This window comes from Rhinolophus hipposideros (assembly GCF_964194185.1).
Source record: "Rhinolophus hipposideros genome assembly, chromosome: 7".
NCBI classification, from domain to species: Eukaryota; Metazoa; Chordata; class Mammalia; order Chiroptera; family Rhinolophidae; genus Rhinolophus; species Rhinolophus hipposideros.
The window spans coordinates 61544824-61788616 of NC_138053.1; the positions used below are offsets into that span (position 1 = coordinate 61544824).

Below are 243793 nucleotides of genomic sequence, written 5' to 3' on the forward strand. Positions count from 1 at the left end.
CCCTTCAGAGATGCATAAGACACCCCGAGTAGAAAAGCTCAAAGAGAACATCTCCTAGTTGCACAGGTAAGGAAACTGAGGTCTAAAAAGATGAGAGAGACACGCATGGTGCCAAATACTCAGCAACTGAGGTAGAGTTCAGGCCTTCTTCCTCATGGTCCATGTTGTTTCTTTCCTTGGCTATGACACAAAGTCAAGGTGGGGGTGACCGGAAGAGGGTGGTTAATGATTTCAAATTAATAGTCATAGTGCTACTTCACAGGACCCTCTGGGGAGAAAGCTCTTTTTTCACCTAACGATTTTTTTAAATCATAAATCCTGAGCAACAGTGTCGTTGCATCATGCTGCTGAGTGGCCAACAGGAACTGATGCCAGTGCCAGTCACACATTTCCTAATTTAGGAAAGAGGAAACGGGTTGTTTGCCATGGGCCTAGAGACCAAACTGCATGCATGCTGTATCAGGGAGTGGTGAGGCACAGAGCTAGTGAAGGGCATACTTCTTTGCAGCAGCCACACCTACCTCCCCACAAAAAACAGGCTCTGGTACAGCCAGAATCCCAGGGTTGACTCCATTCTGTCACCTGGCTGCCCCAGAAGGGACCCATGGGCCACAGCCATGCTCACATCCATGCCAGACTGGGCCAGCCCTCAGAGGGAAGGCACGAGACCGTTTCGTTCCCAAAGTCGGCTGCACATTAGAATCACTTGAGGAGATTTGCTCTGGCCCTGGCCCCAGACCAGTTCAATCCAAATCTCTGCCGGGACCAGCATCAGGATTTCTCAAAGCATGCCTAGGCAATGCTAACCCGTAGCTGATGGATGATGGTACCAGATGCAGACAGTGTGGAGAGCAGAATCCCAGTCAGGGGCTCCCCAAGCTGAGGGGAAGGAGCTTCCTCTTTCCTGGGGTTCTTTCCACTGTGGCAAAGTGTCTTCTGGTCAAAAGGACTGCGATGTGGGCCAGATATGCCACTGAATAGCCCTTCTACAAATGACAGGTAAGAGTTTGGCTCAGGTATGAGCACGCTGCCTTCCTCCACTGGAGGAGGGGTAGTACAGAGCAGGCTGACAGTCCCCAGTGTGACCTGCTACCTCCGGATCCATGAGATTGGGTGAAATGTGGGCATTTGAGATTCTCCTATCCAGCCTGGTATTGCAGGACACCATGGGAGAAGGGAGAAGAAAGTCCCACAAAGTGTACAGTTCACCAGTCCCTGCAGCCTGCTGCTAAACAAAAAAATTTAATTTCCATGGCTGACAGTCTTTTTAAAGAAAAGGGTTTATCAGGCCATTGTTAGCAGAAGGAAGAGGAGGAAGAGGAAAAGGAGAAGGAGGAGGAGGAGAAAGAGAAAGAGAGTAGTCTTGGAGCACGGCTGTCTTGCGGGGTCTCTGGTCCCGCTCCCCATATCAGAACGCAGGACATGATGAGGCCAAAAAGGAACACCCACGGAGCCATAGAGAGGGGAGTCATACCACTATATTCTCGCTGGCAGATGAGTTGGAGACACAGGAAGCAGGAGCCACACGATACGCAATCCGCCTCGCGCTTCTCTGCCAACCAACTACCCCACTTGCTAACTGCAATCTGTGCTTGCTAACTTAGCCACGGTAGTTATATTAGTAGCTAATGGCCAACTAGTCACAGCTGATGGCCAACTACTACCTGGCCAACTACTACTACCTTTCCATGTGAGTCAGAGAGCCTGGAAACTGCTCTCTGGGACTCTGTCCCCAAAGTGGTTCACGGGGATAGTTCCAAGATCGGTGCAGCAGAGCCCACCAGGAAGAAGTACCCACTTCTGCGGGCAGGATTGGAAAGTTCGTGTGTCAATACAAAACGGAGCTCCTGGGTTCTGTGGTGCCTGGCTCTTCTCCCTTTTAGATAATCTCAGAAATGGACCCCTGGAAATTAATCCTAAATTCCAACAGATATACAGGAATGTGAGCGGTCTTTTGTCAGAACTGGTCCATGGCTATTAACAGACTAACTCTTCTTTCTTTTTCTCTCAGTCTCCAGCTGCTGTCATTTTAATTTGGAACATCTCAGAATTTTTTTCTTGTCACCCCCCAACTCCCCATTCTCACCTTCTCGCTGACACTCTGGAGGAGCTAACACAGAGAGGTGGTGTAATTTATAGACTATTCTGAATCCTGAGATTTTAGAACTGGGTGTGGGAGGATCTGAAAGAAGAGGCCTGCAGTTCCCAATCCAGGACTCGAGGTCAGAATGAACCGGCTGCCTGAGTGTCAGGAACAAAATTAAAAATTCAGGTTTCCAAACCCAGCCTTCCGAGATTCTTATTCAGAAGGCCCAGATGTCTGCATGTGTAAGCTCTCCAGGTAATTTCCTAACCACTGCCCTGAGCCAGTCATCCTTCCACAAGAGAAGAACCTGCGCTTCAGAGGCCCAGGTGGCTCAGCATGGGAGGGCACAGAATGGCCGAGTTGAAATTCCTACCAGAAGGGTTTGAATATCAGCTCTATCACTCACTGGCTAGGGGACTTTGGGAGTCTCCCAACCCCTCTGATCCAGCAATTCCACCATTAGAAATTCCCATGCGGCCACAGGTTCCTGGTAGCATGGTTTGTAATAGTAAGAGACTGGAACCAACATAATTTTCCATCCAGAAGAGAATAGTTGTATGAATTATGGCACACCCACGCTATGGAATACGTGAAGATTCTAAAAGAAAAGCAGCAAAACAACATCAAGGCGTGGTCCAAGGCTAACGTCTTTACCTCGGTTCCCTGCCTGCCCCCTCAGTGGCCTCTTCCTTCTCCCTCAACCTTCACGTCCAACAGAATGATCTTAGTCTGGTGAATTCCATCTAACAGATGTCTCTAAATTCATGCACTTCCATCCCCTCTGCGCCCTCCTCCTGTGGACCCCTGCAATAGCTTCCCAGCCTCCAGGATGCATGTTTACATGAAGATCTGACCACTCCACTTCCTCCACCATTAAAACTCTTTGACACTCACCATTGCTAACTTCATTCCTGCTCATCATTAGCAGGGCCTAGAAAATCATTCCTGTCTCCTGCTTCCTTCTTCAGCCTCATCTGTTTCAACTTCCCATTTTCTATACAATTGTAATTATTAAAACACATCATGTTTTCTGTCTTACCTCCAGATCTGCTGTACCCCTAGACCTAGTCATAGCCACACACTATTTAGTTAAGGTGTTGAATCCTTTACAACTTTTCCTTGATCCCGTATTCCAGGTCCAATTACCCCCATGGTATCCCCTTGCCTCTCCCATCATAGCACGTTTCCTGCCACACAGTAATTGCATGATTCCTTCTCCATGCATTCCAGGGCACCTTAAACTCTGAAAGAGGAGAGACCCCCAGAGCTCCAGGTCCCAGCACTGCCATAGTACAGATGCTTAATAAACATTTGTCTGGTGGATAGATAAAAGCGCTCACCACAATGTATGAAAAACTATCTGAGAACATCAATGGTAAACTCTGTGTGACAAGAGCTGAGGATAGAAAGATGAATTAGACAGTGTCTACAACATAAGGAACACTTTTTTAAAAAACTGCCCGATAACTACGCGAAAGCTCTCCTCCTCCTGTTGCACATCCCACCACTCCCAGTTCTCACCAGTGTTGGCAAGATGCAGAACAACACACAACAGTAACTCAAAGCCAGTGAAATGGAAATAGATGACATCACCCTGGAAGTCAAAGAACTTCACGAATAATCACATTCCCATCAGAAAACAGAGAGTACTTTGAAATTTTTCAAGGTATAAAGAGCATACCCTAGGCAAAATGTTGTTTGGAGAAGGACACTAGGTAACTAAAGTCTCGTTTATTAGTGCTGAGAACCAGCATTTCTCTAAACATACTTAGAGGCCATGCAAGAATGTGAGCATCTTCTTTTACTTTTCTCTTTTCCCCCAGTTTTATTGAAGTATAATTGACATATAATATTGCATTTGTCTAAGGTGTACAGCATAATGATTTGGTAAATCTATGGATACTGCAAAATGATCACCAGAACAATGAGTTAACATCACATCCATCACCTCACATCATGACATTTTTTTTTCCTTGTGATGACTCTTCTTTTAGTGCACTAATCACAATTTGCAAAAGCATAGTTAGAAGAGTACTTATTTGTTGAATATCTAATTCTGCCAATGGCCTTTAAGCTAGGGGAAGAGCAAGAATGTTGACTGTTTTATGTCCCCAGAACACAGCAAAATGTCCTGACACTTAGTAGATGTTGAGTAAATATTTGTTGTCTGAATAGATGAACGCATGAATGAGTGAACACAGAGAATAGAGCACAGGAGTTTATCTATCCTTGGAAAAATACTAAGCATTGAATAGGAAAGTCATCACGAAACCACTCTGATGAAAGACAAGGAAAATGAAGAGCAGGGATGAGCCAAGGTCACTAATGAATCAGTTGTTTTTCAAAAAAGTAGAAACAACCAAAAATATGGAACCAAAGAGAGAAATGCTATGATAGCCCATTGGCTGATAAATTCAGAGCATTGTTACACCACTGAGCGGTGAATAAAATCCTGCTTACCTAAACAGTGTTAGCGAGTTCATGCGTTGTGTTTTGCTTACGTGAGAACATCAGTGCGCTGCCCCGTCAGCCTCCACGTTCACCTGTCCCAATCAACTGCCTGCGGTGATTAGGGAGTGCTAGGAAAAGGATGTTGGAGAGAAATCAGCTTGCGGGGTTTTTTTCTTCCACTGTGGCTGGCTCATTTGAATGATAATGTATTGCAGTCTGGGGTGTAACACTGACTAGGTTGAATAATGAGGCAGCTCTGGATTCCTAGTACCTGAGCGTTGGTTAGTGACCAATGACAAAACAGGAGCAACATCTTTGGGCAATAAAAAGATGATCTCAGTGGCCAGATGCTGGAAAATACCCCACTGCAGGCACCATCAGGAGCTTCCATCATTGAGAGCTTCCTTTGTTTTCTTCATAGTCATCTTTCCAGCTGAGAGACTAGAAGGCATCTGGCCGGTGGCATCCTGACGTGATGGAACGCTGAGGGAGGAGACCAAAGGAGACAGGACCCCGTCCCCAAGGAACTCTTACTACCAATCTGTTACCATTTTCAAGAATTCAGGGGAAAACTTGGTTCCACTCAAGGAACAGAGCCAAAGGACAGCTGGAGGACCCTGCCAGTTTGGGGATTTTTAAATATCGCTTTATTTTTATTCACACAGGTATCCCTTGTAAGACACAGCCACACACTAGAAGTGGCATGGTGGGCGATTGGGGGTACAGTGTCTCGATCCAGACTGCCTGGATTTGAAGCCTGGTCTGCCACTTTCAAGCTGTGGGACAGTTGTGTGCCTTCATTTCCTCATCTCACACAGTCCCCACATAAACATACGGTTTAATTTGTCTCATATATGCAGCCCAACTCCTAATATATCACACCGAGACTTCTTAAAACCTTTCTGGAAAAAGACACGTTTCTAATATACAGATAAATCATATGAGTGACTTGGGGATGGGGAGTGACAAGAGGAAAGATGATAATACTAGCATTTACCTCATGCATAAGGTTGTTAAAGGTTTAATTGTGTGAGTCAGTGTAAAGCACTTAAAACAATGCCTTTTATATATTCAATGCCTGATAAATAGTCACCATTACCAGTATTGCTCTGTATAAATGCCAGGAGACACTCAACTTCCAGGTGGCAAAGCATGACTTATTAGGATTGGTGTAGGCTCTCGAGTCAGACCAGTCAGAGCACTGCTCAGCCGCCTACTAGCTGGGACACCTTGGGCAAGGTACTTAACCTCCTGAGCCTCAGTTTCCTAATACGGAAATGAGATTACCTAACACTAACTACTTCACAGGGTTGTCATGAGGGATTAGTGACGTAATACATTCACTCAAAGGGGTGCCTGGCCTATAGTACTGACTCAATAAATGTTGGGTGATGTTAGTATTATGCTGCTATTATCATCATCACCATCATCACCATCATCATCATCCACCATAAGGAGTTTAGTCTTTAGGTAGCAGGCAATGGATGTCATGAAATGTTCATGTGAGGAATTATCTGTCCAGGTCTGTGTGCTTGAAATCTCACTCCAACACCGAGTTAGAAAGTGGACTAGAGAGGGTAAGTCTTGGCAGGGCACCAATTAGAAGGTTTCTGCAATGGTCATGGCAGAGAAAGGTTATTGCAAAATCCTCTTTAAAAATCCCTTAACCAGGATCTATGTACTTGCAACCAACTTATTTTATTTCTATTTGTTTTTCTGCTATGCCACACCTTTCCCTAGGGTGCTGATACGCAAGGTCTAATTTACTTGGGAAAAGTGGCAAGGTAAGTGAAAGACTGCTCTCTCTCTCTCTCTCTCTCTCTCTCTCTCTCTCTCTCTCTCTCTCTCTCTCTCATTCTCCCCACACAGTCCTCACATAAACATACTGTTTAATTTGTCTCAAATACGCAGCCCAACTCCTAATACATCACACTGAGACTTCTGAAGACCTTTCTGGAACAAGACATGTTTTTAATACACAGATGAATCATATGAGTGACTTGGGGATGGGGGAGTAGGGAAGGGAGTGACACGAGGTAAACATACCTTGAATCTGTGTCTAGACACCTATGCTGACAAAGGCACCAGGTACCTATCTCACAAGTCTTCAGGATCCCCAGTCTCAGAAACCTCACAGAAACCAGTAAGACTGCAGCAGTTTCCCAACCCCATCTTTGGTGTCCACCCCCACCCTCACTTTCATTAGGTCAGCCATCATTTCTAAGTTCTCTCTCATACAGGAGGTTTAGGCTCACCCCACTTGCTCCCTACCCGCCCAGTGACAAGACACACCTTCTCCCTCATTTCCCTGGGGCTTGTCAGTTGAGCCGGGATACATGAATGGCAAAGCATGCAGAACTGGAGCCCAGACAGCCTGGCTCATCATCCTGTCACCAGGACAAAGGGAGGAAATTCCATTATGTCACCTTCCACAAGCGAGAGACAGCGACAATTTCCCCCGTAAACACTGCATTGACACTGTTATGATGTATCTCAAGCACTTCTAATCAGTATGGAAGTGGAGAGACTGCGGAAGCTCTTCAGCCTGAAAGACACCAGTCAGCTGAATTGCGGTCTTCTGTTGTTATTAAAATGACCTGGCTGGGAGCACCCACACTCTCTGCGCCCATCACATCAAACAAATATATGTATAGCACTGTGTGCTTTTGCAAAGTACATTCCCATTGTGCAGTTACTCTGGGTGAGCACCAGAAGACAGGCATATTTAAATTCAGTTACCACATTTTCACCTGTATTTACTTATTGCCCTCTTTGTATTTCCTCCCCTCCAAATTATAAAAAGGGAAAAAGGGTTTTTTTCTCTAGTTTTGAAAAGGAAAAGGATGTACTTTTAGTTTTCTAGTTTTGAAGAAGGAGAAGACTTTTCTTTCTACAACTTCTTCTTACCAACAGCAGCAATGGGCTTGAGTTTCTAAAGATTTGGTTAATTCTATCTAACTATAAAAAGTGTCTAATACCGGCTTTCTCTCTCTCTCCTCAAATTACTTATTAATTATAAAGGTAAACACCACCTTAACAAAGGTGATCAAACTTAACATAACCGATAATGGGACATACAGATGTCACATGCTTCATGATATGATATACTCCAAAAGATAAAACATCACTTGTATGATATTCCTGACAAAATAGGCATAATCTGAATTGAATTCTGAAGAAACTAGACAAACCCAGAGAATTCTACAAAACAGCTAGACTCTACTCTTCAGACAGGTCAATATCATGAAAAACAAAACCAGACTGAGAAACTGTTTTAGATTGAAGGGGACTAAAGAGAGTGAATAATAGATTGTAGCATTGTATCACCATTAAACTTCAAGAATTTGATGATTGTATTATGTTTTTATAAGAGGATGTCCTTGTTCTTAGGAAATGCATGCTCAAGTATTTGAGGCACAGTCTGCAATTTACTCTCAAATGATTTACCAAATAGTAATAAAAATGTGTATATGCATGTATAAGGACATATACAGAGAGAGATAAACAAATGTGGCAAAACATTAACAGTTGGTGGGTCCACTTGAAGGATAAATGGGCACTTGCTGCACTATTCTTGCAATTTTTCTGTAGGTGTGAAATTTTCAATACAACTAGTTGTGAGAGGAAAAATATCTGTTTACCAAATGAATATGGAGTATCAATGAAAACACAGGATATCTTTCTGACTTAGAGGAAGAAGAGCATTTCTTAAACAAAACACCAAATACACTAACCATAAAAGAGATGTTGATAAATTATATTACACTGTAAATAAGAACTTTTTTTCCCCAAATGAAACTTTAAAAAGTGAAAAGTCAAGTCAAAATCCAGAGAAGATATTTGCAACATATAAAAACCTATCATGTTTTGGTATCCAGAATATATAAAGAATGCATTTTACACTAAGGCATGAGAAAACTGAGCAAAATATGTAAAATATTTCAGGCTGGAGGAAACACATGCCTCATAAATATAAGAAAAGATGCTAATAATGATCAGGGAAATGGAAATTAAGACTTTAAAGAGGTAACAATTTATACCTAGCTTGGCAAAACTTAAGAAGTTAACAGTAGTACACGATGGGCAAAAAATTAGATCAATAAAACTCTTTTCTTGTGCTAAATGTGAGCGTCAATTGGTATAGTCACTTGGGAAAACAAGTTGGCATTTTTTTCATTAGCTGTTCACTGAATTCATTTTACTTTCCTTTTAGCTACACAGAAAGACTACATTTCTCAGCCTCCTTTGCACTTAGGTGTGGTCATGCGGCTGAATTCTGGACCAATGAAATGTAAGCAGAAATAATTCTATGCCACTTTCCTGAGTTGCCAATAAAACTTCCTTTGTGACCCTCCAGTATCTTATTTTCCCATCTGCTAACGATTTGCATCTTCCCAGGGTGACTTTGGATGCTTCATTCTCAAGGTGGGCTTCCATCATCCTGGATTCCTGAATGACTGGGTGGAGTAGAGCACACCACCTCACCTTACCCCCACTTGATCTCCAAATATAGTTTACATGAATAATATTCCTCCTATTGTTTTAAGTCCCTGAGATTTTGTTTGTTTGTTTTCTGTTACAGCGACTAGTATTATTTTTTAAATAAAGGCCTTAAGTTGAACATCTGCATATGCTACAACCTAAGAATTCAGTTTTTGGAGCCAATTCTCCTAATTTGGTAAGAAAGGTATAGCCCACAGAGTTGGGCTCTTGGCTAAAAGAGCTCCTTTCAGAATTTTCTTTTTCTTTTATTGCCTTCCCATAGAAGATTATAGATAGCTGAAGTTTGTGAGTTGGATTACTTCCATCTGTAAAATAAAGACTAGAAAGTCTTTTCACCCTGATCAGGAAAAAGCATCCCTTTGTCCCACTGTACTCATCAATATGTCATATTTAACAGTTACAATTATTGACAGGTATATAAAACGTTTGGTGACAGAGAAAATAGCTTCCCATAAAGTGTTTATTCTTTTTTATTGATAATAAGTTGGCTTCCTTAGCCCCACCAAGAGAATACAGACCACTAACAAGAGATCAAATCCATTTATATGGCTTTCTACAATCATTCCTTTTACTCTGGGGCTCTGTTCTAGACCCTGTCTTTTAAATTTCAGCATTCCTGGGACCTTGGATCCTTAAAGCAGGGTCATATTACTTCTGTAATGAGGAAACTATAATTCTAATAGCATTATTTACTACACCCTTTCATTTTTCTTCAAGACAGACTGTGCTACTGTGTGCCTATGACTTGAATCTTTAAAATAGAAAAAAATCTACTGTAGAGAAATATTCATCAAAGGATCTGTCTGCATGTAGTGCCCGGTGGGCACCATGCATAATAGTAATGATATTGTATTAATAATAACTATAAATCTAATTGCTACTTTTATTTAATGCCTACTATGTGCCAGGGATTTCAGCAAGGCCACAATTTCCAGTTATGCGCTGCACAAAGGTGTCTGGCTGAGCAGCAAGGGGGACTGAAATCCACTCACCAAATGCTCTGTCCTTGTGCAGGCCGCATAGTCCCAAAGCCAGAGGTGTCTTTTGGAAATGTGCTGTCACATGTGCTAGGCGATGTCCTGCTTATATATTATTTCTGATGCCTAGGACATCAATGCATTTCACAACAAGAAAAGCCAAGTCTTGAAAAGCCATGTTTTTTCCTCATGCAACATTGCCTTTCTCCAAAAAGCGAATCTACAGACTGAATTATCATTTTTTAATTCTCAGGGAACATCGACCAGAAATAGAAATGATTCATCCATTCATTTCACAAATACATATTCACCTACTGTGCACAAGATGAACTTCAGCAGAGTCTGTAGAGACTGCGAGGGGAAGGACTATGGGATGTGTCCAGGACCTTACGTTCTCATGAGAAAGATAAGCTGTCCGGGCAAATAAGTACAACCCTACTGGGGAGAGGGAGAGATTTCAGCTCAGAGATCCTTGAAGAGCACTCAAGCGAAGCCTTGAAGGATGAGAAACTTGGATACACAGAGATGGTGGTAGAATTCCAGGTGGAGGCAAGGGAGCTGCACCCAGGCAATGAGATGGAACCTCTGTCATCCCTGTTCTGGACTGAGCCTCCTCCAGTCTCCTTTCTCGTGGGATCAGCCTTCCTGTCTTCTTGTCTTTGCCTTGTCAGCCCAGGCTCCATAGCCCAGGATTGTGTTCCATCTCACGCACCCAGAAACACCCGCAGCTTTGAAGGAACCCCACCCCTGCCCCATCCAGTCCCCTTCTTTGTACCCCAGTTGAGGCCTGTGAGAGAGAAGTCCCTCAGCAGCACTGATGGTACCTCAGCTTCAGAGTCCACTTCACTCAGGACCCTCAGCAGCGCCCCCAGTTTCCTAGGAACTCTCTTCCTGGTCTCAAAACTGCCAAATGCAAACCACAGCCTCCTTTGGGCACACACCTCCACCAGCCTCCCTCGCTCTTGCAGGGCTGAGGCAGGGCCACCCGTCGGTGTGCCAGGTGTGCTTCCTCCACACTCTTGGCAGAGGGAAGCCTGGGTGCCGCCTCCCTCCACCGCTCTGGACCCTATCTCCACCAGAGGTGTCACTGTGGTATGATCCCCTGTTGTTTCCATTCTCAACTTTGTCCGTCTTTCACTTTCCTTTAGTCAAACAATTACTTATTGTTTACTAGGTGGCCAGCATGGCTGCAGGGGCTTAGGAACAGCAGTGAACGGAGGAAACAGCAGTGTGTGCCTAGCTTTTCTTCCCCTGCTTCTTCCTCCTTCGCACTGAGCAGGCTCCAGGCTCCACCTGAACCTCACCGTTTCCGTGCTCCATCTTTCTTGCAGCCTCCCAGCCTTTGCCTCTGTGCTTTTCTTGCCCAGAATGTGCTTCCCACCCCATCCCTCCATTGCCCACCTGTCTCCCACCCAGATTATCCAGATCTGGGACTCTCCTGTATGCTCTGTGCTGGCCTACAGCTGTCATTGCCCATCCACTATGAGAAGCACTGACTTAATTTTCTGTCTCTCTAATCAACTATAAGGTCGATCAGCTCCACGCTGTGGCTCCCTGGTCTTTGTGCCCATGGCACCCAACAGAGAGTCTGGCGCAATCACCATTCCATGCATGTTAGTCAAAGCCCTACATACTTAAATCTTATAATTATGTTAATAGTTCTCCCTTGTCCCTCTGTGCCTGGCATGGTTCAAAGCACAGTTCTATACATGTTATCTTAGTTTACCCTCTCAACAATCACTCAAGATAAGTAGTAAGGCGATCTCCACTCTTAAAACGGAGAAAGAAACTGAGGTTTCAAGAAACTAAGCAACTTAATCAATTCACACAGCCTGAATTCTGACCTCAGCTGTATGCCCATCAACTCTCCGCCATCACTCACTAAGATCTTTCCACATATGACCATAACATAAAGGTTTTATAGACAAGTGATTAGTGAAAGAAAGGAACCAACACTTGAATGACTACTGTTTGCTAGTACTGCAAATACATCCTCCTATTTAATTCCTACACTCCCCTCTGTACCACAAGCCTATTTCATCTTACTACGCAGTAATTCAGTCTCAAAGCTCAGAGAAGTTAAAAAGTTCACCTTAGGTAACACAGCAAATAAATGGTGTGACGATTGAATCCTGGCTCTCTGATTACAAAGCCCTCTCTTCAGCACAGGATGCAGTGCTCCCTGGCAGGCCATAGGCTCCTGCAGGCACCTTCCGAGGATATGTGGGCCATGGCCAGCACTCTGAGAGGGTAGAAGAATCTCTCCGTTTCTGCAATGTAATCAACTCTTTGCAAATCTCCTTTCACAGGGCAAAAAGGAGGAGAAAGTTGGCCTAATTCTTCCCCTTTTCACATATAAAGGGTTTTGTTTTGCTTTGCTTTTTGTGCCTCTGATTCTTCTTGTTTTCAATACCCAAATTTGTACTAGACCTCACTGAGTTTTTCACATAGGCTTCTGGTGTTCTAAACTCCAGCAGTGGTTTCTCTTCCTCTGGGAGGCATTATTTTGCCTGCAAAATGTCCTAATCATCATCCTCCAACACTGGGCTGGTAGAGGACCACAATTTCCCCCACACCGAGATGCCATGTAAGAAAGAAACAAGCGAAGAATAAAGCAGCCTCCGACGCAGCTGAGAATTGAAAGAGACCAAATGTTTACCAGAAAGAGACAGTTTAAAATATGCAAGGCAGAGAAACCATTGACTGACAAATATGCTTCCTTCCTGCTCCCCAGAGAGGTGCCGTCGGGTGGGAGAAAGGATTTGGGGCTGCCAAGGACTTCAGACAGATCCTAGGAAAGAAAGAAACTGAATGTTCTTTGAGGGGGCAAGGAGCTAAGTATCCCCCCAGATCTCTGCTTTGGTTCAAGGTTAACAATTGCAGGATGGACTTGCCTGGGTTGTGGGAGTTTGCTTCCTCACATCCCCAAACACTTCCGCTCCAGCTCACTCTTACTCTCCACCCAATTTTGAGGGGCATTCAACCCACTGGAGCGTGAGGCCCAGCTCTGCTGCGGACTTGGCAGAACTCCTCTACTCCAGGAAGTGAATAGTTTTCCTCATTCCCACGAAGTAAAAATGTCTTGAGAAATGCAGGGGTGTGCTTATTCAAGCAGGTCCAGTGGTAATACTCAGAAGTCCTGTATAACACAAGTGGGAGCTCCCAGCAGCCAGGGGAAGCCAGCCTGGATGGACTCAAATCTGCAGCTGGAGAGGGAAGGGTCGTCTTGGCTGTGGCCAACAGCTGGAAATAGGCAGATAGATGTGAGGTACCATCGCAGTAAGGGACTCAGTGGTTCTCAATCTTTAGCAAGTGTCAGAAACACCTGGAAAGCTTGTTAAAACAGATGCCTGGATCCTATCCCTTGAGATTCTGATTCAGCAGGTCTAGAGCATGGCCCATGAATTTGCATTTCTAGCAAGTTCCCAGAGATGCTGTTGCTGCTGCTGGTACATGCTCCCCACTTTGAAGAGCATTGTCTTATTGCTCTACTGCCCGTGGAGCACTGGAGGAGATTAAAACATTCCACAGGAAACTACTGGAGGAGAGTAAACATTCTAAAGCCTGCCTTGTACTGTTGCCCAGTTTGTGTACTGCCCAGAGGCACCTAGATGAAGGGCATGGGGATTGAGTTCAAGTTCACTAGCCAATCCATGTGTTCTTCCAAGGGGCCTTGTTGACCTGGATGAAGGAGCTCGTGTGTCCAGAGAGGGCACCTTTTTCTAATTCACGCAAAGGAAGCCCTTTTCCTAATTTACACAAAAGCACGCACAGACTGCAGCGGCCCTTTTAAAAAAAAGCCCATTACCCACCAGTACACATAACAGGATATCAAATGCATACCCACTCTGAGACCCCCTGACAGGGTCATAAAGTCACAGGAGATCCCAGTATTGGGGTGGAGGTGTGCAGCGGGGAGCATTGGCTTCCCTAACCTCAGTTCTTGCCTCATGTTGAAGTTCTCCAATCACATGAAGGACAAGTGATTTCCATGACCTTGAGGATAATCAAGGCATGTGGTTCAGTCACTTCTGCACAGACTCAGACCACTAGGCAGGAAACTACTGCCAGAGAAGGAATGTTCTACAGCTAACCCCATCTTTTGCCTACCACGTGAACACCTTCCACAACCCATGCAGAGTTCTAGGCACTTACAGAAATGTGCTGTCATACAGCCACCCCACTGACCAACTGGCTCAACTGGCCAATGCTCCCCTCCTCTCTGTAAAACCTCCCTCCACCACCCACAGCAGTCTGAGCCCTCAGCTGGTAGGTCAATCCTCTAGAATGCTGTTCCGTCTTCTGCCGGTTGAGCTGTGTGCCAACCAAGAGTTAGCTTTGTATGTTCCCAAATCTACGGATGCCAGCTGCGTGTGTCGCTGTGATCAAGTAATTTAATTAACTATCCTGTAAACTGGGGAGATGCAAAACGAAAGAGAACTTTTGTTTCCATGAAAATTAAGTTGATTGCTTTGGAAAAGCTCAATGAAGGCAAGTTTCCAAGAAAGATTACCGTCAAATTAGATAGCAATGGAGGAGACAAATGTAAAAGATTGAGGAGGGGCACGTGAAAATCTAAAAGAATGCGGTACTCAGATTGCTTATCAAGCTTTTTAAGTTCTCCGTCTAAAGACCCTGAAGTTAGAATCGTAGACAAGGCATTGCAGGAATAGTCTACGTGGAAGAAAAAGGAGATCTGGAACTGGCAGGGCTCATATCTGAAAACAAAGCTTTGGCCCTAAATCCAAAGGGTCGGGAATGAATGTATGTTCATATGTTTTAAGTAAAAATACACTTAAGTCAATACGGGTAGCAGAGAAAGTGTTGGAAACAGATAAATCAGGGTGCCCAAGTCACACTGCCCCTTTCCAGATGGGTGACCTTGGACAAATAACTGTTCTGAACCTTGAGATTCTCCTTGTAACTAGAAAGAAAACCTGTGTGAGAAGAAATGCAATACACAAATATTGGTGGCTACGGTGTGTCTGCAGCCAGCATCCATTCAGCAGCCCCTTCCACTCACCCAGGGAAGAACCCACCCCATCCTCACTCTAAGCCTGGGGGCTTACAGGGCCTGGACCCCTGATCAGGGTGGGACATCCACACACAGCACACACCTGGCCACTCATATTGCTTCAAGGAGGGCACATGCTCAAACCTGGGCACTCAGTACCAGTATGACTCAATTCTCCCCAGGATTTTAAGTAATCAGGGAATGGACCTCTCTCCCTCTGGCTGGGATATTGTGACGATGTGAACCTGAGGGCAGCTAGAAAATTCAGAGGATGGAAACAAACCAGAGGAAGCCAATCCAAGAGCAGAGCTGGGGTTGGACATCATTTGAACTCTGAATCAAACCAATCCTGAAGTCGGACTTTCGACTGCATGAGCTAATACATTTTTCCCTGTTTATTTTCTCCAGAAGAGCAGTCCCTAAGACAAAGACTCACCTGCAAATAATTTATGTGGGAGATGATTATAGAAAACACGGAAGGAGGGGGAGGAGGGGAGAAGCAGGGAAGGAAAGAAAGCCACTAAATGGGACATTATCTAGCAAGTTTTACCATGGGCAGCTGGAGAGGAATCCTGTGGAGAAGCTCCGGGAAGCAATGCCAAACACGCCTCTTCAGAGTTATCCCAGTGCAGTGGCAAGGGAACAGGGTAAATTTAACTACCGTGTCCCATCTGTCACTGATTGAGGGCTGCAGGAGGGTAGGGATGAGAAGCATTACCCCCTCAGCACTGCTGGACTGACTTGAGCACAGGCAGAGCAGACCTCAGTCAGGGTTGCAAGAGCCGGCAGCTGGGTTGGTGTTCATGAAAATGTGGGGCCAAGAGGACATACGCAGGCACCAGGGGGTCTGCTAGAGCTGGGTTCTCCGCCATTTGCAAAAGAAAGATCTCACTGAGACTTTCAGGTGCTTAGCACCATGCTCGAGACACAGGAAGCACTCAAAAATTACATCATCATCAATACTATCAACATTGCGACCAACCAGTAATGGCCATTATGAAGACTCAGCTCACTATATAATTACAGGTACTATCTTTGTAACCTAAGGTCTTTAGATAGAAGCAAAGAAGTGAGGTCTCAGAAGTCCTGCCCAGTCCAGTGACTCGGGCACAGCTGTAGGTTCAGGGAGTGCCGTCCATTACTAGGTCCTGCCTGCAGCAGAGATGTCTGAGGCCCTCAGCCAGCCCTCAGCCCTCAGGTCCCTTTAAGAGTCACTTGTCGTTGGGTTCCCTAAGCAACCACAGAAAAGATGGGGAAACTGCCGAAGGAGGGCCTGGTTACAAAGGTTGAGAAAACATGTACGAAAGAGACCTTTTGGGGTTTGTTTGCAATGTTGGTTGTAGCTCTTGTCCTTCTTAAAGCCTGGATGAATAAACTGATATAGTGTTGAAGATTATGACTCATTAATAAGTAATTGATTGGAAAAAGTACTTAAATATTTCAAGGGTTTGGCCCGAGAGGTTTCACTACAATAGTCCAAACATCTGTCGGGAAGAGTCAGCCTTGCTGAGGTCACGCCCTGTTAATCTGTTTGGGTCATGAGATGGGTTTGGGGCCTGGAGCCAGAGGAGCTGCATGGGTTTGGGCAGGGTCTATCCATTCCCAAGCTGACCAGAGAAGCTGCCCCCCTTTCCAGTAGCTCCTGAGTCCCAGGATCAGATGTGCGAGGCACTTTGGGAAGCACTTTTGCTCTTTGACGTAGGAACTTTTATTATCCCCATTTTATAGATGAAGCAACTGAGGTACTAAAAGGGCACACAGCTGGTAAATGGTAAAGTCAAGAGCCGAACCTGAGCATTCTGGCTGCAGAGGCCACTAAGCTCTGTAGTTTAGAATATCATTTTTTGAACGCACGGTTTGTACCAGCTTAGATTAGGTACCAACTTACTCCACCCAACCAGGAAATCAGAGATGTCTTCTTGTAGTCTTTCTCTGCCTGCGGCTTTCCTCTGCCCGCTCAAACACTGTGTCACATGTAACCTGAATCAAGGAAATAGTGAAGCTTGTTGGCTTCCTGTCTGTGTCCTTTTTCGTGTTCTTTATGTTTGGGATGTTCACTGGGGAACCACCAGTTTTCTCCTATAAGGCACATAAGTAGGGCAGGGCTATTCTGTTGGCCTCATGCACTGTGTGAGCTGCAGGAAAGCTATACGTCTCGTTTTTAAAGAGTCAAGACAAAACTTTTTAAAGGAGGACAGGGAGTGAGAGAAGGCATTGGCAGGGATCCTAAAGTTAACAGAGGCGCCTGTGGCTTTGAGCATACATGTAGGTTCGAGTTGACATGATTTCAAATGGCAGCTCTACTGGACAACATGGGGAAAGTGACCATTCTTTCAGAGCTTCCTTTTTTCCCATCTATACATGCAAACAATAGTGCCCCTTTGACAGGGTTGTTGCAAGATTTAAATGAGAGTCCAGGCAAGGCTGGTGCAAGCACAGGCATACAGTGGGCTTCCAATAAACGTCCATTCCTTCCTTCCTTCATGGTAGAGAAAAGAAACTGCACACGAAGAAGGTTAAATATCCTCCAATTCCAGGAATAATGGAAATAGTTTTGCTACTGTCACAGAAAGAAGAACCCCACTTGGGAATGGGCTCTGTCTAGGGAAGAAAACCCAGCTCAGCGTCTATACATTGTGTGTGGGAGACTTACCTCAGGCTTCCTGCAAGTCATGGCTGTGAAATTATGGCAACTGTTTATGTGGCCAGGGGAGAGGGGGTGGGGAAAGGATTCTTTGCTCTGGTCCCCGTGTCCTCAGCCCACATAAGCATCTCCTGGGACTGCATTTGGACTGAATGTGAACCCTGCAGTTTGTGAGTTTGTTTGCTTTGGGCAAATAATAACTTCCTGTTTCTTAGAAGACAGAGTAAAGCTTCCCAAGGCTTCTCTGCCAGGCAGCAGTTCTTACCAAACAACAGGAATGCTTGTGGGGTAAACAGAACGGAGACACAGGGATGAGGCCCGCCCATGGAGCAGCCCCAGGAAGTGGAATTGGGGTTTGAGAAATAGGCAGGACAATTCAGCGTCCCCAGGCTTCCACATTTTAATCGAATACCAAGAGCAGTTTCTAGGATGCCAAGGCCCTTGCCCACACACACTGCATCTGCACTATGACATTCTCACTGGACCCTCGGAAGTGGCACAATTCCCCTGACTCCTATGCCACTTGAGCAGTCTGAATTCCTCTCTGGGAAGCATGACGATCTCATTCTCCAATCCCCCATAAATGGTCCCATTTGCTTTCCAATCCTTCTCATATGCTTGGCTCAGACCTCACTTCTTTCGGGAAGTCCTCCCAGATTGCTCCTCTGATCTTCCTGGTTACAGCCGTTACCACTCAGTCCTGTTCACTAAAGTTAGCCTTATTTCCACAGCCCCAAATTGTACATTGCCTGAGGGCAGGGGTTTAGAAAATAGCTAATGTGTGCTAAGAACTTTACAAACTTGATTTCATTTAAGCCTTCACAACGCTTTGTGAGATAGTCACTTTTGTTATCCCTATTTTACAAATGAGGCAATGAAGGCTCAGGACACATAAATAACATACACAAGATCACAGAGTTGGTGGCAGAATCAGGCAACAACCCAGCTCTGATTCTAGTGCCTATTCTTATGAGCACTATGGGATGTGGCGTCCTAGATAAATATTTGGTCATTGATTGTTGACTGGACCAGTGGATCTCAAAGGTGGCTCCTGAAACAGCAGCATCAGCAACATCTGGGAACTTGTTAGAAATACAAATTATTGGTCCCGACTCCATCCAGACTTACTGAATCAGAAAGTCCATACGTGGGGCCCAAAAATCTGTATTTTTAAAAGCCTGGACGGTTTTTCTGATGTTTGAGACAACCTGACTAGACCAAGAACTGGCAAACTTTTTCTGTTAAGGGCTGGACAGTAAAGCTTTTAGACTTTGCAGTCCTAGAGGTAAAACTAAAGGTGTAACCTAGGTATTTTCCATAACAAGATAGAATACAAATTTCCAGAAAATTTTTAATGATGAAATTCAAAAAAAAATATGGTAATTGTTCAGTATGATTTTTTAAAAAAAAAATATGGATCTAATAATGAGAAGAATGAAATGCGTTTTGGAGGGGTTAACCTTTTGCTTATGTGGGGTTCAGAGTTAGTGTTCCCTAACATCACATCAGTTGCAAATGTTCACTCGGAAAGACTATTCCTGCGCCTGTGCAAAGCAGGCAGTGGGCTGTATTTGGCCTGCAGGCTGTAGCAAGCCCAGCGCTAGCCCGGAGCGTCCCAGTGAATCAGTGCCTGTGGGTGCACTTGGGTCAATTCTTGTCTCTACTGCGCATTCACTATAAACAACCAGTTTGGTGCACCCTCACCCCCAACCGCACTCCCCCGCTCCCCAAAACAGTTGCTCAACAGAATTGACAGATTTGACTAGGCTTGTTGGCGTCCTGTAACTCTCTGAGAGGCTGCGATAAGCCAGCCAGGCCTCGCCTCACATAGCTCCCTGAGAGCGAGAACAGCTGCCCAGCCAGGTGGCCGAGCAGCTGCAGGAGGCCCTCGGCCCTGCTCCCGCCACCACCTGTGGCTTCCCCCGCTACCTCAGCTGGCCTCTCCTGGACTTCCCTGAGGCAGGCACCCTGCTTGCTCCAGGGAAGGTGGGTGTCCAGGGAGGACAGAAACTGACCCTTTTGCCTCAGTTTTATCCTTAGCTTGGCTTTCTCAGCACCTGTCTGAATTCATGCAAGATGGGAAACTCTAGGGAGCTGAGACCTCGAAGTAGCAAGAAATGCATGCAAATCCTTGACTGGTCCCTTAAAGAGGTAAAGTCACAAATGGGCAACTTACTTGGTCAAATTACGTCCCCCCAAAACAAATATGTTCAAATCCTAATCCCCAGTACCTGTGAATTTGACCTTATTTAGATATACAGTCTTTGCAGATACAGTCACATTAAGATGAGGTCATACTGGATTGGAGTGGACCTTATAAGAGGGAAATTTAGACACAGATACACACAGGAACACAGAGAGAACACCATGTGAAGATGGAGACAGGTATTAAAGGGCTGCACCTACAAGCCAAGGGACACCAAAGATTGGAGGCAACTTCCAGAAGCATGGAACACATTCTCCCTCAGAGCCTCCAGAAGGAACCAACCATGTCTATACCTTGATTTCAGACTTCCACCTTGAGAATGGATTTCTGTTGTCTTAAGCCACCCAGTTTGTGATACTTTGTTCGGGCAGCCCTAGAAAGCCAATACAGCTAATAATAAGGGAAATACAGTGAGATACATTGGAACGATGAACGAGGAAAATCCATTATACTTTCAAAAACTCCCTAGCATTCAAGTCGGTGCTTATGATGTAAAGATCAGCAAAAGAAGCAGATTGCAAAATTAATTTTGCAATTTTAAAACTTACATTTACATGCACATGATACATAGACAAAAGATTGGATGAAGATGTAATATGATGTTTGCATTAGTGTCTCTGGATGGACTAGCATGAACATAGGTTCGTAAAATCAGGAAAAAATGGTAATTTGAAAAATTAAAACAATTCAGTAGAAGTAATAATCCATGCTTACTCAGAACAAAAAAACCAGGAAGTATGAAAGCAAGCCTGAAGACTAAATTGCCGAGAGAGGAGACTGGGGAGCACGTATAAGAGCAGGTAAAACAAAATCAGACAGTAAGACTACTTCTCAGCCCGGGCTTCATATTAGAACCATCCCTGCGGATGATTCCAGACCAACCAGTGCCTGGGCCCCACCACACACCAACTTAATAAACCAGGAGAGGTCACTGGGGACAGTATAAAATTTAAATTTCATTTTAATCAGTCTTTGCTTTGAGAAAATTCGATATGAGGAAACCTGCATTTGACCTCATCAGTGAGGGGAGATGACAAAATTAAAAATAAGTAACATTTTAAACATTTGCTCTATGACTGACACAATTCTAAGTTAGTCACATGGATTATCTCCCTTAAACATCATAATAGCATCATAATCATAGTTGCCATGATTATACCCATTCTGGAGATGAGAGAACTGAGACTCAAGGATGTTAAGTATCGTGGCTAGAGTCACACAGTTTGTGAGTGGCAGGTCTGCAATCTAAAATAAGGAAGTTTAAGTCTTCCTTACCACACTATGCTCCATCTTTGAAGCTGAAGACGTGATTGTCCAAGCTGGAAATTTGTAAAGAAGTTGTAGTCACTCCAATCAAGATTGATATCTGGAGCCCACTTTTTTAGCCTTAGACAGCACGGTCACCTACTCTGGGCTCAGCATGTCTCAACGCACACCCTGAATGGGTCCTGCGTGTGCGATGATTTAGAAACTCAGGCAGTTAGGTACCTGGGGAAGCTTCCCTTCTTTCAGAACTAAAGATGATGGGCTTCTGTCCTTAAAGATCTTTGTTAAACTGCACAGAAGCCACTATTAGTGGTGAATCACCAGAGAAATTTTTGTATAGTCTCAGGTCAGCGGACTGTGGGGCCCCTCTGGAGAAATCTGTTCACATTCGTCATGCAGACATGAAATCCTAATGGTCTCACCTCACTCCCTCCCGGCTTCCACTTCTCTCCGACTTGCATTTCCCCACTCTCCTAATTTCCTCATCCATTTATTGCTCACCTCTTTTGCGGGTTGCACTGGCTCTATTTATACACATCACTTAGGTCAGTGGCCTTTAAACTTGGCCGTACTTCAGAATCACCTGAAGGGCTTTTAAAAATCCTGATGTCCAGGCCACGCCCCAGACCAAAGGCATCAGGACCCTCAGAGTGGAACCAGACATTGGTTCTTTAAAGTTCCTCAGCAGGTAATGAGCAGCAAAATGTGTTCCCAAATTCTTCCTGGAAAAATATGGGGCAATAAATAAATGATATTATAGCTCTAGACCTTTTCAAGTTGCAAACGGCTAACTTGCCATCATTACAAGCATGGATCTTGTTTTTCTTAATGTTCCCCCTGCCTCATGAGCTCAAAGACCTTGTGTGAACAGGGGCAGCCGCAGAATTCTGCTTCTTCTGTCTGTTTCTCTGAGTGCCTCCTCCTCTGCCCTCCCCCAAGTCAAGCCACCTGCCTCTTCTCACTCAGAAACCCCCTCCCAGACTTCCATATTCAGGGACCCCCCTCCCACCAGGCTCCAACATCTGTGACTCCACCAGGGACTTGAAGAACAAACCCAAAACCACAGCAAACCACTCTTCTGTAGTTTGCTGAGCAGCCAACCTAGAAAGAGACTAAATATTTCCGTTTTTTGTTGTTTAAATGAACTGTGAAACATACCAAAGTTGGGGTTTTGTTTTCCAGAAAAATCTAGTAAACTAGTTTAATGCAGAAGCAAAAGCAATATACTCATAAAGCTGTCAAATGCAAAAAAAAATTTTTTCTCCAAAGGCAACTAACATTATATTCACTTCGAGTGAATCAGATACCCCACAAGCATGAATAAAACGGGTGGGGGTGAGGGGTGGTGAACCTATGCATCAGAAGGGCTGATCTTGAAAAACACATAACAGCGGAGCATGAAGACAGAAGCTCGAATGCTATCTGCAGTCAGGGCGACAACATAGTGCAAAAGTTTTTATAAATAGTAAGCTGCCATCTATTCTCATCGGAAAACTTTTCCATCCTTCATGCTTATGTGGGCTTCTCTCCACTGCTTCCTGCACCTGGGACTGTGGCTGGCGAGGGAGTGTCCAAGAAAACATGGAGATGGAAAGGGTGCCCTGGGATTCAGGGGCCCCTCTGCTGTGCTCCTCAAAAAGGCAGTCGGGGTGGTGGTAGCTGGGGTCAGACTCCAGAACTGGCCTCATCTCTGACTGAGCTGTGCTCCCTGAGGCAACTCCCTCCCAGTCTCTGGGTCTCTGTTTCCTGCTCTGTAACAGGCAGGTTCCTCTAAGGCCCCTCAGATGTGGTATATAAGGCACAGCTCTAGGAGCCAAGTCCGACAGCTGGCTCAGGATCCTGGGAGGATTCGACTTTAATTCTTAGGATTTGAGGAAGGGCTGCCCACCGTTTGCATCGGCGACCTAGAGTGGCTGGCCCTCTGGTTTGAATGAAGGGATCTGTTTGTCTTGAGTAGGGTCATGGGAAATCATTGCAACAAAGAAAAAGCTAGACAGGAGAGGGACCAGCTTACCCAGATGGTTCTACACTTTCCAAATGACCATAAAGCCATGAGGTTCTGTGCACAGAGCATGGGCTTAGCTATACAGAGGGTGCCAAAAAAAAATAATACATACAGGGCCGGCCCGGTGGCTCAGGCAGTTGGAGCTCCATGCTCCTAACTCCGAAGGCTGCTGGTTTGATTCCCACATGGGCCAGTGGGCTCTCAACCACAAGGTTGCCAGGTAAGATTTCCCGCAAGGGATGGTGGGCAGCACCCCCTGCAACTAATGATTGAACACGGCACCTTGAGCTGAGCTGCCTCCCAGATGGCTCATTGGTTGGAGCACATCCTCTCAACCACAAGGTTGCTTGTTCGACTCCTGCGAGGAATGGTGGGCTGTGCTCCCTGCAACTAGCAACAGCAACTGGACCTGGAGCTGAGCTGCGCCCTCCACAACTAAGACTAAAAGGACAACTTGAAGCTGAATGGCACCCTCCACAACTAAGATTGAAAGGACAACAACTTGGAAAATATCCTGGAAAAATACACACTGTTCCCCAATAAAGTCCTGTTCCCCTTCCCCAATAAAAAATCTTAAAAAGAAATACATACACATTTTAAGACAGGAAAAAAACTGTATTAAAATTATGCTGATGGTAACCACTTTGAGCACATCTTGTAATTGCAGAAGTCAAACGTGGCTTGTATTCATCTTTTGTTATCGGTATATATTGAGTATTATGATTTTAATACCGTTTTTTCCTTTCTTAAAATACGTATACATTTTTTGGCACCCTCTGTATGTATGTGTATAATTTTTATAAGAATACTAGATTTAGAGTCAGCAAACCTGTGTTCCAATTCAATTCAGTTTTGGCCTTTACTCACTAGGTCATTTCAAGCAAGTTAATTTTGTGTAAAAAGTGTCAAATGAGGTTCACAACATCTGCAGTAGATTAAAGATAGCCCAAATGCTCTGCCTCTCCTGCCACTGACAGGTGCAGTCTAATTTCCCTCCCCTCGAATCTGAGTTGGTCTCAATAACTTGCTTGACCAATAGAATGCAAAGGAAGTGACACCATCTGCTGAGGCCCAGTCACATGGAGCTTTGGCCTCTCACCATGGCTTCTTGGAGCTTTAGCGTTGGGGATGCTCTGGCTGATGACCCAGCCGCCATGTTCTGAAAGCCCAAACCACGTGGAAAGGCCACTTGTTGCTGTCTAGCTAGCCAACCTTTGACCCAGTCAACAGTCAGCATTGACGGCAGGCCATGTAAATGCGCCATTCTAGACACACAGGCATTACGTTTGGCGGAGTTTGTTATGCAGCAATAGAGAATCAGAACACCTAACTTGCAGACAAGTGACTATCATGTGAGATTAACGGTCAGAAATATAGGAAAGCACATTGTAAAACATAAAGTGCTCCGCAAACATAAAAGATCGTTGTTAATATTATGAGTTCCTGCCTTGCTCTTCCTGTCCTCTTCCAAAGAGCAGCTCTGAGCCCTTGTTCAGGCCCACAGCAATTTTCTGTCTTGGCTCTGTGCCTGCCTCTCAGATTTTCCAGGTGAGCTTTTGAGAAAGGCTGAAATCATAAACAGGAACTCCTGGGGTTGCTTACCTGAAGTTCCCGACCTACACTTATCCCTACATCCTGGCATAGCTGACATTTCAATTCCTGGGTTTCCCAATACCTAAATCCAGCTAGACACGGGGCTACAAGCTCCTCTCCCCGCTTACAAGTATGCCCTCAACACTATCCCTAGTTAATTCCCTTCAGCCAGAATCTGTGCACATCCCACCTACAGACAAGGATTCACTATCATGGTGAATCAGAGTACTACATTCGAACAGAGGGTCACAACTGACATTAGAGTGGAAATATGACCATCATCAGCTTACTATGATTTCTTCTCTATAGGCCTTATCAAACCCACTGCTAGAGAATGTGGCATGGTTCTGCAACAGGCTTTGCTCGCTCACACAGACTTTAACCTGAACCATCTTCAGGAGAGGTCCGCGTCCTTTTCTATACTCTCACATGACATCAAACATGAGATGGTATTCACAGAAGACATTTTTTTAATCCATTTAAGTGTAATTTCTAGGTCATCTAGAGCAAAACTAAATGAAGGTATCTTTTGATCTAAAAGCTAGGTCTTTGGACAATTAATAGACTTATTTCTGGATTTCCCACTATATCAGTGGGTTTGAAGTTGGACTACTCTTGTCACCTGTCCTTCCATTCGTCAACCAGTCACTGCAGCAGAGGACCATCATGAAGCTGATGGTATCGACCCCACCTCTTCACATCACTGTGGGTGGGTGAAGCCTGTGTCATCATGTATCTCATGCGATTTGGCTATCTGTTCTCCTCCTCTAGAAGCCTACAAACAACATTTATCAAGTAAGTTCCCATACTAGCTCATTTCTAGTTAGGTTCCGCCAATGGTCAGCATCAACAGGAGACTGGAAGGATGGAAGAAGAGGTATTTGTTTGTTCTTCTGCTTCTGGTAACGTCAGTGCAATAGCAGTAGTGGGCAAGGGAGCACTCATGCTTGGGTGCCTGGGCAGCAGTGACAGCCACTTTGGCAGCTCAGTGATCATGGGCTCTGGTCCTGCAGCCACACTGCCGGGGTGGAGGTACTCGTGTTCCTAGGCTCCTGCAGTGTCAATGAAAGCACAGGCTTCTGGTTTCCTGAAAGGTGGTAGGAGCAGCAGGAGCAGCAGGAGATATACCAGTAGTAGTCCAGGAATCCAGCAATCCTAAATTTTGGGGTGACACCACATCCTTTCTGCAGCTAAAGTCTAAGCATGGTACTGACTTCTTACAATTCCTAATGCCTGGGTAACCTCATTTCCCGCCTTTTTTTCCTTTGGCCCATCTGACACTTCTTGTCCAACAACCAAATCCCTGCATTGAATTCCCTCTGTTTGACATACCTGGAGTGGTTTTTATTTTCCTTACTAGACTGCGCTGCTACTCAGTAGTCTAAGGACCTACAGAAGACATTGGTCATTGCCTACCCACTGCCCATTCCTCCTGTCTTTCCTGTAAATGGAATTCTAATTTTTATCAGATCAGCAAAGTTTCCAGATAAGTGCCCTTGCTTCCAGTCTCCTTTGGAGCCAGGGGTGACAATGTCACCATTTTGCCCAATACACTATCAGGAGTCTTCTGAGAAGGGTTTTACTTTCCTGATAAGATGAAACAGATGCGACCAGTGCCCCTCTCCACCCTTCTTTCTACATTAAGTGTAGACATAATGTGCAGACCTGCTGTGGCCCTCTGGATCCATGACTCAACAAACATGAGGACAAAAGGCAATATTCTACAGATGATGTAGTGGAAAGATAGAAAGAGCCGGAGCCCCTGGTGGCATTGTGAGCAGTTAAACCAATCCCAGCAACCATTTTATCCCTCAGGTCCATGCTTTAGTCCTGTCTTATGGCAGTCTAGAGTTCTAGACATTTCCTTGCAAGTTCCAGTTCTTTTCAATAACGCCTGTCCTCATTTAACAACAGGAACATTGGAAAATAGTTTCCAGCTCCTGCTTAACTCAGTTTACATATACACACTCATACGGGGCTTCTTCAAAGAGGGAATAAGAGACAGATTTAGAAGATAAACATAAATAAATAAAAATATTTTATAAAAGGAGCATTCCACAAACGGGAGCAGGTGAGAGGGTGCGTCTGGGCAGAAATCTGCCTGGAGCAGTATTTGACCTCCCTGCTCTCATTTTGAGTTGCCCTTTATAAAAGCTCACCACACAATTTTCATTAGACCCCGTGAGATAAGCTGGAGTAGGTCATGGCCAATAATACAATATCACAAATCCTTTCCCCTCATCCTATTTTTGTTTCTTTTCTTTTTTACCCAAATTGACTTTGGAGCCCCATCTCCCTGGAGAGGCAAGCTGGTGTTCCCTGCTGACCATGTTTTCTCTTGGCAGCAGGTCTGGTTTGATCAGTACCCAGTATTGCTGAGTCTTTCTTCCTGGGAGCCACCCGCTGCCTGGCCATCCTCTAATTAAGTGGACATCTCCTTCCCGCAGAGGTTGTGCAGCTGCTGTGTTTTGCTAGTATTTTGAAGCCAAATTAGAATTTTTTTAATCCTTAGCTTTTATTTTCTGAGTTCCCTAGAAATTGCACCCACTAGCCATAGGTCTTTAGGAAGGGTGGCCAATGTACAAGGGGGAAGGGTTCCTCTCTTGAACTGGTCACTGGTCACGTCATGTTAATGAGTGCCTTATTTGTGAAGAAAGGGAGGGAATGAGAAGAAACCTCATTTCTCTCCTTCGATTTGCTTTTTAATCAAATCAAATTCTTAATTACATTTGGCTGGAATGAAATTATGCCTCTGAAGAGCTTCCAGACGGAACTAGGAAAATGACTTTAGCTGAACTCTGCAGCCATTTTGGTCAGTACAAATTGTTTGCTCCTACAGGGGCTGCCAGCCTGGTGGCTTTGCTCTAAGGGACAAAAGGCACTTTTGCCCCATCCCTCCCTCCAAATGTCGCTTAGAGACATCTCACCAGGCTAGGCTAGGGAACTTTTAAGTTTAGGGGTTTCCTAACAAGCCAGTGGGATGGAAACTCAAGCCAGTCCAGTGAAGAGCTTGTGGAATTTATCGTCCGTCAGGCAGGAACCAAAAGCCGACCTGCCCCTCCTCACTGTGTGATGTTAAGCAGTGCATCACTTTTTGAGCCTCAGTTGCCTCAATTGAGTTTCCCTACCTCACACGACTATTGTGAAGATTAGATTTTATGGTTTGCGTATAGCATTTATTCCCTTCTCTTTCTTTATTCTCCATCTATTTCCTCAGAGAGAGATTGCCCCAGACAATTGAAATGAAGGCTAATATGCTGGTTTATATCAAGAACCTTCTGGTTTATGAGCCACTGTTTTCAGGACTTCATGAAATGGGTGGACAAGAATATTAGTTATCTTAAAAAGATTCAGCTCTTAACCTCCACTCTGGCCTCTGTGCCCCAAGTCCTGAGGTGCTTCTCTCCTCAGCCTTATGAGGGGACTTATATTGCCTGAGCATTCTCTCTCCTCTCTCTGGATGCATTGTCTTTCCCTATCCAACAACATCTCATAGAATTCCATTACTCTAATTAAGCAAAACCAATCCAGTTAAAGGAAGACAACTGATAGTGTAGCCTTGGGATCATGGGAATGATGCTCAGGAATTCTTCCTGGCTCTATTCTAAACCCACTGACTAGGTGGAGAGGAGGGAAGGCAGGAGGAGAGTATACCTGGTCATGTGGGGAAGAGCAAACTCATATTTTAACCATTTGTTCCCTGGATGTGATGAATTGACCACCTAATCCAAAATGGAGGATGTGTGGCCCAGTCACATGATCGGGTATACCCAATACCCAATGTAGACCGACAGGCATGGATGATGGCATGGAACTTGTTGCTGAAATCTTCAGAGCAAGGCAACAAATGCTTGGCACTCAAATTGGTCATTCTATTACCATGGCACCTGTCACCATGAGCATTGTAGAACTCCCACAGGGGACTTGCATTGGAATAACTTTCATGATAGCTCCTTTTGGATATTTTCTCAGGGGCTTATGCCAAACCAACCCAAAGTGGCTCATTTATTCTTCCTTCAGCCCAGAGGTTACCACCAGGAAGAGCTAAAGTCAGAGGCAACTCCATTATCTCAAGAAAAACAAGAGAGTCTGCTCTTTCCCTTTTTCCACAATCTTCTTTCCAGCTCTGAGGAAAACTGAAACATTATGAAATATACTTCTTAATCAAATATTATAAAAATTCCTAATGAGATACTGAGATCCAAGATGGCAGACTAGATAAATTCTGTGCTTACGTCATCAGTGAACACATTAGAACAATCAACCTGGAGAACCATCTGGAGTCTAGCTGAACAGAAGTTTTATAACTAAGGAGATAAAGAAGAAGGCAGACACATCGAGACTGGTAAGAGGGGCAAATCTTCCCAGGCAAACAGAATCACCACGTCAGTCAGGCCTCCCACGAAGGTGATTCCTGACACAACTGGGGTGGGTTTGATTTTGGGAAAAGTGCCTTCAATCAATAAAGGAAGAACAGGGTTAGTTCAGTTTCTAATGAGAGTTCTGTTTGACAGAGGTATTGCTGGATGGGTCCTGCAAGGGCCAGTTGCCTAAAACTTCAATCTAGACACATGGAGCAGGAGCCCCTCCATTTTCTTATTTCTTGTACAAACCTAGCATCCAACATCCACGAATTTAATTCAGTAAATGTATATTAAGCACCTTGTATTCGTTAGAATATGAATGAGGTTGGTCTCAGGCAGACCCACGAAAACAGTGGCTTAAATGCAGTGGCAAAGTGTTTTTCTCTTGTGTAACTCCCGGTGCACAAGCAGCCCCATTGCCTAGGAAGATGGCTCTGTGTAGTGTGGTTCCAGCTCTTTCTCTCTTTCTTCTCTGCAGTAACTGGAGTTCACTGTAGGACCACCATGGCTGCCCAGCACACCTGCATCCCAGCCAGAGAGAAGGAGAGCGCACTCCTTCCTTTCGAGGGCAAACTCCGGAAGCTGGGCATGCCTTTGGTGCACTTCCTTTTGTCCAGAACTTGGGCCCAGGGTCACAGCTAACACAGGGGAGCCTACCAAATGTAATCTTTATTCTAAGTGACCATGGGCAGAGATACAAAACACGCTGGTCCCAAACCTCCATGTGGCAGATAAAAATTGGGAGGGATATTTCATCCACAGAGGTTCTCCACGGAGAAGCAAGGAACCCTAGCCTCACACAAGGCTCCCCAGCCAGGTACTGGTACTGGGAGGAGGATCCCCCCACAACATCTGGCTATGAAAAACCAAGGTGGGGGGTGGGCGTATTCCAACCATCTGGGTGGCACAGAAGGCTGGGAAACCCAGGCATCCTCTTAAAGGACCTGCAGAGACTCACTCACAGGCACTCACCCTGGGCTCCAGCGGAGGGACAATGTTTCAGTGTTGGGGGTGGAGGGGGGACGTTGGAGACATATGGGGAAATACTGAGTTGTGTGGTTTCAAGGTGAGGACTGGGGGGACAGTTGCCATTTTCCTTGTGTGAGGTCCTCCTCCTGTGAGGCCAGCAGGCAAGCGCCATCTTTCCTCTGTTGAGTCCTCCTCACACCCATGGCCAAATCTGAATCGGAACTGGTCTGGTGAGCTCCACTTGCTCCACTCTAGTGACTCACTGAGCCCCGCTACATCCAACACCATTCTCCACAAGAATTGATCAGCTGCTGAACCTTATGCAGCTGGCAGCAGGCCTCAGAGTGTACTGGCTTTTTGTGGAGCTACACCAGACCCAGTACTGGTGGCAGCTATCCTCGGTTCACAGTGTAGCCTCTCCCATGCACCTCAAGAAGACAGCTCCACCCCCCCCTTCCTGCCTGGAAGCAGTCTTGCCAACAAGAAGCTCAAAACTACATGCTAAGAATAATGGGACCAAAAGATACAAATGGACTGACAGCATCCTGGAGCAACTGTACCAGTCCTGGGGTGCCCACCTGCAGACTTCTTGTCATCTGAGGGAAACACAGCCCAACTCAGTGATTTAAGTCTCTTCTAGTTGAATGTTCTGTTATTAGTAACAAAATTGATTCCTAAATTATACAAGTATGATCCCACAGAGATACAAAAGATTCTGCATATTTCTTTACTTCTAACTCTAAATCATCACAAATGAAAGGGTTAACATTTGTTCTGGTGAGATTGGAGAAAGGAACAAAGAGGAAGAATTCAAAATCACCCACCATCTCTAGAAATGGGGTTGTAGCTGCTGGTGTTTCAGTGCTTGAGTTACAGACTTCCTGTTCCTTTGTATTGAGGGATTTTTCAAAATTTGATATTTAGAAGGCTGGATGAGAATCAAGTCTCCTGACATCAAAACATGAATGGTTTCATTGCTCAAACATTTCAGTTGAATGTTTGCCAAAGTTTTTATCTCAGGGAAACTATTTGCTGAGGTTCTAATATTATGTAAAATACTGAAGCGAGGCTTCCCCCAGGGGATTATATTACTATTTAGTTTTATATTTCTTCTGATGCCTCCAATAAATCATGGACATCTTCAGAGATGTCAGAGTACAGCCTGTCTCTCCAACTGCAAATGACAAGCCATGAATAATGCACACAGGTCTCACAGAGGCTCCCAAACCCACAGCCGGTTGCTTTTGGGCTCTGGCCTGCCATCAGACCCCGCTTTAGTGGAGCCTGGTTTCTGCCTACTATTGGGTGGGCTCTGCACTGGCCAATCACTAGGAATCCCCAGCATTGGACCTCAGCTCACAATACATGATTCCTGGGGTCAGACACACCACCAGGGAATCTGGAGGACAAAAGGGAAGCTGCAACTCCCAAAAGAATGAAATCAGAAAACTTCAGAGAAGGCAGCCAGTGTATTCTAATCTCAATTAGACTAAAAACTCCTTGGGGTCAGGCCTGGTTCCCTACCACTTCTAAAATAGTTCCTGGACCTTAATGGTAGGCAATAAGTATTTACTGTGTGGAAGGATGGACATATGGATGTATGGATGGACGGACAGACAAATAGCTGGATGGATAAATAGATTTCCATAGAAAAATTGGCAGAAATAGGGCAAGTACATAAAGTCATAAATAGCATAGACAATGATGAATAAAAACTTGTTTTTCAAATATCAGATCAGGGGCAACTTCCTTCAATTGACTCTCATGAGCCAGTAAGCCCTAGTACCAGCACACCGCTGATGTCTCCAAACTGCCTGGCTTTCAGCATGTCCCAGGATCGAGAGCTTCGATTCACCCAAATTAGAATACCTTGGAATGAAAAGACCCTCACTTCACCCAAATAAACTCACCCTGGGGTCTTTCTGTTAGTGGGGGGGTCACCTTATTTCAAGATCAAACATCTCTCCAAACTTGCCATAAATCAATTTGTAATCTAGTAGGTATTATAAAAAATGTACAAGAAAGACTTGAAAAGGCTTCTGAAGAACAGAGGAACAGAGGAAAGGAAATCCCTGTTGGCCTGAAAGAGTTGGAATTTGATCTGAATTTGGTAGATGATAGTACAGGAGGAGGAGAGGCAATTCCAGGCAGCGGGACTAGAAAGAGACTCTGACAGGGAAGGAATGGTGTGTTTGGGAACAGTGGAGCCAAGCGGCAGGTGTGTAGGCAGGTGAGGATGGGTAGAGGGGTGAGCTGGGTGAACCTGGGGTGGGCCACCCATGCTTTTGCCGCCTTCTGTAGCAACAAAGGGATTTTGTCAGAGCTGCACTGGATGAGAATACTCTGGCAACAGTATAGTCTGTGGATGGGGTGGCAGGGCTGTGAGAGTGAGTGTGCGTGTGAGTGTGTGTGTGTGTGTGTGTACATACGCACATTAAGGAAGTGGTGAGGGTGAAAGTGAGAAGAATGTTGGCAAAGACAAAACAGAGGAACATGAGACTTTGGATCTGAGGGAGGTAGCAGGTGGAATGGAAGTAAAGCGATGGTTAAGAGACGTCAGTCAAATAAAGAGCTAAGTGATCAAGATGATAGTAGGGATAAAAACAATCTGCAAACAGTCATAGCAGATAATTTTCTATGTGAGATACAGCTAGGTACAGGACAGAAGTGGGATAGAGGTGGGAATGAAATATTTACTGCATCATTTTTTCATATTGTTGGGTTTTGAACAGTATAAATGTCTTCCTAATTTAAAAAATTAAACTAGAAGTTTTAAAATAAATTTATAGAGTGTGAGCAGAATTATCTAATCAAGTTTCTGGGTTGGTTCCAAAGAGCTCTAGATGGATCTGAAACATCTCCAGATGTGAAATATCCCTACACCCTGAGTCATCAAGCCCAGACTGGCTTCTTTGGATAGGTCGCAACGCCTACAAAGTGTGTGGGGGGGAGGGGAGGAGGTGAGTATGGGCAGGGGAAGAAGGAATGTGGGTGCGCATCTGAGTGACGCTTCTTCACTCATCTATTAAAAACACAAATTCAGGATCCAAGAGTAGTTATGCCTTAACCTTCCTCCCAAAGGTCTTGCATCTGTAGAAATAATATTTACCTCTTTATTTGACCACAGTCTCTTGAGTCCACTACTTTCTTCTCCCTGCCACCTACCTTAAATCCCAGGTCTCACTGTAATGTTTTCTTTATTATCTTTTTGCCAGCTGTCTTATCACTCTCACTCTCATCACTTCCCGAACAAATGCGTGTGTGTATACACAACACACACACACACACACACACACACACACTCACAGTCAGAGCCCTGCCACCCCATCCACAGACTACACTGCTGCCAGAGTATCCTCATCCAGTGCAGCTCTGACAAAGTCCCTTTGTCTCTAGAGAAGGCTGCAAAAGCATGGGTGGGCCACCCCAGGTTAACCCTTCTCACCCCTCTACCCATCCCCACCTGCCTACATGCCTGCTGCTTGGCTCCACTGTTCCCAAACACACCATTCCTTCCCCTCAGTCTCAATCCAGTCCCGCTGCCTGGACTGCCTCTCCTGAATTCCAGCTGTTCCATGACAATTAGGATACTCTTTTCCTCTAGTCTTTTCCACTATTCTCTTTCCTCTATTTGCCTTTTCAAAGTCTGCTATGCATTTTTCTCATAACATATACTAGATTGTAAGTTCCTTAAATTAAATGTATCCAAAGTGAGTAGAGCCTGTCTTGTTTCTTCTGACTCAGCACCTGCTTAGCGTCTTGTACTTTAAACTTGTAAGACAGAAACTGCTCAATGTCCCCTAACATCCAGTCTCACTTCTCTCTTCCAATGACAGAAGGGCTGTTTTTAAGCTGTGCCCTTGGTCACTTAGAATAAAGATTACATTTGGTAGGCTCCCCTGTGTTAGCTGTGACCCTGAGCACAAGTTCTGGACAAAAGGAAGTGCACCAAAGGCATGCCCAGCTTCCGGAGTTTGCCCTCGAAAGGAAGGAGTGCGCTCTCCTTTCTCTCTGGCTGGGATGCAGATGGGCTGGGCAGCCATGGTGGTCCTACAGTGAACTCCAGTTACTGCAGAGAAGAAAGATAGAAAGAGCTAGAACCACACTACACAAAGCCATCTTCCTAGGCAATGGAGCTGCTTGTGCACGGGAGTTACACAAGAGAAAAACACTTTGCCACTGCATTTAAGCCACTGTTTTCGTGGGTCTGCCTGAGACCAACCTCATTCATATTCTAACGAATACAAGGTGCTTAATATACATTTACTGAATTAAATTCGTGGATGTTGGATGCGAGGTTTGTACAAGAAATAAGAAAATGGAGGGGCTCCTGCTCCATGTGTCTAGATTGAAGTTTTAGGCAACTGGCCCTTGCAGGACCCATCCAGCAATACCTCTGTCAAACAGAACTCTCGTTAGAAACTGAACTAACCCTGTTCTTCCTTTATTGATTGAAGGCACTTTTCCCAAAATCAAACCCACCCCAGTTGTGTCAGGAATCACCTTCGTGGGAGGCCTGACTGACGTGGTGATTCTGTTTGCCTGGGAAGCTTCGCCACATTGGGGAAGGAAAAATAAACAACAGACGGTCACCAGAACAGTGTGACCCAGTGCGGCTGCTTATCAGGGCCCTAGCAAGCCGTCTTACCACAATTCCTAAAACTCAGTGTCCTTTGACTTTCTTCCGTGTTTAATCTTCTACTTTTCTCAAGTGACAGGACCCCTGGGAGTTTTCACATCAGGCTGATGAACAGACTTTTCCTCATCTATTAATTTTGCCCCTGTTAACCTACCCCATACTGCAGCTCATCCTCCACGCTGCTCACAAACAAGCTCCCACCTCAGGCTGCTCCTGAGCATGGGATAAGTTGCCAGGGGGTGGGACGTGCCCTGTCATTTAGTGGAAGTCACCTAGGCCTCCCCGAACTGTCATCTCTCTAACCGCTGGGCTTGCATCATGCTCTTTACAGGAATCATGCACCACATGTCGAGTGAAATAGGAGAGACAGGAAATGAGCCGGATTCCTGGGCGTGAGGGAGGGCTCATTGTTAACCAGAAGGGGACAGAACAAGAGCAGCCACACATGGCATTCCAAACCCTTGGCAAACTGCACAAAGGAAGGCTGTATCCGCCCATTCTAAAGACAGTGTAGGGCTTAGATTCTGGAGAGTTAATGTCTTTTCTTTTTCCCTAGGCAAAAAACATTGAAAATTCAAAGTTGTTCCCGTGTGTGTGTGTGTGTGTGTGTGTGTATGTGTGTGTGTGTGTGTGTTTTAAACATGACTGTGGATCAAAAAGACTGAAGTTTCTGTAGACATTTAAGAGACAAAATGGGATCCCAGCAGACAAAGGCAATGCTGGAAGGAAGTCCAAACGTGAGGTCTGGGAAGTGTCCACGATTCAGCAATTCAAACCACTACCCAGCCCAGCCCTTTCAGAGCCCTATTTGTGGCATTTAAAATTGGGGCGACAGGATCCCCAAGGACTCTGAACATCCAGGTTGGGGATTGCCCACATAACCTCATCCTCTCTGTCTTCCTCCTCAAACCTGAATCACTGCCCCCTGGGTCCAACTGGCTTAAATCTCTTATTTTCTCCAGTGGTTTCTTTATGACTTTCATTGCTCTTTCATCTTCCTTTTCCCAAAAACCATGTGCATGCTGACTCTCAACTCCTTCAATAGGACAGGAAGTCTCCTGGGGCAGGACCTTCACCATCTGTTTCTTTTCTCCCTCCATGCTGTGTTGCATGAGGCCTAACCCAGGCAACTGAAATATTGGATCAATTGTTTTGATTTTCTATGAAAGGATCCCCTTTCTCTGTATGCCACGAGACAAGGTAATAATAGTGTCCAGTCACCCCACTATCAGATCCAGAAGGCACTGGCTAAGTATTGGCTCCCTGTCCTCAATTGTGAGGTGGCAAGGCAGAGAAGCGCACGTGCTGGGCTCCCCTGTGCGTGGCCCAAAACAAACTGCCTTCCCCTCCCTCTCTCCAAATCTCCTACTCCTGGGAGAAAACCAGGAAACAACTCAATGAATATTACTGACTTGTAACAACTAGAAGGGAAATTAAATGACATGAAGTACTTCTTCACCATTGCTGGTAGAGGCTCAAACACTGGAGTGCCATCATTACCCAAGTGCGGCAGACACGGATTGACTCCTGGAGTGGATTGAGCCAGGCCTGCTGTCTCTCACTCCTGAGGCCGGGAGTGAGCCAGAGCTCCAGTCATCTCCGCTTGGCAGGTTGGAGAAGGTCCCCATGGGGACTGGGAATTTCTTCCTACAGGGAAGAAATCTGAACCTACACAAAATGGCTTCCTATCAGAGCTGGAGGACTGGGATTCTTCTGCCTGGTGACACCCAAGTAACACTGACTTGTTTGCTTTTCTCCAGCAGGCAGAGAATCCATCATCAGTCCCCAAATATCTCTAGAAACTCTAGCCGTAGATGTAGCTCAGGTGAGGTGAATAGCCTACTTCCTGAGGTGTCCCAGAGGCCCATTTTCCTCAGTGCAGGTTTTACCTCGGTACAGTGGGAGCAGTGGGAGGCCAAGGCTTGCCATGTAGACAGGAAACGTGTATTTTTATCATGTCCCTCTACCTTATGGCTTGATCACTGCACTCCAGTTGCTCCAAGCCCCCGTGGGTCCTCACACATGCCAGGCTTGTCCCAGACTCAGGGCCTTTTCACTTGTTCCCTCTGCCGGAACCACTCTTTCCTCAGATGCCCTCACGACACTCCCTCCCCTCATTCAGGTTTGCTTAAATATCACCTCAGAGAGCTCCTTCCTGCAAATTGCTCCCCAGGCCTCTCCAGCAATCCTTACTCCTCTTTCTAGTTTTATTTCTCTCTACTACACTTACCATTGCCTAACACACTATCACTTCACTCATGCATGTTGTTTTCTGCCTCCTTTTCCCCTTTGGAACATAAGTTCCCTGAGGACCGTTTTGGTCTCTGTTGTAGCCTCAGCACCTAGAACAGTGCCAGGTAATAAAGGATGCTTAAATGTACTTTAAAAATATTTATTAAAGAAACAAAGGAACTATCATCATTGTTATTTTTACCAGTTAGGGGAATAAGTCACCCTTGACATCAGTAGGGGCCATAAGCCATGCAGGCACTCTCCTCCTAGAGAGGACTGTTGTATGAGACCCCTCAAGGCTGAGGTATGACACACTGGGTCACTGTGTTAGCATGCCAGAGCTGGCATGACACAGGACCACAAACTGGGTGGCTTCAACAACAGGAATTTCTTGTTTCACAGTTCTGGAGGCTGGAAGTCTGAGATCCAAGTGCCAGCAGGGTTGGTGCCTTCTGAGGGCGGTGAGAGAGGATCGGTTTCAGACCTCAGCCTCTGGTGGTTCTCTGGCAATTGCTGGTGTACCTCAGCTCGTAGAACGAGCACCTCAATCTCTGCCTTAATCTTCACATGGCTTCTCCATCTGCATATCTATAATCAAATTTCCCCTTTTTATAAGGATACCTGGCATATTGGACTAGCGCCCACCCTAATGAACTCATCTTAACTAATGATATCTGCAATGACCCTATTTCCAAATAAAGCCACCAGCCATGCTGGTATTGGGAATTGGGGCTTCAATATATGAATTTTGAGGAGAGGGACACAACTCAACCCATAACACTCCCTATCTTGTCTGGAGACAGAAAGTTTGTCTACTGGGCAAACATCCTCTCTTCGTGTGCCTCTCATTGCTTCTCAAGGGACGGAACATGGATGTCAGATGGGGTAGGCTCAGGACCAGACTAAGAGCCTGGTTCACTTTCCTCAGGCTTTCCCTTAAGCTGACCATCGTCCAGGTACCATAGGCCTCCTGGGCATCTTCTTCCTACGGCCCAGAGGGAAACAAACCACTGTCCTCTGACACCCTGCAGGCTCCCTGATTGTTAGTTCTCAGCTGGGCCCGAAATGGTTCACCAAGACAACTGGAAGCGCTTTTATGTCCAGCTCCAGCCCCTCACTGGTGTGAACATGTCAGCACCCAGTGTAGGCTTTGCACAAACAGGGCTCCTTACTGAAAGCATCCGCCGTGAAAACCCAGATGTAGGAAATAAGCTCAAATGAATCTCTTCAGCCAGGAGAGGTTCCCTGAAGGTGGGCTCAAATAGCATGCACCCTCACCCACAGCTGGGGATAGGCCAGGGTGAAGTTCCCGAGAGCCTGGGGCAGGTAAAGCTGCCGCACCTAACGGGCCCTGTGCACACAATGCCTGATACAATCGCTTTGAGAAATAGAAATGACAAGACAAGAGGTTAAGCCTAGCAGCAGCCGAGCAGCACATAGGTGTTTGAAAGCCGCTCTGGGGGTTACTGTCGAGCTGCCCATCAGCAACAGCACAGGTCAGTGTGTCTGTCACAGCCTCTCCTTGGTGTTTTACAACCTGCAGTACATCGGGGGATGGGACCTCCAAGAGCCTCGCCCAGGTTTTAATCCTTGAGCATTTGCCCCCAGAAAGGGTGCTAAAGAACACAGGGAGGCTTTAGTTTTCACAGGGTAACATTCTGATTCACCAAATCTAAAATGGGATCATTGCAATGTAATGACATGAGCTTGGATCTGTGGCCTGAATGAAGCCAGAGCCCCAATTTCCTAGAACTGTCTACCCAATCATACTCCCTTCACTGCTGTGGCCAGGATTAGACGAGATCACCTAGGTGCCTTGCACATAGTAGGTACTCACTAAACGCAAAAAGCCTCAGCTGAAGAAGGAAAATTTTCCAGCCTTATGCAGGAGCAGCAAAAAGCCCGTGCACTGTGAGCTCTTCTCTGAGCTGTTCTCCCTGCGAAGCCGAGAGTGCCGGCTGCAGCCAGAGGCAAGAGATCGGGGACAGTTGGGGGCTCCAGCATTCCCAGGGGGCAGAGTGCTTCTGTGGCACCTTTCCTCCTGCCCAGATTTAAATTAAAGTACAAAATTTGCATTCAGTCCCCTCAGGGCCTGGCTCAGTGACCTAAACCTCAGGTTTGAAACACTTCTGCTCAGGGGAGCTGAAGGTTCAAATCCCAGGGGTGTTTCTGCTAGGTCTGGCATCCTTCTGAGACAGAGTGTTTGAATAAATGCAATTTGGTGAAGGCAGACCTTTCAGAAGAGACCTTTCAGGAGAGATGGAGGCCCTGTGGGAAGGCATGGAGGGTCAGAGTTTTATCTGGGTTTTTCAGGTGTCCTTGCCAGATGTCAAGTGTGTATTTAAAACTTTGGGAAAACCAGAGAAAGCTCACAGAGGATCCTTGTGCCAAAGCCTACTCTCCTGCTTGTGTTTATGGTGAATCCGCTGTTATTTGCTTTTTCCCCACTTCTCTCTGCCATGCAAGTGGGTGTTTTTTAAGAACAGGAGTGCTTCTGCCTAAACTCTTTCCCTGCTATGGCACCAGGAGGCCTATTCCCTTCTAAGCCACAGCCAATAGGAAGGATGGTTTGGCTCAGTGGTTACAGCTGTAGACCCCGGATCAGATGACCTGTGAGGAAATACTGGCTTCTCTAAGTCCTACTCGTGTGGCATCTCCTATGGCCCACACTAAAAAATATACTTGTCTCTGCATTTCTGAAAACATCTTGTGTTATTGACTCTAAGGCATGGCCACAGTACCCTGCTGCCCTAAGCTTGGGGACTCAGAGGATAAAGGGATCTCCAAGAGAGCACTCTAATAGCCCTCACCTGGGGCAGCAAGGAAATATCACAGCAAAGTCTTCATAACTTGAGACGTACACTCAAAAGTCACTTTCATTATATTCCCTAAACTTCCCATAGTTTCCCACCGTCCAATGGGAATTGATACGGATTTGTAGGAGTCCTGCTCTCGGGGTGCTATTCACATGGGAAAAGTATAAAGGGTTATGGAGAGACACCGAGCAGGGGAGCAGGAGAAGGGCCCTATCTCAAGTGCGGGTCCCCCAGAAGGACAGAGACAGACTGCGTGCAGGAGGTTACTTAGGGAGTGCTCCTGGGATCGACTCCTGTAGAAGGGAAGGGAGGAAGGCAGGATTGGGCAGGGGGAGAAGTGGAGTTGTGACGCAGTCTCAACAGAGGCCTCCGCTGGACACACAGGGAGCTGGAGCAGCGGACAGAGTTGTCCCAAGTTAGGAAAGGGAGCCAGGCCTCTGCACCTCCAATGTGGATCAGTCACTAGATGTTGGCTACTCCAAGAAGAGGTCTGGCTTTGGGCAAGGGAGCTCTCCCAGCAGACGTAATCCCCAAGGAGTGCTGACCGCTGAGGGCTCTCTTCACGCAGTGAGCCCTGCAGCTAAGAGAAAAGTCCTTGGGTCCCGAAGAGGATTACGGCAGTGCATCAGTGTCCACCAGAAGGTCCCACTAGGACAGCCCCTTTCTTCATGAGAAGAAATAACGCTCACATTTGGGGGTCAAAGATCTTTCACAAGTAATACAATGAAAAGAGGGGATTTCCTTTTGGCCAGTCCTGATCCTGACGCTGAATCTAGGATTGTGCACCCATTACTCGATTCATTGGCAAGAGCAGGAAAGTCTCACATTATACTTGTAGAGTCCTTGAGTCTGAAAGGAACGAAGATGGCTCCCTCTCGTTGCAGAGTAAAGTAAAGGCTCCCATTGTATCCCCAGCAGGTGGTCTTCCAGCCTCTGCCTGAAGATTTTAATGCCTGGGCTGGTCAGCAGTTTCCTCTACCTTGGGCCTGACACCCTTATTTATCCACGATCCTCTCTGATGTTGTTACTATCAACCTCCCAGGAAAGATTACTCATAGCTCACCAGATAAATCCCTCATTCATAGATCATCCTTCAGCTGCTTGAAGACACATTTTCTGTTTCTTCCATGGGTACCAATTATGTGCCTACTGCACATCTGTTCATGGATTTGATACACATTGCCTTTGTATCTTCTGCCAAGCCCTTTCCTGGACATGGAGTTCTTCATTCTTCGTAAGAGTCTCAGAAGGATAACAATGCTCGGTCCTTGCCCTGGGAAATTAGGATGCACAGAAGGCTGCCTGGGAAGGCAGGCAATGGATTGGATCGAAAAGAATGAATAAGAAGTGTCTAAGCCCAGAGGGCACAGCATTCCAGGCTGGGGGAGAAGCACTTGCAAAGACCTGGAGCATCAGAGAACTTGGCATATTGGAGGAAATCTTGTCATCTTATTGGAGTGGTGATTCTTAACTGAGGACAGTTGCTCCCCTGAGGGCATTTGGCAATGTCTAGAGACATTTTGTCACAAATAGAGGTAGATGTTACTGGTATCTAGTGGGCAGAGGCCAGTAACATTGCTGAACACCCTACACTGCACAGGACAGTCCCTACAACAAAAAATTATCTGACCCCAAATTTCAATAGTGTTGAGGGAAGGGAAGAGATGGTGAATGAGCAAACTGTAACTAGACTTTGAAGGGCCAAGCTAGGTTTCATATCTTCCTGTTACCTGCAGGATTTCAGAGCCTACCTTTGGTAAGCAAATTGAAGAATGATCTACAGCAGGGCTGTCCAGACTGTGGCCCGCGGGCCAACTGCGGCCCGCAATCCATTGTTAATTGGCCCGCAGCAAATTCCAAAAATATATTTAGTTTACTTAAATAAACCAGTGAGGCAATACGTACTTCACCTCGAGTGAGTGGCCTGGCTGTTTGTGTATTTTACCGCATATGGCCCTTGGTGAAAAACGTTGAAAAAAGTTTGGACACCCCTGCTCTAGAGTGAATAAAGTCTAAGATCAGAGAGATTGTATGGAGACTGTCGAGATAGCTCATTCATTCACTCTTTTACTCAGTATTTATTAGACTTAATGAGCATCTACTATGTACTAGGCTCTGTGGTAGTCACTGGGATGTAATGGGAGTGAACCGGTCCCAGTCCCTGCCTTGGGTGGGGGTTATAGCCTGAGGGAAGGAAAGAGATGCTATCTGAATAATCCTGCAAATATGTAAGCCCACACTAGCAGGGAAAATGAAGCAACAGTGAGGAAGCTACCAGAGTGTATGACAATGAGGACTGGTCAAGGAAGGTTCCAGAAAGATGAAGAATCCAGACAAGAGATGACATGAGTCTTTTCTGGGTAAAACAAATAGAGAATAAACTTATTCAAGATAAATTTTGGAGGCAGAATCCGTTGGACTTTATAGGATTTGCTGTCATGTGTAAGTGGGCAGAAGTCAGAGCCCTACCTAAGTCCTGGCTTCAGGCGCTAGGTCAGGGGTGGTAGCCGTAATCAATATGGGGAATGTCAGAAGAAAACAAGTGGGCCCATGACACACTGAAATAACCAGTGACAAGCTACCTTTCCCACTTCCGGGGATTTCATTTTAACCTTGTTGCTGGAAGAGCCCAACTTCATTTTACAAATGAAGACCCTAAGTCCAGAGGGGCTCAGTGATTTGCCAGTGTCCCCCAGATAGTTCAGCCACAGCTAATCCCCAAAGTCCAGCCCTGAACACTGAGAACAAAAGCAGAGCCCCACCTTCCATCTTTCCCCCAAATTTCCCATTCCCCAAACTGAGGTGCCCTTCACCAGTTCTCTAGCCAAGGCAGCTTGAGCTAAATTGATTTGGAAGCATTTCAGCCCCACTTTGCCTCTTCTCCTGCACTGTGGTCCTTTGAGGGGGCTGACATCCATCCTGGAAGCAAAGATAAACTCGGGATTAGGCCTGGGAATTCCACCGGTGAGAGGCTCAGAGGTGAGAGGCTCAGACAGCCTGCCAGCCCTTTAGACGGCATGTGAAGGCTGATATCGAGGATGACAGAGTCTTCCTGGGTGTTTGTTTGTCTAAGCAGTTGTAAAACAGGACTCTTTCTGTCTCTATGTATTGCCTGAGGCCCCCAAACTAAGAACAATAGATGCTCAAACCCCACCCTCTAGAGTTATCTAGCATGTAGGCTTCTCTTTCCAATAGCCTAGAGGTTGTGATGGGTGAATGAATGCCAGACCCGGGTTAGAGTCCAGGAAGTTTAAGAGGCTGGCAGGAAAAATTTCTCTAGAGAGAGTGATCATACTGTCAGACTGCGTCAGAGGCTCTGTTGGTGGCGGGAGGGTGATCAAGGAGGCAAGCGAGGGGATCCTTAAGGAAACCACTTTTAAGGGGGACCTTATTTGTGTCTCCTGGAATTAGGGTGGATGTAGAAATGGACTCATGATTCAAAAATGGAAGGTAGCTGAGCTGGGAGGCAAAGCTGTGTCTGGGAGAGGTGGTACCCACATCTCGATGGGCGGTTAGAATGGCACCAGCTTGAGGAGGCAGGAAGGGAGGAGGGGATGGGCTCCCCAACAAGGGAGGAGGGAAAGCCAACAGAGGGATGGAAAACCAGGAAGCGGAAGGAAGCCCACCAGAGAAGGCAATGGCTACAAATGGGAGAGCCCTAGGGATGGGCTGAGTCTCCGAATTGCAAAAGCATCCCACATTTGGGGAAATCCCAGAGTGCCCTGACTCCAGTGTGTAATCTTATCATCTGGATTCTGCACATTTTTTCTCTAGGCTAGACCTTGAAGGGACAAAAGACTAGTAACAGCATGAGTAAGAGAAGAGGTGGAACAAGGAAGAGACATTTCCCACTGCAGGCTTCCAAGACCAAAACCAGTCTAAAAGGGTGTGTGTGTGTGTGTGTGTGTGTGTGTGTGTGTGTGTGTGTGTGTGTGTGTAATTATGAAGGGCAGGCAGACACTAAGATTTGAAATATATGAGTAAGTAGAGCTTTGATTTCAATGTACTAAATTTCTAATATTTATGGATAATTAAACTAGTTTGGATGATGAAGCTGAGTTTGAGTGGAAAAGTCAGGTCTAGCACAGATGACACCTTATTAAGTTCAACTCAGTCGATAAACTGATTACTTTTATTCAAAGAAGCCCAGGGCCTCCTTCTGGGCTGGCTTTGCCCTGGCCAGGAGCTAGAGCAGAGAGGAGAAAGGGCCAAACCAACATCAAAAGGAACAGGCCCCATGTCCCAGGACATATTGTGGCCTCTGGGCATCAGGGAGCCTGCCCAGAAACCATGTCACGGCATCTTTTGGTGATGAAGCACAGGCTGGGCTCTCCAGAAAGAAAAGCAGGACTTAACATGGAGCTGAAGGCCCACATGCTCTGTGGCCACAGCCAAGCACAGCCCACAAGCAGACTGGCCCTGACTGCTTCCCTGACCAGGATGTTTGCCTTTCCTCCCTTCCCACATGGAGAGCTGAGTGGAAATGGCCTTTCTTCCCCCTCTGCTGATGAGAACTTGTTGGCAGTGAGCCTTTTCAGCGTGCGTTTCCTTCCCAGGGAAGCTATGCCTTCACAAATGAATTCCTTGCCCTTACACTGAGAATAGCTGCTGCATATCTCTCCTCATTGAGGCCCCATCCTTTCTGGGTCCTGTGAAAACAATGCAAGGGGCCATTTTTGTCCCAACAAAGCAGGAACTGGACAGCTTAGTGCTCAGGGAATGGCCTGGGTGGAAATCTCCCTTTGTCCCTGCAGGGTCACGGCTGCATGACCCCGAAGGAAGGACTTAGATTGGGGAGTTTAGGGGCATGAAGAGGAGGGACCAAGGCCAGCCATCACAGATATCCTGGCTCTCAGCAGTGGCCTCCAGTGAAAGTCAAAAATGAGTCTCTATTCTGACCAGCAGTGTGACCAGGGAGAAGTGACTTCACATTTCTGAATCTCAATCCCTTCATCCGTAAAGTAAGGATAATAACGTAAAATCCAGGGACTGGTTGGGATGATTGAATAACAAAAAGGATGGAAATGACTGAGAGCAGTGTAGGTATGTGAAAGGGATGTAGTAAATCTAACTAGCTTAAAAAATAAAAATCAAAAACCCCACACGCCTCTGGCAGCCTTCTTTAGTTGCCCCGCTTTATGCCAATGTGCCTATCAGCTCGTTATCCCATTGGCCATTCTCCAAAGGCCATGGGTGGGAGCCGGAAAGACAGCCTGTGACCAGGTGGGAATGTTGTTAGGTCAGGCTGCTGGCAGCAGTCACCAATAGGACCACAGTCCAAGTCTGGACCTTGTCATTCCAGCTTTACAATCAATCTTCTCGGATATCCTGTGAGCTCTCTCAGTGATGGTGACTTAAAACCAAGTCCAGTCACATGTGGCCCACGGACAAGAAAGGCTGCCAATGTGTTGATACCAAGAAAAGAGGGTGAGAGAGGAAGAGGCCGTCCCTTTCCCATGTCCAGAGTACTCACAACACCCTGTCCAAGATGCTGATGTCCCCTAGGTTGAGTCTCTCGCTCCTCTGGACATGGGAACCACGTGACCCATTCTTCCGCAGGGTGCCCATTTTTCTGAGTTCTTTTATAGATCAGGCCCCCATGCTTTCATCAAATGTGTTAATATGACTGATTATGCCACTATGAAGTCAATGCTACTACAGGTCTGGGGAGACCTCAGTATCCTCTCATTAGGTGTTGATTTAATTAGTAGCCTTCCCAGCCTCCCACTGACTGAGTGATGAGGAATATTGGACATGGCCCCAGTCCCCTGAGGCCGCAGATCATCCCAGCTGTCAACCCCTTAGAAAGCCTCTGTGCAAAGATGATCTCCAGCTGACTAGAGGGGCAGTTCTGGCCTCAGAAACAGAATGACTATAGCTCATATCAGTGTCTGAAGAAATACACCTCTGGCTTCTTTTAAGCCATTATTCCACATGTGGCATAGCCAAGGGCACAACTCAGAGCAAGAACCTGTGAGACCAGGGAGTAGCTGCCATAGAAGGTAAAGACAAGAGTTCATATCAGAGGCTGCTCAGAGTGGGAAAGTTTCAAACTTGGTGCTAGTCATCTGGCTTCACTCTGCTGCTGGAAATGAAGTGTGCATTTTGCCAAATGGCAGACCAATTCTAAACCATGACTCATGTTTATATCTTTGTTGTTAAATCATGGGCCTGTGGGTAGGAATTCCAACTACCAGGCTTGCTCTCCCTGGGCTTCCCCAGGTGACTACATGCTCCGGCCCAGGTTGCTGCCTCACCCTGGCGAGTGTGTTTCTCCAGGCCCAGCTGTGGCGGAAGTGAGAGTGGTGGTGCATGCATCCCCAGACAGTTCAAGAGCTCTAGAATTGGCTCCTAAGCCATTCCCACTGAGTACAACTGACAGGAGGCTTATTGTAACCCAAGAAACCACTCAGGTCTCACACACACTGGGGCCCATGCAAAGAGTCTCAGTGACGGAGAAAACAAAAAGTGCACATGCCATTATTAAAAAGGAAAAAAATTGGTCTATGAGCTACCTCAACTCCTGACACCTCTGGATCAGTCTGGGTGGACACCCAATAAATATTTCTCTTCTGAGGTAATTGAGGTGTCTCTGTTTCTTGATATGGCTAGAGCCCTCATTAAACCATCTTCAGCCAAAGAAATAGCTAAAGGTTGAGAACTCCTTGGTCACACAATAGCTTCTCATGGATGTTGCACTGAGCTGTTAGGCCCTTTGTTTGGAAATCAAATGCCTCCACTTATTGAGCACCTTCTCTACTCCAGAGCCTAAGAGGTAGGCCTTCTTTACACATTTTATTCTTCAAGCCTCACAAGAACTGGGTGGGGTGGATATTACTAGCTCCATTTTATGGATGAGAAAACAGATTATCAAAATAACCTTTAAAACCCCTAGAATCCTTATATATTACTAAGGGGCATGTAAAGTGGTATAGCCACTTTGAAAACAGTCTGAGCACTCTGCAAAATGTTAAACATAGAATTATCATGTGACCCAACAATTCTACTCCTAGGTAGAGAATCAAAAACATACATCTATAGAGAGAGCTCTAAGATGGTGGAGTAGAAAAACACTGTGCCTACTTTCTTCCATGAACAAATTCAAATTACAATTAAACTATAAAACAATCAACCTGGAGAACCATCTGAAGTCTGGCTGAACAGAAGTTTTATAACTAAGCATATAAAGAAGAAGCCAAACGAGACTGGTAGGAGGGGAAGAGACACGGAACTGGCTAGCCCCAAACCTCCCTGGGGCTGTTGAAAACAGGAAGGATATCTCGGCCACAGATGTTCCCCCCAGAGGAGCAAGGGACCCACCCCACACTGGCCCAGAGTATGGTGCCAGGAAGAGGAGCCCCCCAAAACATCTGACTGTGAAAATCAGTGGGAATTTCAAGTATCTGGGTGGAGGGGAGGTAGCGGGGAAACCTCTTAAAGAGCCTGCACACAGACTCTGTCACTCCCAGGCATTCACCTTGGGTTCCAGTGGATGGACAGTAACTTGGGGGTGGGAGTTGTTGGAGACATACGGAGGGCAGACTGAGTTGTGTGGCTTCCAGACGAGCACTGGAGGACAGTCGGCATTTTCCCTGTGAGGGGTCCTTCTCTTGTGTGGCCGGCAGCCGGCAGGCAGTCAGCAGGCAGTCGCCATCTTTCTTGTGTTGAGCCTTCCCCCTACACTTAGGGCCAAAACTGAATCTAATTGGTCTGATGAGCTCCACAGCTCTGCCCTGCTGACTCACTGGGACTCCGTCCCCTTCAGCTCCCCCAGCCCTACCCACTTTGCACTCTTTCTTGGAAAACTATAAGACTCCAACAGACCCCAGGTGGGCGGAGACTGGCCTCAATGTGTTCTGTGACTTTTGCTTAGTAGCTTCACGCTTAGGACTGGCACCAAAACCAGTATTTACATTAACCTGGTAACCAGAACTCTTCCCACTCTAGAGATTCCCTGAGATCCCGCCTTGTGTACTATACGAAGCTTTATCAGTGACTGAACCTTAAGGGAGTTGGCAGGGAGCAGCAGACCTCGGGGTGTCCTGGCATTTTGTGGAGCTACCTCAGCCCAGTACTGGTGGCAGATGTCCTCAGTTTGCAGCACGGCCTCTCCCACATGCCTCCAGGTATAGCACAGGCAATGAAAAACTGAAGAGCACTTTGTAGCTCCTACCAGGTACTCCCCAGCTGGTCACAGGCAGTGGGTGACCTGGTCCTGCACCAGAGTCCCTCCCAAGAGGCCCCAGAACAAACATACTTGGACATTGGCTTCAGACCTCAGCACAGCACCACCCAATTGGTCCCCAAGGGCAGTCTGAATAGGCACCAGAGCCAGCTGGGGCAAATCTGGCTCTGTGGGGTAAGTCTACTCACCACACAGCAGCCCATGAGCTGTGGATGTGGCTAAACTCCACAGCCAGTCAGCCTGAAGGTCCTCCAACTGACGTCCCAACAGCAATCAAGGCTCAACTATAACAGAAGGGCATATACAACCCACACAAGGGACACTCCTGGAGCACCCGGCTCAGGTGACAAGGGAGACTGTGCCACTGGGCCCCATAGGACACCTACTACATAAGGCCACCCACAAGACAGGGAGGCATAGCAGATCTACCTAATACATATAAACAGACACAGAGAGGCAGCCAAAATGAGAAAATAAAGAAATACATCCCAAATGAAAGAATAGAAGAAATCTTCAGGAAAAGAAATAAACAAAATGGAATCAAGCAACCTACCAGACACAGAATTTAAAACAATGGTTATAACGATGCTCAAGGAACTTAGTGATAACTTCAGCAAATAGATGTCAAGCATAAAAAAGGACATAGAAACCATAAAAAGGAACCAGTCAGAAGAATACAATAACTGAAATGAAAAAGGCACTAGAAGGAGTCACCAGCAGACTACATGAGGCAGAAGATTAAATCAGTGATTTGGAAGACAAGGTAGCAGAAAATACCCAATCAGAACAGTAAAAAGAAAAAAGAATTTTTAAAAACTGAGGATAGTTTAAGAGACCTCTGGGACAACGTCAAGTGTAACACTTGCATCATACCAGAAGGAGAAGAGAGACGGCAAAGAATTGAGACCTATTTAAAGAAATAATGACTGAAAACTTTCCTAACCTGGAGAAGGAAATGGACATACAAGCCAGTGAATGCAGAGAGTCCCAAACAAGATGAACCCAAACAGGCCCACACCAAGACACATTATAATGAAAATGGCAAAGGTTAAAGGCAAAGAGAGAATCCTAAAAGCAGCAAGAGAAAAGCAGTTAGTTACCTACAAGGGAGCTCCCATAAGCTGATTTTTCAACAGGAACTTTGGAGGCCAGAAGGGATTGACGTAATCCCTTTTTAAAGTGATGAAAAGCAAGAATCTACAACCAAGACTACTGTATCCAGCAAGGCTATCATTTAAAATCGAATGACAGATAAAGAGCTTCCCAGATCAGAAAAAGCTAAAGGAGTTCATCACCACCAAACCAGTATTACAAGGAATGTTAGTGGGACTTCTTTAAGATGGGAAAAATAAAGATAAAAAATATGAATAATAAAATGGCAATAACTACATAGAATTACTTTAAATGTAAATGAATTAAATGCTCCAATCAAAAGACCATAGAGTGGTTGAATGGATTAAAAAAACAAGAACCATACATTGCTGCCTACAACAGACTCATTTCAGATTGAAACACACACATAGACTGAAAGTAAAGAAATGAAAAAAGATATTTCGTGAAAATGGAGGGGGAAAAAAAGGTTGGGTAGCAATACTTCTACCTGACTTTAAAACAAGAGACAAAGAAGGATCCAGTAATCCCACTTTTGGATATTTATCCGAAGGTACCAAAAATGCTACTTCAAGGGGATTTGTTCATCCATATGTTCACTGCAGCATTATTTACAATAGTCAAGATATACAGGCAACCTGGATGTCCCTGAATGGATAAATATATATATTACTCAGCCATAACAAAAGAATGAAACCTTGTCATTTGCAACAACATGAATGGACCTAGAGGGTATTTTGCTGAGTGTAGTAAGTCAGACAGAGAAAGACAAATGTCATATGACTTCACTTATAAGTGGAATCTAAAGAATAAAATAAACCACCACAACAGAAGCACCCTCATAGATACAGAGGACATTTTGATGGCTCCCAGATGAGAGGTGGGATTGGGTGTGAGAGAAAAAGCGTAAGGGATTAAGAAGTATGTAAGTTGTTTCACAGTAGTCATGGACATGTAGGGTATAGCATAAGGAATATAGTCAATAATATTTTAATAACTATGTATGGTGTCAGATGGATACTAGATTTATTGGGGTGATAGATGGAAGAGGTTTGGGGGCAGTGTGGAAAAGGTGAAGGGATTAAGAAGTACAAATTGGTAGTTATAAAACAGTCATTGGGTTATAAAGCATAGGGAATATAGTCAATAATATGGTAATAACTATGCATATTGCCAGACGGATACTAGATTAGACAGGGGGATCACTTTTTAAATTACATAAATGTCTAGCCACTATGCTGTACACCTGAAATTAATGTAAAATAATACTAAATGTCAACTGTAATTGAAAAATCAAAAGTGGGAGAAGGGAAGGTGAAGGGGAATTTTTTAAAAAGTGGTCAACAGCGCTGCTGGTCTTACATATTAGAAAATATTTGTCTTCTGCTTTTATATTTGATCAACATGTTTGCTTGGGATGAAATTCTTGGATTCCTCATATTTTCTTTCCATGATTTGAAAAAGTGTCAACCATGGCTGTGGAGCAGTTTATTATTAGTCTGATGTTTTTCCCTATTAGGTAACTTTCCCTGTTGGTTAGACTTCTTTATCGTTGAAGTCATTACTATGATTTGATGCTTAGTGTATCAGTTCTCCTTGGGACATGGTATGCTCTTTCATAGTAGAAATTCAAGTCTTTTTCATTTCTAGAAGTATTCTTTAACATCTTTGAGTATTTATTTTCTTCTATTTGGTTGATTCCTTTCTATGAGGATACTATTTGTGGATCTCAGTTGACTGATGTCCCTATTTATTGTTTTCCCATTATTCTTGTCAACTCTTCTTAATCTCAATTCATTTAGCTTGCTTTTCAATCCTTTCCTTTGTGTCTTTCTTGTATTTTCATTATTGTTAATTGTTTTTGTGCCTATTCCAATGTGGATTTTATTTCTCTTTGTCTCCTCCCTAGCCTGTCCTGCTCCTCAGCTGTACAATTACAGTGGTTGAAAATGAAGGCTCTAAAGTCAGGGTTTGAGCCCACTTATCAGAACGTAACACTGGTTAAGATACTTTGGTATTTCATCTTTAACTTCTATGAACTGAAAGCATCTATCTTACAGTGCTGTTGTAAAAACTGGTGAATACAAAAAAGCACCTGAACCATTCTGGGCCCATTTTAAAGTCTGTGAATTTGCAAAGGGAAATGATGATGATGATGATGATGATGATGATAATTATAATAACAATAACAATAATCATAGCTCTTTCTTTCCGAGCTCTGATGTCTCTGCTTTGAGCTCTTAGATCAGCTTTAACATTTTTTTTTGCATTCAAGGTGATGTGGTCATAATTTTAATCTACTGATGACCATATTTTGCTGGTGCCTGTTGCTAATCATTTGTTTTTCTTGTTTCCTATGTTTTTCTTGTAACATGTTTGTATAGCTCTTGTACTGATCCTTTTTAAAAATTATTACTCTTTCAATGAGGCTCGTTCTTCCTGGATCGGTCTTTTGCAGGAGATTCTCATGTGCAGTCCAGCCTGAGTTTCAGGCAGAAAGAGTCCCATGACCACAGAGTTGTGTATGTGAGTGAATATTTTTGAATGTCTTCTTAATTAAAGAAAAAAAAAACCTGAGAGCTGGTCTGGTTTCCTCTTTACTGCACGTGAACAGGATCAGACAGGGACCCCTGAGTCACTAAGACAGCGAAGCAGAAAGTCAGTTGCTACCTGGTGTGAGAACATGGCTGGTTGGAAGCACCTTGCAAATCCAGGCAGCCCCAGAGGTTTCTGCATACAGAGAAACCAAGTACCACCAGAAAGGGCTCGGAGGGAACAAACACTGCCTTCATAAAGTATGTGTGGAACTTCAGAGCCGTCAGACCAATTGCTCAGAGAAAGAGGCACTTGAGAAGGTCATCAAGATAGAAATGCATTGCCCCCACCCCACTTCATTTTCACCTGAACCACTGGCAGGATATTCATGAAAACCCAGAGGGACCTGAAGGGCAAGGAGACCTTGAGCGTGAATTCTTGGCCTAGCAGTTTTAAAAAATGTTTTTCACACATAATCATCAATCTGAGTCCCCAAAATCTCCTAGAGTGACAGAAATCAAAATTGATTTGGGGAATTTCATCCACAAAGTAAATGTACTGGCTCCTACATGGAAGCTTGGTGCCTTTGTCTCACCACCAGTAAGAAGGCTTGAGGTGTGACTTCTAAAAAACAAAAAGCATTTGTCCATCTGGCACAATTGCATAATTTAAAAGGGGACACAGGTATAGTTTCAGCAATGGGAGCCAGAGTGGGTAGAGCCATCTGCAACTGGACTACATAACCTACCTAGTGTGAATTTAGGAAGGCTCACGTCTTCCAAGTTTACTGCCTCCTTTTCTCTGAGCTCACGTGGGATGTTTTAGGTGCTATATGTATATGGATATATACATATATGTATATGTATATGTATATCCATATGTATATGGATGAGTATATAGATTGCCATAGGAAGCCATCCCTAAAGTTGTGTTACAAGAAAGCTGTTTGGCTGAATGTATTCTCTTCTCTGTTCATGGTTTTCACCTGGAGAAAATCTCACCCAGCGTCTAACCCATAGGTATTCTCATTACATGTCCCGTCTATCGGCAGCATCACTGTGACCATGACCGATGCATTGTTTCCCTGGGTGGCACATGGGAATCCCAAAGAGAGCAGTGCTCCTGTGAAGAGCTGCTGACCGAGAAGAAGGCAGGTTTCCGATGACCAGGGAATGGCCTGGCGAGGCTGGCTGCGTGACCGTTCAGCCTACTCTTTCTGCTCTGCCTTGTTTCCTAACTGACCCTTTATGCAGACCTGGGTATGTTGGATGTGAAAGCAAAAAAATCATCTTTAAAACAGAGTTTCCTTATACAGATTCCTGTTTCCTCTACTAAGAGGGTCAAAATCATTGGGTTGGGTTGGGGTGCAGGAGTTAGCGTGTCTGACAGACCCTCTGGTAGTTCTAACATGGGGGTGGGGGTCCACGGATTATAGCATGATAAACGGTGCTGTACACGATGATTTATAGATTGAGAATAAAATGCATTTTGTTCTCGTGAAAAAAATTAATGCGCTTATATTCTCCTTCCACTACCTGCTTTTAACCACTGACTGGGTGATATCATAGCAGGATCAGGATTGGTCAACTCGGACCCGGAAATGGAAAATGAGGCTACGCTTGGGACTGCTAGGTGAGCTAATAAGCTTCTATCTTGTTTTCAAACACACACACCCACACCCACAATTGCATTTCCTTGGTTCAAATGAAGATAGAATCGATCATACCATGCTGCTCTGAGTGAAAATTCAAGATCGTTGTTGATGAGTTCTACCCACCTCGCTTCATCCATTATAAAATTCACTGTGGCATTTTTTTCTTGAGGGTCAGAACTATGTCTTCAATGTCTTGGGCCCTGTACAGGGCTAAGAACATAGTCCATGCTCGGTAAATACAATAATTAATTCCACAAACCACAATAGAGCATGATTCTTATGACTGTAACTTTGGAGCCAGTTGATTGGCTTTGAATCTGCCACTTATTAGCTGTGAAGTTTTGCACCTTTCTGTGACTCAGTTTCTTCATCAGAAAAGGGGGATAACAATAATGCATGCCTCATAGGATTGTTGTGAGGAGTAAATTAGTTAATATAAAGTGCATAGAACAGTGTCCGACACACAGTGAGTGCTCAAGGCGCTTGCCATGCTTGCTATGTTACAGTGAGAACCAAAACGAGCTCATAGGACCCACATGTGCTAGCACTGGTCCCTCACATCCGTTCAGTATCTGGGGACGTGCGCATTTACACTAGTCTACAACGGAAGCAATGTTCGAACTGTTCAGAAGCATAATTCATCTTTTCTACATTTTGTACTACTTAATGATTAATATATTTACAAGGCAGCAGCCCATTTAAAATAAGTCTATGAAGGAAAAGCAAAATTCCTTTGCTTACGTTAGAAGGTCCCACATCCTTCAAGTTAAGGGTTAGCAGTCGAGCTGAATATATATTTTTTCATTACTGTTAATACATGCAGTGAAATAAAGCAATTTCTTTCGAAAAGCAGATTTTCTTCTTCTTTATACTTCACCCGACCTGGAGTAGGAAGTGATTTCCAGTTTGGCTGTGATGCAGAGAAGAGGGTGCTTTCTTCCTTTCCTGTGTTAGAGCTGGCTTCCCTGTGCAGGAGGCGTTCGTATCACATAACACTGAGTCTCGAGACCTACGAACACGAATTGCCAAAACATGCTTCAAGTTTTACAGCTTACGTGGACATTTAGGAAGTAATATTTTCACTATGCTTTCAACTTTTCTGTGTTTGAAATTTTCAGAATAAAAAGCTGGGAAAACAAGAAAAATAAAAATGGAAGTCGGGAGGAAGAGGGACCATTATTCCCTTATCTGACTTTTAAACAACTTAAGATTTTTTCCCAAATGAAGAAAGCATGACATTTTTGCCAAAGGACAACATAGGGTAGGAGAATCAAAATATTCATAAGGCGGTTAGTATATATTTATTTGTAAGGCTATTTATAAGGCTGTCTGTCAGTAGGCTGTTATTATTCATGGCACAGAAGACACCAAAAATGGTAACTGCACAGTTGAAAATAAATCTCTCTTCTCTGGAATCCCACATCCCAATAAGTAAGACCCCCGGCTTAGCCATGTCTGTGTTCTCTGATTCCCCTTTAAGTCAGGGGCCACGCCATGATGGGGTCTTGCTTGTGGTTTTCCAAACTGGAGTTAAGAGAACACCGTCTTTCTCTGATGGAGAACTGAGGATCAGAAGCTTGTTTTCTATCTGTGAAGAAACTATTACAAGAGAATAAAGTCAGTATGTAGACAAAAGATGAGAAGCGCTCAGAGGACTGAGTGCTAGAAGCAGCCACCATTTAGAAGTCAGGAAGATCAGGGAAGACTGGCAAAGATCTGTCACAGGAACAATTAAATCAGGGAAATGAACATTTTTCTATTTTGGATCAAATTATCTTCATTCACTCCTCGTTTCATGGTTATAGCTAACATTGTAAAACTAAAGACTCCCAAATTTTTATGTCAAGCGCTCCTCTTTCTCCTGAACTAATTCCTACTTGAAAACTCCACCTGGGTGTCTTACAGGCATCTCAAATTTGATGTGTTCAAACCTGAACTTCTGATCTTCCTCCAAAAAACTTGCTCCCTGATATTCTCATTTACTGGCAACTTCTTCCAGTTGCTCAAGTAAAAAAATCTTCTGACTCTTTCTCACATGCCACGTGTAGTAGCAGGAAATGCCTCAACCTTGCCAGATACGCCAGATACCCCAAAGGGGCAAACTCCATTGTTTCTTGCCAGAATTATTCTTAATAGTTTCCATATTTGTCTCCCTGCTTCCCTCTCGCCCTCTTAACCACACAGAAGCCAGTGAATGGCTTCTGATCTCACAAGTCAGATCATATGACTCTTCTACTTTCGATTCTTCATAGAGTTAAAAATCTTTACAAAACCCTGTAGGAATAAAAATAAAAAATAATTTTTAACTCCCCTCCTCTTTAGCCTCCCCTCTTCCCCCCACCCCATTCCGCCCCAGCCGGTCCCTTTCCTTTGCTGACCTGACAAAGCAGCTCATGCCCACACTTCTGCCTCAGGATCTTGGCACTTGCTGTTCCTTCTGCCTCACACACACAACTGCCAGAGAGCATCATGGCCAGCTCTCCCCTCACTTCCTTCAGGCATCTGTTCCTGTTTCATCACACCAGGAGTCTTCCCTAACCATTCTACCTGAAGTAGCACCCTTTCCCCTGCTTTTCCTTATAATACGTATTATTTACCTCTTGCTCTCACTGAGAATACGTGCTTCAAGAGAATAGGCATTTTTTGTTCATTACTTGTCTCCTTAGCACCTAGAACCATGCCTAGCACGTAGTAGGTACACAAAAGGTGTTTGCCGAATGAACCATTCAAAATCCTTCCAATATAGCTCACATTTCAACTTCTTTTACCTACACTGGCTGAAACTGTTCCTCATACTGGTTGTTCATCTTAAATTTCACCTGTCACATTCCTTAATGTATCAGATTTTTTTTCCTACATCTTCCTATCTTCTTTTTTATTTATTTATTTATTGGGGTGACAATTGTTAGTAAAATTACATCGATTTCAGGTGTACAATTCTGTATTACATCATCTATAAATCCCATTGTGTGTTCACCACCCAGAGTCACTTCTCCTTCCATCACCATATATTTGATCCCCCTTACCCTCATCTCCCTCCCCCGACCCCCCTTACCCTCTGGTAACCACTAAACTATTCTCTGTGTCTATGAGTTCTTGTTTTATCTTCTTCTCATTGACCATTTGATTCCTGAAACAGCTGCCATTTAACAATTTTTTCAGCATTTAGAAAAAGCTCAGTTCCTCTTTGCTACTGTATTGTACTATTATAATATTGTGACTATAGTAACTGAGTTAATTTCTATTAAATTGACTTCATATTTGAAAGTCATGAAACATTCTTTTCCCTCGAAACTATAGCCTTTATTCTCAAATGAAATCACAAGTCAGAACATTGAAATGCAGAATTTCACAGTCCGGTCCACAATTAGCAACAAATTCTATTGCCTTTGAATCATCCAAGCTTGTCACTTCTTCCATTTCTTCTTCCTAATGTTTTTCAAATTTTAACTGTCTCAGGACTTTTTCTAGCACTGGCTCATTGGAAGGTAAGAAAACATATACATATCAAATCCGTTTGTCTACTTGACCACAGTCATAACCAAAAAAACTTGAAGTCATGGTGATGCAAGAATGTTGGTTAAAATGGGGAAGGGAAAGTCATGTGAGTTAATTTCTGTCACCCTTGGTCTCCTTCTCTAGTCTAAAGGTCCACACTAATTTTAAGATGGCTCTGCAAAGGTGGTCCGTGAACACAGAATAACTTTCAATCAGGGAAGATCTCAAACTCTTGGCTAAGACAAGTCACCTCTCTTCTTCCTTTGATGCTATTCCGTCTGACTTTTTTAGCAGTCCCCTTCATTACAAAATGTCCCAGTGTTTTTAATGGACCCACATGAATTTATATTTACCCTTAGGCAGCATCGCTTTCAAAACACTGAGAATAAACTTGCTAAAAAGAATCAATCCTCATACCATTTTATAGTTTTGATTTTTATTTCTACTTGGCACTAATGGGATGACACCCATTAAAATGTCACCATGGACTCATTTATTTCAACTCCCACCTAATGACTTAACCTCTTGACATCTGGAATCTATTGTTAGAGTGGATGTCAAAGAGAAACATTTAAAATTTCAAGAGATTAAATAATCTAAAAATTATAGCTTTAAAAAGCAGTTGTTAATATTACTTCTGGGTACGTATCTATAAGAATTGAAAGGAGAATATCGAAGAGGCATTTGCACACCCATGTTGACAGCAGCTCTATTCACAATATCCATGAGGTGGAAGCAATACCAGTGAGGGATGAATCGATAAACAAAAGGTGGTATATAAATATACATACAATGGAATACTATGCAGCTTTAAAAAGAAATTCTGTCACCTACAACATGGATGACCCTCAAAGACACCATGCTAAGTGAAATAAGTCACAAAAGGACAAACACTGTGACTTACATGAGATCTCTAAAGTAATGAAATTCGTAGAAGAAATTCAAATTCAAACCAAATTCATAGAAATAGTAAGCAGAAGGGTGGTTACCAGGGTTTGAGGGAAGGGCAAAAAGGACAGCTGTTTAATGAATGTAGTAGAATTTAGTTCTGCAAGATGAAGAAGTTCTGGAGTTCTGTTTCGCAAAAATGTAAATATACTTAACACTACTGAACTCTACACTTAAAAATGGTTAGGATGGTGAATTTATATTTTTACCACACAAAAAAGCAAATATATATTTGCATCATTTTGCATATAGAGCTTTGATAGAGATGGCGTATGACAAATGTTTATAATGTATATGTAGCATTTACCCTTACAATGCAATTTCTTCTTAAGTAACATAGAAAACCTCTCATAAACTTAGCATTTATTAAATATATCAAATACTGAGCATCCTAAATTATAGTTTATTATGGAGGAATGACTAAGTGTAAAAGACTGAAGAAAGGTCGCTATTCTTTCTTATGTTTATCTTTGTGATTATCTGATTTATGTCTGTATTTACTATGAAGAGATAAGCTCCAGTATCCGGTTTTGTTCACCATTTTAGTTCCAGGCCCTAAAAACAGTACATAAGTATTTATTGGATGAATGAATATAGTATTAAACACTTGGAGAGGAGGTAAAACCAGGTCTAATCACCAAATTCAAGTGTAGTAGGAGATACACCATAAAGGAGGCACAATCAACTTCCAAAAAACTAATTTTAATCAAAACAAAAATTGTTGATCATTAACAAGTTTATAAAACAGTGATTTAGTTACATAAATAAATTGATATCAGTGTATCAAATCTTAATTACTTTCAACTTCATGAGCATGTTTACATGGGTGATGAAGTACAACCTTTTTTTTTTCTTTTTACCTATTATAATAAATAAAATGGAGCGCATGAAATAGTTCTAAACAAAAATACCTACAAACATACCTCTAGCATGTTCTCTAATGAAGGGAACAAGAGACACTGGACAACTTTTGCACCAAAACATAAAAATTGCTTTAAAAAGCACAAGGTTACAGAACCATCAGCTAAAGTAAAGACACTATACTGTAACCAAAGTTGGTATTTAATAATATAATGAACAGTTTGGTAGTTAGATCTCCAGTTTGGTTATTTTAAAGCATTAAGACAAGGCAAGATAGAAGGCTGCTTTTGTTTTGAGTAATTCTAGAGAAAATAAAATATATTTTAAAAAAAAGAAAGAAAACTGAAAAGTAGAACAGTCATACCTACACAACTTTCTGTCCTGCACAAAGTCAAAATACCTATGCAGAATAGACATATAATATATATAATGTTATTTGTGCACAAAGGTTAGCTTATTATTAGCTCACTGCAAAGGCGTTATGTATCATATGTCAATTGTTTTGGAAAACATTTTGCGTTTTGTGTCAAAAGGATTTCTTTTAAGTTTCCTAGACTAGGAGGCACGAACCCCAATTCCGGCATACTGTATATTCTTAATGCTAAGGCTTGCTGCTCTGGCTGTGTATTTTGTTGTCTCTCTTTCTTCTAGTGCCTGTTACAAGCATGTGTGGTGTAGTGGTTGTTGTTATTGGCGGTGGTGTGTGCGTGCGTGTGTGTCTTGTGTCTGTGTGTATACATATATATATGTACACATAAGTTGTATACATATATATACATATATAATTTCTCCCAATAGATCTCAGTCCAACCATGCAATCCAAAAGGTGGCTCTGCATAGATGCCCAGCATGAAGTTCACCGCCTGAGCCAACCCTGAAGCAAGGCGCACTTTTAGTCCTTCTGATAGGTTTTTCTCAGTTTTTTTTGTTTTTGTTTAAAACCAAGCTACTGCAGCTTCAAGTATTTTGCATTACATAGAATATTTTTTATAAATTAGTTAATGTTATATTTTCAATATTCAGACATATACTATAATATATATACAGTACAATAAATGCTCTCATTCTTTTTTTAATTTTTTTTTGATAAATCCCTGAGAATGTATGTTGACAGTCGCTAAGTTTCCACATGCACAAGCATCGTGTGCCATGCTTCTGGACGAACAGCACTGCAAAGCCACGTGGGTCAGCCTTTAACTATTAGTATTTCATTTTGTTGGTTTGTTTAAATATGCTGAAAATGTAAAGATGAGTTACAAAGGAGTAAAGCTGAATCCATTCGAGGTACTTATCACAGGATGGAGGTGTTTTGTTTGGTTTTTAAAGCCATTTCAATTATTTTTTTTTGAGGCTGTGAACGTATACAGAAAACAGGAGAGCTATGTGGACTTTTGCCACTTGACAACATATACTCAGTGTAAACCAAACCTTTTTAACCTCTCTCTCATACAAAACCAAAAAAAAGGAAAAAGAAAAAAAAATTAAAAAAATATAATAAAAGAAAAAAAAAGAAGAAAATTAAAAACACACAAACTTTCACAACATGACAATTTAGTCTGCAAACGCAATATAACTATACACATATAATACCGGTGTGGCTCTGTTCTTTTAAGTTAAAAAGGGTACAAAGGCAGGCTCAAGTAAAAACAAACCATCCCTCCCATTCCCACCCCCTACCCCCATTCATACAGGTTCTATCAACCAAACCTCTCCCGAACCAGCATCATCAGTTTCTTTTTGCCTTTGTAGATTTGTTTCAGGTTGTCAATAAACTGTGTAAACTGAATGTGTCCGTCATGCGCCATTAGGAAGGTCTCTCGGGCCTTGCTGAGGAACTCTATGAACTCGCTATAGTGCCGAGGACTGATGTGTGTGAGTCGTGAGTGCGTCGTGTTGATGTACGCCCCGATCGTGGCATCCAAGAGCTGCCGCAAGGGGGCTTTGTCCAGTGACATGAGCTTACCCGAGTTCCTCCTGCCGTGAAGTCCCACCATGCCAGGAGTGGTCAGAGTGCACCTGCGCAAAATGTCTGACAGTACCGTTGCACACTTGACACTCTTGACCACCAGAGGTATTATAGCTGCAAGCTCATTCTTACCAAGGGAGTGGCTGAGCGCACAGGCCCACAAAACGTCATTAATGGCAGGGTGCGTGTCCTGATTGTAGCTCAGGTTGAGATGGGTCATGGCCAGGGTGGCCAGCTTGTAGGCCCTCATGGGGTACCCGCGGTGCTCCATGTACCGTGCTATCGTGAAGAGCTGGGTGTAGCTCATGCCGGTCGTAGCAGCGTCTAGAACAATTTGGTACGCTGTCTCAAAAGCTATGTGATCCTTTTCACAGAGGGTCAGCGCAGACAGGGCACAGTTCTGAGGGTCCTTCATGGCGCACTGCAATGCGAGGGTCCGGGCGCTGCCGGCCAGCTTTTCCTGCTGATGGCAGTCCAGGTGGAGGCGAACGATGGTGCTGTTGGACATCACGGTGGTTGCAACTATACTTGTGGCCTCAGTGGGAGTGAAGAGCGTGAACCAGCTCTGCATGATGCTGTCCAGGGCATAGACGCCTGCAGGGAACACAGAGAAGAGCTATTACCCACGAGCAGGCTGCCTAGAGGTCTCGCCTTATTTCCACGTTATAATCAATGCTTACATTGTTAACCATCATAGGACATGAGCTAGGCCAGAAAATCCTGTAAGGTAATGTGCCTGGGAGCAACCTTTTAGAATAAGGTTATTATAGATTGTTATTCAGTGAAATGCCTGAAAGGAACATGGACTTCCTGTAATAAAGAACTAATCCTCTCGGTAGCTGGTATTTGCACTGTAGCTGCTGCTTGCCATTTCAGACAATGGCTTTTTGCTAATGAGTTCTACTTCACTCAGGCCTCCTGTCAATTACCCACTACAGAATCTGAGTCAGAAAAACCACAGCCATCACCAAAATAGGGAGGTGTTCTTTTTTTCAAAATAGGGAGTTTTTATGTGGCGTGTGTGTCTTTGTGTAAGTTTAAAGGACACACGTTATAAAATGATTTAAGATACACAAAGAAGCAGGAAAATGTGACCCATAACTAAGAGAAAAAAGTCGACAGAAGTAGACCTACAGATGACTCAGATGTGGGAAATGACTGTCAAGGTCTTTAAAATAACCATTTTAAGTACACAGACCCAACATGCCTAAGCTGAAGGACAATCCTAAAGGTGTGTGATTTAAGAGAAGGTACTAAATGGCAGACAACAATAAGGCATATGTCTTGGTGGAGGGGTAGAGGAGTTGTGGCAGTTCATCTTTGTACTGCTTCAACAAAACCATCACTTTAACAATCTAAACGTAATTTTTATGTTGAGAACAATTTCCTTTTCCAAAATAAAAAACCATTACAGATCAATGAAAGAAAAATAACAAGAAAAATTATTTTACAGTATCTGCTGTGTCAGTATCTAAATACTGAGCTGGCAGTGTCTTCTTGGCAAGAGGTGAGTATCCTTTTCTGATGCAAACAGGAAGAAAGAAAGACAGTTTAACCAACATTTATTTTAAACTGCCACCATTTTATTCGTGTGGGCATTCCTGCTAGGAATGTAGTTTTCTTTAGTACTAATTTACTATTGCAGAGGAAAATAGTTAACTGAAGGGTTTCACAAATTACAGCTTATGGGCAATGCGGGATCTTCTTATGGCTACCTACAATTTCTCACATATCTGAAAGCTCACCTAAACCACACCCAGTTGTCATTTCCCTGATATCATCACATATGCCCTCAGATGATGAAAACACTCAGCACAACTAGGTAACTTTATATATTATTTTCATTAAAAGGGATTGAGCCACACTAACCCACTCTCTCAAGTTAGTTTCAAAGGTGGGCTCCAAACCACCAAGGATTCACTCTGGAACCCATAGTTACTAAAAGCACCTTAAAGTAGTGATAGAACAACTGGATAAAAAGTGTTCGCTTGCTGAGTTATTACATTTTCTTAAGAGTCTGGAGCCCCACATATTAGATGGTTCAGAAGAGGAGCGACGCAAGTGTGTGTAACTGAAGGCTGGAAGGTTCGGAAGCCCTGGAAGGTTGTTGGAAGGGGCAAGGGCCTTGGAGAAGTCAGGGAGAAAGAGTGGAAATGTTCCTGTATCTGTAATGAGGAGACACCTGGGAAGCTCCTGCTCCAGAATTTACCTACCCACTTCAGTAGCACATGTTACCAGCCACCTCACCATCTCCCGCCGCCGCCAATTTAAGGTTGACAGTGTCATTCGCATCACCTACACAGACAGGGCAACAAAATGTTTGGAAGATTATCCTGGGTCAGTGGAAACATAAAACAATTCATCCCAGGGTATAAACTACTAGGTACACTCCCTACTACCAGCAGGATGAAGGGCCATATTTAGAGCAAATCTCGGCATATGAATGTGGATTTGTCCATGGCTGTCCTAGCTGGCCCTGTCCCAGCCTGAGAGGCCGCAGGTCCACGTTATACTCCTAGAGGAACTAACTGGCCAGATAGTGGCACTCCGGGCAAGTCACTCAATCAATCACTTTGTCGTGTGCAAAATCAGAGGCCTTGACAGGAGCGTTAAACACAGTCCATGCCCTCTGCTCCCCAGCTTTACCTTTCCATGGTTATAGCTTTCTGAGGCTCGCAGTTCTGACTAGGAATCTTCATATGGCAAAGAGGTGTTTTAAAATAATTGTTTTAGTTATTCCTTCAATCTCTGGTTTCTATTTTCTGGAAATTATAAAGATAACCCCAAGTCCATGAAAAGAAATCATCTTTGGCTGCATTAGTGATCGGATTTTGCTTTTCACTTTCCAGTAAGTGATCCCAAGATAAAATTATCCATCTTTTCCTGCTTCCCTATTCTTTAAGATTCAGAAAATCTAGGGACCTAACTCCTAAAGCCTTGGAAGGACTCCATGGGATTCCTTCCTACACCCTAGAAGGAATGAGGCAGGGGTAAGCTCTCAGTAATCTGCCATTTACCCAAAAATATCTTCCAGAATTCCAAATAACCAGAAAACTTGGGTTAATGATTTATTCTGCATCATACCTTTAAGAGACAAATGATAACAAAAATAAGCCAAATAAGCAGAATTTATTTTTTAAAAGAAATTTGAAAATGTCATTGTATGGCTTAAATGCAATCTCCTATATCCTCTGCTTGTGCAGTACTATATACGGGTAAGTGCATTTTCCTGAAATTCAATTCTTTAAACTTTATTAATCACTGTTAGGAGAATCCATAACTAGAAAACCAGCTTCATCACCTAATCAGGGCATTCCATTCCCCATACTTAGCTAATTAGAGGATAACAATTTCTTTCACTGCTTTTTATGGGTGGTGGGAAAGCAAATGTAAATAGATTCCCTGAAAAACGTAGAAATACAAACTTTTCAGTTCCTGGTTTACACAGAACGCTTTTCAGAAACTATAAGGATGCAAAAATCTATCTGCATGACTAACTCAAAATGTCCTTGGTAATACACCTAAGCAGCAGGCCTACCGAAAGCTGAAATCGGACCCTGGCCCAATCACTCCTCCTTTAGCTAATTTCCTCAGGGTTATAAAAAGGAGTTAAAACTGCTCATCTATTGTGAAAATGCAAACATCAATACAAATTCATACTTCCTCTAAAAATTTAACCCTAACAAGTGAATCTTTATTATACATGACAGCTTAATTTAAATCTCTGACGAGCAATAATTCTTCTCCATTCATTAAAAGAGAAATGGTGACGTGAAGGCTGTAATTCAGAAAATGATTTTTTTATTGGAAGACACACATAGGGTTTCTAACTGTATACTCCCTAAAGCTCAGGCAGCAGTCTGGTCAGCTGGGCATGACCACAGCTCCGAGCACAGGGCTCTCCTGAAAGTCTAACAGGTTTGTGTCCCCCCCCCCCGCCCCATCACTTACCTGTGCTAGAAAACCCAAACACACACACAAACAAGCCTGAGATGGCGCCTTTGTTTAGTAGTCCTTGGTACCCCAGAAAGACCATCAGTCACGTACCTGCAGGCCCAGCTCCAGAGACACTTTCAAAAGAGTGATGTCCGGCAAACTGTCCATGAGAGTTGCTATTTTAAATGCATCTTGGGCAAGCTTGAAGATGTGGGATGAGGAGTGAATGTTTTTCTGGATCGATTCTAATACTGTTTCCAGCCTCCGAACATCGCCTGCCACATACAAGGGAACACCAAACCACATCGAAACGAAGCCCAACAAAACAAACAAAAAAATAACACACACGAAGAGTAGTAAAAAAGGAAACAAAACATAAGGCACAAGTTAATTTACCTGAAATGTTCACAGATGGCATGGATGCGACAGCTAAGTGTACCAGAGTTACTGCAATGCCTACGAATCTCAGCTTCACGAACAAGAAACTCCGAGACACCCTCAACGACTAAAAGAACATGTGACCCAGAACCAACACGAGATAGCAAATAATTCTCCTAGTTTCTACTTACGTATTTTTTTGGCAAATAGTACAGATAGAAAAAAAAATGTAACTGCACTTTTTAATCTTCTTCTGAATCTCAACCACCATTTACGCGGCATGATAACTAAATCTGAACTGTGCCAGCAGCAAGTATAACGATGCAGGTAAATGAGGCAAATACCAGGCTCAAATGAGTTAACACCCATTTTGCCTCAGATGCTAACATCTAAAGAAAAGTATCCCCGGCAACCTGACCTTAGCACCACTATTTGATAGCAAATATGACCCTTAAAAAAAAGAAAAAGGTAAACTACCCCAATCACCCCAAGGCCTCAGGACACTCCCGTACCTTTGGCTGCAGTTAGCATGGTAGACGCCAGCTCACACTGCTGGGATTCTATGTGGCTTAGAGTGAACCAACGAGGGTATCGGTTGGGAACAACTGACGCAATGTGGTGTGGGCGGGTGAGGTCTCCCGTTGGAGCAGTAGATTCCAATACTAGTAACCTGTAATGAGAAGACAAGGCAGGTCCATCACCTCGGCCACAGGGACTGGCCAGAAGCCAGAGCAGTGGGCAGATGCTGGGAGCAATTGTTCAGGTCCTTGGTGCAAGAAGAGCTGGTACAGCTACACTCTGCTGTTTGAATGCCAAAGTCACCTCGTTAATTGCTCATTACCCAAACCTAAGAGATTTCCTTTTTCTAGCACCATTCAAAAAAATTGCAATATTCAAGGAAATGAAGATCTGTAACAATGAATAAGTTTGAAATACAGTCTCGATGCTTACCTACTTTAAAATTTTTGAATCTTATCACTCATTAAAAAATAAAAATCAAGAGAAAGCTAATAGGGAAGTAGATATTAAGACTGACATTACAACAGTCAGAGGTCAGTGGATGGCGGAGATGCATAAGGTTAACTGATTGAAACACAAAATAAGAGGGGAAGTAAAACAAAAATGATTTCCTTTCCATTACTCATACTTTCGAAAGAATTAGTTCCTTATTACTTCAGGAATTTGTAGTTAGAATATATTCTATCAATCGTTATCAGATAGGATGAATGCAAATGATCCAAGTAGTTGTCCCTTGACAATCTTGCATAAATTCAGTGTGACTTCTCATTTCAATCAATCAATCTTTGATTAAGAATATGTTGGCAAATAAAGAACAATGATTAAAAACAAAGCACATGCTTAGTGATCTCTTCCAAACTGTAAGTATCAAAGAGATTAGTAGAGTAGCTACAACTGCAGCAGTTCCTTCACAATCATGAAAGCAATGACCTTCACTCCAGTACACCAGAGTTAGGGACAATGAAACAAGAGCTGGCAACCACGAGGAGCCAGCAGGGTCAGGCTGTGGTGCTGGCCTGCTCTGGTAAGCAACTGCTTCATTCTCTTTTCCTTTTATCTAGGGACAGATGTTTGCATTAGAGGGTGACAAGGTAGGCAATTGAGTAATGAGAATTTTGATGGGGTTGTTATTAAGTTTAAAAAAAACACAAAACCCAGAATGCCCCTGTATTCACAGGCAGATCTTTCCAGAGTTGCTGTAAAGGAAACTAGTCAACATTCCTGGAAAGATGAAAAAATGAGTGCTGCACACACCCTTCCTCAGTCCCCCGCCATTAATCCCAGAAGGATGAAGAAGCAAGTGAGCTACACGTCTCTTTTCCTTCCTGTCCCCTGGCTGCCCTGAGGTGCTCTGCTGGGTCACACGACCTCCCTCCCTCCCTCCGCAGTCCTTCGCTGGGGGAGCAGTTGCAGGAGGAAGAGGCACAAAAGCAACTCCCCGGTGCACTGCGAGCGCCCTCATGAACAAACTGCCTAGGCAGCAACCAAGGGCAGACACACATGAGTTTCTGAATGTGAGCGAAGCAAGCCTCTCCGCCTGACCAAAACCTTCACACACAAGCCAGAACCACAGAGAAACCTTATGCTGTTTCACTTGTAAACTCACAATGGTCACAGCACTAGCACCTGGTGGTACCCTAACATTAGCACCCTTTCCTTACTCCGGAGCAGGATTCTAGAATGTGAGTAAGTACAGAGCTGAGCATCTGTCTTCATCTGAAAACTGCCATTTCAGCTTCCAAAATGGGAATAGGAACTTACTTATAAAACTGGGCTTTTAAAATACAAACCAACAGTATAAATACAACCAGTAGTAAATACAAGCCAGTAAAATACAAACCAAGTAGTATAAAATAATTTGGTGGGAGACTTTTGCTTACGTTAGTTTTAAATTTATTTTCTGGTATCTCAAAAACAGACAAGAGAGAACTTATAAGGTTTCTCTATAGGTTAATGAGATTTCATGTTGCCAAGGAAAGCATGTCAAATTAAAGGATGTCAGCTTCAAAACACACTGACACACAGGTGCACCCCCATTCCCCCCCAACCCCGGCCAAATCACTGCATAAAACAGAGGCCTCCTAAGGGAGACAAGCTACACACATAAAGGTAAGGATTTGTTTTTAAATATACTACACTGGCTGCAGACATAGAACCTTTGATGAAAAGCTTCTATGGGATCAAATATATTCTCCAGCACCTCAGACTTTTAGGTATGTTTATGGTTTGTCTTTTGGCAATTATAACATGGTCTAATCTGCATTTTACCACAGGACTGTTTTAAGTTTTTTAAAAAGCAAAAAGCTCATGTTTTAAGAAAGGTAGGTATTCCTTTCAGGCCCTCAAAGTTTTATAGTCTACATATAAGACTGAAAGATACAATTTTGAATTCATTAAAAAATAATCATCTAGAACAAATTCGTGATAAAATATTTGGTGAACTGACTTTAAAAAGGAAAGTGAAAATAGAAAGGTCAGTGGCAGAGAATAACACATTCTAATTGTTGTTACTGAAAAGGAGGTCCTGAGGAGATGGACGCAATCAGAGCTGAAGTAAGCAGATCGGGAAGACCCCTGATGGTGATGCCCTCAACACTAGATACGGGTCCCCTCCTCCCTCCCTCTCCAGCACAAAGGACGTGAGCCCTGCGCTGGTCTTCCTGCACTGCTGATGGAATGGGGAATTACAGCAGGCAGGTGTGAAGGGCTCCCGCAATTAGCACATGCAGTCAAGTATACTTATCATTTACTACTGTTTCAAAAACCAAATTTTTTCAAAACAATTTAGGAAGGTTTCAACGGTGGCTGCCATGCGGTACTAGGCCTGAAACTGTTTTCTCTTCCTAAACTCTAGTTTCAAGAAAAAGTAGGAAAAAGCCACCAAGGGTGTAACTACAATAACAGTCAAGGATACAATTTTTCCGTCACTTTAAAACAGAAGCCAAACAAGCCAACAAACAAACCACCACAACAATCCAAGAAGCATATAAATAAATAGGTTCTTTAGATTCTCTGCTGCCTACAAGAAACATGAATGAATGAGAAGTCAGGTTACAGCCATTTGTCCCAGTGGGGAATTTGGATTGCATCTGCCCGGCTGGGCAGTGAATACGTACCGCATTGCTCTCAGTGCAATTTTGTATGCCAATTCAGCATCATGAGGTAGGAGAGAGGTGAAGAGATACTTGGCAAATGTGTGCATTGGAACGCTCTCCCGATGGATTATTTCGCCTAAACCACTATATGGTCCGGCTGTGGGAAGAGAGCATACACATTTTACATTCCTAAAAAAGGAACTAAGACTTCTTGTAAAGTATATCTTAAAAATTTTATGTAAAGTTATAACATACAAGCTAATCTAGTCAAGAATGTAATCTAAGTGACATAGTAGAAAGGAATACAAATTCTCAGTCAAAAATGATTCTATAGGGTATAGTATTCAATATCGAATTTACTTGAGGAACAATCCCTTAACTGTACCACAGCTAAAATGAGAATCACAGAACTGGGCAGAGCTTTTTCACATTGTAACTGCTTCGGAGAGAGAAACCCTCCAAAGCATAAAACCTCACTGAATTCAAGAAACATCCTCTCTCAATGAGTATAAGCATCCAGATTTTCAAATGCACAGATGACTCTGCAGCTTAACTTGGGAAGCTGCCCCGGACCCAATCAGCCTTAGGGGCATAGACAAGCCAGGGTTCCAGAAAAGAGAGCTCTGATTCAGGGGAAGGGTGGGGGGAGGATTCTGTACCACAAACCCCAATACAAAGTCTTTAAACATTGTTGCTTCTGATACGCAGAAATATTAATTCTCAGAAAGTGATTTACAATAATAAAAGAATAGTTACCCATTTGATACTCACCGTGGGCAAAAGAAAAAAAAACCTGACAATCTACTACTTTTGGGGCTCCAAAAGACCAATTTTTAAAAGCAAAACTACATTTAAGCTGTCAAAATCCATGTCTTAGTAAGTCATGACAGGCATGGTGGGAGAGCTGACTTCCCCTGTATGCTCTCTGAATGCTGCCCTAAGAAGGGACGTATAGACTTTTAAAATAAATTCTGAAAGGAAACCACAGTGGTTAGTTCAACTAGTTTCCACTTAGGTACTTTGAGGTTTAGTTACTGTAAAGTGTTTAATAAATTAGTTTCCATGTCACCTTTGGGTAAAATCTATTTCATGGTTTCTAGAATTATGAACCATGACACTACTGCTCAAAGGACATAATGCATTTGTTTTCCATGAGAACAAATCAGTCTGGCGACGAATTCAGAATACAAATGCAGTTCAGAAGAAATGGTGAGAGGAGTTACTGAATTGAGCATGGGGTAGGAGCATTATACACTACAGATTCATTTTAAGAGGTTATTTTAAACTTCATTGTTTTATTTATTTTTCAGTTCTTCATTATTTTGAAAATCATATAGTAAACCGTTTTTTCACCTATGCAAATTAAAATCCATCCTAGATTTTCATTTTACCAAATCTACTAATCTTTTACTTGTCTTTTGGATATTTAAGAATGTTTTAGTGAGCTGACATTCTTCAAAGTTGATATAGCAATATAGTTGAACATTTAGTTCATACAATGAGACCAAATTATTTAGGTTATTATTACGGACAGAATGTTTGTATATCCCACCCCAATTTATTATGTTGAAGCCCCAACTCCCAACATAACTGTACTTGGAGATAGGGCTTCTATGGTAATGAAGGCTAAATGAGGTCATAGGGTTGGGCGCTGATCCAATAGGATTAGTGTCCTTATAAGAAGAGACAACAGAGAGTTAGCTAGCTCCTACAAAAACTACACACGCATGCGCTCTCTTTCTCTCTCCCTCTTCTCTCTAAAGCAGTCATCTATAAGCGAGGTAGAGGGCCCTCACCAGAAAATGAACTGGCCAGCACCTTGACCTGGGACTTTCCAGCCTCTAGAACTATGAGAAATAAATTTCTATTGTTTAAACCACCTAGTCTCTGGTATTCTGTTACGGCAGTCTCAGCAGAGGAAGACATTAACTCTAGTTTACTGAAGAACTAATTATAGCAAATTTGTAGGTTTTTCTTTCTTCATTTCTCCTCCACTGCATTTCAGTGTTTCCCTTAAACCATCAAGCTACCTCTTTGTACTATGCAGGGAAAGCCAGTAGGCATAATCAACACTTTGTTATGACGCTTCCCAACAAGGAAAACATTCAGTCAAATATCACAGAATTATTTGTGAATTCATAATCAGTGTAATTCTGAACACCAGTGTATTGCATAATAAAAGACTGAAATTTGGTACTAAGTTGCCCAGAAGTACTTTTCTAATAGCCAATTGATCCAATATGCCAATATTGAGGCCAGAAGTGACTAATACTCAGCAACAACACAGGGCACTGCTTCCTCTTTTTCAGATACCTGAGTCTAATAACCCCGAAGTGTGATAAAAAAAAAATACAGTTAATGTTTAAATAAATTTATTACAGTAGAAGATACATTGCCATTAATCCCTCTGAAAATACTCCCCCTTGCTTCGAACACACTTATCCCATCGTTCTGCCACTTTCTGAAGTGGTTCTAGAAGTCCTCTTTTGTGAGTGTCTTTAGTTGCACTGTCGTGGCTGCCTCAATGTCCTGAACTGATTCAAAACATTTACTTTCATGATCATTTTGGCTTTTGGGAAGAGCCAGAAGTCGCACAATGCCAGATCCGGTGAATAGAGTGGATGAGGACACACTGTAATGGTTTGACAGAAATCACTATACCAGAAGTGATGTGTGACACGAGCCTTTCTTTGTGATCACAAAAAACGGTGAATGCAGCTTTCGAGTGCCATCCAACGTAAAGGCAGGGGTCTTCAATAAGGGAAGCAGCACGTCAAACCTTAGTAACAGTGGGTGACAAGTTTCAACTTGTTTGGTGCAGTTGCTTGTGAGTCAGTTGAGAGAAGGTGTGTTTTAAACTGTATCATGACAACGCTCCGTGTCACACATCGCTTCTGGTATACAGCAAATTCTGTCAAATACAAACATTACGGTGTGTCCTCATCCACCTTTCTCACTGGATCTGGCACTGTGTGACTTCTGGCTCTTCCCCAAAGTCAAAATTATTCAGGACATTGAGGCAGCCAGGACAGCAAAACTAAACACACTCCAGAAAGAGGACTTCCAGAACTGCTTCAGAAAGTGGCAAGAGGTGGGATAAGTGTGTTCAGAACGAGGGGGAGTATTTTGATGGCCATTAATGGCAGTGTGTCTTTTACTGTAATAATAATTTTTTAAATTTAAACATTCACTGCATTGTTTGGTCACACCTCGTAATTTGCCCCAGAAATGTGCAGAGTATAAATGCATGGACAACTTGGTGCCCCAGTGCAGTCAACTCATCATGGAATGCTTATCTTCTGGAGTTTACTGAAATGGTCCCTGGCTTCGCCCTTGGACTGCTTCCTGTCCTGTACCACCCACTCTTTGCAGGCCTAGCAGGGTCAGGAAAGTAGAGGAGGATGGAATGAGTCAACAACACTCTTTATCAGGCACATTTCTCATAAAAAAGTTTAATAGGGATATAAGGACTAATCAAAGACTAAGACAGTTAAAAAATATTCATGAGCAATAAACATGGAGACATTTAAAAAGGTAAATGATAGATAGATATCAGACACATCAACTTTGAAAAGCATACACCCTCTTTCTATCCTTCCATATAATGGGAAACAAAAGTCAGTACTAAGAGCCAGTGACAGCATAAAAAAAGTGTGTGGCTAATGGTGTTGCTTATATCAAAAGGAATTATGAAAAGAAACTAAAAGAAAACAGTAATAAAAGAATCAAGATCACCTGAAATTTGCCAAGATAGATTTTTATGTTTGGAAGTAAAAAAATGTAGGAGAGTGCTTTAAAAAATTAATATTAGGAATTGTTACCAAAATTAATCATGTTATTAAGAAGAACACTTTTCCTTTAAAATGCATTTCTAAAACACATAAATGTATAATATATTTGGTGAAAATATTTTCTTTCAAATACATCATTAGCTTTGGACAAATAAAAGAGGTTCTGAAATGCTATTTTCTCTAAATCTCTTCCCCATGTGTAACAGTTCTGAATATCAGATGAAGACAACACATTTTATGAGCCTATCAATCACAGAGAAGCTAACATACATGTACTTGAGAGATAGAAGCAATTTTATCAACTAGATATCATCTACATTTACACAAAAGATTAAGCTATTATGCTAAGTACACTTAACTCTTTGAGAAAATAAATTGAAGAAAACAAAACGCCAGCCAAAATTTGTTAGGTCCTTTAGCTCTTGACTTTATTTAAAAAAAAAAAAAAGAAGAAGAAAATTAGACTGTCTTAGAGATTCTATGAAACTTTAACTTGGTGAACCTATACCTAATGAATTCTCTGAAATAATTAGCCCAGTGGAAATTCATTCCTGTGGCGTTTCGTCCTTGGTTAGCATGTGCAAACGACATATTCCAAACCCAGGCATCATGTAACAGTCAATAATTCAGAGGAATGCCAACCAATTTTTCCATTTTATTATTTCATTGATCAAGCAAAGAGGAGCATGGCTATCAGAAACAGCTCACTAAGAATCAGACTTCTGTTTATCTCAGGAACAACACAGCCAAAATAAAAACAGTTCTTTTCAGAGCTTGTGTCATCAAATGGGGATCATTTCTAATTGGCTATCCTATGTGACCACTTAAATCAAATGACACAAACCTAAACATCTGTACTTTTTTATTAAGTGATACTATTTTTACATAGTAAACATGCCTATGATACTCAGAATAACTACCATATTAAATGCGTTCAACAGTGCTTTAATGTAATTGGCTAAACAAGTGGAAAACTTCTTTATCAAACTACCTTCTAATAGGAAGACTGCTTGCTTGCGAAAAATTTTCACCAGTGTGTCATCCAGTTCAATTTCCTGAAGCTTGGAAATGAGCTGCTCCTCATTCCGGCAAACCTTCTCTTGTGTGTACAGCCCATCAGGCATGATACGCTGCTGTCCCAGCCCTATCAGGGCTACTTCCACAGCTAGCGTTAAATAGGATTCCCCTTCTTCTAAGAATTTGTGTGCAGGTAGATGCTGGTATTCCAGAGACTTGCACTGTCCCATATTCTCTGTAAAATGTCACACAAAAAAATCAGAGTTTGGAAACTACTTTTGCAGGTATAATAAATATTATATTATACCCAGTACTCGTAAATAAATTATTGACTTAATTCTAAGACAGCAAGAAAACATATTTCTTAGGTTAAAGTGCATAGCTTTCCAATATCCAATAATGTTTTAAAAATGACAATGAATTACTAAATGTATGTTTTGGGAGATAGAACATTACAAATATTTTTCTGTCATTGAAAATGAATCACTAAAGAAAAGCATAAATCAAAGAAGAGATAAGAATACAAAAAATTCTTTAATTAAACAAATGTAAAATTACATGATGACTGCAATAATTAGCAATTTTTAGAAGCCTGGCATTAAAAAACAGCTTCCATATTTTTATCACAATGTTAAAATTTATAATGAAACAGTGGAGAACATAACACATGTAACCCAATTTCAAGGTCCTTTCTGCTATCAAAGAGTCATCAGTTATCACAAGAGTAATGATTCTTTGAGCATTCTCTTATCTCTGTCAAGGTGTTTCTATTAGAAATTTTAACAAACTTCAACCATCAAACTCACAAGGAAAGAACATTCAGAGTCATACCTTTCACCCCCCAAATAGTTTCGGGTCACCCATCATACATGAAGGCAACACCGCAGGAGAAAATATGGAGGGGTTAAATAATTAACCCTTTGAGCTCACCCAGCCATGGGAGCAGCAAAGGGACAATATTTCCTCCCTCCCATATGATGTATATCCTTATTTTATATCTTGATGCTAGAAAATGGTCACGAATGCAGGTAAATTCTTAGGTGCAGAATCACTGACTAGAAGGGAATAAATATTCTTACTTTACACATACTGTCAACTCCAAGGCTTTTCCCAGTTTGTGGAAGCCTACCCCAAAATATTCAGTGTGCCTATTTCCTTGCTCTCTTGCTAACTGTAGGTATTGTCAACTATGTGGATTCATAAAACAAACTGTGAAGAAAAAAGGCCCATGAGACAAATGTCAATGGTCTTACCTGTAAAATCTAAGAAGCCAGGGAAGCTTTCATCATCCATGCGGCAGGCTTCCATAAGGCTGCTGAAAAGAGTGCCTACAGGGTCCAGGGGGTGTCCAACCCAGCCCTCCAGATTGGTTATCGAGGTTATGCTTTTATGGGGTAGCTCTGGGAAGGAAAAGGGAATTGAGAAATAGAAAGAAGTAAAGGGAAGAGAAGCTTTATTTACCATTTAATAACAGCATCCTGACAAATTAATATAAATGTAATTAGAAGAACAAAAGTACATATAATCCTCAACCTGTGAACTATTTTGAGTTCTAAAGTTTCAACTGTAAATCAATATAAATAGTACTAACTTCCTAGGACAACTCCCAAACATCTATTTAATTCATATGTGCATGGTATTGGGTTATTATTACTTACACTATTAAATTACGTTGTATGAGGGAAAATGAATTCCAAGTTTTCACCTGGGAAGCTACGGACAACTCCCCTCCCTTCCTAGGAGTGGCATTAGAGAGGACTAAAAAGTCTCCCTGGAATTACCATTGGGTAACTCTACAACTCTATTAAAGATGAAGCTCTCAGCATCAGTGCTAACAGGATTATTTAAATGGAGATCAGAGGGCAGTTGTAGCCAGGTCAGACTTGGACTCCCCTAGGAGTATTATTAAATTACCCCCCAATCACCTTACGAAAGTTTTTCTTAGCATAGACCTATAAGGCATTTAAGACAGAACTTTTGCCACAAAGAGGAACTATAGCAGAAGGTAACATCATTTGGATGAAACATATTCTTTTCAGTTTATTCACAGAATGTTAGTACTTTCAAGTTAAGTTAAATTACAGAGGCTGAAAAAAAAAGCTGCAAATATTTTAAGATATACTCCATTGTTGTAAATAATGCAATATTTCACATCTAAGTGTTTACTAAAGTAACAAATAATTGTACCTCCTTCTTAAAGACAAATATAACAAAATCTATATATAAAATACACAGGAAACAAACTGCCTTATTAATAGCTAAAGAGCTATTCCATGAATCTAATACTCCTTTAGAAGTCTTCTGGTTTTGTACTATCAACTATCAGTACACAGAAATGAAGTACAAGGGAGGGAGGTGGTAGGAGAGGATAAAGGGTTGGTCAAATATGTGGTGATGTTAGGAGACCAGATTTTGGGTAATGAGCACACAATGCAATATACAGATAATGTATTATAAAATTATACGCTTGAAACCTATATTATTTTACTAACCATGTCACCGCAATAAATTTAATTTAAAAGATGACGTATGGCCTGGTACACTATGTTAAAATTTGTAAAAGTTAGCTCCTAGACTCCTTGGGAAGGTCTTTTCCTTTGGTTTCTGTCACTGGCTTTCATATACCTAACCAGAATGAAAAAATTAAAAAAGAAACATGAGCATTACTCCTAGGAACAATCAAATATATGTTTGACGGGGGAAAAAATACACACACACATACACACACACAGTGAAGGTAAGTATTGTGCTTATATAAATAAATCTATTGTCAAGTGATGGAAACTGAGGGTAAAATTTTACAAAGTATTTCCTCTACGTCCTCTTTCTTTTCACACAAAAATTTAGCGAAAAAACACAGAAACAGGAGAAATAAATCAAAAAAGGAGTACAGTGTTCTTCAGAATGAAGAAGTTGAGCTAAGTGAAATAAGTCAGACAGAGGAAGGCAAACACCGTGTGATCTTACTTGTATGGGGAATCTAAAAAGAACTGAGCTCCCGGAGAGAACAGACTGATGGTTGCTGGGCGGGGTGGGGTGGTGGGGAGTGGGGGTGAAAGAGATAATGGTGGTCAAAAGGCACAAATTTCCAGTTATAAAATAAATGTCATGGGAATGTAATGTACAGCATGGTGAGTATAGTTAACAAGACTGTATTGCATATCTGAAAGTTGCTAAGTGAGTAAATCTTAAAACTTTCTCATCACAAGAAAAAAAATTTATAACTATATGTGGTGACAATTATGTTAACTAGACTTATTGTGGTGATCATTTTGAAATATAGAAATACTGAATCATTACATTGTACACCTGAAACTAACATAATGTTATATGTAAATTATATCTCAATTTAAGAAAAGAGGCTGACATATCGTTCCATACAGTATTAAAAATACACAAGATATTTCATTTATTAATCTTGGCCACATAACAAATAACTGTTATGGCAATTTGGAATTGTAACAGCTAGAAAAACAGTCTTTAAATATGGACAAAAAAAGTAGGGAAAGATAAAGTATAGATATGTAATATCAGTAATACTTAAGGATAGTCTGCAGTAAGTTTTCATTGCTCCAAAGATAAATGAGAAATGTATGTAAAAATGTCCTCAAAGATAATCAAAGGAGTCTATAACATGTATTCTAACTTATTGTATTTTGCCGTGTATAATGCGTACTTTTTTTGCCCAAATTTGTGAGGGAAAAATAAAGATGCGCATTATACACGGAGAGTACTAATTCTGTTTATCTATATAAATGTTTTTAACTCTTTTACTTATGTTTATGAGTTGAAAGTGTAATTCTACAAATCAATAACGATCTCCGTATGCAAAATAATACCCTGCAATACGATAATTGGTTCTGTTGAACTTACGATGTACTTGCAACGACAAAGAGTTCTTTCTTGGCCTTCCGTGATGCGTAAATATCATAAATTTGTTACCGGTACATAAAATTTCTTGTACCATAATATGTTAAAAAATAAATGCTAAAATTCATTTATAATATAAAAAACAAGTACCTAAATGTAAACAAATAAAAATTTGAATTAAAAAATTAAAACGAAAGAATTTTTCCTTGAAAGTCTGGGTCAAAAACGTGGGTATACATTATACACGGAAGCGCATTATCTATGGCAAAATATGGTACCTACATGAACTAATAGTTTTACATTTTGCAATTCTTAGATATTACAACATTTTTCCTAAACTCACTTTAAAAACATTTCTTAGTAAAGGTCATATGATTTTTAAAGATTAGCTCATGAGCTAGCTCTCTTTTTGCAGTATAAAAAGTGCTCTATTCTCTCTTAGCTTGACTGAATATTATTGTCCTTTATACTTTTCAGAAGTAAATACCTTTTGGCTATATATTGTGTGTGTTTAGGGGAAAGGGAATTTCAGAAAAAATTTCCAAAGGGCCAAGCAACATATTTTGCAAAAGACATCTAGTATAATTAGTGATGATATAAATAATTGGAAAAAGTCATGATTATCAGGGATATCACATTGCAATTCCATTTGAGCTGCCCATCCTCTGGTTCAAACTGTACCGCTGGAATTTTCTTTCATCATATAATTGACAATGTTTGTTAACATTTTATTATTACTTCCAATATAGATGGTATAAAAAGTTACAAAAACATAATCCAATCTCCAGCCTATTTCAACAACTTTTGATAATTTTTAAGGTGTACCATAGGTGGTATGTGTATAACCAGCCAAGGATAAAAACAACAACAAAAAACACAAAAAGCCACAAAAACTACAGCAACTAAAACTACCTCTCTGAATAAGAAATAAAATCCTATAGTAAATACAATCCTACCCAAGAAACATAAAAAGGATTTATACTTACAGAAGGAGCAAGAAATGTATAGATTGATCAGGAAAAGCATACATGTTTTCTTTTTCTGATCAGGGCCTTATCCATGCAATATAAACCTCTACAACTGTGATTGCTCAGTAGTGCTTATTTAAAATTTAGAAAATTAATACTCTGAGATAAAGAAGTTAAATGTGTTCTGTCAGTTGACAGTTCATCAACTGTTATATACCGAATTTGAAAAGCCCAAGGAGTTCTGATCACTTTAAATAAATACCATGTCGTACGTACAAATTATTATAACTAAAACGTTTTACAGACCTTACACACTGTGACAGGCCCTGCTGTAGGTGATTTACAAAAATTACATAATTTCATCTTCTCAACCACTCTAAGAGATAGGTCCTCAACTGAGCCCCATTACACAGACAGGAATGTAAGTCACAGAGGTCATCGTAAGGCCTTCCAGCCAGGACCTCCTGCGAGGATTCCCACAGACACAGGTATCTACCCCCAGAACCTTCACTGTTACAAATTAAAATGCACTTTCACAAAATAAGAGATGGGGCTAACTTGCATTTTAGATAATTCAGACATATTAGTTTCTCAAACAATAAAGAAAGCTCTCCCTTAAAAAAGTAACCTAAGAAACAAAAAAAACAAAACAAAACAAAACAAAAACCTTATTTATTTCTTACAACATTCAACCAGGAAAAAAGATGCCTAAAATTTCTCACAGATGAGCTATTCAATATTTCAAATGAGTGGTGACTACAGCCATCTCCATCACTAATTTTAAAAGCCATCTCTCTCAAAAGAGCACAAAACCTAGTGATGTCATCACCAAGAATCCCATTCCAAAGGAAACAAACTCCTTTACATTCACCTTTTTTTTGAGTTCGGAACATTTCCAACTGTTTCTGTTGCTGTCTTCTTAACGTGTTCACAATAGCTATTGCTAGTCTCAGTGCTTCTCTGGGGTACCCATGAGAACGTAATGCGTCCACTCTGGCACAGGCTGTAGGAACATGTTCTAAAACAGAAAGTTAAGGGGAGAAAGTTGCCACTGCCGGATAAATCTACAAAAACAGGATTTAATAGTAAGATGTTTCTCCCAAAATACTATTAAAAAGACACAAGAAACCATTTCTGAACTTGGATTTGAATGAAAAACTCAGCTCCTATTGCCAAGCATTCATCCATCTCCCATTGAATCCCTCAGCTCTCCTCCTCCCACTCCAAAAATGCTATAGAAACTAAACAAAGAAGTAAGTCATGGAAATGTCTTTCCGGTTTGGCTACTTACCATGCCAGAGAGGCCACCCGCGGGAGTCAAAGAGGGAGTTTTCAGTGTCGTCATGGTAACAGTAGTTGGTGTATAGGTCACTGCTGATAATGTGCTGCAAGTGGCTATCCTGCCAGTGGAGATCGCATGCCTCGATGGCTCGGGTGAACACTGTCCGATGTGGCCTGTTCGATGAATCTGTTTTTTCCACAATTCAGAAAGCAGTGTCAGCTATTATTCACATGTGAATAAATCAGTCATACCACTCAGTGGCCAGATGTTCATGAGCACACCCACACACATTGTCCTGCACCCCCTAAGCAGAAGGATAAAGAGTGAATCCTCTCACGTCCTAAGGACTGGAGGCAAGTCAGCCCAAAGAGCTACCACTCACTCATTTGTTTTATAACCAAACACAAACACTCTGCAGCCATCAAAAGCTAAGGTTAAAGGCATCCTGCAAAGAGAATTGTCAAGTCTAGTTTCCATGCCAAATACACTCAAAGGAGGCACTCGGCACAAAAATCACATGAAAACTCACTGCTCCCCACTTCTGAGGTGCTGTGGTGGGCTGCCCTGATGGGATCAACAGCTCTCACAACACTATGCAAGAGATGCGACACCAGCCATGGAACCTTTCAGGAAGATGCAATCAGCCTTCAGAGATATGCATAAGGGTTGTGCTTTTGGTTGTATTTTTTAACTATATTGTGCGGTTTTGCACAATTAATACTATTATGCTTCTTGGGATAAAATGATTAAATGTCACTTTATATCCCAAAGGGCATAAATGCATAAATTTAACATTTCACAAAGCCACACAACATAGCTACAAAACAAACCAGCGCACTTACCTTGCCCCTACAGGCTGCCTCCTGACTCCTGTGCAGGTTCCATGACTGGTGTGATTTCCCCAGCATAGTGTATGCCGGGGCATCACAAAAGAGCAGAAGCACACACTCCGAAGAGGGTTCAAGTTTCAGGACCTGACGAAGAAAAGAAATGTTTGGGGAATAAAGGATATTCTCACCCCAACTTCAGGGATTATTCAGCTCCTCTGGATAACATGGTTCAAATTCTATCTACATTCCCACCCCTTGGGTCCCACTCGAGACTTACCTTCAACTGTGACAAACCTTAGAGAGCCTCAACTGAAAATCAGGGTAACAAACTATTTTTATTTATGTGTACTTCACTTAGCTCAAATATCACCCCTCACTGTTCTGCAGCTCAATTAACTGAGAAGCAAAATCTGGAAGTTTCGTTAGTTGATAAAGTTTCCTCTTTCTGTCACTGGAGCTCTGGCTAAGCACAGACATAAAGGAAATCATAAAAATCAAAAAAACAACTGAATCAAGAGCTCGGAGAACTCATCTAGTCTAACCCCTCTATACTGCTGACGGAACTGAAAATCAGGAGAAGAAAAGTGACTTGCCAAAGTCACACAGCCAGGCAATGGCAATCAAGACCAAAACATAGATATCCTCATTCCCAATTCAGCTATTTCAGTTGTACTGAAAGGCTTTTGACAGGTCTCACAGAGAAAGACATTATTTCAGCTTGGTCTCAGGTCAACGGAGATATCCGTATTTGAATGGCAGACATATCAAAATGCATAAATGACAGACAATGAGAGGTATAAACGCTGATGAATCTGTTATGGCCCCTGCCCAGACTCCTTGCTAGCAGTACACTAATGTACACCTTGCAAATGGGAAGAGTGGGCCTTACATCTAAGGGCTTTCGAACCTGTCAGGGCTTCTGGCTGAGCAGAATAAATATACTCCTACCTAATAAGGAACTGGTTCCACGACCTCTTATAGCCAATCAATCAAATATTTCAAAGTCCAAAATTCACACACTTTGTCACTTTATTTATTTTGTTTAGCTCAAATCATAGAATTTACAATTAAAAGGAGACTTTAGAAGAGCAACTTAGTGTTATGCATGTATTAAAACAAGAGTTCTACCTGTTGATTTGGCTCTCTGTGGTATCAATAATAAAAGCAAGCTGTAGGAAGGATTCCATTTAAAAAAAAATAAAAACCTTAATTTTTAACATGTTTGCATGTGATTATATGAGCATAGAGAAGGATATAGGATACGCACAGGCTTTTAACAGTCATTAGCTCTAAGAGAACAATAAAACCAATTTTAACAAAAAAGGCTAAATACTAATGAAATAATACTTAAATGAAAACATAAGATACAAAGTTGTGTAACAACATGGGAAACAAAAAATGATTATGTACATAGAGAATGACTAAAAAGACATACAAACAAAAAGTTATTTTGATTAGTTGTCAGAATTATGGTCAATTTTTATCTTAGAGGTCTGAGGGTTTTGATTTTTGCAATAAGATGGAAAAAAAATAAACAAATTATTTTAACCAAATGTTTTAAATGATAAAGAGACTTGCAAAAAAATTTTAATAAAAGTATATGGATATTAACACATGCTGATTAAAGAAAATTTGGAAAATTGAGAAAAGTAAAAAGAGAAATTAGTTATTTTATCCAAAAAATTCTGGTATAATTGAAAAAATAAAAAAGGACTCTTTCAAAGGTGTGGATTCTAATGTTGTTATTGTTGTTGTCAATTAATTCTGACATACCTTGTCTCCCTGAAAATAAGACCTAACTGGAAAACAAGCCCTAGCATGATGTTTCAGGAAGACATCCCCTGAACATAAGCCCTAATGCATCTTTTGGAGCAAAAATTAATTTAAGATCCGGTCTTATTTTCGGGGAAACATGGTAATCTCAGCGGAGAAGGGCCTGATCTGCCCCTCACATTCACTGCAATGTGCCAAAACATGCATATCTGCCGATGGTCTGTACCACATGCAGTCCCCCAGTTGCAACGGCACCGGTGCTGGGCTCTGCTGGCCATGCAGGCTCTCCCCTAGCAGCCTGCTCAGCTCTCCGGCAGAAGCACTGTAGGCTGAGCACTAGAGCCCCTCTGGAGGATGGGGTACTGCGCTGAAAGCAGGAGCCCTGGTGCCTTCAGGCACAACAGCTATAAATACTGCCGTCAAAAACTAGGTCCTGACTTCATACCGAGGCCAAATCATAAATAAAACGAACTGTTTGATCTGGAGGCTGGACCATGTTTTAAGGGCTTTCTAAAGCTTATGGAGCATTCCTGTTGAACCATGGGTAAAGTAACCAAATGGAAAGTAAAAGTAAAGTGGAAAATATTAGGATAGTGGTCCCAAAAAGCAGGTGGAGAGTAAAACGTAGGGAAACTCCCAAATAAAAAAAATAAAAGGAGATTAAAGATATTGCCTCTGTAGATGTAGGCATATTCTTTTCTAGCAATGGAAAAGAATAAATGCTGAATCAGTACACTTGAAAATTCTGAGCTTCAGGAAAAGAATTTGGGAAGTAAGGGGTACATTTAAGTTATTAAATAAATCATCATGGGCAATAAAGATATGACAGATTTCAAATACTGAATTCCCTTGGCAAATATCTTCAGACAAAGCAGAGCCAGACAATCATCTATCCCAAGTCCTAAAACTTCTTTTTGATTGGACAAGTCCCTGTGGGGTAATACATACAATTTTCCCTTTGTAGAAAGTGAAAACACTACGCTAACATCACACTCACTTGGCACATTTCCAGGGTACCGACTACACATGGTGCCAGCACATACAGAATGACTGTCTAGATTCTGGATCCTTCTGATGTCATCTAGCTCTTACCTTGCACCTATCATAACTGTAAAGTCTTTCAAGAGTCTCAAAAAGCCGGGGTGAGGGGGTAGGGTGGGGGGAGTAATAGCACAAAGTCACACAAAAAATAGTGACATGAAATTTTTATTTGCAACAGTTAACTATTTTAAGGATTTGGTTCTGAAAGAGGAGAAAATTCTACAGTAGCTGGAAGGGAAAATGAGGTCAAAGAAAGATTTTCAGAATTGAGAGACAGGGTTCTTAAGAGGACATTTGGAAATGTCTGGGTATTTCTTAGTTGTCCCAAAAACTGTAGGGCATTATTAGCCAACAGTAGGTGAGAACAAGTATGCTAGACAATCCCTCACCATAAAGAATGTTCCTAGTCCAAATGCCAACAGCACCCCATCCCTTTTAGCCAGTCATAAAATCTTTACTTGCTACATTATAAAACTAAAAATCTTTAACTGATTACACAGTAGCCCAAACAGTAATTGACCAAAAGAAATGAAAACACACAGCTCCTCAAGCCTCTCAATAATTATTTTACAAAATATTATGACCCTATTCAATGATTTTTGTATTTAAAAAATATTCAAACTAAATACTTAATAGGTAATTTTATGTAACTTACATAATTTAAAATAACACATACTAATACATACAAGTATTATATCGGTGTTCTGAAAATATGAAAAAAGTACACAAAGGTCTCAGGTAAAAATTAAACACACACACCCACATGCATACACATTCACAGTCAAAATATATTAAGCCCTTGAGTTATAGTAAGTTCTTAAGTGGGGAAAATCATTTTCCCACATATATTGTAAATTACTATTATAAACATATATTCACAATTCGGTAGATACAAAGAGAGCAGAATGTTACTGTGGACTTACCTTGGTTGGCATTTGCACCCTGAGGCAGAGCGTTGGTTAAGTTGGGTAATTCACTGCCATGATTTCCATCTTCCCACGGACAGACATCAACACTATTCCACTTTTTCAACTGTTTTAGCCAACTAGCCTTCTGCTCCAACTTGCAGTGGGGATTTAAAACTATACACATCCACAGAGCTCCTAATTTAAAGGGAGAGAGAGAAGTACATTTTTAAAAATTATAAAAACGTCCAATTGTAATAGCTAATGATAAATTTTAAACCATTTAAAAATGGACCCAAGCCTGCCATTTTTATAAGTCAATTCTCTCCTGAATCCAAGCCACAAATCTAATCTAGAGTTTAATGGGAGAAGGACAACAGAGACCAATTTGGACCAAAGATCCAAACACTACCACACATGAATTTGAAAGATATTTCAAATGTTTACTGTAATCACCTTCCTACTTGTATGACATTCTGGACAAAAAAGTCAATAAAGAATATAATCCTAAGGTCCAATTTGCCACTTTAATTTATAAACAGATTTTATACATGGACGCTGTGACAAACCACTCTAAATGGTTCTTCTGAGCAACAGTTAAATTTTTTTCTAAGATTACCTTTACACAATACAATCACAAAGGCATACAATGAACACAAACAAAAAAGTTCCTAGTTTCCTTAGAGGCATTTCAAATTTTATGATTATTAATTGTATGCATATCTATTATATCAATAACCTTTCAAAAATAAAATTCACTTTAACATACTTCCCTAAGTGATTTAACCAGCAACTAAAAGTTGGTATCTTTAAATGAAATCACTAAACATTAATTCAAAAGTTTACTTGTTTTTCAAAGGAAAAGCCATAATGAATTTCGAAGGCATAACTCATAATTTGAATGAATTAAGGTGCTGATAAAATTTATTATTCCTTTCTATATTCTTCAAAGAGGTAGGTAATTCAAACAAGTATTTCACAAATTTTAAAAGTTAAAGTTTTACTTTACTAATAACTTCTAAACAAGACTTAGTACTTCAAAGCCATTCGCAACACTTTCTTTGAAAAAGTATGTGTAAATGTGTGTCTGTGTTTTAATCAGTTGTGTTAGCCAAGTGAATAATAAAGATAGGAATGATCATTACCTATATTTTGTTTGTCCAAAAGAGATGCTTTACAGTCCTCCACATTTAAAATTAGCAAGCTTCTTCAATTAGAGAATCTGATATTTTAAATACCAAATAACTTTTACCAGCAGAAAATAAGTGACTGTAACCTATCTAAGCTACAGATATTTACAATTCACATTTCTGTATTTTTATATACTAATTGAAAACAAAATCTGATCAGTCAAGATACAGTAAGCCCACTATAGCTTATCTCTCTCCATGACTACAACCAACAACTCTGAACAAAACACAAAAGCAGCAATTTGAGAACTCTGAAAAGTAAATAGCAGCAAGCAGATTGGGGAAATAAAACTTGAAGAAGTAAGCCATATGAGGGTGATTTCTTGTTATTTTTCCCTCTTTTCTCTCCTGGCTTGGATATAAGATTAGCCCAATTTGGGCTAATCAGCGTATTCAGCAAAAACTTGAGAGAAACCTCACCTAGCTGGTGAGAGGACGGGGAAAAGGGGACCCTGGCCTCTGCTCAGGAACCGGAGAGGGGGGATCCTGCATACTGTGTACAAAGAGGCACAAGTCCTGGTAACCTCTCACTTGCCTGAGACAGAACCCAGGCAGCAGAGTCAAGGCCTTGTGAACTTGACTGACATCATCACTTGAAGAAGGTGAACCAGATCTTATGCTCTGAAATGACCCTGGTTGATTATATGGTTTAAAAACATTACAAAATTTCCAGAGGTTTTTAATAGGGCCCAGACTCTCATAACACAGTATTCAAAATGTCCAAGATCCAAAATTATTTGGCATACAAAGAAATATGATCAATTCTCAAGGGAAAAAAACAATCAACAGATGCCAACCAAGATGAACCGGGTATTAGAATGATCAGTCAGAGTCTTTACAGCAACTATTAAACTGTGTTCATTGAGATGAAGGGAAACACTATTGAAAGAAGTGAAATATAAATTATGAAAAAGAACTCAATAGAAATTTTAGAACTGAAAAAGCAATATCTCAAATAAAAAAACTCACTGGATGGAATCAAGAGCAGAATGGATATGACAGAGGGAAAAGTCAGTAAACTTGAAGATAGACGTTATCTCATCAGAAGAACAGAGAAAAGCAATCAGAAGAAAATGAACAGAGCTTTGAAGACAGGTGGGAAAATAGCAAAAGGTCCAACATTTGTGTAACTGGGATCCCATAAGAAGATGAGACACAGATACAGAAAAATTTGGAAGAAATAATGACTCAAAACCTCCCAAATTTAGAGAGTGATGAATTTACAGACCCAAGAAGCCAAGCTAGCCACAAAAAGGATAAACTCAAAGAAAACCATGCCCAGAAGACAGTGGAACATTTCTTTAAATTGCTAAAAGAAACTAAGTGTCAACCCAAAATTCTATATCCAGCAAAAATATTCTTCAGAAAGGATGCCGAAATAAAGGCATTCCCAGATCAGGGAAAACTAACAGCATTTGTTGCCAAGAGATCTGATCTAGAAAAAATTCCAAAGGAAGTTCTTCAGGCTGAAGAGAAATAATATCAGAAGGAAACTTGGAACTACAGGAAGAAACAGCTATATAAATTAAATAATTGAATAAATGTAACAGACTACATTTGTCCTTTTAAGTTCTTTAAAGTATGACTATTGAAAGCAAAAATATGAACAATACCTTGGGGGTTTTAAATATATGTAGATGTAATACACATGAAACTAACATAAAGGAGGGAGAGTAAAGGGACTTACATGGTTGTTAGACTCTACACTGTATGCAAAATGGCAAAATATTAACCCAAAGTAGACTGCTTAAGTTTGTTACAATACTGACACAATTAAAAAATACAAGGAAATACAAACAAAAAGGACAATCAATTAAAATGAAATGCTGAAAAAAAAATAAAATGAATAAAGTAATCCAAAGAAGGAGAAGGCAGGAGAGAGAGAAAACAGAAGAATAAAAACAAAGAAGATAAATAGAAAACAAATAATTAAATGACAGACCTAAATTCAATGACCTCAATAATTATATTAAATATAAATGGTCTAAACATACCAATTAAAAAAGATGGTAAAATCGGATTAAAAAACAAGACCCAACTCTATGCTGTGTACAAGAAACACACTTTAAATATATAAAAGGATGTAAAAGATATACCATGTCAACACTTTCAAAATATCAATATGGTATTAGACAAAGTGGAGTTTAGAACAAGGAATACTACAGACAGGAATAACATGATAAAAGGGTCAGTTCTCCAAAAAGACATAACAATCCTAAATGAGTATGCTTCACCTAATGTCAAGACTTCAAAATACGTGAAGCAGGAAACTGACAGAGGTGAAAGGAAAAACAGACAAATCCACAATTATAGTTGTAGACTTCAATACTGATAGAACACGTAGACAGAAAAGTAGCAAAGATGAAAAATACCTAAACAACACTATCAACCAAATTAACCTAAATGATATTTAAAGAACTTAAGCTACATAACATTTATAGAACACTCCACCTTACTATTAACAGAAACAAAACAAAACCCTTTTATTTTTAAAACGCACAAAGAATATTTGCCAAAATAGTTCATATCCTGGGCCATAAAGCAAACTTTGATAAATGTGAAAGAAGTGAAATCATACAAAGTATATTCTCTGGTGTAATAGAATTAAATTAGAAAAAAGTAAAAAGAAGATATTTGAAAAAATCCCCAAATACCTGAGAAGTAACAAACCTATAAATTATTCATGAATAAAATAATCACAAAGGAAAACAGAAAATATTTTGTACTGAATGAACAGGGGAAATATCAATAAAATATATTTGTGATCTACAGCCAAAAAGAATTTAAGGGGGCAATTTATAGTGTTAAATGCCTATATTGGAAAAGAAGAAAGGATTCAGGGGTTCCGGTCAAGATGATGCAATAGGTAAACGCTATGCTTAACTTCTCTCATGACCACATCAAAATTACAACTAAACTACAAAACAACCATCGTTGAGAATCGCCTAAAATCTTGCTGAACTGAAGCCCTACAACTAAGAACACGCAGAAGAATCCACCCTGAGACTGGTAGGAGGGGCAAAGACGCAGAACAGGCTGGTCCCACATTCACATGTAACCATTAAAAATTGGGAGGGATATCTCAGCTGTGTTGGTCCCCCAGGGAGGAGCGAGAGGTCCCAGCCCCACTCCAGCCCAGGGTTCCAGTGCTGGGGAGACAAGTCCCCATAAGTTCTGGTTGTGAAAACCAGTGGATATTGTGACTGAGTGAGAAGGAGGTTGGCTGGAGTCCCTGGTGCTTCTCTTAGAGACTGTGTTTGGACTTATCCACCGACAGAATCAATGGCTCTGAGCTCCAGTGCTGGGGCAGCAGCTGGAAAGCCGGCAGGGACATGTGGGATACTGACTCGTCTGGCTTAGGACAGGGGCTGGAAGGGCAGCTTTCTTTAGGACGGAAGAATGGGCAGAAGTCATTGTTTCTTTGTTGAGCCCTCTCTCCTCCCAAAGTGCAGACCCAGGAGGCCACCATATCTGAGTCTACGTCGTACGTTTGCTATGCCCTGGTGATTTGAGACCCCACCCCGCCCAACTTTAGGGCACTGCCTTAGCTCATACAGTACTTTCCTAGGGTCTCTCAAAGGTTCGCTGAACCCAGACAGGCAGCATCTGGCTTGAGCATGTCCTATACTTCTGACTGAGGAGCCCTAAGCCTGGCACTAGTGACAGCCAGTCTTGGTTCGCAGGTTGGCCTCTTGAGGCAATTTTAAGCACGGCACAGGGAGCAGCCATCTATAGATTGCTTTGTGGCTCCTGCGGAGTGGCCCCAGGTGGGGCATGGGCTGCAGCTTAACTTGACCTCCGGTGGATCCCCTCCAAGGCAGTCCTGGGCCTGGTGTCCCCAGTGGCCAGCTTCCAAAGGAGCTGGAGCATCACCCAACCGCCTGCAAGAATGACACACCCAAGGGGCATATTAGGCAGGTACCAGAGCTCTGCTGAAGCAGATGCTGCTCTGTAGGGTCAGTTCCTGCACCATCACTCCTCCACTGTAGTCTTGGCCAGTCCTCACAACCAATGAGCCCGAGGGTCAATACCTCTCATTGATGTGCAAATAGTAACCAAGGCTCAACTACAAGAGGAGGGCACACACAACCCACACAAGGGATACACATGGAATGCGTGGCTCAAGTGACCAGGAAGACACAGCACACCTACTATATAAGGCCATTCTACTAAAACTGCAAGACATAGTAGCACTATCTAATACATAGAAGCAAACACAGAAAGGCAGCTAAAATGGGGAGAACAAAGAAACATGTTCCAACCAAGAAAATGGAACAAAACTCCAGAAAAAGAACTAAACAAAATGGAGACAAGCAACCTACCAGACACAGAGTTACAAACACTGGTTATAAGGATACTCAATGATCTCAGAGAGAACTTCAACAAAGAGATAGGAAGCATAAAAATGGAGACAGAAAACATAAAAAAGAACCAGTTAGAAATAAAGAATACAATAACTGAAATGAAGAATACATTAGAGGGAATCAACAGTAAATTAGATGAAGCAGAGGATCAAACCTGCTATGTAGAAGATAAGGTAGCAGAAAACACCCAATTAGAACAGCAAAAAGAGAAAAGAATCCAAAAAATTGAGAAGAGTTGAAGGAGCCTCTGGGACAACATCAACCATACCAACATTCGCATCATAGGGGTACCAGAAGGAGAAGAGAGAGAGCAAGGAATTGAAAACCTATTTGAAGAAATAATGACAGAAAACTTCCCTAACCTGGCAAAGGAAATAGACATACAAGCCCGGGAGGCACAGAGTCCCAAACAAGATGAACCCAAACAGGCCCACACCAAGACACATGATAATTAAAATGCCAAAGGTTAAAGACAAAGAGAGAATCTTAGAAGTAGCAAGAGAAAAGCAGTTAGTTACCTACAAGAGAGCCCCCATAAGACTGTCAGCTGATTTCTCAACAGAAACTTTGCAGGCCAGAAGGGAGTAGCAGGAAATTTTCAAAGTGATGCAAAGCAAGGACTTACAACCCAGATTACTCTACCCAGTAAAGCTATCATTTAGAATTGAAAGACAGATAAGAGTTTCCCAGATAAGAAAACGCTAAAGGAGTTCATCACCACCAAACCAGTATTAAAAGGAATCTTAGAGAGACTTCTTTAAAATGAAAAAAAAAAAAAATACTAAAATGGCAATAGCTACATACCTATCAACAATTCCTTCCAATGGAAATGAACTAAATGCTCCAATCAAAAGACAGAGGGCTGAAAGGATAAGAAAACAAGACCCCTACATATACTGCCTACAAGAGATGCACTTCACATCGAAAGACATACACAGACTGAAAATAAAGTGATGGAAAAGGTATTTAATGAAACCAGAAACAAAAAACAAAAAGCTGGGTAATACTTATATCAGAGGATATAAAGACTTTAAAGACTTTATATCAGAGGATATAAAGACTTTAAAATAAAGATTATAACAAGAGACAAAGAAGGACATAGTAATTCCACTTCTGGGTATTCATCTGAACAAACCCAAAATGCTACTTTGAAGGGACATGTTCATCCATATGTTCATTGCAGCATTATGTACATAAGCCAAGATATGAAGTTAACCTGGATGTCCCTGAATGGATGAATGGATAAAGAAGAGATGATACATACATGCAGTAATATTACTCAGCCATGAAAAAGAATGAAATCTTGCCATCTGCGACAACATGGATGGACCTAGAGGGTATTGAGCTGAGTGTAATAAGTCGGACAGCGAAAGGCAAATGTCATATGGTTTCACCTATAAGTGGAATCTAAAAAATAAAATAAACAAACGAAACAGAAACAAACTCATAGATACAGAGAACATTTTGATGGTTGCCAGATGAGTGGGGGGTTGGGAGTGGGTGAAAAGGGGAAGGGATTAAGAAGTATAAATTGCTTGTTACACAGTAGTCATGGGGATGTAGGATACAGCATAAGAAATATAGTCAATAATATTGTAATAACTATGTGTGGTGTCAGTAGTGTACTAGACCTATCCGGGTGAGGGATGGGAGGGGGACTCAGTGCAGGGTGAAACAGGTGAAGGGATTAATAGTACAAATTGGTTAAGTACTAAATAATCATGGGGATGTAAAGCATAGGGAATGTAATGAATAATGTGGTAATAACTATATACAGTACCAGGTGGTACTAGTCAGGGGGTCACTTCTTGAATTATAAACATGTCGAACTAAAATGCTATACACTTGAAACTAATGTAATATAATATTGACTGTCAACTCTAATTGAAAAATTTAAGAAGGGGGGAAAAGACCAATAATATTGTGACAGCGTGATACAGTGTCAGATGGTTGCTGGACTTATCACGGTGATCACTTTAGCATAGGGAATATGATCAAGAATGTGGTAATAATTCTGTATTGTGCTAGGTGGGTACTGTTGAATAACTATGATGTACACCTGAAACTAATATAATATTGTTAGCTATATTCTAAAAAAAATCTTAAAAAATAACATAAAAAAGAAAAGATTCAAATTAATAATCTAAATATTTACCTTAAGAAACTAGGGGGGAAAAAGAAAGAAATCAAAACCAAAGCAAAAAGAAGGGAGGCAATAACAGATTAGAAATCAATTAAATTTAAAACTGAACCAAATATTCTTCATAAACATAGACATAAAACACCTCAAGAAAGTATCAGTGAATCTAATTTAAAAATATGTAAAAAGGAAAATATACCACAACCAAATAGAATTTATCCCAGGAAATCAATCAGTACAATTCACTATATTAACAGAATAAGGAAGAAAAAGCTTATGACCATTTTGACAGATCAGAAAAAGCAAATGACAAAATTCAACATCTCTTCATAATAAATAAAACTCAACAAACTAGGAACAGAAGGTAAGTTATTTAACCTGAAAACAACAACAACAACAAAAAAACCCCTACAGTTAACATAATAATGGCAAAAGACAATGTTATTCCCTTAAGATTAAAACAAGGCAAAGATGTCTCTGCTCTTACCACTCCTATTCAAAATCACATTGGAAGTTCTAGCCAGGCCAATAAAGAAAAAAGAAAAACAAGGTTAATGGCATAGATTGGAGAAGAAAAATAAAATAGCCTCTATTTGCAGACAACTGACCTATAAAATACTCCTAGAACTAATAAGTTTAGCAAGGTCATAATAATGATACAAGTTCAAAGCAAAAAACCAACTGTACATCTATCTATATGCTAAAATGCTATTGAATAGATACCAAAATTTACCAAAAATAGAGCACCATTTATATTAGTACCAAAAAAAACCGATAAAATAGTTATAAATCTAACAAAACATGTACAAAACTATGTTAAAAACTATAAATCACCTACAAAAGAAATCAAAGAATCTTAAAAAGCAGAAAGTAAAGCAGAAAGTTACTATATTCATAGATTGAAAATCTCAATATTGTTAAGATGTCAATTCTCCCTAAATTGATCTATATATTCAACACAGCCCCACTCAAAAACCTACCAGGCATTTTATGTACATATTGACAAGGATATAAAATAGCCAGAACAATTTTAAATAAGGACAAAGTTGGAAGACTCACATCATGTTACCTGATTGTGTGACTTCCTATAAAGTCACAGTAGTCAAGACAATGAACAAGTGGTCAAAGAACAAGCACATAGATCAATGGTATAAAGAGCTCCAAAAGAAACCTACAAATATGATCAATTCAGGGCTCAAAGTCAATTCAATCAATGGAGAAAAGATAAATCTTTTCAACAACTGCTGCTGGAACAATTAGATATTCATATGACTAAAATCAAATGAAATTTGTATCACATGCTTTATTTAAAAACTCAATTAAGTTATTAAAAATTAACTCAAAATGGATCATAGGCGTAAATATAAAACATAAAACTTCTAGAAAAAAGTCTTTGTAACCTTGGGTTAGGCAAAGATAATGTTAGATACAATATCAAAAGCATGATCCATAAAAGATAAAATTGATAAAGTGGACTTCATAAAAATTAAAATTTTTGCTCTACAAAAGACACTGATGAGACACTGAAACGACAATCCACAGGCTGGGAGAAAATATGTGCAAACCATACATCTGACAAAAAGGGCTTATATCTAGAATATGTAAAGCCTTCTCAAAACTCACCAAGAAAATGAACAACCCTATTAAAAATGGGCAAAATATTTGTAAAGACACTTCACCAAAGAAGATATACAGATGGCAAATTGCACATGGAAACATGCTCGGTATCATTAATCATTAGGAAAATGCAAGTTAAAACTACACAAGCTACCACTATACACATAGTATAATGATTAAAATTAGAAAAAGAAATTTAAAACCTAACAGTGCCAACTGCTGTCTAGGATGTAGAGCAACTGGAATGCTTATCATCGCTGGTGGGAGTGCAGAATAATACAGCCACTCTGGAAAATAGCTCAGCAGTTTCTCATGAAATAAACATATATTTACCACATGACCCATCAATCCCACCTCTAGACATTTGCCCAGAAGAAATGAAAACTTATGCTCACATAAAAACTTGTACAAGAACGTTTATAGCATCTTATTCGCAAATGCAAAAGACTGGAAATAACCTGAAGTCTTTCAACTGGTGAATAGCTAAAAACAAAACAAACAGAACAAAAACAGTGGTGCATTCATACAAGAGAACATTACTCAGCAATAAGAAACAGATTAATATTGACAAATAATGTGATGTAAAAGTCCTTCCAAAATGAATGATTTATTTTCAATGTGCCCATTTCATAATTTAGAATTCTGTACTTCAGTCCATACCTATAAACTATAATTTATTTTGAGAACTAGCTTAAAGGACCACCATGCCAACTAAAAGCTAAGATAGAGCTTACTTTAAATTAAAGTAGAAATTACATATCCTAAAATATGTGCCGTGTTTCCCCGAAAATAAGACCTAGATGGACAATCAGCTCTAATGCGTCTTTTGGAGCAAAAATTAATATAAGATACGGTCTTATTTTACTATAATGTAAGACCAGATCTTACATAATATAATTAATATAATATAATATAATATAATATATATGATATAATATGATATGATATGATATGATATAATATAATATAATATAATATAATATAATATAATATAATATAATATAATATAACGGGTCTTATATTAATTTTTGCTCCAAAAGACAGATTTAGAGCTGATTGTCTGGCTAGGTCTTATTTTTGGAGAAACACGGTAATTATCTCAAATCCATTGTTTCACACATTCAATCTATTCTTTTTAAATATATAAGTAAAATTCAAGTTTTTAAAAATAGAATTAATAACCAAATTTATACTAAGCACTAGTTCTTTTGAAGTAACTCAAAGATAAAACTAGAAAAATATTAACCAATGTCTGTAGTGCTGAAGGACTGATTTGCAAATGAGGGAACTGATAATGTGATAATGAACCAGTGAGTTTCACCTTCACCTGGGGAAAACTGGAGTCTATAGGAAGGTAAAACAATTTTGACAAGAGAATATAATTCTACTTTTAAAAAAAATGTTTTGTGGTGGTTTTTTATTAAATAAATGGAGAAATACCAAAGAAAACCTTAATTAAATAATTATTATCATTGTCACTATTTCTTGGGTGCCTACTACATACTGCAGGCATCATAGTTAGGGCTTTGCAAACACTTTCTCATTACCTCATCACAATAATCCTCCACAGTCAGAATTAGTATTTCCACTTTAAAGATGAGAAAACTGAAACTCAAAGAGATTATGGTCCTTAAAAGATCCTAAATATTCTTGGAAACTTAAAACAATGATTCTATGTCCTGAGGAAAAAATAAATCCACAAAACTTATCTTAGATTTTCACGCTTACATTTCTCCAATTAGAAAATTTTCACTTTGCAGAATGAGAAAAATTTTGAAAAGCCAAGCCTTTATTAATTTGCCTATAACATTCTTTTACTACTCACCTCCCTTAAGAGAGGTTTCATTCTGAAAGGATGTTCTTAAGATTAGATTCAAGTTCAGAGCTGTAATAGATATGTCTTTTATCTTAATAGTCACCAGTACAAAAGCTATAATTAGCCTTAATAACCAAGTTAACCAAATTGAGTAAGTCATTCTCCAAATAGTATTAATTCAAAGTCTCACTTTGGGCATTGATCTCCTTCCCCTCCAACACATGCCTGACACATTTATAGCTTTAAAAATAAAACTCTTTGATGATCAAACACTTCATTCTGGTATCCCTCGGAAATATTAACCCTTTTAAGGGACTCAACCAAAAACAGGACAGAGAACTCTTGAGAATTTCGCATTTCCAGCACCTAACAGAGGACCTGGCATCTGGAAAGGTATTACTGGTTGTTTCCCAAAAGATGCTTAATTACTCGCTATGAATTATAATAAAAACAAATTCAATACTTTTAAATTGCTTTCCTATCTTCAATGCCTCAAAATGTACAAAGACAATTATCAAATCATTAGTGTGTGAATCATTCAGTTTCTGAATTACCCATAGCACAATTCAGCTGTAGTCTAGCTTTTCTTTACCATCCAGCATGCTTTTACTCTCCTTTCCACCACTCCACCTAATCTGCATTCAGTGGTTTCAGCAAAAAAGATGCACTGTAACATACAAGCCAAAGTTAAGCTAAAACTAAGAAAGCAACTTTCCTGGGAAGAAGAAAAAAGCATTCTGTGTACACGGTGAATGATTCCGATCCACTCGGTGGTTGTAATTAAACCTGTTCACATCCTGTACCTGACCAAGTAGTGAGAGAACATGGGCAGAATCACACTGAGGCAGAAGGCAAACCATCACAAAGGACTTTTTGGTTCTGCTTTCCACCAATAAACAGTGCCAGTGGACAAGCACCCACACTCACTGCAAATACAGGTAACAAAAATTAATGAACTCCACATGCCCTGAAGGCCCGTCTTTTCCATCAAACATTTAGATGGACAAATCACCACCATTGTGCCCCATCTCACATACCCATTGTTTTACATTTCCAACTAGAATAAATGTTTGAGCAACAAGCTTTGATCTGGAAAGATGTGGATTACCAGCTGTAAGAACCTGGGCAAGCCCATTTAGTCTCAGTAGCAGCAGTTCCCTATTTAAACAGTAGGGATAATAATTCCTACTTCCTAGGGCTGTTCAGACTTATGCAAGATAATGTATGCAGAAAGTGTTTTGAAAACTATAGAGTTCGCCAGCTCCAAAAGGTGCATTCCTGCAAACCCACATGGAAGTGTGGAAGACTTCCATGTTGAGAAAACTGAGACTAAAAAGATTAAAACAGGTTTGAAGGGCTCAGATTGCAGGTGATTCTCTGATTTTAGCTAGAAACATCTTTGTCTCTCCTCTCCCTTGGTTTCCATGATAAGCTTTTAAACATGTTTTGTTTTCCAATAGACATTGCTCTCTCTAGCCTCCCAGGCCCCACCCCAGGCTCAGAGTCATTTGAAGGTCTGAGATGCTTTGGGTAATTTTATCCTTACCTACTCGCATGGAGGAGGAATTCCTGGAACTCATCCCCAGTCCTACAGGATAACATTTTCTGTGTGTGTGGTGACTTGATGCCAAAGGATGGACAAAGTGTGCAGTACTGAGCCTGCACACTCTTCCTTCAGCCTTTCCCACACGCCCCACTTTAGCACCTCTGCCAAGACTTCTGGTCTACCATCCACTCTGCCTCCCTTTTTAGTTTCAATGCTCAGGACTCCACAGTCTTCTATAAGAACTCAAAATTAAAAGTTATCAGAACCCAAATTCTTAATATTGGGGGAGGGGGCGGAAATGAAGTTAAACCAAGCAAAATTTGGTATAATGAGAATATGAAGGTAAGGAATAATCACTGTTAAACAAAAACTATTGAAAATGAAGATGTGGAATATTCTAGGACCGTGTTACATTATTTTCTAATAATGTAATACTGACAAACATCCGACTTAGTCCAATATAGTAAAATAACAACTTCATTTTTACACATTATTATATTCTACATTGCTACAGACACTTGACATTTGGAAAATAACCATTAGAAGAAGCATGAAGTATTTGTCAGATTCATAACTACTGTCCTGGTTATCTATTACTATGTAAAAATCTACCCTGAATTTACTGGCTTACTACAACAATGTATCATTGTATCTCATGATTCTTTAGGTCAAAAATTGAATCTCTCCTCCTCCTTTTCCCTTGCTCCAACCAGCTTCTCTATGTGCACAGCCTGGGCTTTCTCATCGCATGTCTGTTAGCTGGAAACATCTTTGAGTCTGACTCAGGACAGCCAGACTTCCTATATGGAAACTCAGGACCCTAGGATAGAAACTTCTAAGAGGCAGGAAGTGGACATGCTGCCAATCACTTAAGGCTTGCTCCCAGAAACTGACCTGGAACATACTCTGCCGTATTCTCTTGGTCAAACATTTGTAAAAATTGCCCAGATACAAGAGGGAAGAATACAGACCCCACATCTCAGTAAGAGAGCAGCAAACAAATCTGTGATCATCTTTAATTTATCACAATTACCAGTAAAGATTATAAATCTGTTACATTACAAAATGGAAAGTTAAAGTATTTACAAATGAGTATGAGAATGCTGGCAGTTAAGGAAAAATCAAATCCAAATGAACCACTTAACATATGAGGAGAGCTGCAAGTCAAGCAAAAACTAAGTAAGTCATTATGAAAACTTAACTGAATAAAATGCATCCTAACACAAGCTGCGATATTAAGTGCTGGTTTGTATGCTAATTTTTATCCCTTCAAGGAAAATCCTAACAATATTAGGTTTCACATGTTAGGTTTCTAATTAGAGTCTACGTTTGAAGTTTTAAAACGTCTGTCTTCAGGATACACAGATCACTCCATCTAGTTCAGCTAAAAAGTGAATGTCATCTTTATTTATCCACCTGACGGTAATTGCTGCCATTTATTGAATATTTGCCTCACTCTAACCTTATGCAAAGTATTTTACGTACATGGTCACATTTCACCCTCACAAAAAGACTCCCCTTTATAGATAAGGAAAATGAGGTTTAGAGAGAAGTAGAAAGGTTGTTCTGCTATTAAAGATAGGAGTCAGGATTTGTTACCAGACCCACATCCCCCCAAAACCTATTCTTAAACACTGTGATGTTTAGCCCTCTGGCTACCTAGGTGGTCAGCAAGTACTTCTGTAAGTTCGGATTCATGTGTGCAGCTATGCATATATGAATTCCAAGACTCATCATTTTAGTCTTTTGACAGAACCATCATTCCCTTCCTCGTATTTTAGCAGTATAATGCAAATGATATTACTCTCTAAAATTATGAAGCACCTTAAACGTACAGCTAATAAGCCCTTTATTTTAACCATGTATTCTTAAGCACTTAGAATATGTCTGTCATATGTATAGAAAACATATCCAACAAAAACCTATACAAGTCCATTGAAAAAGAACCTATATGAAAAAACAAAACTCTGAATTTGTCAGGACTGACAGGCATAGCAAATAAGTAATTTCACTGTAGATTAAAACAGAAGATAAATAATCAAAAGACTTAACTTACAATTCAAGATTGATTATTCAAGTCAGAAAAAATCTGTTTTGTCTGAAAATATGATCTACTGTGAGGTCAGTTAGAGTGGAGTTGCGTCAGCGGTTCTGGGATAATGCACTTGTGTGTGACTGAGTGTGCTCTTTGCCCACAATGCTGGGTGGAGCATTACAGGGTCTGTGACTGGACACATCCGCTGGCCATTCTTTATCTATTATTATCCCCCACCACCCGTCAATGAAACCTGCTTTTCAACTTCCTTCTACTTCATATTTTTGAGTTAATATGCAAATCACTTCAGTATTTAAAACAAAACTACACATTTTCTATAAGAAATACTTTGGAATTTTTGATAAATGTTGCTCTTCTCCCTATTTTCCAGAAGATACAATGTATGCAACGCTATTTGACAGAGCACCGGAAAAGTGGCAGGGAAGTTGGGGAGCAGAGGAGCAGGGCAACCAACACCACCTTCTGTAAAGGTGAGAGTGAGAAAGGTCAGTGAGTCCCTTTGCTCCGTCTCAAAGGTGGAGAATGAAGACTGTTATATGTACAGAAAGTTTAATTTCTACTTTTTAATATATTTATTCTTATGAAATAGTAGCAGGCAAAGTAAACAATCACTTTTGGCATTTCCCAGGGTTCCACAGTTATAAAACAATTCATTGTATTTATCGTATTTATTTTTGTTCTCAGAGGCTATTATAAGAGGCTAGAATTTCATGCATGATCCAATTAACTAATTATACTTATTTAGATGCCATGAAATGCCTAATTGCAGTCACACATAGGAGATCACCGGCCTAATTAGTTGTGCTAGCAAAACTGTAGTCACAAAATTTCTTGGGTCAGACCACACAAAACTGTGACCCTAATTACATACAGCATTGTTCTCAGTACAATTCAGTGTCCATGTTAGTCACCCATGTTTGGAAAGTAAGTTTACCTGGTAAAAACATTCTCCTTGCTTTACGTTTTGTGTGCTAGCTTCTAATTCACTAAATCATCTCTGGGAAAATTTGAAAATAAAACTGCAGGGATACTAGAGAGAGTGTGTGAGATCACTTAGGTCGAGCAGGGCTAACCCCTTGGCAAAAGGGCATACAGTCAGTTCTCATTTAACCAGGCTCTGAGAACGGACTGAAGTAAAACAATGATCTTTTTGTTGGTGAGAAAGACAATAAAGCACAGATACTCCAAAGCAGTTCCCTGGGTCCTAGCTAATGTTCCTTTTGGGCAAACCTGGGGCCTCCTCTCATGTGCAGTGTCCCCATCCTGTGTGATTTGTTATGTCGCTGTCAGATCAATGAGTAGGATTCACAAAAACAGACTGACATCGTGAGGACCCTGGTCCTATAGGAAATGACCACAGCCAGCTCCTCCACCACTCATTCCGCTTCTCCTTCTTGAGGAAGGGAGAGAAAGAAAGAAAAAATGAGAAGTGACAGACAATGTCTTCTTCTGAGATATGAAAAGGGCAGTCAACAGTTAGTGAGAAGGAATGTGAACTGTGGTAATCTCCAAAAACATTTTCCATGTGCTCTGCACTGGCTGCTGAACTCAGCTGTCTTTATAAACAGTTCCAGGATTCGTCCAATAGTCCTGACTCCAAGTCTATATATATAAATCTATTTCTGCAAACACTCTTTAGGTCTTCGGGATGCCTCTCTCCTCAAGCTCCCAATTGGATCCACTTTCCCAACATAGACAAAAGACTCTTGGAATGGGAAAGAAAGTGGTGTGCATTATCTAAATTATCCTATTTTAGACTTCAAGATTCCACAGTATGCTTACTTTACAGATAAGGAAACCAAGGTTTTTATCTAAGGGACAGTAAATGTGAGGATAAGAATCCATACTAGTGCTCGCTTCGGCAGCACATATACTAAAAGAATCCATATTTAAAAAGAGTGTCTGGCTCTAATAACCCTGTTCGTTATATTCCCCTTTGAAAAAACATGTTTGGTTAAGTGTGTGGTAAAGAATTACTTTTGAACATGTATTACAAAATTATATAGAATAGTGACTTATGAAATGTATTAGAACTATCCTCAAACTTTTCTGAAACAGACCCTACCTTACTTCTTCGGTTGTCTCGGGCTGTCTTAGGCTGCTTTTTATTTTTCACTTACGCATTCTATTTTCTAACTAGACTATAAGCTCCCCCAATGGCAGTGCTTACCACAGGGCATGTGAGCAGTATGTTCCTGCTATGGGGTTATTTCTTTACTGCTGGTCTGGTAAAGCACTCTGCAGCCCATCAACCATACTTCTGGATAAAGGCTTCCCTGAACCCCTGGTATAACAACTTTCCTTTCACTTACCATGGAGAACCAATTTAAGACAAAAGACCAGCAGCAGCCCTACCAAAAATAATCACATTTACCAAAGGTTATGACTGTAGAATACCAGTATCCGGTAAACACTTGAGGACTGTGGTTGTGTAAGAATAACAAGGAAGAGGGCTTACAGTGCTCTGTCATACTGAAACTGCAATTTTATTCAAGAAAACAATTTCTAATGCACTGACTTTTCTACGGAGTTCAGAAAGAACTTGTGATGGGTGCTGTGCTTATTGGAGAACAGAATGTTTCATTTTGCTCTAATTCATTCTATTACTGAATTAAACTTTGATGTATTGGTCTTGACAAGGTGCTTCATGCTGATTGTATTGTATATGATAGTATAATCACTCCCCATGCATTTCCCACTGGCTGGCTGATTAATGCAATAGATTACCTGCAGCATTGATGGCAAGGGGGAATCACTGCCCTTCCATACTCTGAACTGCATTTCAATGTGTGTGCATGTATGTTTTCATGTGCCCATGAAGGCACCCATGAAGAACCACCTGTACATGGGTAGAGAAGGTGGGATAAACAGGAAGGTAGGAAAAGAAAACTGAGGACACAGTGAAAATTAACACCTTTCAATCAGTGTTTTCAGTGCATCATAAATACTCGTTTCTTAATGCTTCTAGCTTTACACCTCAATTATTCATTCACTTTTTAATTCACAAATATTTGCTGAGCACCAACTCTAGCCAGGCACAGGTTTTCCCTCACATTTATAGGAAAACACTTTAAAAAAATGTTTCACTTTCAGTGTTCTAATTAGTGGGCGAGAAGGGAAAAAGGAGGTGAGGTTATCGAATGGACACTAATACAGGGATGAAAAAGTATGGCTATGAAGTTAGTTTAAATGCCCCAATAAAGGCAGAAACTATACAGTGAGTAGTTTAGTAGTTTCAAAACAAACAAATTCTGTCTGATTACTTGTTGTTTGGAGATGAGACTTTTGTGTTCTTGGCAGCATTTTGAAACCTAATGGGTCTCACAGGTCCAAGCTTAAATTTGACACAAGTGCCCTGTTCAGCCTCCTCCCATCCAAGCTCCTTAGCCCTTGCTCATCCGCAAAGGAAGACTGTGGTTTCCCATCCAAGGCACTCCAAGTCCGCGGATCGCTTAAGTCTATCTGAGCCCTAATTTTTGAATGATTCTCACTCTCTCCTCCAGGCTAGCTGAAGCAAAATTTGAAATTTACGAAAGTAACCCAAAATGAAATGGGCTGGGAAGCACGACGTAGGGTCAAGAAGGTCCAGCTGGTCATAGCTCCAAACCACAGAGATTCAGGTTTCTATTTCAAAGGTTATCTTTGCAACAGAAGGCATAGAGTAGAGTGAGTTAGCCACATTTTGGACAACTTAACTACTCCTGGTTATTCGTCTTTAGATTAGAACCTGAGAAAGACCTACGACCAGTTACTAACTCATCCAAGTAATTTAACATCAGAAAATATCTGTATTTTACTTACAGTCCTATTCTTATTTCAATTTGGAATTTTTAAATAAAACACTAAAAGAGTGTACATGCGATAACCAGACAAGCTCACAAAAATTCATCTGCTGCAAGTCACTTACTGGCCTGCCTTCCCCCTAAACTATGTTAAGAGAAGGTTGTTTATACAAATAAAAAGACATTCTCGGGTACACCTCTAAGAAGAGCAGCTATTAAAAGTCTATGAAGACAGTAACCATCAAACATGCATTTTAAATCTCAGAGTCCTTTGCTCTAGAGAAATCTGAATGGAAAGCCTAGTATGTAAAGTGGTGCAAGTCTCTGCCGGGATGGAGAGGACCTGCCCCCTTTGGGTGGCAAGCTCCTCTTCCCCCTCGCACCCCAGGGGCTCTGTGAGGCAGTATCTGAACACCCCCGTCTAAAGGACAGCCATTAATCACGTCCTTGGGTTTTCCTCCCCGCTCATTAACTTACCTAAGCTTAAATTAACTACAGTAACATTTGCAAAGCACTTTGCCCAGTGCCAGCACACAGAGAATAGCCAATGAGCGGCTGCTTCAGTCCTGGGCTTTACTTCTTCCATTCTAGCTTCCGGGAAGCCCCTGGGAATCTCAGATGGCTTAAAATGGGGCTTCTCAGACCTCGTTAATTTTTGTATGTGCCACTTTAGGGTAAGAAATGGTGAAAGAAAATGATCCTGTGCCTGTCTTTCTTCATTTTTACTCTCTCCCTTCCCCTACATTCTACCATGATGGTACCCTCTTGAGATCCACAATTTAGCAAGGAGACCTCCTCCACCCCCACCCCCACCCCTTGGCTGCCAGTTTCTTGAGGACAAATGCAATACTAATTCTCAGGAAGTGGAAGAAGTGAAAAGAGAACTTTTCTAAAATTGATGTGAGAGAGAAAAGGATACATTACACCAATGCTCTGATATTCTTATTACCCACTAATGTGAGAATAGTATTTACTACAAATGGACTCATGTTATAAATAGTAAAACAGCATAAATAAAGTAACTGGAACCCATTCTTGGTACAAACACACTACATATATATAACACAGGACACTAAAGAGTAGTAGAATGAATCATAAGGCATCTTAACTCCTAATCAAATCTCCAAGGTATTTAAAATAGAGTTTTATAAAAATACACAAGGGGGTGATCCCCAAGTGTTGTTACAAATTACCCAATTGTACACCTAAATAACTTAGACAATGACAATCATTTAGAATCTCTGGTTAGATAATAGGATTAAATGATCTGTAAAGATCTCTTTCAATCTGAGAATCTACTATTTTATATTAATATGTATTTAAAATGTTTTCTCTTTATTTCCATTCTTTCCCATGCAGGGTACTGAATGGATAATTAAACCCTAGCAGTTGCAGTCAAGAGAAGGATGGTTGATAGCATTACACAGGAAGTACTTACCATAGGTTTGCTCACTGTGTAGAAATAGGAATTCTCTGTTTTAACTTCTGACCCAAACTAGAAGTTATTCTACTATTTAAGGAAACAGAGAAGAAACCCCTCCTTCCCATCCCCACAGCAGAGCAGAACGCAGAGGCCTCTGACCCAAGCATACAAAGGTCTCACACAGAAAGCAGTAGGACTGCAGAACAGAGAAAGAAACCAGGCCCCCGTAATGAAGACCCAGCAGCGGAGAGGCCTTGTGAGAACAGTGCTGGAGGGAAGCAAAGCCTCCTGAGCAATACAATTGACAAAGCCTGTGTATTTAGAGGGAGCTCTGAATCACAAGGGGAGCAGCCGAGACGAAGACAGGTGCCCCCACAACAGCGTTCCCGAGCACGACAGCCCAGTTCCATGTGCAGGAGGCGTCTGCAGAGCCCACAGGCCACATCAGGTACACACGCACTGACAACAGTGTCATCCACAGGGCCTGGTATGGACCAGCACAAAGACAGTGACCTGGAAAATGAGACCAAAACCTCACTGCATCCCATCCACAGCAAGTAGCATCTGCATTTTATGATAAGCTTCAGTTTAATATTTAATACAGTTCTCAATCAATGGCATGTATCTGGCTCTTACACGTCAATGTTTGTTTTTTTCAGAGTCTGAAGTTAGAGTCTCTTGAAACACAGATGAGCGACTAGATAAGTAAGCCCTGTGGACTGCTGCCGCCAGGACTGTCAGGCCATGCATAGGCAGAGCGGGCCAGGGGGCTTGCACAGGGTGGTATGGTCACCGAGGCGAGCTGCACTCTGCCCTTGCTCTGCTCTAAACAGAGAGACTGCCTGGCGGAGAGGCATGTTACAGTCTTTTAAAATAAACTGAGGACAGTGTCTAGTATGGTAGTTACGTCTTTGAAGTCACTGACACCTGGGATAAAATTCCTGCTGCTGTGACCTCGGGCAAGGTATATAGACTCCTTAAACCTGTTTTTCAGGCTGTGAAATTAAGGCTAATAACTGTACCTATCTCACAGGGCTGTTTGAAGAATTAGATAAAATAACGCATGAATAAATGCTTAGCATACTGCCTAATAAATAAATGTTGGTATCTGTGTTATCTCTAGTAGCTGGACAAAAATGGAAAATAAAACAAAGCAAAAATCTGTATCCTATGATGTCTCTCTGTCTTCCCCTTGCAGTTAACAGGGAAGAGAAACAAGATTGGATTGAAAATTGTGAAGGCAACATTTTTGATCATGAATTCCAACCCTTCATATCCTCCTTCATTGAGCTCATTCCTGTCTTTATTCATGTTATTCCTTCTTTCTGGAATATTCTCATTGCTTCTTCCCTATAACTCATCTCCATGAACATCTTGTAAAATTACGTAAAGTCTGTACACATATTTGTACTAATATGTGAATAAATCACCCTATCAAAGTTCTCCTCAGTTCCTTCATGCCTGTTCTAATTTCTCACGTCTCTGGATGGCTGCAGCTCTCTAATCTCTCCTTACTACCAGTACTATTGTCAACAGTAAAACCGAGTATTTTATACATCTACTCCCCAGGACATAGGAAGTGTTTAAGACATACTGATAAAATGTACCACAATAAGGCTTCTGGAAAGAAGGGTTAACAAGAGGGCTCTGAGGGGGTATAAGTGGTAAAGTTGGATTCTCCTTGTGCCCAGGGAAGACAAACTGGTGGGTAACGAGCAATCCCAACAATGTAGCTCATTAGGATTACACTGTACAGTCACAGCTACATGGAAGTTTCTAGGTCTGGACTGACGTGGTTTTGCTGCAAGGGGGCTCTGGGAATCGCTGCTTTCTCCCTGGCACTAGCAAAGAGATAACTAACTATATGGCAAACCACATCAGAATGCTTTCTAGTTCTCAATGAGAAGCAGTTACTCTTTAGCCATTCACTAACTACTAGCAACTTCCAAATGTGGATAGCTCGAGTTTAAATTTACCATAAAAACTAAGTAAGGGGCTCAAACTATGGAGTGTGTGTGTGTGTGTGTGTGTGTTGTGTGTGTGTGTTGTGTGTGTGTGTGTGTGTGTGGTGGTGGTGGAGGTGGTAGAGGTGGAGGTGGTGGTCGTGGTGGTGGTGGTGGTGGTGGAGGTGGAGGTGGTGGTGGTGGTGGAGGTGGAGGTGGAGGTGGTGGTGGTGGTGGTGGAGGTGGAGGTGGTGGAGGTGGTGGTGGTGGTGGTGGTGGAGGTGGAGGTGGAGGTGGAGGTGGTGGTGGTGGAGGTGGTGGTGGTGGTGGTGGAGGTGGTGGAGGTGGTGGTGGTGGTGGTGGTGGAGGTGGTGGTGGTGGTGGAGGTGGAGGTGGAGGTGGTGGTGGAGGTGGAGGTGGAGGTGGTGGTGGTGGTGGTGGAGGTGGTGGAGGTGGAGGTGGTGGAGGTGGAGGTGGTGGTGGTGGTGGAGGTGGTGGTGGAGGTGGTGGTGGTGGTGGAGGTGGTGGTGGTGGTGGAGGTGGTGGTGGAGGTGGTGGTGGAGGTGGTGGTGGAGGTGGAGGTGGAGGTGGTGGAGGTGGAGGTGGAGGTGGTGGTGGTGGAGGTGGAGGTGGTGGTGGTGGTGGTGGTGGTGGAGGTGGAGGTGGTGGAGGTGGAGGTGGTGGAGGTGGTGGAGGTGGAGGTGGTGGTGGTGGTGGTGGTGGAGGTGGAGGTGGTGGTGGAGGTAGAGGTGGAGGTGGTGGAGGTGGAGGTGGTGGTGGTGGTGGAGGTGGTGGTGGTGGTGGTGGTGGAGGAGGAGGTGTTACTAAGCCTACTGCTTTCAGAGACATAAGACGGCATTTCACAAAAATTTCTGCACAATTACCTCCAAAGCAGTGTCTTTAAATTCTTCTTTCTGGCTGTGCATACAGGCTCTCCTGACTTACTCAGTGTATCCTTTTGAATGTGTGACGTAAGTATATGCTGTCTTCCTTACTCAAGAATAATGTGGGTGGATGCAGAATAGGCCCACAGAGATGACCGTGTGTATCTGAGAAGGTAGAAGGAACAGTGTTCTCTGGATCCACGGAATAGGTCATTTTCAGTATTTTAACTAAATGCGGTCCTCATGGGTAGACTGAGTTCTCTGCTGCTAAACATAAATTTGTGCTGACTCCAAGTGTCCTGAATTTGTAAAACCTCGCAACCTGTCCAGCAATATTGTAGCTGTTGCATAGTAACAGTGGACAAACTAACCTTACCATGAAATTCAAACTAGAAAAAAGCATCTAAGTATGGCAACTTCTGCTCACACAGAGTTAGGCATCCTTAGATCAAAAGCTTTGAAAAGAACCCTGAGTGGTACCATCTTGTGCCTGTGAACTGAATGAGCACAGCTGAGAACAGCAAGGCTCTTGCTGTGGCCTTTCCCTAAGATCCAGGGTTCACATGCTAGGAAGCAAAACACATGACTCAGCTTGGAGAGAAAGAAAGTGTTTAAAATTTTTGGGAAAAACATATTATGCAATACTTGAAAATGAAAATTTAAGAATTTTTCCCTGTGATAAAACTGTAATTAAATCTTATTGAACTGTTTCCTCTAATGACATCCATTTTAATTAGGTTTTAATAGACTGGCAGCCACAACCTATAGTTTTATGAAGCAAAGGAAAATTACAGTCTAGGAAGACATTTAAGGAAAAGAAACCCATCAACACAGATGAGAGGTTACAATATATCCCCTCATCCCTAAAGACCCTGACGGTAATTAAGTGCACTGAACAGACAGCCATTAGGGCTAACAGTAGGTGTGCTCGCCACCAATCGGCACTGGGTTTTTCTTTGAAATCCAAGGGTTACACATGTGATCTGCTTTCCAGAAAATCTGCGTGTCACAGAATAAAGAATGCAACTGAAGAGGTGTATGTTCTACAGCTCTACTAAATGTGAAGCCTCTCCCATTGTAACGGGCTTTGTCGTGAGATTTTAATATACGCATTTTATTACAGCTGGTCATGACAACACTCATCTCAAGAAGATTGCCGTATGTTTAGGAAAAATGAACATCACGTAGAGAAAGTAAAATTAATATATGAAAAACTGATTCACATACAAGATAAATGTATCTGCAAATGAGATGCACTAAACAGGAGCTTAATAGTATGCATTTCTATTTATTTCCTACTACATTATGAAAATCAGGGAGTAAATCACAAAAATTAACTCAGACCAAATGAGTATTATAGGCACTTATTTTAGAAAAGAAGAACTGAGCATAATTAGTCCCTTTGTTAGCCAAAGGTTGGGGAAAGAAACTGGGCCTGTTGCTATGGTACCTCAAATAAGTTTGCATTATTTATTTGAAAGAGAGAAAATGTTAAATAAGTGTTATTTTTAAAACTAATTTTGAAACATCAACACTTAAATTTTTAATAAATCACATATTCTCAGAATGTTGTAAAGCTTGGGGAGGAGCATATCTGATTCTAGGAAAAAATAAAATTTTGTAGTCTAACAATCTGATGCCTCCAAACTCTTCTGCCAAGAAGCAGAGTTACTTGGCTAAGACACTCTTACTTGTACACTTTCATCAGATTAAGGCTTTCGTGCCAGGAATCTTTTTTTTTCCTGGTATATTGGCCATTGCCAGAAATGGACCCATCGAATCCACCAGTGCTAAGGAGTTAAGTATCTGAGATTTAATTTAACAGTTTCAGCTTTATTAAGCTGTCACAGAGCGGCCCCACTTTGATAACAGTAGCTGCTCCAATTATGGCTTGGTTTAGGGTTGACAAGTATAATGATTCATTCGTGGCACATGAGAAGCAATAAAAGGTTGTTTTGCATTACAGCTTTAAAAATGTGGGCACTTTTTTCATTTAATTTGTCACTTAGCTTTTGCTAAGAGGACATTTAAATTGCAGTAAAAGGCAAATGGGGCTTTTAGTTTAAATGTAATCCCCATATTTAAATGATCTGTAATGGCGCAGTGTTGGAGTGGGAACACTATTGTCTCACAGTGGGTCCTGATGGTGACATGTGACATTTGTATTCAGGTCCTGTATTATCCATGTGGCTAAAGGGCTTCCAATTTCATTTCACAGCCAGAAGCCTGCAGAAAACACCAATTAACTTGCAGATCCCATTTGCCGACAAAACTCAGCCTCTTCTCAATGTCTGGCATCTGGCAGTGCTCAGCATTTAATTCCAAAGCAGAGCCTTGAAGCAATGTGAGCCCTGTGCAGGGGCACAAAGTCAAATTCCCCCGTTTTATTAAGAACCCAAATCCTTTCCTTTTGTAGTTCAGAAGCAACTTTTAGTTAATATTTTGGTGAATGAATATTAAGATGTGATAGCTACTCGTACTTCTATGTGGGATTCTTCACAGAACTTCGACCCCATGAAAATGGCAAGTGACCCCTTGCTTGCCATCAGAATACCGAGGAGAATTTGTAGCAGTCTAGTAATGACTGGGGAGTGGGGGTGTGAAAAAAGAAAACACAGGGCAAGAAGATGTATTGTTCATCCTGGACTGAAATCAAAGAACTTCAATATTGAATAGAGTCTGATCCAAAATTAGTAAGTAGTCCATCAGAGGGTACAACTAGAATCAGCTGGTGGAAACGTCCACCTACTGAGAATTTATACTTTTGATTGAGGGTTAAGGTACATAATTTTCAAAACCAACTTGGAAAAGATGTGACTAATGGATTACATGTGAACTATGTAAACTTTGATTGTATCACTTGTATTTTTTCTGGTAACAAAAAAATTTAGTTGGCATTTTCATTCTAATAAACTATTTGCAATTCTAAGTTTCTCTAAGTACCAAAGTTCTTTAAGTTTTATTCATTTAATATTAATTCAATAATTTTTCCTTAAATGATTCTCTTCATTATAGATTTTTAATATTAATCCTTTTTACCGTCATAAACTAACTACTCAATTCAATATTTACTGTACAGCTACAAAATTGGGAGGGTTTACTTGGAAAAGTAAATCATTCAGTATTCTATACAAATAGTTGCTTAATTCATGCATTACATCCATGTTCTCCAACCACCAACCACACCATGTCCCCAAACATTCTTCTAATATGGTTGAAACTATGTACTGTAGTTATAGATTAATTAGGGGAAGGTCATTACTATTCTTTCCGGTGACCCAAGAAAAATACCAAGATTAAATTGGCAGATATATACAGAGGGTGCCAAAAAATGTATACACATTTTAAGAAAGGAAAACTGTATTAAAATTGTAACAATATATACTGATAACAAAAGATGAATACAAATCACGTTTGACTTCTGTAATTACAACAGGTGCTCAAAGTGGTTACCATCAGCGTCCAGACACTGATTACGGCGAACTACTGCTTGAGCAACGTTGACCAAAGTGTCCACTTGTACACATTTTTTTGGCACCCCTGGTATATACACAAGAGTTGCCATCCACAGCCAAGTTCCTGAACACACATCCTATTAAGAAGAACAAGGACTTGGATGTCAATTTCTACCAACTTGCTGCCTAACCCTACGTCATACAGTGTCATCTCCTGGAAGTCTGCTAACCTCTCCAGACATTAGTTTCCTTATCTGTGAAAGAGTTAATCTTAAAGGGCCCTTCCAATTATTATGATCACGTAGTATCTTCATGAACAGCACTTTCTCTTGGTCTAGACTAGATGTGGGATCAGCATGACGTGTTCTATGATTAGCCAAGAGGAAGAGAGAAGGTGAGTTATGACAAGTTCTACTACTCAACTGCATTGAGACTAGGATCTTCTGGTAAATATATCCAGAACATAAAATTAATATAGGCACGTAACAGTCTTTTGCCAACAATATTTGTCAAAAATTCCATTCATCACATACACATTTCTTAATAGAATGACAAAATAACAACTACATTATTAATTTCCTAGCAATGAGCACTAAGTACTAAGAGTCATCTCCCCAAATTTCCTGGTGAATATGACTAGGAGATTTCTCATTTTTTCAACCACCTGCTATACTGATATCTTTACAACCAAGGATTTAGAAAGCAAGAATAATTAGAGTTTAGATATCATCTCACCCCAGTTAGAATGGCTATCATCAACAAGACAAATAGTAACAAGTGTTGGAGAGGCTGTGGAGAAAAAGGAACCATCATACTGTTGGTGGGAATGCAGACTGGTGCAGCCGTTATGGAAGGCAGTGTGGAGGTTCCTCAAAAAATTACAAATAGAATTACCGTATGACCCAGCAATCCCTCTCCTGGGTATCTACCCAAAAAATCTGAAAATATTTATCCATAAAGACAGGTGCTCCAATGTTCATTGCAGCTTTGTTTACGGTGGCCAAGACATGGAAACAACCAAAATGTCCTTTGATAGACGAATGGATAAAGAAGTTGTGGTATATATACACAATGGAATACTATTCGGCGGTAAGAGAAGATGATATAGGAACATTTGTGACAACATGGATGGATCTTGAGAGTATAATGCTAAGCGAAATAAGTCAGACAGAAAAAGAAGAGAACCCTATGATTTCACTGATATGTGGTATATAAACCAAAAACAACAAAAGAACAAGACAAACAAATGAGAAACAAAAACTCATAGACACAGACAATAGTTTAGTGGGTACCAGAGGGTAAGGGGGGTGGGGGGAGGGAGATGAGGGTAAGGGGGATCAAATATATGGTGATGGAAGGAGAACTGACTCTGGGTGGTGAACATACAATGGGATTTATAGATGATGTAATACAGAATTTTACACCTGAAATCTATGTAATTTTACTAACAATTGTTACTCCAATAAATTTAAAAAAAGAAAAAGAAAAATTAAGAGTTTGCTGTATCTTCTATTCTGATGGTCAACAGTCTAAGTCTGTAACAGTCAAAATATAAAATGAATGTTCAAACTACTTTTGATGTTTTTAATGTCGGCAAAAGGGGAAGATAGCTAAATTTTAGCTGCATTGATTACAATATTATTCTAGAAATAAGTAACCAGCTCTATTATACAAAATACCTATTTTAAAATAATATAGCTTCCCCCCCCCCAACTATTTAAAGGTAGATTCTTGTGCTCGCTTTCCTCAAGATTAGACAATTCCCCCAAAACCCTGCCAAGATTGTTTCCTGCAACGTCCTTATTCTTCCTATTGTTCTAACCAGTGTATAATGGCAACAAGTTCACATATCAGCAGCTCCCTGTTCAGCAATAGTGTGACCGTGCTCTGTAAACATTCAACATGGTCTTTATCAATATAACTCAATGGCAATCCGTCAGGAAACTTATATTTACCCAGCTCATCCCAGAGCTGCCTATATTTGTCAGTCATCGCAGTGCCCTGTTGCCTCCAAAGTGACAGCCGAGGGTCAGCCATGAACTGCTCTGTTATCAGCGTCAACATGCGGGCGCCATTGGAGTCCCTCATCTTCAGCATTTCCCGCACCTGGTGGGGCAAAAGCAGACCTTCAGGAAAATGTTCAAAAACGAACAGTAATACAGAGGAACACTGCTTCTCTTTATTTTTTTCTTGGTGAGAGGGAGTTAAGTCTTGAAACCAGCCCTCATAAGCAAACAAAAGTTGTTAAAAACTGATCTCTATCCTAAACAGCAATTTAATCAGAGAACTAATTTCTTAAAATTATGTTTTAGAATCCACAAAAAGAAAAGAAATTTGGCTAACTTCCCAATTCCAAAAAAATAAATAAATAAATAGCCAGCATGCAGAAAACCACCACCAAAACCAACAGGACGAAGCATCAGGCATGTTCCTGCTTCTCCAGCTCGTCACTCTCACCACCAGAACAGTGGAGCCTAAAGCGTCTGTTGACACCTCTTTAGGAATCTTCTACATTGATTTGATGTTTATAATAATGGCATCTGTCCTTCAATTTTTTAAAAACCACTTCATTGAGACATAATTCACATAACATACAATTCACCAATTTAAACTGTATAATTCAATGGTTTTTAGTATATTCACAGAGTTTGTGCAAGTCTTCAATTTTTTAGGTAAATTAGTAATTTCAGTTAAGTTCTCTGGCACCAAAGCGGTATCATGCTTCTATTCACTCAGATGGGATTGTTTCTGCAATGGTAAGAGGAAATGGACAGGGCTGTAGGTTCAAGAACTCTCTGGGCTCTAAATGAATAATCCATGAAGCCGAATCATAACCACTGACCTAGGAAGTTAACTTGGCCTCTCAAGCTGGAACCTCAAGTTCTGTCCTTTACGCTTGTGCTACATTTCCCAAAAAGAAAGGAAGTAAACAAACACAAAGCTCAGTCTCTCTACAGGAAACCTAAATGAACCTATCCATTCCAAAAGTATGTATAGCTATGTGTTCAACAAATAAGAATTCCAGCTGAACACTAGCTCTCCCTGTAGGAAATTGCTGAAGCAAGGTCTTAAGCAGTGGGAAAGGAAAGGTAAGTCCTTTACTTCAAGATTCTAAGTGAAAGGCCAAGTAAGAGAGGGAAAGGCAGATCTCCAACAGAGCAACCCAAACCTTCAGACCAACAGATCCTGCCTCGGGCGTGTGCCTGGCAAGTGATAAAACCCCTCACAGGTTTTAGAAATGTGAGCCTTGGAAAGAACTCAAAAGCACTTCTACACTGAATCACAAGGGTTGTGCTTGCTTCCAGGAAGGTTATTTCAATAATCTTTAAAAGGAATTTATTAGCAATACGGCAGCACTAAAAAGTTATAAACAGATGAAGACTGGGAGGAAGAAAGGGACTTGCCATTTATTGGCCATCGTGCTGAAGAGTTCTGCATTTGTACCTACCACTTAATCTTGATAACAACCATATAAAGTAGGCCAGATTATAATCCCCATTTTATGAATTACAAAACCATGCCTCAGAGAAGTAACCTGCCCAAAGGACAAAAGGAACAACTGTGATCGGAACCCAGATCTGCCTTATGATCAGAACGCAGATCTGCCTTAACTCTACTTAACTCTGCAAATTAAGCCATTTCCACAATTAGATGTTGCTGTTACTTCTCACGGCATATATAATGTATACATCATGTATAGGGATTAAAATAGCAACTGCAGGCCAGTCTAATACTTTTCACATTGCTTCCACTAAGCCACAGTATATTCTCTGCTGACTTGAGAATCTATGAAATACTTCCTGTGTGTCTAAACATACTAAACCTTTCACATTACTACTACATAAAATTTGATTTAATGTTTACTTTCCTGATAAATTTCTAACCTGTTACTCAGGTAGAAATAGCAATGAAAACAAACACTTTACTAGTAAGCATATAAACCAGAACTATAATATTAACCAACACTCAAGTACGATATCTATAGCCTAATGGTAATTAATTTTCAGACTGTTGACTCTGAGGCGTTACAGGAGTTTAGAATGTCTATGAGTTACCAAAGAATTATTAAATCATATGTGAAGCAGTTTTAGAGTTAAATGTATTTTATTGTAATCTAATTCTCAGAAAATTGCCAATCTATGTATGGTATATAGGTAAATCATTAAGAGGGTATAGATGAATCAGAATGCACTATTTTCTGGCCACAACCAGAAATAGAGTTTACTCTAATTCTTCTGAACTTTTTTATTGTGAATATAAGAAGTTATTTAACAAAAGTATCAATAAACACAGTTATCTATTCCCTTAAAACCAATTTAATATTGGTTTAATTTTTTTAGTATTATTTAAAAAAATTATTAAAAAAGCATTTTATTTTTATCCAGTATTTAGAATTGTGTTTATGGTACTAAAAGTTCTGTACAAAGAAACAGATACAGCATCTGCTCACATATAACTTATAATGAAAATAACTTTGTTTCTTAGGCCATCCAATTTTGGTGATGAAAATTAAAATTTACCAAGACCCAACTACAAGTCAGACAGATCATCATTCAATACAATGATCATAACAACTTGAGATATTCCATTATGAGCTACTTTTATAGATGAGGAAACTGACTTAAATAACTTCTTAAAGTTCATACACCTAATAAGGTTTAGAACTTACATTTGAACTCAGGTCTGCATAACTCCAAAGTCTATGCTTTGGAAACTAAAGATACTGACATTACGAAACTGAATACACCTTTTAAAGGTTGTATTCCAGGTGACGTTCTACTTGGGAAATTAACTAAAAAAAGTGAAAGCTTGAAAAGATGATATTTAAAATAACATTAAGATATTTTCATTGTTTTTAGTATTGAAAGGTTTTCAAAACTGTATAAATCATCACGATTTATTAATGGGAACTGAGACAAAAATGTTCCATATCTTGTCTAAGGACACCTAAGCATATTAATGCTTGCATTACAACATAGAAGTTTCTAATTAATTAGCTTAGACACTATATTAAAAAAAATTTAATTAAAAAAAAGTCTTTACCCTATAGGAAACATGGTCATATAAAATGAGACTTTCTATATATGTATATATTTGGAATATTTCTTTAAAAATTAACAATCATACCTTTGCAAAGAGCAAATTAAGCTGCTTCCCTGATCCGTGGTACCCGCCCTGGGAAAGGAACAGTTTAACCTGTTCTTGAACCTGCTCTTCATCTAAGTGCCAGCAGTTTTCATCATCTATACTAGCACCTGCTGTTGGATCAGGAGCACCTAGAAATAAAAAGAAAAAATAACACATATGCTAGATAAGAACTCTGTGCTAAAAGGGCTCTGATAATAAACTTGAAAAGAATTAAAATTGTGTAGTTTTTGCCTAAACACTTTTTAATCCAATCTCAATTTCAATTATACATATAAATTTATGACGGAAAATAAATACAAGAATCATTCTTTGATTTCCAGGACTTTCCTGACTTGTGCTAAACCAAAAGCAGATTACATCAGAACTGAAATATTTCCATTTTTTAAGGTCAGAGACTGCCTTTGGAGATGAATTTACAGGTACTTTAAAGAATAAAAAAGCCACAAAAATGTCTCATTGTAAATATGTGATGTTTCTAAAGCCCTACTGTGTAGGACATGTTATTTCAATGTTTTCTGAAGATATTAGAAAAATATGAAACCAAGTAAACTCAGAAGAGTATTTCATTTTTTACTATGTTAATTCAAACTCTCACCACTAAATGCTGCTGTATAAACTACATGCTGACATAAGTCTTTAGTTGCAGAAAACCAAAGATTAAAAAGGAAAATCAAGCCACATGGGAACAGGCAGTGCAGCTGTTGTACTAAACCAAGTTGTAGTATCACCTTGCCAAACTGCATAAATATTTTATTGCTGAAGTACACACAAAAGATAATAGCTATGTAATAAGCCTTCTGTGTAGAGTACCTTAGAAATTAAAAATTACCTCGATATTTAGGCAGGTAAAAATTATGTTTCATTATTTATTAAGAAAATAAAATAAAATGGTATTTAAGTCCTAAGATTCTTAAGTCATACAAAAAATTAAAATCTAAAAATCTTTCATCAATGTTTCATCCCTTAAGAAGATACATTTGTAGGTATTGTTTTATATTACTTTTCTTTTCTTCTAATGACCAAATGTAGAGTCAATTGGCCAAGGAAATAATCACTAACATCTGCTTAGAACCAGGGTCCTTCAGTCCCTAGGAGTAAGGCAATGGGTCTGTGAACCTCCCAGAAACGGTATTATTCATTCATTCATTCATTCATTCATTCGGCCAGCAAATTTACTGAGTGCCTTCTGCTAGACTTGAGGATGGAATGGTTTACAAAATATACAGAATTCCTGTCCTCACAGAATTTACCATCCAGTTCAATGGCTTTCAAACTTTTTTGACCGAGACCCACATTAAGAAATATAATTTAGATCATGCCCAATATATTTGTGTATCTAGGTGCTTATGTGATAACATCTATCTGTCTGTCTGTCTATTAATCTGTAGCAAAGTATGATGCAAAAATACCCTTAATATTAAGTAAATACTTTTTTCATTTATTAAAAAGGCTTGTCATAATTTTTTAAGCTGATTGCATAACCCATAATGGGTTGCAACCTAGTATATAAAGAAACACTTTGTAGTATATGAAATAAATATCAATTTGATAATCACACATCAAATATGTAAGTGGTAATAATTGCTCAAAAAAAGAGACTGTATCAGAGAGCTCTGCCATGGCCTTGGAATGCCAGGGTAAGCATACCTTGAGGGAATGGAATTTGAGCTGAGGTTTGCCTTTAGCAGATGAGAAGTTAACTAAAGGCAGGAAAAAGAGAGAAAGGGTCTGCATGTGAGAGAGGTCTCAAGCAGGAAGAGACGTGGTTCGTACATGAAATAAAGGATAATTCACGTCCATGCAACAACCAAGTGGAGGATGAGGAGATAAAGCAATACAAAACAACCCTGGAGAAGAGAAGATACACAGGCCCCAAGAGCCCTTGCAAACGAGGGGCGTGGGTTTTTTTCTAAGAGTAACAAATGGGAATTCGTGACAAGGTTATCCAAAGCGGAAGAATGGAACACCCTAGACAGTAAAAGATGTTTTGTCCTGACGTACATCAATTTCAACATTCCTACCATGACATATTTATGCAGCCATAAAATTAGACGCAGAGATTCTCTATGTACTACAGTAGCAAGATACCCAGGATACACTGTTGATTGAAAAAAATAAATCAAGGTGAAGAAAAGTATACAGAGTACCACCTTTTGTACAAATAGTAAAGTTTAAAAAAGAGCTTATGTGTTAATATTTCTTTGCGTATGCATAAAATATCTTAAAGCAATGTTTAGAATGAGTAACCTAGGTTACACAAGGCAAGGAAGCTCTTCATTGAATACTTTTTTCATACTTGTAAAATGCTGGAACCATATGGAGGATGGACTGGGGAGCAAAAATACATTAGAGAACAGTGAGGATGGTATTTTGACGGTCTGGACAAAGGATGATGGTCGTTGGAAAAATAGCAGTCAGGAGAGACATGGAGAACCTGACAGGAATTTAGGACATAAATGAAACAAGACTTGATGAAGAAGTGGGTATGTGAGGTACGGGACATCGAAAGGTGAGAGGAGACATGGGTCTCTAGATTAAACAAATGGACAAGATACTGGACAAGTCACGGACACACAGGTCATCAGAGCAGGGCCAGGTTTAGGGTGGGAGGAACAGTGTTTAGGTTCTACACTGTTTCAGACATGGGGAATTTAAAGCACCTTTGAGATAGCCAAGAAGAGGAGAGAGGATTTCAAGCAGGGAGCTAGATACATCGTGGGAGGCTGTATGGGGTAAGAAGAGCATCTAAGATGGAGCCCTAAGGAAGGTCAACATTTAAAGGCTGGGAAAGAGAATGAACAAAATGGCAATGGGAACGAGTGGCCTATGAGGAAAAGCAGGAGAGACTGGCTTTTTAGGAAGTAAGGCAGAGAAATCTATTCCCAGTAGGAACTACCCTGTTTCCCCGAAAATAAGACCTAGCCAGACACTCAGCTCTAATGCGTCTTTTGGAGCAAAATTAATATAAGACCCAGTATTATATTATATATATTATATTAAATTAAATTATATAAGACCCGGTCTAATCTTACTATAAGACCGGGTCTTATATTGATTTTGGCTCCAAAAGATGCATTAGAGCTGATTGTTCGGCTAGGTCTTATTTTTGGGGAAACATGGTAGGTAAGTATGTAGATACTGAAGCTCCCAGAGAGGATTCTACCTACCCTGCTCACCACTGCTCCCTAACACCTAGCCAGTGTTTACCACAGTGTTTACAGGCCATCAAGTATTGGGAGGAAGCACGAGTACATCCCCCCGCCCCCCAGGGGATTCCTATTAAAAAGAACCACTGCTAAAACATCCTCCCATACCTTATCTCATTTACCCTCACAGTGGCCTGTGGGGGTGAGTAGGAGATGAAACAGGTTCAGAGAGGTTATGACACCCACAGCCACACCGCCAAATCCAGTCTCCTCATCCTCTCCCCTGCGGAATAACATATCCCTGAGCCTTGGAACTAAAGTCTGAATCTTGGAGGTATCAAAGCACGCATTATGAACTCTAAGTCAAAGACAAATTTAAGGAAAGATGCTGGGATGTTTGTACAAGAAGATTTAAGGACACAATGATGCTGTGAAGAGTTAACTAATGGGGCCACATCTGTAGCCCACAGGGCATCCCTGAGGAATACAGATGTGGATCCCTAATCCAGCCAGTCCGTTTAATTCTAGGAAAAGAGACAGACACACACACACACACACACACACACACACACACACACACACCTACCTATAAATTCCTTACCTAACATGCATCATTAGAGACTTGCCAAACAACCAAACTATAGGGTCTCAACTTTTATACTTAAGTTCGTCCCAATATCTTGTTAAAATCCTCCTAGGAAATATGACATGTCTCTCCTTATCCTCTCCTTAGGGAAAACTCTTGACAAGCAACTGATTATGCCCTCCCACTATTCCCCTTGCTGAACTGAACTAAATAAATCTGATTTCTACCCTCACCTGGGGTACTTGCCCCAATTTTTGTGATTTTTAAGGTTGTTCTCTGTTAGGCCCTGAAGGCCACGACCTACAAGGAGTCTGCCCCAGGCCATGGAGCGGCTGATTGCCCTGTGGTGTGCTGGAGGCCTGCTACCCTTCGCTGCTGGGCTCAGAGCCTTGTGAGGCTGAAGCTCCGTTTGCCACAGAAATAGTCAAGTATTTAAAGCAGATTTTAATTTGGTTTGGAGAAAATCCCAGTCTTCTCCTTGGCCAGAAGTTTCAAAGGGGTTGACATTCGGATACGCTCCCCAAACTCCAGAATAAACTCAACTCTTGTTTTTTCTCATACGAAGAGAAGGGCTACAAAGAATAATCCAGGAGTTGCTTTTACTTGACTTGAATCACACAAGGAATTTTTCCTTAAAATCTAATAGGTTTAAAAATACTATCATATTTTAAATATATGATGGATTTTAAAATTTCTTTAATGGATCATTTAATTTACATACATACAGAGTTCTATTTTAGTCTAGCTAGAAAGATATCTAACAGCAAATGTATAAATACATGAATTGTGTTTCTCAAGTTTTTAAGTAAGCTAAATTGTGGGGGTTTCTTTGGAGGGGTGAACTAGTATTAGAATAAACTTATTTCTTGAGCATATGGGGGAAGGAGGCAATGCAGAGGGAAAGTGGCCCACAGATAAAATTTTACCACAAAAAAGTTAATAAAATCTACACGAGTAGAGATGTGTGAGTTCCTAATCCTGGATTAGAATTCAGAAGACTTCCTTTCTAAGCACAGTTTGGAAAAACTGTCCTCCAGCAAATCATTTAAGCTCCTCAGGTCTCCATTTCCTCAACCCTAAAATTCTATAATGTAGGGATAAAAAAATTAACTAGGTAATAAAAATTAGAAATCTCATGTGGCTACGTAGAGAACATCCTCACTCAGTCATAACAATGCAAGCAAAGATAACTAGTTGATAAATAAAAATTTACTCTGAACACAACTCAACATTTTAGGAATAAGACATGTACTATATACTATAGACCAGAAAATTCAATGCCTGCAATGACAATAATCCTCCCTAAAAGAGCAAATTCTTTCACTAAACTTTAATTTTAAAGTTTAACTATTTCAATCCTAATGTCTTGATTACATGCATTAAAGTGTTGCCTAAGCCTCGTATAAAATGCAGATTTGCAAAATTTATTTCTACTTATTGATGGCTGTCTATAATCAAAGACAAACCTCTTAGCATTTAGCTTTGAGAAAGGTACGTACAGAGAAACATAATTTCTGTATTTATACATTTGCTATTAAAATATCCCCACAGTGGGGCAGGAATCAGAATGTGCGTATGTGAATTAAATGGTCCACTTAAAGTAGTTAAAAACCTATCACATTTTTATCCTTATTTATATTTATAATTATAAATGCTATAACTTTTACAACTGTGTAATTAATATTTGTGAGCATTTTATGAACAAAGCATAATCTTCAAAGTTTCAAGCCTTCGGGGGGAAATGAAATTAGCTGTTGAAAAAAGTAGAACAGTTTAACTGTCTCTCATTCCCAGCTAGGAAGTGTGAATTTGATTTACCCTCCTACCTTGGTTATGTAACAACACAGGAAAGCAAAGGAGAATTCATGGATACGAAGAACCACAGTCAAATCTCTCCCTGTCTGCTACTTGATTTAGTTCTGATTTAGGTTTGATTTATCCCATTATCAAAATTTCTTATCCCAGGAGTTCTCAAAAATTAAGAGGATATCAAACTTCTCAAGGCACACTGGGAAAAACAGATGTTTAGGCAGCACCTCGGACCTACTGAATTGGTCTCTTCGCCGAGGATAAAATCTGAGGGAGGGGGTGTAGGGGCGATTCCGTATCTAGAGAGAATGTTAAATGTGGTAGAACATTCTGGATCTTCACACTGAAAAGTATTCAGGGTGCTGAAGTATCAGAGGCTTCGCCAGGCCAGCGTATCTGTCTCATGACGCGGAAATAGTTGCTTCTAAGCATTAGGTAACACCAACTCATCCTGCAAACTGTAAACTGAGATATTAAGAAATGTTCACAACTGGCTTATGCTATGTTTGGAATGTGGAATTATCCATAGCTTTGGGTTCTAATGGGGAACTTAATGCTTTTTCTTCTCCTCTTACTCTATTGGAAAACAAATTCACAGGCAGAGGTGAAAGGCTTTTAGTTTACATCTTCATCTTAATTGTGACCTAACTGCTTTAGTAACATTGTTGCCCAAATAATGCTTTAACTATTCACATTTATGAAGCAGTGTTCCTTTTTGTAACAGTTAGTCACATTCAGTCAATACGCAGAATGCAGGCAGCAGATGTCTACACTGCAGAGGACACTAATTCAGCCTCTTTGAGGGCACCTATAGAAGAATGCCATCTCCTACAGTTTGGGTGCCTGCTGTCAAAACTAGGAAACATGAAATTGAAGTCTGTGGCTTACAAAGGCACCGGTATACCTGTCTTACAAGTTGAAGGCAAAATCCTGACATCAACCACTGGCACCGAGAGGGGAGACAGGGCAGTAAACTTCAGTGATTCAAACTCAAAAAGGTTTTTCTTTAGAGAGGACAAGAGCTAGAAGATCCCTGAAAAAATAATGTGCACTGGATAAGCACACTTGTGAAAAGATTTAAATCTTACTGTTAATTAAATCCCCATTTCAAGGTGGTAGTGACTAAATGCCTTCATTTCAATTTACAATTTTGAGGTAGCTGAAACAGACAGATCCTTCACCACCTTCTATTCAATGTTGAGTCCATGTCACTGTACTGCCATGATACAGGATGGTGTCCTCTCCAGGAGCAGTGGTTAGAGGTCAATCTGTTTTCCTTACCATGGAGGCTAATGACAGAGGGATCCCTGGCATGCACCAGGCTTTGCTTCCTCAACAAGCCATCTTCCCTTCAGCTAAATGCCAAAGAAGTAAATAAGTAGAATTATAATCAGTATATCTCTCAGGGAACTCAAATAGGCCTGTCATGGTTTATAGCCCCATCTCTTATTTTCCTCTCATCTGACTTTATTACTCATCCCTTATTATCATTTAACTTACTTCAGAAGTTCAGTAATATGTTTATTCGTGTACAGAAATTATATTTAATATAAAGTATTTGTATAATCTCCAATGCTCATTAAAAAAATGCAGAGTATAAACACAGAGTACATAACGGGTAAGTTATTTTCCATTACTTAGTTAACAAATGTATTAACAATCACTTGGCACAAATATGAATATTTAAATGCAATGTTCTCAGAAAGTCTCATTTTTACATAATCCAACTCTTCAAATTTATTAAAAGAGATTTGCAATCTTCAAGAGTGGTTTGCTAAGATTATTTTAAAAGGCTTTTTAAAAAAAGACTGGTTCACAAATAGTTTATTTAACTATCTACCATTACCTATGAAGACACATGCTAACTGCCACATTATTATTAATGATGGTGATAACAGCTACTACTCATATTTATTCCTTTAACCGTCCAGACCATATGAAATAGGCACTCTTTATTGTCCACGTTTTACAAATATGAAAACCAAGGCCTGAAAAGAATTAGTTACTTGCCCCAGTAACAGAGCTGGAAAGCAAAGGGGCCAGTATTCTAACTTAGGCTAATTTCTAAGCTCCTAAATAGTCTGACCAGTCTTACGGTGGGAGGTATGAGAAACCCATGTGCCAGGAAGGTGGAAATAGTAAGCTCGCTAGATAACATGGAGAGACTTAGGGTCAGTTAAAGAAGATAAGGGGGTGTTGAGGAAACTGACCGCCACTGGCAGCCATCCTTTGTAATTTATGCACGTCAAAGATAACTATACAGCGTGAGGGAAGGCAAGATTTGGAAATGGAAAGGAAAGGATGAAGGGTATTGGTTTAAAGTCACTTGTCTGTCTGTGTTACCCTAGCAAATTCCTCTTGAGTTGGAGATATGATTCCTCCAAGTGACCTAAGTTCTAAAATTAATTATTTTTTGGTAAAGTGAAATGCTTTTTCATGTGAAGAAAAAAAAAGTTTCACCTGTACATGATCATATAGTCCATCAATTTAAAAAATTAATCATATTATGAAAACATCAAGTTTAGTTAAAACTTAAGAGTGAAACTGGTACTTACTGGAGGAAAATTTGGTGGTAATTACAAAACTCAAAATGCATATACCACTAATCCTGGCATTTCTACTACTAAGAATCTATTATTCAAAATTACTTGCACAAGTAAACACACGATAGTCACAGTGGCACTGCATATAAACAACTTCAAAATCATTCAGTTGGTTAATGGTTAAATATATGCATACTATGGAATATTACAAAACATTTAAAACAGTAATAGACCTATTTATTAACATAAGATATTCATGATATCTAAAGAGAGAAAAAGCAAACGGCAGGAAAATGACTTTTTAACTTGTTTTTAAAAAATACATACGTGTGTGCACAAAGAAAACTGTCTCAAGGCATATAAACCACACTGTCAGCAGTGGTTGCCTTGGGGGAATGGGGAGCTAGTGGAGACTAGGGAGGAAGCTTCTGGGTGCGGGGAGCCAATGAGGACTTTTTATGTTCACGTACTTCCATACCACTATACATTTTTCCAACATGCAGTCTTTTTTATTTTCTTTAAGTTTCACACTACTGCACTTTGAGATAACATATTTAAAGCAATTTTAATTCTCCTATAACAAAATATATTTGCTAATTATACCGATCACCGGTAGATTGTATCTTTGTTTCACCAACTATCAATGCCAGAATGTTCTACAATAAAAAAGATATGTTTGAAAAAAAAAAAAAAGATATGTTTGTAATAACCAAATTATCTCCCTAGGATACTTGCAAAAATTGATGGCTAATGCAAGTCCTATTATAATGAACATGACCATCCACAGAGAATCAAAAGAAAGAAAGATGTGACATGAGACCTCCATCAAATGACTCCAAGTGTCACTCACTACTAGATTAGGAACATGTATGTGTATAAGAATAAATCTCCAAGAGCCTACTAAGAACATGATGAAATGAAAAAAAGGAGTGGTTTTTTTCATTTAACAAGTTGTTGTGCCTGTTACTTCTTAAGCACTGTCCTTGGGGAGGCTACCATGATACACAGGGCAGTGTTGGCCCGGACGGAACTTACAATCAAGTAAACGTAAGCTACAACAAACATGAGAGAGCTGAGCAAGTGTGTTCATTTACTTGGTAATATCTGGGAAGACTGAATGGACGTAAAGACACAGAGGGACACAGAGGCATTTGGAGGCTAAGTTAAGCAGAGCAGGCAGGCATGAATGGGATTTACGGTGTTGCTTTTACAAGAACCATATTCAATCACATTGAAATGCCTGATGGGAGCACACACGAGTGCACGCCGGGGCAGAAGCACAGGAGGTACACCTTGCAGTATGGATCCTACGTGTCTCTGGGGTCTCGGCAGAAATACCACCACCAAAGAGTCACAATATCAGGGGTGGAAGAGGTCTTAGTTATCACTGTCAACCCTTCTGACATGTGAATACATCCCTTCTCCATCTAGCTGACTGAGTTGGTATCTCTGGGCATATATAGCAGGGGTGAGGGATGAGTCTAGCCTAGTTTTGGGATTGGCCAGGCTCTGGGAGTAAAAAAGCTACTGAGAGGAAACCCTTTTCCATCTGTTCCAAATCAGGACAAATACCACAGCTCACCCTCAGTCTGTCCCTCTTTATAAAATCTGCCCAGTACAGGCCAGCCAATAAAGAAATCACTAAAAGAAGAGCACAAGAGAGAAAGAAGAATAGGAAATATGGGACGAAGTCACAGAAAAGCAAGTCGAACTCCAATTCTAATATCATCCATCCCCCAAGGGTTTCTTCTCTCTTCTTCAGGATGAGTCCTTAGAGAAATCCCAGCAGGAGGACAATTCAGTTATATTATTCTTATTATTATTATTATTCATATATGTTATATCATTAAAATTCTTCCCATGCTGTTAGAGAACACAATGAGCATTTTAAATATGAGAAAACCTGAGTCTCACCCAAGGTCACACAGGTAACACGCAGTAGAGACAATACTGGACTCTCGCCCTCCAGGTTTTAAGTTCAGTGTTCTGTCCCTACACCACAATTTACCGTCTACAATACATCTCCTTTAATAGGAAGCATAAGGGACCAGAAAAGGCTGAGTTGAATTAAGAGACTGGGTTAGCACTTAGAAATCAGTAAATTTCTACGTAAGTACTTAGCAAACACTCCAACCTTTTTTTTAAGAATGTGGAAACTGGAAAGTTTTATTACAATATAAAACCAAGGACAATTTTGCTTAAAAAAATGCAGAACTATAAACGGCAATCTCCATGGAGGGCCATTAACATTAACTATCTTACAGCCACTATTTAGCATACAGTGGTTAATTTTATAATCGAATCAAAATTATGTGGGAAATTTTACAAAAACACAATGAAATGTAAAAAAAAGTATACTGACAGGACTGAACTATTATAATGACTAAATTTGTATTCCAACTACTTTTGATTAATCTGCGACCTTGGACAAGTCACTCACCCATTCTTAGTTCCTTCATCTGGAAACTATTGCAATTACAAATCTGCAATGCCTATCTTACAAGGAAGCTGTGAGGAACAATGAGTGAAATTGACTCGGAGCAGCTTTTACTTTCTCAAGACAGAATTATTTCAAAAACAAAATATTTCAAAATAATGAAAAGCAACTAACAGAATTTTAAGTGTTAGGGCAAGTTTACTAGGAAAAGGAAAAACCTACTACCAACATAGTTTGTATTTACTTATAACTTAAGACTTTCTTCCAAAAAGAAATCTGGACAAGCTAAACCTCTTTGTCTTTAAAAGATACCAATTAAGAGAATCAAATATAAATCCTATCCTAACACTATTTATCTAGCAAAGTAAAAGTGATACTTTTCATTAGAGAAATATTAATCCTTCCCAAGTATGCGCATTCACGACATCTTTCTTAAAGAAAAACTACACCTGTAAAACCATACAAGAAAGTACAGCCTTAAAGATGATTAAAGAATGCTTTATGCATAGATGTTTGGGAGGCAGGTAGGACGATGTAGTCAAGTAACTGAAAAGATTTTTAGTCCCACCCCCTCCTACGAGTAAGTCATCAATCTAACAGTTAAAATAAGACCCTCCAGGGAGCGGATTTCCCATTTCATTGCTTAAGGTCACGGCCTGCTTCCTACCTCTCTTCTTTTTTACCACTTGTCACACTAGAATGGAAGGCACGAAGGCAGCTCATGTAATTGGCCCATTTCCAGGCTAGGAGCAAATCTGATGATAAATTAAGTGGAGAAAAAGCTGGCGGGATAAACTGCTCAAGTTCACTGCTCTTGTGAAGCTGTCTTCATACAAAAGTTATTTGAAAATCACACTGACATTAAAGCTAACCTGCATTCTGCCCTTGATATTTCTTTAGATATATTTTTCTTCCAACTTTGAAACTCTGAAGAAATATGTCACCTGAACACATTTTGTATCCACATTTACATTGTTTTCTTAGTCCCACTATTTCAACATAGAAGTGGATTTTAAAAGCGTTTAGATAAGAAACTTTAGGGGCTACTATCCTTGAAAACAAGGAAGACAAATGCAGAACAAACAACTGACTGTTCATGTGGGTCTCTAGTTAAACTAAAACTCAGAAAACAAAGTGACCCGAATGAGTTACATGAATTTAGGAAAAAAAGAATGCATAGAAGTTTGAAGAAATGTTTTATCCTATTCTTACGCCTCCACTGAACAATTTAGTAAGAAGCCACAAATAGGCTCCTGAGAAATCTCTGTAATGACTGTTAGCTGGGGTGAATTTTCACAAAGCAACAAGATTGAGACAGACGATCTGACACCGCACAAACCTATTTCAAAAGTCCTGGAGTGCATGGGCTTTGAGTGGGTCTAAGGTGTTTATAATCCTGTTATTTAACGCTGGTGGACTCCACCAAGTAAAATGCTTTACACACCATATGATGGCTACTTTAATAAAGCCAGGCCTGATATGGGGAGCACTAGAAGAAATATGGCTATGTGGATTTTCCTCAGACATAAAAACCATGTGAAAAATACCTTACAGCAGCAGGAGACTTGTAAAAGAATGCTCACAGCAGCTCCATTCAAAACAAGGTCCATCAACAGTGGAATGGACAAATAAATAGTGCTGCTCTCATACCTAGAATACTCTCGAGTGGTGCTGTGCAGTAAGGTAGCCGCCAGCCACATACAGCGACTGAGGACCTGCGAGTGGCCACAGTGGGATTACAGATGTGTGTGTAAAAACAGACCAGATTTCAAAGACTGCATATGAAAACAAGGTAAAAAACCACCACTACTTTTGTTAAACTGATATTTCTGAGTATTGTGATATTAACATGAATATGTTGAACATTTGGATATGTTGCAATAACTAAAACCTATATTAAAATTAATTTTACTTGTTTCTAAATGAGACTACGAGAATATTTTAAATTATGCATGTGGCTCGCATTGCATTCCTATTGGACAGTGCTGGGAGTGTTGTATTTGTGCGTGTGGATGGTGCTTCGCTTTGTTAATCTGCACATTCATATTTTTGCACTTTTCTGCGCGTTATACCTCAGAATTTAAAAAGAAATGATATCAAACTGCTTTCCTTAAACATTTATATTTGCTATATCAAGTAATGACTTTGAAGAAAACCTGAAACAATAGGGTTAAGTGAGTGACTGGCACAGTCAAGACTGTTTTACATTCAAGATATTTTTAAATATTTTAAAATTAAATGTAAATGTTTTAAAAGCACATTAATCTATAATTTAACAATCCTATTTATCCTGTACTAACGTACTCTATAAAAAAGGTGGTGGGTGTGTTTCTGAAAAGTTGCACATGTATTCTTATGAGTTAACACTATTTGCAATGCACAAAATAGTTGATTAATGTGTTTACAAAATAAATGAGGTATGTTCAATGAAAGATTTAAAAGAAAACCTTTTTGGGATTTCTTAAACACAACAGTCATAGTCTAACCTCTCTTTAAACAGGCTGCAATATTTTTCTGAGAATAATTTATTTTTTTAAACTGAGGCATCCTGTCACAAACTTCCTGCTTTGGAAAGTAAATTTTAAAAGAAAATGAACAACTTCTGAGTATGTGCAAGTCAGATTACTGACAACAGCTGACATGTGTGAATTAATTGAATAAGTGTCTTCCATAACTAATATCTAGTATTTGATAAATTTTACCAAATATGAAATTGTAAGAGTCAAGCTTTAACAAATGAGAGACTTTTCTGAGCACGAAAGGCCTGGTATCTAGAATGCACAAAACACTTCAAAAGAAATGTTTTAGGATGCAAAACTAAATTTAAAATTCTCTCCTCATCAGCAATGCTGATGACCCAATTTACATTTAACTTATTTTTATGAAGAATTTAATTTATAAACAAAAAAGAATACAGAGAGAAGAAATCTACAGAATGGACCTCTATACTCACCATGAACTTGGTTGATTTCTGAATTCTGGGATAGAATTTCATCTGCTAATTTTTGAGCAGTTGGCAAAACTTCTGTGTGGTGCACTGTGATCAAATACTGTACAAACTTTTGCAGTTGGTCTCTATTCATTTGAAAGAGAGTCTCTGAAATGGGAAGATGTAGTTTGACCTGATCTGGCTTGCGAATGCGGTATAAAGACAGTGCCACAACATGGGCACAATAAAATATGTCCTTGTTTCCACAGCTGCAGGTCACTGAGGTAATCTTGCAACGATCAAAGCTGATGGCCACGTTGCAAACAGTTTCTGGCTCCGATTGTATTGCAGGTTCCGTCACTGTGCCACTCAAGTGGAAACCTATATAAAAGAAAGGGAGAAGAGTTTAACTTCTGCATTTAGATGACAGGAAATATTCTAATTCTTTGAAATGTGTAGTACTTGACAGAGGCAAGAAGAAATATGACAGCTTTTTTTTTTCAAGTAAAAACATTCAGACCACTCAAACGCCAATGCCCCCTTCCCCACCACCCTACATCTTACAGGTAAAAAATAAATGGTATTCAACAAACATCTGAAGTATTTTAGAGCCATGTGAAAATACCTATTGCAGTACACCCCCACCAGTATCTACAGGAACTTGCTAGATCACAACACTAATGAGCCATCATCACACTATCCTGAATCTGTGGTATACCTGACAAAAATCCCCTAGATCAGTGGTTTTCTTCCTTTTTTCAAAAAAACTTTTTAGAGTAGGCCAGCTCAGCTTTCTTCTCAACAAACTCCTCCCTTCCCTCCACCTTCATACCAGGCAGCCACAAGCCTCCTTCAACCAACTTTGCAACTCTGAGGGGGGGGGGGGGAAGGGGGCCTTTCACAAGCACTGACCAGAAAATTTTTAAAAATTAACACTCCTTTCTGTAGCATGCATGACATATGTCACAATATCGTGTTGTGTCTGAGCAATGTCTTCTAGTGGAACTGCAAAACCCACCAGATCTCACACATACTACAGTCTGAGTAATTAACAAGGACTATTTTCTTTCATAACATACAGTATAATAAAGCTGGTACAAATGTAAGGTTGTTAAACATGCACACACGTTCTCTATCTCACACACACACACACACACACCACCAAGTTACAGGCCTGTGGCTTAGAACCATGCAGGAATCCTCCACAATCTCCCTGACCAACAGCCACCTGGCCAGGACTTGCGGTCAGAGGAGACGTTCACCCTGCACAGGCGACAATTCTCCTTTGCAGAGCTCTAGCTATAACATACAGCCTCCCATCGCCATGGTCACTAGTCAGTCCTGACCTGTGTGGCCAGGGGACAAATCTTCCTCACACCTTTTCCCTAAATATGTGGAAAGGTCACCCTGAATTGTTTTTCTTTTTGGCACACCCATTCAATTCCACCTTCCCTCTCTGAAAGCCACATTCAGAGGCCAGGGATAAAGCTTAAGGGGATCCCTTTGGGAACCTCCAGGAACTTCCAATTTACCTCTGGATTTCAAGTGCCTGACAGAAACTTGAAGCTACAAAATGAAGCCGTTCGTTCCCTCTAAGCTTTCTACTATCTACGCTACTTGAACAAAATTCATCAAGCAGGTCACTGTATCTTCAGGTCCCCCTTCATTCACACAGAGAAGGAGCTAACCACGGGGGAACTCTGAGAGGGGCGTTGCACAGGAAGCTGCAGAGATGTTGTGTGAGAATGATAGCTGGATGACAGAGTTCACATGTGGGGCATCTGAATTCCACGTATCGTCTTCTTCAAGGGAGGATAATCAGGCCAGAGAGTTGGAAAAAACACCATTGAACTTACAATAAATCTTTCAGAGTAATATAATTTTGTCTCTTGATAATTCATATTCAGTAACACTTAGTGGAAAGAGAAAAGTGCTACAATAATTTTTACCAAATTAATCAATTAAAAAAGTATTTCCTAAAAACAAGTTATTATGGCTTCACAATAAGATCTTTTGAGAACTGTTAATATGATAAGCTTTGGTTTTCTTCCACAGAGATTATCCATTTTGATTTTCTTCCACAGAGTTTAAGAATGGATATTTGAGTCTCCTTTATCTCTTTTAGTCAAGAAGTTTTGTTGGAAAACCACAATTAAAGAAAAGATACATCATGCTCTCTTTTCCATTCAGCTTTTTAGTCCTCTGTTCTGAATCTTGAAAGGACAACCAAGGACCAACAGGCATCTGAGGAAGCCTCTCTCTCAGAAGACAGAGACCAGACCAAATAAACCAAAACCAAACCAAACCAAACACTACTCAAAGGAAACATTTTACACACAGAGAAGGTATTACATTCATGAAACAAGAATGTGATGCTATTAAAAAAGAACATTCAGAGAAAAAAGAACTCCTAGAAATAACAATTATGCTGGTAGAAATGCAAAACTCAATAAAAGGGGTATATTAAAAAAGAAAAATAGAAAATAAGAGAGGATGGAAAAGGGAACTTGAGAACTGGTCCAGAAGTTTCCACATCTGAACAATAGGAGATACAGGAAGAAAAAAAGGGGAAAAAAATTACCGATAAAATAATTCAAGAGAATTTCCCAGAACTGAAAAACATGAGTTGCCGGATTGAAAAGGCCCACTGAATGTCCTGCATGATGGATGAAAACAGACCCACACTGAGGCATATCATTGTGATATTTCAGAACACTGGGACATAGAGAAGACCCTTCAAATTTCTAAAGAGGGAGAACAAAGTGACAAATAAAGGTTCAGGCATCAGAATGGCTTCAGACCGTTCAACATTCATATTTAAAAGCAACAAGACAAAGGACCAATGCCCTTGAAATTCTCCAATTAGATTCTTTACCCAGCCTAAAAAAAAGATACGCTGTAAATATAATCATATTTTTAAAAATTTTAAATGTATTTTCCCATGAGGAAAAAGTCAATGAAGAATAATAAAGGCGGTCCTGCCTTATTATATACCAGATGCACTGTAAGTCTACAATAACTAAAATCCATGGGACAGGCACAGATTTAAAACAAACAAAAAAAGTCAATGGAGTATAAGAGAGAACCCAGAAAGTTCTCAAGTATATACTGTACTTTTAGTGCAAGGAGTCACATTTATGTGTGTACAAAGAAAGCAGTCTATAGGAAAAGTGATCATAAACTGCCATTTGTAAAACCAATCTCTCCCAGCTTAACACTTTCCCACCTAGTCAAGTCTCTCCAGGAAAGCGACAGTGGAGAACTCCATTCTCAGGCAAAGCCAAGACAACCGAGGACCCAAAAGCGTTAGTATTTAAATAGTGTATAAAGGTGTAACATAACAGATACTTCAAAAGAGACTGATTTAACTCTCTGATTTAACTATGAGCCTGGTCTTTGCCACTGTCTTTCTCTCAAATATTAATGAAGGAGTGATTCTATTCCAAACAGGAAAATGATGAAGCCGTCAAAAAGTTTTACAAAAATGACTTCTTCATTCATGTGAGCAGTAAAAGTCAGAAGAAAGTATAACATGTATCGAATCTGATATCACATACAATTATGCTGGGGGGGAAAACACATATGTAATACAATTTCATTACACTAAACATTTACTACTCTTAAAAATTTTTAAAAAGCAAACTATAAAATATTGTGTGACCTCCAAAACAATTTAAGAAATACGTGAGTGTAACAATAAATATATACGTCTTATACAGTAACACTTCATTAATCTGATATCATCCAAGATTGAAGAGTTTCCTGAATGTTCACTTTCCACATAATTCTAAATTATCTTTTATGTACCCAAACTCCTTTAAGAAGTTCAACCATTTTTGTTGGAAATATTTCTAAGTGTAATTTCCACCCTGTCTCTCTAATCAGCTGACCATTGAGGGGTGTTACCAAGTGAGTGAGGCAGCGCTCCGTACAACAGACAACTGCAGGTGGCAGTACTTTAAATGGGCTTTTTTGTTATTTTTCTCTACTATCAGCTATTACGATGACCTCTCTCCTACACTGCTAGCCTTTTTCATAGAAAATTCTTTGCCCTCAGGCCAGGTGCACCTCTAATTTGACTAGCTTTGTGGTGGCGATTTAATACTTTAGAGACCTATTTGTTTGGGTTTTTTTTTTCTCCTTACATTTAGGTTGGGATGGCTGATGTTGCTAGAGATGAGCAGCTTTACTTTAAATATAGGAAAATTACATACACACACATAAGGGACAGCTGGTATATTACTTTTTTAAGACTATGCAATACTGAGTCAAAATGTAGAAATTCCATTAAACGCTACTTATTTCAGTGTAGTATAGTCGTGTATTTTAGCCTCTCCAATATGAGAAACCTTTGAAATTCCACCAACTCACTCTCTCTGTGGGTCCTAAATCATATCAGAGCACCCACAGGAGAAGCAAGGAGGATATTCCTCCCTCAACAATCCCTAGAGGGCTAGAAGACATCTTTCCCCACCGCCTCCTTTCTACCCCTAGCCAGTCTTCTCTCTTGGGTACTGTGTGACCTGAAACAAAATAATGTTCCTGAGAATGGATTTTGCCTTTCTGGAGTTCTGACAAACCCTGATGACCCTATGTTTTAGGATCACAAAGGTAAAAATCTTCTAGGATAGTTAGCTGTTATACATGACAGAACTGAGGGCACAAAAAAAGGCAATTCTCCACTCTATGTCTAAACAATGGGTAACTGCTTTATTTTCAAAAAGCTAAAACTGAAGAAATTACATAAACCTTATCTTATAAATATATTTATTTGACTTTACAGACAGTTAATCCCATAAGAGCAAACCTCACTGGACACCAAATTGTTTTATCATCATGCCACCACAGAGCCCAATAAAACATCAGTATTCACATTATCAATCTGCAGGAACTGAAGAAAAACAAAGTAGAAACCGAGGCACAGCATTGTACACACCTTGGTAACACAGAGTTTGATTTGGATCAGGTTCTGTCACTCAAATGCTGAGTTCTCTGGACGTGATATTTAACCTCTCTGAGTCCTGCTCTATTTGTGCGCAAAATGTGGCTAGAAATACCTCCTAGGGTTGTTTTGGGATTAAAATGACATATGTAAAGCCCCTGGCACATAGTAAAAGTGCTCATTAAATTTTATTTCCCTTTCCTTCCCTTTCCAGCTGGAGAAGCAAGGGAGGAGTGTTGGATACATTCCCTTCATCCATAACACTTTCTTTTTCTACGCTACTGGAATCTTGGGGTGAGGGGCATCTCACTCATGTGGTGGCTTGGAAAATAAGCTTGGCCACTGAACGTGTGAAGCGAGTAGGGCAACAGTAGAAGGATCATTGTTTGACAACCAAACCAGACACCTTTGCTCAATGCAGCTCTCTTTCCCCTTTTCCCTATTAAGTTCTGCCAACACACAAAATAGTTAATTTTGTGAGAGAGTTACTTTCATACACAGAGAAACTAGAAAATATTAGAGGAGAGATTTGAGCACCATCTATATTTCTAAAATGTCTATTATATAATGTAATGTTCTCCGTGTGTGGTTGGTGCACAAGATCAAAACTATTTTCATAATTATGTCTACACATTACTGACCTTTTAAACTCTCATGAGTGTACATTTAATCCTCCAAAGGCTACTTGATATGTGATATCACAACAGACTGAACACAGAGACAGGTAAGAAAATCCAGCTCTCTTCTATAAAGACAAATCACAGATTTTCGAAAATATAAAACAAGGCCACCATTTTCACTAAAATATTTTGTGCTTTGGAGACTAGCATTTTTTTTTAAATAAAGGTATGTTATTTATGTTAAGTTTATTACTGGTATTTAATAAAAATATTTTTTATTTTTTCTCAGCTTTTATGTCAAACACAGTAAATATCAATTGGTATAATTCTCATAAGCAGAAGGACTGCGGGGTCCTCAATACAAAAGAGTGCAATCAGAATGAGCAGAACTGCTATTACAATGCAGCGCTAAGGGAGGGAGGAAAGAAAGAACTATGCCAAATTGTCTTTGAAATGGCATTATTCACACCTGGATCTTACAATAGGTCAGTAGTTAGTAAGACTCAGCAGAGACACATTGAAAGGGTAAATTTCTCACATATGAGCACATAATCAAATCATCTACATTAATTTTACATTAATGAGAATTAAGGTTTCTAGAAAGCGAATATTTAAAATTCACTGATATTCTAAAATAAGCTTTCTTTGAAAGCTGAATTTCCATATCTAAGGTTAGATTTTCGTTGTATTTTAAAGGTGACAGAGACCCATGATATCAGACTAGAAAAACAACTGTTTCAAAATACATACAGACTTTCTAAAGGTTGCCATTTTGTGCACATGTGTATATGTGCACAGTTAACTGAAAGTGGTTAGCAACTCAAAGCATTAGAAAATTTCTAAGCTAAAATAAACTGGTAGATGTAAAATAAGTAACTACTGCTTTTAGGGCACATTGTTTTCAGAAAAATATGCACCTGTGCATGAGACACCGAAGTAACATATTCTTTGTTGAAAAAGAATTTAACAGAAGCAGTGGTGTAGTACCTATGCAAATACATCCTTTACCCTTTTCCTAAATAAAAAGAACCCCCAGGGAAATTAAAGGCAGAAACCAAAGCAATGTAATGTTATGGCTGAAAGGGTGGCAAGAGTTGTGAGAGGTTTTTTGTATGTTTTTAAGTCTAAAAAATGCAAAAAGTGTTAACATTTAACACATTCATAACAAAACAGTCATTGCTTAACTAAACCCACTATATTGGCTGAATGTATAGTAACTAATACCTGATTATGTGTGTCTGGTAAAATAAATGAGTTAATCATTGCCCCGAAAAACCTAACATTTACCTTTCCTAACTCCGAGAACTATGGCACACAAAATCCAACTCACATGTTACAAGCATCAATTTTAAAAACAAAACATTTTAATTCAAATTGTGCTTAATTTCCAGATCAGCAGTAGTGACACATTAAGTGCCAAAAATGGAGGCAATAAACTCAACTCAAAAACCAACTTGTCTAAAAAATAATATTCCATCTTAACTACATAATTTTCTCAAAGGGAAATCCTAAATTAAAGAGACCGCAGCCTATGAGCTGGTTAACTAAATCCTCTAGCCCTAATTTCTAATACTAAGCTTAAACAGCTTATAGAAAGACTTAGGACATTTGCTGGCAACCACTAATGAAGTGGTTTCTGTCTTTCAGAAAATTATTTTTTAAAGGAAAAGCTTTATTTTTCAAGTCCACTTTAAAAATGCCTATTTGGAATAGAGTCACTCCTACACTTCATTAATATTTCAGAGAAAGACAATGGCAAATTAATGCAAAGACTGGACTGTAAACCACACCATATAAACGACATAAAAATTTACGGAGCGTACACAGGATGGGCCCAAGCACGAGTTCCCAGCGGCATTCTGTTCAGTATCGGGTTTGCTTTCCCGTTAATATAGATTCTTGCACCATTTCATAGGAGGACCCATATGATCAGTAACTGTTAGCTATGAATGGCATCAGACATTTAAAATTATTCCTGAAGAAAGACGCTTACCCCTTAACTTAGCATCCGCAATGGGCAGCTCGGAGCAGTAGTTGAAGGGGGATGTACTAGATTTCTAATCACATCACTGCACGTCCCCCCAAATTCTGAAGTACCTCAGGGTCCCCCCCCCCACCACCATTACCATCAAATCATTTTCCAGAACTGAGGGAAATAACCATTGCCCAACCTCAGATTGTGGGTGGGTAGACGGGGTGATAAACACGTTAGGCAGAACTGTGCACAACTGTGAAGCCACTCTTTTCAATTCTACTTTCTCTGACACCAACCTTTTCTAGTACAAGCACAGCAGCTCCAGCTTTGCCCTTTTAAAGGCCAGACAGCCGCTCTGTTCGGCCCTGCCTGCACAGCCCCTAATGCCGCCCCTACAGTTCAGTGCTCCCTCCTTCTCTCCCCCTCCCTCACTGCGCCTTTCCCCAATTGGAGACCTGTGTCCCCAGTTTCTGAAGTGCAGATTAAGTTTATTAGAGCCCTGTAGTGCCCAAACAGCAACTCTCAGCACTTCTACACACCTGTGTTAATTCCCAGCGCCTGGGTCTAAATGGGCGAGGGGGCAGAAAATCCTTTTACCAGTTTATTTCTTGTTGTTGCTTACAGCAAAACCACCTTCAGAATTGCTTGGCTGTTTGCTTTATGAGTGGTGGTGAAGGAGAAACTCTGGAGCCTAATCCTGTTTACCAGAGCCAGGAGGTAAGGACAAAAGTGTGTTCAGACCCAGGAGAGAATGCAGGGCCTCAGTAGTCAAATTCTTCCACCCACACCCTGGAGCTCCCGCCTGAACCTTCATCCCAGCACGAGCCCCCACATTCTGGCCCTGTGTAATTCCTAATGCCTTACCCCATTGCCAGGCTCTAACAAACTTAATTTTCACAGCCATCCTGAAAAGTAGGCATCACATCCCCCGTTTTACAGGTGAAGCAGCTGAGGTTCTCTGAGGGAGGCAGTGGTAGAGCACACTGGATTAAGCAGGCCTCTGAAGGAAAGGTAGGAACATGGGTTTGATATAAAAGGATGAGGCAAATGAGCAGATCCGACACTTGAATACACACTGCAGGTTGTAGGATGGTTGGAGGCAAGGCACTGCCTTTCATCTCTGAAGCCTGCAGACCCAGCACAGCTGTTGGAACAGGTCAGGCCCTGGTAACTTACTTCCAAGGAAGGAACTCATGGGGCTCTTCCAAGCAATGTCGCCCTGCACTGCAGGAGTCACGAGTGACTAAATGCTTTGGCCACAAGCCCAGGACACTTTAAACTTAACTGAAGACCACTTCTAAGAGTCCACTCCTCTCTTATAAGTTAAGCTGAAGACAGAGGTCTGTGACGCCATCGTCACAGAGAATTGTTCTGAAGGAAACACTCAAGAAGCGCGTGTTAGATAAAAACACACAAACCCTCTTATACTCATGGCACGTGGACCACATAGATGGGTGCTTTGCAAACTGAAATGTGCACCAGAATCCCCTGGAGGACTTATCATAACACAGACGGCTGGGCCCCACACTCACTGACCTAAATGATTCGAATTACAGCCTAAACAAGGCTTTTCTCGTCAAAATATATTTAATTAAACATAGTAAATAGAAAAGAATATATAACATGTGATGTAAAGAATGTATATAATTTCTAGCTTATTACGTAACCTAAATGCTCCCCATCCCAAGAAGTCAGGTATAGTATATTAAAGTGGTCTGAGCATTAAGGAAAAAAAGAATTTTATAGTAACAAATATGTATTACTATAAATGTTAATGCTTGCAGCTATACCATCCTATTTTAAGTAAAACTTTCATTAAAAATCTAAATTAAAATACAAAAATTTTTAAAAATGAGGAATCAGAGTATTTACTTCTACAAAGAGATTGTTTTACAAGTCCCCCAGGATTCCTCATAATTGAGGATTCTTTGTGTATTCAAAACAATCCAATTAATGAAAAAAATGTATTGGCAACAATTTTAGTTAACACATTTTTTGCCTAAGGCAAAGCGTACCCTATACGAGAAAGTCAGGCAACAGCATATGCAGGATAACACAAGGTGACATAGGATTTGAGACAGAATTGGATCCTTCTAAAACAAGATCAGTTTTCCTTCTAACTCCAACACATCTCAGTTACATGACCATAGGAAGTAACTTAGCCTCAATTTTTACATCTATACAAAGGGATTAATAATACCTACCTTGCAGGGCTGCTGTAAGGATTAGAACTGACAATGTATGTAAAACCACAAGGATTTCTTTTATGAAATGCCTGCTATCGCCGTTACTGTAATAGACACGCCACGTGCTCGTGGAAGCCTAGCGTTGAGCGTGCACGCTGTTAGAAATGCCAAGCTCCTGAGAGCATGCTAGCATTTCTGTTACAGTAATGCACAAGGGTTCGTTGTTATTCTTGCAATTATATTCTCATACATTCATGCTTCCAAATTAATGGAAACCCTATCATTCTTATTCGTTTGTTCCCAATTTACACAGTACATTCTTAAAATGTGATTTCCTTCCAAGCAGAAAAGGGAACTCAGAAGACCTAATCTTGTCTCAAAATAACTTCTCGTTTCAGTAACAGTCATTTTTCACTCCTAGCTTTGAGGATCTCTCTACTAAAATAAAAAATACCTTGTTTTACCCCTAACATTTGCCTTCAATGACGAGGTATGTAAAATTACTTTTACAGCTCAACTCCGTCTTGTCATTGAGCAGGAGACTAATTGAAAGTTGCATGCAACGGTGAGGAAACTTGCAGTTCTCGTGGTGGAAGAAAAAGTGCCCACAACTTTTCATTTTTAGTAATTTATGGCCTGACAGGCAGAGTGAAGTCAGAAGTCCTGTTATCCTCAAAGAATGCCAAGGAACACTTGCCCTTCAAGGGCTGTAAGTATCCTTATCTCCCTGTGTGTGAGATCCAGCTGAGAAGAAAATCCTCCATGCTCTGTGTATATATGTCCGTAAGAACAGCCAGGCAGATGTGTACCTTGGCTACGTGATACATTTTTTCCTGAAATACATAGTGATAAAAGGCAAGCAAAGAGGTCATCTGTTTAAAATATGGATGAAACTTACTAAGACATTTCCACCCATATCTTGGAGCACTGTGATTAGAAATGATTTTTCATTTTCCTTATTTTGGTTGGCGTGAGGGGAATGTTTTTTCCAAAATTTCTATAATAAACACAGATTGCTTAGAAAGTGCTTTTGCTAAAACTGAAAAAGTGCTCCAAGTCTTCCTGAGTAAAGAATCTGCCGTTACAAATGAAGTCCAGCACATGTTCTGGGAGCCTGGTAACGACCACAAACCAAGTGCAAACACTGACAGGGTCCACGCGGTCATCAAAGTGGTCAGCGCCCGACTAGCTGGCCCGGCTACTCTGGCAACAGTACACGCCCAGGCTCTCCTGAGCCCATGGATGCCCAGCCACACTCTGGAGAAAAAGCTGGATTACAGCACTAAAGGTAAGACGAGGCAGAGAGGGACTGGGCTGCTGGTTTTCATTTCAGCCATTATCGAATGGTAGCCCCATGGGCAAGTTACTTAGTATCCATTTCCTGTTTTCTCTTTTCTCATGGATTAAGTAAGGGACAAGATTATATGAGATGATTCCTAAAAAAAATTATGGAGGGAGGCAGCAGTAATGGAGTTACCTATGCCAAGATGAAGGATGGTAGTTGCCATACTCATTCACACAAGACTTTTTACCTCCTTGGCTGCTACCACGTTGAAGCAATGGTCATTTCAAAGGATTTGGAAGCTCTGGCTCAGGGAAGGGGAGAGGAAAAGGATAAATACTGCTATAGCTGCAGTCATGTACACTCAAATGTCACTGGCCTGTGACCTTTTTTAAAGCTTTGAAATTCAATATAAAAGCAAGCAAACATTTAATTTTTATCTACATAATTTTTAACCATCTGCCTATAATGAGATTCCTAAAGCACGGTATCTTTTTGTTCTCAATCTAATCTACAGAATCTCAGATTGCATAAATATAGATGAAGTTTATGCAAAATGTATAAATTATAGAATCACACAGAAACATAAAAGAAAGCCCATTTAAAACTGAAATGAAACAAATGGAGCTGATCATCTGTCTGCCTTCACCATGTAAAAAGGTATATTCTTTCTCTTACTATCCATCATTACAAACACAAGCAGCCATACCCCTCAACAACCACTTCCCTAATCTTCTAAATTGGTAACAGGCAATGTACAAGCCTCCAGGGAAGCAACCATGAATAATAACACAAGGGTTCCAGTTCTGAGAAGTCTAGTTAAATTATTGGGCAATAATCAGATCAGAGTTGGATTCAGAAATAAACAAGAGAAACAGCACAGACCCCATTTCCCAAATTGTGTTCAATGTATGTTAACAGATATTCATCAAAGGAGGGGGTGGTTCTTTAAGGTCACGTAAGTTTGAATTAAATTGCATCCAGCACCACCCCTTTGGAGATTCAGAACACATACCAGAATGGGAACAGCTCTAAGAACTCATACAATAAAGGGCCTCCTGTTGAACTTTATTTACTAGAACTTTAAAAGAAGAATGCCAGTAAAAGTTTAAAAAAGGTCTAGAAGAGCTACAGAAAAAGGGAAAGAAAACATAGTTCAACATGAGCAGGAGGGCTGCTAAACAGAATTAAAAGCTCAGCTGAGAGTTTGGAAATCATAAATCAGCAGGAGCCAATTAACAGGCTTTTGTAGTTTTTTTTAAGTCCACCTGGACACGTGTGGCTGGAGATGCCTCATCAGCATCCCCCCACATACAGTTAAGAAGCCAATTATTTATTGGGAAAAGTAAGCCTGTTGTTGAAAATCAATCTTCTTATAATGTAATCCAAAACAAAACACACAATGTTGTTATTTGCACCACAATTATAATGAAAAGTTCATCTGGCATTCTCTCAACTAGAAATAAAGTGCCACTAATAATAAATAATACACTGCTTTAAATAACAATTTGTTTTTATTTCTTCCAAAAGCAAAGTGTTTATAATGTAAATGAACAGATGCATTCCATTTTAGCCTAGCAGAGTATTTCTGTTGGATGTGGTGATGGTAACATTACAGAAAAAAATCCAAAAAATAGAGGCATTGGCCCAGAGCTCTAACCATAAATTTTCTTTCAATATCAAATCACTGTTAAATAAAGCTGTGCATTAATGATGATCCAATGTTATCAAACTTTAGAATTAAGAAAAATTTAATCATGTAAAATATGAGAACTCCTGTGCTAAATTTTTGACCACTGTTCATTTTAAACAAGAAATGCAAACCTAAATGGTTTCAAATGTGAAACAGCGCTTATTAAGTAGCAATTACATACACAGTGGCTTAGTGTGTTTTGGAATCAAAATCTGTGTCTGAGAATTGTCAGTATAATGAAATGAGATTTGAACTGGGAAAGAGGCTTGAGTTTTAATCCCAGTTCTGCTACTAATTCTCTGTTTGACCTTCAGTCTTTGGCCTTATTTTCCTATCTTGTCCCTTACCTTTCTTTTTTACTTTTTTGGGGGGTGGGAGAGATGGGAGGGTTGGGTGTCAAAGATCCCTTGAGAACCTGAAAAAGGGCACCAGATGCTGCCCCCTAAATAAGCACAAAATTATGTAGAGTAGTTCAGAGTTCAGGATCTATTATCTATTCATTTATTTAGGTTAAGGGTTTTCTTAGAGATCTTCCAATAGACTCTCAAACTCCAAACTTTCTAGTTTCTAAAGAAGTCAAAAGCAATCTATACACACACACACACACACACACACACACACACACACAGTCAAAATACATGGTGAAAACCTAGATTTTTGCCTCAAATTATTTTTGCCTCCATTTATTATTGCCTCAAATTATTATTTTTTCCTTTGGTCCGTCTTGGACTTTGAAGAACTTTTTAAATAATTAGTTTAATTGTATTTAAAATGTATATTCGGTTTATTTCTAAGACATTTAGAGTCAACTGAACTACCTATCCAAGTATCCACATACATGGAGGCAACCATACTTATCCAAGCTCAAGAGACTCTGTTGTCCATTCTGATAATAGGAAACTTATTTAAATATAGCCCACAAAATACTAGGCATCAAATGATGAAACAAGAATAATTCTACAACAAGTTTTTCATGGGAGTTAAAGGAGAAAAATGATGAGAAATAATTGGCATCATGTATATGATCCAATGACTGATTACTATTCTATTTCACCATAAAACAAAAACATATCCGTACATATTAAAAGCAGACAAAAATACACTACACTTCAACAACACAGACCAGTCAAAAGATATGTGGCCTGCTTCTTTAATCAACCAGAATTGTTATGTTTATAAAATCAGCTTTAATTGCATAAAATATAAATGTACTGTATATACGGCCAAGGAAAATTCCACAGTTTGAAACAAAAGCAAAAACAAAAACCTGAGAAATACACTATGCAGCTAGTTTTCAAGCTCGGGAATTTTGAGGAAGAGGCAAATGGCCATACATTTATAAATCACGCACACTAGTTTAACAAATGTTTCAATCATAGTTCAAACTAATTTCTCTGGCAGAGTTTGAACACTGAGACTTGAGGTCTCTTTTACATAGAAAGGGAGTCAGAAAATGAAAAAGGTATTATCTCCAACAGAAACTTATTTTCCTGTATTAGAAACCTATAAATGTTAGGATTGTAAATATGGTAGAGAGAAGAGTAAGGCCATGATGACAGATACAGCAGTATCTTCTACTAGTTTAACTGCTCTTTCTCTTTCAGTTCTCTCCCTCTGTAACATTTGTTCTTTCAAATTCTTTCCACACTTTCAAACTTTGCCAAACATATTTGTATGATGCCTCATTCCCTTATCCTTCACTCCATTCTGAAAAGGCTAAGAGAATCTTTTCTGTGGCAGCTATATTCCCCAGCAACTCCAAACTCCACCTGGACCATTTATAAACTGGGGACATCTGCAGTTACTCTGAGCCAAGAATAAAGTCTTTTTCTTTGGGGGGAGCTCTACAGGCCTACTAGCAGCACAGGTATAAGTTTACAAGAAAAATTAAAAAATAACAATTTTTTTCCCCAAATCAAAAATCATCATTTTGTTAAACAAGAAAGTGAAAAACCTGGGCAGGCCAGACAAATATGAGCCTTAAAATATTTTCTAAAAAGCTAAGGAATCCCACTTAATTCTCTTTGATGATTCTTCCTCAAATAAATTTTGTTTTTTCTAAATAAATATATGAAAATTTACATACTCTTTTTGAGAAGGCCTCTGATACATTAAATCTTTCTGTGAAATTGAATTCTCCCAGCATTACAATGACAGCCGTACTCATGATATAAGAGTAGTTTTTAAAGGAGAAAGTCAGAAATGAAAAGTGGATACCTTAAGGGAAAACTAAACTAGTATAATCAGATTAAATGAAGATCCGATTTTCATGATCATGACCTTACTAAAACAGTAATACTATACGTTCAAAAACTTCCCCTTTTAATAATTCTGAAGAACAGATGATTCTGGCTGAAGAACTGAGGGAAGGTTTATTCCTGAAACCAGCATATACGTTTTCCCTGGCTGATGAAAATCTTTCAAAAATGTGCCAATACTTCCCTAGCTTCCTAAACAGTATCAAAACTCTAACTTAACACTTGTTTTATGGCTCCAAGTTACCAGGTGAGTCACATTTACTGTCCTATGGCCTCCCAGGGATGCCTTCCCAGCCTCACTCAGCTGGGTGAGCGGCCCTTCAGCTAAAGAGCTGGGCCTGCCCTATTGCTGGAGCTGCGACTTCCTCCTTCCCGGGAGAAGTCAGGTACCACTTCTCAAGCTGACCTTTCGCTTAACAGCTTCATCCCCTCTAGTTCTTCTAAAATACTAGTTTCCATACAGGAGTTTGGAAACTCCGTAACCAGTGTTAATGCTGTGTATAAATAAGAGTCAATAAGGTCTGAGTATAGGCCTGGGGTTTCCTTCCATGATTCCTTCCATGAATTAAGCACTTCACGTGGAATCTGGGGATATTGGTGGGTTTAGCTTGGTAGCTTCAACGGCCCTTCTTTTGTCCTTGCTTCACTGTTCTCAATTATATGCCAGGCAGGAAATAACACAGAAATGAATATATTACTTTTCAAGTTTTTCACAAAAATGCCATGAACCCAAAAAGGTAAATTCTAACATTACTTCTCATTACTAGAAATATGTAATGTAGTAACATGTCTGGTTATTTTCATCACTACGGATAATATTAATAAGAAAGAGTTAACTTTTCTACCTATCACCATGAGTCTCACTTTTCTCTAAGGAAAAAAAAATGACTTTCAGGATAAACAAACATAAGCCGAACGTAAGAAGGTTCTACATTTTTTCAAGATAAACGCCTGTGTAAAAAAAACAAGGCACACTCCAATCTTGGTTCCTAAATACCATTCTCTAATAAAAGGAACCAAAGCTTCTTGGAAAAATGGCTGCATCTAGGGATGGGATGAACAAAATACTGATAGTGCCAAAAGGAAGTACTTTAAAAAATCGAGGGAACTGTCCCATCCTGTAAGAGTCCCTCCTTGGCCAGGCTGCAACTATTTGAGCAGCAAAATAAATAACACCAGTATTGGATTATAACTCAGAGAATAATATATCTATCTATGAGTCCATATGTATACAAATAAATTATTGAATGAATAAACAGAAAGGACACATCTTTCTTACAGAAGATACCAATTAATAAATACAGAAGGGATGAGGGTAAAAATCATCATTAGAATAATCACCGTAATATCTGCTGCAAGCAAGATATACTGACAAATGATAGAATTAGTGGGTGAAGCTTTAAAAAGAAACAGTATTTACACAGCCTCAAAGTGTCTCCCCTCCAGACATGTAACTGTAGAGGGCTTAGCATATACCCACAAATTCGCTGATCCTCCTCCCTCCAGTAGGTTAATTTTCCTCCACTTGAGTATAGGCTGGACTTGAATGACTCCCTTCTAATGAAAAGCAAAAAAACAGTCTCTTTATAGTGCAGCTATCTGTCAGATGCCACCTTAAGTAAGTGATCAGGGTTAGCATAACCAATAGTAAGTCAGTTTGATATCACCTACCCCCCGCTGAAACAATGCAAGAAGTGTACAACATTATTACTTCTGATATTCTTGCAAAAAAAAATGCACAACCTCAATCTAATCATGAGAAAAACATCAAACAACTGAAATTGAGAGACATCTACAAAAATACCTACCCAGTAATCTTCAAAAGTGTGAAGGTCATAAAAGACAAGGAAAGCCCAATCAACTGTCCCAGATTAGAGGAAAACAAGGAAAAATGATGACTGAGTGTAATGTGGTATCCTGGACTGGATCCTCAGAAGAAAAAGACCTTAGTAGAAACACTGGGGAAATCTCAATAAAGTCTGTGGTTTAGTTAATAGCAGAGTATCAATGCTAATTTCTTCTGATAAAAGTAAGATGCTTAAGTAAGATGTTAACATTAGGAGAGGCTGGATAAAGGTCGGATGTAGACTCTCTGTACTATCTTTGTAACTTTTCTGTAAACCAAAAATTAATTCAAAATAAAGTTTAAAACAACCTGATATGGTTACTTAGTAACTTAGTGTGGTTACTTAGACCTCAGCACAAGTCACAAATATCTAAGCCACAAAGATCCTTTGGGCCACATTAAGGTCAATTCCTAATATTTCAATTTAAAGATTAAAAAGATTTTTCATGCTAAGAGGAAGGGTAGGAAGACCCTAGAGCAGGGGTGTCAAAAAACTTTTTTCAGCGTTTTTTACCAAAGGCCATATGTGGTAAAAGACACAAACAGCCGGGCCACTCACTTGAGGTGAAGTACGTATTGCCTCACCTGGTTTACTTAAGTAAACTAAATATATTTTTGAGATTTGCTGCGAGCCAATTAACAATGGATTGAGGACCGCAGTTGGCCCGCGGGCCGCAGTTTTGACACCCCTGCCCTACAGAAATACTTGCACATATGCACCATAAGACATACAAAATAATGTTCAAACCCATTTTGTGATATAAAACTGGTAACCCAAATATCCGTCAGCAGCACACTGAGTAAGTCTGTGACATACTCATATGGCACAATACTATATAGCTGTGAAAATGAATGGACTACGATCACAATTTTTTAAATTGAGGTACAACTGACATATAGCATTAGTTTCAGATATATAACATGATTTGATATTTGTATACATTGTGAAATGATCACCACAATAAGTCTAGTTAATATGTGTCGCCATATATAGTTACAAATGGTTTTTTGTGATGAGAACTCTTAAGATTAACTCTCAAATATGCACTACAGGATTATTAACCACTCACCACGCTATACGTTACATCCCCGTTACTCATCTATAAGTTTAGGTGTGTACCTTTGACTCCCCACCCCACCCCCAAACCCCCACCGCTGGTAACCAATCTATTCTCTATATCTATGAGCTTTGGGTTTTGTTTGAAAGACAAACACTGTATAATCTCACTTACATGTGGAATTTTTCAGATCCCACATATAAGTGAGATTATACAGTATTTGTCTTTCTCTGACTTATTTCATTAGCATAATGCCTTCAAAGTCCATCTATGTTGTTGCAAATGGCCAACATTTCATTTTTTTATGGCTGAATAATATTCGTGTGTATACACAATTTATTTATCCATTCATCTATAAATAAACATTTAGGTTGTTTCCATATCTTGGATAGTGTAAATAGTGCTGCAGTGAACATGGGGGTATATACATATATCTTTCTAATTTAGTGCTTTAGTTTTCTTTGAATAAATATCCAGAAGGAGAACTGCTAGATCATAAGGTAGTTCTATTTTTAATTTTTTGAGAAACATCCATACTTTTTTCCATAGTGACTGGACTACTTTATACTTCTACAAACAGTGCACAAGGCCCTTTCTCCACATCCTCACCAACACCTGTTATCTCTTGTCATTTTTATAATAGTCATTCTAAAAGGATTGAAGTGATACCTCATTGTGGTTTTGATTTTCATTTCCCTGGTGATTACTGATGTTGAATATCTTCATGTACTTGTTGGTTATCTGTATGTCTTCTTTAGGAAAACCATCTATTCATATCTTCTATTTTTTAACCAGATTGTTTGGTTTTCTGCTATTGGATTGCAGGAGTTCTTCATGTAACTTAAATATTAACCCCTTATTAGGTATATATAATTTGCAAATCTTTTCTCCCATTCAGTAGGTTGCCTTTTCATTTTGCTGATTTCCTTTGCTGTGCAGAAGTTTTTCAGTTTGATGGTAGCTGTACTTGTTTGTTTTTGCTTTTGTTGCTTTTTCTTTTGGTGTCAGATCCAAAAAAATCATCCCCAAGACCAATGTCAAGGAGTTTACTGCCTATGTTTTCTTCTAGGAGTTTTATGGTTTCAGGCCTTACATTCAAGTCTTCGATCCATTTTGAGTTAATTTTTGTGTGCTATGTAAAATAGTGGTCCAGTGTCATTCTTCTGCATGTGTCTATCCAGTTTTACCAGTACCATTTATTAAAAAGATTGTCCTTTCCCTATTGTATATTCTGGCTCTTTTGTCATAAATTAGTTGGCCATATATGTGGAGCCCATATTGCTGGGATTTCTAGTCTGTTCCATTTTTCTGTGTGTCTGTTCTTATGCCAATCACTACCATACTGTTTTGATTACTGTAGCCTTGTAATATTGTTTGAAATCAGGGAGCATGACGCATCCAGCTTTGTTTTCCTTTCTTGAGATTGCTTTGGCTCTTTGGGGTCCTTCATGATTCCATACGCATTTTAGGATTTTTTTTTTTTCTATTTCTGTGAAAATTTCAATCACATCTGTTTTGATGAATCTTAAAATACATTAAAGGGGAAACAACTGAAGAAAAAAGCAAGTTACAGTGTATAATGGAGTAGGCAGAATACTAAATGGAAAAAAATTTTAAATTAAGGAAACGATTAATACAAAACTCTGAGAGTTGGTAACTTCCGTAGGGGGTGGGAAGTAGGAAGTGAAGTAAAGATGTCTGGAAAGGGTACACACAGGGCTCCAAAGGAAATGGAAATGTACTTTAAAGTCCACAGTGTACTGTTTTGCTTTATAATTCATACACATATTCTTTTATATTATACATTTATTTTTAATTATAAATGGGGTGAAGAGGAAGTTTACCCCCAACAAATATCCTGCCACCTAAACAAAATTCATTAGATGCTAAAAAATTTTTCAATTTCTGTAAAATCCCAAACTTGAAAGGTTACATTCATCTCTTTTCAAACTACAGAATAACCATGTCCAAAAACTATTGTAGAAAGTATGTAACTCGCTCAGTGCCTACAACGTAAACTAAAGCAAGTCTAGTTAATGAAGTATGATATTGCACTGAGAAATCTACCTCTTTCATTTAAAAGGAAAGAAACTTTCCCATATCTCCATTGCCATCTTGGGATAAAGTTCTTTCCCTCCCCCCAAACAAGAAGTTTGTATATGCTGGGAAAGATAATAAGGAGAAACTTAAGCTGTTGTCACAAAATTCTGAATACATACCTTGTCTCTTTTACAGCCAGACCAAAGTTAACTCAATACTGATTAAAATGTCTTAGATTTTGAAATATTTTGTGCATCTCATGCTACAAAAGTCACAAGTTATTCATAAAACACCCTCAAAATTAAATACTAGGGATTTTGTTTTTTTAGATTCCTAGAGTAACTGCCACAGGTTAGTTATTACCCTTGGGTATAAAATAGAGCATTAAAAAAGTCAAGGTAAAGGTACTTGCTTAAACTTTTTAATTATCTCCATGACCAGTAATAACAAAAACAGCAGGTTTGTTCTAAATACAAAACATTAAAGTGACCCTTGGCTCAATACCCATACCTAAATACATCACACACAAGAGAAAGGATTGGTCCAAAGGTATCATTATGGCAAGAATGAGCTACAACACATCAAAAGAATGCTTATAAAAGTGCTCATTTTTGGTAAGCATTAAACTATTTTTTAATGTAAGTTAATTCATTCTAAATTTACTATATCCTTATTCAGCGAGAAATACTTAATTCCACACGAAAATAATCATTTATTTAATGATGCTTTCTAGTCAAGTTATGGATTCAAAAGAAAATATCCCACAAACACCCAGGAGGTACAAAATTAACCAAGGTAAAGACTAAAAACCACATTTCCTTTCGGGGGCTGGGGGGAGGATTTTACTGTGTTGTGAAATTTCGCTTTTGAAAAACTATAAAATTGAGAAATTTCAGTCACTGGAGAAATCAAAAGAAAATAAAAACAACTTATAGAAAATTTCATTACTTCCTACAGGTTTCTTGAAATATGAATAACAAACTTTAAGTAATGCATTTAATAGAATTATAATTTAAAACACAGTTTGGATTTTTAAAAAATAACACAGTCTATTAGTCTGTCAATCTGAATTACTCTGACATTTGTACCCCGACTTCCTGAATCTAACTAAAACATTCCTGCCAAGATGCCAGCTTCCTAGTCTGGCTTTCTGAAAGGACTAAGAAAGCTCAAATTCCCCCAGCTGAACAGGATCCAAAACACAAACCACTGCTTCTTCTGTACAGTTATAAACAGTTAACACTCAGGATAAATCACTCCCAAATCAAAGCAGTCTTTATCGATCACCATGATAAGAACCACACGAGCCAGACAGTCTTTAGGAGTCAGGACATACTTTTAAGGTAACGAGAGCTTCAAACTATAGTCTCTGGAAACAGACTTCTTGGAACCACATTATCCTTAAATAAATAAACCTCAATTGAATGAAGTAAAATTACAGATAGCTCTAAGAAACACACTTGATTACATACGTGGTCCCAAAATGACCAATGGCAAATGTTCTGGGGGTTCCTTCTCCCCGCCCTCATTTATTTCTCCTTTGAAAAGACTTACGAGTATCCCTGCCCCAAACTTTACCTTATTTTGCTTAGTTCATGGGGTAAGGGTACTAACTGCTCTGTATACTATTTAGTACTTTGGAGTCCTGTAAATATTTTGTAACAATAATAATAATCAACTGATTGTGCAGGCCAAGCATTCATAGTTCAGAGAAGTTATAACCATCAGAGCACCAGAAAATGATAAAATCTCCAACAGTGGCCTATAACTGTCAGAGGACTTGATTAACCCACTTTAGGGAAAATGTGTTCAGGTGGTAATTCAGTGGAGTCCATACTTTTCGCAGCCCTTATTTGGTGTTAACAATTACTTATTTTTTAAATAAATCATACAAATGAGAAATCACTTAAAGCAAAGAGCATAAGAGTCTCTGGGATGCATTCTCGTTTAGCCCCAACCCCGTCCCTTCCCAGTAGAATGGGAAGGCTGATGGGTCAAAAATCAAACCATCTACAGCCATCCATTTTCACTGCTTTCAGCAATACCCATTTCATATGGGGGGCAAAGAAGAATTTGAACAAATCATCATTCTTTCTCCTACTTTTCCCTCTTACTACCAGATTGATGGAGGGGGGAAAGGTGAGTAGAAAAGGTAATCCAAGGAGAGGGGCAGGAAGACAAGAGGGAGAAAAAAGGGGGCTGAAGATGTCAGAAGACAAGAGGCTTCTGGGTGGCCTCTACTGTGTTTCCACGAAAATAAGACCTACCCCGAAATAAGCCCAGTTAAGATCAGCAGCCAGATGGACGCATTTAGTACGTTATGATGTTCCAGAAGAAGGTGACATGACTGTATTTGAATAAATATAGATTGCTGTACATGAACAAATACGACATCCCTTGAAAATACGCCCTAATGCGTCTTTTGGAGCAAAAAGTAATGAAAGACCCGATCTTATTTTCAGGGAAACAAGGTAAGTTCAGAGTTTCTAAAAAGCAGTGGGGGTATATCCATTTAGGGGTATTATCAACTTCTAAAAAAGTAGTTGTTCTTTCACTGCATTGAAGTATTCAGCACGCCAGCCTGTCTCTGTGTACCTTTCTGGTTAAGCTGGCACTGGGTGACTGACTATTCATACTTCCAGGCAACCTGCCTTCTTAGTTATTGTACAAATCACACCTGAAGATCAGTCAAGGGACAGGTGTTTCACTCGGACTGCCCTCCCATCTGCTTCATACCTGCTCTTGTCCTAAAACAGCCACATTTACAAGGAGAGAGGGAAAAACCACGAAAGGGATAGACTGAGTCTCTCCCATAATGCTTTGTACACACAGCATCGCCACCCAGCCCAGCAATGCTGGGAACGTGACTCTTGGAACTATGACAACAAAATCCCAGTACAAACTACTACTACTACAAACCAAACTACTAAACTACTAAAACGTTTGAGATACAGACTGGCATAATTTAACCAGAGGAGAGTTGTGAGATAGTATATGGCCTTATTCAAATCTAAGCTATTAAAAACAATCAAAGTATTGAAACTGAAAACTCAAGAAAATAAATTTAAAATAGTAATTACTTAAAACGTTATACAATCCTAAAATAGAATGCTTTATCACACACCTTTCAGTAATATTAAATATTGCAGAAAAGTCAAATGTGTGACCTGTTTAAGCATTGAGCCTAAGAACTCAAACAAAAATAGTTTTCTCATAAAAGTCAGCTTGGATGAACCAGAATGAGAAACCAATGTGACTAAAAATAAGTGGGCATATCCTAAGGGTGTAGGTGCTATTTTCTAAATTACTGTTCTAGCGTATTATTAGGAAGAACCTAGGACTACACAGAACACTTACCAGAAATCAACATTCTTAGATGTAAACACCAAAAAGAAATCTTACAGGATGGCCAAAGGGATTCAAAGTGGGAAAGAAAAGGCTCTGGCTACAAAGACTGCCAGGGTGACAGTATAAGCATTTTATGAGGTCTCCCAGCATATTTCCCTTGTACGTAAGTAGCTTTTCAAGTAGATAATATCAAAATATCCTGTAGACACCTATCACTCTCTATTCCTATTGGCACTGTGCTTTTCTTAAGACTGCTTTATTTAGTATCTCCACTCAAGGCTACCATATTTCCCCGAAAATAAGACCTAGCCAGACCATCAGCTCTAATGCGTCTTTTGGAGCAAACATTAATATAAGACCTGGTCTTATTTTACTATCATATAATACTGGGTCTTACATTAATGTTTGCTCCAAAAGACGCATTAGAGCTGATGGTCCGGCTAGGTCTTATTTTCAGGGAAACACAGTAGTCAGTCTTACTCAACTCCCACTGCCAACTATGGTCTTATCCTTTCTCTTCATTCCTAAAATATGCTAACTTTTAACTTCCACATGACAAATAAATCTCACCATACTCTCATATACTTCTTGGCTCAACGTGTTTATTGAGCCAAGTGTATCAGATCAGAGCCAGTATGTTTCTCTGAAGTTGCAAATTCTTTGAACACTTTCAAAATGCCTACCAACACCTATATCATCTCTCCTCCCCAAAAGAGAACATACACTATCTCATTTACTAGAGGGCCATGGGATTTAGTAAAATAAATATCAAGGTCTCCAACCACTTTAATGAATATTGCCATTCAACAAGCTAGTTATGGAGAGAATGAAATAGCGAAGAGAAGGAAACTAATTGAATAGATATATATGTTCATTTGTTTAGAGTGATACTTTCAAAAGTGATTTCTATTAGCTCATTTGATCCACATAATTATTCAAAATACAAAAGATACTGGTGACAGTTAAAAGCACTGCTTAGGAGCTTTTCTATTTAAAAGTTTCACCACTCAGTAAAATACATATTATTCCCCCTGTGCTACAGCACATTGCCTCCTATCTAGCTAAATCAGATCATTTTTCTAAACCATGACTGCAGTAAATATGAGAAGAATGATCCCTGATACACTCAAATCCTGGACACACAGAAACCATGGTTCTGAACCGCGTGAAAAGGCCTCAGCCTGGGCCGTCGGAGACCCTGCCCCTTACAGGTGCCCACCTCCTCATGCAGCCCCAGCTCGCAGACCGGCTGTGGAGCCTCTGACAGTCATTTAACGAACTAGTCCCTTAGTTTCCTACATACAAAATGTGGGAGATACATTAGGTCATTTTAAGGTTATGTCCACTACTACTTTATTTCAATAATAATATACAACTGTATAGAATTTTTTTAAAATAAATGTGTATGACATGTAGGGAGAGGGTTGAAAATCACCACCATATAAGGCAAGGACTAAGTTTATTAAGCTTTCCTTGTACTCTCCTGAACACAGATGATTATATCTAAGCATTTAATAAGCAGCTCTGAATGATGAAACCGACTCAAGCCTACCCATGAAGCTGTTTTTACATCCAGCACGAGTCCCGGATGAGTCTGCCTGATTACTAAACTCTGGCTGAGAATATGTCATGAGTATGTGACATGTATGTATTTTGGTGATTAAAAAAAAAAAAGAAAGTAACAATTTCAAACTGGGAATCACTTCCTAAATTCCCATGAAATTTTAACTTTTACACATAATATAATCTCATGTAGATTATCCATAATCAAGATTAACAAACCCATTAGCTCATGCAATTTCCTCTGCTAAATATGCCCCCTTTCTCCTCTCTCTAGAAGTCCTAGTCACCTGCATGACCTATTTCTAATCCATTAATCCACACAGTGAAAGACCACTACTAACTACCGAGGGCCTCACCACCAATCTCTCTCTCTCTCTCTCTCTCTCTCTCTCTCTCTCTCTCTCTCTCTCACACACACACACACGTTCCCTTTCACGCACCAAAGGACTTTATGCAGATGTTATTATAACCCCTTAGCACACAACACTATGGTGAATTGTTTATATGCCTGCCTGTCCCAGAAGACTGACGGTAAGCTGTTTATTCATCTTTGTGTCCCCAGGACGTACCAGGACCAGGCACATGGCTGGCATGCATTAAATGTTCACTGAATTGAACTAAATAGAACAGAACATTTCCCGTTCACTCAACCAACATGGCTTTGGGCGTGCGTCCCCAACATTCATGCTCAGACACGAATGCTTTGCTGCACTGGGTGGCAAAAGCAAACTCCAAGTACCCTGTAAATTCAGTTCTCAAAGAGACCTGTGGAGAAAAGGGACTTTAAAAAACAGTTTTTAAAAAGCTTTCATACCCGTGGAGAAGGGCAAAAGCTCACTTGATCTTGATTTTCAGTGTGAAAGCGGGGCCTCATGATTTAGGAGGGAAGGGGGTAAAAAAGGCATTCATATTTCTTATAGATTTGGAGGCCAAGAAAAGTAGCTGGAAAATCCCAGTACCTTTTAAAGTACTGCACTGCTAATTATTTTATTCGTGACATTCTTTCTCCTTTCTGGGAAGGTAAGAGGGATTGATTATGTGAAATATTCACTACGTCCTATTATATGAAGAGTTAGCACTACCCCCCACTCTGAATAGTCCCCCCACAATGAATAGTACCTAAGAAACTGCCATTTTTCTGTTTCCCACAAAATCTGAAGAGATCTGGGCCTCATGCCAAAGAATTACTCAATTTTTCAAACAAGATTACCCTACCAAATCAGTCATCTTTCTTCTTCTATTAGAGAAGAGATTAAAATAGAATTACACTTCAAAATGTGAGCTCAAGATTTAAAAATCACTAACTTTTTGTACCCTTAATATATTCTAGCTCCCCCCCACACACCTTTTCTTCATAGTATTAAACAAAACTGTGGCAGGCTTTCCAGTCTCAAAGATTTTTTCCATCTTCTCCAATTTGTCAAAGACTATTCCAATTAGCAGAGTAGAATACTGAATCACGATTTGGCATTTCAAGCACATTTCTGCGATCCGGAATAGGTAGAAAGGACAAATGAGCTATATGTTCGGTACGTATCGCTATCCCCACCACATGCCCATGAGAAGTCTATGAGAAAATATTTGACTTTTAAATGTCAAAAGTCCTTCAGAAGCCTGTTTACACTGGACAAAATGACTTAGAAATAATAAGTGTCCTTATCTAGTAGTTAAAACTACATATCCTCTACGACCTAATACTGCCACTGCTGGGTGCATACGTACGAAATAAGCACGTGTGTACACACGTAGCGAGATGCATTGCCAAGGACGCTCTTCGCATCACTGTGGATGACACCCCCAACTGTGACCCAAATGGCCACCAGCAGCAGAATGGCCACACAAAGTATGGTGGATACATAAAGTAGATTACTATGCAGCAGTGAGAATTCAACAAGCAACACACAGATGAATCACATGGACATAAAAGAAAGCACAAAGAAGACAAAGTGTGAGTCCATAACTGTTCAACTGTAGGCATATGTTTCCATTCAATACGTATTTTATAATTACCAATAAAAAGGCAGTCTTTCAGATTAAAACTCTAGTCTTCACACATAAAATCCTTATCTTCATTTCAGTTACAGCATTTGTACGTTTGTCTATCCAACAGATTATAAACTGCTTGAGGGTGGAGATGATGTTACTCAATTAGGGCTCCCAGAACATCACAGTAAAAGGCAGACGCTCAACACAAATGGACTGGAGAGGTAGGTGAATGCATTATGAACACAGGGAAATCGCAAATGGCAAGGAAATCGCCACGAAGCAGAAGAATGAAAGTCATTTCCCTTTTCCTGTATAGAGGCACAGACCAGTTTTTAAAAGTCAGCCCCAAATTTCCAGTATTTAAATACATTTTCAAATGCCTATTTCTAATAAATTGGTTCCGTTTGGACACAGGATAGTTTTAGTATGTATTTTCTCAAAAGTGTAAGATATTTCTGAGCTCAGTTCAGTCGCCAAATTCTGATTTTCCCTTTTGCAATACAGCTGCCAGATTCCTGGTTGTCTAACTGTATTAATAATTCCTTAATTTAAATACAAAACACATGCACAACCCTCTTTATGAATTTACCCCCAAGAGTTCTAAAATGTTTCTCCATTAAAAAGCACATCTCGGCACATCCTGCTGCTTTTAGAGTTGGAATGCTTTCCCCCTCCCAGTCCCAAGTCAGTCTCCCATGGACCATAGGCCTGAAATGAGCTATTCATTACATGTGAAGGAGCGCTGGCTGGAGTGGAGCCCTGCCGAGAAAGACTGCTATTTTACATGTCAATTTCAGAAGCAAAGCATCTGCTACCTTACTAATATGTATATTTAATATCTCTGCATAATGTGCAGAATTATGTGCTGTTCATTGCCTGTTTGTTCTGATATTGGGTACTACTAAGTAGCATTATTCTAAATTGTTCTCTTTGAAAAACATGGAACTTTTTACTGAGTCTCTTCCCTGGTGGTGTCAGTAATGGAAGACCCAAATAAATAGCATACAGAATATTGAAGACCAAAAAAAAGCACCATTCAGAGTAAGGTAATAAATATGACAAGGTTTTGGCCTGCAATTACTAATAATTTGTATCCTAGACTCCTTAGTCCTGGATATAGATTCACATTAGGTTGCCATGGGGGGGAGAGGTGGGTGGATGTTAAGATTTTTAATAGCTGTTGGTAAACCCAAAATATTGAAATTGTCCTTTTTCCAGAAAAATCTGTACACTTATGTTAAAAGATGTATTTCTAGCATGTCTCTCTCTTACAAGTCATTCCATAAAGATCCAATTTTTATGTAAATGGTAGTGAGACATGTCACTGAATAAGCGTCAGAATGGGGTGGGGAGAGTAGATTTAAACTATATAATCCTCATACTATACATTACAATTAACCTTCATGCTCTGCAGTAAGCTGAGTGTTCAGTATTTAAGAACCACCCTGAATGCCAGTATTATACGATTCAAATCTAACTGATACTAGATGTACAATAGAGAACTAAAGTGTGAGTTAACAGAATTAACCATGCCACACTGGCACAATAATCTAGATTGCTTTACCACGGTTAGTATTGCTGTGATCAATGACTTGCTCACATTAATAAATCAGGTTACTCGAGCTTTATAAATCAATCACATTTATTAGTGAATTTTTCCCTTTGGTTACAGAAGGCAACGAGTAGTTCTTGTTTTTGTAGGTAGTTGAATGCCAATACATGCTCGTGGTTGGTGTAGATATAGTGGCTCTGGGAGGTGCCCACTGTGTATCATCTGACTTCTCCTCACAAGTCCAAAACACAAGGCCTAAAAGTTTGGTAATCAACTTTAAAAGATCAATCTATTTTTCTCTGAGACGCAAAAGTTTAGATTCCAGTACTCCAAGAAAAAAGACAAAACGTGTGTCCATTGCCGCCCGGCCCACACTACCTTTCACCAGCACTCACGCAGTCCTGTGACTGCTGAACCAATCCGAGCACCAGCCTCCACTTCGTCTCCCTTATGCTGTGGTGTGTTTTTGCTTGGTTTCAGTGGGATTTCACACCAGAGAATGTAACCGGGAGTGTGTGCATTTTGAGGCAAATGTTCTTACTGTTACCTGGAGGAGGTAGGCAGGCAAGATTTAAGAGTAGACTTTAGTCAACTGGCAAAATACATGTTAGATGATGGGCAGGTGAAATGAGCACAGGCTGATATAATTAAAACCATGAAGAATATTTCAGGCCCATTTCGCGTAGCATATCCTCTAGGTCCATCCATGTTGCTGCAAACGACAAGATTTCATTCTTTTTTATGGCAGAGCAACACTCCATTGCATAAATGTACCACAATTTCTTTGAAAAGACTTCTGACATGTAACAAAACATTGTGTATTGTGTCGTATGGGTGCTAGACTTGACAGGGAGACCATTTCATAAGTTGTATGGATGGCCGGTCACTGAGATACATACCTGAAACTAATATAAAACAGTACTAAATGTCAACTATAATTTACACACACACACACACACACACACACACACACACACACACACGAGGTCTGACAAATTCGCAAACTTATTACAAAGATGCCACTAACCTTTTTTAATATCAGAGGGATTACTCCTTATTAATTTGTACCAAATGGACAAACAATCAAGTTTACTATGTGGAAGTGTTGTTGAAAAGACTGTGAAAAAGTCAGACGACCTGAACTTTTCGCCAACAATTCATGGCTCTTGCATCACGACAGTGCACCAGCTCACATGGCACTGCCTGTGAGGGAGTTTGCAGCCAGCAAACAAATAACTGTATTGGAACACCCTCCCTACTCACCTGATCTGGCCCACAGTGACTTCTTTTTTTACCAAAAGATAAAGGAAATACTGAAAAGACATTATGATGACATTCAGGACATCAAGGGTGACAGCTCTCATGGCCATTCCAGAAAATGAGTTCCAGAGTTGCTTTGAAGGGTGGACTAGGCACTGGCGTCAGTGCACAGCTTCCCAAGGGGAGTGCTTCGAAGGTGACCGTAGTGATATTCAGCAATGAGGCATGTAGCACTTTTCCTAGGATGAATTGTCCAAACTCATATAGACAGATAGTCATGAGATGTGAAACACAGCATAAGGAATATAATTAATGGTATTGTAATACCTATCAACAGTGTCAGATGGGTGGGACACTTGTGGGGGTTATCACTTTGTGAGGTGTGTAAATGGCTAATCATTATGTTGTTTGGTACACCTGATGTTAACAATGACAAAAAAAAGTCTTTTCAATAAATGGAAAAAAAAGACTATTTCAGGCTGGAAATATCATAACCTGGAAAGACAAGCTAGTTTCACTGTTTTTACATTGAAAAACAGAACTAGCTCTACTTCTGGGGAGCAAGAACCATTCGTTGAGGTAACTCTGCTTTCTGGCACTTTATCACAACTGCAACTTTATATCTGTTAAATATACATTTAACATGTATCTTCCCACTAGGAAGCAGGCTCCTGAGAAGTAGGGTCACCGGTTTGTCCCAGCACAGTATCTAATACTTAATAATGATGACTCAATAAACATTTATTGTGACTACATGTAAGTATGAATGCTAAGTGATCTGAGAATTATTGGGAACTACCCTACAAACCCACTGAAGTGGACAGGACATATCACCAAACCAGAAAAGAAGAGTCACCAGGGGTCCACGAAGAAGCTAGTTCATAGTCTGACTAAGATCTGAGGCTATGGAAGCGTTATATATTGAATGAATAGTAGGACACCTACTTAGCAAAGATTTCAACAAATAAACCAAAACGACAACAACATGCATGTAGAAGCAAAAACTAAAACTGGAAGAAACGCCCTCCAACACTATTAAGCTATAACTTTACGGTTAAGGTCACTACTACTGTATTGTTTAGTTAAAACACAGTTCAGCTGATGTCCAAACTACTACCAACATCTCTTGGTGATAATTAGTGACTCAAGTTTTTTAAAATAAGATGTAATTGCTCACCTTAGCTACACATTCTGAACTACAGACCAGAAAATAATTTTTAATGGATGATATCCCATTTTTAACCAGCATTTCAAAAACACAAAATTAATTTCTTTGTCATCAAAAACCACCACCACGAGCCAACAACCTAAAAAAAATATATAATAAATCAGCTTACTTAATCAGTGATTTTAAAAAGTAATCCTTAACAGTTGCTTAAAATACGCATAACTAGGTTTATGCATTATCCTGATTTAAAGCAAAAGCACATCTGTTTATGAGTAAGTAAATATAGTCCGACAGCAATTTGGAACATCTATCAGAAGGAATCAACTGCAAGCTTAATAAGCATTATTTGTATTCCACACAATACTCTATTTGTTCTTTCTAACCACTGCAGTAATAAAACACACTCAAACTCATTTAGTATGTACTAAATCCAATGCACCTAGGCAAAACACTGAAAATTCCATTTGGATGGTTCCCAGCCCATATAACCCAACTTCTCAAAGTATTACTACCATCTGGTTACTAGTCTGTGTTTACCAAAACAGTAGCTGTGCACACATTTCTGTAGCAGCTGTGGTCAAAAACTTTAAATCCATTTGGCTCAATGAAAACTTTTCAAGGGAAAAACAAATATAGTATTTTAAATATATACTTAAAATAAGTTCCGTTGCTGGTTTTAATAACATCCCCCAAGGACAAAAATAGTAAGATTTTAAGTAGTATTTGAGACATTTTAACTATTCATATTTCATTCATTTATCAAATGACAAAAGGTCCATAGAAGTCAAGTGAATTGCCCAAGGTCAGACCACTAGTTAGTAGCTGGACTCTGTCCAGAGCTTCTATATCTCCTAAATTCCAGTACATGGGTCTTTTCACAAAATTGTTCCAACTGAATACTGGGGTCCCAGGAATAGAACTGGGTGAAGGGAACGTACCACTTAATAAATGCAGATTGAAATTATTTTAAGGAACATAGCATTTTCATAAAATGCAACAGCTCATCATTAATTTTAAAACCTGACTCGCATCTGTTTCATAACTGTGGTAAAGCTTCAAGTATCCTGTGAAATTTATAAGAATTTTAATTTCACAAACCTTTTCCTTTCTTTTTCACATCCTCCTCCCAACTTTTCCGATAAAAACTAAGGAAACCAATCCTATTACTCTGGTCAAGAGGCTAAGCTATTAGATCCAAAGATAATTTCTTAGCTGCTACACATATCCTGATGCTCCCCGTCCTACTATAATATAACTATATGTCACATGCATGCTATTCTTATAAACAGAAAGTATTTTTCTAATTAAAACTATCAAACTTCCAAATGATCCCTTTCCCCCTAAGAAATAAACCCAATCCCCAAATATAAATTAATATAGACATTTTCTATGCCTTGTTTAGAGGGGGAATTATAGGCAATAAGCCAAATGTACTCTACATAAATCTTTTGTTGTTAGAATACTAACAATTTCTCTAATAAAATTTAAGAAAAACAAATTTCCAGAACATAAAGGGGACTATTTTAAGCTTATTTGGGTAAGGAACCACTAACCTTGTTTTGACATAAAGTTTCCTTCTTTCTTTCTTTTTCATACCTAAGAAAAACACTAACAACCCACCAAAACAAAGCATGTATTCCACTCTTCTAAAGGGGAGTGTTAAACTTTCAAAAAAAATAAGTGGACATTAAATTTTGGGGGGCTAAGGATATAGAAGGGGTGGTTTGTATTTATATATCAACTGTTTTTTGTTAGCTTCCTGATTCCTAGTCATTTATTTTAGAGTGCGAGAACCCAATGAAAGACCCAAACTCAAAACTTTACTTCCTTACATCGTATCATATCCAGGAAGAGTTGGTGTAAGTGTTCATCTAGAACAGAGTGAGGATAAGTTAACATGACAATTATTGAAACAAATGTACATCCATCATATCACAGGTACCTCTCAACAAACATCCTTGTACAGAGCTGTTAATGAAACAGGACAAACAGTATTATTCCCATTCGACAGATAAACTCATCAGGGTCCAAGGCTAATAAGTCATCTGGAAGTTGTGATAAAAACTCCAAGATGAGCAGCACTGCCTCAATTCATTTCGCAAGGTTCAATTAATTATAAACAAGAATAATATAAAGCTATATACATTGCCTCGTTCTGCTCACCCGTTGTCTTTGGTCTTCTTTCTTCCAACACTACATTAACTCGGTAGCTCAGATTTATTTGATTGAGCCCAATTTCGGGCTAAGAAGCCAGCCAGGCATGCACTTTCCACACACATTTGTAGACTCTACAAGTTGAAGACTATGGTTCATTTTGCACAGGTGGTCAGTATTCCATTTAACCACTTGTTTGTTCACAATTCTTTCTAAATCCATACCTAGCACAGGCCAAAGTTTAATGTTTTGGAGAAAAGAGAAAGAAAATTGTTTTGAAATTCTCTGTGAAAAGCAGCCCGTTGTATTAGAACAAACAGCAGCTTGTTCCTATCATTCCTTTGTTTGACAAGTCTGGGATGGCTAGAAAGGTCACTTATGCCTCAAAGCATCAAATTAGCATTTGAAGACATGAATTTTAAAAATGGCTATTTGCTTCTGTTCTGTGAATGGCTAATGTAGTTATAAAAAACAAAACGAGAGGAGGGGAAAAGAAAACCCACTACAGTCTTAGCCAAGTCCCAAAACAAGACTAAAAAGACTAAGAAACAGTAACAAAAACAGAAAAAGGAAACCCAAACTTTCCTCTGGCAAACTGAGTAATGATTTTATGTCCATGACAACACAAGCTGACTATGTCTTAATTAAGCTTCATTCTTTCACAGAAGAATGAAGAAGGTAGCTGAAATGGTGAAACTTTTAAGTAATACAGGGGGGAAAAATTCACTAATTATCATGATGACTTTTTGGCAAATCATAAGCTGTTTCCCTCTGCCCCAACATAGTAATGACCGTGTAAGATAAGCTCCCAGTTTATTTAGTATTGTCTTGGTTCAAACACGACATCTTTTTCCTTACATCCCTATATTCCTTTCACAATACAAGTCTATATTCCTATAAATTTGAAGTATAAGCCATCATTGCTAACTACAATCCTCAACTATATAAATACTCATTCAAGATCAGAAAATTCTTTGGTTATATTGGGAAGACCAAAGGGATGTGAAGTTTGAAATTCACTGTAAAGCCTTTCAAAAGTGATTCATTTTCATTATAGCTAATTTACTACCAGTGTATAATAGAAATAACCACACACCAGCTTCTGCAATATTATGAGAAATATAAGATTTAATATAATATTCAAGATTAATGATTTAATGAGATAATATAAACACCAAGGGAAATAAAATTTGAGAATCTTACTAATTTCCCAAAATATTATAGAAAATGAGAAAAAATTTTAAATATGAAGACAATTTTAAAACATCACTATAATTCAAAGTAATCTCTAAAATTCAAAATTCTTCTAAAATAATCACCTCATGTAGAAATATTCTATGATGTTCTGAAGCTCATTCATAAATCATGTCTTGATGCTGCCTCCCCAGCACTTCCCACGTCTCCTGCTCTCACGGCCTGACCCCCGGCTGCCAACGGGCTTCTCCTGCAAACATCCCACGGTCAGGTTTCTCCTTGGAGCCGGCACTGATCCTGCTGCACGCAGAGCACAAAGCGCTCCTTTCAGGCCTCCTGCTCCCTGCCCTCTGCACACCTGACACGACTCTGCGAAACCCTTTCACTGGGCTTCTGCAGCACTTCCTGGCATGACTGAACCAGCTTCTCCAAACCCCCCTTTCCAGTACCTTTCACTTCTCACTCAGGAGCTACATGGTACTAAATGTGCGTGCCCTTGGTGCAGACCTGCCCCACCTCACAAAGCCTGGAGGCACCGTCCACACAAATGCTGTGACTGATACCCACTGAGCCGAGCCATGGCCGGTCCTTAGATTGTCCTCAGGGCTTACCACAGATAAGGCATCCTCTTCCTGGACCACAGCATTCCTTTTCTCTCTCTCTCTCTCTCTCTCTCTCTCTCTCTCTCTCTCTCTCTCTCTCTCTCTCTCTCTCTCACACACACACACACACAGCGGGCTCCCAAATCTGTATTTTCATCTCTCTTGTGTTCTGATGACGGGTCCTCCCTGTCCAGATGTTTGCTAGCTGTCTCCCCATGAACAAATACATATTGACATCCCCCAACACCTCACTCACCTTATCTCCTGCCCAAACCAGCATCACTTCCAGGCCACTCAGACTACTTCCGTCCCCTCATCTTGGCCCCAGCAGATCTCGCCAAGGCCTCCCTTTACACTTCCTACTCGTATCTAGCGCCTCACCTCCATTCCCCATGCCCTTCTCTAAATCCCGCTTCACCTCTCACCTTAACAAATGAGCTTCCACCTCCCCCATCGTCACGCTCTAATCTACACAGCCACTAAAACATGCCATGCTCTGCCAAAATCGTGACTACGCTCAGCAAGAAAATTAAGGGACTTGGGATTGTGGCCCTACACCTCTCTTCCAGTCTTCTTCCTTTTCACGTTTCACCTCAAGCTCTTCTTCCTCTCCTTTTATAAACGGTGTCATTGTCTACAATAAATCTAGAAAACTCAAATTTTCCTTGATTAAATCCCCACATAAACAATTATTATAACATGGTCATGTGAAACAGGTGAACTCTGATATATATTATTAACCGTGTCAATACACACTTTTTTCATCAATATCAGCTGATTAGTTCAACTGCTTATGTTTAGGTTTGCTTTTTAAAAATAAACTTCAATAAAAAGCGAGAAGGGTGGCTGGATGGCTCGGTTGGTTAGAGCGTGAGCTCTTAGCAATGTGAGGTCTTAACAACAAGGTTGCCGGTTCAAGTCCCGCATGGGATGGTGGGCTGCGCCCCCTGCAACTAAGATTGAAAACGGCGACTGGACTTGGGGCAGAGCTGCGCCCTCCACAACTAGATTGAAGGACAGCGACTTGGAGCTGATGGGCCCTGGAGAAAACACACTGTTCCCCAATATTCCCCAATAAAAAATTTTTTTAAAAAAGGCGAGGTAATCATACCATCTGATTAAGATCAGAAGCACAACATCAATCTGTGTAACAAACCCTACCCCCCCTTACAGGACCTCCTTGCATGAGTAGTGCTTCATGCAAAGCAGGCACTCAGTGAATGCCTCAGAATCTGAACCTCAAATTAGTGGCAACAGCTGACTGTCCTTCTCACACACAACCCGGCTGTTTTTAACTGAGGTTTCTCTGCTCTATCAAAACATAAACTGATAAGGTGCAACAAAACCAAGAAATGCAGTCACTTTTCCTGTAAATTACTGAGAACTGGTTTTGTAATCGTGGCAATGGAACTGTAGTGATCACTGTTTCCCCTTCCCCTCCTCATGACTAAGAGGAGTCAGGCCACTGGAGTTGTTAAAAAGCACAAAACTACCCAGAAAGCAAACATGTGCACCATCACTGAGAGCAGATTGAAAAGAAAGAAAATGTTTTTAAAAAACAGAAAACCTAAAAGCTGGAGCAACAACATGAAGATATCTTGGTAATGAATTATGGCCATGTTCTCCATTCCTTCAAATATTTCTGGCATCCCTATAATTTGAAAAATAAAACAGCCTAAGAGAACCAGCTAAATGGCTTTTACAAGTCAGGTAAATGACTAGAGGACTAATTTCAATTAGGTGACTTAAACCAGGCCAAGTGCCTTAGTTCATACCGTGTTTCCCGGAAAATAAGACCTAGCCGGGCAATCAGCTCTAATGAGACTTTTGGAGCAAAAATTAATATAAGACCTGATCTTATTTTACTATAATGTAAGACCGGGTCTTATATAATGTAATATAATGTAATGTAATGTAATGTAATATGATATAATGCTGGGTCTTATATAATTCAATACAATACAATATAAGACCGGTCTCATATTAATTTTTGCGCCAAAAGACGCATTAGAGCTGATGGTCCGGCTAGGTCTTATTTTCAGGGAAACACGGTAGTAGACATTCATGCCTATATCTTCTTACTTCTGCAGAAAAGACGTGACTTTCTAATACTTGAATTAAACAAATGTCTTTTAAGTGTCTTGCCAGAACTCTAAAAGATTAAGAAAGTTCTGTATAAATTAGAGCTCTCTTAGATACCGCCCTTTATAAATGCAAAGTCTCTGTGGTCCCCTCCACTGATAATATGAAATTCTAGTAGGCTCACAGCTAACATGTCCAGCAGCCCACCATCCAGGTACAGAGGAACTAAGAACACCATCTTCAGTAGCTGGAAAAGGAATTCTCAATACGGCAGGGGTGGTATGGACGAAGTCAGAAAGAATCATTGTAAATATAAGTTTGACAATTTAAGATAAGAACTGTATTAAAAATAGTTGTTTGATTACAATTAGAAAGGAAACTGTACACTGGAATATATACAAACTCCAAACTTAAGAAAATATAGACAGTTTAAACATTTTGCAACCATTATAGTAAAGATTAGTTTCGGCGTGAATCATCAATAGAGGCCAAGTCGAGGGGAAAATGTTGATGTGGAATAGGGTATTTTCATAGACTGCTTATTAGTTCCGTGGGGAAAAACATGGACTATATGGTGAAGAAACTGGAAAACATGTTGACCGAGTGATGATCACAATTAACACTCCCAAGGCGGCGCAGGAGGGCTTCGTGTGCCTCCTGATGTGACACCCTGAGAAGGACACATCACTTATGCAGCATTTTGCCAGGGAATATATAACCTGCATCTAATCATGAGAAAACATCAGAAAAACCCCAAATAAAAAACGTTCCATGAGAAAAAAAGGTTCTATTCTTTAAAAATGCCATTGTCGGGGGCGGCCGGGTGGCTCAGTTGGTTAGAGCACCGGCTCCAAACCACAGGGTTGCTGGTTCAATTCCCACATGGGATGGTGGGCTGCGCCCCGTACAACTAAGGATTGAAAACGACTGGACTTGGAGCTGAGCTGCGCCCTCCACAACTAGATTGAAAGACAGCGACTTGGAGCTGATGGGCCCTGGAGAGACACACTGTTCCCCAATATTCCCCAATAGAATTTCTTTAAAAATCATTTTAAAAAAAATGCTGGTTGTCATAAAAGATAAAGAAAGTCTCTGCAAATATTTCGGATTAAAAGAAGCTAAAGAGACATGAGAACTAAATGTGTGTGTGTATGAATACTACACCGCCACACAAAAACCAATGAAGTATTTGCCATTTTGCAACAGCATGGTGGACCTTGAGGGTACTATGCTAAGTAAAATTAGTCAGACAGAGATAGACAACGGAAAATGACAGTTGTACTGCCTCTACTGTGGTTTTGTCTGAGAATGCCCCCATGGAACTCACTCTCAAAGAGTTCAGAAAAACATTACGTGTGTGTGTGCGCATGCTCAGTGATAAAGCAAATGGGCTAAAATGTTAACAAGTGAATAAAAGCCAAAAGTTCTGAGCTTTTCTTTGATTATTTTCACAATTTTTCTGTAAGCCTGAAATTAATAAAAAGATTTTTAAACATAAAAAAGTTCATGTGCATCACCCTCCAATATTCTGCGACTTTAATTTGGTAAATACAGTGTTTGTATTTAAACAGCATTGTGAAAATAGAACCTCATTTCATTATCTATCACCTTACAAATCACATAATGGCCTGAACAGCCTGTGCCAGAAAAGGAGTACCTGTGTCAAAGGTTTTAAAAGCAGCCTCCATACTTCCTCCACAGCTGACTATAAAAGAGCAGACCCTGCTTCTACAGGGTATAACTGTATAATAACAAAATAGAAAAAAGAGCTATTCTGCTCACACAGAACAGCTGTTTAACACTGCCACTGTTTAAAACTTCCAATTAACTGCCCATTTCTTACTGGACAGTATGTCAAGTTCAGACTCCCCTAGGTGGGCATGTAAGACCCTTTGCGATCTGGGAAAGCTAACCGCCTCATATTTACCTGCTGCCACCACCCACCATATACACACTCTCGACCTTCTAGCCACGCTGATTATAAGCCCTGCGCCTCCGCACATGACGTTCCCTCTGCCTAGAACATCCTTCTCTAACGGTCTTCTCTTTCTGGTGAGCCCTTTCTAGTGCTTCCTGCCGAAGCTTAAATGCCACTGCCTCTGTGAAGCCTTTTCTGACTCTCCTCGTACTCTTCTCCCAAAGAACGATATCCCTATTTCCGGGTTGTATGAGAATCTCTCTTTCTGTGAGTTTCTCCATAACTACAACATGAGGCCTCTCAATGCAGGAGTTATGGTCTAGAACCAGTGTCTTCCAAGCAGGAAGCTTCTTTAGTGCTGACTAGATGACTAACTTCTCTAGCACAGATTCAACAGTCAACAACAGCTAACACCTGGAACGCTGATTTTGTAACAGATACTCATGTAAGTGCTTTTTCAAATCTCAAGTGACTTCATCCTGTCGTATCCACAGGGGATGGGTTCTAGGATCCCCACAGATACCCCAATCTGAGGATGCTCACGTCTCGTGTGTGAAACGGCAGAGTACACGCGTGTAACCTACGCACATCCTCCCGTGTGCATCACACCACCTAGATTACTTATAATACTTAATACAATGTAAATGCTACGTAGCTGTTATACTATACTGTTTAGGGAACAATGACAAGGAAAAAAGTCTGTACATGTTCATTACAGATGCAACTACTGCAGGCCTAACTCTCTAGTACACACCAGCAACAACGGTTTCTTCTTTTCAAATACTTTTGATCCGCGGTTGGTTCAATCCGTGAACACGGAGGCCGTGGATACAGAGGGTGAATACGCTCCTCACAACAATCCTGGGAGATAGCTTTTCTCTATTTTAACCTCGCAGAAACTGGACTATATCAATGATATGATATGCCATAGTTAAATGGACAGTGTATTTTTCTTAGTGGTAAAGCAATGGCCCATCTTACAATCGCTGATCTTAGTTTTGATAAAATAGAGTAATTATTCCCAGCTCATATTCTCTCACATTTACAGATGAGAAAATTGAGGCACTAAAGAGAATTTAATTAACTTGCTGAAAATTGCACAGAAGAGTCAAGATTCAATCCCGGGCAGAATACCTCCAGAATCCAGTCTTAAACCATGATGTTATCTCAACAAAAGTGATCCCTTCACATAAATGGTCTACTGGCAGCAGAGCCAGGACAAATCCAAAAGTGAGGCTTACTCTGAGTTTTTATCAAGATTCTGGAAAATGATGGGATGAAGCTCAAGATTAGAGGCAGTGAACTAAAATGGACCTTAAAGCGCCTGAAGGGGAAGCCCCGGCCCCTGTATGCATCTGCTCTGGGAGACGCCTGCGTCTGAGTCCTGGCCCCTTCCCTATCCCCCCGCTTCAGGAGACATTCTCCACATCTTTTATTATTTCCCTTAGATTTGCTCTGAAGTTCCCAATAAATATAATTTTCTCAGAGCTAGCAATTACCCAAAAAATGACCTAATCAAGCCTTTTCCACCTTATATCTTAATCCCTGTAACATCATCTCTGATAAGTAGTTATCTAGCCTCAACTCAAACACTTAAGCATTTCCTTTCATTTTTAGAAAGATGGAAAAAGACAGTCCTTATGTTCAAGTCCATCTCCTTCTAATTTCTACCCTGAGTCCTATGCCTGCCTTCAGAGCCGGCACAGTAACTTTTAATTCCTCTTCTTCTTGGCCTTGTTGTTCTTCAAAAACTGTATTCTTGACGTAACGCATAGGCACCGCGCCTGCTTTAAAAATGTGCCATCATCGGAAGCATCAATGGAGGAAGAAAGAAGAGCAGTAACAATGGCATAAGCCATGTGGGAACAAAACACACCGGAAGGGGAACAGAGTTACAGGCGGGGAAGAAGTACAGGTTCACTGAGGAGGTGGCTTTTGAGGGATAAAATGTCAGCCAGTGTCACTGGGGGGAAATTTTTATGAAAACAAAAAAGCTGAACTTTTACACATAAAATGTTTTTGATTTCTAACATTCTTGCTTTCATTTTACGATTCTGGGCAGAAGGCTCATTGGTTTGTAAAGTCTGTACAATGCTGAATGCAGATAACCATCCTACTGACAATGGAATGTAGGGCTGGAATAAACAAAGTGAAACTTACCACCTGAGCGGTGCCATCGGATTTGTAGCAATATAATTTCTGAAGATTTTACTTATATTTATTCTTCACTAACAGAAGGTGGCCTCAAGTACTCTTTCTGATCTTCGAAGGTTAAAAAAAAAAAAAAGAAAAACTAGCACAAACTCAACCTCTGTACCTGCTTAATAATCAGTGACCAAGTCTGACTGTTCTAATGTACACCTCCCCACACACAGCCCACCCCGTTACCCACTAGATAACATGGAAAAGAAGAGTCATCACTCTGCTTGGAAACTTAACCTAACTGACCTACAAACAGGAGCTGATGGTTGTGAAAAGCAACGTATCTTGGCGAATCAGACATCATCTCTCTAATAATAACACTATATCCATGCATTGAAGAATTTAAAGGAGCACCTTAAAGGCCATCCTTTCTCTCTTACCGATATCACCATCCATACCACTTTTCTCTAAAACATTTGTTTTTATGTCTTGCCCCCTCATTCACCAAGCCAGGCTAGTGGTTTCATTTAAATGAAAGTAACAGACTAGTTTGGCATCAAATCCTTCTTTGTATTAAAAATGAGACTTTCAAAACCCCTAGGTAGGTTTTATGAATCCTGTGAACAAAAGCAGTTGTCATTTCTTATTCCTTTAATTTTATCCATGTTCAAAGCATCCTACTAGTGCTGATAATAGAAATGAAATGCAAGTCAAGGGCATGGGGTTCTGGTTCTGATTCTTTTGCTACTAGATATTTAGCTCCCTGCAAACCACTTAATTTCTCATTGCCTCAGTTTTCTGTACGTGTAAATCGACAGATTGATTAGATCACCTCTAAAGTAACTTCCATTTGTACAACTCTACCATTCTATAATATCCTCAATTGTTTGGGTTCAATGTCTTTCTTAGTGCCTCCTGTAAGGAGGAGAATTTTTTAGGAAGAATCACATATTTTGCTTATGTAGCAAAGACAAAGATATGTACTATCTGCTTCGAAAATTCACAGATCAACAATCTACCTATTCTCCAAAATTCTGAGTATGCCAGTTCTTTAAGTAGAGAAAAGCCATTATTTCCTTCCTGAGTGTGCAAATGAAAATGTACACTCTTAAAAGGTAAGGATGTAATTACACTGCCAACCTGGAGCACTAGGAAAGCACATCTCACATGTGGTTGGTTAGCTTTGTTTGGTTAGCTTTGGCTTCTCATTTACCTTTCAACAAACCACTCACGCACTGCAGTCACAGGCCCTTGGACAACCTTTACAGCTCGTGTCCTTCTCTAATAATACCTGAAAAAGATATTCATAAAAAAAGAACAAATAGCTTTGCTACCTATGTGAAGACTTTTTCAGGAACTTGGTTCTATGTACACTCAAAACATCTACTTCTGAAACAGAACTTGAGTGGTTTTAGTTGGCACTTAGTGAGGCCGGACCCCCTAGCAGACAGGTAGCATGCACCTGGGGAGCTGAGTCCGTTTCATTTCTACAACTGTAGCTTTGACTTATTTCACTTCACTCACAAGGAAGGTATGCACAAAGGTATGTACTCTCTTGCTGACTCTTCCTGTCCCTCTTCCTCATTCATTTCTCTTCACATTCGTTCACTTCCTTCAACTTCTGCTTTTCCACATGTGCTTCGTGTTTTTCCACTCTTAGTCACTTATTTTTGTTGATTCATCTTTTCAATTAATTGGGTTTTGCAATCCAAAGGTGAGAGCTGGCAAGATAGCAGGATAGGGCCAGTGGGCTAGCAGGACGAGGTCAAAGGAGGTGGCATGGCTCAACGAAATCTCTCCCACAGGGATGGACTACGGGATCAAGCTCTTGATTAATGTCCTTGGCATGAGGTCCTAATCACCTGGCTGAAAGGCTTATGTGCTGGTCACTCATCACTTCTGAGAGAATCAAGAAGCAGGACGCTACAAAGCCCCAGGAGATCAAAGGTGTTTAAACTCTGACAGCTATATAATCAGCTAGGAGGAAGATCAAAAGCAGCATGTTATCAGAGGATGCAGCGTCTGGAAATTACTGCTGGAGTTATCTAAAATTCTTATTAAAATGTTCAAGAGTTTCACAGTTTCGAGGGGCAGGGGGCATACGAAACTATACGAACAGAAGTGTCACTAGTAGGGAAATCCCAAAGGTAACCAGAATTGACTTATCGTAAGAAGGCCGCCATGAGGTACTACCAGTAGAACAGCACTGTAAGAACCAAGCTTTTCTGCTTCCTTTCTCTCTTCCTTCCCAGCATTTGGACTCACTGAGCAACAAAGGGACGAATGCCTTTTGTTCTACAAGCTCCTGTGCAGACAGCCTGCTTCAATCTGCCCTTTTGGGTCCCAGTGATTCCTAGGATCCACATACTTCTCTACCCAACCCACATGTGAGAAAGTTGGACGTAAGACTATGATCTGTGCTTTTGGATTTAAAGTGAAAATCAGATTGCTGCTATTCCAATCCCCGATAAGCTTATCTTGAATAACTTAAGCTCCCATTACCTTACTTAAGCTCCCATTACCTTTCATTGGTAAATTTTTTATAAGGGCTTTGCCCTTAACGTTCTCAGTTGAAGAGAAATGGCACCAATCCTAGTTCTCATCTCATATCCATCTCAACAAACATATTCTTATGTAAAAATAAGTATTTCTATGCTAAATGTTCCTGTACCACACATTAAAATAACACTCCTTTCATAACACATTAAGTACCTCTAAATTAACTTACAGACTACGCTTCAGACATTTCAGCTTCTCAACCAGCAAGCAAGTCTCCTTGAGCTCCACCATATTAAGTTCTCTGTGGGCCACATGACTCGAGAAAAGCCCCAGAGAACAGGAACTGAAAGCATGGGCTTTACAGCCCGTCTCACCTGGGTTCAAGTCCCAACTCAGGCACTTCATTAGCTCTAGATCCTTGAATAAGTAATAACCTCCCGCAACCCATTTTCCTCATCTGCAAAGTGAGGATGCCATCTATTTCACAGCCTTATTGTAAGGATTAAGGTTTGAATAAAAGAATATAGAGAAAGGGATTAGCATAGTGCAAAGCACATCATGTTCAACTTTTGTTGTACTTTCTATTATTTGAGTCATTTCTGTCTCCATTACTAGAGGTCTTTGGTTCTGTAATCCTATGACCTATCTGCCATATCCCCAGCTTCAAGAGTCTTATCTTGGACTAAACCCAGCATTTCCAACCCAATCTAGTCTTTATAATCAGGTATCTCAACTACTTAGAGAAAAGTGCCAAACGAAGCATGATTTGTTGTGTTTCTTCCACAGCCACAAGTTTATTAAGTGGCTCCATCATAAATGTATAACGACTGTTAAAGAGAATCACGTGAGAACGTCTGGACATATCAGACCCAGAAAAACAAATCAAGGGCAGGTCCTTTCGCAGAAATGGAAAATAACATCATAAAACACCAACTTTCCAACCTTCTGTCCAATACAGAAATGTACTGAGTTTGGAACAATGTCCTGATTTTAACATTATTCCAAAAACACAGTTGTACACTATTTCTGATTTTCATACACAAATCATCTGGCAGGCAAATATCTACAGTCTTTACTTTCTTTTTCTATTTTATCACTTTATTGCATTATGTCTTTTTCTTTAAACTGCCTCACATCACACAGGGGAAAGGAATCCAAAAAACAAAAAATACTTAAAAATCAACTAATCAAAAGAGGTACTGGTACTCATTCCTCTGAAACATACAGTCTCATCTGATTTACCTCCCAATCATATCTAATGAGCATAGCAGAGTTCTCTCACACTGAGTTCCTCAGTTTGGGGGTGTCTGTTGTGTTCATGACTACCACAACAAATATTTCCGTTTCCACAGAGGAGAAAGAAGTCTCCTACAGTGTTTCCTCGAAAATAAGACCTAGCCGGACAATCAGCTCTAATGCGTCTTTTGGAGCAAAAAGTAACATAAGACCCGGTCTTATTTTACTATAAGACCGGATATAAAATATAATATAATTAATATAATATAATATAATACTGCTCCAAAAGATTTTTGCTCCAAAAGATGCACTAGAGCTGACTGTCGGCTAGGTCTTATTGTCAGGTAAACAGGGTACTATGAAGTAATTCGATCTGAATTACTAAGAAACTCAGCAAGTACAAGTTAAAATCCTGTATCTTTAGATTTTTAAAGCATAACTAATTCTATAGAGCAAAAGAAAAGAAAAAGATTCCAGTCACTCTACCTACCTGACTTCTCTCTCTGCTGATTTAGCTAAAACTTAGGTCCAAAACCAAACTCTTAATTTGTCACACCCAAAACCCCTCCAGTAAACAATCAACACCCAGCTATTCAAAGCAGAAACTTAGGATCACTTTTGACTCTTTCCTCCTCTTCACCCAGCTCATCCAATCCCATCACTAAATCCTGCTGATGGGCCCCATTCTCCCATCTGCGTTGCCCGACACCACCTACCACCAGCTCATACAGCCTTAATGACTGCAATCACCTTCCTTAGGACGCCTTGCTGCCACGTGTGCCCTCAGCAACCTATTCTCCACAGCAGCTGGAGGGTGGCTTGCCACGACACTCTGAATAAAAGCCAATTCCTTTCCATGCCCTAAAAATACCTTACAAAATACTGCCCTGCCCATTTCTCCTACCCCATTTGGTGTTACTCTACCCTGATCTTCCTCCACATTACCACCCACGCCGAGTTCCTTGTATACACCAAGTCCTTCTCCCTTCATGAACTTCCTCCACACATACTTTATCATCTCTAATTTCCATTAGACTGCAAGCTCTGTAAGAAGGCAGACATTTTAAAGTTTGGTACATAGTAGATGTTCAAAAAATATCTGAGAAAAGAATGAATGGGAACAGAAAATAAATTTTAATGATAAATGCCTTCAACCATCAAATGGAAAGCAATATAAGAAATAAGTCTCAATGAGAGTTAAGTTCACAATAAACTATTTTAAATTGATATTTAAGATGGACTCTCCTAACAGATTCTTCAGCAATGCTCTTAGAAACCAAAACAGAGATTAACAGAAAGTTTGCCTCTTTTCTGGTTTTGACAATCTGTTTTCACTGCTGAACTTGTTCTCTTTTTAATTCCAACTCAATAGAAACCAAGAAGTAGGCTTCTATTATTAGAAGCCTAATAAAAGAAATATGCAAATAGTTTAAAACACTAACCAGAACTAAGACATAAATGTGCTTCCAGCTGTTCCAAATAAAGTAAAAAATAAAGTCACATCACTAATTCTTGATATGCAAGGAAACGGAAGAGGATCTAAATTCAAGCCCCAAAGTACACTGAAATGATGTATTATTATGCCTCTGCCTGAGCTGTCAACCTTCACAGGATCAAACCAAGGATAATGCTTTTCTTCCCACCTCATTCCAAATAAAGAAGATGTCAGTTCTAAAGTATGATAGTTGCAATTCTGGCCTACCTAAGAGTACCTAAGAGTTCTATCGTGGCATGAAAAGCAGCTCAACTTTCCTTGGGGAGGTTTTTTTCTTTTAATCATGAGGTCTCAGTATATAGAGGCCCCAGTCTCAAAATCCCCTATGGTTCGGTGTGGAAACAGTAATAAAGTATATACAGCTTTGCCGAAAATTTCAAACCATCTAATAGAAATTAAAGATTTACTAGGGATAACCTACAAGGCTAACAAACATCTTTTTTTTTGTTGTTGCCAACTGGAATTGAATCAACTCAGCGCTATTTGAGGTTGTACTGCATTGACTGCTATGTCTTTGGTTAATTTTTTTGAATACACAATAATTACAAATGCAAGTGTATTTATAGATAATATCTTTTAAAACATGGTTTTACTAGGAAAAAAAAAACACCTTTAAAGGGTTCTTATTAAAGGCAAGGTTGAAACTCCCTGAAATATATCACAATATTAGGGCTGCAAAAACACTGCAGTTTTGAGCAAAATCTTCCAATTAAAGGGTTCCTTTTTCACTAACATCAAGAACTGCTGAGAGGCAATTTTTGCCGTGTTCCCATCCTTTATCACATAAACTGTGCTCACCTTACGTTGGTATTAAATGGAGTTTAAAACTCTATTAACTAGGTCATACTTTCCTTCTACAAAGTCCAAATATAGACTCATCCAACAACACACAAGCATTTACTCTATATATTGAAGAGGTTATCTTGGAAGAAATGATTAACTATTTTTGCAAAAACAAAGAAGGAAGGAAACTCTAATTCTAAATCCACACTCAAAGCACTTGCCGCTCCACTGCCAGAACACAGGGCAAGCCCAAGGAGCACTTCACCACAAAGGTGCTGGGGTGCTTTAGACAGCAGGGAGATGGAGAAACCAGTGTGCATTTACACCAGGTCTTTATTTCTTCTGCTGCCTTATTCCTAGGGAGCCCAACCACACTGTGTCAGAATATTTGTATGTTTTGATAATGGCCTTTTTTGCCTTGAGACCTATTATGGGGGAACTAATTAAAAGCATTTCCCCTAGAGAAACCAAGACACAGCAAGATCAAAAATGAGCGGACAAAGTGACATAATTGGTGACTAAGCAGAATTTATAACCTCTTTCCTAATTCAATGTTCAATACACCAAATATTCCTGTTGGATATTCCATGTGTTAAATGAAATAACCTTAATATTTGGATCCAACATAACAGAATAGTTTATAGTCCTTTATACTTCAAATATGATTCTGTATGATATGTATTATCACCAAAAGCTAAGTAAAAATCACAAGTCCTTAAAGTCAAGCCTGATGCTTTAAAAAGAAAGTAATCAATTATTATAATACTATTCACAAACTCAGAACGCTCAGTTCTGTGGAACTGTCCATTTAGGGCTGAGCCCTTGAGCATTTGAGTAATTGAGGGCTATGTATGTTGTCCTGCCAAAGGTGGTCCTGGTTTTCTGTTTTATTTCTTCCTAGCCCGTAGGCTGACTTCACCTTAGCTGGGCTGCTGCAGGTAGGTGAAACTACAGTGATTGAGTCCAGAAGGGGAATGCCATCAATACCAAAGGAAATGATCAAGATCACGCAGAAGCAGGCTTCTCCATAAGGACAAAAAAGCATGGGCTTCCTTTCATGAAAAGCTAAAACCTTCTCTATCGAAAGTCACAATAACACACTTTTATAAATTTGGCGTTCCTGAAATAGTTACTCAAAGCCAGTCAATTAAATTAACTATACCAGATAAACTTCAGTTGCCACTGGAAACGGTCTTCCTTTACTGGCCCAGTCAAGTAAGAAAGTTTTCCATGAAGTTTAATGGCTCCTTTTAGATCCGTTTATAAATTCCAGGTATTGCACTCCATGCTAACTAACCATCCACATGTCTCATTGCCCCACTTGTCTTCTTCCCCAAAAAGCTAATAAGCTTGCATTCCTGACTCTTACATTAACGAAGAACCAGAAGATTAACAAAGATCTTGGATATGACTAAACAAAATGATCCAATTAATAAACAGTGGAGAAAACATTTTTTTTTTAATTTATTGGGATGACGACAATTGTTAGTGAAATTACATAGATTTCAGGTGTACAATTCTGTACTACACCATCTATAAATCCCACTGTGTGTTCACCACCCAGAGTCAGTTCTCCTTCCATCACCATATATTTGGAAAACATGTTTTTAAAAGTAAAATTAACGCAGGGAGTGACAGGAAATATTCCAAGTGATAAAAAGCAACGACATACACCCATGATTGCTCTACCCAACAAGTCTGTCATTTAGAATTAAAGGACAGATAAGGAGATTCCCAGACAAGAAAACACTGAAGGAGTTCATCACCACCAAACCAGTATTACAAGGAATCTTAGAGGGACTTCTGTAAGATAGGAGGGGAGTTAAGGATGGGTGAAAAGGGAAGGGATTGAGAAGTACACATTGGTTGTTATACAGTAGTCATGGGGATGTCGGGGTATAACATAAGGAATATAGTCAATAATGTTATAATAGTCAGGTATGGTGCCAGATAGGTACTAGATCAGGGTGATAGATGGAAATGGGGATGGGGGCAGGGTGAAAAAGGTGAAGGCATTAAGAAATACAAATCGATAGTTAATAAAGTAGGGAGTATATAATTTAAAATGTTGTAAAGATCACGTGAGGTGCCAGATGGGCACTGGACTTACCAGGGGATCACGTTCTAAACTGTGTAGAGGCCTGACCACTGTGCTGTACACCTGAAGCTGAAGTAGAATAATATTGAATGTCAACTATATATAGGTATATCTATATATCACGGCATGTAGAGCAGAGCATAGGGAAGATAGTCGATGGTATTGTAACAACTATTAATACATAAGATGTCAGAGGATTACTAGCTTGGAGGGTGGGTTATCACTTTATGAAGAGTTTAAATATCTAACTATTATGTTGTTCTGTACACCTGAAACTAATAAAAAATGAAAAAAAAATCAACAGAAAAAAAAAAAAAACTTTAAGAGCCAGACAGACTCTTCCAGTTTTCAAACACAGCAGTATTATATCAAAATGAAAAACAAAAGGTAAAACTAACCACATAAAAACAGGAGGATATTGGGGGGGGGGGGGGAGTTCTAAATATGATCTTTGTAAGATGTCTCCAGGAGAAAGCCCACATTTGTCTTTAAGGGCTGAAGAATCAGCAGCAATACTCCAAAGCTATCATGCCCAAAGGTATTTTTTAATAATTGTGCTCAATTTTGGCAGTTTTCCACATAATATTTCTTTCTTTTTTTTCAATCGTGTTTTACAGAACTGCATTTGAAAGCTTTTACTATTTCTTTCTGGTACCAATTCTGAATTGAAATGGGATTTAGGTAAGAATAATCAAGTAGCTCATTATCCAGCAAAAATCATCTCCTGGCCCCTTCACCATCAAAAATCACCATAAATTTTACTGTTTTTCTCTCTCCCTCTCAGAAACAAAAACAAATAATAAAATGGCCCGTGAAATTTGACAATTTGATATGTAAGTTATAAATATTTAATTTTATGCTTATACTTACTCCTTAAACTGAAGCAATACAGAGCCCTGGCTTTCGAAAACGAAAAAACAAGTCTTTCACCTTACTGCAAGAAAAATCTATAATCAGAATTGAACGTTTATTAAGGAGCCGCAAACCCGCGCGCGCACCGCCCCGCCTCGCCTCTGCTGTCAGCCACACACAACCTGCACCGCCCCTCAAGCTGTCAGTCACACGCAGGCCCCGCCCCGTCCCGTCCGCTCCCGCCCCCCCACCCCCCACCGGCGCTGTCAGTCGTGACACTGGCCCGCGGCTGAACCGGCGGCGCTGACGTCAGCTGGCGACCGCGGCCGCATTCCTAAACAGTTCAGACAAACCCACTGGTGGGAAGCTTCGAAAGCCCTCAGCTGTAGTGAAGAAAGCAAAGGCTTGGCTGGCAGCCAGACTCCTGAGCTCAGCATTTTGTAATGTACTTCCTTTTTACTTACAGCTTGCATAATACCCTTAACCCTTCCTTTACCTGCACTACACTTTTAACCCCTTCTTTTCCCGGTCGCACTTCAAAGCAACCTTCGGAACTGTCTCCCATAAGGTTTTAATATATTCCACACCAAATCATAACTGAAGATTTTTAAGACTGCCGAAGAGGCAATTTAATTAAACACACATGATCCTCCTAAACGGCAGGCTTTTTTTCCCCTTAATGTTGTTTTTCAAGCAGGGAAACTAAAACATTTTATTAAAACAATAAATTTTAAGATTCAGTTTTTTCAAGACCCTTCATAATTTCTCTTAGAACTTATTTTTTCAAGAGCCGGTAACGTCAAATAGTCTAAACACGGAGCAAAAGGGTACACAGTGACAAAAGTCTCCCTCCAAGCAATCTGTGCCCCAGTGGCCCAGTTCTTACTCCATAAACCTAATGTGAGTTATTTCCCTTGTATTCGCCCAGAAGCAGTTTAGTGATATATTAAAAAAATACAAATATATTCTGTTTTACCCCAGCATCACTCATGCAGTTCTCTCCATGGTTTTCCTTCTTTTTTAGAACTACGTGGGATTACACAATTTATTTACCAGTCCCCTGTCATGAGCATTGAGGTAATCCCCAATCTTTTTACTATTATAAATAATGCTACAGTGAAAATCTTGTATGACTCTCTCTCTAGAATACATCCCTAGATGAGAATTGCTGGGTCAATGCAAACATGCATTTGTAATTTTACAGGTGCCTGAAAACTGCCCCTCCATTGAGGTTGTAACTGGGACCCTCCCCACTAACAGTGCATGAGATGAGAGTTCTGTTTCCCTCCTGCAGCTCAGACTATCTCCTGAATTAAGAGGCTCTGCTTTATTTCATAGTGGTCCCAGATCCCAGGTACTTTGCCAGGCCATTGTTACCAAACTTTTTTGTTTCTGGAAAACCGATCTGTGAAAAAATGGTATCTCAGCAGTTTTAATTTACATTTCTCATATGAATAGATGTTATACATTTAAAAACCACTTGTATTTCTCTGTGGATTTATGATTTAACATTATTACTTTTGCCCACTTTTCTACTGACTTTCCATCGTATTTTTTACTGCTTTGTAGAAAGAAGCTTCTTACATTTTAAGGAAAGTTGCCTTTTGTCTGTGATTAGAGTTTGAAGGAGCTTTTTATACATTAAGGATATTAACCATTTGTGATATGAATTGCAAAAATTATTTTCCAGTTTGGTGAATTATTTTTGTGGTTTCTGCCATACAGAAATTTAGGCATTTTATAAAGCTGAATTGTTATCAAATATATTCCTTCATAGCTTCTGGTTATTGTATCAGATATAGACTATCAATCTCCATGCAGTTTATAAATAATTCCTCCCCTGTGGTTTCTTTCTAATACTTATTTTTCAGTTTTACATTTCAATCTTTGGAGTTTGTACTTTGTTTTTTCCTAGACGGATACCCACAAGTCTCAACATTATCTACTGAATAATCTATCTTTCTTTACTGATTTGAAATACTACCTTTATTATATTTACTAAATTTTTTTATGTAAGTGGTTCATAAGATTTTTATGCTGCATTTATCATCAGTGGTGATTTTTAAATCTCGTAGAAAGGAAGATATGTTTTCTATAGACAAGAGATCCGGTTTCAATAAATACATTTCAGATTTGGGGAGTTTTATTTATTTCTAAACCTTACTGAATCCTTTTCAAGAATTCTGGGATAAATGAAAGCATAGTATCATTAAGTTACATTTAAAGACTTATAATGAAAGAGTATCTAATGTGACTTCAAAGTAACTAGCTTTTTGAAAATAAATTTCCATTCAGAAACATTACTCCCATTATGGCAAGTACTTTTAGTCTTCATAAAGGCTTCAGATAATTACAAAATTTTAAATGTTGAAAACATTGTTAAAGCAAAATTTTGATATTAACTGTAGACAATTTTGCCTTTTAATATCCTTTAAATAATATTCTTTAAAGTAAAAATAAGTGACGAATGAGGATGAACTAGTCCTTTCTATTAGGTTGGTGCAAAAGTAATTGTGGTTTAAAAGATTAAAAATAATTGCAAAAACTGCAATTAATTACTTTTGCACCAACCTAATAGTTTTTGCCCTTCTTTCTATTATCTGTTAGATTAAGACACCAGGTTTCTATGAAATTCCAAGGTTTTGCACTTATGCAAATCATCATATTGATAAATACTCTATTACGTTTTCAAAGTATTAAGCATACAAACGATTTCAACTTTAAGATGTTAAAAGAGCAATATGCAACATTCATCAGTTGCTAAAAACACAGCAAACTCCACTGCTTTAAACAGGACCTCATAAGGTTGGGTAAGTGGTTCCCTAAAGGGATAATGGCAGGATGACAGACCTTCAGACAAAAGGTTCCAAGTCCCAGTACGTAAATATAGCAGGGGAGGGCAGGAGGCAGGAGGAGGAGAATACAGACCTGCCAAAGCAGGGAGAAGCCCCAAACCCTGACAGGCAGCATTTCCCAATGCAACTCAGGCTGCCCTCTGCACGATGAGGCCATCATTTATTTCACAGTAGCCCAAGTCCCAGTCCTCGCAGGACAGGCCTGACACAGACTCACAGGACCACAAACTGTCGAGGAAAAGCCTTTAATGGTATATTTTCCTTGTGGGACACAGACATCTGCACATATGCAGTTGTTCAAGTTCTCAAATACAATTAAAATAAAAGCACTTTAACCTTCTAAGATGTGGTGCTACAATTATATTTATGAAGTTACTATTTTAAATTCTGAGCCCATTTCCCTATAAAAACTATGACCCACAGAATAAAGTCCAAAAGGGAAACTGCCTTCAAGTTCCTGACACGCTGCCCCTAATCTACTCTTCTGCTCTCCTCTTTCAAGGAGCCTCCACCTAGGCCATGGGAGCAGGGCTCGCTGTTTCTCAAACTCGCCTGGTGACTTTGATCCCATTTTCCTATATCTGGAATATCCTCCTAACAATAGAGAATACCAGTGTCTAAACTCACATCTCCTGTCTTGTAAAGGATCGGTTCATATACTACCTCCCACATCATTTCTTTGCCCCTCTGAGAATCAGCCCCTCATAATCTCCATTAGCCTCACTAATGATGATAATGGTGATGAAGAATGTCAGAGAAACCTCATCAAAATGTGTTTAAAATTCTCATATGAATATGAAAATGAAAGAAATGAAGGAAACGCTATACTCCATTAATGAAAAAAGATGCTGTTATTAAGAAAAACTATATAGATTCTATTTATAAATCCTATTTATAATTTGTTTATAACTTTATTTAAAAATCTTAGATATCCCATTTATGTAAACAAGATATACTTTCTTATTAGTCCTATCTTTTGGGGAATTGGGGGGCTAGGTTACCCATCACATCTTCAAATGCTGCTTTCCATCAACTTGCAAATTGAAAGGAATATAAAAGAGGACAAAGCTAACATACTGGCACTGTAAGCATGGTACTACAAAAAGCAGCCCGCACAACAGGATGGTTACAGGTAAGTTCCACTGCTCTCTAATTCCCTGAAGCCCTGGCTGTCGGTTCATGGACCCCTGGCACCTGTGGCCCTAATCTGTTATGTTCTAAATCCCACAGGTATTGACTCCTATGACTTAAGACTCAGAATTCCTAAGGCTAGGATGGGACAGGTAGCCAACAGTTCTCAAATCTAACTGGGCATCAAAAGCACCTGCATAACTCAAGAAACGTATCGATTCTCAGGACTCAAACCCCATACTTCCTGGAGTAGAATAGCTGATGGTGGGACCCAGGAATGCATTTTGTAAAAACAAAAACAAAAAACAAAACAAAAAAAAAACCTCCCTAGGTGACTGTCTGATTTAAACACAAGTAGTTTGGAAAATGAGAAGATGGGGCAGGGCCACGAGCAGACCAAGGGGGCTGAAGGAAGTGGTGAGAATCTCTCCCCTTTCTTGGATTTACCTTCTCTCCCCCATGTCTCCCCTGAAAAAAGAAGAGGCAGCTACCGGGAGAAAAGAACAACAACAGCAAGAATTGCAGGAACAGTAGGTATACGAGTCCCCTCTTTAAAGCCATCTGCCTGTGTCTACCTTAAGGTCTGTTTCTCAACAACAAATCCGAACCAAAGAGAGCAAAACAGGGTTAGGAGTTCCCCTTGCGGGGTACAGCCATGGCTGGAGGAGGTGGAGACAAAATAAGCTTCAGGAGGGTGAGGGAAGCTCTTTGAGGTTTTCCATCTGCCTTAATTTGTTCCATTCTTTGCCTGAAGATTGGGCAATAAAAAAAATTTAGTCATAGGGAACAAGAAAAATGCAATCATTTTAAGAATTCAACTGATAAATGAGAAAACAGGGGAGGGGAAGGGCCTGTGGTATAAGAAATACTTTTGTAAACCTCCCAGGATGGCTATTAAAGAGATTTTATGAGGTCACCTAATTCATCTCTTAGCAGACAAGACGACAGCTAGTACTACTCAGGGAAAGACACTGGAAAATAGACTGCAGGGGCTGAATTTCCACATAATTTAATTGTTCTGTGAAAAATATTATTTAAATACCAGGAAGTTCACAAGATTGGAAACTAAGAGCTGAGCATTAAAACCTGCTTCCTTTTATGACAAAAATCTACACAGACCAAAAAAAGTGTTCAACTCCCAGCAAAGAGTCCAAGTACAGACTATTTTGTACAATTCCAGAATCTTGTCTGCATGTATGTTTTCCCTTCTGATTTTATTCAAAAGATTCTCTTTTCTTTTCCAAGTATACTTTCTAATTCTGGAGACAAAGTGTTCCTTTTGCCTGGCTCCTCCTCCTCTGGTCTCCATGTGACAAAGCACCCAAGCGAGAACTAAAGGAGCTAAGGGGCTCATAGTGGTCTTACTTGTTAGCGTGTGAAAGGCTGAAGCTGCCAGCTGCATATGGATTAGAATGGTCCTGTTTACAATGGCTCCCTGCACTGTAACAACAGGAATGGGACACTAAGGACTTGTCACGTGGTTTAAAAACCTTTGACCATTTTTTATTTTAGTTTTATTTTTCTAAACAACAACAAAGCTTTAACAGCCTAAAAGGAGGTCTGAAACCTAAACACTCTATTTTTAATAATATGAAAACTGTGCCCCAGTGAATAATCACTGAATTTTAAATTACTGCCTCAACTGGAGGTTTTTTAAAATAAGTCCTGCTGATGATTTCAAGACAATCTTCAAGGACTATAATGAGTAAGTTACCTCAAGAAAGATACCAAAGACATGTGTCCTCAATTAAGTCTGAAATCTTGGTTTTTTCCTAAATCAGATGTGTAGACTTGACATCATTTATAAACAGCACATTATTCCTAGTGCAATGCACAATTACTCCCTTAATTTTATCATGGGATCAGAGTTAAATACATGCATTTCCCCCTACTACCTAAGTGTACAACATAAGAACAGGGACTTTTGTTTGATTTGTTCATTTCCATATCCCCAGAGCCTATCACATAGTATATGTTCAAATCATTATTATTAATGAATAGCTGCCCAATTAAAGTTTATTCAAAAATAAGTTAATTTCATTCATTTAGATGTAAAACTCAAATATGTACATATATAAATTAGACATTATGCCCAACAATGCAAATTCTAAATCTGTTCATGGAGACAAAGTAACAGTTTATTGTGAGAATAACAACTTAGAATTTCCTAAGTTTGGTGCAACTTGAAAAATGAATCCCATTATTAGAGTTTCAATTTCCACATGCACCCCTAGAGCATGTGATCTAGAAATCATACAGTATCTTGTTCTCTGCGGAAAGTTAATCATTAAAAACACCTTCATTTGGAGAGCTTCTGCACATACTAGTGTTTCCTATATTAAAAATCACTGGAAATTTCATCCTGGAATCCATGCTGCAAAAGTTTAACTTCAGTTTATACTTCAGGTAATTAAGACTTTATGTAGATTGGGAGCCAAATTTAACTAAAGCAAAATTCCAATGATAGTGAGTGATATAATGACAAAAATCCACTGTAGTTTTAAAAGTTCTTTGTAACTAATAAATTACATTAAAATTTCAAACATTTATAGATACGTCTTCAAAGTCATGCTCACCAGTGAATCCTCCATTCCCCCCAAAAGTACTTATAATTGTTATAGTCACCTTTTTTAATCCTCACAAACAAGGTCCTTTAATTCTACAGAGCGCTCTATTGCTGCTCAGTACTTTACTAAAAAGTGTCTCCAACAAAGAAGGATCTTACTAGCCGCTATCATAATTCAGATGTACAGGTTCCATAAAGGACATGTTAAAAATGACAAATGATAGGAGATAGGTCCTTGAATTTTGTCCCATCTTTAAAAGATTTCTGGGATGTTTTTTCCAATCTCTCCTTTCACCAACAGAGCTGGAGGTGAGAAAAAATAGAGTATCAGTGTGAGGACTTACTTAAGCATACAGATACGCATTTAGTTGGAGGGAGGAGGGAAGGAAAAGGGACAAAAGAATTGGCAGCAGGGAAAGATGGGATTGGTCTCACTGATTCATAAAATACTTGGCTTAACGGGACTTTTGGGCAGTGATATTATTTTGGAAACTTCTATACTAAAATTTCTTTTGTTAAACTAAGAAAAGTTTATATAAATTGATGCATCTATGGAAATTCTATTATAAAGTTACAAAATAAAAAAATATGCAGATTTGGCCTACTCTGAGTAACCATCTCCATGTCAAACTCTGACACTTCTCTTCAGACAGATCAACAGACAGAAATTATGTAGTATTTCTGATGTAGCAATATCCCATTACATACTCATACTAATGTTTTTACCAACTATTTGCCAGGTAAATTTCTCTCATAGGTTTAAGCTATCTCATCATTATCTATAGATCCTTTATTTTAAAAGTACTGTCTCAACACATAGCATCATTCAAAATATCAATAAAGATTTTAGTATATTGTTCTTGTGAATTGCATTTTAAATTCTATCCCCCCACAGAATATATTTAAACTGTCTAAATTAAAATTAGTCTTTTCAAATGCCTTGTTGTATACTTGTAGTAGTACCTCTAGAAAAAGACTGGAAACTTTCTTAAAGTAAGAGATTTCCTCCCTCTGTTGTTCCACCAGACCCCCTTGTTTAGCATTCAGTACTGGGCACTCAGCAGGTCAGGAAACCATGAGGAGACTGTGAATGCAAAGAAAAGAAAATGTGGGGGCTACGTGCCAATACTATTGGAGATCACTAAAGCAAAAGCTGTAATAACTAGAACACAATCATTGTGAAAACAGCTAGCACTGGTAGCCCAAATGTACACAAAAATAAAAACTTACATATATAGAATTTAAGACAGAAAATGATAATTTAAGAAAGCTAACTGAATTCAAGTCTTCAAACCAAGACAAATTGCATCCAACCATGATTAAAACCATACTGTCCACAGGAGCCTGGAATCACTGTTGGGGTTCCCCACAAGGCAAAGGGACAGGGAGCAGAAAGCCCCTAGCAGTCTGACTGATGCAAGAACTTGACTGCCCTGATCAACACTTTCTTCGACCACTAGGGATGGACTCAGAAGCCGGATCAGGGAGAATGAGGAGACAACAGACGACAACTTATAGGTCTCCCTAATATCCAGGCAGATGGAAGGTTCAAAGGGATTCATCAGTCCAGGACAAGTAACAGATATAATAAAATAACGCACAAAAAGAGATTATAAAGTACTGCCCTGGAGCTAAAAATACAAGCGGCTCATCTATAACCTAAGGCCTTATTTATGAGCAATTCATGTGAAAGACAACACCAAGGATGACAGTTACATGCTCCTCACAGCACATGGCTGCCCATAAAAAGAAACATCAACATGGACTATACAACTGAAATTAATTTTAAACCTTCATATCACACCTGTGCTGGTCATATCCCATCTAGAGTACTGTATGCTTTTCTGAGGACCGCATTTTTAAAAGTGGCAATGAAAAACAGGATTTCAGGAAAGCTAGCACGATTATAAAAGGTCTGAAAACTACATCATAAAGGAATGGTAGACAGAGCTTTGGCAGCATGACGCGGGGTGCGGGGGGGAATATGACATTAACTCTTATTCAGTATCTAAAAATTTGCCATGTGAAAGATGGAAAAGGTAGAATTAGGACTATTGGAGGGCCAGAAATCTACACAACATGAAAAGCTACCTAATATTAAGTTGTTCAAAAGCACCTTGAAAACCAATGGAAGCCAAGCCAAGGCTGCTTCAAGAGCGCTTGAAGGATGTCTACCTATGCTCTTAAGAAGGGCTGCACAAAGCTACTTTCAACCCATGACCCCGGAAATCATCTACAGACCCTGACTATACAGGTGAAAAACCTGAAGCCAGACCAAGGAGCTTCCTTGCTCAGTTATCACAATTAGAGCAAAGCCAGGACCACAGGCCAGCTTTCTGGACTCCCAAATCCATATTCTTCATTCTGTTCCATCTTCTTACTCCAAGTATCAGGCTATTTTGACCCTCACCACAGAGGAAGTATTCTCTTCCCAAGAGTTCATTCAGACTTGGGAAGAACCAATCACCTTGTTAGGGAAGAGTGATTTTGTTTGTTTTTCACTGTAATGTTCAAAGTTATCCAAAGAGTCCAAGAAACACTAATCCTTAATGTACACAGATACAATACGTGTTTTCCCACTAAGAATTCAGCTCTGAGGGCTTTACAACCACAGGATTCAGGTCCTTCAGGCCTATGAAGAAGAAAGTCTCACCGTTCGAACCTTTCACTCAATTCAGTAAGTGTTGATAGATTCTGGAAAACGCAAAAGAGAATCTTATTTTTTTACTTCACTCAGAAAGAGTAGATTTCAACGTGTAAGAGAAACTGGAATGCCAGCCCCAGTAATTTTCTCAATCCAGTCACATAAGGATTTAAGCCATAATCAGACAAACTCAACATTTTCCATAAAAATACATTTTCAAATAATAGACACTGATTGTATTTTTAGAAAGTCATACAACTCATTCTCCTACAGCCTCCTGAACTGCCACTAAGCAGTATTGTCACTAACAAACACCCTAATGACACCAGCCCACAAATTCAGTTTGCTCCATAACTCAGACAAAAATTATTCTCGGAACTGAAATCACACAATGCTTGGTTTCATCATAAAAAAATCACCATCTTAATGACCCTTTGCTGGGGCTGCCCAGGTGCCAGAGGCTGTGCTAAGTCCTTCATAGCATGTCGATACAGTAAATATTATAAATGAAGAAAACAAGGCTTTAAGAGATTAAGTTACTAGCCCAAAGTCAAGAGCTATGATCAGGCTTTAAACTCAGAATTCCAGGTCCACACAACCTTAACTGTTACACAATGCTGCCAGCCGGCTTGCTCAAGAAGAGTGATGCTTTGGGCTGCAAGGCAAGGGAGTGGGGCCCAAGTTTATTCAAGAATGTCACAGCTACCAGATGGCAAGACGTGTCATTCTTAGAAATACTGTTGAGATGCTGCTGTAACACCAGAGGCTTAAATGGCAGCAGGACAGATTAAGTGTAGACATGAAAATGAACTTCCTTTGTTATAACCTGGAAAGCCTCTAATAGTTACATTAATAACGGTTAAATTTTTATTGTTTTCTGTGCTAGGCAATGGGATCAAACTCTTCTCTTTTCCCTCTCAATGTGGATTAAATGGATCTGGGCCATAGACCCCATTCTCTACACTTAGAATTATCCAATAAACAGGTAGAAAGGACCCATCCCCTTCAGAAGTCACCTCACAAGAGCTTGGCTGTCACTGATGGGCTGCGTGTGCCAGAGTCCCCAAAGGGCCCCCGCTGCAGGGCTGAGGACTCACAGCCCATGCCAACCAACAAAACTGCCATTTTTCTTGTGAAATGTCAATTTAGTCACAGCAGCCACCCCCGCCCCACACCCCAGCACTTCACTAATTGCCTAATATAACACTCAAGGTGAATTTGATTAAGATCAAATTTGTTAGTGATAAATCCAATGCATTTAAATTTTTTTACGTTAAGAAAACTAATTTTGAAAAAAAAAGAAAACTCATTTTGATTATTGCTCTATACAAACACATTTTTGGAGGATACTTTAAGATATGTTGCATACAATTGAGATAATGTGTTATTTGGGGTGGAAGAATACATTCAGAACTAACTGAATATTTTTTTATAGACTATGTTTAAATCAATGTCCAAAGCGAAATAACCTGCTTACTTTGTACCACAAATAAATTCAGGCAGATTTTGACAATAAAGCAACAAGTCAAAATTCCAAGTCTCCTCAAATTACTTACTATTGGGACAATCATAAGTAAGTCATTAACCTCTCTGAGCAGTTCTCTAACTTATAAAAAACAATTTTTTAAACTATAAAAGATAAACAAATTTACGGTATTATACTTATAATCCTCCTAAGAGATTATCTTCATGTCAAAAATTTAATAAGGAATATTTGGAAGACAATTAGAAAGACAACTCATTTAAACCCGCCCCCTTTAGAAAAAAATTTTTTTCTAAATATTTTATTCAGCAGCAAGTAAAAATTTTAACCAAAAACTTAAATTATAAAATGTCTAATTTATTTGTAAATGTAGGTTCCTTTCCCTTGTCTTTAAACTATTTATTTTTTAAACCAGGCTAATTTGATTGAAGTTAAAATACGCTCTGCGGGGGGGGGGGGGGGGGGGAGGGGATCTCACACCTAACACTGCCACATTGCCATCTTACACTGGTACAGCATTTTGCAAGCTAAATAAAATGTTGTATTCACCTTTGAATGAGAACATTCAATTCTCACAATAGACTTGTAAGGTCAGGAGGGTTAAGCGTTATTGTGGTAATTTTGCAAAAGAAGATGAAAGTGACAGAGATGAATAAGACATGCGGGGTGGAAGCTCAAGGAAGTCCAACCTCCTTGTCCATCCTGCCCAAGGTCATGTCTGCCTCCAAGTACCAGACTGGACTTCTCATCTCAGTGTATGTGGTAGACTTGTAAAGAAGCACAAACATTCCAGATTTTTTGTTTCCAAGCAACACACTGATTTAGAATGCCTTAAACCAACACCTACCCCTCAAAAGAGTAAAGCCTAATGAGGTATTCAAGTAAACAACTCACTGACCCCCACCAAGTAAAGCCATTTTCTTTACTCCATCTGAATAATTTATGGAAAAATAAATTCTCAGAACACTTTAATATCAGATTATTAATATACGTAGTCCATGACCTACCACGTTTCCCCGAAAATAAGATCTAGCTGGACAATCAGCTCTAACGCGTCTTTTGGAGCAAAAATTAATATGACCCAGTATTATATTATGTTAATTATATCCAGTATTATATTATATCCGGTATTACATCATATCATATTATATCCAGCCTTGTATTATATTATATAAGACCCGGTCATTAATTTTTGCTCCAAAAGACACACTAGAGCTGATGGTCGAGCTAGGACTTATTTTCGGGTAAACATGGTACAGCGTCTTATAAAACTTTGCTTAATAGGTCAAGTGAATAAAATGTCTTAATTTATAAATTAAAAATTCTGAATCTTAATCTCTACAAATACATTTTTAAAAATCCAGAACTTTTTAACCAAGTGTTTTTCAATTTTTGAAATCCATTTTGTTTTAAAGTCAGGTTTAAAGAATCAATTAAGTATTTACTGAGTTATCACATGTCTTGCCCTGTGCTCATTTAATCAATTAAACCATTGATTTTTATCTTAACTCTGATATTGCTTAACTCAGTATTCAAAGATGACACCCTGACAGATCCATACCTGTGTGCAGGTATGAATGGGGGGAGGGTAGGAATCTATGCACAGCGCACGGTCTTTTTAGCTCTGGGCAATGACTGCTCTGTGGTGGGCTGTCAGGCAAGATTGCGCAAAGGACACACCCTGTGCCTCCCCCTACATCTGTATCCCTTCACCACGGTGAACTGCCGGCAGTTTTCTCAGCATCTTTCTGAAATAGTGTCCCCTTTATTAAATAAGTCTTTCTACTCACCTTACAGTCCATGGGAGCCTTGCTGAAGAGATGAGTCATCATAAATGAACGCCCTTTGGTACTAATGTTTAGCACATCCCCTGACTTATAAATGGGATTTATCACTCCATGAAACGAACACAAGCTTTTTTTTGCTCCTCATTGACTGCGTCCATGAAGCAAGGCACAAGGCTAAGTAAGGAAAGCCTCCTGAGGGCTCCCCACCATCACCAGAAGATCACGTCCCATCCGCACCATGGCACCCAAGACCCATTACGGTGCGGCCGGTCTATACCATCTCCTCTGCTCCCACCACCTGCCTCCTCCAACACTGAGTTCCAGCCATGGAAGCTGTAACGAATCTGAATCACAAAAGGGAAGTAACTGTTTCCTACCTCACCTTTAAGCATGAGCTATATCTGCTGCCTACAATATGTTTCCACACCCTCCCCTCTGACCAACCACCTCTCCCCCTCCTAAAAGTATGGGCCTAGCCCACTCTCATTTCCCACCACTGGTTCCAGCTTCCCCTCTCTCTTCTGGAAGCCCTCACAGGTCCCCAAGAAGAACTGGTAACTCCTCGCACACACCTCTCAGAGGGTACTCAGTGCACTGTCCGTCAGCTTACATGCCTTCAGGCCCTGTTACTGGCCACCAGGTGAGCTCCAGATGGAGAAAGGGTCTGCAACACTCTGCACACCCACTACTCAGCCAGCACTGGTACAAATCAGTCAGTAACGGAGGGAGGACCAGTACTGCTCAGCAGGCCAGGGCTCAGCTACCCCAGGGAACTTCTCCCACGCAGGAGCTGCCAGGGCACAAGCAGTCAAGTCCTGGATGACTCCCTCCATGACCAGCCCTGGAGAAGCCATGGAGTGCGCCGGCAGCCCAGGGAGCATGTGCAGACCAAGACACATGTCCCTATGGAGGAGCACTACAGGTGGGCTAACGCCAGGTAGAGAAGAGGTGACGAGGCGGACACTTCACCAGCAAGTCCGCCAACCTGAAGGAAGGGATTTGTTTTAAATCATAAGTGCTTGACTTTTATCTCAACTTATATGGCCTTGTCTCCTACTTTCAGCAGTAAATTGCTGCTTTGTAGTAGAAATAATCCAGCAGAACGTGGACATAAAATAATAGCCCCAAAATAAAAAAAGTCCTTACCTATGCTACATTCAACCAGTCAACAACTTCTCTAGCCTATTCCTATAATTAGAACACTCCACAGATTTTGACTCAGGAATTGCTTGCTTTTATTTTATACATCATATAATACGGTTGGTTATCTTGTTTCCAAACTCCCTACAGATTAAGAAAAGAGTTTTATAAAACAGACCCAAGAACCTAAAGTCCAGCAATCTGGACCATTTGGGTCCTATATGTCTAAATAAGAGTGCACATGCCATGTTTCCTGGAAAATAAGACCTAGCCGGACCATCAGCTCCAATGTGTCTTTTGGAGCAAAAATTAATATAAGACCGGGTCTTATAGTAAAATAAGACAGGATATTATATTATATTATATTATTTATATTAATTATATTATATTACATTTTATATTATGTATTATATTATACCTGGTCTTATATTATAGGAAAATAAGACAGGGTCTTGCATTAATTTTTGCTCCAAAAGACGCACGAGAGCTGATTGTTCGGCTCGGTCTTATTTTCACGGAAACATGATATGTGTATGCTCACATATGTGTACATGGGCATAAATGCATGCATGTTACCACACTGTTGACACTGATCATTCCCGTATTACCAAACTGTTAAAACCATGATTTTTCCTTCTTCACAGTTTTCTATATCGTCTGAATTCTCTAGAGAAACACTGATGTTTTCATGAGAAAAAAAATTCTTTTTGTAAAATAGACTCCGGCATAAGCACAGATATCTCCAAGCCCATTTCAGAGGGTAAGAGGGAGAACAGGGCACGTAGGTACACGTGCGTAGCTAGCCTGCATACAACCGTGCGTTGCTTTCCATCTATCTGCTGTAATAGAGAAATCAGCCTTTCTTTGATTTGCTGTAAATTTGTCAGTACAACTCGAAAACACAATCTGAAAGCTAGAATATTTATACATAAGGATATCTTACATATAGTTCCAATCACCCTATCAATTTCAAATAGTTTCTTAATCTGGGAGAAGTACTTCATTAACTTTTCAATTTTAAAACACAGTGGCATGTCAATCAATGAGAAAAATACAATCTTGAAGGAACACATATGCAAAATGGAGGCAGCCCTATAAAAGCCCACCGGAGGGCAAAAGGGGCCTTGGCCCAGGAAGTTTTGAAAATACTAGTTTTGAAATTGCTATCCAATTGACATTGTTCAGTCACAAAAATGTTACCATGTGGGGGCTCTCCAAAGCAAGAGGCAAAGACAAAGCGAAAAGAAGCACAAGGGAATAGGAACTCGCATTTTCATTTAAAAAAAAAAATTGAAAAACACACAAAAATATTTGTCATAAACTCAGGTTTAATAAGGGGATTGGAATAAGGGCACAATGTTAGTCACATTATTTCTGAATTCTAGTAATTTTCCTTCTTATAAAAAGGCATAAAATATAAGAAATGTATGTTAATTATAGTAACTTCCTTAATCAAAATGAATAGTTCTAGGGGGGGAAAAAGAACTTTTAAAAATAAATATGGTAAACAATTCCGAAGTGTCATAGTATCTTCATTATAGCCGACTTGAATTCTTTTGAGAAGGCAGGACATACTATAGATAGATAGGCAGACTAGCAGGCATGGAGAGTCAAGGAAAGGAGACAGAAAATGAAGATAAAGAAAGGGAGCTCTGTAGCAAATAAGGGAGGGAGGAAGGGAGGATTTAAATCAGCTTCATGATGCAGATGCCCACAAGGAATGTCATTACTGGCGCGTCCTTATTACAGAAATTTCCCAGATTGGCCAAAGGACTGCTTTGTTGGTTTCCAGATCAAAAACCACAAGCACCTTTTGTACATCAAGGTTAGTGCATACATGGCACGTGGCTAAGGAATTACTGTCGGCCCAGCATGTTCTCATCAAGATACATCTGTGGCCTGCTATAACCTGTAATGACATCACTGACAGTTGCAGGGAAGACCGACACAGACACAGAGCAGACAGACACAGAATGGATTTAAATCCATCAAAATCGTATTCTGAGACTCTTAAACTGAGTTTTTTCCAGCTCCACAAGATAGTTTTCAAATGCATTGTTGTTGAACTACGACATACTTTTTCACTCCCCTACCTTCTCTGTTAAGCTGCAGAGTTCTTAAGAGCAGCAAGAAAAGTCTACTTCCACTTCCGTTTACACATGTGGTACCAGGCCAAGTTCCAGGTGAGAGGGCCTTCCTCCACTATGTGGGAGGAACTCTCCAGAGCAGGAGCCACAGAGAGGGCCTCAGAGGCAGGAGAACAGACCAGCATTTCACTGACAGATGGTGACTTGCATAGTTTTTTGTCTCTTCCCTCATTTCTCCTCCCCACATGAGTCTGGGGATAAGTGTCCCAGAATGCCAAAGTGCATTTATGGATCTTTAAGTGACAAAGAATAAAGAAACACTGATCTAGAATGATTCAAAACACAAGTTAAAGGCGATGCTTTCGCTGACTACAAAACCAAATTAAGAATTCCAGTTATTTCTACTTCTATGTAAACAGTATAGATTTCCATTTTAAGAGTTCCTCGTAGCAGAATACTCAAAGTCACAATTCTAACCCAAGAAAATTGAAAGCCTCTCAGTCACTACATAATGAAGTGGTTACGAGAATAGATTTTTTGAGCCACTGTGTGGGCTCAAATTCCAGCTCTCCCATTTACCAGCTGTGTGACCATGGGCAAGCCTCTTACTGTCTGTGCCGCAGTTCTTTATGTATCTCTTAATTTAAATTAATACACGAGAAGCCCTTAGAACAGTCAATGTTCCTGTTACATGTTCCTGTAACAGTCATGACTATTACTATTTCTACAGCACCATCACCGTTCAGCAGGTTTCAGGTGAGCACTATGAACCTCTCCGAGAACGAGTGTCACCTCTACAGCATTCCAAATATTTCCCAATTTGAAAAGACAATATAAATGCAAAGGGTTTCTTACATTATAAAAAAACATTTTGGTATGTGGGGAGCTGTTCAGCTAGTAACAGTGGATTTTCAAGGAGTTATACTCATCAAGCTAAGTTCTGAAATGTGAATTGTTCCCTCGTCCATCTTTCAAGAAGAAAAGAAAAAGGAAGAAGAGATGGTTTGGGAGGTGTTTTTGTTTTGTTTTTCAGAGTAACTATGACAGGCCATTAACTCAAACTAATCTTTAAATACATCTGTAGAGTGTTCAACCTGTGAAGTGCTTTTGCTTTACCCTTCTAGAGAATAGACTGTTACAGCACCCAATTGTGTAAAAGAGCACTTTTCCTATCCCGTTAACGTCTACACTTGAATTGCAAGTATTCTTTATCCCTTTTCTCTGTTTTCCTACATTTAGAATATTCCATTATTTTTAATAGTGCAAAAATGTTAATTAAAATATTTGTAAGTTTCTCCAGCATGAGGCATTGAAGAGAACATGGAATGGACACAATCCTGGATTTTAAGCAACTTATGTAAACATACTGTTTCTTGGAGATGGCACATTTACTGTATCTTATTACTGATATTATCCATTTGTTGATTTGGGGCAAGTGTATTTCTCCCAAAAGCAGATGGCCAATCTACTGTAAAAAGCTGTTTTCAGACACAAGCAACTACCAGCAGAGAAGTAAATTCTCAATAGTCAGAACAAGCCCCTTTGAACTCTATGTAGTGCTCATTATCGATGTCATAAATAAAACAATAAAAGCAAATGATCCCTTGAAAAGAGTCTCAGCAACTAAAGATAAAGGGATCTGCCATCACTGAGTTGGATACAGGGCATTTGGCAAGGGCAAATGGGTGAAGAGCCTCAAAAGTAAATCATAATTTTGCTGGAATGCAAAAATATAAGAAAATAAGTTAGTAATGTTCTTTGAGAAAGTAAGATATTTAAAGCTATGAAAAGCATTTTTGAAATTCACACAAGGGATTTTAAAACAGGAAAATCTATTAACCCACAAGCTGTTGGATTACTTTGCTTAAGTACATGTTTTAGAAACTTCAGAATAACGAAATATATTCCTGATTAGCAACACTCAAGTTTCCAGCTGCCTTTACATTTGTTCACTTTGTCAAAGCCCTAATTCTATACCCCAAAACCTTTTGTCATACGCAAACGCCAGCTCAGCTCACCTTACTGGAAAGGCTCTTCTGGTTTTGTCAGCTGTGCCCATGATAAGCAGCTGGGAAGTATGGAAAAACCATTAACTATTGACTGAAAGAGAGTATGGACATTGAGTTTCACCATTTGTTGCAAAAGAGGTTATAAAAAATGTGAATCAAAAAATGAAATTAAAAAGACTATTCATTACTCCACACCTGCTGAGAAAAAGCTTTACAATCACCCATCCACATAAAAAAGCTCAACCGAAGAAAGTATTAATCCTTGTTTAAACAGAGAGGAGGGGGGAAAAAAACCTGCCAAGGCACAAAGGCAAAATCACTCAGAAGCAGGAAGAAAAATACCCACTGATGCACGGGGACAAACCAAAGGTCTCTCCAAGGTCTGTGTTTCACTGGTGGAGTATTTTAAACAAATGGCAAGCTCGGTGCAGATAGACATCAATCTGGAATGTAGGCAGGAGAGCTGCGCACAACTTCAAAGCATAAAAATGTGTTCTCAATTAGTATGTAGTGTATAAAAGCCAAATGCAGACTAGGCGGCAAATACTTCCCATCTTTAGCTTGCGATTTTCCCATCTTTAACAATGTTCAATTGCTGGGCGACAATGCCACTGTACCCATTATCTCCTGTGCCTACTACCATAACCACCACTCTGAGAGGGCTCTCTCCAGCGTGCGTGCAAACCCCAGTATCTGGAACCGGCAATAAATTATATCTGACCAGGTCCCAGCAGCCTGGGGTATTTGCTACTGTTGAAAAGACAGAGATTCGCTGCTCCGTAAGACTCTAGTAAGTGGGCACGATTACCATGCCTAGCACCCCTCCCCGTCCTAGGGCGCGAGGGCTGAGAGCAGGCTCTCAGAAGAAGCAAGATCAGGAGAACTGTTGATGGGAGAGCCAAGTCAACTACTCTGCCTGGTTATGTGAGGCATGTGCTATACAGACTATGTGCATTCTGCCATGAACAATGATGGAAGAAAAGAGCATTCACACGGATAAAGCACCTAGGCACTGGCCTAGGTACTAGACATACATTATCTCAATTAACTCAACTGAGGCCCAGAAAAGTTAAATAATTTGCCTAGATCACAAAGGTAGTAAGTGCTAGAACCAGAATCCAAACCCCAGTCTAACTACAAAGCAAATGTTCTTTCTATTAAATCGTGATGCCTTTTCTTACTTTTCTTATCATGCTGCCCTTAAATATTAGGTTGGTGCAAAAATAATTGCGGTGTAAAAGGTTAAAAATAACTGCAAAAACCGCAATTACTTTTGCACCAACCTAATAGTTAAGCTTTCACTGCGAGCATCTATAAAGGTGGTTTAAAACTCAAAAGAGAACCGAGCACTTCCCTGACAACCCAGCAGCACACACTGGCTTGGGAGGACTCCTTTAAATACTAAAATGTTTCTGTTTTTACCATTTTTGATGATAATCTTTCTCTGCCTTTTAAATAGAGTATACCAAACCCCACTAAGCAGTGGTGGGCTGCATCCCGTCCCTGGTGTTCTTCCATTTGGGACAGGAGACTGTACTCATCCCAGAAACGGAAGGGGCTGTACAAACCACCTGTTCAAACCCTGTGACTGCAGGATCTTCCTCATAAGATTTTCCAAAATACAGGGCTAGAGTGTTAAAAATATGAAAAGAATGCCATTTACATGCGGCTCAATGGATCTAAAATGTATTTAAGCAGCTTGAAGGACACAAAGTTTCCAACATCCTGTCTAAATGCAGTCACTCCAACACTTCTACCCAGCAAACAGAAATAATGCCCGCGTAGCCCAACTGGTCACCTGTCAATCTTAACATTTTCTAAACCCTGAAATCTCATGAATTCAGATTCAACTATAAAATATTACAGCATCTATTCATAAAGGTTTTGTGAGGGTGGTGATATTCTTTTATCCTTTGTGATTCTTCTTTCGCTGTGCTCAGACTTACAGAGTTATGGAAACTTTTCACACTACACTTGTTCTAAAAACTTTTCATCAGTTTGGAAGATACCAATAAAAAACAGATTCTCTGCTTTAGCAAGAAGAGCAACACTTGAACACTGTAAACCTGATCCTTATCTGGCAAATTTTTAAAGTGTCATTAAAGTAGTAGTTTTCTTCAGAAATATTACGCATTTCAGCATCATTTTTTTTTTCATTTTTCTAACTAAGATGATATATTACTTAAGCCAATCCCAAAAGGTACTAGTATGTATAAGAAAATGTTTTTATACATCATTGGGTACCATATTAAAATAAGAAATACTAAAATAATACTGTGATGCTAAAGTTATCAGCCTTCCCAGGCCTTCATTCACTCAAAACAAGATCAAGATTTCAATCATGACTCAGCCAGTTCCTGGAGCGAAAAGCCAGCCAGCCGGACAGCCATACCATCCTCTACTCCCATTATCTGCCTTTCTTTATTCTCCCACCTCCCTAAATTGAAGGTGTGTGTAGTCCCAACTTTCCCCATCTCTCTGCTGACTGTACAGTTATTTTAGCACTATGCCTGAAACTTGAAAGGAAAAGGAATCCTAAATAGAAACCAAATACAGGGTGTCTGAAATTTTTTTTAAAAATAGGATAAACTTATTTTTAAACAGTAATACATTTTCAAATAATACACTCGATCATTAAGCACACCATTTTCCCTGTGTGTACAGACTTTTTGGACACAATTTATTTACTGTACTTCCTTCCTTCTGATTAAGAACTGGATTCACTGCTCTGAATTTAGAAAAACGTCACCTGGAAAAGTGTTTGGAGGTTAAAGAAAATTATACTGAGCATATTATTTGAAAGTAAAAATAATATGCTATTTAAAAATAAGACTACCACCTTACATTTCCTGACTTTTGGATATCCTGTATTTGAATCCACTGCAAATTAGCTCCCTTAAACTTCCTACCCACCTCCCCAACCACCCCAAACACCAAATTTCTTTCTACAAAAACGGCATTCTGGCATAACTGCTTATGGCGTAGCACTTTAGGAAAACTGCAAAAAACTGCTAAAGAACAAGAATTGGCTCCATTGGAGACTAGGTAATCTTGACATTGATTGCTGTCAACTATCGGCAAATACCTAATAATAAATATAAATGCATCTCTTGTGATTTGATGGGAGTGCCAAAAGCAAAGGCAATAGGGTACTCACAAAATTCCTTCGTGAAAATATCAGAGAAAAATTGAAGTGGAAAGGATTATCTCTTTCTGCTCCAAGACAGAAAAGATGTGCACTGTGGCTATTTTATCACCAAAGGACTAACAGCTCGCTATGCGTAGCGAGAGGGAGAAGGTGCGTAAGCGAGCACAGAGGACCAACCACCACCAGCCACACTTGTCTATCCGATGAGCACGATGCTACTTAGTCCTGGCTGCACTCATCTGGAACAGGCCAGCTTTTGGCCTGCATTCCAGTTCTCATTTCCCCACTGTATCTGTATCACTCTACTTTCTATCCCTCAACAAAGAACAAAAAGTTTAGCAGGTGGACCTTTACTAGTATAACACATGTTAGCTACAGCCAACTTCATCTGTTATATCAAGAAAGATATCTACATTCCACCTCTACATGAAAAGCCCTAGTAAATTTTATGTTTGTTTTGAATGGATTGTATTACCTTTATCCACACAGCAAACTACATAAAGTACCATGGAGGGGTCTGCTCACTCCACACTGCAGAAATGTCTCAATTACTAAGGAGAAGAAAAGCCCTTCTTGTGGCATTCAAGAGTTGACTATATGGAGTTCCAGCTAACTGAGAAAAATACATCACTCTGATGATCAAAAAACTGTACGCTAGTTTTCCGCCAAGAGGCCAAATGTCACAGAATAGAACAAGATAAACAACAGACAACTGCTCACCATTGAGGCATGTGTGTGTGCCGTCCTTCATACTTTAAGATGAAACTATGACTTGCCTCACAACATTAGCTATCTGAGCTCTTTGCGCAGGACACCAGTACCTTATTTTAAGTAAATTCAATACTGTCATATGCAAAAGAAAAAATTGGAGATAATTTTCACTGTAAAAAAATTTGCAATGGTATTCTTTAGAAATAAGTCCTAGAATGATTCATTCTATTATACAAGTAGATCTATTACATGCTATAAGGAACAAGTGTTTATGAACACATGAAGGAGTTCTAAACTAAGGGGTTGGTAATTGCTGGCACAAAAACCAGACAGCAAAAGTCACTGCTGAAGAAGACTTAATGGTCAGTGCACAGAAGTATAATCCTCTTGAGGCTCCCGTCAATATTTTCCATAAACAAATATTTCTTGAATATCTTACTGTGTGTGCTGACAATCCTACCCTGCTCAGCATTTCCTTCACTTCCATCTCCTGACCTGACATCCAGAAAGGACTCTAGACTACACAGAGGATACTGACCCTGGTGCAGTAATACACTCAATATCCGCACTTTTGTCAAGATTTGAAGTCCAAAGAACTGTGAATAGACATTATAATAGTAACATCTTCAAAAACTAGACTTAAATGTGGTGAGCAAATCATTCTACAGATGCTAATTCTCAGGGACATTTTTCTGGAGCTCTACTACAAGAGAGTATTTAACTACTGCTGACTGTCCAGCTCCTGAGAATAATTTAAAGCTATACAAAGTGAGGACAGTGATAAACAGAGCAAAATAGTCCCAAAGCTATTCAGTCATAACGAACAGGGAAAGCCATTTTCTCATTTCAAAAATCAAACAGGCTTAACATTTTGTTTACTGTCTATGAGAAGTAACTTAGCATTTGCATTGTTAATAGTCCTTTGAATTTCAAAGTGTGGTCACATTTTTAGTTCCTTTTGAAGAGCAATAACTGGATCTCCTACCTACACTAGGACTTGGACCTGCCAATAATGTCAAGCTACAGGTAAGAATACGTTCATGTTCAGCATATCAGCAGAGTAGAAAACATTTTGGAGGGGAGCGCTTATTGTCATGGGAAGGCGCTGCACACAGAAGGTGCATCTTGCTCCGAGTTTTCCTATTAAAGCTGGGTCCAAATACAATATATACCGCATGAGAGACACCCCTCCCAAGACAAAAACCAATGGAAATAAAAAATCCCTGAAAGAGCTCTTTTTCCGATATGCACTAGAAAAAAAGGACTTCAGTTTTTTGTGGTATCAAATTCTTTGTCTTCATACAGTTATCAACTCCAAACTAGTAGAAGGACCCTCTGGACAAATGAAACTATAAAAGGCAATGGATTACTTGACCACAAGTAAATTCCTACAATTTTAAGATGACAGTCTACTTTTGTGCAGTAGTTTAGACAATAAAGATTTAAAAGAAAAGAGAAGCAATAAAACACACTCCACAAATCCAAAAGATTGTTCCCAGGGTAGAGAAAGAATTCCCTTCACCCGGTCTAGCCCAAGAAATTGCAGTAAGAAATAAAAACATTTCTGAATTGATAAACTGAATATAAAGACTTAATGTTAACTTCCGAACTGTTCTTTATTTACCTTTCTAATTATTTAATGTTTATGATGGCTTACAACTTTTTTAAAACCCTGAGAGGGTATGCCTGTCCCCAACCTCTCAAGGCAACGTACGCTTATCATTTCATTGTGAATCCTTCCAAAGATGTTACAGGCACATTACAAGCAGCATGTAAATAAATGCTTGTGTATTTCTTCTCCTTTCTACTCAAATGGCAGCATGACACACAATATTCTACATCTTATTTCCATTTAACAAACACAACATCATTCCAACATCACTACAGTGTCCTCATCCTTCCAACTTCGCAGCATTCCTTTATATGGATGGACCATCATTTACTTAACCAGTCCTCTATGATGAGCACTTGTTTCCAGTGTTTCGCTACTAAAAACAATGCTTCAGTAAAGTACTTCATTTCAATTTAGCATAAGATAAATTCCTGGATGTGAAACTGTTGGGTCTGTGCATTTATAATTCTAATAGATGCTGTCAAATTACGCTCCATAAACACTGTCCCAATGTATATTCCCACCAGGGATGTGTGAGCGCTTATCTCCACACCCTGACTAACAACATTAAATTTTTATCAATGTGATAGGTTTTGTTTTAAATGGCATCTGGTATGGTTTTAACTTGTATTTCTCTTATAAAGTGAGCACCTTTAGATTTAGAGCTAATTACATCTTATTTCTGTGAAATCTCCATATGTATCCTTTGTGTATTTTCCTACTGAATTTAGTCTTTTTCTTACTGATTTGTAGAAATTTTTTACACATTAAGGAAATTTGCCAATTATCTTTGATGAGTTGTAAATGTTTTTTTCAAATTGTCTTTTGACTTTGCTTGTGTTAGTTTTTGATATGCAAAAACTTTCAATTTTTATAGAGCCTAATTTATGAATCTTTTTCTTTAATTGCTTCAGAGTTTTACGTCAAAGTTGGAAAAACAATCCTGTATTATAAAAAATTTCTCCCCCGGCTGGCCCGGTGTCTCAGGCAGTTAGAGCTCTGTGCTCCTAACTCCAAAGGCTGCCAGTTCGATTCCCACATGGGCCAGTGGGCTCTCAACCACAAGGTTGCCGGTTCAACTCCTCCAGTCCCGCAAAGGATGGTGGGCTCCGCCCTCTGTAACTAAGATTGAACCGGGCACCTAGAGCTGAGCTGCCTCCCGGATGGCTCAGTTGGTTGGAGCGCGTCCTCTCAACCAAAAGGTTGCCAGTTCGACTCCCACAAGGGATGGTGGGCTGTGCCCCCGGCAACTAGTAACGGCAAGTGGACCTGGAGCTGAGCTGCGCCCTCCACAACTAAGATTGGAAGGACAACAACTTGACTTGGAAAAAAGTCCTGGAAGTACACACTGTTCCCCAATAAAGTCCTGTTCCCCTTCCCCAATAAAATCTTAAAAAAAAATTTCTCCCCAATTTGGTTCTATTTCTTTTGTGACTTTGCTTTTTAAACTTCGAGTTGATTCACTTAAAATTCATTTGGATGGAAGTATGAATTATAGATCCAACTTTGTTTTTCAGATGGCTCCCCGGTTATCCCAACACCACTTCCTGAATTAATTTCACCACTGATTTGAGACACCAATTTTATCACGTCCTATATGTGTTCTGGGGTGTCATTCGCATCTTTGTCTTTTTCTCATTCATCGGTAGATGTGCACATGTACCTTCATCACATAGTTTTAATTAATGTAGCTTACTAATTCCTTTTAATATCCAGTGGGCCTGGTCCCACCTGTTGTTACTTTCTTTTTCAAAATGTTCCTGACTAGCAATTTTGCTCCACTGAATAAGAGTGGTATTGATTCATGACTTCGCTAGAGCATTCAAATTCCATATGAGCACGTCTCCAATCACAAGACTATGGTCTTCCTCAGAGGTAACAGTGGTGTGTGGCATTAACTTTGCTCCTACAGACAAAAGAGTTGAATGAAAAATGTTATGAATGCCAGGAGTACTGTTAAAATAGCATATTCACAGAGTTTATCCATAAATTAAATATAAATAGGAAATAATTTCATGGTCACCATATGTTTTCTAAAAATTGAAGCTAAAGTCACAGGAATAAAGAACTGAAGAAGACAGATGATCCAGACCAGGTTCTAAGCAGCCTTTTGTTCTGAACACATCACTCCTATCATAATGGTTTGTTTTATGGACTGTTTCCTAATTTCCTATTCAAAGGACACTCCAAATTGGAAAATCATGTCCATTCTACCTCAACATTCCTATAGAATTGTTACCACATGTATAGTATCTTTTATCATCCTGTCTATGGAAGCAAAAGGAATGATGGATGGGAACAAAAAATAGAAACAACATTTTACATTAATATTTATAATTTACAAACATCGTAACATATACTATATCTCACTGGATATATATATATACATATATATATATATATATATATATATATGCATAAACTGGGCTCTTATATATAAATAAAAAATACTTTATGAAGAACAATAATTTGTATAAGCAATGTTTAAAAACCAAAACATTCATTTCTACTACATCCTGTAATTTAAATGCTACAAATCTTAGGTATCAAAAGAGAAACATGTCCTCTCTGTTGAAGCGTTCGGGGAGCAAGATATGAGATTAAAGATACAGGCAGGACGAGATCATGAAAAACCTTGTAGATAATCTTAATTATTTTTAGACTTTGGCTTTAAAGGGATTTTAAATAGGGAAAGAACATGATGATGATGCTTTTTAAAAGTCATTTGTGAACAGTACAGAGGATGAGTTAGTTGTAGCGTGGCAAGGGGAGATAAAGGAAAAGTTATTGCAATGAACCCGACCAATGATGGTTGGAGTTTGGATAGTAGCAGTAGTAATGAACAAAGGACTTGCTTAAGAGATATTGAAGTGGTAGAAATGATAAACACACTGATGATTGTCTGGCTTGAACAACTCAGTGGATGGTGGTACCATTTACAGGACAAGGGGATATATAGGAAAAGACAGGTTTGCAAGCAAAGTCTGAGACACAAATGTGACAAGCAAGTAAAGACATCCAGTGAACAGTTAGACTACAAAGTCTGGAGCTCAGGAGAAGTAAAGATTTGAAGCTGGTGTGTGAAGTTTTATGGGTAGATAAGGGTAAGAAAGGGGCCCAGAAAAGTGGATAGAAGGCAACCTTGCCAAGAAGACAAGTTAGCAGAGAGGTAAGAGAAAAAAACAGGAGAGCTTGGATTTATGAAAGTCAAGACTGTGTTTGTTACAAGGAAGAATGGTCAGCTTTGTTGAGTGTTGTGGAGCTGTCAACTAAAATGAAGCATGAAGAGAGCCCACTCTTTTAGTACTACGGGTAGCCTTCGCAGGTTCAGCACAGCGGAGGGAAGGGGCAGAGGCCAGAGTGCAGAGGGCTGAAGAGTGGGAGTGGGCGATGAAAAAATGGAGGATAACCCCTCTTCCAGGAAATTTGAATATGAAAAAGAAAAAAAGCAAAACAGGTCACTGACAGAAGGAATGAAGTGGGAAGGCTCAGTGTCATAGGATTTTTTTTTTTTAAGATGGAAAAGATTTCCCCATGTTCAAATAATATTTATGCACAATAATAGCATGGAAAAGAAAAATTCCTACCTTTCAATAATGCCACAAAATGTAGGGAACACATTAAATGCTGCTCATTTCTGAGGATGGTCTTATTATGGCAGTGAGAAATCTCTGCCGGCCATCCATTAATGGAATTTATTTGCCCTTAAATCTTTAATAAGTCAACAAAGAAAATCAATAATAAATCTTTCAAAAAATATTTTATGCAGACATAAAAGTATCTTAAGAGAGATCTGCATACATTTAACTCATATCAGAAATTTTGGATACTCACATCACAATGGAAAATGAAATTCAAAGTTCATATGCCTAACGTTCAACCAATAATTTGTAAATTCTGAAATATACTTTCTCAAAATAATCAGATGAAAAAGAATAATCTGTGGATCCAATAGGTCAACTTCCTGATTCTTCCACAGATTAAAGGTACTATAGATGCCTTGAAATGAAAGGAAACTGATGATTACATGAATGGTTTGGTTCTTTACACCCCTTGAGGTTCATATACAGCACACCTAATGGTTTTGCCTTGAGGCAAAAGATTTAACTGACTGCCCTCCTAATTGCTCCCTGAACAGCCTGTACACAAGGCCACATGTGTGACTCTAAGGTACAGATTCCTATATAAAACTCACCTTTAAGGGAGGTAAAAAATCAAAGATAAACATCTCACCAACTATTTCTGAACAAATAAAATTGTTTATAATATCCAAAACCTACCAAATCACCATGCCCAACGCTAGCTAATATACCTACCGTAATAAATTCTGACCTGATTCTCTCTAAAATAAAAGCAATTTAGGTAAAGATATTACCTAAATGTAGGTAAAGACATAAAATAAATTAACAAATTATTTAAACAACATCATTATCCCAATAAACTTCTACACATTTGGTTATACTACAAATACAGTGCCAATTTTAAAATTTAAAACATGAGAAATTTAGTTCCTGAGAAATGAATGTCTTACGTCTTCACAATAAGTACAGACACTTGGGAAAGTCTTCAATTTTAAAAGATCTTAAAATGAGAGGAGGGGAAAAAAACTCTAAGTAGAGTGAGGAGATAAAATAATTTTTCAAACCAGAAAAACAAATAGAACTGAGTATTAAACTTGTGAGAAATGTGAGAAAAGTTCTCTAAATTTAGAAACCACCATGGAAAAAAGTTTGAATTCCTAAAAATAAAAACTCAAAAAACTTCCAAATTTCCCAAAATGGCAACTAAAACATCAGCAGGGTGCCAGCACCTGCCCACATTCCCCACTGCTGGAGGCAAATGCCAGGTGTGGACTGAGTCTTCTGTCTCCAGAGCTCCTGCCCTCCACCACTACTGTGCCCATTTTTACCAACAGATGAAGAGGAAGACAGGGACAAAAATGCATGAAATAGGAAATGTAACAAATAAGCAAACATATGGGAAACTAACTTTCTGTGCAATCCAAAATTTTCACGTTGAAACAAGGTAACTTGTTTTGGCAAACTTTTAGCAACCTGTTAAATTAGCAAAAATATAAAACCAATGTAGTACGGAGAGCTGGTAATTGGTGTATGAAACTGTTAGGTGATTACTAAAATATGGGCAGAGTAGGTGGGGATGCTCAACTGACAATTATTCATAAAATAAAAACTTGGAACAACCCTATGTCCAAAATAAGAGAATGGTCATGTACAATATGATAAATTCATTGGTTAAAACTAATTATAAAATGTATATGACATGAAAAATGTAACACTGTTCTAAACCTTAATGTCTCCCCTACTACACTGCCAGTCCCTAAGAAAAGACCGGAATCGTAGCTTATTTAGCACGGTGGGCAGTTCTTGCACAAACATAAGTTGTACCAGAGGAAAAACTAATGTCCCAGAAGTCAGGATAATCACAAACCACCACTCAAGTAAGCAAACATACTGTGTTTCCCGGAAAATAAGACTTAGCCAGACAATCAGTTCTGATGCGTCTTTTGAAGCAAAAATTAATATAAGACCCAGTATTTGTATTGTATTGTATCGTATCGTATCGATAAGACCAGGTTTTATATTAATTTTTGCTCCAAAAGACGCATTAGAGCTGACTGTCCAGCTACGTCTTATTTTTGGGAAAACAGTGAGGGCTACCCAAGTCCAGACATCTCTGTAAGGTGGGCTACCCGAAGGACCAAACCAAAAAGTCCAGCTAAATCTTCAAGTCACCTCAGCCTGATGCCAGAAGACTCAATTCTGGTCAACCAGAAAGCACACATTTATTACAACAGATTTTGAGAATTTTTTCTTTTAGTTATTATATAAAATGGTGGTTAACAGAGAATGCTCATTTATTAGCAGGTTAAAAGAATGTACTTCAATTTAATCCAATGATGCAATTACTTCATTCTGCAATAGAAATTTGGGCTTTCACTTACCTATGCTCAAAGATCTCTTTGATTGAAACTTTTCTGATTGTTATATGAGTAAAATTCTACAAAAGAATATGGGAGATTTAGTTCACCAGGGCTGCCACATTTGTTACTAAAACCACCTGGTCTTCAGATCTTAGAACAATACCGGAATCTACATCCAGCACCCAAGAAAATGATGTTATAACTTTAAAACTACCAACAAACATTTGTATAGCACTTTACAGTATTTAAAAGGGCATAATATACAAAATATTTTCGATAACTAAAATGTATCTAGACCTTTCCTTATAGCTCACACAGCGCTTCCTTCACACATTATATGCCACCTCACCTTCAAACCAGCCTTTTCCATTAAGCCAGGCAGGCATTACTATGCTCTGATGAATGATGAAACTGAGGCTCAGAAGGCTTAAATGATTTGACTAAGTTCACAAAGCTGTTGAATGGCAAAGCAAAAACTACACTTTGGGGTGAAGGACACTCTTGCCTGCCTCCCTACCCCAAGCAAGATCTCCAGGAGAGAAATGACTGACTCACATCTTGTGCAGGCGATGTGATCAAAGGGAAATTATATGACATCCCAGGCAGACATCCTTTCTTGGGAGCCAGCCAGCAGTAAGAGTTGTTTCATCTACTGACACCAATAATAGAAAACCCACAGTTCTTTACCCAAAAGGCAAACTGATAACTAAAAAGGTAAGCCTCCTCGTGAACCAAAGCCCAAACTTTAAGAATTTATTTAAGGGGCGGCCAAGTGGCTCAGTTGGTTAGAGCACGAGCTCTGAACAACAGGGTTGCAGGTTCAATTCCCACATGGGATGGGGGGCTGCACCCCCTGCAACTAAGATTGAAAACGGCAAGTGGACTTGGAGCTGAGTTGCGCCCTCCACAACTAGATTGAAGGACGACGACTTGGAGCCATGGGCCCTGGAGAAACACACTGTTCCCCAAGATTCCCCAATTAAAAAAAAAAAATGAGGAAGAGCTGGTTCTTCAGGATATATTGTTAAGTGGGCAAAAAATGTAGAGGAGTATGTATATCATGCCACCCATTCTATAAGACTAAAATACATGGATTTACTTAACTTAAAAAAAATTTATTTAAAAGTTGAGGGGCGAACACCATGAAGGGCAATGAAAGGCAGACCTCAAGAGTTCTACTTCCCCTTTTCTACTGTTTACATCAACAAGAAAGACAACAACTCATTATCTAAAATGACAATGCCAATTATCCTAACTTATTTTAATGACAATACCAATTATCCTAATTTATTTTAAGGACAATGCCAGTTATCCTTATTTTAATAAATGATGGCCCCTTTTTAAGCATTAATACTTTTAAATATTTCAACTGAGTAAAATGTTTATAGAACTTAATGAACATCTTTCTATCTTTTTAAATATACAAAAATTACTGGTGTCTATTATGAATCGTTACTGATCATATTTTATATAAAATACAGTATTCGACCTCTTAACCATGTGCTGTGCACTGGGCTATTGACATCCACATTTCGATGAATCCTTACAACTTCATGATAGAAGTACAAACAACTTTAAGACCTACTTTATAAATGCGGCAATGGAGGCACTAAACATTAGCTAATAAATCAGAATTACAGAACTGGGATCAGAGGCTAGAAAGTCTAACCACTATACTATCTTGCCTCCCTGTGCTCTGCCCATTCTCTTGTGAGGGTTGGAAACCATGAAAAAGGCATGAACTCTGGAACCTAACCACCCGGATTCAAATCCTAGCTCCCATGCTTGCTGATGAATCTTGGAAAAGCTAGAGAAAATCTCTCCACTTTTCTCAACTACAAAATGAATGTTGAAGAGTTGATATAATCTACTTCCTGAGAAGTCCTGTGCTGGGGGTCTGCCAAGGTGAAGCTCTCTATGGCTTTAGAGGTTTCGTTTCTCCCTGTTTTTTTTGTTTGGCCTTGTGCTGAGACCATTTATGTGACAGACAATAACTTGTTCTATGGACTGGATAATGGTCCAAGTTATCCCGCATGCATACAGCAGGCGTGTACATATTCACTGATGAATTACACCTGGGATCGGGCTGTCCTGAAACGTGGAGACAAACATGTGAATATCCTTTTACATATCTCGTCTATGCTCGTGGCATCAAACACAGGTTGTTTCAGAGCATACTCTCCTTTTTCAGACTGAATTGTACTACAATCCAAGGAATCGACATCGTAATTGTCATAGCACCCCTCTGGAGTGTTCTGCCTCTAGGAAATCAATGCAGCTTACACCAGTGTCTACAGATAATGAAATAAAATGGGATTCCAGTCCCTTCGTTGCTGACTTTAAGTTAAGAAGAGTTAGGATTATTAAGTTCTAATTAAACTGACTTTCTTCTTAGGGAAAAATGGGAACTTGGAATTGCTATGAAGAATTTTGTTGGAAAAATGTTTTTGTACCAAAAAATAATTGATATAGATCTTTTATCAATTAGGTATCTGACCCCTGAAAAAAAAACCCTAATTCAGTGAAGGTTCTGTGTCAGTGAAGGTGTATTTTTATGTATTATTCATTAGGGATACGGCTTATTAATTTAATGTTAACTATTAGGTACTTTATATTACCCACTTAAATTTTATTTTCTGTTCTATATAATAAATTCAGCAATATGTTCTCAATGACATTAGTTTGATCTATTTGCTATGAACCTCCAAAATACGTATTTTAAATATTTTTCAGTAAGAATAAAAAAGGAGATAGGTGTATACATATGCCAGAGAAATTTGTGCAAAAATTAAAATCTGATATACTAATTCCAGGAAAGACAAAGTCTTTTTATGTGAAGATGCTCTAACTTGTGTGTATGTGTGTGTGCTCTCCTAATTAATCAGTAAAGTTGGGTCCTAAAAATAATTTAATGTATATCATATTTGAAAAATTATTGTAGAAGAAATATATATTCTAGAATGTAAGAACCACTCCCTTAAACTGAAATTTGATGTCAGGCTTTCCTTTGTCCCCGATGTGATGCTTCTATACTTGAAATAACTGACTGACTGAGGTGGTCAAGCATAGATGGCATCATCCTGTCACTTAATTCATTAGATGATCATTTATCACCTACTTGTGCCACCTTCTTTTCACTAACGAGGGAGTCTGTCTATGTAATACACCAAAAAAAACAGCTTCTGGCTTGGGGGAGATTTCTTGTATCAGTTATAAGACTTAAACTGTGCTATTAATTATTCAATTACTCACCGAATGTACATTTCGGGTGCTACATCTCTCTGGAAACGGATTTTGCCAAGATATTTGTCATTAAGTTTTTTGAAATGCTATCTTACCATTTTCAATAAAATGCTGCTTATGGTTGTTTACTTGTAAATTTTTTAAAAAGGGGTTGATCTAATAGTTCTTGCATCGTGGAACTGTTAGAAGACAACATAACACATAATAAACAGTATGTGGCTCGCGCTGCGCAGTCCTTTAGAAATATCAGCAGGCAGTCACACAGCAATCCTTCCAGGGACAGGGAGGGCTCGGGGGCTTTGTCCCACACCAATGGCCTCACACTGCTCCTGTGGAGTTCTTGAATCTTTTTGTTTATTTTTAAGGGTTTGCTTTCTCAAGCTATCACTTTCTCAAGCTGGCACTCTTCGCTGCTCATGTGCCTGTATGGGGCATCCTTTCCCCTCTTCTATGTCTTTTTCAAATAAACTAGATAGCTAGACTTCTTAAAATGATTTCTAAGGGAAAAAATCCAGATGCTGAGGGGATGATTTGGGATCTCCTTTACTAGTTAATAAGAGAAACACTTGAGTGCATGGACTTTGTAAAATCTAGTTTGGCTTTTCAGAGTTCTTTTTTGCTTATCTGGCAGCTTCTTGGTGGGTTTTCAAGAGTATTGAGGATCCCATACATTTTAGATCCATAGATAAAATACAGTCTTGCTGGCGCATGCCAGCATATGGCACTGCTACTATTAAGTCAACATACAAAGAAAAGTGAAGGAAGGCAGCTGCAGGCTAGTACACCAGATTGCTCAAATAGTCCATAAAAGCATAAATAGCCTTTTCTCCTCTGGCCCACTACAGGCTAGGGGAGGTTAAAACTGACAGCTAACACGAGAGGGTTTCGGGTCTGAGGCACTGTATGGAAGAGCAACTCAAGTATCACAGACATTCTTATTTTAGACATACTTGCCCAACTGTATGCCATATATATGGTAGTTGGAGAGAACAACTTTGCTCTACACAATGCCAACTCAGTGCTGTCTGCACATGCTCTCTAGCAACACAGCAGGGAGAACTGATTCCAACTTTCAGTATGAGCCCATTAGACACACTTAAGTACCAAAAACCACAAAGTGTTAGAAAAGAACATAATCACACTATTTAATGCAAGACAAAGCCTCCACTGGATTAAAATAAAAGCACACAAGGGAGGGTGAGATGGAGGTGATCATATAAAATGTACTTGAGACACCTCAAAAATGGAAGAAAAGTTGTCAAGTCCAAAACAAAGATTAAAATGTTCCACTCTCATTACAGTAATTATATTAAGCATTCCTGTATCTCTGTGTCACACCACTGTAACTACTACGTTCAAACATTTTTCAAACTTTAGCAAGTCATTCATTCCCTATCCCAGAAGCTGGTCCATGAATATATATATATATATATATATATATATATATATATATATATATATATATATATATATATATTCATGTTTTTAAACTCCAAACCATTCTTATTTATGAACATGATATTCTACATTGAGACTTTTTTAAATGATCGACTTCACTGATATAATTGACGAAACATGTTCCATTTCAAAGCTTACAAAACACAGGCCAGGGGTGAGCAAACTTTTTTGTAAAGGGCTTTTTCTATTTTAGGCTTTGCAGGCCATACAGCCTCTATCATAACTACTACTCTGCTTACACAGACAATATGCAAGCTAATGAGAATGAATGTGTTCCAGCAAAATTTTATTTATATACTTTGAAATTTGAATATCATATAATTTTCACATTTCACAAAACATTATTCTTTTAATTTTTTCCTCAATCGTTAAAATAACGTAAAACCTATTCTTAGTTTGTGGGCTATATAAAAACTGGTGGCAGGCCAGATTTGGCCAATGGACCATAATTTCCCAAACCGATACAGGTCAACCCAATATTCAAATATGAAAATGCAAAAAACCCACCAAATGCAATGTTGAAATCAAGTGTCCTTCAAACCTGGAGGGCGATGTAGGATAGTCCACAGGTAAAATAACGTACTAGTGTGCTTTTGAAGTAGAAAATACGCTATACAGACTACTTCAAAATCCTGGCCTTAAAAGTGAATACCAAAATGTTAAATACGAAAGTGTCTTTTTAATAACCTTTAAAGAACTTTTAGCTTCCTTCAGGAATGACTTAACTCTGCAGTGTTTACATTATTAGCATAGTATTTCTAGGTCCACCCTAGCATAGCTAGGGATCCCCCAACCCCCGTAAGTTAACGAACCCTTAAGTCACTGTACTGATTGTAAATTTCTATAGCATGATAAAAGCCATTTCCTGAAGCTTCATTAGAATAAATGTGTTGGACCTAAAATATGACACCACACTGGGATCAAGACACTGTTGAGAACATTGGGTTAGTCAGCCTTCTGTAAGATTAACAGAAGCGTGCAAGGTAAGTGCCTATAAAATCTCATTATAGAGAGTTCTGCTACAGATATATCCAACCTGGTACACTATAATCTGACAATTTCCACATGTTAGTAGATGACTGAGAGTATCCTTAGCAATTCCACATAATAAATAATTCTGAATAACCAAAAGGTTGCTCGTATTCCATAGTCACTCTCTCCAAGAGTTGACCTGGTCATTCTTATATGGGACAGCCTTTTAAACTGCTGTTGTTGCCTATAATGAACCTTTTCCATTTGGCCAACCTCAGAGGGCTCGGATCAACCGCCTTCCCTGTGTGCACTGTCCCCTGTGCGGGGGGGAGAGGAAGACACGGTCGAAACTAAATGAAATAAGTTTCTTCGTTTTAGAAATTTTGCTCAAGCAGGTGACATAGACCTGCTAACTGTACGGGTGGTAAAGAAAACAGAGCTTTTCATCTTGAAACTCAGAGAAAAAAAAGACAAACTGAAACCAGACTGACTTACCTCAGGTATTTGAAAATCAGTGATTAATTTGGAACATACATATTTTGTTTTGGGGTACCAAAATTTTAAGTCAGGCTCATGTGGAAGGGAGAAAAAATACACACACACACACACACACACACACATATGCTAAACATTTGTTTGGATCTGGGAATTCTGAATGGTTTCATTCCATTAATTTAAAAAATCATTAGTAATTCCATTTATCCAAATCTTGCTCAGACAGGGAAAGGGCAAAAATGCAGTTTCTTACAAGGGTCACCCACTCAGCTAGTGGTTAGATTATCAGTGACCTAGGTAAGAGCAGATACAGTCCAAGAAATTATGGCTTCCTGATGTAGAGAAAAGCAAAGAATCTGTTCATGCCTTCTTTCATTTCATAATTATTTACTGCACTCTGGATATTTAAGGTCTCAAATACGTGGGCAGGTTCCCCACAACCTAAAATATCTCTAAAACATCTACAATGGCTCAAGAACAGTGTTTTTCAAATAGTGGGTTACAATCCACTAATATGGCAGCAGCCAATTTTGTGGGTCACAAAGAACATTTTTTAATGAAATGAAACGGTACTTCTGAAAACATCAGCAAGCCTGGCATGCATATTTTAAGGGTAATTATTGTTTTGTGAAACATTTCTGCTATTTATGGTAACATTATGTGGGTACTGGGTTGCAATGTAAAGTTTCTTACTTTGAAGAGAGGGTGACAGTCTAAAGTTGGCTTGAAATACCTCACACCTAACTAAACATACAAGACAAGTAAGCAATCAGAACAGCAGTCAAGCCTGGAAACAGAAACTGGGGAGTTGTTACTTGGTGGCATAGGAAGCTTTGGGGTGGGTTGGCATCACCTCAAAAAAAAGCACGAGAAAGGAGAAAAGAGGCTTGCCTCAAACTCTGGGTGCACCACCATTTAAAGGCTAGACAGAGGAAGAACCACCAAAACCAAATGAAGAGGAGGAGGAGGAAAACCAGCGGCCTGAGTTTCCCCGTGCAGCCTTCCTCTAACGCAAGGGAAGCTTAGAAAACGGAAAGTTAAACAAAGAGGCATATCCCTTTCAATTCCCCATTTTTAAAAAATAAGGTGTAAATGAGGATGGGTTGGAGGATGTTTGTCAGGAAGTAAAACAGATGCTCTAGAGCCCGGAAATGTGTTTACCCGGCTGATGTACACACATCTAGGAATGCTTGCTGGTATTTTATGATGGGTATTTTCTGTAGACCAAGAGGATGTTGGTACCCGTTTCCACCATCTATGTGCACGCTTGAAGACAACGTGGGTGAATCACATGGCAGTTAATCATTTGAGGGTTGTCCATGGCTTTCTAAAGATGCCAAACCACATTACAGTGAATCTTGTCCTTAAAATACATTTTTCACTATCTTCTTACAAATCTCATACTAAATTCCCTGCAAAGAAAGAATGGCTTCTTAATAATCTGGAAGCAAATGCTCTCAACAGAAAGCATAACGGAATACCAGGGTTGCCCTTCGTTTAGACTGGAAGAGTTCCAAAGCTATTATCCTGAGCCCGCCAGCAGACGCACAGCCTCTAGTGCACTGGGCAGCAGCCGCACTCGGAGGTAACGGGGCTCGCCTGAAACTTATATGAAGATCTGTCATCGTGACCCCTTTAAATGCTTTTGCCCTCCTTCATAACTTCTACAAATAACATGTTAGTACTCTTGGTCTTAATAAAACAGGACGTTTCCTAGAGTGGGATGGCAACTTCTTTTTCAATATTAGAATCAACTACTGCTCAGGACAACCAGTATGTGACAGAATCATAACGATGGCACTGAAATGGGCCTTAAATATTATCTTGCCCAGTTCCTTCATTTAATAGATTAAGAAAGTGAGGGCTTTTCCCAGGTGGTCCGGAGGCAAAAACCTGGTTGAGCCAGTCAGATGGGGATTTCAACCCAGTTCTATTACTAGTTCCTCACCAGTCAGGTCCATTTTTTCTCGGGTAAATTAAGGATAACAACAACCAATCCCACAGGAGAATTTAAATGAAACACTGTGTTAAAGCACTCAGCACTGGCACCTAGCAGGCACTCAGAGTGAGTTCGTCTCCTGCAGTCCCCATTCTTTTCCTCCTTGCCCAAGGCAGAGTACAAACTGGGATCCTCTCTGACGCTCTGTGACTTCATAACAAAGGAAAAAGGCCACAAGAACTGTATGTACACTTGATGTTTGCATTGGTCCTGATTTAAATATGAAATTAACATTAAGTAGCTTCTTATATAACACATCGAAATCCAAACTCAAGCCAAGACATGGCAATGATTTAAGGACTGGGAAGAGAAAGAAAACCAAGGAGCCTCAGCAAGGTAAGGAGAAAAGAAAGCAAGTCAGTATGACAAAGGTCAAGGTCAGAATTCCATATAAATAAGTATCAGCATCAAAAGCCAGAAACAGATCAAAGAGGAACAGAACTGAAATAACCCATTGCACTGGACAGGCTACAAAAATCAGTGGTGACCATGAAGAGAGAGGTTCCAGGGGTAGAAGTGAAAAACTGAAGTCAGTGAGAGATATCAAAAGAAAAATAAGCGCAGGATAAGCAAAATCAGTGTAAACACCTGCTCATTTGAAGGGTTCAGCAGTAAGGAGAAAAATCAAACATTAACCATGTGTGGAGGCAAGATCAAAGTGTAGAACCTAAGAGCATAGGCTCTGTCTGAAACCAGACTACCTAGACTCAAATGCCAACTCTGCCAAGTTGTAATTGTGTGACCTTAAGGGAATTAGTTACCCTCTCTGTGCCTCAGTTTCCACACCTGTAAACTAAGAGAGAAAAGAACCCACTGAGCAGGTTACTTTCTGTTGGTTCTAATCTCTTTTCTGTATTACAAGGGGATAGAAGTGTATAAACTACATTTTCCAAACTCCCTTGCCAACTAGCTTCCAGCTGGGCCGTGCCCATGGGAAACAACGGCAGGAGATTTCAAGGTGAGAGACAAGAGAAGTGTCTTTTCTTTTTTTATTTCCTGTTTCTGGTGGTACCTCCAAAAGCAGCAGCAGACAACCGCAGGCTCCAGCAACATCTGTGGTGGTTCCAAAGCAGAACCAATGAAGGTCTTCAGCAAATCTGTAGAGCATACAGTTTATGCAACAGCTGTCTGATAGCAGAATAACATCCCCTTCTCCTTTTTTTTGCTCCTTCCACATTCACCTACACACACACACACACACACACACACACACACACACTTTCTCCTTTTTGTTCCAACATCCACCCAACACACACCTTGTTTTTGTTGTTGCTCCAGCTCTTCTGTAGCTTACAGCTACAGAAGCTGTAGTACAGCTTACAATACTGTAACCAATTCCCTCCATTGAATCTTTCTGTGCCTAAATTATCTAGTGCTTTTTATTTTACTGATTGGACACTACACTAGTAACATCTACTACTTATGGTTGTTGTGAGAATAAAATGAGTTTTGAAAAGTAAAGCGCCTAGATCAGTCCTGGCCCCTAAAACACACTTTATAAATGTTAAATGTTACTCTGCAAGCATCTTACAATCCACAGGTCTAAAATCCAGGTTTTCGCCCCCCACACAGACTCTAATTCTGACAACGGTCCCATCATCCGTTCCTTCACCCAGGTCCAAATCTGAGTCAGCTTTCTTCACATCAACAGACAAAATCTGTGGGTTCCCAATGCAGGGAACCCTCCCGATCTCCATTCCCCACATACAAGCCTTCATTATTCCTTATCAATCAGGATCAATGTCTTCCGCTCCCTAGGGACTTATCTGCTTGCAGGTTCCAGTTCATTCTACACTGCCCCAGGAGGGTGTTTCTAAAGGGAGGAGGGGAGGTGTCTGATCATGCCAATACCAGTGGTGCCCAAGGTCATGAGGAGCCCAAGGTCATTAATCACATAAAGGCGTTCCAGAAGTCAACCCCTGCATCCTTTCTTAAAAGTAGCTCCCACTATATATACTGCTTCCTATTTGCCTTCCCAAATCTTACAACCCAAACACATCAGAAATCCTTGGCATTCCCCAAGCCCCGTCTGCCCTTTGGTCCCTCCGATACCTTTGCACAAAAACAGTCCTCTGCATAAAATGCCTTCCGTGTTCCACATCCTGTACAGAGACTTTGCCTGATCCCTTCCACTCCAAACAGAACTAACCTCTCCTACGGTATTCCCTAGCATTTCACCACACCAGTACTATTATAACGTAGTGCTAAGCATCACTGAGTTCCTCAGGAGACTAAAATTCATTACCCGTCGAATGCCCTCCATGCAGCTGAGCTCCCCTGTATGAGAGGTGAGAGTTCTAAGGATATTGATACCTAGCTCTTGGCGTAGGCAGGTGGTGCTGCCGTCCCCCAGGCCAGGGGTCTTCACCCAGCAGCCCCTGGTAGCATTTGTACAGTTAGAATTCTCCTATCCCATATACTGTATAAAATGTTCTTTTCTGTGTGTCATGAAGTAAAAAGAGGTTGGCATCTTACTCTACAGCATTCAGCTCAGCACCCTGCACACGAAACAATAGCGCTGGTCTGCCACCAGACCTCATGAAATGGAGCTCCTTCTCTGTTTCCAAGTTTTTACTGGCAGCATTTCCTATTACAATAACTTACAAGTAAAATGAAAACTATACCAGTTTCTTGCTTATCTCCAACTTTTTTCTTAAGCTTTGGAATGTGAATATAAGCATAGTTTAATCACAGTTGAAACAACAAAGGAGAAAGGGAGAGAACACTGGAAAACTAAGGGGAAAATGTAAACACTATAGGTAAAGAGGACATACAAAAAGGTATAAGTAAGCTTTAAGCAATGAAAGGGGAACTATTTAAAAAAAAAAAAAAATCCAGGTTGTTCCAGGAAAGTTTTCAGACAAACTGAAGAAACAAGTTCCCCATATCTGCCACAAGGTGGCGCTAGCAACCGAGAACAGCTTGGTAAAGCTTCAACTAGGAAGAGGCCAGTTAGAAGAGGTCCTGGATAGGCAGGAAATAAATGGACAAGGTTAAGTTTCCTAAATTTGCAGGTGCTGATCCATGAGAAGATTTCCTGGCCAACAGTGACATTATACAAGGACAGTTTAGTTTTTATAAAGCTAAATTTATTCCATTAAGAAGACTGTCCAATGTTCTGAGATTATTTGGAGGTATTAAAATGCCTTTTTAAATTGTTTTAATTACATCAAAATATTGTTTTGCTTTAAAGTGTAAATACTAGATGTGCCAGCCCTGGGCCTATTCCCACAGACATATTCTTTGAGAGCTCTTCATCCCAGAAGAGTTGATCACTGCAAACAGCATTTCTCAGACTCCTAGGTCAGCGGGCTTCTCTCTGGGTTCAGTCTATGGAAGCGTTGGTACAGAATTGGTGGCTGAGAGGAAAGGAGGGGCCAGAATTTTTCTCCCCCTCCTTCTCTACCTCAGGCAGCGTCCCAGGCAATGGCTGGATTTCTTCCATGACTCCAGCTCCTACCAAGAGATCCCATCTCCTCAGAGTAACCGAGCTCCTGAGCTCCCAGAAGCCTACCACTGGTGATACTGTCCTCCTGCTACTCATCTCGAGGTCGCCTCACCATCCTATCTTGCTGTCTCAGCTCCTCCATCACCTGTGTAACCAACCCCTTGCACTGAATTCCTATCTTAAGAAGTTAAGAGTGGTTTCCCTTTTCCCGGATGGATCCTAAGAAGCATATTAAGCTAGTGGGTCTGAGTGTATTAGAATTCCTTGGGAGGCTTCTGGGCCCCACCTCCAGACGTTTCTTAGTCAGTACACCTGGAGTGGAACCCAAGAACGTGCATTTCTAAGCAATTCCCTCGTAATGCTGACACTACTGAACCAAGGACCACACTTTGGAAACTGTTACAATAGACAAAACAAAGAACTGGCTAGTCATCCTGCGTTGGTCTGATCCCCCTCCTTTTCTTCACTGGGCAATAAAATCCTCAAATACTCTGAAACTCAAGGAAACCCCACCCTCTGTCTTCATATGAAAATAAAATAAAATAAAAGCTTTAAGACAGTTTCCTTACATTATTACAAAGACCAACAGGTTTCTAACAAATGATTTTAAAAAGTAAATAAAATTCTAGCATTCATTGTATATACCTTACCTAGAAACAAAATACTGATTTTAAATACCATACCCAATCTACTGTACCTTTCTACAAAGATAAAATGGATTTAGACTCTTAGATTATTGGAAATAACTTAGTCAATTAAGTCTCAAACCTAGAAAATAATCAGTTAGCATATGGTTCTTCTATCTTAAAAATTTAAGACTGAAAAAACAGTCCTAAATAATTTAAAGGGCAACTAAAGAACAGTGTCTTGGAACCAAAGTTTAAGAATCACTTATAGGGTGTTTAGATTTACGTTGACAAAAAGTAAAAATCATATATGTAAGCAAATCATAGCTGACCTGTATACATAAACAAAAAGAAATTATGAGACCAAAAACGGTCTACAGACCAGCACTAAAAATGTGAGCCACATACGTAATTTTCAATTTTCTAGTAGCCACATTTCAAAAAAGGAAAAAGAAACAGGTGAAATTAATTTGATAGATTTCATTTACCCAAAATATCCAAAATATTATCATCTAAACAAAGTATTAATGATATATTTTACATATTTTCTATTGCATCTTTCTATTTCTATTTTGATTGTCTTCAAAACCTGGCGCCAGTATTACACTCCCACACGTCTCAGTTCAGACAGGCCACATTTCCAATGCTCACTCAGCACATGTGGCTGGGGCTCCACGTCACACAGCACAAATACAAACAGAGCCTCACTAGGCTCTTAGTGAACATATTGATACTAAATACAGCCGTAGTGTCCTAACATATTGATACTACCTAACATACTGATACATGGTGGTAGTGTCTTACTGTGCTGTCTCACAAATTACTTTTAAATTACTTTTTTCTTTTTAAGGATTTAAAGCTTTAAATGTCTGTACTTGCTGTCAGACACTAAGTTACAAAACTAAGTTAACATGTGGCTCCTGCTACCTAATACTGTATTTTAAAAAACTAAGTAAACCTCTCAAGAGAATCACATTGTAAACAGGTAAGATATCATTACTGCTATTCTACTCAGAGTCCCAAAGCCGTGGGTATCTCAATTCGCCTTTCTCTAGCCCAAGGGAAGACCTAGCAGCCACTCCGGGCCTCCACTGGTCTCCAGGCTAAGGAATTCTCATCTCCTGGGCTTGTGAACAGGGAGCTAAGTCATAACTACCAACCAAATCCCCAAACTGAAGTATCTGGTCCTTTGACAGGAGACACTGATGTAACCTGATCGCTGCACGCCATTCAACAGCAGTACAGGTAACTTACTTAATGGGTCTAGCGGAATTGTGATAAACAAACAGGAAATATCAGTCACATTTTAATATGATTAAAATATTAATACTGAATTGAAAGTAGATGGGCAAATCAGCATAAGGTGCTACCCGTACCTCTTCATGATCTGTAAAATGAGACCAGATAACCTGTATACAAAATTAAAAATTTAAGACTACAAAAGTTTTTATTTTCAATAGGAAACCAGAATACATTTATGGCCTCTAATTAATACAACTGATGATCAAAATAGAATCTAAGAATGGTGTCACTGAGTACAGGGGCTGACTATAAATCATAAACACGATGCTTTGAGAAACTCCCTAAATTATTTCCGTGTTGCCCGAAAATAAGACCTAGCCAGACTATCAGCTGTAATGCGTCTTTTGGAGCAAAAATTAATATAAGACCTGGTCTTATATAGTAAAATAAGAAACACAGTAATATTTGAAAGCCAGAGTGTGATACCGGTTTAATCCAGAATCTAGTTATGTATGAATTTAAATGATACCCTAAAGAAATTCAGGGGGATTGAAATGGTGCCTCTAACACCAAACCTTTGAATCTCTCTTTCCCTTATCTGAAAGTGAGTTTTCTTTTGCACATAAAACTCTTGCCATAAACATAAATGGACTTGTATGTGCACAAGTGGTTAGATAATTACATACATACCTTTGGGGCTTAAATACATCTGGCGTCACATCACACCTTGGGCACAGTTATTTCATTTTGAACCATTCACTCTAGAGAGTCATTACTCATCCCATAACTTGGTCATAAAAAGCAGAGCTTACTCTGCATTTCAGCAATTACACAGCTTAGGTGGATTTTAACATGGCACTTTTGTAAATCAGATAATCAAAATACACGTTAATAAGTTAAAGTGCTAAAATTATGATAAGTTATATAGACTTCCTAAGCTTTTAACTTGTGATAAGTCTACACAGCAAGCTGCAATTGCTGCAGAAGATCCAGCTATGGAATAAAAGCTGAAGCCATAGGCAGTTCACTAATTTGAGGAGAGGGTTTAGTGGCAACAGGAATGAGGTCACAAGAAGGCAAAGCTAATAATCCATGTCTTATAAGCATGGATAATGTCCTGACTTTATTTACTATTTTACATAAACCATTCAGATTGCATTTACACTGCCTATTCCGAAATGAAAAAACAAAGGCCTTGGCATCTTAAACTAGTGAATGAAACAGCCCCCAGAAATGCTCCTTTACACAGTCTCATGGTTACACCTAGGAGGGAATAAGGAGACGGGAAAGATACAGCGAATCTTTCCTCACCTGCAAACAGAGAAGTTTCCTAAAAACAAAACATATAAAATGCTAAGGCTTTCTCTGCTCTAAGTGTTAGCTGGGGCTTTAGTCTATAATTTAATAGTAAGAAAGGCCACAGCACTTCAGCAAAGTCCGCAACGTCCCCACCAACGGAGCCACTAACACAGCCCCCCAGCAGCAGTGCGTGTGCAGCTCAGCCGCCTCCAGAGCTCCCACTACTCTAATCTTCTCTTTGAAGTAGCTCCCACATACGTGGCCCCCCAAGTCTCCCACTAAAATCAAGGAACTGATCAAAGAGAAAAATGGTACTTGTTTCAAGCCAAACTATTCATGTCATCAAGTGTTGTGAATCGAACTGTTTTTTTAAAAGCTCAGCAAAGAAAAAAGTCACGTACAACTGAGTATCTTATCAGCTCTGAGAAACAAGATACTATGGGTCATACAACATCCATTACCACCATGGTGGAGAAGAAACTAAAATGTAGCACGTTCCAAAAACTGAACGCTGTTCAAAGGTCACAGTGCTGATTCTGAGTGGTGTCACGGCAGAGGAGGTCTCTGAACAGCATCCTTCCTGCCTGGCAGGAAGGCAAGGCGCCCCTACAACAGTCAGAAAGGCACGTGGTGCAGTAGAAAGATCCCTCTGGAAGGCTATGAGGCCTGGGTTCCTAGACACGTGACTCAGCATCATCTCATGTCCCAGTTTCCCCAGCCACAGACTGAAGAGAATACCTTCATCTCAAAGGTACTAGGCAGGTCGGAGGTCGTGATTGTACAGCACAGAACTGGTACTCAGAAAGCGGCGGACGTGATGAGCTGCAACTGTATAAAACGGTAAATGAGCACAAGTTTCAAATTAGAGTTGACTCCCACCCCCACCCCAAACAAGAAGTGAAAAAGGTTCAAGTCCATCCAAGATCACTTTGATAGAACAGAAATAACTTCGTGTGGCAGACTCAATTGTTAGTTCTTACCCGCATCATTCCAGCCTGCTGCTTTGGAGTTCAATTGCCATGAGGAATCAAACATTAACATGACAAAAAAAGATTGAAAAGGAAAAGCTCAAGCATAAGCAAGATGCACAGAGGAACAAATAGAAAAAACTGTTGCCCACGGACCTGCTGAGGTCCCCGTGAGCCTGCGAGCTCTGCCCAGGCCAGTGCCCTGCCACCATGACGGAACACAACTGCTCACCGAAGAGAACTGAGAGAAAGAGGAAAGAGCATGACCTACACAAGTAAGCAAGAGAGTCTCCTGTTCTAACTACACACCCCACCATCCTCTCGAAACCTCTGGCTGTTTGGTGTTTGAAACAGGCAACACCTAGCAACCTGAACTTCTCAGACTACGTAGAAGAAACCCCCAGACCAATACAATCGGCCTTGATAAGGGGGCTTCTCAAACTCTTCTAAAAACGTCCCTCTAACAGCAGAGATGTATGAAAATGTACCTTTGGGGGATCTGGGAGTGGCCCAAAGCAGCCACAAACACAAACTGGGCTGTTTTTCAAACAGACACATTCTTTGTGGGATAAGGGGGTAGACGGAACCACTGAGTAAAAGCAGTGCCTCTTCCTGGCAAGTTAGGAAAATATTTCCTAAGTAAAACACCGTGTCCTCCATCCATTATTCAACAAGCTTTTTCTGAAAGTCAATTATGTGCAAAGGGTTGTACTAGGAGGTGTGGATACAAAAACACATACACATACACACACACATACAAGCAAATGGAAGAGACGATCAAAAATCACACAGGAAGTTATGATTAGGGCGACAAAGGAGAGAAAGAACTCTACCAGATGTCTCTGAGCCACGTTGGTAATTTAGGCATGAACTAGGCAACGAAGGGCATTCCAAGCATAAAAAAGAACACGGGCACAGGCCGCTAGCCGGGCACCTTGGAGGCAGCTGAAGGGAGGGGAGAGCAATGTGCACGCGGCAGATGAGGGTCCAGGCGGGACCCCGCAGGCCTGCACACCCACGAACGGCTTCAGTCCTGAGCACAGGCAAAGCCACCGAAGGTTCTGCACAGAGAGCGCAGACACCAGCATCCCGGCTGCAACAGCGTTTTAACAGCTGATCCCTGCCCATCCAAAAGTCACGAGCTGATGACACTCTTACAAATACATGAAGTCCATCTTACGTATGTGTGTACATACACAGAAAGAAAAATCTCCATGGTACCCATCAGAAGTACAGGAAAGCCATGAATAGGCCCTTCAAAGGATAACTAGAGAAGCAGAGGAGGCAGGGAGTTAGGTCACATCAGCACAGCTTTTAAGGGCAAGGACTTCTAAGAGCATTGAAAACAGAACTGAAAAAAATACACAACCAACATTTCAGTTCATAGCAAGCTCTTAACATTTCACTTTCAACTATTTTTTAGATTCTTTATTTGTAAATCTTTAAGTCAGGAGAAAAGGGTTCGTGAACTCATTTTACTGATTTAAGTCCCCATAAGAAGGGAATGTAGATCTTAGGATATATAGTAATGGGACGTGAGAAATTCAGAAACTGTATCTGAAACTCAGTGTTTTGTATCATATTCCATACTCTGCTTGCCTGTGATAAATATTCAGGGAAGCCTAGAAACAAAACCCCAAGTGATTAGGTTAATCCATAAACTGTCCATTCTCTTTACAAATATCATTGAATTGATGTTAGTTGTGCCCCTTTTCACTTTCGGGAGAATAATTCTAGATAGAGTTCCAAGACAAAATTCAACAATCATTAGGGTCAAAAATAAGGGAGGCATTAAGGCCATAACATATTTTGTTGAATAATACATGTTCTGTTTAGTTGCACTAGATGAGGCAACAATTATAATAAAATAGTAACAGATGAATCTATAAATCCTGAAATTTAAAGTTTTAATAGTAATGAGACAGATTTTTTAAAGTAACGTTTCCCTTCTCTGATTACAAAATCAATACATGATGACTACAGGGTTTGGGGAAAATACAGAAAGCGAAAAGAAATAATGATGTAGAAAATTAGGGAAAACTGGAGCACTGCATAACAATAATATATTCCCCCTTTGTGTAACTATTTAGAATTCAAGTACTTTCATGTATTCCCATGTGGGTCTCTTAACAGCCTCATAGTAGAGGTGACAGAGGTATAATTATTCCTACTTTATAAGGACTCAAGGAAGCCCAGGGCCAGTAAGTAATCTGCCTCAGAGTACACAGGTACTAGTAAACCAAGACCCAAAGAAGACTCTAGTCTCCTGGTGGGTCAGGAATCTTCTCCAAGCTCATGGCCTTGTGATTAGCAAATGATACTCCCCCAAGTGACTCACTGCAAGTACCTAAAACGATCAGAACTTTAGTGAACATCAATCTAAGGTAAATGAAGAATTCTATCATTAATACAAACAGATGCTACATCACTATAACATTAAATAAGGAAAGGAAAATTTACATACTCGTATCTTTAAAATGGAAAAAAAGTATGTGTGTGGGGTGGGGGGGGGAGGGCGAGGGGGGAGGAGATGGGACACATCACCTCAAACCATGGATACCAAACGCTTTAATGAATTGCTTCCTTTCGGTGTGAATGAGCACCCAGACAGAAATCCTACATTTCCTATCTAAAAGAGATTGAGTGGAGCCAACTGAGGAAGACCAGAGATAAGCTGAAGGTCTCCTTCCAGTCCAAACCCCTCCCCCTTCCCTCTCTTCCTCTCACTTTCTCCCTACACACAGGCTGGAGCATGCGCGCATGCAAACATTATATATAGAGTGTGATTCATTAATTACCCCCCTTCTTTTGGAAAAACAAGATATATGGCTAGGGTAATCATACACTATATCATCTGAACTGGAACACTTATCATAGAGGTGACTATTCATAATTATGCCAGGAAAGGAGGCATCAAACAAAACTGACTAGGCAAATGAGAACAAGTGGGCACCCAACCCCTGGATAACCCACCCCTCTCGAGCAATGGGTTACACCCTTATTGTTAAATTACTGTTCAAAATACTGGTTGGTGTATCCCATTTTATGCAAAATTGAGTCTTAAGCAAAATCCACCTCAAGGGAAAGTCATCATTATTTTGTAGACCAGTTGTAATAAACCATTCCTATTAACTAGCCAGTCTTTTCACAAAGTGTGAGATCTAGTGGGATATTTTGAAATTGTATGTACTTTGCAAGTCATCTGGAAAAAAAAGGTTTAAAAAACTAATTAAATTTATTTTTGCCAGTTTCTTTAAAAAAATGAAATATCAAATAAAAGGAAAAAGCAATCTCTTAATCCCTCAAAGGCATGTATAATTCAAAGTTATTTTCTTGGGTAACCCAAAAGCACTGTTCTACATGAGATTTCCCAAATTATCTTCTTTTTTAGAAGTTGGAATCATCTAATAAAAAAATTGTTTTCAGAACAGCTTTTTGGCCGACGCTATTAGCAAGTTAACAAGCTTCAATAAAAAGTCCCCTCAAATAAGGAAGGTTAAAAAGAAACCTAACATGAGATGTTATTGATGATAACAAACCAATTCCTAAAACCAACCTGCCTAGCGGGGTCACACTCCTATTCAAAATACCTCTTGAGAGACTAAGTTACAATACAAATTCAGATTCACAAAATTAGACAGAAATTGGAATTTGGACCTATTTTTTTCAACAACAAAAATTTCATACAGGCCCCCAAAAAGACTGGCATATAATCTAAGTCTATCATTCACTCAAGTGACATTTCAATGCCCACTACATACACACTGCATGGGTACTATTAATTGTTGGCTGTCCTGGATTTAAAATTTGCCAATTGTTTTTTTCAATAGAGCAGACTCATTTTTCACTACAAAAAGGGACTTTGTATTTAAAGATTCTGTGATTCTCATCCCAAAAAACAAGACTAGACATATCCATCAAACAATGGAAAACTCAAAATGACTCTAACAGTGTTTAGCAGAGTATTTTTACATTGATTTGTTAGTACTCCATATCTTGAGTCATTTTATAGTCAACTGTTGCTCCTTCTATCAAAGATGCTTAGAAATCTGCAATCCTAAAAAAGGATTTGATTTTCTCATTCTCATAAGAAACTGTCCCTCATTCCCTCCAGTCTTCCCATTAAAGATGAGGTCCCCAGCTGTGCTCACAGGTTTAGAACGGGCCATGAATCGGATTGGCCAGTGGGAGTCTCTGCAACCACCCTTTGTAGAATTTCAGGAAGAAAACCAGATTATCTAAATGTACCTGATTTACTATTATATCTTTTTAAAAAACAGTATGATGCTTTTAGATTTCTTAAGTACAGCTTTTTGAAAGATTCAAGACATAGACTTCCCTGGATTTATTAAATAAGGCTTCTTGAAAGAGTTGCATTCAAAGTTCAATTCTAAATGATTAAAATGACAAACCAAAAAGGCAAAAACTAGTTGCACCAAAACTGTAAAGGATCAGATGGAAACAGCAACTCAAGGAACACATTTCTAAAACAGCCTCAGGAGCTGCAATAGCCAATGCATCCCCAAGACCACCACACACAGAGAACTTGCAGATTACATCTGAACTGTTACTCTCTTTAACAGGAAGAATGGGGGAAGAGGAAGTAAAAATATATGTTTTTATATAACAACATTAAATAAGCAGCCCAATGAAATATAAATTCCTTAACTAAAAGAGGGAGAGGAAATGAAACCTCTATATTTGAGCATGGTGACTTGAATTGGTACTTGTCTGAGTTTTAACTCACCACTATCACCATTCCATCCAAAATCACACACACACACACACACACACACACACACACACACGGTTTAAAAAATACAAACCACATCATGTGTCAAAAAATAAATTTCACCGAAGAGCATGGAAGTCTCATGATTTAACAAGATCAAGACAAGCTACTGCTAAGCTATGAGTTATGAGTACCAATACAGACCTAACACTTACACAGAATTTTGAATAAACTCGTAGTCATTGGCTCGTTTTTCACCAACTTTTTTTCTAACAACTTTAAAATGATAAATTCTGAAAACAAATTATGAAAAATAAATGAGCATGAAAAAGCATGGATGAAACTTAAATTACTGTTGAAATAAGAATTTTTAAAAATCTATCCATTTTAAAATAAACGTATTTTGCCATAAATTGTTACAATGAAGTTCTTTAAAAACGTTTTTTCTCACTGCAATAGTCCTTTTTGAAAGCAAAAATGCAATACTATCCAGTACTTTCTAATTTCCTGGTCTTTATGAAACCAGCTTACACAAAATGTCTTTTTAATAAGTTGCTAAGAGAAATCCATGAAAATTGCAAAGAAACTGCTTTGACAAGTTCCAATAAGGAAGGTCATTTGAGCACTTTGCTTATGAGGACTCTAAACAGCACAAGTCAAGCTACCTTCTGGGCTCTGATTTTAATCAAGCTCCGCAGCAGGTGACATCATTTACATGACTCACCTAAATAAAATCTAAATTACATTAAGGATCCAAAAGATAGTCACTTACCTAATACCACCCAGTAGATTACAATGTTCTATGTATCATGTTAAATTTTACACACAGCACACCTATCTGCAGAAACATACATACATACATCAATAGATCTGTCTCCAAGCGACTTCTGGAACACCTACCATAACCTCTAACTGAAGGAAGAGACCATACGGTGTAATTACTACACTGTGATGTGGTTCAATGTATTTGGTAGTCTATCCCCAAGACATTCTGATTATATTTTGTGGTGAAACTTTTGTTTTCACCCTAAGAAATAAAATAGTACTGGATCAGCAACAGCAAGCTGCCCAACGTGCTCTTCCCACGATGTAAGCATCTCATTTTAAGGTGTAAGAATTTAAATAAAATTTAAATAAATCCAAAACATCTGCCTTCTCTAAGCTAGTAGATCCACATTTACCTTTCACTAATCCTTCACCTTACACTTTCCTTTTTTAAAAATTGTTTTCCAATAACAGCCGATATTCAATATTATGTTAGTTTCACATATACTGCATAGTGGGTGGATATTCATACCACTTACAAAGTGATCCCCCAGATAAGTCTAGGCCCACCTGACATAATAGTTATTACAACATTATTGATTATATTCCCTATGCTGTACTTTATATCCCGTGACTACCTATTTTGTAACTGCTTATTTGTACTTCTTAATACCTTCACTTTTATCACCCAGCCCCATACCCCTTCCCACCTGGCAACCATTAATTTGTTCTGTAGCTCTGAGTTTGTTCCTGTTTTGTTTATTCACTTATTTTGACTTTCGGATTCCACATATACATGAAATCCTATGCATTTATCTTTCTCTGACTTATTTCACTTAGCATAATACCCTCTAGGTTCATCTATATTGCCACAAATGTTAAGACTTCATTCTTTTTTATGGATGAGTAATGTTCCATTGTGAGTGTGCGTGTGCACGTGTACACACACAAGGTGTGATAAAAAAAATAGTGTTTAAATTAAGAAAAATTTATAACAGTAAAAGACATATTGCCATTAATCCCTCTCAAAATACTCCCCCTTACTTCGAACACACTTATCCCATCATTCTTACCACTTTATGAATAAGTTCTGGAAGTCTTCTTTTGTGACTGTCTTTATTGTGCTGTCGTGGCTGCCTCGATGTCCTGAATCGATTCAAAATGTTTACCTTTTGTGGTCATTTTGACTTTGGGGAAGAGCCAGAAGTCGCACAATGCCAGATCCGGTGAATAAGGTGGATGAGGACACACTGTAATGTTTTTATTTGACAGAAATTGCCATATACCAGAAGTGATGTGTGACATGGAGCCTTTCCGCTGTGATCACAAAATATGGTGAATGCTGCTGCCAAGTGCCATCCAACAGAAAGGCAGGGGTCTTCAACTGAGGAAGCAGCGCATTGAACCTTAGTAACAGTGTGTGATAAGTTTCAACTTGTTCTGCAGTCAGTTGGGTGTGAGCTACAGTTGAGAGGTGTGTTTTAAAGTGTGCCATAAATCATCCTCCAACATAACAATGCTCTGTGTCACACATCGTTTCTGGTATACAGCAATTTCTGTCAAATAAAAACATTACAGTGTGTCCTCCCTCTACCGTATTCACCAGATCTGGCACCGTGTGACTTCTTGCTCTTCCCCAACGTCAAAATGATTCAGGACATCAAGGCAGCCACGACAGCACAACTAAAGACACTCACAAAAGAGGACTTCCAGAACTGCTTCAGAAAGGGGCCAAAATGATGGGATAAGCGTGTTCCAACTGAAAGGGAGTATTTTTTTTTAAGGTTTTATTGGGGAAGGGGAACAGCACTTTATTGGGAACAGTGTGTACTTCCAGGCTTTTTTTTCCCTAGTTAAGTTGTTCTTTTTTCAGTCTTAGTTGTGGAGGGTGCCATTCAGCTTCAATTGTCCTTTCAGTCTTAGTTGTGGAGGGCGCAGCTCAGCTCCAGGTCCAGTTGCCATTTTTCTAGTTTCAGGGGGCACAGCCCACCAACCCTTGCGGGAGTCGAACCGGCAACCTTGTGGTTGAGAGGATGCACTCCAACCAAGCCATCGGGGAGCTCAGGGGCAGCTCAGCTCAAGGTGCCGTGTTCAATCTTAGCTGCAGGGGGCAGAGCCCACCATCCCTTGTGGGACTCGAAGAATTGAACTGGCAACCTTGTGGTTGAGAGCCCACTGGCCCATGTGGGAATCGAACCAGCAGCCTTCGGAGTTAGGAGCATGGAGCTCTAACCGCCTGAGCCACGGGGCCTGCCCCGAAAGGGAGTATTTTGAGGGGGTTTAATGGCAACTTGTCTTTTACTGAAATAATTGTTTTGTTTTGTTTCTAAAGATTTTTTTTATTGGGGAAGGGGAACAGGACTTTATTAGGGAACAGTGTGTACTTTCAGGACTTTTCCAAGTCAAGTTGTTGTTCTTCCTATCTTAGTTGTGGAGGGCGCAGCTCCAGGTCCAGTTGCCGTTGTTTAGTTGCAGGGGGTGCAGCCCACCATCTCTTGCGGGAGATGAGGAGTCGAAGTGGCAACCTTGTGGTTGAGAGCCTGCGCTCCAACCAACTGAGCCATCTGGCCACCTGGAAGCTCAGCGGCAGCTCATTGACTTCATTCTAGTTGCGGAGGGCGCAGCTTGCTAGCCCATGTGGGAATCGAACCGGCAGCCCCATTGCCCAGAGCTTGGGTTCTAACCAACTGAGCCACCCGTCCGCCCTAATTTTTTTTTAAACATTCGCCATATTGTTTGATAAGACTTCGTATGTGTGTGTACCATTTCTTAATCTAGTCATCTACTGATGAACACTTAGGCTACTTCCGTATCTTGGCTATTGTCAATAATGCTGCAGTGAACAGAGGTAGGCATGTATCTTTCCAAATTAGTGTTTTGGATTTCTTCAGATAAATACCCAAAAGTGGGATTGCTGGATTATATGATAGTTGTGTTTTTCATTTTTTGAAGAACCTCCATACTGTTTTCCACAATCCCACCAACAGTGCAGGAGGATTTCGTTTTCTCCACAGCCTCTCCAACACTTGTTTGTTGATTATTTGATGACAGCCATTCTGTCACACCTCAGGTATGAGGTGATATCTCATTGTGGTTTTAATTTGCATTTCTCTGGTGATTAGTGATGTTGAGCATCTTTTCATGCCTATTGGCCATCTGTATGTCCTCTTTGGAGAATTGTCTATTCAGGTCCTCTGCCCACTTTTTAATTGGATCGTTTGGGTTTTTTCACCTTACACTTTCATATTTAACGACAAAGTGAAGGAAAAAAAATCAATCTGATTCTGTTTCTAGTTATTTTGGCCAATTATTTTTTGCTACCTTAAGAACATCAGATCAATGCACTAACTAAATGTTATCCTGCCACCCAACAGATCTAAGTACATTACACCACTACTCATTGAATAAGCAAATAATTACTATCCCTGTTTCTATTCATCTTCAATGTAGTCCACGGTACACAGAAAATCATTCCTAATCTACCCTCAGCTTTTCTGTTTGCCACTATAGAAAAAATATAAATACTATTCTTCTTACCAAAGATAAAGATTCACCCTGTGACATTCTTTTTACTTCTTTCCAAAATTATTCAAGAACAAATACAGTATTTTTCATTTTAAATGAAACTGATAAATAAGTCCTTAAATTCACATGTGCATCCAAAAATTTGAAACTCAATTTGTAAATACAATCCACATACTACTCACTGGCTCTAGGGTGTAGAAAATCTAGACCCAGATACTGATATTTCAACCAAAACCTAACTGCTTCCTATAAGAATAAATAATAAGTGTCTTTATTTGTTAAACATATTCCTACAGCACTAACCAAACATAAACAGACATAACTTTGTTACCAAAGGGATCATTGATAACTGTAGAAAAATCAGTACATGTCTTTTATCAAATGTCTGGAAACACCTATAATTATAGAAACCAATTCATACTCCGTAACTTCAAAAGCAATGACAATTTTAAAGATGCCCAAGGCATAGTAAATAAATCGGGCAAATTTCACACCTCTTGGTGCCACCACAAAACTAAAATTATTGAGATGGACATAAGTCTGATCTGATAAATTCTTAAATCTTTTGTCCTCTAAAACAGTTATAGTATGATCACTATCAAAAATTAATCCTTTCCAGAAAAACATCCCATTTTGAAAAAGTAGAGGTAAGTAGAATACCACAGCACAGAATATGTTCGAAAATTAGTTTAGTTTGATAACCGAAAAGTTTGGTTTTTGACATTTGCCAGCAGTCCCACAACGTGCTGGCCCTGTGCCAACATGGCTGGGTGCCAGCCTGATGTAGAGCCAGGCTAAAAATAGCAGTCAAGCAGCAGCTGGAACACATAGGTCCTTGTGACCTCAGCTTTATTTCCCTAAATCAAGGGAGACTGGGAGGAAGGGGACAACTGCAGGGAAAGAAAGGAATGGAATATAGTCTCTTGGTTGGTATTTCCTACCTCTTCCAATTTCTTGCCCTTTTTTCCTACCACTCCCTCCTGCTTAATCACTTCCCCCAATCCCATTACTCCACACCCAAGAAAGGAAGAGACAGAGAAAGGGCAGTGAGGGCAGGACTAAAAAAGAAAGGAAAGAATAAACTGGAGCTCTGAGGCAGGTTGGGCCATCTCCTGCCCTCGAGTCTCACTTGATCCGACCACCATCACAAAGCAGCCATTGGTCATTTCAATCCTCAGCTTTACCATGGGTCTAGAGAAAATAGAAGACAAAAACGACATCGGTGACGATTGGAGGAGGGAAGGAAAGGAGAACCAGATGACGGTAGGAGTACAAAATCGTACGTGCTAAGGAAACTTGAAGAATGTTAAAAATAAAAAACTAAGTCCTAAAGCAATACTAAACATATTTAAAGTCTTCACATACAGCAAACAAACTTCTGGTATTTGAGTTTTAGGGGTTCATTTTATGACAAATATTTATAAAAATCATGACCATCTTCTTTGTAGAAATGAGTTAATATAAAGCAGTAGCAAGAGCAAAGGTTCCACATTACCAAATACAGCGCTGCCTTTAACTTTTTTGGGACTTTACCAAGAAAAACCAATAGCAACACCAGAAGAGGCTCCACGCTCAGCCCTTTACACTGAAATTAAAAATACCTATACTTCATGTATAAAAATGCTCGTTACTGTCAGCAAATATTTAACAGGTACAACATGGCATATACATGGTGTATGTAAGCGCAGGGTGGAAAGTTTGCGAACTTAATTGTCCAACCTCATATATCATACTAAATTGTACTGGTGTAATTAAGTACAAAATTTAAACCTTGATTTTGTAGGCTCATTCTATGTATCTTCCTAAGCATATTTTCTGTATACCTTCCAACATTATGGATCTGACACCAATTAACAATGAAAAATGCTTTAAGTAAACAGACTTAAATAAGGCAGGACCAGGCAGTGAGTCACCTGAATTCTAAGCACATTAAATTCACTAAATGAGCTTCCAACTTATCTGATCAGTTTATTCAGTTAGTAAGAGTTTAAATGTACTGGCAGGTTTTATCATATCCTTCCAATTAACATCCTTCCAATAAACTGTCTCTTTCAAAGACGTTAAATATTTTTACCAGCAACAAGAAACAGCATAATTCTTTATCATAACATTTTAAAAGGGCCTTAAAATGAGATAAATATATAATTTGTTAAATATACCTTGAGAAATTACCTTTGCTGCATATACCACAATTAGATGTGGTTATTCTAGCCTGCATGTTATTCCTCTTTCAAAAGTTAAAAACGTCTGATGGAAGATGACCAAAATCACCCCACAGAGCCATTCTCCAAACGCTGAAATTCACTCATAAAAGGCATTTTTGAAATACAGTTTTTCAAGACAAATTTTAAAAATACACATTAAAAAAAAAATCACAGCTATGAATACAATTTAAAATTCTAGCCACTATGAAAGACAGTCTAGAAAGTATCAAGAGACCATAAACCTACAGGTTCATTTTTAATGATACTGCATCACAGAAATTATTAGTTAAGGGTCAGAGTACCAACCAGAGAGGCTGTGTTCTAGCTCCGTAGTTTACCAGCCCGTGTCACCTTGGGCTAAAGTTACTTGCGCTTCTTTCCTATGCTTCAGTTTCCTCATCGGTAAGATGAGAATAATAAAAGTACCTACCTCATAGGGCTGGGCTGTTAAGAAATATAAAGCGCTTTGAATAGTATCTCACACATGGTTCAGTGTGATGAAAGCAACTGCGATTATTACTATCAGTAAATGTTGTTGCAGTGGTATTAGGAGGCTCACCATAAATCATGTTCAGCTCAGAGAGGAAAAGCCCCAAATCAAAGAGCCTTTAAAAGTTAGAGAGGTTGAAGTTTTGAGACCACATCAATTGTGTAAATGAAGTGTATCTAGAAGCAGAGCAAGAGATTATACTGGCGAAATGGGGGAACACAAAAACACTGAAAAATGCACAAAAACTGGTCAAATACAGATATTACTGGATAACTTCATAGACATACTAAATTCAGAACAATCTAATTTCTTACTGGGAATTCTCTTCTGCATAAGCACTTTAAACTGTCAGTAAATTATTACATGGGTGTACAGTAGTATACTTTCATGTATATTCACACAGCTGTAATATAGTTTCATACAATTAGCGACTATAACTAACTTTTCCTGGACTTTAATTTCATTTTAGAACATCTCTACAATTTCCAAATGTCTGCTAATGATTTACACTGTATTTAGTACACTAGAACCATTGCTTAACTGAAGCCATTGGAATGTGGCCTGAAACTAAACTGCTATCTAGAAATACTTCTACAACATTCAAAAAAATATCAGCCAAATAATCTCTCCCAACAGTCCAGTCAGTTTACATTCAAGAATATGCTTGTTCTGATTGCTAAGATTTACCAAACATTCCCAACAAATTAAGAGGCAGCTGGGTAATGGAAAAACAGATATAAAATTTAACTTTGCAAATTACTCAACATGTCTGTGCCTCAGTTTCCTCATGAGCAAAATAGGAGATACTGAAATTAATATTATCTTTTCATCTCTAAAATCTCCACAGCTCTACAAGTAGATAACAGCTATTATGCAAGAGTAGTTTATAAAAACAGCTCCTCATCTTGAGTGTATTTTGTTCTGAGAAGACATGGAACATGGCATCTACACAGAGATCGCTGGAACATGCTTGGGGTAACCATACTCAAATGGAACCTGGGTTCACTGTCTCCTTTTCTGCTCTCTTGTCATTGTCAAATTAGTTACAAATAGCAAGTAAATATATGTCTCTCTCGCTCTCTCTTTTTCTTTCTCTCTCTCTCTCTCTCTCTCTCTCTCTCTCTCTATATATATATATATATATATATATCTTTTCATCTCTCTCTCTCTCTCTCTATATATATATATATATATAGAGAGAGAGAGAGAGGAAGGGAAGGGAAGGGAAGGAAAGGGAAGGGAAGGGTCCTATTTTTAAATCATGTACAAAGCATATCCTCAGTAGAACAAAAGGCACTGAAAGCAAAAACTGGTAAGATACTCAGATTTTTTAAACAAACCTAACCAACCCACTTTACTTTTGAGACTGGCTAGGATTGAGAAACAAGAGTCTCGTTTCATGGGGCAAGACTATGTAAATACGCAACATTTTTCTCCAAATAATCATTTGATACTGATTTCTGCGGAAGAGACGGAGAGTCTTCCCACACATTTAAAAGAGGAAAACAGCTCGTTTTCTAATTTATAGTAATCCCCAAATTTTAGATATGTCAAGAAATTAATAAGCCAAGAAACTTAAATTAGGGTTTTTTTTGTTGTGAAAAAGGACCATTCTTGAAACTGTATCAGTTATTTAAAAGGTAACTTACGGTTTTGTAGGTTCCATGTAGTTTATTACCATTTAAAAAAGAGTTGCGTGTGATCTGCTTTGTTTCTAAGATATTTATATTTACCTATAATCCACACTCTTTTCTAGGATATTTTTCCTCATAAATATAACTGAAGGCCAACAGCAGTTCAAGTTTAATGATTTCAATATAAAAATTTCTAACAGGACAGGAGTTTGTTTTGTGTACATGTGTATATGTAAGTAAGCTTCTTAAAATAAAGGTTAACAAATTCATTTTGCATAATTGAAGAAAATTAATTTGCTAATAAAAATATAAAGCATGTAAGCATGTGGAATTAGTACAAATCCATGTGATTTTTAAGAGGGACAGTTTTCTTTAAAAACATCAGTCATTCCCCCACTGCCATCAAGTTGACTGAACATATTACTAGCTGAAATCACACATTCTTAACTAAACTCTTAAATATGAATGTGAGCACAAAAGATAATGCTGGTTGTGTCATTCCAAATTAAACATTTGGAGTTAGAATTGATAACAATTGATTATCCACTGTAAAAAGAAAAGAGGCCTCTGAAAAAAAATCAGCCAGGATAACAATCACTTGAATTATTCAATTAATTACAATAATTCTATTAAAAGGCATATTCCACAGGCATTCTAATGTTTTTAAAAGGAAAAGCATCAAAGTCTCATATCTGCAAAAAGGATAAAATGCAACGTACAGTTGAAATAAAACAATGGTAATGGCCTTTTCCTCTTCAAGGGCATCCTCAGAATACAACTGTGTGGCCAAGAAATTGAAGACTGAGGAAGAGTAGAAATGTTTGCTTCATCAAAATCCTCAATTCCACCTTCCAATATGGTTGAAATCTTTTGGCTACAAAAAGTGTTGTCTCCTGAACATTTGAGAATTCCTCTCTGGACCAATACTAACCATCAGAGAACTAAGTATAGTATCAAATTCCAAAATTTCCTCACCTAAAATTGAGAACTTCACTCAGAACAACGAACACATATATGGTATGCACTTTCAAAAATCAATTGCAAGCAAATCACATCTAAATTTACACAGAAAAACAATAAAAAATACACATGCACCTAGTTCCAAAATTTCTTCTTTTTTGTACTTTTTCATTAATCAAAAGGCAAAAAAGTGTAAGATGTGATTCTGAATTGTTCTACATTATTACTTTAATCTTGAAAATGTATTCAATGAAATGTACTATCAATAAACAAAACACCCAATTCTGAAAGTAATTTAGAATCACATCTTCATATAATAATCTCTAGTCTAAAGAAAATCAAAACACTCAAAGGCCAATAAACTAACCTTAAATAAATTCACTGATAAAAATTTTTATCCCTTAATTCTAATAATGATAACCTTTTACTGCCTTGCCACCCCCAAACACAAAATTTCGATTTATGAATCTGAAAATACCCTAAGAATGTGTTTACCAAAGTGATAACAATTGTGAGCAATGTTCTTTCCTCCCAAAAGTAACCAGGAAAAAAAAAAAGCAACTCCTTTTAAAACTTATCTCCACCCTTCACATAAAAAACCCTAGTTTTAGAGATTTCTTGCTTTTTATAATAATTATTTAGTTACAAATAAGGAATGTTTCATAACAAAACAAAAAATATGAATGTATACCAGGTCTTCAGAAAGGGGAGACACACACACCCCACAAAACAAAACATAAATGAACTAAAAACACAAGGTACTTTTTCTAAGATTTTTTTTATTACAAAAATGTATATTTCTAGCTTTAAGAAAAATCCAATCGTAAGAGGCATAAAATGAGAAGTAAAATCCCCCCAAAGCCTTGCCCATTCATTTGGCTGCCTATCTCCAAAGATACCCACTATTCAACCACTGCTTGTGTAGCCTTTCCAGACATTTTTATGCATCTATATGCAAGTCTATCTTTTTTTGTTTTAAACAGAAATTGTAGCATATTATATGAACAATTGGCTTGTTTTGTTTTTAAATGAAGTATTCTGGTCACCTTTTCTCATGAGTATACATAAATCTACTTCACTTTTTCACTGTTGCGTAATATTCCATCGAGTATTCCTTAACCAGTTCCTTCAGATAGAAACGTAGATTGATCCGGCTTTCAGTACTGCAGACTATACTGCCATGAGCATCGCTTACTGTACACAACAGTTTTGTGCACTAATATGTCTGTAGGATAAATTCCTAGGAATGACACAAAAATATTGTATCCTCTTCTCCCACTTCAATCGAGTATTGTCCACCCATCTTGTTAGTCTTCACCAATGCGACAGATGAAGATGGCACATCATTTTTACACAAGTAAAACTGTGTCTCTTTTTGAAAGAGTGAAGATGAGTAAGTTTATTAATCATGTACATTTCTTTGTGAACTGTGTTTCCCATTTTTCTACAGGGTTATTCATCTTTTTTTTTTTTTTTTAACCAAGTTAGTTCTATGTCAGCCTTTGGTCAAATATGCTACAAATATTTGCCCCAGTTAGCTGTTTAACTTGGTTTATCATGTTTTCAGTCCTATAGGAATTTTCAGATCTTTTTATGCAATTCCATTTATGTATTTTCCTTTATACTTAAATTTTAGGTCATATTAGGTAAGCTCTTTCCCAGAAAAAAATTTTGGGAAAATTTTATGACTTCTAAATCATTACTTAAATGACGTCAATAATTTTTACATGCAAGCACCTTCAGTGATAGCTCCAATATATCATGATTTGACAAAAACAAGCCAACTCTGCTTCTCTAAAACATCCTATAATGAACTGAGGAAGCGCTCTTTGTACAACTACTACACCAAAAGTGCAGTTTTTCTTTCCTTTGACTTTCTCTTATTAAAATATAGGAGTTGAAAAATAACAAGCAAGTTATGTTTCTGGGAAGTCTCAATTCTCTGTCCCTCAATCCTTACTTAAATAATCTTCAACAGCATAAATATAAAATGAAGTTCAACAACTAGATTTCCCCTATTGTAGCTATAATTTAATCATCTGAAAGATGACTAAAGTCAGTGAATACTCCCTGTACAAACAAACTTGTAATTTTGCAATACCAGAAAATTGCTTATGGTGCTATCAACACTGTACTCTGTTCTTTTCCATTTCAAGTTCTGAAGTGAAAAAAAGTTCCACCTCAAATCACAAAATTATAAAATAAGCCTCTTGAGTTACTATACCAATTCAAACCACTACTTAGAGCTAAATTAGATGGTTAATCTAGCCACTCTCTGTTCTCCATCAAAAAAAAAAAAAAAAATCCTGGTCATAAGTTTTCTATCTCACAGTGCCAGCTGCCAGGCATTTAACAGCCTTCCATCTCTAAGCTGACTGGCACAACAAGTAATACAACTTGGAAGTTAAGGAAATTGGCAGAACTCAGAATGGGGAAAAAAGAATATTTTCCAAATTTCTGCAGCACTTGTTTAGCCCGTATGCAAGTGTTTCCAAAAGGGTGGTCAACTCTTCAAAATTTTAAGAGTAGCATCATACTACTTCACATGAACCAATGCCAACTTCATTCAGTGGTCTCCTTCCCCTTTGGGAACTATTCAGAAAGTTACTATTTTCTTTTACAACTCACGCAGGCCTCTTCACTGATGAAAGCAGGCAAAGCCCACGCTGTGTGTCTGTCTCCTAGAGAAGATTGCATCTTTTATTTATCGCTCCTTGGCTTTATTTTCACAGTGAATTCCTGGCTTAAATGCAATCAGCCAAGAAACCCTCCCTATGTGCTCTCCTGTCATTCCTCATTGCTTGCAAGCAAAATCAAGCACAGAAGGGGGAAAAAAAAACCCTCAACATTACCAGCCAAGCCATAAGAATTCCCAAACTCTAGTTTGTTATACTGAAAACCCATCGATGTGCTTCAATCCGTTTCAACCGGGCAGGAAACAAGAGAAAAACAAGGCATAACTTGAAAAAATGTTAATTACATTTTTTTAAAGGATGGATGGATAACCTCGAAAGTTGAACCTCCTCTAGACAGAAGGAAAGGGTACCGAAAAGACAACACTAGGGGCTGCCTTTGGAAATAAATGACCATGCAGAAAATCACGTTTGCAGATTGCATTAGAATTCAAATTAACCAGACAGGATTAAAACAAATCTGAATTCTCTCTTGGGGCCCTTCTCCAGACCCCCACTCGCCTCCCAAAGATAAGAATAAAAGGAGCTGACTACGGAAAGAAAAGATTAAAAATCAGAGACAATGATGCCTCCAAACCGCCCCCCATTCATTAGGTACCCTGTTCATCACTACAATTTAAAGTACACAGCATTATGGGAGGGGGTAAAAAAAATGCCGTTGGCAATAAGAAAGATATGGGGAGAAGGGAGTTTCACTGTAGCATTGTTCTTTTCAGTCAGCTCAAACATCCCCATCGCTATGGTTGAAAAAGATATCTGGCCAGGGAAGGGGAAAACACACACACACAGGGGGCGGGGGCGGGGGCGCAGGGAAAGCTATTAAACTCGGTATTTGAGAAAACTCTCCTGGTCTATCAGAGAAAGGAGGGCTGTGCAGCTTTAAATCACAAGTCCTTCTCTGGCCTTTGTCAAATATCTTCTACTTTACAAGCCCTGAAAAGAAATAAAGAGACTCTTTTGTTTGGTTTCCCCTTTTCGCGGGGGTGACAGAAAACTGAAAGGGGCACAAATAAACCTGAAAATGAGAACAAAGTGCGGGGTCGTGCCCGGCTGCCAGGCGGCCGCGGAGCCCCCCGGCCTCGCGCTCCTGCCGCGGCCGGCGGCTGCGAGCGCATCGCCTGTAACGGCTGCACGGCTCGCACGGAGCACGACCCCCCGACCACCCAGCGCAAACCAAACTTCGGCGTCAGGAGCGCCCGGGCACCCCCGCGGCCCCACGGAAAAGGGAAGCGCGAGCCGCTCCTTCCCAGGCTCGCGCCCTTTAATTCGGGGCTGTCTGGGGGCGCGTGGGGCACGTCCCGCAGGAGAGGGGTGCAGCCCGCCGCCCCGTCCTGGGCTGCTCCGAGACAGGGGACGCGCGGAGCCAAAACGACACCGAAATCCCCGGGCGGCCGGCGGAGCTCGCCTGGGCCAGCCCGGACGCCGCAGCGACCGCGGGGCACCACGGCCCGTCGAAGCACGGAGAGGAGCGGCCACCGAGTGGCAGTGAAACGCATTCCCTCCCCTCAAACAGAAGGGACGGGGAGGGGGAAGAGGAGAAAGAAAGGGCAGCGAGCGACAGACAAGAGCGAGCAGCGCGAGAGGCAGAGAGCGGCCCGGCCACCGGCTCGGCCCCGGCCGGCATTGTCTGTGCGGCCCGCGCCCCCTCCCCCGCCCCGCACCGCCCCGCCGCACACCCTCCGCCGGGGCCCGGCCGCCCGCCCGTCCGCGCCTTTGTCCACATCCACACCCCCAAAAAGGCGAGCAGCCCTCCAGGACGTGCTCCCCGGGAGAAGAGCGGAGAATGGAGCAGGTCGGGGGGCACCCGACACCCACCCCGCCAACCCCGCGGCGGGGCGCGTCCTGCTGATTCATTTCCCACTCGCGCCGGCCCGTCCGGGGAGACAGGGGGCGGGGAGGGGCGGGGAGCGGCGGGGAGGAAATGGGCGCTCCGCTCGGGACGACGGTCCGGGCCAGTGAGGGCACCGGGAGGGGGTGCGGCGCGCGCTGACGGAGCGGCTGCCCGGGGGGAGGGGGCCGGCGCCCCCTCCGGAGGGACCGACGGACGGACACACGGCCCCCGGCGGCCCCGTGACTCACCGACTTGCAGGACGTTGTCGACGCAGCCGCCCTCCAGCAGCGCGATGCCCCGGCGAAAAGGCAGCCGTGTCTCGTCGCCGCCGTCCGCCGCCCCGGCGGCCCCCACCGACGGGGCTCCGGCCCCGGCCCCGGCAGCGGCGGCGGCGGCCGAGGTGGCGGCCGGTGAGGACGAAGAGCCGCCACTGCCCGCGCCACCCGCGCCTCCGCCCGCGCTGCCGGGGCCGCCGCTGTCGTCGCCGGGGCCGCCCGCGGCGCCGCTGCCGGTGTTGAAGGACGAGTACATGCAGATCTCCCGCTCGCTGCGGGGGAAGGACCAGTACACGATGCGGCGCTGCACCGGCTCTGGGATGCGCTCGAAGCGCTCCTCCACGCGCTGGAACGGCCACTTCTCCGCCACCTTTCGCGCCGCGATGTCCAGCAGCGACTCGGGGCTCTGGGTCTTGCCCGGCGGCAGCAGCCCCAGCGCCGCGCCGCCCCCGCACGCCGCCGTGGCCGCACCGCCCGCCCGCGGGCCCGGCCGACAGGCAGAACTGTAGCCGCCACCCGCTCCTCCACCGCCGCTGCTTCCCCCGCCGCCGCCCCCGCCGCCGCCCGGCCGGCAGCACAGCCGTTTCGCGGGAGGAGGCTGCTGTCCGCGCTCCGCCATGACCGCGCCGCTTCTAACCCGACAGCGGAAGTGCCGGGACCCTATAAACGGCACAAGGAAGCGCGACACGCACACGCCGCCGCGACGCCACGCTGCCATGTAGGGCCCGCCGCTCCTTGTATGGGCACAAGGGGTGGGGCCTCGGCCGTGACGTCAAGGCTGAGGCGGGGCACTGATAGGGGGACCTAGGGCCATGGGTGGGGCCTATGCAAATCGCTAGGCTGAAACATAAATAGAGCACTCGCCGGACACGGGGGTAGCGGGGCCGGCGGGGTTGGGTGCCCGCTGGCTGTGAGAATATCAGGCTGCTGTGACGCGGGAGGCGGGGCTCAGGAGGAGTTCCCGCGGGAGGGGGCGGGCCGCCGGACTTGGCCCAAGGTGGGTGGGTCTCTGCGCCCCCTGCTACTCAACTTCCCTCTCCAATTCCCTGCCTTCCTTTGATGTCCGGCTAGTGAGGACGCGCCTCGTGGGTCGCAGCAGGGAGGGAAGGGGAAATGGGGGGGAGACTCCAGGGAGGGGTCCGGGCTAAATGGGGGGCGGGGCCCGCGGGCCGATGCCCCACCCCCCCGTCAGAGCCTGCCCGCCGGGGGAAAAGCCTCTGGGCGGAGGAGGCGCTTTCAAAACAAAG

General features: G+C 40.0%; 1 protein-coding gene across 1 annotated transcript; it reads right to left on the reverse strand.

Moving 5' to 3' along the window:
* Positions 1–58376: 58376 nt before the first annotated feature.
* On the reverse strand, positions 58377–243180 carry ZSWIM6 (zinc finger SWIM-type containing 6). The gene is made up of 14 exons (XM_081053747.1): positions 242520–243180; positions 128766–129122; positions 115271–115419; positions 112099–112249; positions 83946–84125; positions 79388–79564; positions 78968–79114; positions 74512–74658; positions 73233–73493; positions 68472–68607; positions 65349–65506; positions 64570–64733; positions 62736–62817; positions 58377–61116 (listed from the first exon to the last, which is right to left on the reverse strand). Exons 1-14 carry the CDS (start codon positions 243163–243165, stop codon positions 60254–60256), a joined length of 3618 nt encoding a protein of 1205 aa, XP_080909873.1. The 5' UTR covers positions 243166–243180; the 3' UTR covers positions 58377–60253.
* Positions 243181–243793: the final 613 nt, after the last annotated feature.

Excerpts from the sequence above, each read along its gene's own strand:
- ZSWIM6 (XM_081053747.1), bottom strand. The coding sequence starts at position 243,165 with ATGGCGGAGCGCGGACAGCAGCCTCCTCCCGCGAAACGGCTGTGCTGC. Across the intron at positions 79,565-83,945 it reads GGGTGCAAATGCCAACCAAG|ATTCATCGAACAGGCCACAT; the intron begins GTAAGTCCACAG and ends TGGAAAAAACAG. Across the intron at positions 64,734-65,348 it reads CATGCTAACTGCAGCCAAAG|GCGATGTTCGGAGGCTGGAA; the intron begins GTACGGGAGTGT and ends TGTATGTGGCAG.